This window comes from Anomaloglossus baeobatrachus, chromosome 2 (assembly GCF_048569485.1).
Source record: "Anomaloglossus baeobatrachus isolate aAnoBae1 chromosome 2, aAnoBae1.hap1, whole genome shotgun sequence".
In the NCBI taxonomy this organism is placed as follows: domain Eukaryota; kingdom Metazoa; phylum Chordata; class Amphibia; order Anura; family Aromobatidae; genus Anomaloglossus; species Anomaloglossus baeobatrachus.
In genome coordinates, this window is record NC_134354.1 from 622,039,438 (window position 1) to 622,283,230 (window position 243,793).

At 48.4% G+C, this 243,793-nt stretch overlaps 4 protein-coding genes across 6 annotated transcripts in view; 2 read left to right on the forward strand and 2 right to left on the reverse strand.

Annotated features, from left to right (window-relative positions):
• The window catches only part of WBP4 (WW domain binding protein 4), a 129,371-nt gene extending 118,182 nt beyond the window's left edge, over positions 1-11,189 (forward strand). For both annotated transcript variants that reach the window (XM_075336851.1, XM_075336852.1), the window contains one exon: positions 10,878-11,189. In XM_075336851.1, coding sequence (XP_075192966.1) covers positions 10,878-11,085 — 208 coding nt within the window. In that variant the 3' untranslated portion in view covers positions 11,086-11,189. The remainder of the gene's footprint in view (positions 1-10,877) is intronic.
• A 47,345-nt stretch (positions 11,190-58,534) lies between these two features.
• Positions 58,535-62,453, reverse strand: KBTBD7 (kelch repeat and BTB domain containing 7). The gene has a single exon (XM_075334380.1). The coding sequence runs from the start codon at positions 62,369-62,371 to the stop codon at positions 60,446-60,448; it is 1,926 nt and encodes a 641-aa protein (XP_075190495.1). The 5' UTR covers positions 62,372-62,453; the 3' UTR covers positions 58,535-60,445.
• Positions 62,454-85,776: 23,323 nt separating this feature from the next.
• On the reverse strand, positions 85,777-119,882 carry MTRF1 (mitochondrial translation release factor 1). 2 transcript variants are annotated; one of them, XM_075336854.1, is made up of 10 exons: positions 119,636-119,882; positions 117,680-118,125; positions 115,706-115,788; positions 108,642-108,723; positions 107,563-107,670; positions 105,068-105,240; positions 104,867-104,984; positions 97,531-97,667; positions 95,486-95,584; positions 85,777-86,041 (listed from the first exon to the last, which is right to left on the reverse strand). In XM_075336854.1, the coding sequence occupies exons 2-10, from the start codon at positions 118,113-118,115 to the stop codon at positions 85,922-85,924; spliced, it is 1,356 nt and encodes a 451-aa protein (XP_075192969.1). In that variant the 5' UTR covers positions 118,116-118,125; positions 119,636-119,882; the 3' UTR covers positions 85,777-85,921. The 2 variants fall into 2 exon arrangements, with proteins under 2 accessions (XP_075192969.1, XP_075192970.1); XM_075336855.1 differs by having other exon boundaries at positions 119,616-119,882.
• A 66-nt stretch (positions 119,883-119,948) lies between these two features.
• Positions 119,949-236,877, forward strand: NAA16 (N-alpha-acetyltransferase 16, NatA auxiliary subunit). The gene is made up of 20 exons (XM_075336853.1): positions 119,949-120,109; positions 133,440-133,524; positions 135,133-135,237; positions 136,943-137,100; positions 138,997-139,131; positions 146,138-146,291; positions 171,023-171,142; positions 171,300-171,395; positions 175,186-175,292; positions 183,759-183,831; positions 185,932-186,101; positions 186,809-186,961; positions 187,345-187,473; positions 193,790-194,003; positions 194,418-194,611; positions 206,864-206,972; positions 221,785-221,883; positions 221,986-222,129; positions 231,321-231,418; positions 232,469-236,877. Exons 1-20 carry the CDS (start codon positions 120,056-120,058, stop codon positions 232,667-232,669), a joined length of 2,598 nt encoding a protein of 865 aa, XP_075192968.1. The 5' UTR covers positions 119,949-120,055; the 3' UTR covers positions 232,670-236,877.
• The last annotated feature ends 6,916 nt before the right edge of the window (positions 236,878-243,793 follow it).

Here is a 243,793-nt window from a genome sequence, read left to right on the forward strand (position 1 = left end):
ACGTGGAGTGTCGCCTCCACGTACCCCCTCCTGCGACGCTGGATCCTGGGCTGGACGACGGGTTCCACAGACACTGATTTTCCAAAGCCCAGGGTAGAGGCCTGTGCCCCTATAGCCCAATTCCTCAGCCTCTCTTTGCAGGCTCTGAGTTGAATATGGCACCAATTCCTCAGCCCCTCTTTGCAGCCTCTGAGTTGAATATGGCACCGGTTTGACCGGACACAGCAAGCTGACTCTGCTATTTTCACTGCCTGGGACGCTGCAGGAAAGGAAGCAGTGTTTTAAGGTGAGATCCCCCCTGACTGGTTTCCCAGACAAAGGGAGAAAAGACGCTGCAGGGAAGGCTCCCAGGACATTTACAGTATTTATGAGAAAGTCCCTTGCTGAGTGCAAGGAGGAGAGCCCCAAGGATCCTGCACACACAGTGTTAACTTTTCTCTAGCTTGCTGGCTGGAGGAGGGGGGAAGTAATTCCTGTTTGCAGAAAGTCCTGCAGATAATTTCCAGGTGGCAGGGGGAGGGCTCAGGAACTCACGCTGTTTATTTGCTCTGTTTATTTGCTCTAGCAGAAAAGCCAGCTGATAACCACCAGTGACAAGCTGTGTGCTGACTGGAGGGAGAGGGAAGAAAACTATCAGAAGCTCCCTTCACGCCGTTTTTTTTACTACCCACAGCAGGGGGGGGGGCACACTGACTTCCTCTTCGCGCTTTTTTAGCGCTAAGCCCCGCCTCCCCCAGGAAAGCATGCGAAGATCTCCATAGAGCTTAATCCTTCCTGAGGACAGGGCCATCGGCTGATTCTGGTGAGGTGCTTGCTTCACTTGTAGCTCTGCTGAGCATTACTCCCCCTCCTGGCATACTCCTATTAGGAACATGCAGAATTCTTAGGGCACTAAGAGTGCTAAGGCCCACATAGTCTATTATTCAGCCTGCGCTGTCTGCCACGCTGAGCTACCACGTAAACACACCTCTTTTCTCTGTGAGTCCTGTGCCCCTATAGCCCCCCAAGAACCCCCTGCCACCACCGCCGCAACCGTCAGCCCAGAGCCTAGGGCTCCCAGCCCACCGGAATGGGCACAGTTTCTGTCCCAATCTATGGAAAAACTGTCACAGAACTTAGTGCTGGCTATGCAATGTCGTCCTCCACACCCTTCTGGGTCCCTGGACGGAACGCAACCTGAGGATACCCCTATGGAGGATCCTTCTGAGGTAATCCGGGCACATGCTTCACCGGTTGCAGGGATCAGGAAAAGGGCACACGGCCGGGTGTCTCCAGCGGGCTCTCCCTCAGGAGCACACAGGGCAGGCTCTCCCACACGCTCCACGGCTTCTGAAGAGCTGGAGGAGGGAGAATGCTGTTTATACCAAGAGGATTCCTTGGTTCCAGCCTCCCCAGATGATCAAACTGCAATAGACTCCCTTATAGCAGCAATCAACCAAACTCTGCATGTGGAGGATTCCCCCATCCACTACCACTGACCATGCAGTCTTCTTTAAGAGGGCAAGGAAACCCCAAAAGGTTTTCGCTGATCACCCAGAGTTTCAGGATATCCTCACAAAGCAAAGGGAGAAGCCTGACACGCGCTTCGGTAACCGAAAACTCATGGAGTCCCGGTACCCTTTTGCCTCACCTGCCCCTAAGGGCTGGGCCGATCTGCCCTCGGTCGAAAAACCCCCCCCGGTCTCCCGACTTACCGCAAAGACGCTGCTGTCTTTACCCGATGGTTCCTCCATCAAGGACCCGACAGACAGACAGGTGAAGCACCTCGCCCGCTCTGCTTTTGAGGCTGCGGGTTCCTCCCTCTCACCCTCCTTTGCCGCTGTGTGGGTTGCAAAGGCGATCTCGGTATCGGCAGAATCCTTTAACACTTCGCTTGAGGAATCCCAGTTCACTCATACCTTCACAGAGGTAACCGCTCAAATTGCCGCTGCGGCGGAGTACCTCATATGCAGGCCTCTATGGACGCTGCTACCTGCGCAGCGTTTGCCGCCTCAAATACCATAGCCATCCGTAGAGCGCTCTGGCTCCGACAATGGCGAGCGGACTCTGCCTCCAAGAAGTCTCTCACGGGCCTTCCCTTTTTTCCAGATCGTTTTGTTTCTCATTTCTGATGCCACGGGAGGAAAGAGTACCTCCCTCCCCCAGCTGAAGTCCAGGACGTCCTTCACCAGACGTCCACAGTCCTCGTTCCGCTCCTTTCGGAACTCATTTGGTTGGTCGACATCCCGTGCTGTCCCCGCCACCGGCCGCGGACTACGCAGGGACCGACCTTCTCAGCTCTCCCCGAAACCCACTTCGTCATGGCAGCCTAGACCGAAACAGTCCAGGACTAGGGAGACTCGGCCACGACGTTTTCCCCCCTCATGACTCCTTTGGCGCCCCGGAAGACACACTCATTGTAGGAGGTCGACTGCGGCTCTTTCATCACATCTGGGCTGCCGCCTCTGACAAATGGGTGCGAGACCTTGTGTCTTCCTGTTACCACATAGAATTTCGGATCTGACCCCCGAGTCGGTTCTTTCTCTCAAACCCCCAAAAGACTCGAAAACGACGCAAAGCTTTTTTCTCAGCAATCCACTCGCTCCAAACAGCAGGAGTGATAATACCTGTCCCAGATGACGAGAGGTTTGAGGGTTTTTATTCCAACCTCTTTGTGGTCCCCAAAAACGATGGGTCAGTTCGACCCATCCTGGACCTCAAACACCTAAACAAACAAACATGTGCACGTACGGAGATTCAGAATGGAGTCCCTAAGGTCCATTATTGCATCCATGGTCGAAGGGGAATTCCTTGCCTCCATAGACATCAAGGACGCGTACCTGCACATACTCATCGCCCCAGATCATGAAAAAGTTCCTCCGCTTCGCAATTCAGGACTCCCACTTTCAATTCGTAGCTCTACCCTTCGGCCTTGCCACCGCACCAAGGGTCTTCACCAAAGTCATGGCGGCCGCCATGAGCGTCCTTCACGCCAGGGGAGTAGTCGTTCTCCCTTACTTGGACAACCTCCTCATCAAGGCCCCCTCCTTCCGCGACTGCTCAACCAGCGTACAGATCACTGTGGACACCCTATCCCGCTTAGGGTGGCTAGTGAATCTGGACAAATCATCCCTGATCCCATCACGATCCATCACCTTCCTGGACATGTCCCTGGACACCCGTCGGGGCTTGATCCTTCTCCCTCAGAACAAGGCGATTGCTCTTCAACGAGCGGTACGCTGCCTTCTACATCCTCCGTCTCTCTCCATTCGATTCAGCATGAAAGTGCTCGGCAGGATGGTGGCAGCTATGGAAGCAGTACCCTTTGCTCAACTGCACCGCCGTCCACTGCAGCTAGCCCTTCTAGCGGCCTGGGACAAGAGCCCCTTCTCCCTGGACAGACATCTTCACCTGACGCCTTCATTCAGGTATGCACTCCGCTGGTGGCTTCGGTCCTCATCCCTATCAAAGGGGAGATCTTTTCTCCCAGTGAACTGGCTGGTCCTGACCACGGACGCCAGCCTCCTAGGCTGGGGAGCAGTGTACCAGCACCACACTGCTCAAGGACGTTGGACGCCCCAGGACCCCAGGAGTCTTTCCTACCCATAAATATCCTGGAACTCCGCGTGATCTTCCTCACGCTCAGATCGTTCTGCCCTCTGCTAGCGGGTCGTCAGATTCGAGTCCAATCGGACAATGCGACAGCTGTAGCCTGTATCAATCGGCAGGGGGGCACCCGCAGCAAAGCGGCTTATCTCGAGGCCCACAAGATCCTCAGCTGGGCCGAATCGTCGGGATCAGTGATATCAGCGGTACACATACCGGGGGAAGAGAACTGGGCAGCAGACTTTCTAAGTCGCCAAGGCCTGGCCACCGGAGAATGGTCTCTCCACCCAGATGTGTTTCTACACATCTGCACTCGCTGGGGCACACCAGACGTGGACCTAATGGCCTCAAGGTTGAATGCAAAGGTACCCGCGTTCATAGCCAGGTCACGCGACCCACAGTCCATCGGTGCGGATGCTCTAGTCTGCTCCTGGCACCAATTCCGCCTGCCTTACATATTTCCGCCTCTACCCCTGCTGCCGCGGGTAATCAGGAAGATCAAGGCAGAGGGAGTCCCGGTGATACTGATAGCACCAGACTGGCCCAGGCGCGCCTGGTACGCCGAATTAGTACAAATGCTCACAGACGCACCGTGGCGCCTTCCAGATATCCCAGACTTGCTGACCCAAGGGCCCATTTCCCATCAGAACTCCAGAGCCCTGAAGCTGACGGAATGGCCATTGAGACCTGGGTATTAACAAGAGCCGGGATTCTCCCCGCGGTTATTTCCACCATGCTCAGCGCCCGAAAGCCTGCTTCATCCCGCATTTACCACCGTACGTGGAAAATCTTCCCTTCATGGTGCAGGGAAACTAATGTCCAGCCTATGCCTCTGGCCATCCCCAGAATTCTCGACTTTCTACAGTCTGGCTTGCAAGCGGGGTTGACTCTCAGTTCCCTTAAAGGGCAGGTCTCAGTGCTCCCAATCTTCTACCAATGCCGCCTGGCTCAAAAACCGCAAGTCAAGACCTTCCTCCAGGGCGTTTCCCATCTAGTTCCCCCGTACAAACGGCCGCTGGAACCATGGGACCTCAACCTCGTTCTGGACGGTCTCCAGAAGTCTCCCTTTGAACCCCTCAAGGAATCCTCCCTTGCTCTTCTGTCCTGGAAGGTAACATTCCTGGTGGCAATTACGTCCATCAGACGGGTTTCGGAGCTAGAAGCACTCTCTTGCCGCGAGCCTTTTCTGATCTTTCACCAGGACAAGGTGGTTCTGCGCTCCCTTCCGGATTTCCTTCCAAAGGTTCTTACCCCGTTTCATTTGAACGAGGACATTGTTCTGCCTTCCTTTTGTCCACACCTGGTTCATAGGGTGGAAAGGTCTCTGCATTTGTTAGACCTCGTCAGAGCTCTCAGATATTACATATCCAGGACAGCCCCCTTTAGGAAAACGGACTCTTTGTTCGTCATTCCTGAGGGGCCTAAGAAGGGACAGCCAGCTTCAAAGGCGACGCTGGCTTGCTGGATTCGCTCTGCGATCCAGGAAGTCTACCGCTTGTAACTCAAGCCCATTCCTAGTGGGCTGCAGGTTCATTCCACGCAAGCAGTTGGCGCTTCGTGGTCCATTTGGCATCAGGCTTCAGTGGAACAGGTGTGTAAGGCTGCGACCTGGTCTAGCCTACATACGTTTTCAAAGCATTACAGAGTCCATACCCAGGTTTTAACTGAGGCAAATCTGGGTAGGAAAATTCTGCAAACGGCAGTAGAGCACCTCTCTCAGTAGGCGCTCCAAGCTGTCTGGGACTGGTTCCTAGTCCTTGGGTTGTGTTGTCTTCTTTTATGTTTCTCATCCATGGACTGCTTTAGGACGTCCCATGGTCCTGTGTCACCCAATGAGGCGTCAGAGAAAAACGGATTTTTGTGTACTCACCGTAAAATCATTTTCTTTTAGCCATCATTGGGTGACACAGCACCCACCCTGTTGCCCTGTTGGGCCTTGGTTCTCTCAGTACCTTATTTGGTTATGACTCTTCTTTTCTCATGTTCCTCTGTTGAGAAGTTTTTACTGGTTTTTTTTTTTTCTCCTACTGCTTGTGTACTAAAACTGAGGTTGCCTGGCCCGGCCAGGGGGTGTATACTTCAGAGGAGGAGCTATGCTTTTGCATCTACTTAGTGTCCTCCTATGGATGGGCAGCACAACACCCATGGTCCTGTGTCACCCAATGATGGCTAAGAGAAAACGATTTTACGGTGAGTACACAAAAGTACACAAAAATCCGATTATTCCTTCCAAAGACAATACTAAGGATCAGAGGACACTCACTGCGAGTGGAAGAAATGCGATACCGGCAGCTAAATATGAAAGGGTTCTTTACAGTTAGGGCATTCCACAGTCTGACTGCTCTAACACAAGAGGTAGTAATGGCAGATACTATAACAGCTTTTAAAAAAGGGCTGGATGATTTCCTCAGTACACACAACATTGTTGGTTATAAATGATTTAGTGACAAATGTATAATTGGTGGAGGAAGGCTGAACTAGAGGGAGCTAGGGCTTTTTTTTCCATCCTATGTAACAGCTATGTAATTGCTTATAGGAAAGAACATTTTGGATAATGAAAGAAAACTAGAAATACACTGATCAGCCATAACATTGAAACAGTGGATGTGCCTGCCTAGTGAGCACTGATCTTTCCAGGCATGGACTCCATTAAACCTATTAAAGGATTTATTGCCAACACCTTTAGATCAGATATCACAAAACAGCTTTAAGTCCTGTAAGTTTCAATCTGGGACCTTCTTGTATTGGTCTTGTTTTTTCTAGTACAATCCACTAATGGTCATGTCACACACAACGACAGCGACGACAACATCGCTGCTAAGTCACCATTTTCTGTGATGTAGCAGCGACCTTGCTAGCGCTGTCACTGTATGTGACATCCAGCAACGACCTGGCCCCTGCTGTGAGGTCGCCGGTCGTTGCTGAATGTCCTGGACCATTTTTTGGACGTTGCTCTCCCACTGTGAAGCGCACATCGCTGTGTGTGACAGCGAGAGCAACAAACTGAATGTGTAGGGAGCAGGGAGCCGGCTTCTGGCAGCCTGCGGTAAGCTGTAACCAAGGTAAACATCGGGTAACCAAGCGAAGTGCTTTGCTTGGTTACCCGACATTTACCTTGGTTACTAGCGTCCGCCGCTCTCAGACTGCCAGTGCCGGCTCCCTGCACACGTAGCCGGAGTACACATCGGGTAAATAAGGTTTGCTTATTAACCCGATGTGTACTCTGGCTACGAGTGCAGGGAGCCAGCGCTAAGCGGTGTGCGCTGGTAACCAAGATAAATATCGGGTAACCAGCGATGCATTTTGCTTGGTTACCCGATATTTACCTTACTTACCAAGCGCAGCATCGCTTCCACGCGTCGCTGCTGGCTGGGGGCTGGTCACTGGTTGCTGGTGAGATCTGCCTGTTTGACAGCTCACCAGCGACCATGTAACGACGCAGCATCGATCCTGATAAGGTCAGATCGTTGTCGTGATCGCTGCTGCGTCGCTACGTGTGACCCTAGCTTAAGAATGGTTATGGCCATTTCAAGAGCACTGTTCCCGTTAATGGTTGTACTTGGGTCTCCAACTAGGTTTAGGTAAGTGGTACGTGGTACATGTCAATATAACTTCCACTTGAATGCCAGGACCCAAGGCTTCTTAGCAGAACATTTGTCCTGAGCATCACACTGCCTCTGGAGGCTTGCACCCTGGTGCTATGTCTTCCCAGGTCATACAACCGCACTTAAGCATCTCTATCCCTATGGTGTAATAGAAAACATTTCTTATATCAGGCTACTGTCTCCTATAACTTCTTGGTCCAGTTCTGATGCGAACATGTCACTGTTGGTGCTTTGGTGGTGTATAAGGGTATCTTATTGTACCAGTTTGCAGCAAGCTCCAATGCTTTGTGTCTTCTATATATTTATACACTTACCTTTTTCTCACGGTTCTTATTTGTACTGCTCCTTTTTGGGGGTAAGATTCACAGGTTGGCGGTTTTTGCATGGATGGTGCAATATTATTGCTGCTTCGCTTGAGACAATGTGATTTGTGGCTATAGGAGAGCTATCCCTGTGTAGTAGGGCTGTAACACAGCTGTCCCTGGGCACTAGCGCTGTATGACAGCTTCCCCTGGGTAGCAGGGCTATAAGAGAGTTGTCTCTAGGTACTAGGGCTATAAGAGAGCTATCACTTGGTAGTATGAATACAGGACAGCCGTCCCTGGGTAGTAGGGATACAGAAGACCAAAAGGATATAGTATCAGGGGTATCAACTATTAAACCAAACAAAAAAACTCTTAATAAAATTGTATACTTTATTTCTATATCAATTAAAAGGTAATATTCATACAAACAGAAACACACAATGTGCACAAAGTGTTAGATACACCGGATGGAAAGTGTAAGGGTAATTGTATATAGGGGCTGTGCAGATTAATGGTTAATAAACCTAATAGATTCTGATGCTGGACCCTAGGGGATATGACTCACCCTTAATTGGTCCCTGCCTAGCAATGGGGCTTTAAGCACCCTAACTTTCTTGGTGCCCCCATTCCATGTCGGCTGCCCCTATTGTATCCCTTACTAACTTGGAGATAGCCATCACCAAATTACCAGAATAAAGTGCTAAGTGCAAAAAAAAATATACATATACAACAGACACAGATAAATAGAGCGGTTGCTACCCAAAGGAGTCAACTGCAACCAGTATTTACACTAGGTGACACCTTAGAGTTACCCAGGACTGGTATCGCCAGTAATTCACTGGATCCATTGAAATTGAACATGAGATCGAGGCACCCTAGATTGTCGCCCATTAAATTCACTAGCAAAGAAAGAGATGCAAAATAATATACAGCTCACTGGTTGAATGTCTACAATCCAGGGATTACAGTTCACATATACAAGATAGAGCACCATACTCCATTATTCCAAGGATAACCTGTTCCCAGAGGCATCCCTAGAAAGAGGCATGAATCATATCAGGTGACTATAAATAAGTGGGTGGCAAAAAGTACACCCATTTGATACTTTACGATTTGTTGGTAGCGCCTCCTGGCCTACTTTCGAGCCATGCATGTCAGCAAAGAATGACAATTCATATGTCAGCAACGCTCAGTTGTGTCTTTGACCTCGCCCTTCTCCCAACACGTTTCCCCCCATTTGTGCCTGGGGTTGATCAGGGGATCAAAGCTGAAAATAGGGGAGAAAGTCACATCCCCGTCGTCCTTTCCAAACAGTTCAAGAAATATATACCCGGTATCAATACACCATTGGGTATATCATGTGGCTCACAGAAGCTCATAGCCAGGTGCTATATGGAGATAAGGTATTCACACCAGTGACTATGTAAGGGGAATATATGAAAAGCAGAAACTGCTGTGTGAATACTGACATGAAAAATCCAATAGCTATATGTAAGAGTGAAAATATGAAAATGGAATCTGCATTACTGCCATGAACATATGAATAAAGAGAAATTTAGCTATTGAATTGATCAATATAACACAGCCCCAACACTACGCCAAAGTATTTCTCTACGTTGGGGTCCCTAGCTTGTGTGTGTCCTCTCATGCAGTTAAAAAACCTACCGTGTTGGGAAGCTGAGATCCAGGCTATATATGTGCATAATGGGGACTGGCAATAGGTGTGGTGGGGCCGGGTTCACAAACGAAAGTATTCATGTCAGTATTCACGCAGCAGTTTCTGCTTTTCATATATTCCCCTTACATAGTCACTGGTGTGCATACCTTCTCTCCATATAGTGTAGATTTTTTAGGTTTTTGCACCCAGTTCAGACTCAGAATTGGTGTTCCAGACGTTATTTCTTAATTCATAGACCGGTACTGGCCAGCCGTCCCTGGCTAGTAGGGACACTGGACAACCGTCCCTGGCTAGTAGGGACACTGGACAGCCGTCCCTGGCTAGTAGGGACACGGGACAGCCGTCCCTGGCTAGTAGGGACATGGGACAGCCGTCCCTGGCTAGTAGGGACACTGGACAGCCGTCCCTGGCTAGTAGGGACACTGGACAGCCGTCCCTGGCTAGTAGGGACACTGGACAGCCGTCCCTGGCTAGTAGGGACACTGGACAGCCGTCCCTGGCTAGTAGGGACACTGGACAGCCGTCCCTGGCTAGTAGGGACACTGGACAGCCGTCCCTGGCTAGTAGGGACACTGGACAGCCGTCCCTGGCTAGTAGGGACACTGGACAGCCGTCCCTGGCTAGTAGGGACACTGGACAGCCGTCCCTGGCTAGTAGGGACACTGGACAGCCGTCCCTGGCTAGTAGGGACACTGGACAGCCGTCCCTGGCTAGTAGGGACACTGGACAGCCGTCCCTGGCTAGTAGGGACACTGGACAGCCGTCCCTGGCTAGTAGGGACACTGGACAGCCGTCCCTGGCTAGTAGGGACACTGGACAGCCGTCCCTGGCTAGTAGGGACACTGGACAGCCGTCCCTGGCTAGTAGGGACACGGGACAGCCGTCCCTGGCTAGTAGGGACACGGGACAGCCGTCCCTGGCTAGTAGGGACACGGGACAGCCGTCCCTGGCTAGTAGGGACACGGGACAGCTGTCCCTGGCTAGTAGGCATACAAGATAAACTGCTCCTTATGCTGAATATTGGCTGCATCTGTTCTAAATCAAAGCTGGAACCAGCTGCCTCTTTGCTTGTGCTGGACCCTATGCTAAGTACTGGCTGTCAATATTATGCACATGATTTGAGTAGCATGTTACATCAGTCAGTGCTATATATATATATATATATATATATATATATATATATATATATATATATATATATATATATATATATATGTATATATATATATATATATATATATATATATATATATATATATATATATATATATATAATAATTTCCTTTCAATTCACTATTTTTGGTATATTCTATGCAAATTCTTTATCATTCTTCGTTGTATGATTTATATGGGTCAATTGCACTTTGTCTGCCATTTTTGATTGCACATTATTCAGAGACTGGCATTATATATACTTTATATCTGTTGCACTTTCATTTGATGAAATGGGTTACTCCTCAGGTTCTAGTTATTTTAGGATTTTACATACATATCCACATACTTATTTTTGTGTTTAAGGGTCGTATTTTAAGACCCATTTTACATTTCTTGTGGATATTACACATTTATGTATGTTATGTGTATATTGAAACCTTTGGTGCATGTTAACTAAATGTGATCTTACTACATTGAGCAGTGTATATGTGAGATTTCCTGTATGTAAGTACTTGCTAGCATTGACCACTGGATCTTTTTTCCAAATAGTGAGAATGTGGATTTGGAGCTGCCGAATGTGGAATACGATAATCCTGACATCTCTGTTCCTGATGTGCCCCAAGAGCCCAAAGTGAAGTTTAAAGAAAAAACCATCACTTCCCTTGGTGACTCTGCAGCGGGGGCCTCTGTCTTCAAGAGAAGGAAGCTAGAAAATGTCAAGTCCCGAAATATACGTCAGAGACTAAATGACCAGTAATAGGCCTGGATGAATTGGGACATTTTTTTAACTGTATGTTTGGGATCTTATTGGATTCAGTTTTGTGTGAGTGCTTGGTGTGAATAAATGCCTTTTTGTTTCCAGTTTTGTTTATTTGATAGTTAAGAGAATTTGCTTTTCATTTTAGAACTTAGTAGAAAACAATCTGAAATCTTTCCCTCTGCTTTCGCCTCAGCACTGATAATTGACGAAGAATCATGGATATTTTTTTCTACATGTGTTTTTCTATATATCATGAAGCCTAGAACTTGTATGGTCTTATCTGTCGAAGCAAAATAATTTAAAGGGTATATCCTGGACTGTACAAAAAATACTTGCTACCGACCTGCCTTTTGTGCCCAACACCGTTCTTAACTGTCACAGATGGCTCTGCAGCTTCCGATGACGTCACGACACCAGTGCGATGGCTTCTCATCTGCTCTGCCAACAACATGCTGATTGAGAGCCAGCTCTTCCAGTTAGGCAGTGAAGAGACAGCTGTCAATCAGCATGAGCTTGGTTGTCCCACCTTGTCTACAGTGCAGAGCGGAATAGAAACCTCTGCTTTGTTAATCAAGCCACTGTATTGCCGGTAGGAGCGGTCTGTGCTGGCAGTGAGCAGGGCCGAACACAACAGGTAGGTAGGTAGATAGGAGCTACCTGCCTATTTAATGTTTAGGCTTTTTTTTTTGTGTTGTTTAAAGTCTCGGATGTATCCTTTTAACCCCTTAACGACCCATGACATACTTGGTACGTCATGGATCGTGTGCAGTTAATCCCCGCCCCCTGCCGTGGCCAGGCGTCAGCGATCCGCGCACATATCAGCTGTTTTCAACAGCTGACGTGTGCCTCCTAGTCGCTGGTGGAATCGCTTCCACCCGCGGCCATTAACCCCTTACATCTCGCTGCCAAAATATGGCAGCGAGATGTATATGCGCGCCGCCATGACAGTGACTTACCCCGCCCCCATCGGAAGTCACGTGACATGATCACGTGACTTGGTGGTTGCCATGGTAGCACAGGGCCATGTGATGACGCCTCTAGCTAACATGAGTCACTTCCTCTCAATGCCGTAATACAGCCGGAATTGAAGGGTATGTGCACACGTTGCTTTTTTTTCCGCGCGGAAAAAAACGCACCCTCTGGCAGAGGGGAGAATTGTAAACAATGCTTTTTGAGAAACAACGCATCGAAAACGCATGCGTTTTTCATGCGTTTTTCATGCGTTTTTCATGCGTTTTTCATGCGTTTTTTTAGGTGCGTTTTTTAAGACTTGTCAGTGTTAATAAAGTTGGTTGAACACAGACCTTTGGAAAAAAAACCTGTGATGTCATTTCCTTCTCCACATTCTGTTTGGATAAATGGGAGGGCTTGGAATGGAAGGAGCACCATTTGAATTTTGGAAAAGTTGAAATAAATTTCGCGCACCATGTCACATTAGCAGAGCCCCTTGGGTACCTATACGTCAGAAAACCCCCACAAGTGACCCCATTTTGGAATCTGCACCCCTCAAGGATTTTATTCAGGAGTATATTAAGCATTTTGAATCCACAGCTACTTCACCCAAAATGTTGCTGTAGCAACAATATTCTCCCTTTTAGGCCCGTTTCACACGTCAGTGAAAAACAGTGACGTTTTTCACTGGCGTGTAAAACACGCACATGTCCCTGCGTGTGCCGTGAATCACAGCACACATGGGTTGTCTAAGTGCAATCCGGGCTCCGTTCTCCGTGGCCCGTGATTGCACTTAGAGATTCACTCACCTGTGCCCGCTCCCGCTCTCCATGGTGCTGATCGCTCCCGCGGTGCAGCATCCGTCCGGCGCTGACCCCCGTAGCAGCTGCTTCCGGGTCGGCTGTGTCGCACATCATGAATATGCGCGACAATAATGAGCCGGCTCAGAAGCAGCAGGCTGCACGGGCTGCAGAGGACATCGCTGGACGCCGGGTGAGTAAAAATGATTTTTATTTTAAAAGCACTTTTTTTCTGGCACGTGTTTCACGGACCACACCACTGCGTGGTCCGTGGAACATCAGTGATGCCAGAAAAAAATGGACATGTCTCCGTGCGGCAATCACGCACACGCGGGTACGCCGCACGGAGACACGTGCAGTGTAAAATCACTGACGTGTGAGCAGACCCATTCATTATAATGGGTCTGCGTATGTCAGTGATTCTGGTACGTTTAAAAAAAAAGCACAAACGTCCCAGAATCACTGACGTGTGAAACAGGCCTAAGGCTATGTGGCCATGATCCAGCGACACGGCATCTAGTACACAGTGTCAGCCTTCCTGCAGCTGCCCATGCCCACGATTTGGGTTCAGGCTGCTGTGGAGCTCTATGCTACCTGCAGAGAACACTCTCGTCTCCGCAGCATAAATTGACATGCTGAGGCTCAGGAAGCCACGCCACCGGTCAGTTTATGCTGCGGAGAAAAGAAGCACAGTGGGCATGAGATTTCTAAAAATCCTTCCACTGTGCTTCTACTGCACAACGCACCGTTATGGACGCAGGGAAAACACTCAGCGCCCAAAACGCTGCAAACCCCGATTGTGGGCATCCAGCCTAAAAAGCGTCAATGGAGGTCAAATATATATACAACGTCCCACCCCCCCCTGCATATTCTAAGCTGGCACCTTTAGTACCTTTCATGTGGCACTAAAGAGTGCCTAGCCTAGTTTTTATCACAAAAACAAAAAAACAAAATGGCGTGGGGTCCCCCCTATTTTTGATAGCCAGTCAGGGTAAAGCAGACAGCTGTAGCCTGCAAACCACAGCTGGCAGCTTCATCTTGTCTGGTGATCAATTTGGAGGGCTCCCCAGGTGTTTTTTTTTTATTTATAAATAAAAATAATAAAAAAAAAATAACATGGGGTCCCCCCAAATTAGATCACCAGCCAAGGTGAAGCTGACAGCTGAGGTCTGGTATTCTCAGGGTGGGAAGAGCCATGGTTATTGGACTCTTCCCAGCCTAAAAATAGCAGGCCGCAGCCGCCCCAGAAGTGGCGCATCCATTAGATGCGCCAATCCTGGCGCTTCGCCCCAACTCATCCCGCGCCCTGGTGCGTTGGCTAACGGGGTAATAAATGGGGTTGATACCAGATGTGTAATGTCACCTGGCATCAAGCCCAGCAATTAGTGATGTCACGGCGTCTATCAGACACCCGACATAACTAATTGACAGTAAACAAAAGCAAAAAAAGACAACAAAAAATTTTTTATTAGAAAAAACACTCCCCAAATCATTCCCTTGTTCTCCAATTTAATAAAAAAAATGGGTCCGCAGAAATCCATTTGGATGTCCCACGTCTCCTCTGGACCTTCTAGAATATGGGGGCACGTTCAGGGAACGTATCCCCCATTTTCTAGGAGGGCAGACCCTCCATTTGAGGAGAGTGGGTGCAAAAATCTGCACCCACTCTCCCCGGGTCACAGCTGCAGACTGCCGAGCAGCCAGCACAGCTCACACTGAACACAGTGCTGGCTGTCAGCTGCTCTGCTCATGTGACCGGCAGCGTGCACTGTGAAGGAGGAGGGGGCCGCGGGGGATCAGCGCTGCGACCGGACAGGTATGTATGACACCGGGGGGAATTGGGGTGAACGGGCAGGGCCTGGGGGGCATTTTTCTGTCGCATGTGTTATTGCACATGCGACAGAAATCATAGGAGCAGGGCGGCCGGTGCGCTACTGTGCGCGCGGCCATGTTGGATTTTCGGGAGGGGGGGTCGGGGGTCGGGGCGGGCACTTTGGTGACACCGGGGGCTTTGCCAGGAAGTGAGGTCAACAGGAAACCTCTTGACCTCACTTCCAGGTTAATGCCTGCGTTCTCGCGTGCCGACAAAGGCCGCGGACCGCAACAAAAAAGCAGGTCACTGCGGCGTAGCTGCGTTCTGACCCCACATCATTGATTTCAATGGGGGGAGAACGCAGCCACAACGCACAAAAGAAGTGACATGCTGCTTTTCTTTCCGCACCGATTTTTGGCATCCAAAACGCTGCGGAAAGAAACGCAGCGTGTGCACTGATTTTTCAGCTTTCCCATACACTTTGCTGGGAAAGCTGAACGCATGCAATTTGCCACTGAAACGCTGCGGTTCAAAACGCAGCGTTTCCGCGGTAAAAAACGCAACATGTGCACACAGCCCAAGCACCAAATCTGCAATTCTCAGCTCTGTGGCTGTGATCAGCAGATAGGGCAGAGCGATCGGATTGCTGATCGCTATAGCCCCCTAGGGGGACTAGTAAAATGAAAAAAAAAAAGTTAAAAAAAAAATAAAAAAAACCTAAAAGTTCAAATCGCCTCCATTTCACCCCATTGAAAATTAAAGGGTTAAAAAAAATAAAAAATATACACATATTTGAAATTGCCGCGTTCAGAAATGCCCGATCTATCAAAATATAAAATCAATTAATCTGATCAGTAAATGGTGTAGCGGCAAAAAAATTCCAAATGCCAAAATTATGTTTTCTGGTCGCCGCAAATTTTGCGCAAAATGCAATAACAGGCGATCAAAACGTAGCATCTGCGCAAAAATGGTACCGTTAAAAACGTCAGCTCGAGACGCAAAAAATAAGCTGTCCCTGAGCCATAGATCCCGAAAAATGAGAACGCTATGGGTTTTGGAAAATGGCGCAAAACGTGCGCCACTTTTTTTTTTGGACAAGCTTGTGAATTTTTTTAACCCCTTAAATACAAGTAAACCTATTCATGTTTGGTGTCTACAAACTCGCACGGACTTCAGGCATCACACCCACACATCAGTTTTACCATATAGTGAACACTGTGAATAAAATATCCCAAAAACTATTGTACGATCACACTTTTTTTGCAATTTTTCCGCACTTGGAATTTTTTTGCCGTTTTCCAGTATACTATATGGTAAAACTTATGGTTTCATTTAAAAGTACAACTCGTCCCGCTAAAAATAAGCCCTCATATGGCAAGATTGACAGAAAAATATAAAAGTTACGGCTCTCGGAAGAAAGACGAAAAAAACAAAACGGAAAAATACAAAATGCCCGGGGGCTCTAAGGGTTAAGAAACCATTGTGGACAGCAGCTTCATTACTGACCTACTCAATAAAGGAGGTTCAAAATATGTCGCTTTTTCCAAAAACTGCACCACACCAGTCTATGGGTTGAGTGTAGTGTTGCAGCTCTGGGGCAATACTACACTCAACTTATTTTGTGTGAGGAGGTGAGACGTAATCTATGCAATAGCATTTTTTAGGTATCTTCATTCCCATTGTTTGTGCATTACATGGTGGATCGCAGGTGTTGGGTGTTACCTGTCAGGTGGAAGCATATGGGTTGCATGAGGATTTTAAAAACTGCCTTTCTTCCCAAAACAATGCCCCATTTCACTATGAAGTATGGTATTGCAGCTAAACTTAATGGAACTGTGACGTATTACCGCATACAGCGCGTGGATCAGAGTGGAGCAGTCTTAGAAAGGAGCAGCCATGTTTTTCTATTGTCATTTAACCTCTCCGGAAACTGCAAAGCTCCATCTTTTGGCTGTCTGGTGGTGCAGCTCTTGCCTTTTTAATGTATTTATGCTGAAATGTAATGTCAGAAAGATGCCATAATCAACAGCGCCATTTTTTCATAAATCTTAGACAAAAATCAGTCTCTCTATATCCTAGCTGCAGAAAAAAGAAAAACCTGTACAACGGCAAGTCATGAAAATATATATAAGTATTACATTAATCAATTAAGACAAACATGTATAAAAAGATTAAAAAAGAGGATTTAGGTGAGAGGACCAGCAGGTGGCGCACTCACTCCACAGCTCAGTGACCAATAGTACAAAGGTATGAGAAGAGGTAGCTGCACAAAAACACCACACATGAGTGTCCCAACGGATACCACACAAACAATTAGATATATAAATGGCTGCCATGGTGCATGCCCCAAGGACCAAGTGTCCGAAATCAGAAAGATATAGGTGGTACCCAAAGGGACACAATTGAGTCAGCAAAACACTTTACAAAAAGGATATATCATATACCTGAGTCGTGGAGTGAGGATCCAGGAAACCCCGACCTATAGGCTTCGATCTTATGCCTTCTTCCGGGGGAGCTATGAGAAGTATAAGTTCAGAATAAACTAGATTTCTTTGTCGCTCCATTGGGAGACCCAGACAATTGGGTGTATAGCTACTGCCTCCGGAGGCCACACAAAGCATTACACTTAAAAGTGTAAACCCCTCCCCTCTGCTATACACCCTCCCGTGCATCACGGGCTCCTCAGTTTTTAAGCTTTGTGCGAAGGAGGCACACATGCACGCATAGCTCCACAGATTAGTCAGCAGCAGCTGCTGACTATGTCGGATGGAAGAAAAGAGGGCCCATAACAGGGCCCCCAGCATGCTCCCTTCTCACCCCACTCTTGTCGGCGGTGTTGTTAAGGTTGAGGTATCCATTGCGGGTACGGAGGCTGGAGCCCACATGCTGTTTTCCTTCCCCATCCCCTTTAGGGCTCTGGGTGAAGTGGGATCCTAATCGGTCTCCAGGCACTGAGACCGTGCTCCATCCACAGCCCCTGGGGACTCTGCTGGATAAGGAGCCGAGTATCGTCAGGGACAGGGCCCTGCTACTTTAAGGTACTCTGTGTCCCCGTGGGGACCGCGCACAGAAACACTCCAGCATTGCTGGGTGTGTTAGTGCGCCGGGGACCGCAGCGCTGACCGCGCTTGTGCCATCACACACTGCAGCGTGGCTGGGTGTGTTAGTTTATGGGGACTACCGCGCTGACCGCCGCTGCCATTTTTACACTGCGGCGCGGCTGGGACTGTTAGTGCGCCGGGGACTACCGCGCCGACCGGGCTTATACGCCGGCCGCGCTTATAACTTTAGTCCCCGGCTTTTGCGGCCTAGTCTCACTCTTTTCCCGCCCCCAGGCCTGTCAGTCAGGGGAAGGGCGGGACGCTGTACGTGAAGTCAGCACTGAGGTCGGCCTAGTATGGGAGTCTCCCGCCCCCAGACCTGCCAGTCAGGGAAAAGGGCGGGACGGTCGGTATGACGCCGACAGTGAGGGCTGTAGTACATTGAGCTGTCCTCCGCCCCCCTCACTACCCACGCTGAGGCTCCAGATTCCCGCACTTTTTTGTGACTACGCCCACGCCTCCCTCCTCAGAGAACGCCGTCAGCCATGTTTTTCAGCAACTTCTGGCTGCAGCTGAGGGAGACCCGGGGCAGAGAATCTGATGGCTACAAGTCACATCCGCAGCCCCTGCCGGGCAGGAGACGGAGTATCGTCAGGGACACCCTGCAGCTACAGGTACTCTGTGTCCCCGTTGGCACGGTGCATGAAGCACCTTGGCCTCAGACGCAGCTGCGACTGCGGTGTGCATTTTTTATCTGGGACTACCGCGCCGACCGTGCCTGTTTGCCGGCCGCGGTTTGCACTTTAGTCCCCGGTTTTTGCGGCCTAGTGTGTTAAACTCCCGCCCCTGAGACTGCCAGTCAGGGAGAAGGGCGGGATGGTCGGTATGTTGCCGACAGTGAGGGCTGGAGCACACCTCGCTGTCCTCCGCCCCCCCTCACTGATCACTATAGACCACCGGATTCCCGCAGACAGAGCCCTGCATCATAACGTGGGGAGGGCTGGAGCATACGTTGCTATCCTCCTTCCCCCTCACTGAGCACTGGGGGGCACCAGTTTTTTCAAAGGTGGTCTTCCTAGGGTGTTGTCCCCCCCTTGGTGCCGCAGTGTATATATATATATATATATGTGTTTATTTATATGGTATATGATTTCACTGTTCGGCAGCATTATTTGTTTTTGGCGGTATACCCTCACTGATTACTCTGCGGACGACAGGCTGTTGTCTGCTCTTAAAGAGTAAGGGTGCCATGACACTGGCTTATTTTAACCTCTTGTGCGCCTATATTATGGGCACTGCACAGATGACAGCGACAGAGTTTGCATGATGAAAACTTCGCCGGCGTTCCCTGTCCAGGCGGCAGGGACAGAGTTACAGCTTTGCTGAGAAACTCTCTGGGTCATTTTCACTATCCATGTCTCAGGCTATGGACAAATGGTCGGCTAAGAGACTAGGAGTCTGCAGTCCAGACCGGCCCCTTACACAGGCCCGGGCACTGCGGGATCCCCCCAGGCCTCTATCGGTCTGCGACGAAGCGTGTTCCAGGGGTGGCCTCTAGTTATTACGTGGTAAACTCCAGCACGAACCGCAGTCCCAGTCCAGCTAATGCACAGATACTGTCCAGAAGCACACCTTCCCAGACAAGCGTTTTACTGAACGCCTTATAACACACGTTGCCCCTTCCTCTCTGACGTTGTTAACGTTTCGGCTCAGTGTCATAAGGTGCCCTCCAGTCTCTGGACTGGCGGCTAGATCAGTAGTAGCAGTGGCTGGCGGGTCCACGCTCAAAAATGCCACGGACAGACAGATAGCACTCCTAATGGGATCCATCTATGAAGCCATAGGCGCGTCCGTTGCCCCGGCCTTTGCAGGGGTGGGCACTCCAGGCTATCTCAGCTGCTCTGTCTCAGATCAATGCGGTCATCCTGGGCTCCGCAATTAGCGTCTTTGACGTCTCAGGCGAGGGTATTTCCATCCTCCGCCGGGCACAGAGAACCTTTTCTGCATGGCGGTCCAGGTCAGGGGAGTGGTCCCCACATGTCCAAGACCGATGTAGGAGACATTCTGTCTTACGGTCACAGGATAGAGCTCAGTTCTCATCCTCCGACTCGTTGCCTCACAGCATCTCCGTCCCCCGAGCGAGCCGATGCACGTTTCCAGGCGGTGAACACTCCGAAGGCAGGAGGAGTTGCGATCCTCGTTCCCCTTCAAGAACGTAGTCGCGGCTTTTTACTCCAGCTTGTTCGTGGTACCAGATAGGACGGATCACCCCGCCCCGTTCTGGACTTCACACTGCTCAACGGACAGAGAACCTGACGGTTCCGGATGGAATCTCTCCGCTTGCCATCGCCTTTGATAGCCCAAGGAGGCTTCCTAGCATCAATCGACATCAGGGATGCTTATCTCCACGTGCCGATTGTATCAGGATATCAGCACTTCCTGCGCTTCGACATAGGGAACGAACACCTTCAGTTCGTGGCACTAACTTTCGGCCTGGTGACAGCCCTACGGGCCTTCACCAAGGTCATGACAACTGTGGTAGCGGTCCTACTCTCTCAGGCAATCTGCTGGTCAAGGCCCCCTCTCGGGTGGCATGCCAGCACAGCCTGAACATGGCTCTAGGGACTCTCCAGAGATTCGGGTGGTTCATCAATTTTTCCTAAAGTCAAAATTGACACCGGCCCAATCACTGACATATCTCGGCATGGAGTTCCATACTCTCTCAGCGATAGTGAAGCTTCCGCTGGACAAACAGCGTTCACTACAGACAGGGGTGCAATCGTTCCTTCGAGCCCAGTCACACCCTTGGAGGCGCCTCATGCACTTCCTAGAGAAGTTGGTGGCAGCAATAGACGCAGCTCCGTTTGCGCTGATTCATCTGCGCCCACTTTAATGGGACTTTCTCCGCAAATGGGACAGCAAATCGACGTCCCTCGACAAGGACGTTGCTCCTTCTCGGGCAGCCATGGCCTCCCTTCAGTGGTGGCTTCTTCCCACTCTTGTCAAAGGAAAAAGTCCTTCCTGCCCACATCCTGGCCTGTGGTCACGGCGGACGCGAGTCTGTCAGGGAGTCTTCCTCCGCCACAGGGCTCAGGGTACATGGACTCAGCAGAGTCTTCCCCCCAGATCAATGTTCTGGAGATAAGGGCAGTGTTCTAGCCCTAAAGGCGTTCCAGCCATGGCTGGAAGGCAGGCAGATCCGAATTCAGTCGGACAACGCCAAGGCGGTGGCATACATCAACCACCAAGGCGGCACAAGCAGTCGGCAAGCCTTCCAGCAGGTCCGGCGGATTCTGCTGTGGGTGGAATCCACAGCCTCCACCATCTCCGCAGTTCACATCCCGAGCGTAGAAAACTGGGAAGCAGAATTTCTCAGTCGCCAGGGCATGGACGCAGGGGAATGGTCTCTTCGACCGGACGTGTTTCAAGAGATTTGTTGCCGCCGGGGGAAGCCGGACGTCGACATATTGGCGTCCCGGCACAACAACAAAGTCACGGCATTCATGGCACGTTCTCAAGATCACAGAGCTCTGGCGGCAGACGCATTAGTGCAGGATTGGTCGCAGTTTCCCTGACTCGCGTATTCCTCCTCTGGCACCGCTGCCCAGAGAGTTACGCAGGATCAGATCCGACAGCCACCGCGCCATCCTCGTCGCTCCAGACTGGCCGAGGAGGTCGTGGTACCCGGATCTGTGGCATCTCACGGTAGGCCAACCGTGGACACTACTAGACCGGCCAGACTTGCTGTCTCAAGGGCCGTTTTTTCCATCTGATTTCGGCGGCCCTCAATCTGACTGCGTGGCCATTGTGTCCCGGATCCTAGCGTCTTCAGGGTTATCTCAAGAGGTCATTGCCACTATGAGACAGGCCAGGAAACCAACGTCCGCCAAGATCTACCACAGGACGTGGAAGATCTTCTTTTCCTGGTGCTCTGATCAGAGTTTTACTCTCTGGCCATTCGCCTTGCCCACTTTCTGTCCTTCCTTCAATCCGGAATGGAAAAGGGGGTTGTCTCTCGGTTCCCTTAAGGGACAAGTTTCGGCGCTTTCTGTGTTTTTTTCAAAAGCGTCCAGCCAAACTCCCTCAGGTACGCACGTTCCTGCAGGGGGTTTGCCACATAGTCCCTCCTTACAAGCGTCGGCTGGTACCCTGGGATCAGAAACCACCCTTCGAGCCAGTGAGGGATATTCTCTTTCACGCCTTTCGCAGAAGGTGGTCTTCCTAGTGCAGTCACGTCACTCCGCAGAGTGTCTGACATAGCAGCGCTGTCATGCAAGTCCCCCTTCCTGGTGTTTCACCAGGACAAGCTGGTTCTGCGCTCGGTTCTGGAATCTCTCCCGAAGGTGGTATCCTCTGTTCATCTCAATCAGGATACCTTCTTACCTTCCTTTTGTTCTCATCCGGTTCACCAAGGTGAAAAGGATTTGCACTTGTTAGGTCTGGTGAGAGCACTCAGACTTTACATTTCTCGTACGGCGCTCCTGCGCCGCTCGGATGCGCTCTTGTCCTTGTCGCTGGCCAGAGTAAAGGGTCGCAAGCTCACAAGTCAACTTGGCTCGGTGGATCAAGGAACCAATTCTTGAAGCCTACCGTTCTGCTGGGTTTCTGGTTCCTTCAAGGCTGAAGGCTCATTCTCCCAGAGCCGTGGGTGCGTCCTGGGAGTTGCTGCACCAGGCTACGGCTCAGCAGGTGTGTCAGGCGACTACCTGGTTGAGTCTGCACGCTTCAAGGAGCACTATCTAGTGCATACCTACGCTCGGCAGATGCCAGCTTAGGTAGGCGAGTCCTTCAGGCGGCGGTTGCCCACCTGTAGGAAGGAGCCGTTTTACGGCTCTTTTACCGAGGTATTCTTTTACCCACCCAGGGACTGCTTTTGGACGTCCCAATTGTCTGGGTCTCCCAATGGAGCAACAAAGAAGAAGGGAATTTTGTTTACTTACCGTAAATTCCTTTTCTTCTAGCTCCAATTGGGAGACCCAGCACCCGCCCCTGTTCCCTTCGGGCTGTTTGTTCTTTTGTGTACACATGTTGTTCAGATTGAACTGTTCTTGGTCATGGTTTCAGTTCTCCGAACATCCTTCGGATTGAATTTACCTTAGACCAATTTATAAGTTTCCTCCTTCCTGCTTTTGCACCAAAACTGAGGAGCCCGTGATGCACGGGAGGGTGTATAGCAGAGGGGAGGGGTTTACACTCTTAAGTGTAATGCTTTGTGTGGCCTCCGGAGGCAGTAGCTATACACCCAATTGTCTGGGTCTCCCAATTGGAGCTAGAAGAAAAGGAATTTACGGTAAGTAAACAAAATTCCCTTCTTTATAGTATCCCAAGAAGAAAATATTACTAGAATTTATAAATTAGACATTAGGCCCTTAATTTGCAGGGACTGGAGTGAGATTTTTAGTATAGGAAACAGCTCGTCAGGCGTTAGATGAGCTATGGCATAATGCCCCGTCCAGCTCCAACTACGCCTGTTCTGCCAGAGTTATGAAAAGTGGCGTAAAAACAACAAAAGTCACACTTTTTTTATGCACCCACATTTTGTGACTTTTCAAAGCAATTTCCTCCAGAATCTGGACAAAACGGCTGTGATGAATCAGGACCTTGGACGTTATCTGTACATTTATTTTAGACTTTTTACTTTATGATTCTGTCTTTCTGTTTCCTTGCACGTGGTTGCTTTTCTGAGATTTCGTAGGCTGAAGTATTATTTTCTTACATTATGTTTTGGTGTGGGAGGTTTTCAGTTACGCCTTGTATGTTAAAAAAAAAGTTATATCCTTTTGATTTAATCAGAAAGGTAGAATTATAGGTGGCAGAAATCTGAATGAGGCTATCCCATATCCAAGTACATGCTGCAGAAATGGCTCAGAACCTCCTCCACTCAAATGTCTGCCACAAATCTGCCATGTGAATAAAACCCCTCATGCTGAAAAAGAAGATTGTACAGTTCTTTTTTGGTCGGCAGTCCTTAGATACAGTTTTTTTTTATTTTTAGCTTTGTATATGGATCATTTACCTGTATATAGACTGAGGAAAAAAATGAGTGTTCCTATAAAACACTCGTATCCTTTATATAGAAAAATGGGAAAGATTCATATATGTAATATATGTAGGCTATGCTCACATCACGTGTCAGGATGTATACAGCGAACCTACTCCTCTGTCTGCCCCATAGCATACCATTGTAAAACCTGTATGTTTATCGTACACTAATATACATGGACAGTATATTGAATACCTCCCTAGTAATGAGGATAAATGGATGTCAAAAAGTGATGTGTAACATACAGCAGCCTGAATTAAATTTTGTTCCGTTTTTCTTTTTTTATGTGCATATATAAATACATTCTTACACTTATTGAACTAGTTTTGTCCTCATTTTTGCAATAGGGGGTCTTCGTAGCTCATTGATACTATTTACATTTGTTTTTACATTATTATTTGTTCCAGACCTCATTGTACACCACTCCAGTGGTCACGCGTGTGCAAATAACAGTCGCCTTTTGTCTTTATGACCACCTTTTTAAGACGTATGAATTGCATGTGCCACCAGCCCCGCCACCTTTGTGAATATACATCAAGATGAATAGTTCTGCAGAGCAGGCAGGGAGCCGTCCAATCTAAAGGCCCCGTCACACACAACGACTTACCAGCGATCCCGAAAACGATGCGACCTGATAGGGATCGCTGGGAGGTCGCAGGTGAGATGTCACACAGTCAGATCTTACCAGCAATGGAGGAACGATACAGGTCGCAGTAGCGACCTGTATAATGATTTCAGCAGTCACTGTGACCCTGACACACAGTGTCAAACACAGCGATGTGTCCTGCCCAGCAGGACATCACCTTTGAAGAAAATGGTCTGGACCATTCTGCAATGACTAGAGATCTCACAGCAGGGGCCTGATCGCTGGTAAGTGTCACACATAACAAGATCGCTAACGGGATCGCTACTGCGTCACGGAAACCGTGACTCCGCTGCGATCTCGCTAGCGATCTCCTTATGTGTGATGGTACCTTAACTGTCAATACATTGTCTGCATGGCTCGGGACAATGCTGTTCAGAGTAGATAGTAGCATTGGACATAAGCATGAACAAGGAATTAGGGCTGGGTGGTAATCCCATCCTATTGCAGCAAGATGATGGGAGTGTAGACCATAGTCCTCCTAGAATTATAAGAAATACTGAGAGTGCATATGTAAAAAATTTAAATATACAATTTATTGGACTAAAACGTCATATTTTTATGACCTAGTTTTGGTTTCATGCATACAGTGAAGGAAATAATTATTTGACCCCTTGCTGATTTTGGATTTTTCAAGTTTTCCCACTGACAAAGACATGAAGAGTCTATAGTTTTAAGGCTAGATTAATTTTAACAGTGAGAGAATATCCAAAATAAAATCCAGAAAATCACATTGTCTAATTTATATAAATGTATTCACATTTTGCTGAGAAAAATAAGTATTTGATCTCTCTGGCAAACAAGACTTAATACTTGGTGGCAAAACCCTTGATGGCAAGCACAGCAGTCAGACGTTTTTTTTAGTTGATGATGAGGTTTCTGCACATGTCGGGAGGAATTTTGGTCCACTCCTCTTTGTAGATCATCTCTAAATCATTAAGATTTTGAGGCTGTCGCTTGGCAACTTGGAGCTTCAGCTCCCTCCATAAGTTTTCTATGGGATTAAGGTCTGGAGACTGGCTAGGCTAAGTTGCCTTGGCTGTATGTTTTGGGTCATTGTCATGCTGGAAGACCCAGCCATGGCCCATTTTTAATGTTCTGATGGAGGGAAGGAGGTAGTCACTCAGGATTTTACAATACATGGCTCCATCCATTGTCCCATTGATGCGGTGAAGTAGTCCCGTGCCCTTAGCAGAAAACCACTCCCAAAACATAATGTTTCCACCTCCATGCTTGACAGTGGGGATGGTGTCCTTTGGGTCGTAGGCAGCATTTCTCTTCCACCAAACACGTTGAGTTAAGGCCAAAGAGCTCAATTTTTTTGTCTCATCTGACCACAGGACTTTCTCCCAATAACTTTCAGAATCATCCAGGTGTTCAGTGGAAAACTTCAGACGGGTCTGCACATGGGCTTTCTTGAACAGTGGGACTTTGCGGGCACTGGAGGATTTTAAGCCATTATAGCATAATGTGTTACCAATCTTTTTCTTGGTGGCAGTGGTCCCAGCTACCTTGAGATCATTAAAAAGTGCCCCCTATATAGTTTTAGGCTGATCTCTCACCTTCCTCATGATCATGGATACCACACGAGATGGGATTTTGCATGGTGGCCCTGATTAATGACACTCATTTTGTATTTCTTACTATTACACCAACAGTTGTCTCCTTCTCACCCAGTGTCTTATGATTTTGTAGCCCATTTTAGCCTTGTGCATGTCTATGATCTTGTCCCTGACATCCTTAGAAAGCTCTTTGGTCTTGCCCATGTTGTAGAGGTTAGAGTCTGACTGATTAATTGAGTCTGTGGACAAGAGTCTTTTATACAGTTGGCAATTAAGACAGCTGTCTTTAATGCAGGTAACAAGTTGATTAGGAGCGTCTAAGTGGTCTGTAAGAGCCAGAACTCTTAATGGTTGGTAGGGGATCAAATACTTTATTTCTCTTTGCAAAATGCAAATAATTTTATATAATTTATACAATGTGAGTATCTGGATTTTATTTTTGATATTCGATCGCTCACTGTTAAAATTAACCTACCCTTAAAATTATAGACAATTCAAGTCTTTGTCAGTGGGCAAACTTACAAAATCAGCAAGGGATCAAATAATTCCTTCACTGTATGTAGAATGATTTTCTAGTTAATTTTATAGTGTACCCTTTTGGCTTTTTTTGGGAAATTGTAGCAAGGATCTGGTATATATTCAAAGGTAAAAAGTCTGCCCATCTACTTGGTGCATGGCAATTTCACTCTGTTGCCGAAACAGACTTCACTTAAGGGTTAACAGGCACCAGCGCATTTATAGGACTTTGCTCTACCCTTGGTAGGGTAGAATACAGTGCCTGCATAGGCCCTGTGTAGGTACAAGATTCACAGTGACCTGTGGATGGCAGAGGACGCATTATTCACATCACTCAAGCCAAGAAGATGTTTGTTAGGTACTTTTTGGCATATGCAGAGGGAGTTGGGGTTCTGGATTTAAGGTGATAAACTAATCAAGGAGTTAAAGGGGTTTTCTACTACTTGGACAATCCATTCTCATTTCTCATGTGCGCGCTCATAAAAATAAAAGCCTATACTCTCCTATGGTGCCTGTATGATTCCAGTGATGTCAGAACTCATGTTCGTGGGGCCCATGTGACATTGTTATGACACGCAATCCCCGTGAAAAAGTGACAGGAAGTGAGCGCTGCGACTGGCTGCTCACATCCTGTTAATGACTCCTGCATCTGAAGGCAGGGAGAAGGCAGTCCTGTCATGGCACTCAGTGTGGGGGAAGGAAGAATACAAAGCTGAGTGGCTACATATATGCCAATTGTCCCTCTAGTGAGGAAGCACACAAACTCATATATGCCTGAACTACAACTTTCAAAGCCTGATTAGCTTTGCCCCTCCCCACACTGACTGTCCAGAAGTGAGATCTGGAAGTGTTTTTAATCACACTCCGCTCTGCTATATTCTCCCTCCTGCCACACTACCATGAGAGGAGATTATTATTATTATTATTATTTATTATTATAGCGCCATTTATTCCATGGCGCTTTACAAGTGAAAGAGGGTATACGTACAACAATCATTAACAATACAAGACAGACTGGTATAGGAGGAGAGAGGACCCTGCCCGTGAGGGCTCACAGTCTACAGGGAATGGGTGATGGTACAATAGGTGAGGACAGATGTGGAAGTGTTTAATTGCACTCAGCTCTGCTATATTTTCCCTCCTGCCTTACTAACTGCCCTGAGAGGAGATCTGGAAGTGTTTTTAATCACACTCAGCTCTGATCTATACCACACAGTAGCGGCAGACAGCAGGGCTGTCTATCATTATATATCACAGGACAAATCATTTGCTTCTGAATATACTAGAGAAGGGTGTTTGGTTTTTTTGCCTTCATGACACCCTTACTATAATTAATGAATTATCTACATCGTTTGGACTGTGCGGAATCTTAACCCTTTCTCCTATATTGTTTGATCTCCATGTGGGTTCTGCGGTGGCCTATAGTCGTTCATGGTGGTTGTGACCCTCACAACCGTAGGAGGTGAGCCTCTCCAGGATATTTCTCATAATTTATACATTGGATAAGACCCTATTTGCGCAATTTTCTCTTTCCAGCTACATTTGATTAGATGATTGATGGATGTCATGCAGGAGGGAGTACACGCATCCAAAGAAAAATCTCGACCCTTTATACTTAGTAAAGTTTAGGTTAGATTTATAACTAATATCTCTGTAAGAGAATTGAGAAAAGACAAAATAAAAACGGTCTTATTCAACTCTGCAGCTCTCCATGATGTTGCCAGTTTCTCATGCTCAAACTAGTGAAAGATTTTCTTTAAGGGAAGGAAAATGTGATTAAAATCCCTGAAGAAAAGCTAAAACACAATGTGTGAGTCTGGTATCATATATACACTATTAATGTTCTGGTTTTGATACAAAGGGCATAATACTCCTTCAAGTTGGTAAGTTTGCAAGCCAACGCTCCAGTCATGAGGAACAGAGAATTTGTTTAATTTTTAACAGAATGAATTCTAGCATTTGTTGTGGTAACCTCCTAACAACATATTAAACCTATGTGAAAAGACAGATGCGTTATTGCCTTTATGCCTTCCCATAAGGACACATGTGGATACTGAGCTCAGCCCAACACAAAAGTAAGCATCAAACCTGTTTTCAATTCCTGTTTTGCTAGATCGTAAAACACAAGTTATAGAAGGGGAATAGAATGGGATTAAATAGTAAAACCTTTTTGGGGGTTGGGGGACAAAATTTTAACACTTTTGATTTATTTTACCTTTTGGGAATAACGACAAAATATGTCAAATGTGTAATTTTAGATATTTTTTTGAGCTGGTCAAACAGCACCTGCTGATGTATAAGTGGAAGTCATATGAAGATGCCTAATAAAGCACAAGAGGTAAGCGATCCCTATCGGCTTCATATATTGTACATGTGGTACTCTGGCTCTGTTTAACTTCTAAATTGCATGGGGCCATTAGAAAACTACAATTGGGACTATACTTTGCTTTTTTGTCCATTTTTCATATAACGATGGCATGTCCACTGGAGCGCTGCTATGGAAGAATATTTTCGTACAATGTTGGCATACAGGATCCATCAGTATGGCTTTGTACATATGGATTCAATAGGTTAATGCATTCTTCATGCCACTCTTTAGGATGCAGTGATCAATCTGAAGTCTGTCCAGGATCTGGGGAGTCAGCTGGGGTTTGAATGGACTTTAGTTGCCCGTGAACTCGGATTCAGCAGACCAGAAATCCGACAATTTCATACAGGCTCTATGGAGAAGACTCAAGCACAGAAGATGTTGGAGTCTTGGTAATTACCATGCCTTATTTATCATGGGTTTTCAGCTTCAAGAACAGCTGCCTGTATGTCTAGATAAGAAGTGGTGATGTTGCTTCTTTCCAAGATAAACATGCAAAGTTAAGCTTTTTCATGTACAAAACATCATTACAAGTAAAGGTCCAGTCACACTAAGCAACTTACCAGCGATCCCAACAACGATAGGGATCGCTGGTAAGTTGCTAGGAGGTTGCTGGTGAGCTGTCACACTGCGACGCTCCAGCGATCCCACCAGCAACCTGACCTGGCAGGGATCGCTGGAGCGTCGCTACACGAGTTGCTGGTGAGCTCACCAGCAACCAGTGACCAGCCCCCAGCGCCGCGTGGAAGATGCTGCGCTTGGTAACTAAGGTAAATATCGGTATTTATATAACCAACCCGATATTATTATTATATCAATATATTTATATTGGTATAACCAACCCGATATTTACCTTGGTTACCAGTGCACGCAGCTACACGTGCAGCGAGCAGCGCACACTGAGCGCTGGCTCCCTGCTCTCCTAGTTACAGCACACATCGGGTTAATTACCCGATGTATGCTGCAGCTAAATGTGCACAGAGCAGGGAGCAGCGCACACTGCTTAGCGCTGGCTCCCTGCTCTCCTAGCTACAGCACACATCGGGTTAATTAACCCGATGTGTCCTGCAGCTACATGTGCACAGAGCAGGAGCCGGCACTGACAGTGAGAGCAGCGGAGGCTGGTAACAAAGGTAAATATCGGGTAACCAAGGACAGGGCTTCTTGGTTACCCGATGTTTACTGTGGTTACCAGCCTCCGCAGAAGCCGGCTCCTGCTGCCTGCACATTTAGTTGTTGCTGTCTCGCTGTCACACACAGCGATCTGTGCTTCACAGCGGGAGAGCAACAACTAAAAAATGGCCCAGGACATTCAGCAACAACCAACGACCTCACAGCAGGGGCCAGGTTGTTGCTGGATGTCACACACAGCAACATCGCTAGCAACGTCACAAAAGTTGTTCGTTAGCAGCGATGTTGCTAGCGATGTTGCTTAGTGTGACGGGGCCTTTAGAGGTAGAACGTAAATAAGCAAATATGTATTCAAAAGAGTCCCTTTAATTACATTTGGCATTGCATTATGCGCCAGTATTAGGCTATGTGCCCACGTGTGTGCGCTCTGCACCGCAGCGTAATGTCACTACATGTCCGCTTCAGAGCGCAGCTGAAAAGCTCCATTCTGAAACTTTGGTGACTACAGAATTTATGCGCTCTGGATGCAGCCTCTCCCTATAGACAGAATGGAGACAGCATGCAAAGCGCACGAAAGAAGTGACATGTTGCTTTTTAGAACGCAGCGATTTGGCAGCCTGCAAATCGCTGTGTTCTAAAACGCAACGTGGGCATGGATTATGCACAATCTTCATAGATTGTGCTGGGGACGCAGGACGCATGCAGTTACGCTGCGGTGCAGAACGCAGCGTAACTGCATGCAATACGCACACGTGGGCACAGAGCCTAAGTGTGCACACTTTCTAAACTAGGCTTACTCGTTCCACCTGCAGGATATTGGGATCACGGAAGCTTGTTTTCTTTAAATGAACATTTAGGCCATTTATAATGTGTTGATCGGCTTTGTTTGACCTTTGGCATTGCATACAAATAGTTTGAACAGATAACATAAGCTTTTCCTAAAATTAACGTTTATGGTGTACAAGCAGAGCTGTTTCAGTATATTCAATGATAGACATCAGCTGAGAACAAGCAAGGCCTGGGCATTTGGGGATCCCTATGTTCCGTCTGTAACAGTTGTAACATTTAATTCGCCATACATGTTAAATTAAATTTGTTTAACCCCAGCATCTGATAGTCCAGATGATTACAGTATATAATATTCCCTTCTGAAAGTTCTGATAAAATATTATGCTATTGTTTGAACATCTAGAATGCTTGAATATCTGAAACTTAACCACGTGGCCCTGTTTAGAATGGGTTAAGGGAATGTCACACCTTCTACATTTACAGTGGCATGCAAACGTTTGAGCACCCCTGGTCAAGTTTATTGATATTCTGAACAATTAAGCAAGTTGAAGATGAAATTATCCGTAACGGCCATAAAGTTAAGGATAACACATATTATCTGCATTTTAGACAAAAAAAAATATAATATATTTACATTTTTAAATTCACAACAAAAAAATAAAAGTTGGCCAATGCAAAATATTGGGTACCCTGCATGGTTAGTACCCTGCAGCACCCCCTTTGGCAAGTATCAAAGCTTGTAAATGTTTTTTGTAGCCAGCCAAGAGTCTTTCAATTCTTGTTTGAGGGGTTTTCATGCTTTCTTCCTTGGAAAAGTCTTCTTGTTCTATAAGATTCCTGGGTCCTCTTGCATGCACTGCTCTTTTGCACAGATTTTCAATGATGATCAGGGGACTGTGAGGGTCATTGTAAAACCTTCAGCTTGTACCTTTTGACATAGGCTAATGTGGATTTTGAATTGTGTTTAGGATCCTTATCCATTTGTAGAAGTCATCCTCTTTTCAACTTCAGCTTTTTACAGATGGTGTTATGTTTACTTGAAGAATTTGTTAAACTTTAATTGAATCCATTCTTCCCTCTACCCGTGAAATGTTCCCAGTGCCATTGGATAGAACACAACCCAAAGCATGATTAATCTACCCCCATGCTTAATGGTTGGCAAGATGTTCTTGTCATGACATTCTGTCTCCTTTTTTTCCCAAACATTTGGTTTGATCATTGTGGCCAAGGAGTTCTATTTTAACCTCATCAGTTAACAAGACTTGTTTCGAAAATAAATCAGTCTTGTTTAGATGTTATTTTGCATACTTCTGATGCTAAATTTTATAGTGAGGACGCAGGAGAGGTTTTCTTCAGATGACTCTTCCATGAAGGCCATTTTTCTGTAGGTGTCTCTGAACAGTAGAACAATGTACCACAACTCCAGAGTCGGCTAAATCTTCCTGAAGGACTTTTGCAGTGAAGTGAAGGTTCCGATTTGCCACTCTAGCAATCCTGCGAGCAGCTCTCACAGAAATTTTGCTTGGTTTTCCCGACCTTATCCTGACCTCCACTGTTTCTGTAAGTGCCATTTCTGAATTACTTTTCGAACTGAGGAAAGGGCAACTTGAAAACACTTTGCTATTTTCTTCTAGCTTTCTTCTGCTTTGTGGGCCTTCACCATTTTGATTTTCAGAGTGCTAGGCAGCTGCTTTGAAAAACCCATGGCTGTTGTTTTATTTGCACAAGGTTAGAGGAAGCTGGGTTTTTATAAAGCTGTGAAATTTGCATCACCTGCCCTTTCCTAACTATGATAATGAACAAGCCACAAACTTAACAGGCAAATTAAGGTCTGAAATGATAGTCAAAGTTATCTGAGCACACAAATCTCCAAGGGTGTTTAAACTTTTGCATTGGCCCATTTTCATTTTTGTAGTTTTTAAAATGTTAAAGATGGAAATATTTTTTTTTGTTCTTACCTAAAATATAAAGGAAATATGTGATCTTTAACTTTATGCCTTTTAGAGATCATTTCATTTTCAACTTGATTAACTGTTCACAATAACAGTAATTTTGACCAGTGGTGCTCAAACGTCTGTATAGCACTGTACCATGTTGTTTCTTTAATTAAATAACACCTCATTGTGACTTTATCTTGAGCAGGATTGTACTACATCAGTGATCTTTGATCAATCTTCATCTTCTCTTCATAAGGCTTTGTACAATGTCACATTTATGTCTACCTTGGGCATATGCAGGGGTGGAATTCAGCCGGTTCTGTCTGGTTTGGATGAACCGGTTGTTAAAATAGCAGCCGATTCCCTGAACCGGCAATAAATGCCTTTGGCAATCCAATTCTCTTATTCATTTGTGTTAGTAATAAAAACCCCTTAGCGACCCATGACGTACTGGGTACGTCATGACTCCCTGGTACTTAAGGAACCATGACGTACCCAGTACGTCATGGCGAAATCGCAGCCCCGGTGATTGCGATCGAGGAGGAGGGGACCTCTGCCTGACCTCAGGAGGGGTGGTGTCTTCCCCCCGGACCTACGGAGGCTGTGATTGGCTGACGAGCTCCGCTCAACTAATCACAACCACTGTAATGTTTCAGCCATTGAAAATGGCTGAAACCATGAAATCCAGCCATGATCAGTGCAGCTATAGCACTGATCGTTGACTGGAGCTGGGTGACCTCTGTTTCACCCTCCCCCAGCTCTGATTAGAGAGACTGGCCTTGTGACTGATCTCTCTAATCACCATAGCTCTAGGGATGGTGACCTGTAGGTGACCGCTCCCCTCAGCTTCACTCCGTCCGTGAAAGCTGAGGAGAGTGAACCCTGTGCGTGCCCCATTGGTAAGTTATAGCCACTGCCCCCGATCCTTGCCAGTGCCCCCTTTTAGTCGCCGCTTTTCAGCCGTCGCCACTGCCGCCTTTTAGCCATCGCCAGTGCCCCCTTTTAGCTACCGCCACTGCCGCCTTTCAGCCGTCGCCACTGCCCTTTATCAGCCACCGCCGTCACTGCCCCCTTTCAGCCGCCACCACAGTCACTGTTCCCAATCCGCCGCCGCCCTCCTCCATCTGCTGCCCCCCCTCCATCCGCCACCACTCTCCCCCATCAGCCGCTGCACCCCTCCCCTATCTGCTTCCTGTTCTGTCCCATCCTCTTCATCTGCTGCCCCCTCTCCCACCTCTCACCCTCCCCGATCTGTTGCCTCCTCCATCTGTTGGCCCTTCCATCTGTTGCCTCCTACATCTGCTGCCTCCTCCATCTGCTGTGATTCTGCTATCCCCAATCTCACCTCCCACTCCCCTTCCATCCTCCCCCTTACTCCACCGCTGCTGCATCCGTTGGGCCCTTTCCCGTCCTCCACTGCTCCTCCATCCGCCGCCCTCTCACATCCACCTCTGCTCCACCCATCTGCTGCTCCCCTTCATCTGCCGCTGCCCCCCCATCTGCTGCTGCCACCCATCTGCTGCCTCATCGATCTGCCTCCATCTCTCCTGTGATCCTGCTGCTGTTCTGATCCATCCCGTAAGTATTTTGTGGCTCTTTTCCCACGTCCCTCAACACCCCCCACCCCCACCCACTTGCCGCCAAGCGCTGATCAGATATGTGATTGGCTGATCAGGTACATAATTGCTCGAGCTTTTGCTTAATTAACCCCAAATTAAAAAAAAGACAAAACTTTGACAATTAGTTACATGATCAGCAAGCGTCTTGCAGCCGTACTCGAAGTTTGGACAGGACTTCTTTTTCTTTTTTTCCATCCCACCTAGTCACCCCCCCCCCTTTTTGCAGAACATCCATGCATGCGTCCTTTTTTTTTTTTATGCCATGGGGGTCTACTTTCCAAAATGGGGTCATTTGTGAGGGACCTCCACTGTTTCGGCACATTAGGGCTCTCCAAATGCAACATGCTGCGGCTAACGATTCCAGCTAATTTTCCGTTTAAAAAGTCAAATGACGCTCTTTCCCTTCCGAGTCCCGCCGTGCGCCCAAACAGTGTTTTCTTGCCACATATGAGATATCTGCATGCTCAGAAGAAATTGCCCAACAAATTTTGGGGTCCATATAATCCTGCTTCCCTTGTGAAAATGCAATATTTGAGGCTAAATTAACATTTTTGTTGGAAAAAGTAAAATGTTAATTTTTTTCCTTCCACATTGCTTTAGTTCCTGTGAAGCACCTGAAGGGTTAATAACCTTCAGTGTGGTTTTGAGTAGCCTGAGGGGTTTTCACAAATAAATGCAAAAAATATTGTCCTAAATATAACTAACTAACATGAAGCCCAATATGTCACGAAAAAAACAGTCTCAGAATCACTGGGATCCGTTGAAGCGTTCCAGAGTTATAACCGCAGAAAATGACACTAGTCAAAATTGCAAAAAATGGCCGGGTCAAGTGTTTCAAAATGGGTGTGGTTACAGAATGGGTGTGGTTTTCAAATGGGCAAGGTTTACAGAGAACCTGTTGTTAAAAATTCGAATCCCACCTCTGGGCATATGTCTCAAGCTGGTATGCATTGACAAATCTTCTGATTCAAGGGAACCAATCAACAGAATTTTCCTACATAACTTACAGCCAGTGCTATACTGGTGCTATCAGACGGATTTTATACATACCTGTAATGGGCAGCTCGGATGTGTAGGTTTTGAAATACAAGAAAGTTAAGTTTGTAAAATGAACAGTTTTTTTGAGTGACAGCAGGTGCAGAGCAGCTAATAGCTGAGGTGATGTTTCATAGTGATTCCCGCCCCCTTGCCTGTCTGTCCTCCCACTATCAAATATTTATGCTAATTTCATTATAGAAGGTTGTGGCTATAAATCATGGTGGCTAAAAGGACCTGTGCTGATGTCATACCCATTTGACCAGAAGGGGCGTGGCCTCAGCCAACAGAAAAATAAGGTTGCTTCCTTGTATCAGCTATGTTGGCTGAGGCCCTGCCCCTTCTGGTGACATGGGTATGACATCAGCACAGGTCCTTTTAGCCACAACCATTAGTAAAACACTTCTATAATGGAATTAGCATAAATGATAGGGGGAGGATGCATAAGTAGGGGGGCAGGCATCACTATGAATACCCACCCCAGCTATCACCAGCTGCTGTCACTCAAAAAAACTTCATTTTACAAACTTTACTTGGTTGTCTTTCAAAACCTATACATCCTAGCTGACAACTAAAGGTATGATTCTTCTTCTTCTTCCTGTGCCCCTCTTATGAAACTGCTACATCATCCTCCCATATGAATTATAGCCTATACGTTGCCCCCAACCCCTTACACATTGTTCCTGCCTTGCGAACTAAGACTTCCACACTGTCCACATTTCACTGTCTGTTCTTCACTGTTGCTCCTAATGCTGTCCCTATCTCCATACTGTACCTCTGAATATTGTGCCCCCCTTCATGTGCTCTCACACTGTTCATCTCAATGTTGTCCTCTAAATATTGTTCCCTCCTATTATCTCTCCCACTATATATTGTGCTGTAACCCTCCCCCATAATTACAATAAAATTTCCTAAAATCTTAAGCTCCACTATGGAGTGCTTACCATCCCTTGTGTCCTTGCAGTTTCTGAAGTATCGTTCTTCTGCATGATGGGGATAGGGAGCTGATTCCTGCTCCTCTGACCCTGCTCATATACTCAATTGTATTTGTGTCTTAAAGTCGCAAATATGATTGAATACAGGAGGCTAAAACCCAGTTCAGCATCCTATGTTCTGGTTTGCCAAATCAATTGTCATTTTAAAATCCTGATTAGGCAATCCAGTGAGATTCGGCTGAGTCCCATTCCAGAGTATCCCAGATCTGCACATTGTATTCATCCCATCTGTACTACTTACAACATCAGTGGGGGTGGTGATCTGATATTGACTTGAATAAAACTTTTACCTGTAAGAAAAGTACAGCATTAAGGCTAATGGCTGACATATGCTGCTGTATAGCCTTACAGAGGCATAGGTGGGGGAATACAGCCAATGAATATGTCTGAGAGAAGGATCAGATGTGATATAAATGCCTAATGCTGAGGAAAGACTAAACCGATGGAATTAGGCATCTATATATTTTACACATAACTATAACTGACTATAGTTAATGCACACTAATCACCAGGGTCTTCCTATAAAACCTAAACGCAGTATAGCAGTAATGCTGATTATATACATATCTTTAGTTGTCAGCCTGGATGTATAGGTTTTGAAACACAAGCAAGTAAAGTTTGTAAAATAATCAACTTTTTGAGTTGCAGCAGCTGCTGATCAGCTGATAGCTGGTGTGGGGTTTGATAGTGATTCCCGCCCCCCTCCCTGTCCATCCTTCCGCCGTTATTTATGGTAATTCTTTTATAGAATTGTTTTACTAAGTGACTAGAAGGACCTGTGCTGATGTCATACCCATGACCAGAAGGGGCTGGGCCTCAGCCAACAGAAAATTAATGTTGCTTCCTGGTATCAGCTATGTTGGCTGAGGCCCCACCCCTTCTGGTCACATGGGTATGACCTCAGCACAGGTCCTTCTAGTCAGTAAAATGATTCTATGATAGAATTAGCATAAATAACAGGGAGGGGGCGGGAATCACTATGAATACCCACCCCAGCTGATTGGCAGCTGATGCCATTCAAAAAGCTGCTCATTTTACAAATTTTACTTGCTTGTGTTTCAAAACCTATACATCTGCGCTGACAACTAAACGTATGTATAGAATCAGCATGATAGTGCCAGTATAGCATTGGCCACTGGCTTTTGGTTATATAGGAAAATCTTGGTGATTAATACGCTTGTCCACTTCTAGGACATCCCCTTCTGATTCCACTTGTTACCCCCAGTTAAAATAAAAAAAACCTGTACTCGCCTCCCATTCTGGCGCCATTCCAGCATTGTAGGTAATTGCGGTTCGGGGCTCACATGACATTGTGACATCATGTGAGCCCCGCATCCAATTACCGCTGGCTTCTCTCTCCACGCCTTCGGAACAAATGAGTTAATCAACAGGAACTTCCCAGGCACTCAAGCCACAGCCTGGGAAGGCGGCTATAAGAGGACTCCCCGTACTCCACCCTTATAAACTTTATCCTTCATGTGCAGCACACAGATGGAAGCCTTTTTCAATATTCTATAACAAAAAACTGTGTATATACGGCTAATCCCATCCACTACAACCAAAAGGTGCAGTATACCAAGGGCTTTCTCCCTAACTACATTTCCTGTATAAGATATATGTCCACACCTGAACAGCCTGTATGTTATAAATACGAGTTATATATTATAACTAAAAACTTTCCCTACAAGGCTATCTTCATTCACTACAATTACCAGGTGCAACATATCAGGGAATTTTTTCCGTATCTCTGCATCTACTGCCAAGGACGTACACCTATACCTGAACAATTCATATGTAATGAATATGCAAAACAGAGTTTTTCTTCTGTGACCTCTAATCTAATATACCCTGGGTGGAGTTCCTCTTCCTTCAATACTTATCTCTATAATCGCAGACTGCATAGAAAAAAGCGATACCCTTGAGAGAAACTGTCTTTTTCTTGCGGAGTGACCCGGCGTGAGAAAGGCCCGTATTTAGGCCGAAACGTCTTCCTCCCTTGTCACTTTATAAATAAATTTTCACGTTTTTGCAAGAGGAATCAATTTTGTCCAAGTTTCCTTGTTTACTTCACATGTACATGAGAGTGCAGTGTACGAATACTGACTAATCAACAGGAAGTGACACTGCAGCTGCCACTCACTTCCTGTTGATTGCTCATTTGGTCCTAAAGCATGGCAAGAGAAGTCGGAGGTGAATGGACGCTGGGCTTGCATGACGTCAAAATGCCACGTGAGCCCCAAACTGCAATTACTGACACCACTGGAATGGAACAGTAGGGAGTACAAGGTCTTTTTATTTTAACTGGGGGAAACAAGTGGAATTATTATTATTATTTATTATTATAGCGTCATTTATTCCATTGCGCTTTACAAGTGAAAGAGGGTATATGTACAACAATCATTAACAGTACAAAAGAGACTGGTATAGGAGGAGAGAGGACCCTGCCCGCGAGGGCTCACAGTCTACAGGGAATGGGTGATTGTACAATAGGTGAAGACAGAGCTGGTTGCACAGTGGTCTACTGGACTGAGGGCTATTGTAGGTTGTAGGCTTGTTGTAAGAGGTGGGTCTTGAGGTTCCTCTTGAAGCTTTCCACAGTAGGGGAGAGTCTGATATGCTGAGTTAGAGCGTTCCAGAGTATGGGGGAGGCACGGGAGAAATCTTGTACGCGATTGTGGGAAGAGGAGATAAGAGAGGAGTAGAGAAGGAGATCTTGTGAGGATCTGAGGTTGCGTGCAGGTAGGTACCGGGAGACTAGGTCACAGATGTAGGGAGGAGACAGGTTGTGCATGGCTTGTATGTCATGGTTAATGTTTTGAACTGGAGTCGTTGGGTGATGGGAAACCAGTGAAGGGATTGGCAGAGTGGTGAGGCTGGGGAGTAGCAAGGGGAGAGGTGGATTAAGCGGGCCGCAAAGTTGAGGATAGATTGGAGGGGTGCAAGAGTGTTGGAAGGGAGGCCAGAGAGCAGGAGGTTGCAGTAGCCAAGGCGGAAGATGATGAGGGCATGCACTAATGTTTTTGCTGATTCTTGGTTAAGGAAAGCACGGATCCGGGAGATATTTTTGAGTTGTAGTCTGCATGAGGTGAAGAGGGCTTGGATGTATGGCTTGATGGATAGAGCAGAGTCGAGGGGTCCTAGTAGTTACCAACCCCTTTAACCAAAATGATATACTGTATGTGTTAGAAAGGACATTACTTTTCTTACCTTTTAATTAGTTGCGTGGGGTCCATTGGACCCCAAGCAAGTTTGTTTTTGTCACATTTCCACAAGTATGTAAAGGTAAATAACTGTTTCGGTGGCTCCCTAGCTTGGGCAACCCCATGTGACTAATGGTGTAAGTATTTTGGTGTGACTAACTGAAAGTTATATAGTTTGTGCATCTTAGGCCTTTCAACAGCTAAGTGTGTATGTCTGTGACTGCAGGTATGAGAAAGCATGGAATGAATTGAACAAAACCAAGATTCTCCAGGATGCCTTGGAACGTGCAGGCCGTAAGGACCTTGCTGACCGGCTGCGCTGCCTGCACTGGGGACATCAAAAGCTCAGCAGCAGAGTGGAGCTTCCTTCTGCATTCCCCTTCCTCATTACTGTACATAAAACAATAAACAACAAAGAAGGTCTAAAGAAAATTAACCAACTCAGTCGTAAATATATTTAAAGGTGCACCCCAACTGCCACTGATATATTTGTTAATCACTTTAACAAGAGAACATTTGATTTTAGAAGTACGTGTCACTTTCCTGCCATGTGTACTTTATCTTAACCATTTCATGTATTGGTAATGTAATTCAATCTTTAATAAAAGTTTTGATGATCAAAATTCATTTAATTGTTTGAAGAGAACATGAATCACTAACAGGATTAGGCACAGTCAGGATGTCCAAATGTCAAGGCATATCATGTCCAGATGCTATGAAAACAGTGTTCATTTTATCAAATATACATAACTCCTAAGGGCCAAGGTTTCCCAGCATCATCTGTTCGGGCAGAAAAGGGTCCGGAAATTTATAAGATCATTTAAAAGTTATCACTGATCCAGAGGACAGGTGACTACATGCACATTCCCATGTTGAAGAGGAGTGGTGGCTCGTGTGCACCACTCATTCTCTATGGGACTGTCGGAGATGGCTAAGTGCTGTGCAAGGTGCTCTCCATCTCTGGCAGTCCCATTCAGAACGATTAGTGTGGTGGCACGCATCTCAGAGCCTCATTTTCATTACTTGTGGGGGTCGCAATAGTCCAGCCTTGACCAATCTGCAAGTTATGAAATAATAGACATTTGTTGTAAAGCAATCATCACTTCAAACTACAAGTAGTTCATGAAATTACCTAGAAGCCATTTGCTCTGAACCTAAAAATAAAACAAAAAAAAAAAACTTAATTAAACTTAAAGGGACTCTGTCAATAGGGTTTTGCTATGTAATTTGAAGACCGCATGCTGTAAGAGTTAAAACAGAGAATTAAGCCCTGTGTCTCTTATCACAAAGTGTGTTTTTGTTTACCTGCAATGTTAGCTTAAGCTTTATCAATAGAGAGACCAGCAGCACAAGAGCTAAAGCTGGGTTCACACTAAGCGACAGCGACAACGACCTCGCTGTTACGTCACCATTTTCGGTGACGTAACAGCGACCTTGTAAGTCGCTGTTATGATCGCTGCTTAGCTGTCAAACACAGCAGAAGCAGCGACCATAACGTCGCTGTGCTACATGTGCAGAGAGCAGGGAGCCGCGCTTAGCGCTGGCTCCTTGCTCTCCTAGGTACAGTACACATCGGGTTAATTAACCCGATGTGTGCTGCAGCTACATGTCACAGTGCAGAGAGCAGGGAGCCGCGCTTAGCGCTGGCTCCTTGCTCTCCTAGGTACAGTACACATCGGGTTAATTAACCCGATGTGTGCTGCAGCTACATGTCACAGTGCAGAGAGCAGGGAGCCGCGCTTAGCGCTGGCTCCTTGCTCTCCTAGGTACAGTACACATCGGGTTAATTAACCCGATGTGTGCTGCAGCTACATGTCACAGTGCAGAGAGCAGGGAGCCGCGCGCACTGCTTAGCGCTGGCTCCTTGCTCTCCTTGCTACAGTATACATCGGGTTAATTACCTGATGTGTACTGCAGCCACATGTGCACAGAGCAGGAGCCGGCACTGGCAGCAAGAGCGGAGGCTGGTAACGAAGGTAAATATCGGGCAACCAGGGAAAGGTCTTCCCTTGGTTACCCGATGTTTACGCTGGTTACAGCTTACCGCAGCTGCCAGACGCCGGCTCCTGCTCCCTGCTCGCTTCATTTCGTCGCTCTCTCGCTGTCACACACAGCGATGTGTGTGTCACAGCGGGAGAGTGACGACCAAAAAATGAAGCTGGACATTCAGCAACGACCGGCGACCTCACAGCAGGGGCCAGGTCGTTGCTGGATGTCACACACAGCAACAGCGACGGGACGTCGCTGCAACGTCACAGAAAATGGTGACGTAGCAGCGACGTCGTTGTCGCTGTGTGTGACACCAGCTTAAGATCCGACTCCGCACCCCACTGTGATTAGTAGCTTCTGTCTATGGAAATGTACACTGAAAACCTGGTGTGAGCAGGGGCAGGTGTATGGGCTCTGCTATATGCAAAAAAAAAAAAATATTAGATTCTGTCAGAATGGCTGTGTGTCGCCCACCTGTAGCGGTCACCTCAGGGACCTCGTTCCACCTTCTGGGACGCCACAGGGGCTCCACTTGATCCGCGCTGGTAACAGGTATGTCAGGTTATTTACTTCTGAGTCATGACGCCACTCTTGGTTTGCGGTCAGGATTATGGGGACCGCCACTGCAGTTTAACGAGCGTCTGGGGCTGAGGGAATCTGCAGTCGGGTGGTGTGGCGTCCCGAGAGTGAGGCTGGCCCCAGGGGCTCGGGTGTATGTGCGTAGGACTACAGGTCGCAGAATGTCTCAGTCCCGAAGTGTCTTGCAAATGGTTTTTACTCACTTTCAAGTGGTACCCGGGCGATGCTGCGATACACCAAGAGAGATCCAGGTATCCTTCAGGCTGGTATAAGGGTAGCCGCTCACTCGCCTTCCTAGCACTTTTTGTTTCGAACAACCCCTGACTTAAAGTACCGTTGGGATTCATCCAGGGAAGTCGCAGCTGCCTTTTCTCTCCTTTCTGGCCCGTTTGTTGGCAGCGTGGACCAAGGTGAATAGCTCAGGCTCAATCCTCCTTATGGGCCCCCTCGTTGCTGCTGATGCTCGGACTGCGTGTTGGTTGGTGTGGGACTTGTCCAACCCACCGGCAGGTTTAGCAGACCACTAAATGGATGTCTGGCTGTAGGGACCTGTTCCCCGTGCGTGCCTAGCCCTCCAGAAGTCTCCGTACACGACCAGCTGACTTCCTCAGCATCTTTCTGTCCAACTTCTGGTGACCGTTCTCACCTGCCAACAGCCACTACATATGCAGGGTCTGACTAGCGTGTCCGCTCTCCTGTGTCTCCACTTCAGACTCGGCTTGCTCCTCTCCTACTCCTTCTCTGAATGCCACTGCAACTTAGTTTCCAGCCTCTCTACCGCATCACTAGCTGAGATGTGGAGGCCACGCCCCCTCCTGGATCTGCCCAAGGATCCCCTCTAAGGTGTGTGTGAGACCTGGTTACTATGTGTCTATGCATACACACCCTATTCAGCCTTTAGGATTACCTGTTTGCACTCACCCAGCATGGGTGCAGTACTCAGTGGTGCCTGACCAGGTCAGGGGCACCACATTCTGCACCCAGGATTCTTGGAGATTGGATTTAGAGCCTCTTTGCCTACATCGTGCTGCTCTCAGATGATGTAGCAAAAACCTGCTGACAGAATCCCTTCTTAAATGCAACAGGGCCCCCTGTAAATTAAAAACACCATGAATCCAATTCATTATTTAATTTATGCTTTTCTTTCCCCACTAGATTCGTGGGGTTTTTTTTTTACTCCTGTTTTCCATTTGCCTTTTATAATATCTTTGTATTTGCTATATATATATATATATAATAAATATAAATGTTTGCCATTGTCAAGGTTTCCAGATATATTCTTCTGATTCATCAACTGAGACTTTAAAAAGTTGGAACATTTTTGTGTATGTGCTTTCAGTGTCAGACGGTAGCGGCAGCCGATCACCAGTAACACTGATCAACTACATGCAGATATTACATACACAAACTTGCTTCCTTTATCTCTACATAGTTAAACAAATGTATTGTTCCAACTCAACTACTGATTAGTTGAGTAGGGGGGGAAGTTACATGCTACTGCAAAGGGGCCCCCAAGAGGGTTCGAAAAATTGCAGCAAAAACACACAAACACTGCTATCAAAAACAAACATGTAGTGGAGGATGTGAAACCCATTTATTTTTGTGATCTTACAAAGAAACTATACAATCTTGGTATCCTCCCATGAGCATGGATGTTAGGGTACCGTCTCACTAAATGACGTACCAGCTATTCCGACCACGATGCGACCTGGTTAAGAACGCTGGTAAGTCGCTACAGGGTCGGTAGGGAGCTGTCAATCAGGCACATCTCACCAGCGACAAGTCACCAGCGACTCGTGTAACGATGCTGCGCTTGGTAACCAGGGTAAATATCGGGTACCTACGCAAAGCGCTTTGCTTGGTTACCCGATATTTACCCTGGTTACCAGCATACACCATTTACAGGCTGCCAGCGCTGGCTCCCTGTATACGTAGCTAGGGTACACATCGGGTTACTAAGCAAAGCACTTTGCTTAGTTACCCGATATTTACCCTGGCTACGTGTGCAGGGAGCCAGCGCTAGGAGCCTGTAAGCGGTGTATGCTGGTAACCAGGGTAAATATCGGGTAACCAAGCAAAGCACTTTGCTTAGTTACCCGATATTTACCCTGGTTACCAGCGAACGCTGCTTACACAGAGTCGGTGCTCGTTGGTCTCCCGCCGTCAAACACGCCGATGTGTGCTCCAACGAGCAAAAATTGAACCAGAACAGTGTAACGATCAGCAAATTCACAGCAGGGGCCAGGTCGCTGCTTAGTGTCACACACAGCGAGATCGCTGATGAGGTCACTGGTACGTCACAAAACCTGTGACTCAGCAGCAATCTCGCTATGTGAGAAGTACCCCTAAGGGTAAGTTCACACAGTGCGTTTTTGCGCAGTTTTCTGGAGCGTTTTTGCTCAGAAAACTGCATGACTTTGCTTCCCCAGCAAAGTCTGAGTTTTCAGTTTTGCTGTCTGCACACAGCGTTTTTTTTCAGCTGCATTTTTGTGGTGCCACAAAAACGCAGCATGTCAATTATTCCCGCGTTTTTCACTGCGCTTTTCATCCATTGAGTGCAATGGGATGTTGAAAGACGCAATGAGAAACGCAAATAGGTGCGTTTTAGTGCATTTCTAAGACCAAAAACAAAGCTATAAACGCAGGAGGTGGGTAGTAAAGTGACATGTACAGGAAGAGGATTCCTTCTGTCAGTAAACACAGAAGCGTGAATCCTCCCGGTACCGTCACCGCCGCTTCCACCTCCGGTCCTGTGCATGTATGCTGCCGTGCGGTGCCATGTCTGGGCGGGAGGTGGAAGCGGTTGCGAAAACAAAAGTCATACTCACCTGTCTGCAGACTCCCGGTGCCATGCCCGCTCCCATCTCCTCCCGGTACCGCCGCTCCGGGTGTGTGCAGTCTCCCCGGGAACGTATGCCGGCAGGATGCAGGACCTGGCGATGGATCACCTGATGCAGTCACCTGATGCGTCAGCTGATCGTAAGTCTCGGGCTGACGCCGGCGCCCGGCCGGTTATCAGCGGATGCGTCAGGAGACTTCATCCCTGATTACCGGCAGCTGCTGCAGGGATCGGACGGGATCAGACTCGCTGTAGGAGCTGCCGGTAATCAGCACATAAGTGAGTTTTTTTTTTTTTTGCACCGATGCATCAGCTGATTGTATAAACGGCTTTTATACAATCAGCTGCTGTGTGATGTGATTCAGCAAACCGATCAGATGATATTGGATCTGGATTGGACGGAGCGGGACCCTTGACCCAGGATTACTTCGGAGGGGGGGTTCTTTATTTCAATAAAGATGGAGTCACTAATTGTGTTCTGTTTTATTTCTAATAAAAATATTTTTCTGTGTGTTGTGTTTTTTTATCTTTACTAGAAATTCATGGTGGCCATGTCTAATATTGGCATGACACCATGAATTTCGGGCTTAGGGCCAGCTGATAATATACAGCTAGCTCTAACCCCATTATTACCCAGTGAGCCACCCGGCATTAGGGCAGCTGGAGGAGATTTGGATACAGCGCCAGAAGATGGAGCTTCTATGAAAGCGCCATTTTCTGGGGTGGCTGCGGACTGCAATTCGCAGCGGGGGTGCCCAGAAAGCATGGGCACCCTGCACTGTGGATTCCAATCCCCAGCTGCCTAGTTGTACCCGGCTGGACACAAAAATTAGGCGAAGCTCACGTCATTTTTTTTTTTAATTATTTCATGAAATTCATGATATAATTAAAAAAAAAAGGGCTTCTCTATATTTTTGGTTCCCAGCCGGGTACAAATAGGCAGCTGGGGGTTGGGGGCAGCCCGTACCTGCCTGCTGTACCCGGCTAGCATACAAAAATATGGCGAAGCCCACGTCATTTTTTTTCTTTGGGGGGGCAAAGAAATCCTGCATACAGTCCTGGAAGGAGGATGCTGAGCCTTGTAGTTCAACAGCTGCTCTCTGCTCTCCTGCATACACTATTGGATGGAGGATGCTGAGCCTTGTAGTTCAACAGCTGCTGTCTGCTCTCCTGCATACATTATTGGATGGAGGATGCTGAGCCTTGTAGGTCTGCTCCCCCTGACTCTCCAGCATACAGTCCTGGATGGAGCATGCTGAGCCTTGTAGTTCTGCAGCTGCTGTCTGCTCTACTGCATACACTGTTGGATGGAGTATGCTGAGCCTTGTAGTTCTGCAGCTGTCTGCTCCCCTGCATACACTAGTGGAGAATGAAGAACATATTGAAGAAGGAAATGACAGACCTTTTTTTTTTTGTTCAATGACAAAAAACGCATAAAGACGCAGTGAGCAAAAACGCAGCAAAAAACGCACCAAATCGCAGCAAAACGCGTGCGTTTTTTGCCGTGTTTTTTTTACGCGGGTGCGTTTGTGCGTTTTTTGCCGCAAAAAACGCACAAAAACGCAGCGTAAAAAAAACGCAGTGTGTGAACCTAGCTTTAGTTTGCTTCTCCTGACTCCATGTAGTCTAATTAAATTAGTGATAGTTGAAAAAGTAAACAATGCCCTACCAAGTGTTAGGTATACAATGTTCTATCAGTTAAATAGGTACTCCAGGTAGATATTACAAATCTTCTACTGGTACGTCATTTGTCCTAAATCTGTAAACCTCATGCTCAGGTTTTTACACCACCAACAATTTATAGCCACAAAGAACCATTAGGGACGGTGTTTAACCTAAAAAGCTAGACTTTATTTATTCATATAAAAATATTAACAATCACATGTGTCAAACAAGAGATCTCAAAGTTATCACACTGGACATGTCAGCATACCAACGTTATACCAGTAATCTCCACAATGCCGTCTGAACATAATTAAACCTCCAATAGCCAGTATCTGTTATTAAGCTTCACCTGTAATTCCTGCCATGACCGCTGGGTGTACAGCTGGTTATGTAATTAATACTCAGGTATGGCAGATGATTTTGTTATCACTACCATTGATATTGTAAATCCCTGACTTTACAAGGATTCTCCCTGAACTCGTCAGGCTGTCAGCACTCATATATACAAGTAAATCCTTAGTGATTCCATTGCAATTGAGCTAACACCCAGTAAAGACAGCGTCTCCACCTCAGACAATTACCTCCCTAAAGTGGCTGAAGCAACCCACGGCAATGTAGAGATACACTGACCTGACTGTAGTAGCAATTGGCGTGACCGTCCTCTATCCCGACGCGCGTTTCCCACTTCTTCAGGGGACGTGTGTGATAACTTTGAGATCTCTTGTTTGACACATGTGATTGTTAATATTTTTATATGAATAAATAAAGTCTAGCTTTTTAGGTTAAACACCGTCCTTAATGGTTCTTTGTGGCTATAAATCTTCTACTGGCCCTGCCCTCATAAACTGTAAAGATGAGATACACAGTGCAGTTCTATATCCTCACACTACCGGTACTTCAGTGTGACGCAGGAGGATATAGAACAGCACTGTGCATCTCCTCTTTATAGTTTAGGAGGGCAGGACCAGTAGAAAAAGGGGTACTCTGGAGAGAGAAATTCAAGTAAACAATGCCACTTACCAACTCAACTTCCTCCACTGTTTTTATGTTTATTATTGTGTTTTTCGATGAACTCATGTAACTTTAGCTCATGGTTGCGCTTCATTCATGAATCCAGATTTTATTTTTTGTTCAAAATAGTCACTTTTGTTTCAGATAAACTTATTTCCCCTAAATAATTTTATAAAATTGCCCTTTTTTTTTTTCAAAAATGAATTATGGTTTCACATACATCTTGCATGGGTGGCCTAGCATCTTGTATAGTTAATCCTTGCAAGGTGGAAAGCAAAGCTGATCATTGGGATCCTTAAAAAGCTGCAAAAAGAGCAAGAAAAGCAGCAAAGAAGGCAGAAAGTTCTGTGTTTTGGCTGCATGTGGTTTTACTGCCAAGAGATCAGGTTTTGGCTGCAGAAAAAAGCACCAAAAAAGCAATGTGTGAACAGCCTTAGCTTGCATTCTGCGTCCCCGTTAAATGTCTATGTAACTTGTGCAAATTCCATGCACACGTTGCGTTTTAGAACGCAACAATTTCCATGCTGAAATTTGTGGCCAAATCGCTGCGTTCTAAAAAGTAACATGTCACTTCTTTTGTGTGTTTTGGATGCTTTTCCCGCTCTGTCTATGGCAGAGCAAGCATCCAGAACGCATGAATTCTGCATCCATTCCGCATTCAAAATACATCCAAAACGCAGCTTTTCGGCTGCATTTTGAAACGCACATGCAGTGACAAAATGCTGCGGAATATTTGTCACGGCATAACGCAGACATGCACATAGCCTTAAGGGGGATTTACACGCTACGACATCGCTAATGCGAACTCGTTGGGGTCACGGAATTGGTGACGCACATCCGGCCGCATTAGCGATGCCGTTGCGTGTGACACAGATGAGCGATTTTGCATCGTTGCAAAAACGTGCAAAATCGCTCATCGGTGACATGGGGGTCCATTCTCAAAAATAGTTACTGCAGCAGTAACGAGGTTGTTCCTCGTTCCTGCGGCAGCACACATCGCTCCGTGTGACACCGCAGGAACGAGGAAGCTCTCCTTACCTGCCTCCCGGCCGCTATGCGGAAGGAAGGAGGTGGGCGGGATGTTACGTCCTGCTCAGCTCCGCCCCTCCGCTGCTATTGGGCGGCCGCTCAGTGAGGTCGCTGTGACGCCGCACGGACCGCTCCCTTAGAAAGGAGGCGGTTCGCCGGTCACAGCGACGTCGCCGGGCAGGTAAGTACGTGTGACGGGTCTGGGCGATGTTGTGCGGCACGGGCAGCGATTTGCCCGTGTCGCGCAACAGATGGGGGCGGGTACCCACACTAGCGATATCGGGACCGATATCGCAGTGTGTAAAGCCCGCTTTAGCCTCATTCAGACAGCTGACGGATGCTTACACTGATCTAGCAGAGCTATCTAGTATCCATCATGTTTGATAAAATCCAGAGATGCGTATTTAATGCCTATCATGTGTGATACAACCCGAAGTGCCAAATATCTAATACACAATGTGATACAGCCCACAGACACACACTTAATCCCAGCACTTGATGCACTCTGCTCATATAATCACAGAGCACGATACAGTCCATATATTACACCACCAATATTCCCCATAGAAGTGTGCTAAGGGGAGGGGGCCCACATATCTAATCCCATTTTGTGAAAGTCACTGTGTATCCAATCCCAGAGCATGATACAGTCCATATTTCTATACTCACCCTGTGTGATACACTCAGCTAAGGGGTACTTCACACACAGCGAGATCGCTGCTGAGTCACGTTTTTTGTGCCCCTGCTGTGAGAACGCTGCTCGTTACACACAGCCCTGGTTCGTTTTTTTATTGTTGCTCTCCCGCTGATAAGCACACATCGCTGTGTGTGACAGCGAGAGAGCAACAATCCTGAATGTGCAGGGAGCAGGAGCCGGCGTCTGACAGCCTGCGGTAAGCTGTAACCAAGGTAAACATCGGATAACCAAGGTGGTTACCCGATATTTACCTTCGTTACCAGCCTCCGCAGCTCTCACGCTGCCAGTGCCGGCTCCTGCTCCCTGCACACGCTAAGTTAAGCGGTGTGAGCTGGTAACTAAGGTAAACATCGGGTAACCATACCCGATGATTACCTTAGTTACCAGTGTCCGCAGCTTCCAGACGCCGGCTCCGTGCAAGCGCAGCGTCGCTTGCACGTCGCTGCTGGGTGGTCACTGGTGAGATCTGCCTGTTTGACAGCTCACCAGCGACCATGTAGCGATGCAGCAGCGATCCTGACCAGGTCAGATCACTGGTCGGATCGCTGCTGCATCGCTAAAGTGTGAAGGTACCCTAACCCTGTCTCTAATCCCTTGTGATACACCGAGCTGAGCCCTCTATCTAATCCCATCACGTGATACACTCTGCGTATATAATCCAAGTATATGATGGGGCGAGCAGCACAAGTAACAAAATTGTTAGTTGTCCTGTGTCACATTCCACAGCTCAATATCACTGCTGTCATCAACTGTGCACTGTGATCCTAAATTCCATCCTCCCTTATCTTTTTGCAAAAGCCCAGAAGGGGAGGCGTAACACCAGATACAAGAGCTGCCCCCCTACTCTTACTGCAGTCGTACTGCAAGCTACCAGTACATTGTTTTCATGGCAAATTTCAGCAGATGCTCCTTCTAGGGTTTAAAAGTGGAAAATTGCAAAACTGCTTATTTTTCGTATTTTAGACCATAAAAAAATGTTAATGTTGGGGGGGGGGGGGGAGTAAAATAGAATTATACTTAAAGGGAACCGGTCACCACTTTTTTGGCGTCTAAGCTGTGGCCACCACCACCGGGCTCTTCTATAAAGCATGTTAGAATGCTGTATATAAGAGCCCAAGCCGGGGGTATAACATAAAAAACACTTTATACTACTTACCTAACGGTCGTGCGGTGGGCCTTATGGGCGTCTCCGTTGTCTCCTCTTTCGGCCATCTTTGTCCTCTTTCTGAAGCCTGGGTGCATGACGTGGCTGCGTCATACACTCTCGCCGGTCCTGCGCAGGTGCACTACAATACTATGATCTGCCCTGCTCAGGGCAGATCAAAGTGCGCCTGCTCAGGACCTGAATGCCGGCAAGTGTGTATGACGTCGGACGCGTCATGCACCGCGGATAGAGGAGCACAAAAATGGACAAAAGAGGTGGCGCCGGCACCAGACAAGGGAGATGCCCAGAAGGCCAACCGCGCGACCGTTAGGTAAGTATTATAAAGTGGTTTTTTTATGTTATACCCCCGGCTTGGGCTCTTATATACAGCATTCTAACATGCTGTATATAACAGCCTGGTGGTGGTGGCTGCAGCTTATAGCCAAAAAAAAGTGGTGACAGGTTCCCTTTAACATTTTTTTAATTGTTGGAAAACATGTTTTGATAACACCTTCTCTTAAAATCCATCGCCCCCCAGCCTGTTTTCACTTTCCTGATCAGGTCAATTGTTTGCAGTTCTGACCAGCGTCACTCTATGTGGCAATAACTCTGAAACTCTTCTCTGGATCCGTTATACTGAGACAGTACAGTACATATTGTACTTCATGTTAATGTTAAACTTAGGACAATATTTTTTTCCGTTTGTGACACTATTGTAAATTTGGCAAAAATTTTGCAATTATAAAACTTTGATGACCAGAGAGTTGTATCACCAAAAAAAGTTAAACTTTTCCCACGTCTACTTTACATCAGCACCATTTTTTTTAAACATTTATTTTGTTAGGAAGTTAGAAGGGTTAAACATTTATCAGCAATTTTCTTTCTTTCCTATAAAATGTTTTAGGGAACGCATCACATTTGAAGTGACATTGAAAGGCCTAGGTGACACAAAAGTGACACCATTCTAAAAGCTGAACCCCTCATAGTACTCAAAACGCCATCCAAGATGTTTAATTAACCTTTCAGGCGTTCCATAGGAACTAAAGCGATGTAATAGGAAAAAAATAAAAAATTCCCACAAAAATGGTGCTTTTGCATTTTTACAAGGGTAACAGGAGAAAATGCACTATACAATTTGTTTGGCAATTGCTGCGATAGCACGAGTATCTCGCGCTAGACTCACCAATGCAAGTCTATGGGTGCGAGAAAAAAATGGATGTCACATGGACCATCCTAGTGACATCCGTTTTTATGGATACACTAGCTATAGTACCCGGGCGTTGCCCAGGATAGTAACTGTCTCTCTCCCAGTCTCTGTCTGTCTCTTTCCTTGTCTATGTCTCTTTCTCTGTCTGTATTTGTATCAGTCTGTCTCCATCTCTATCTGTGTCTCTTTATCTCGGTCTCTGTGTCTGTCTGTCTCTCTTTCCCTTGTCTGTCTCTCTAGCCATCTCTCCACCGACATCATATAACCTCACGCATAAGCTTCAACAGTTTATTTTGTTCCTATAACAACCACTGACAGTTGCTATTAATAGCCTATAGCTCCCACCTCCATTAAGTTTAATGGCGGCAGGATTTTAGAGACTTAAGGGTGCTTTACACGCTGCGACATCGCTAGCGATCTAGTTAGCGATGCGACACACCAGATCGTAGATGCGATCTGCCGAGATCGCACATGTGACCGGCGCTACAAAAACGACCTATCTGCGATCTGGCGTGTCACATCGCTAACGAGATTGCTAGCGATGTGGCAGCATATAAAGCACCCTTAACTGTAAAGCACGGGGTTAAGTTTTTCTGTCAAAACAGTCTACGACACTCCCTGGGTCACATGAGGCGTCTGTGCAAAATTTCATGATCGTAAATGCGACGGTGCGGATTCCTTTAGCGGACATACACACAGCTTTATATATTAGATTACTATCATGTATCAGAACACTGTAAATGGTCCTGTAAATGACTAATAGCTGCTGAGAAAAAAAAACGGATTGCACACTGACAGCACACGGATGACAAGTGAGAAAAAAATCGTCCTACTCTCAGTTATGAGAATCGCACCGATTTTTCATATGCAAGTGTAACTCCAGCCTAAGACTGATTGTTTATTTGACCACTATCCGTCGGTTGATAGTGATCATCTCAGGAGCTTATTGGTATATGCTTATCCGGAGGGAGTTTCAAACTCAATGTATATTTATTGAAAGGTATATTTTAGTCATTTGCATTTTTGTCTCAATTTTTGAATGACAATTCAACGTATTGGTATTTGTGCTGCTTTAAGAGCTCCTGAGGTGCCAAAACATCAGAACCCCCATAAGTGACCACATTTTATAAACTACAACTCTCAATGAATTCATGTAAGTGTGAAGTGTTCATATTAATACCACAGATGTGTCACAAAATTTTATACCATTAAAGGGAACCAATCACCAGGATTTTTGTATATAGCCTAAAGCCAGTGCTATACTGGCACTATCGGGCTGATTCGAAACATACCTTTAGTGGTCACCTCGGATATATAGGTTTTGATATCCAAGAAAGTAAAGTTTATAAAATCAGCTTCTTGAGTGACAGCAGCTGAGGATCAGATATCAGGGGGAGGGGTATTCATAGTTATCCCCTCCCCCTGTTAGAATTAGCATAAGTATTATATAAAATCGATGTAACTTTTCACTAGCAGGACCAGTGTGAGGTCATACCCATGTGATGGTATAATACTTATACCCTCCCCCTGTTAGAATTAGCATAAGTATGAATAACCCCCTCAGATATTATCTGATCTTCAGCTGCTGTCACTCAAGAAGCTGCCAATTTTACAAACTTTACTTTCTTAGATTTCAAAACCTATGTATCCGAGATGACCACTACAGGTATGTATAGAATAAGCCTGATAGCGCCAGTATAGCACTAGCTTTAGGTTATATACAAAAATCCTGGTGATTACCGCTTAAAGGGGACCAAAGAAAAAATAATTACATTTTTACTACATTTTGATTTAGCCAGATTTTACAATTGAACACATGAAAATGGGTAAAAAAAAATGGCACCAAGGTGTGTCACAATTTCTGCTAAGCATGGCAATAGCCCATATGTGGCTGTACAGTACTGCTTAGCTACACGGCAAGGCTCAGAAGGGAAGGAGCACTATTTGACTCTTGGACTGCAAATTTTCACACAATAAATTGCAGTCTCCATATACAGAACCCCTAAGTAAAGATGAGCGAACCTTTGGAAGTTCGGTTCGCAGACAGCAAACAAACCGAACCAGAGAAGGTTCGGAGTCACTGATTGGCAGTTTAAGTCTCCACCCACATACAGCCAGCCATAAGAACATCAATTCCGGGGGAGGATGGGCGGGCTTTTTCATTTATTACTTTTTGTTAGGCTGGAAACACATCTATGTGAGTAAAATCGGTCCGACTGGGCTGAAAAAAACTCGGCTGACGAAGGTTTACACCGAAATGCGCATTGGGCGCATTCCACTGCAGTTATTGTCATCTCTAGTAATATGTAAGTCTTGAGTTGTTTATTATATGTGCCTGTCTTATGCATAATTGGTTCTGGGCGATGCTCATGCCCTGTGCACTACATGAGTGAATGGCGGATATCATATTGCAATGAGTCCATGGATTGCCATGTGCTCCATGACCCAAGCCTGAAGAAAAAAAACTTATGTGGTATTTTCATTATATACAATTCTTGAATCCGCTTGTGTACACATGAGGATTATTGGAGCTATAACTCCTGTATTGTATGGATATTGAACACTGTTTTTTGTAACCATCACTATTTTAGTATTATATGGAAGTTCAATTCTGTTGCTGAGCATGGAATTTTTGCTCACCAATATATGAATAGTGTCTCTATCCTATATATCTTATCCTCTGTACACTGTAATAGTGGATGATATTCTGTGTGTTTGTGCCATCATTTCATGGACTGCTCCATGCTCTGTACCTAGAACCATCTATATGATCCTTTTATGGTCACCACATATATGTAAAGATAATTGAGATTTACATTGTAATCAATGGACATTGATGCCTCTTTAATGTGGTGATCTATGGAGAATGGTCTCATATTTTCTGGGCACGTGGTCTATGTTTTGAGCCTGGAGCGGTTCATGTGTCATATGGATATTGAGCATTAGTCATTATAACCACTATTTTCTAAGTATTATATGGAAGCCCCTGTTTTTCTGAGCATGTAATTTTTTTTTTTTTTTTTTGCTCACTAATTAAGTAATTGTGCCACCATTCCATAGACTGCTTCATGCTTTGCACCTGGAATTATTTACGTGATCTTTCTATGATAATGGTCACCATGTGCATATGAAGATACCAAGATTTATATTGTACTTTATGGACATTGATTTCTGTTCAACATAGCGGTTTATGGATGGTGGTCTCATACTTTATCCTCTGGGCACGTGGTACATGTTTGAGCTTAGAGTAGTTTCATGTGACTTCCACTGTGTCTATAACATTGTACTCTCTGTATGTGCATGTATGGATGAGTGAGTCCAGTAAATCAATAAGGGATATTTGATGAATAAATATTTCATACCCAATGCAGATTGTATTTTTAAGGGTACATATGTGTTCACACTCTTGACTTTGTATAAGGTCTTGCACAATTGGTGCATGATAACTGTAGTGATGTATAACGGGTTTGACTTCCCTCACCTGTCCGCACTTTTATTGATAATAAAAAATAAATAGACCTATTTGATCGCCTCTTGTTCTTTGTCTTTGTCTTACATTTTGTTTTAGCCAGATTTTACAATTGAACACATGAAAATGGGTAAAAAAAAAAATGGCACCAAGGTGTGTCACAATTTCTGCTAAGCATGGCAATAGCCCATATGTGGCTGTACAGTACTGCTTAGCTACACGGCAAGGCTCAGAAGGGAAGGAGCACTATTTGACTCTTGGACTGCAAATTTTCACACAATAAATTGCAGTCTCCATATACAGAACCCCTAAGTAAAGATGAGCGAACCTTTGGAAGTTCGGTTCGCAGACAGCAAACAAACCGAACCAGAGAAGGTTCGGAGTCACTGATTGGCAGTTTAAGTCTCCACCCACATACAGCCAGCCATAAGAACATCAATTTCGGGGGAGGATGGGCGGGCTTTTTCATTTATTACTTTTTGTTAGGCTGGAAACACATCTATGTGAGTAAAATCGGTCCGACTGGGCTGAAAAAAACTCGGCTGATTTTAGGTCACGTTAGGTGCGAGTGCAACGCAAGTGCGATGCTATTTCTGAATAAATTAATGATTTGGCTCGCGTGTGCGACGCGTTTGCGATGCTAGTTTCCTGCAACATCTTAACTAGATAAAAGTGATTACACATGTGTCAGTTAATTTACCTTTGGGAATGTGATGTCACATTCATCTGTTGAATATTTAATGAGCATAGTTCCTGCCACACACGCAAATGTGAACGCTGGTGCGCGCGTGATCCTACTTTTAATCCGCTTCCATAGGGAATCATTGAGAAAAATGGTTCGAGAAACTCGCAAAAAAGCAGCATGCTGCGATTTTTTTCTCAGTCCGATTTGGACTGAGAAAAAAAAAAAAAAAAAAATCACAAATGCAAGCTGAATCATTCACTAACATGTGTCCGATTCCAATGCGAGATTTTCTCGCATTGCTCTACTGAGACAAACTCGCAAGTGAGAAGCAGCCCTTACACACGTGATCACGCTGTTGTTACCCCCACTGTGCGCCGTTCAAACACTGCAAGAGGCTCGCACTGGGCTGAGCATCAAGCGTGCCTGCGCACAGCATTGCTCATGCGGGTTAAGTTTGAACGTAGAGCATTCGAGCTCCAAACCCAAACCCTGTTTTTTTAAGTTATTCAGTTCGAAAACCAAACCTTGGGTTCGCTCATCTCTACTCCTAAGTGCCAAAGGAGTAGAATCCCTTTCAAGTGACCCCATTTTGGAAATTACACCCCTCTAGGAATTTAGCCACAGGTGAAGACATAATTTGACTCCATTAGAGTTTTCAGAAAGAAGCAGCAATGGTTATTAAGTGAAAATTGCAAATCTGCCATTGTAGTGCCCATAGACTGGGCTCAACTTCTTCTGGAGACCTCACCTTGTAAAATAAGCATGCTCTCCTCACTACAGTAATGCCAAACATGTGGATGCTAAATGTGGTTTAAGCACACTGAGGCTCAGAAGGGAGGGGTGCATTTGGAAGTACAAGTTTTGCTGGATTTCTTAAAAAAAAGTGTTTTTTAAAAAGTTGTTTTTGCATCGCTGTTTTCTGAGAGCTATAGCTTTTTTTCTTTTTCTGCAGATGGAGCAGCTGAATGGGGGCTTATTTTTTTGCAAAACTAGATGACATTTTCAGCAATAGCATTTTAATTTCCACAACTTTTTGATCACGTTTTATGCCACATTTTATTTGGTGTTATAAAAGCATAGTGAGACTTTTTTTTTTAATCTTCACTGAAGGGGTTAACTAGTGTGAGTTTTAGGCCTAAAACAAACAGCATGAAAATCGGTGCGAGTGGAATGCGATAAAACATCTCATTCCACACAGACCAATATTAACCTATGTCCCAGCACCCATATTATTTTCTCAGTCCTAATCGGACTGAGAAAACAATCGCAGCATGCTGCCACTGTAATGTGTTCCTTTTTCCTTTCACACCCATTCACGTGTATGGGGTGAGAGAAAAATCGCACTGCACTCACGGTATACCGGTGTACCGCGAGTGCAGGGCGAAAATGGCAATAGCCGGCTACGGAGGAGAGAGGGAGATAAATCCCTCCCTCCCCTCTGCAGCGTTAGCCCGCCCCTCCTCAGCTGAGGTCCGATCGCAGTGACACTTGCATGACACTCGGCTCCAGCTGTGCTGCAAGCGTGAGCAGAGTGTCATGCGAGGATCGCAGTAGTGCCCAGTGTGGCCCCGACCTTATAAAGTGGGTCATTCTGATTGCGAGATTTTAAATGCGTGTACTTTTTCTAATATTTCGGGTTGTACAAAAGTTTTTGGTTATATATATATATATATATATATATATATATATAAAAAAAAAACAGAATGAAACCGGCATTCCCTTGCTGGTTTCCCACGCTGGTACTAACCCGAGTTCAAACCGTACTGGCAGCACCTTTACAATGTGGACAGGTGCGTATCTGGATGGTGTATAAATATGAGACAAAAAAGACCAGTCGCACACTGAAAATAACGAAATAAATTCTACCTTATAACATAAATGGAGGTATTTACAATATTATAATGTCCATTGTAATACAAGCCCAGCGCCCCTTTTGTCTCATATTTATACACCATCCAGGTATGCACCTGTTCACATTGTAAAGGTGCTGCCAGTACGGTTTGAACTCAGGTTGGTACCAGCGTGGGAAACCAGCAAGGGAACCCCTGTTTCATTTTGTTTTTTTCTATTGTATAATGCACATAACAGGGAGTGGTGCTCTGTTTGCTGGATTTGCACTGCAGCTCCCTGCCGCTTCATTAGCCTCCTTTTTGTTCACCAGCTGATCTTGTAGGTTTTTTTTTTTTTTAAAACCCAGAGAAGATGCAGTGTAGTGTAGGACCCAGCAAAGGAGGGTGCCGTGAAGGGGCGCTGAGCTGGTATTACAATGGCCATTATAATATTCCAAATACCTCCATTTATGTATAAGGTAGAATTTATTTTGTTTTTTTCACAGTGTGCGACTGGTCTTTTTTGTCTATGTATATATATATTTTTTTATTGGGGATACTACCAATCAGGCGTGAATTTTCTTACAGCGAGCAGGGCTTAGGCCTGTCAGTCCTGCAATGGTAAAAACCTATATACAGCACTGGACTTCAGAGTCGTAAAACCTGGGCAGCAACATATGGCCCAACATAAGCAAAAGGGAAATAGGAGTTCTCACTTTCCAACTAGAAATTCCCTTCACTACAATGAAAAATTAAGAAATAAAATAAGAAAAAAAATATTTTCTATTGATCATATTGCGTTGTCACAAATGAACAAACTTCTAATGATATATAAAACTTCACAATCCATCACATCAAAGTTTTGACAATAAAGTTCCTTTAATTGAGCATCAGGGAGAAATAATTCTGAAGTACATTTAACAGTTGAATCTCGGAGGACGTGCAACCCACCAATAACTCTCCAGCATTAAATACCGTCAGGCTGACAAACCGGGTGAGGATTATTCTCATCTCCCACCTCCATCCCCCATTTTCTTACTAGACTCTGCATTAGAAGCCTTTTGTGTCAATAATAAAAGGAATTTTTAGTGTGATGGCCACTGAATAAGGATAGCGCAATTTGGCACATATTCAGAAATGCCTCTATAACTACAGACTGATAAGTCCATCTCAGACATTGTCATAGCTACAGGATGGATATGCAATAAACGGATAGTGGGTGCAGACCCAAAAGGTGGGAGAACAGGGCCCCCGTATTCACAGCTGTTAATGGAGAGGTGGACATTTACTTGCTCAGCTGTTTTTGGAGCTTCAATAGAAGTGAATAAAGAAAGATATACATTCCAACCTCTCCATTTACAACTGTGCAACATGGGGCTGGGGTCCAGAGGTGCGATCAGCAGCTATCAGACATTTATAGCATATCCTGTGGTTATGAAAATGTCTGGTGTCAAATAATTCTACTAGGAGCTGTGTTATGAATAGAGCAAGGATGTCAGAAACACCCCTGTACAGAGATTTGTCACAATCCTGACCTGATTGTTTTGTTAAATACTTTAATCTAAAAAATATTCTGGAGAACCATGTAATTTCTGTATTATTTCTCCTAAAATCTGCCATCCTCTTTACAAAATGGGTCTGCCAATTAGCCACACCCATTTGTTACATTCTTGAGGAATGGCAAAGGAACAGCACAACACAGATCTTAGTAAAGAGGATTGTGAGTTGTTATGCCATGAGAAATAGAAGTATTTACCAAATGACAGGCCCTGCGGCGCCAACTTGGGCGACAGGCCCTGCGGCGCCAACTTGGGCGACAGGCCCTGCGGCGCCAACTTGGGCGACAGGCCCTGCGGCGCCAACTTGGGCGACAGGCCCTGCGGCGCCAACTTGGGCGACAGGCCCTGCGGCGCCAACTTGGGCGACAGGCCCTGCGGCGCCAACTTGGGCGACAGGCCCTGCGGCGCCACTTTTGCAGTACACCAGAGTAAACTGTGTACATACACTATTGGACGACCAATACATGAAGTACAAAAAAGTGCATGTAAATCACACAACATGCGCCATTACGCCAGTAGATTACAAGTTGTACGACTGTTGGCAAAAGCTTGTTACTAGAAATTTGCATGTAATCCCAGGCACAGGAGAACAAACCCGTCTGCTTAAAGGGGGCTCTCATTACAACATGTTGTGTATACAATAGGTCCATAGAACCTGCTGTATACAGGTATAGGTGTAAAACTACATGCACATACTTCCAAAATCTTAAAAGATCTGTGAATCACAAAACAAATTTTTCACAGAATGTAACCAAAAATCTTTCCAATATTATAAATGAACCCCTTTACTTCTAAAATGCCCCATCCCACTTGCCGAGTAAGGAACATAAAAGTATACCTAAAATACAAACTGAAAGTCGCTCATCCTTATAAGCAGAAAAAAAAAAATAAAAAAAAAAAAAGATCCGAAACTACAAACACTTTTGTTTTCATGTGCCGATTAAAAAAAAAATGCTTTCTTTGCCTGACCAATACAATGGTCGCTACTACAAAAACACCAATTCCTACCCTAACGAAACACTAAGGTAGTGCTCTACACAACAAAGTGAACTATGTACAGAAGGTAAGATCAGGGCAGGGTTTGTGAATAAACATTTGTTAGAAGTGGCTGAATAGACGATGCTCCAGGACACGAGGTTTCAAGTAGTGCAGCGTATCAGTTTTAGAGGCAGATGGTTTGGCTCAACAAGAAATACAAAACTTTTCTGTAGGTTAGAAAGAGCCTTCTAAATATATCCGTGGTATCGCTGCAGATACCCTTGGCCACTCATCCTCTGAAAATGAGCTTAGACTGTCCGATTCAGAGTCTAGCTCACTGAAGCCATCCATCCAGTCAGTGCTAGACTCGCTCCGTACATCATCCTCCTCTGTGATATAGCTCTGCCCTGACTCCAAGCACGATGGGTACACCCGGGCAGACAGGCACATGAATCCACAGTCATAATGCAGCAGGCCCAACATGGTGCCGATATTTATCCAGCGGTCATTAGTCACATCATACTCGTGAACAGTCACGCGGTTCTTCTTCCATTGTACAATGGTGCAGGAGATGAGGAGGAGTTTGGACCCATAAAGCACAATCTGGTAGTTGTTCGTATTGACCTCTGAGGGTATCGGACTGATTCGGCGCCACTCTCCCCTGGCAGGATTGTAGACTTTCACTATAGGAATGTCACATATACAGTATATTTCATCATTGTATACACAGGCTTCATGGAAGTCACAGCGCTTCATAGAGGCACAGTTGAGCCACTGGTTGCAGGCCGGGTCATAACACAGCATCCTTTTATTACTGATTGCATAGAGCCGGTCATTTACCGTAACCAACTCAAAGGAGTACAAGGAGTGGGGCAATGGGGCAACCAGCGTCCACTGATTCCTCTGCACACTGTAGCACTCCACATCCTTGATCTTGGCACCAGAGGAGGGGTCATGGCCGCCTACAATGTACACATATCCGTTCAGGTAAGCCACGTCCATGCCCTCACGACACAACAATCTTTCGGCTAGTAGCTGCCAACTGTTTTGCACTGGGCTATACACCCATAGTTGTTTCAGAGGTTGGGTAGCCAAATACAAGTCATTCTCTGGAGAGACACATACAGCAGAGGAGGTCACTGCCTTGCCGTGGGCGAGGTTACTAAGAGGGGACGGCATGGTGTAGATGTCCCCAGAGTAAGGGTCGTAGCACAAGAACGGTTCTTTGCGGTGACCAAAGAAGATGACCATTTCCTTGGCGAGCATGCCGATCCTACGCATGGGGCTGGTCTCCTGTGCGGCCACACTAACTTTGCCATCTTTGTCCTGCAGAACGGCGTCCAGGTATGGTAAGCAATGCCTGCGCACCCATGGCCTGGCCCGGAGGTTGTCCACATACGCCTGGTCCTTGTCGGTGAAGTGTTGCCAGCGCACACAGCTCAGCACCTCTTGGCACAGGTCCGCCCTGTCCTTGTGGTTGGCCTCCAGCCAGCGTAGGGCGGCACCACACACCATCCGCTCGCTGCCCACGTCCAGATTGTCCATGCTCAGCACCATCCTCAGCTGGGCCAGGCTCATCTCACTGAACTCCTCACTGGCCACAAACTGCTCAAAGTGGCGCGCCATGAAGGCCAGTGCACGGCTCCGCAGCTCGCAGTGGTCAAACGTGTCGGCGAAGCGCAAGATGGCTGCGCAGTTGTGCAAGTCCAGTCTCCGGGCCAGGTACCCTGCGCAGGCCTGGCGCACATACTCCAGCTGCAGCATGTCGGCGGCCGCATACAGGCGCTGCACATTGGCCTCGGTCACAGTCACCTTCCCAGTGTAGCAGTACTCAATGATCAGCGCCATGGACTCCGGGCTCATGTCGTGCAGAGTCACCTGCTGCTGCTTGCTCTCGTACAGGCCGCCGGTGAACATGCTCCGGAAGTACGGGCAGGCGGCGGACAGCACGTTGCGGTTACACTGGAAGCTGCGGCTGTTGTCCGGGTCCTCCGCGCCGCCCGGCTCCTCAGGGCTGCCTCCCAGGACGCGGATGGTGACGTCACACAGGAGACTCGAGTCATAAAATGACTTCAGTTGCGCCAGTAAGGCCGAGGCGTGAGCTGGGTCCTCCAGCAGCTCCGGACCTGAGAAAAAGCTGGACACCCCGTAACCAGACATAACGGGACCCGTCACTTCAGTTAACCGCCGTGCCGAGACTACTAGTTCCGCTTCCCGGAAGTCAAGACCTGCCCGCGACAGCGCCCACTTCCGACCTTCTGGGGAGGAGCCCTGTGAAGAGTCACGTGGCCTTCGCTGCGCCCTCTAGAGAGGAAGGTCGCGAACCCGTGCTTGTGACGCCATGGTCACATGGTGTGCGCTTGGCCAGGGCGGGAGTGTACTCAGAGCATGCGCAGTGATGTGCCAGGGACGGGGAGGATGTACTCAGGGACATGCGCAGTGATGAGACAGGGGCGGATCATCACTGTACGGCTTTATAGCCTGGCGCCGTTTTCTTGTCACGCACCGCTTCTCTGAATCTTTTCACCTGGGAATCATTTCTTTATCTGATATATGTATTGTGTAAAAATCACTTCATTACTAATGTTCTGCACTCAGCACCATTGAGACTGCAACATAAGTTGTGGAATGATGGACACCACAGGATGGATAGACATGCTAATGAAATGCAAATCACGGCAAAATGGAAATGCCATTTTCAGAACATCTTGTTTTATATAGTATCGTGTGTAGCGCCACGTCCAGGAGTCCCCTCACGTACATCTGATAGCAGTGAGGTTATAACATCCTAATGGTTGTCTGTGGATAGTCCTGTCACTGAATGAAGATGGATGCACAGATCATCAAGATTCACTGCTGGCAGCTGCCTCTGCAATTGTTGATCAATGATGTCCCTAATGGAATTGATGGGAGACGTCTGGAGACGCTACAGCCGTGGCAGCACGTTCAGGCCACGCACGTTGCTCACTGTAAGGCCACGTGCACACATGAAGCATTTGGTGATTTTTTTACCTCAGTATTTGGAAGCCAGGAGTGGAAGAATCAGAGGAAAAGAATAATGAACACCATTTCTGCATTTTTTACCCACTCCTGGTTTTGACTTACAAATACTGAGGTAAAAATCTCACCAAATACTCTACATGTGCACGTGGCCTTACCGTGAGCAGCCTGCATGGCCTAAACATGCTACTATGACCTGTAGCGTCTCCAGACATGTCTCCCATTGATCACATTGGGGACGTCATTAGTCGACAGTTGCATAGGAAGCTGCCAGCAGTGGATCGGCAGCAGAACCTTCCTCAGACAACCATTAATAACCTCACTGAAAGCAGCCTCTCCATGATCTCAGGCCACCACTCAATATCTATCATGATGCAGCAGAAGACAGGAATGGAGGTTTATCCTCTTCAATGATAAGTTATGCGGGCGTCACACGATACGAGCTATCGCGCGATGCATCGTCGGGGTCATGGTTTTCGTGACGCACATCCGGCATCGCTTGCGACGTCGTTTCGTGTGACACCTCCGAGCGACGCAGAATCGCTCACAAATCGTGAGTCGTGTACTCGTCTCTTATTTTTTAAAAATTGTTTATTTTTAATGGCGCCGGTTGTTCATCGTACCCGGGGCAGCACACATCGCTCCGTGTGACACCCCGGGATCGATGAACACAGCTGACCTGCATCCCGCGGCTCCTGCCGGCAATGCGGAAGGAAGTAGCTCGGCGGGATGTTTATGTCCCGCTCATATCCACCCCTCCGTTTCTATTGGCCGGCTGCTGTGTGACGTCGTTGTGACGCCGAACGTCCCTCCCTCTTCAGGAAGTGGATGTTCGCCGCCCACAGCGAGGTCCCTCAGCAGGTAAGTACGTGTGACGGGGTTTAACGACTTTGTGCGCCACGGGCAACTAATTGCCCGTGACGCACAAACGATGGGGGCGGGTACGATCGCTCGTGCAATCGCACGATAGATCGTACCGTGTGAAGCCTGCATTACACTTTTGTCTTGAACAGGATAGCCAGAGATTGGTCTGAAGACTATGTGGGCAACGCCATGAAGATGCCTTCACGAAGGAACATCATAGCGGTCTTATTTCTGTAATTATGTGGTATGATGGCATAATGTACAGTAGACTGAACCCTCTATTCTTTATTCCAGCTGGATTAACAGCTCGAGGCTTACAGTGATTTGATGGTGGAACGAGTGGTACGATTATGTATCCAAAGTGTCCCAGTGAGAGATTTTCAACACAACAACCACAAGCCGCAGCTGAAAAAAGTGGGATTAAAAGAAATGTAAAAACATACTCCAAAATTCAATGAAAAACATATGCAACCTAATTAAAAAATAACCTAACAGCTGATATACAAGCAGCATGTACCAGACACTGGCTGTATCATTTTAGCCATTTAGACTGACATCGTCACTATTTCGAACCTCTCACTCCCGTCTTCAAGATTTCTCACGAGCTGCGCCAATGCTCTGGAACACACTACCAAGAGCAATTTCATTAATTCCCAACCTCCACACCTTTAAGTGGGCCCTCAAAACACATTTCTTTACACTAGCCTATCACCTCACCTCCCTCATCTAATCTAGTCCCTTTTTGCCCTTCATAAATTTTACTTCCAATTCTTGTCCCCTGTATCTTTTGGTTCCTTCCCCTTCATGTACTTTTTTACACTCTGTATGTATAAATACTGGCAGGCGACTGATCCACGCAGCTGGTTTTGAATCCCCTATTAAATAGATGTCTGGACCATATATGACAAGCTTTTCTCCCCCCATTCACCTGTTGTGCCTCCCCTATTTCCTCATAGACTGTAAGGTTACGAGCAGGGCCCTCACTCCTCTTGGTATCTGAATTTTGTTATTCAGTATTTTGTCATATCGTCTGTACATGTGCCCTCTGAATTGTAAAGCGCTGCGGAATATGTTGGCGCTATATAAATAAAAATTATTATTATTATCATTAAGGCTGGAGTCACATTTGCTAGTGACTCGCACAAATCTCGCATCGGCATCACCTGGCACGACCTGTCGCTCTCCAGACAGGAGCATCTCAGCTGCATAGAAATACATGCAGTTGACCCGCTCCTGTCAGGAGAGTGTGTGGCTGTGCCGGGTAATACCAATGCGAGACTCGCGTGAGTCACTCGCAAGTGTGACTCCGGCCTAACTAATATGCTATGGAGTTTCAGAGAGAAGCATAGTTCAATATCTGCCAAGGTTCAACGCCTTTTCCTTGCCTGCTTCCATCAAATGACAGGTCTCCCGCTGTGAGCTTTTATAGGGAGAATTCGCCACTTTACACAGCGGGGCAGGGAGAACCTGCCAATATACTGCCTGTCTGAGTCACCCCTGCAGCTTGGTCCCCAGCAGCCTATGAACTATGTTTTTCTCTGAAACACCATAGCATTGCAGAAATAAACATACCTGGCTGAGCTCATATTGCCAGCATCTGATACATGCTGCCTGTGGATTGGTTGTCAGGTTCCCTTTAACTGATTGGTACCGCAAATTTCCAACATCAAAAACAGACCAAATACTAATCATCAGAACGTATTCCTAATGAATATATCCAGACACAGGGCACTTGGCGGGGGGGGGGGGGGGGGGGGCAATCAGTGGAGCAGAAGGTGACAGCACATAACAGAGAAGCAGCATTGAAGGGACAAGATCTGCACCTCCTGATGCACTGCGAGGTACTGCCCACACTCCCAGGCTGCAGGTGAGGAGCCTGAAGGTTTCCTGGCTTCTCGCCTCCCGTGCACTTTTCCACCACAGTCCCCTCTTCTGTACTAAAGTCTCACATCTTCAGTATAAAAGATATATGGACAGTTAAAGCATAAACATCCTTTTAATTTTTATTTCATAAATCAATAATACATTTAAAAAATAAGCAACTGTGTTATAAATCTCAGACAAATTTGCTTCTTTCTCAGCCGGAATTGATCAGTCATTATCAAAATTCCCAATTCTGAGGTAAAATCTGTATTCAGTGAAGACCTTCCCATTACTGAGAGGAGATGGCAGATGTTACTGATGAGATTCTATGATGAGGGGAGGAGGTAGAGGGAGCAACTAGAAACAGGAGCGGCTAGAGGGAGGAGCTATATGTCAAGCTCCACCTCCTCCGCTATCTACATAGAATCTCATCAGTAATAACTACCATCTCCTATCTCAGTAACGGGAAAGTGTTTAAAAGGTTATTCCCATCTCCAAGATCCTTTCCTAGTATGTAGTAGGTGTAACAACAGCAATATTAGAAAATACCTCCAATTGGAGAAATGTAGTATAGTTTTCCTGATATAGCCATCACTCTTGGCTCATGGGCAGGGCATTGCAGCTTAGGTATTCATGGTTACAACTACTCATAGGCCTCTCTCACACGAGCGTATGAATTGGACGAATGCAATGCGAGAAAATCTGGCATTGCACACTGACCAATGTTAGTCAATGAGTTGGAGAAGATTATCAGTTTTTTTTCTCATCCAAATTCTAGATGAGAAAAAAGTTGCAGCATGCTACGAGTGGATGCTAAAATTGTGCGAGGCTCACCAAAAGGCCAGAATTACACTTGCTAGTGCATCGCGTGTAACTCGCGCGAGTCTCTCATGGTAGAACCCGGCATGGCCGCACACTATGCATACAGGAGCGTCTGAGCTGCATAGAGATACATGCAACCGACCTGCTCCTGTATGCATAGTGTGAGGCCATGCCGGGTTCTACCATGAGAGACTCACGCGAGTTACACGCGAGGCACTAGCAAGTGTGATTCTGGCCATACAAGTCAACAGGTGCGAGAAAAAAAACAAATGGACCATCCTAGTGACATCCGTTTTTTTACACATACATAACAATTCTGTAGCACAGAACAGTGTAAATGGTCCTGCAAATGAAGAATAGTTGCAGAGAAAAAAACGGATTGCACACGGATGACATGTGAGCAAAATCGTCCTCCTCTGCTGGATGAGAATGGGACTGTTTTTTCATACGCTCGTGTGACCCCAGCCATATAGTGATTGTTAGTTGCTCATGGACATAACCATGGATACTTAAGCTGCAATGCCCTGCACATGAGGTAAGAGACAAAGCTAATTAGGAGAACTATATTACATTTCTAATTGGAGGCAATTGCTACTATTATTACGCCTACTACGTATTGAAATAAGATCTTGGAGATGGGAATACCCCTGTAAGCATTTGGACCTCAGTGCAGTGTTTTATATATACACTACTCACAAAAAGGGATATTTGGCTTTCAGGTGAAATTTATGTAAAATGTTCACGCTACAGTGATATTTAATCATGAAAATAGGCTATTTAAGTAGAAGCATGCAAAGGTCATTTCCTTATCTTATACAATTTATTAAAACGAAAGGCAACAGTGGTGGATATACTCGCTCAAAAAATGTCAATATATAAATAATTTGTCATGTGGCTTTGAGCATCAATTACAGCTTGACAACGACATCTCATTCTGTTCACAAGTGGAATTATTGTCTGCTGAGGCATAGCATCCCACTTTTCTTGAAGGGTGGCCCTCAGGTCATTGAAGTTATAGTGTACAGAGTTATGAGCTTCTACACGGCAACTCAGCTGATTCCTTAGGTTTTTTATGGGATTCAGGTCTGAAGAAAGTGCAGGCCACTCCATTTGAGGTACATCAGTCTCCAGCATCATTCCCTAATGATGCTACCTCATTGAACTGAAGCATTGTCATCCATGAAGATGAGATTAGGCCTGTGCTGTTCATGCAGAGGCACAATGACTGGATTAATGATATTATTCAAGTAGTGGGGGCTGTCACTGTACCATAAACCATGTGTAGGGCAGTTCTGTATTGACTAGACACACCTGCCGAGACTGTAACACCACCAAATTCTCGCCTGGTGAGAACAGTGGCTGATGCATAGCGCTCTCCTTAAAGTCTCCAACAATGTTGGCTTCCATCATTTCTGCTCAGCATGAAATCGACTTTCATCATTGAATAGCACTTGTCACTCGTCCAGGAAGATGATGACATTTGTGCCTAGTCGTGTGCTCAGTTGCAGGTCATCTATCACATAGACCACAGTGATGTAAATGGTTTTGAATGTTCTTACATGACACTTGTGTGTGAGTTCATGATTTGGTTCCGAAGTTGATTGTTCAAAATGAAGCGGTCATCAATAAGGGATGTGGCCAAAGTACATCCACGCTTCCAGTCTCTCTGTATTTCTGTTGCAACATTCTGATGACACTCTGTGATATTCTAAGCTCAGTGGCCACTTCCGTCTGAGAACATCCTGCTTGAAGCACGATGGCAAGGTACAGTGGATCAATTGTTAGGTGTCGCCTTGGTCTCATGGAGTCAAAATGTGAACAGCATGATGATTAGGATTGTTTAAATACCAATTCTATTTGAACCCCGAAATTTATTGGGTGATTCATTAATCAAACAAGTTCTGCAAAAAGTACAGAAACATTGAACAGTTGCACATGTGCATTCAAAAGTTTAAAGGTCACATTAGGTTCACCTCAAAAATGTTTAGAGGGCATTTTAGGATCATCCCGAAATTTCACCCAATATCCAAAACATCCCTAACTTTTTGTGAGTAGTATATATATATATATATATATATATATATATATATATATATATATATACACACGCACATATATGCACTGGAGATCAAAATTAGAGAACAATACACAATTTCCTAAATGTTAAGATCATTGTGTAGTCCTATGTGATTATATCCTAACATGAGTAAACTAGCAGTATTTTAAGCTTCTTTCATAAATTTAATTTATTCTAAATCACATAATAAAATCTAAATTAGATAAATGAAACAGAACACTGATTAAAATTAGAGAAGACTTTCAGATACCTGCAAGTTATTGGTGTTAATCTGGCACCTTGTGCTAATTTCCTTACTTATCTGTCAAACCCTATGTAACTGATATCCTAACTTTCCAGTTTGGACTGACTTTGCAAAAATGATGTGCCATTCCAATGTGACTGAAACCCTCTGGCAGCAGGTTGTCCAGATGAAGGTCAAAGGCGTGAACCTATCAGCCATAGCAAGTGAAATTGATCATTCCAAGTCTGTAATTTTGAGAATATTGCATCTTTCCAACATCATAAACTCTTTCAAGTCCCCCAAGAAGGATGGTCACCCTCGAAAGACAGATGCAAGAGAGGACAGGATAATGTTGAGAATCTCCATGAGTAATCATTTCAATACTGCAGCTTGAGAGTTTAGTACTAAGCAGGGTAAGGATCTGTCTTGTCATACAGTGTCACAACGTTTAAGGGCATTTAGACTGAAAACCTCACATTAGCAGAAAGAATCAAATGCCTAGACTCACCTTTGGTGAGGAGCATGTTGTGTGGACAAAGAAGTGGTCCACAGTTAATTTTAGTGATGAAAGAAAGTTTAATTTATTTGGGTCTGATGGGAAACATTATGTTCGTCGACAAACTGGGGAAAGACTGAACCCAAAGTGTGTTAAGAAAACAGTGAAAGGGGAGTATCTAGGATGCCGAGCTGAGAGGTTGCAGGACAGAGGAGCTCCCGCTGACACCCAGCTAAAGCCTGCTTTACACGTTTCAATATGTCGTGCGATCGCATTTGCGATCGCACCTGCCCCCATCGTTTGTGCGGCACGGGCAATTTGTTGCCCGTGTCGCACAATGCTGTAACCCCCCATCACACGTACTTACCTTCCAAACGACCTCGCTGTGGGCGGTGAACATACACTTCCTGAAGGGGGAGGGACGTTCGGCGTCACAGCAACGTCACACAGCGGCCGGCCAATAGAAGCAGAGGGGCGGAGATGAGCGGGATGTAAACATCCCACCCAACTCCTTCCTTCAGCATTGCCGTCAGGACGCAGGTAAGCTGTATTCATCATTCCCGGGGTGTCACACGGAGCGATGTGTGCTGCCTCGGGAACATTGAACAACCGGGTGTTCGATTTTTAGAAAATGAAAGACGTGTCAACGATGAACGAGAAGGTGAGTAATTCTGCTCATTCATAGCTGTTACACGCTACGATACCACTAAGGATGCCGGATGTGCGTCACTTACGACGTGACCCCGCCGACATCTTGTTAGATATATCGTAGCATGTAAAGCCCACTTTAATTTAGCACTACAATTAAATGCACTCACCCACCGGCCCCCATCATGGTTCCCCGTAAGGCAAAGCTCCGCAGCAAGCATTGGCGGTTCCCCCACAACAGAGGACCGCTCTGGAAGCTTTCCTGGGCCTGGAGCAGGCACCAGAGGAGATTCGGCAGACATTTTCCCTGGAGCAGGCGAGGGGGGGGGGCGGCCTTGTCCCTCCCTGCTTCACAGGAGGAGACAGCCGGGAGCAGGGTACAGAGAGTGGAGGACCCCGGCCCGCTAGTGAATGCGAGGATTCAGCAGGCCCACAGCTTCTCTAGTTGTCCGGACGCCCTGGAGTCAGCCCCCGGCTCAGAGATAATGGTGGAGGGGTAGGATCGCTTTGCCTGGCAGTCATCACCCCAGCCAGGAGAGCATGGCAGTGATTGTGCTCAGGGAGTCCCGGAGAGCGAGAGCTTGCAGTTCACTCCTGGGTCCCAGCACATCCAGGGGGACTACTCCTCTCATCTTCCCCAGCAGCAGCTCAGCAATGTTTCAGTATCTATGGCTGGAGGGAAACTTAAAGGGCCACGCACACCCTCCATGGACTGGCAATACCTTACTGATAAGCTCCCTTCTAATGATTTGATTTGATGATGACTTTCAAATGATCATTAATGAAGTCAAAGACACTTGCAGATCTGAGATAGCCGGGGTGAGGAGGGACTTACATCACCTATCTGGCAGGATTGAGACCCTGGAGGAGGAACATGATACCTCCAGATCCCATGTAGCAGAGCTGCACCAGCTAATCCTGACCCAACAAAAGACTATTGAGGATATGCAATTCCACCTAGAGGATCTTGACAACAGGGGGCGCCGATGCAACATACGGGTGAGAGAGGTACTGGAGTCTGACGGCACAGAATCCCCTAGCTCCATTTTGCAATCTATTTTCAATGACGTCCTCGGGACCAGTTCGTCCAATGTCATCAAACTGGACAGAGCATATAGGGCACTGCAACCTAAAAACCTATCAGCCCAACCTCGGGATATTTTATGTTGCGTCCATGATTTTGCGACTATGGAGCTGATTATGTTCAGGGCTAGGGCCAGGAGCAACACAACCACTTTCAACGGCAAGGAGGTCCAGATTTTTCCAGATCTATCACGCATCACTCTGCAGAAACTGAGGCATCTCAGACCCTCACTGGTAGCCCTGTAGGATCACCGGATTCCATACCGTTGGGGATTTCTGTTCGCTCTAATTGCCTGTAGGGATGGTAGATCGGCCATCCTGGCTACTCCTGAGGACACTTCTTCGTTTTGTGAAGCTTTGGACATTCCGGCAGTTCATGTACCCACCTGGTCCCTACACTTATCAGGGGGTCCACCACCCCCTGTGTGGTCCAGGGTGGAGGGTGGCGGCCGAGCGCTGATGGCTGGGAGGGGGGGGGAGGTCGTGGATCCCCCCCCCTGTTCTCGCCCTCACTGATGATAACCTCTGGCACAGTCCGGTTTCCGTGATGTTTACCTTATGGGTCCGCTATAGAGAAATCTGATGTTTACCACTGAGACATTTACCCCTGCTTGAAGTTGTTAGACTTTTATAAATGCTCTTTTTTCAATTGCTGGCTCTCCTATTTGCCCAGATGCCCTCGGAGAGGGCCACCTCCTATGGGTCAGGTGGGGAGGGTGTCAGTGAGGGCCATGTCCCTCTCCTTGTGAAGGTGTGATACCTCTCTGATTGTTTTTTCCTTTTATGTTTCTTCAGATCCTGCTTTTCTTATGGGTCCTGGATGGAGTAGGCTTTTTCCAGCTGCTACACCCCTTTAGCATGATGACCTTGAGCTGCTTTATCTACATAGGTACAGGTATATTGGCGGTTCTGCCTCACTTTTCTCATACTCATCATGGCTAGTATTTTATCCTTTAACGTGAGGGGTCTGAACTCCCCCCGCAAAAGGAAACTAGTGCTACAGGAGATGCACTCGTCCGGGGCAGACATTGCCTACATCCAAGAAACACATTTTGATAAGTTGGGCTCATTCAAATTTGCGGCCCCCCACTTCCCCAAGCAGTACTCGGCATACTCAAACTCCAAGAGGGGGGGTGGCGATATTAATATCCTCCAACTGCCCTATACAAGTTACCGGTTCCCATTGTGACCCTGGAGGCAGATATGTGATTCTGGAGATTCTCCTGGGGGACTCTCCTTATATCTTGGCTAACATCTACGCCCCAAATGACGGTCAGATACACTTCCTGAGGGAGGGTCTTCTCCCTGATCGGAGGGCTCCCGCCCGCTGCCACGTTGCTGGGCGGCGAATTCAATATTCTGTTTTCGGAGATTTCTGACAGGCTGTCTGTTGCGGGACATCCACCCTCCAATGCTATGAAGAAAATGTCATAGGACTTACGACGGAGGCACTTTTTGATGCATGGAGGGTGGATCACCCTGGCGAGAGGGCCTTCTCCTTTTACTCTCACCCTCATCAGACCCACACTAGAATCGATTATTTCTTCATAAATTCACAGCTACTGGTTTGTCTTGAGAGGGTGGAGATGGGCTCCATAATGTGGTCAGACCATTCCCCCCTGATCATGGATCTTAAAAAGGACAACCCTCGACCTAAACCTTACCATTGGTGCCTGAATGAGTCCTTGCTTATGGACCCCGTCATTAAGGCCTCCTTGCAAAAACATCTTGTGGAATATTTCCAACTGAATATGGGCTCGGTCTCTTCACTGGCCACCTTATGGGAAGCCCATAAGGCCGTAATGAGGGGTCACTGTGTCAGGGAAGGCACCAGGGCTAAGAGAAATGCTGTGGCTCAACGGGACTCCTTGACAGCCCAGCTTAAACATCTGGAGAGAGAGCTCTCATTGTCCCTCTTCTTGACCATCCTGCGTAAAGTTATTAAACTCAGGGAAAAGCTAAAAGATTTGGCGATACGGAGAACTGAGAGGCTACTGACCTTCACCAAACAGAAATATTACGAAAGCAACAATAGGGCTCACACTCTTCTCGCTCGCCAACTCAAGGAGCGTTCTACATCTTCCTGCACCCAGGCACTGCGAGATGAAGAGGGTGTTATTCATTACCACCACTCCTCCATAGTAGATATTTTTTACAATTACTTCAATAAGCTGTATAACTTACAGGATTCTTCTATTGCGGGTTCCTGTGGGGCATGGCAATCGAGGATTACTTCTCCAATCTTCAGCTCCCCTCGTTGCCCCAGGAGGCGGTTGATGCCCTTGACGAGGCAGTTTCTCTTGAGGAGCTGGAGAGGGTCCTGGAGTCTATGCTCTCCGGGAAATCCCCAGTCCAGACGGTCTGACGTATTTATATTACAGATCATTTGCCAGAGAGCTCCTTCCTCACATGTCCGCCTTATTTAATTCCTTTCTACAGGGCGCCCCTATTCACCTAAACCTTCTCCCTAAGCCTTCTCCTTAAGCCACCCAGGGACCCCCTTGACTGTGATAATTACAGACCAATAGCCCTTTTGAACTCCGATTTGAAGATTTTCACCAAGCTATTAGCATCTAGACTCAATCACTGGTTACCCCAACTCGTACATGAGGATCAGGTGGGATTTATTCCGTGCCACCAGGGGAAGATAATACCAGGAAATCCATGGACTTGGTGGATGTCTTGAATTGGAGGAATTAGCAGATGTTGGTGTTGAGCCATCTTTCCTGGCCTTTTCTTTTTAAGACGCTGAGGGTCTTGGGTGGCTTTATGCTAGCTTTACAATCTCTATATAGTCATCCAACAGCATCAATTAAGCTCCCTTTATGTACCTCTAAATCCTTTGTCATCTCGAATGGCACGAGGCAGGGGTGCCCCTTGTCTCCCCTCCTCTTTGCATTGTGCATTGAGCCCTTAACTGCGGTTCGGCACAATCCTGACATCTCGAGGGTTTCAATTGGGAGCAAATCATTTAAGATCTCTCTGTTCACGGACAATGTCTTCTTAACGCTCACCAACCTTCATGTGTCTTTTCCGAACCTCATGCGTACCTTGAAGGAGTATGGGAATTTATCGGGTTACAAAGTTAACTTGAGCAAAACAGAGGCCATGCCGTTGAACCTTGCCCCCGAGGTGTTGGACTACTTGCATCTGAACTTTAAGTTTAGATGGAAGACGGATGCAGTTAAATATTTGGGGGTTAACTTGACTTCTTCTTATAATACCCTCTATAAATCTAACTTTCCTCCTCTCTTTAGAAAGCTGAGGACTCTCCTGAATGATGGTAACCTCTCCCCCTCTCCTGGATGGGTCGGATGGCAGCGATCAAAATGAGTCTATTACCTAAATTATTATATTTTTTCTAAACCCTCCCGGTTAAGATACTGTTGAAGGAAAGCTCTTCAGGCAGCTGGCAGCCAAAGGTTCATTTGGTGCAATAAGTGACATAGGGTGGCCAGGGTGGTCCTGACGGCCCACAGGCTTAGGGGGGTGGTTGTCCGTCCTGGATGTCATTAGGTACTACTGGGCTACTCACCTAAGGAGGATCCCCTCTTGGGTTTCCCTTTAGGCCTATAACAAGTGGACTGAAATAGAGAAACTCTGGCTCGCCCCAATACACCCCAACTCCCTCTTATGGCGACGAGCTCAGTGTGACTCCTTCCCTCCTCTCTTGGGCCCCATGCAGTTTACTAGGGATTTATGGCTCACCTGCACACGTAGATTCGCCCTAACGTCTCTCTGCTCTCCCTTGGTGTCCTTCATATACCAACCAATGTTCCCAAGTAGTCTAGAATTCGCTATGGTGCACCCCTTGCTTAGGGCCGGCTTGTTTAGATTTGCAGATATTATTGACGGGAAAACAATGCAGATCCACTCTTTTGATTTTCTTAAAACCAATTTTTCCATTACTAACCGAGAGTTCTATCAGTATTTGCAGGCCAGAGACATGGCCAGCACTTTGTATGGTCGGGCAGGTGCCTCTCTACCTACGGAATTTGAGAGGATCTGTAGGAGGGGCACGGATACCAAGGGCTTGATCTCTGATATCTATAGACTGATCTCTGATCCGCAGGGTGGGTCTGATGGGGTTTTTTCTTATATGCGAAAATGGGTGTTCTCCCTGAGTAGACGGATTTTCCCCCGGGAGTGGTCCGCCATTTGGAGGGGTGCCGCCAGGACATCAATATGCACTTTGTACAAGGACAATATTTACAAAATTTTGATGTTTTAGTACCACACGCCGGACTCCCTTCATGGACTGGACTCTTCTATCCCCGCTTCTTGTTAAAGGTGTGGGGGGGGGGACGAAAATAGGACCCTTCTGGGACAAGTTAAAGTCCTGATAAACAAGGTCTTATATGTAGTGGTAGACCTCGATCCACTAGTTTTCCTTTTGGGACTGGGGGTGAGGTGCATGGGCAAATTGGCCTCCAAGTTACTGCTTCACTTCCTTACAGCGGCCCGGTGCCTGATTGCACGTTGTTGGAGACAGACGAGGGCTCCGTCCCTCCAGAACCTCAAGAGTAGAATACTAGATGTCAGGAGGATGGAACACCTTACCGCGCTACTAAATGCCTCAACGGACAGTTTCTTGGCGGTTTGGTCACCTTGGGATTACTTTGCAGCTGATGAGGGCCTATATGATTTACTGAACTTACATTTATCTTCCAACTTTTAACCCACCTTTTCCCCCATCCTCTTCCCCATCAACCCACCCTTCCCGTCTTGTCATTGTACGTATTGTGTGTCACCTTTGTTATTGTTATAATTGTTACAGTTCACTGACTTTAACTTTGATATTTCTTTTGTATGCTCATTATTTGGATGAATTTGTAATGCGCACATGTCTGTTGTTACTAAACCTTAATAAAAATGTATAGTTTAAAAAAAAAGGTCAGTGAAAAGTGGTAGAAGAAGTATCATTATTTGGCGGATGTTTTCTGCAGCAGGAGATGGACCTCTCATACAGTTACATGGCAGAGTAAATGCAAGTGTGTATCAGAACCTTCTTCAACAACACGTGATTCCGTACTTGCATTCATCACTCAATCAACCAGCAATTTTCATGCAGGACAATGCCTCCCGTCACACAGCAAAAGAGGTAAAGCATTTCCTTGAAATAGAAAACATTGAAACAATGAAATGGCCAGCCCAGAGTCCTGATCTAAACCCAATAGAAAACATCTGGAAAATCCTTGGTGACAAAGTTATGGCCAAGAAACCCAGAACAGTCAAAGAGCTGTGGAAGAAACTAGAAGAAGAGTGGACCAAAATCACACCAGAGCAGTGTGAGAGACTAGTAACGTCCTGTGGCCGCAGATGTGCTCAATTATTTCAAAGCAAAGGCCTGTACACTTCCTACTGATTGGTAACTGTTGTTACCTTCAGAAAATGTATCCAAAATAACAGTTGCACTCAAGTAAAGGGGAGAGAAAAATAACTGAAAAAATGAATTTTGCAAATAAAATTGGCCAAAGGCATAACGCTCAACTGGGTCCTAATCTAAATTTCTGCCACTTTTTGTGTCAATCCTGACCTTTTAAATGGGCTCAGGTGTTTAATTTGTCTTTTGCAAGTTCTTTTGCGGCCCAGGTGTCAGGAATGATACGAGAAGACTCAGAAATTTAGATATAGGACCCAGTTGAGAGTTATACCTTGGCATGGTAACTGGGCTCAAGTAAATTTGGCCAATTTTATTTGCAAAATAACTCATTTTTTTCTCAATTTTTTTTTTCATATTTTCTGGGCAGCAATGCATGATCTCATTTCAATATTCAATATTTACATCCTTCAGTTATTTTTCCCTCTCTTTTACTTGAGTGCAACTGTTATTTTAGATAATGTATGCGATGTTCAGTTTGCACCGGTTCAGACCTTCAGTTTAGGAAGTGCTGGCAATTCTTCTATTCAGAAAATTTAGTTATAAGCTGTTCTCTAATTATGATCATTATGTTTTCAGCAAAATAAAGGTTTATATTGATAAACTTTGGATCTTTTGTAAAACACTTAGGCTGCTTTCACACATCCGTTTTTTCCTGTGCGGCACAATCCGGCGCTTTGCAGAAAAAACACAACCGTTTTTTTTTGCCGCCGGTTGCGTTTTTTTGCATAGACTTACATTAGTGCCGTATTGTGCCGCATGGGCTTGCGTTCTGTCCGTTTTTTGCCGCATGCGGCAGATTTAGCCGATGCGGCGACCGGATGGAACGTTGCCTGGCACATTTTTTTTTCCGGCAAAAAAAAAAAACGCATCGCGCCACATATGGCCGATGCGGCGTGATTTGCGATGCATGCCTATGGACGCCGCATGCGGTGTCCTGCGGCAAAAAACAAATCCGGCCGCCGCATGCGGTTTTTCCACCGCGCATGCTTAGTAGCCTGCCGCAAACGACAAAAACCGGACGGGCCGCATGTAAAAAGCTTATGCAAGGGAAGCGGTATTGTCGCCGCATCCGTTGCATAGGTTTTAGAGCCGGATTGGCCGGCTCTGCTAAAACCGGAGGTGTGAAAGCAGCCTTAGTGGCATGGTGTACACCTCACAAAAAACCTTCAAATATTAATCAATGGAGATTATATTATATCTGAAAAAAGCAAGTGATCATACATTGTTCTCTAATTTTGATTTTTATATATATATATATATATATATATATATATATATATATATATATATATATATATATACACATATACACACACACACAGTGCCTACAAGTAGTCTTCAAGCCCCTGCAGATTTAGCAGGTTTGATAAGATGCAAATAAGTTAGAGCCTGCAAACTTCAAACAAGAGTAGGATTTATTAACAGATGCATAAATCTTACAAACCAACAAGTTATGTTGCTCAGTTAAATTTTAATAAATTTTCAACATAAAAGTGTGGGTCAATTATTATTCAACCCCTAGGTTTAATATTTTGTGGAATAACCCTTGTTTGCAATTACAGCTAATAATCGTCTTTTATAAGACCCGATCAGGCCGGCACAGGTCTCTGGAGTTATCTTGGCCCACTCCTCCATGCAGATCTTCTCCAAGTTATCTAGGTTCTTTGGGTGTCTCATGTGGACTTTAATCTTGAGCTCCTTCCACAAGTTTTCAATTGGGTTAAGGTCAGGAGACTGACTAGGCCACTGCAACACCTTGATTTTTTCCCTCTTGAACCAGGCCTTGGTTTTCTTGGCTGTGTGCTTTGGGTCGTTGTCTTGTTGGAAGATGAAATGATGACCCATCTTAAGATCCTTGATGGAGGAGCGGAGGTTCTTGGCCAAAATCTCCAGATAGGCCGTGCTATCCATCTTCCCATGGATGCGGACCAAATGGCCAGGCCCCTTGGCTGAGAAACAGCCCCACAGCATGATGCTGCCACCACCATGCTTGACTGTAGGGATGGTATTCTTGGGGTCGTATGCAGTGCCATCCAGTCTCCAAACGTCACGTGTGTGGTTGGCACCAAAGATCTCGATCTTGGTCTCATCAGACCAGAGAACCTTGAACCAGTCTGTCTCAGAGTCCTCCAAGTGATCATGAGCAAACTGTAGACGAGCCTTGACATGACGCTTTGAAAGTAAAGGTACCTTACGGGCTCGTCTGGAACGGAGACCATTGCGGTGGAGTACGTTACTTATGGTATTGACTGAAACCAATGTCCCCACTGCCATGAGATCTTCCCGGAGCTCCTTCCTTGTTGTCCTTGGGTTAGCCTTGACTCTTCGGACAAGCCTGGCTTCGGCATGGGTGGAAACTTTCAAAGGCTGTCCAGGCCGTGGAAGGCTAACAGTAGTTCCATAAGCCTTCCACTTCCGGATGATGCTCCCAACAGTGGAGACAGGCCTAACTCCTTGGAAAGGGTTTTGTACCCCTTGCCAGCCTTGTGACCCTCCACGATCTTGTCTCTGATGGCCTTGGAATGCTCCTTTGTCTTTCCCATGTTGACCAAGTATGAGTGCTGTTCACAAGCTTGGGGAGGGTCTTAATTAGTCAGAAAAGGCTGGAAAAAGAGATAATTAATCCAAACATGTGAAGCTCATTGTTCTTTGTGCCTGAAATACTTCTTAATACTTTAGGGGAACCAAACAGAATTCTTGTGGTTTGAGGGATTGAATAATAAATGACCCTCTGAATAAACTTTCCACAATTTAAAAAAAAAAAAATAAAAAAAGAAATAACATTCTTTTTTGCTGCAGTGCATTTCACACTTCCAGGCTGATCTACAGTCCAAATGTCACAATGCCACGTTAATTCCGAATGTGTAAAGCTGGTGTCACACACAGCGACAACGACGTCGCTGCTACGTCACCGTTTTCTGTGACGTTGCAGCGACGTCCCGTCGCTGTCGCTGTGTGTGACATCCAGCAACGACCTGGCCCCTGCTGTGAGGTCGCCGGTTGTTGCTGAATGTCCAGCTTCATTTTTTGGTCGTCACTCTCCCGCTGTGACACACACATCGCTGTGTGTGACAGCGAGAGAGCGACGAAATGAAGCGAGCAGGAGCCGGCACTGGCAGCTGCGGTAAGCTGTAACCAGCGTAAACATCGGGTAACCAAGGGAAGACCTTTCCCTGGTTACCCGATATTTACCTTCGTTACCAGCCTCCGCTCTTGCTGCCAGTGGAGGCTCCTGCTCTGTGCACATGTGGCTGCAGTACGCATCGGGTAATTAACCCGATATATACTGTAGCAAGGAGCCAGCGCTAAGCAGTGCGCGCGGCTCCCTGCTCTCTGCACTGTGACATGTAGCTGCAGCACACATCGGGTTAATTAACCCGATGTGTACTGTACCTAGGAGAGCAAGGAGCCAGCGCTAAGCGCGGCTCCCTGCTCTCTGCACATGTAGCACAGCGACATTATGATCGCTGCTTCTGCTGTGTTTGACAGCTAAGCAGCGATCATAACAGCGACTTACAAGGTCGCTGTTACGTCACCGAAAATGGTGACGTAACAGCGACGTCGTTGTCGCTTAGTGTGAACCCAGCTTAAACCTGCTAAATCTGCAGGAGGTTGAATACTACTTGTAGGCACTGTGTATATATACATACATACATACAGTGGCGGCCAAAAGTATTGGCACCCCTGCAATTCTGTCAGACAATACTCAGTTTCTTCTTGAAAATGATTGCAATCACAAATTCTTTGGTATTATTATCTTCATTTAATTTGTCTTCAATGAAGAAAAATAAAAATTATTTGTCATAAAGCCAAACTGGATATAATTCCACACCAAACATAAAAAAGGGGGTGGACAAAAGTATTGGCACTGTTTAGAGAAGCATCACATGATTTTTCAATTTGTGTAATTAACAGCACCTGTAACTTACCTGTGGCACCTAACAGCTGTTGGCAATAACTAAATCACACTTGCAGCCAGTTGACATGGATTAAAGTCGACTCAACCTCTGTCCTGTGTCCTTGTGTGTACCACATTGAGCATGGAGAAAAGAAACAAGACCAAAGAACTGTCTAAGGACTTGAGAATCCAAATTGTGAGGAAGCATGAGCAATCTCAAGGCTACAAGTCCATCTCCAAAGCCCTGAAAGTTCCTGTGTCTACGGTGCGCAGTGTCATCAAGACGTTTAAAGCCCATGGCACTGTGGCTAACCTCCCTAGACGTGGAAGGAAAAGAAAAATTGATGAGAGATTTCAACGCAAGATTGTGCAGATGGTGGATAAAGAACCTCAACTAACATCCAAACTGCCCAGCAGTCCGAGGGTACAACAGTGTCAAACCGTACTATCCGTCGGCGTCTGAATGAAAAGGGCCTATATGGTAGGATACCCAGGAAGACCCCACTTTTTACCTCGAGACATAAAAAAGCCAGGCTGGAGTTTGCCAAAACTTACCTGAGAAAGCCTAAAACGTATTGGAAGAATGTTCTCTGGTCAGATGAGACAAAAGTAGAGCTTTTTGGGAAAAGCCATCAACAGAGTTTACAGGAAAAAAAAGAGGCATTCAAAGAAAAGAACACGGTCCCTACAGTCAAACATGGCGGAGGTTCCCTGATGTTTTGGTGTTGCTTTGCTGCCTATGGCACTGGACTGCTTGACCGTGTGCATGGCATTATGAAGTCTGAAGACTACCAACAAATTTTGCATGATAATGTAGGGCTCAGTGAGAAAGCTGGGTCTTCCTCAGAGATCATGGGTCTTCCAGCAGGACAATGACCCAAAACACACTTCAAAAAGCACTAGAAAATGGTTTAATAGAAAGCACTGGAGACTACTAAAGTGGCCAGCAATGAGTCCAGACCTGAATCCCATAGAACACCTGTGGAGAGATCTCAAAATAGCAGTTTGGAGAAGGCACCCTTCAAATCTCAGGGACCTGGAGCAGTTTGCCAAAGAAGAATGATCTAAAATTCCTGCAGAGCATTGTAAGAAACTCATTGATGGTTACCGGAAGCGGTTGTTCGCAGTTACTTTTGTCTGGCCCATTTTTGGAGTTTTGTGTGAAATTATCAATGATTTGATTTTTGTTTCATTCTCTTTTGTGTTTTTTCATTGCAAGCAAATTAAATGAAGATAATAATACCAAAGAATTTGTGATTGCAATCATTTTCAAGAAGAAACTGTATTATCTGACAGAATTGCAGGGGTGCCAATAATTTTGGCCAGCAATATATATATAGATAGATGTATATATATTAGCATAGCTGGGAAGGACCGGGTTAAACCCAGCTCTTCAGGTCTTGATTAGGAGTGCACCTGCAGTGTTTTGCTAAAGAACCAGGAAAAGGGCTCATGGTGTGGGGCTGGTGAGTAGGCTCATGAGTGACCAGCCAAGACGTGAGTTGTAGCTGGGAGAGACATACCAGGGTCTCTGTCTGAATGAAGTGATGGGAGCAGGCTAAGGGGCTGAGCAGTGTTTGGTCCTAGAGAGGAAATGGACCCTTTAAAGGGGTGCTTCACCCATATTCATTATTGTCCATATCGATATTATGTTGATGTTGAGAAATAATGTTGCTCTCAAATACCTTGTGTAGCCAATAGTGCCTGTTAGCGGCGCTATTGTGGTCTACACTCACCCCCTTCGCATGGCCCACGAGATTGTGACGTCATGTCAACTGAGACAGGCCAGTCTTCGTGAGTGACTGGCTGTGGGTGGAGTTTCACCACTCAGCACAGCCCAGTGTGACGGCTCAGCATCTCCCTGCTCCCTCCTCCTTCACTGCAGAGCGCTGCAAGCAGGAGACACGCTGGGCTGTGACGAGCGGTGAAACTCCATCCACAGCCCAGTGACTCAGGGAGACTGGGGCCGGCGGCGTTGATATGACGTGACATCACCGGATCCCCGATGTCACAGAGCCCAGGGGTCATGCGATGGGGAAAAGCGGTCCGCAATAGCGCCGCTCACAGGCACTATTGGCAACACAAGGTATTTGAGAGAAACATGGTTTCTCAACATAATATCGATGTGGCCAATAATGGATATGGGAGAACCACTTCTTTAATTATGAACAGTCTACCAGAGTGTGGAAGCTGGAGAAATCTCATACCAACCTGTGTATGGGTAAACATACTGTATATCTGCCTAAGTATTAGATGAATACCTGCTTGAGTATTAAGCTGCTGCATGCACTGTACGGTTCTGTTTCTACCTGTGTGCCAGAGCACGGCTGTTTTGTGGAGCTAATAAACTTTGATTTGTTGGACTAAGAACGTTGGCTGTGAGAACGCTGCCCAATACCTATGCGCACAAACCCATATATAATATATTGTATTACACACATGCATATATACATATACTAGATATCTATGTATAACACCAGCCCAGACCCCACCGTGACCCACTTTTAGCATTTATAATACGGTGGATGATCTTGTGGCTTATGGTTGGGTCCACAATGGTTCAGGTACAGAATACACAGTTGCAGTGACATACATAAAATGGTACAGAAAGTTCGTGTGTGTGCTACTTTCTCGCTTTCTCTGCACAGGTTCAGCATTGCAGACTAATATCAAGACTGTACTGTTCTGGCTGAGAACAAGGCTGGAGGGAGGCGCTCTGCACGGAGGGTCACAGAGTGCTCATGGGAAGTGTAGTCTGTACTACATCACATGTTCCTTGCTGCAGGACCACCCATTTATGCTTTTTAAAAGGCCAGTGTTACTTTAGCAAGCAGAGTGGCAGAACTAGTAGCAAAGGAGACTCCGATCAATGAGTGCACTGCTGCTGTGGATATACAATATAATCAGTTTTAATAGTGTTTTACATTGAGATGGCCGGTATTCTCTGTCCCCTGTGTACCTCCTTTGGCCTTGCTTATTTGCCTCGCTTACTTGCACATGGTATAGTTCTTTGCCATTATCTGGCTGCCACATTTTATATAGTGGTTGCCTGTGGAGGGATAACTGCTTGCCTTATATGTGGTCTGGGAGGTGATACTGCTCCACTGACATATATTGGTACTGTCTGCCGTCTATATATATATTTTCCTTTGGGATATGACTGTTTTTCATGGCCAGTGGGCACTGTTACTATATGGTTATATATATCTTCTAAGCAGGTTTTTCTGATTGTGTACAAGCCAGTTGGCATTGTGCATTTATGTGAGATATTTCATCAGCCTTTATACAATTTTGCATGATTTATAGGTTATATGTATGACGTCTTCATTATCGCATATTATTGCTCATGCTGTGTACATGACGGGGGTCACAAGGGGTTTCAGGCCGTGTTATCTTGTGTGTCACATTTTTTAGTGTTTTTATTCTTGCTGTTACAATAAAGACTGCCTTATATATATATATATATATATATATATATATATATATATATATATATATATATATATATATACTATTGTGGGTGTGCTCCCTGTTATATGTAGCTCTTTTCTTTATACATTTTACATTGAGATGGCAACTTGGTAGTAACTGTATAAGCTACAATTTGTGAGAAATAATAATGAAAATGGTAGCATTATTTTTTTTTATAAAACTAAGATCAAACGCACTGAACTTCATGAACCAGTTGTGTATGGAAATTGTGTATAATCATTAGCTCTACTACGTACAGCTCCATCTGCTTCTTTGCATAGTGGACGGGTGCAGGAGTAGCTTAATTTACATGCAGTTTTCTGGTGAAAATATAGGCAAGATTAGCACATCCTAAAGTCCATGTGAAATATTGCTACAGTAGATTGGTGCAATCCGATGCATAAAAGGACAGAAAATACGTTTGTGTAGACACACCCTTAGGCTAAGGACGCATGGTCAGTAAAATAGAACAAGTGGAATGTGATTAAAAAAAAATTGCATTCTACTCAGACCAATATTACTCTATGGGGCAGCTCCCATGAGCTATTTTTTTTCTCAGCCCTAATCGGACTGCGTAAACAATTGCAACATGGTGCAGGTGGAATCCTATTAGTTTTCATACAAGTCTATGGATGCAAAACATTGCACTGCACTTGCATTACACCAGAGTGCAGTGCGATATAGGCATCAGCTGACAATGGAGGAGAAAGGAAAATTAGTCCCTCCCTCTCCCCTCGCAGCTGTGATCCGATCGTATTACAGCGGCCTGACACTCTACTTACACTCCAGCAGAGCAGGAGCAAAGTGTAATGCGATGCACTCGCAGTAGTGCTTGTGTGGTCCCAGTCTTATGCATTGACTTTATTGGACTGGTATATGTCAGTATACTTTTTTATTTGTTGTATAGAATGGCATATGAGGATACAAAGGTATATGTTTGGTAGTATACATCAGGGAATACATACATTTATTAATGAAAGGGAAAAATCCAGCATCCTGGATGCTGGATTTTTCCCTTTCCTGGAGCTTCCTGGCGTGGCCGGCCTTTTCATCCGTGCACCTGTCCCTTTTTTTGACACGTGTTCTTAACACATCTAATCTTTCTAGATTTATACTTTACCAGCCATCATGTCAACTCTGCAATCAAGGAACATGCATTTTCTATTCAACCCATGGACGTATGGGTTAAATAAATTGTACATATATGAATGTATTGAGACATGTGACATGTGACATGTGACATGCTGGAAAAAACCCGCGCCGCCCCCCCCCCCTTAGAAAATAGGGAATTTCAAAGTAGCGGACAACTCTTTCAATGCTGGCTGCTCACACCAGACCAAAGCTGCTGGACCTGCAGATCTTGCGGGGATTGTCTTATAATATAAGGTGTATGAGATCTCTGAAAAGTCCCAAGGGAAGAGCAGGATCATGATGATGGAGTCTCATTGTTTATTCCGCTTTACGTATTGAAACTAAGCAAAATTGTTAATGAATCTGTCAAGAGACATGGACACCAGTCTAACAAGTGACTGATTGACCGCGTAGCCGACTAGATGTTAAAGTCCAGACTACTAGACTTTCATTACTTTATCTAACGTGGCTATTTTTCAGATTATTTACAGCACGCAACAGCCATTGTACAGCTTTATTGTTCTGTGAGATAGGAACTCTCCAAGTATTCAGCTGAAGATATAGGAGAACATAGCTTTACATTTTGACAAGCGACCAGACAAGATATTTAAATAAAAAATATACATCGCTTTAATAGTGTACCCCTCATGATACAGTTATTCTATAAGTGGAGTTCCACATTTACCAAAGCGACAAATAACGATCTTGTGACTTCATTTTAACTTTAGTTGCCCTACTAAGCAATCATTCGTCAAACATCTGTCACTCCTGAAGAATGTCTTTTTATGACCTCCAGTAAAGCCTCCGAATCAGCTGCACCGTGTATTTTATCCATTAGATCATCCAATAGCTCTTCTCCATTTAGGAATTCCTGAAATAATAAACAAAATACAAATGATGTACGGTACTGAAACCTAATAAACTCCACAACATAAGGGCAAATGTTTGGCGTCTAACACAAACATAATAAAATCCACAAGTATATGTACATTGGGATCTGTACTGGCCACGGATGCAATATACCAGGACACGTGCATTTTAGGTATTTTTGTTTAGACTCCTGTAAATGGTGTAGAAAAAAGAAGCCATCGCTAAGATCAGTAATAATATGTATTACACACATCTGCAATTTGCATACAAGTATGACAGCCATGTTGGTGGGGTGCGAAGGAAGAAGGTGTAAAAAAAAAGTAGATTTTGGGTACTCACCGTAAAATCTCTTTCTTGGAGCCTTCATTGGGGGACACAGAGACCATGGTTGTATGCTGCTGCCACTAGGAGGTGACACGAAGCAAAACAAGGAAAACTCCTCCTATGCAGTATACACCCACCAACTGGCAATTGTTCCTCAGTTAGTGAGAAAGCAATAGGAGACAACAGTAAAGAACGAACAATCTTACAGAAGTGAACATCAAACTCAATATTCAACAGTAACATTGAACAGTAACATATGTCCAACACAAGGGCGGGTGCTGTGTCCCCCAATGAATGCTCCAAGAAAGAGATTTTTTGATGAGTACCCAAAATCTACTTTTCTTTATCGCTTCATTGGGGGACACAGAGACCATGGGACGCCCTAAAGCAGTCCCACGGGTGGGTCTAATGTTACTCTCAGGGCTGACCTCGGTCCACTCCAGCCTGCAGAACTCGTCTACCGAGGCTCGCATCGGAGGATGCGAAAGTGTGGACCCTGTAGAACTTTGTGAAAGTGTGGAGCGAAGACCAGGTGGCCGCTTTGCAAAGCTGCGACGCTGGAGCGTGGTGGCGGACCGCCCACGAGGCTCCCACCGCCCTGGTGGAATGGGCCGTAATCCTGAGTGGGCGAGTTCTCCCTCTTACCCGGTAGGCTTCCAGTACGGCAGAGCGAATCCATCGCGCAATGGAGGATTTGGAGGCAGCTAGGCCTCTGCGCGGGCCGGACGGAAGCACAAAGAGGGAATCCGACCGTCTGAATTGAGCCGTCCTGGAAATGTACAGACGGAGAGCTCTGACCAAGTCCAGCTTGTGGAGAAGAACCTCACGAGGGTGCGAAGGGTTCGGACAAAAGGAGGGAAGAACAATGTCCTCGTTAAGATGGAAAGAGGAGACCACCTTGGGCAGAAAGGACGGTACCGGACGGAGGACTACCTTATCCTGGTGGAAAACAAGATATGGAGAGCGGCAGGAAAGCGCTGCTAGTTCAGATACCCGCCTGATTGACGTGATGGCAACTAAGAAGGCGACCTTCCAAGAGAGGAACGTTAGAGACACCTCCTGCATAGGTTCGAAAGGAGAATGCTGGAAAACAGACAGAACCAGGTTGAGGTCCCAGGGCTCCACCGGAGGTTGAACGGAGGGCACCGCATGCGCAGCCCCCTGAATGAATGTGCGAACCTGTGAGCGAGAGGCAATTCTCTTTTGAAAGAGAATGGAAAGAGCAGACACTTGGCCCTTGAGGGAGCTGAGTGCTAAACCAGCATCCAGACTAGACTGCAGGAAGGACAACAGAACTGCTAAGGAGAAGGTCATGGCTGTGACCTGGTTAGCTTCGCACCAGCGGAAATAGGCCTTCCACGTCCGGTGGTAGATGCGGGAAGAGGAAGGCTTCCGTGCCTTGATCATTATCTGGACGACCCTTTCTGAGAATCCCGAGGAAGTTAGTACTGCGGCTTCAACAGCCATGCCGTTAAAATGAGCGACTGTGAATTCTGGTGAAGAAAAGGCCCCTGAGTGAGAAGGTCCCGGACGTCTGGAAGTCTCCACGGAACGTCGGCGAGAAGGTGCACGAGCTCTGCGTAAAACGGGCGACGGGGCCAATCTGGGGCCACGAGAATCACTGGAACTCCTTCCGCTTTGATCTTCTTGACTAGCTTGGGGATAAGAGGAAGCGGAGGAAAGAGTTACGGCAGAGAGAACTGCGACCAGGGCAGGGGATCGCCAGGGCGTCCGTTGCGAGCGCCAGTGGATCTCTTGCTCTGGAGACGAACTGGGGCACCTTGTGATTCCACCTGGAGGCCAGGAGATCCACGTCGGGGGTCCCCCACCTGGAACAGATCTGCTGGAAGATTCTGGGATTGAGGGACCATTCTCCCGCGTCGAGGCCTTCTCGGCTGAGGAAGTCGGCGGCCCAATTGTCCACACCCAGGATGTGGACCGCCGAAATCGCTGGGATGTTCTGTTCGGCCCAGTCAAGGATTTGAGATACCTCTCTCATCGCCGCTCGGCTGCGTGTTCCGCCCTGATGGTTTATGTAGGCCACGGTGGTTGCATTGTCGGACTGCACCCGAACTGGGTGTCCGTGAAGCAGAGCCTTCCAATGAAAGAGAGCCAGGCGAACTGACCTGAGTTCCAAGATGTTGATGGGAAGCTTAGTTCCCGGCTCGGTCCAGCGACCCTGAACTGTGAGGTCCTGGAATGTGGCTCCCCATCCCAGCAGGCTGGCGTCTGTCGTGATGACCTTCCATCGAAGTGGAAGAAATGATCTCCCTTGGAGGGTGAGGGGAGAGCATTTCCACCATTCCAATGACTCTCTGACTCGAGTAGGGATCGCAATTGGCCGATCCAGGGAGTGAAGAGACTTGTCCCATGCTGCGAGCAGGAGACCCTGAAGAGGGCGAGTATGGAATTGACTGTAGGGCACCGCTTCCATTGACGCCATCATCTTTCCGAGAATGCTCATGCAGTACCGAAGGGAGCAACGGGGTGCGCGTTGGAGCTTCCGAATCCCCCTGAGGATAGCTGAGAGCTTGTCCTTCGGCAGAAGAACCCTCGCTTGCGTGGTGTCGAATATCATGCCGAGGAATGAGATGCGTTGAGTCGGGATCAGAGATGACTTTGGTCTGTTGATCAACCAGCCGAGACGGGTTAAAGTATCCAGAGTGATGTTGAGACTGTCGCGGCACTCCGATGCCGAGGGAGCCTTGATCAAAATGTCGTCCAGATACGGAATGGCTAGAATTCCCCGGGTCCGAAGAATAGCCATGACGGTAGCCATCACCTTGGTGAAGACTCTGGGAGCTGTCGAGAGCCCAAATGGGAGAGCCGTAAACTGAAAGTGTTGCCCCTGAACCATGAAGCGTAAAAATCTCTGATGAGCTGGAAAGATTGGGATGTGCAGATAGGCGTCCTGGATGTCCACCGAGCAAAGAAACTCCCCGGGTTCCATGGACGCTATCACTGAGCGGAGAGACTCCATGCGGAACCGCCGGAGACGGACCCGCCTGTTGAGGCGCTTGAGATCCAGAATGGGCGGACTGTGCCATTCTTCTTCGGTACCACGAAGAGGTTTGAATAAAAACCCCGGAATCTGTCTTGAGGGGGGATGGGGGTGATGACCCCAGAGTCTCGCATGGACTGGATGGCTGCGAAGAAGCCCTTGGTGAGGGAGGGATCCTTGGGGGGTTTGGACTGGACGAAGCATGAACCTGGGAGCGAAGAAAACTCTATCTTGTAGCCGTGAGAGACGACGTCTCGAACCCAGGAGTCGTCTATCACGGAAAGCCACGTGCTTCTGAACATGCGGAGACGACCGCCAACCCTGGATGAGGAGCCGGGGACGGGAGCCCAGTCATGCGGAGGAGAATCTGTTGGATCTGGAGGGCTTGGACTGCTGGCCACGGGAACGCCAGGAACCCCAGTGGGGTGTTGCCTTAAAGGAGGGCTTCCGTCTCTCCTGACGTGCTGGGGACCGCTCCCGACGTGTGTTGGTGTTGGTAGAGAATTGGCGAAAGGGAAAAGCCCGCCGCTTTGGAGGGGCACGGGAAATCCTCTGTTGAGGGAGGAAAGTACTCTTGCCCCCCGTAGCCTCAGAGATGATCATTTCCAGCTTTTCTCCGAAGAGTCTGGCACCAACAAAGGGAAGACTGGTGAGGGACTTTTTGGATGCTGAGTCCGCGTTCCACGCTTTAAGCCACAGGGCTCTGCGGATTGCAGTAATGTTGCCGGCTGCCAGAGCAGCGGAAGCAGCAGAGTCGAGGGACGCAGCGACTAAATATTTTCCGGCATGTGTGATCTGATCTGCCAGATCTGCCAGCTCGGGTCTGAGAGCGTCAGCTAGGATACCACGCCGAAGGAGCTTTGCCCAGGCGGAGACAGCCTTGGAAACCCACGTGGCTGCAAAGGCTGGAGTGATGGCAGAGCCGGAGGCTTCAAAGGCCGACCTGGCTAAGGATTCTATGGTCTTGTCTGAGGGATCCTTCAGGGAGGCACCATCAGACAGCGGCAAGGTGGTGCTGGACAAGAGTCGGGAGATCGGAGGATCCACTGAAGGGGCCACTGACCACTTCTGAAGAAGTTCCGGTGGAAAGGGATAAAGGACCTGTGCCCGCTTGCGCTTCTGGAAACGCTTGTCGGGATGTTCCCACTGTCTGGAGAAAATATCCTCAAACTCCCTGTGGTTGCCAAAGCTTCTTGGCAGCTTCTTGGCTCTTTTGAAAGGGACTGATTGACTGGTAGGCGCCGGATCAACGTCCTTCACCTCTAGGGTCTGATTGACAGCAATGACCAGACTTTCCATCATACCGGTCAGTTTGGATATATGTTCAGAGTCCAGATCGGAGTCAGAAACAGAGTCCTGGTCCGAATCTGGAGCTGCCGCAGAAGAGGCAGGAGACAGAGAGCGTGACACTCTAGAGGCTATAGCGGGGCTAGGAGAGCTGGAGGATGACCCCGAGAGGGACCGCTTCCTAGACCTCCTGTGAGTTCTGCCCTGCCGGGCTGGAGGCGCTGCGGGCTCAGACTCGCTCTGGATCACCGGGGGGACTCCAGAGGAGGAGGCGGGCAGACGGTCTATGGCCGAGGCTAAGGTCTGAGACATCTTGGTTAAGTTGTCCACGGACTGAGAGAGAGCTGAGGCCCACCCAGGCATGGGGGCAGAGTCCTTGTTACGGGAGGTGGGGGGCTCCGTAGTAGTCATGGAAGGGGTGCTACAGGCTAGGCAGGTGGAGGAAGACTGCCCTGAGGGAAACTTCTTTAGACAAGAGGTGCAGGCGAAGTGAAGCACTATGGCCTGTGGCTGAGAGCGGGTTGCTCTTGTGCTGGACATGGGACAGCAGAGAGGGGGGAAAGAGAGAGAGAGAGAACAGAGCAGAGGATGCCAGGAGGATGAGGATGGGGACTGGGGAAGGAGCTGCCTCCCAGTGGCAGAGCTTACCCAGACTCTGGCGTCCTGTGTGTGCTGATGCTGCTGTCTGAAGCCGGTGTCCTGAAGCTGCAGGCTGAGGGAGCAGAGGTGGGGGCTGCGGGGATCTGCAGGTTAGTCTGTGGGGAGCTGAACCGGAACGCTGCCGCTGCCCAGAAGCGCCTCAGGCTGTAATGGCGCTGCTGAGGAGTCCGGGCTGGGGGAGGAACGGTAAACAGGCGCGAAAAAACGGCGCGCTGCCGGGAGCCGGGATTGGCTGAGAGCAAGGAGCGCCGGGATTGGTCAGAAAAGAGCGCGCAGAGGCTTGCAGGGAATGGCTGCTAGAGCGGGCGGGCCTGTTGAAAAGTAAGGACCCGTGTGATAGGCCGGCCGGGAGGGGGCGTGGCTGGCCGGGAGCTAGGCCTGAATAGAAGCCGGGGGCTAAATTTTAAGGCTGAGACCGCAGGGGGAGCCTGGAGAACGGCGCCGAGGACGAGAGCGGGGGCAGAGCCTGAATGAAGGGGGATCTGACCAGGGGTAAGTGCTAAAGGGCCAAATTCCTTCTTTTCCCTTTTTTTTTTTTTTTATGACAGAGCCCCCCATGACCCGGGACAAGGGATGGGTACCTGTCCCGACGGCTGATAGTCCTCCTGATCCTGGCTGATCCTGGCCTCCTGGGAAATACCTAGGGAGACGATATCCTCCGGAGATTTTTTCGTCTCCCCCCCTGATCAGGCCGGCTGTGGAGGGCGAGCGTGCAGGGGGAGGGGGGCAAGGACCATCCGCCTGTCCCTCTGTGCGGATGCCCCCCAAACAGTCTTGAGAGTGTTAGGGGGGTAGGGTCCTGCCAGACAGACACGGAGGACAACGGAAGTGGCGGACGGACCCCACTTCTGTGCGACCGGTCTCTAGGGGGGAGAGCAGGGTGAGCTATTACACCCTGTCGCCCGACGAGCTGTGTCTGAAACGAAAAAGGGGAAAAAATTAAAAATACAAACCTAAGGGGCTGGGAGCAGCCCCAAGTGTGTCCACCTCCTATGGACACTAAGCTTAAACTGAGGAACAATTGCCAGTTGGTGGGTGTATACTGCATAGGAGGAGTTTTCCTTGTTTTGCTTAGTGTCGCCTCCTAGTGGCAGCAGCATACAACCATCGTCTCTGTGTCCCCCAATGAAGCGATAAAGAAAATAAACATGCCTAGCCAAATTGATTACATTACCATGTTTTATAAATCTGGTCTATTCATTACAATATTTGCTATTTTGCACCATTTTTGAAACAGATCTTGTTATTTATTTATTTTTATAAAACTCACCTATTTGTGAGTGTAAATACTGGATGAGTAATACAACTACCTATACCAGGGGTTGGGGTATGCGGTTCGCCACGACTTCTTCTGCAGCCCCCGGGCAGATTCCCGGGGTGACAGTCTTCGAGCCGCCACCGCGGTCTTGCAGACCACGGCCCTTTAAATACCCACATGCGCTGCTTGTGGGTACCAACGGGTTCTTCTGCTAGCCAGTGCCAACATGCTCAGGACTTACTTTGTGGGCGGGTTTAGCGCTCTGCGCTTCCGTCCCACAGCAGCTTCACAGCGGTGTGTGGCTGCCCTCCAAAGCTGTCTGCCCGTGCTCTGCCCACCGATGCTGTGTGCCTGCCCTCTGGCCTCCGGTGCTGTGTGTCCGGCGCCTGTTCTCCGATGCTGTGTGTCCAGCGCCCGGCCTCTGCTACTGTGTGCCCTGTCCAATGCTTAGTGGGGCCCCCCAGGTCTGTGTACCACCCCCCCTCCCCGAGTTGCGTGCAACCCTTAGTGCTGCGTGCCCCCAATGCTGCGCCGCAGCCCCTCTGGTGAGCTCTGCGCCCCAGCCCCTCTGGTGAGCTCTGCGCCCCAGCCCCTCTGGTGAGCTCTGCGCCCCAGCCCCTCTGGTGAGCTCTGCGCCCCAGCCCCTCTGGTGAGCTCTGCGCCCCAGCCCCTCTGGTGAGCTCTGCGCCCCAGCCCCTCTGGTGAGCTCTGCGCCCCAGCCCCTCTGGTGAGCTCTGCGCCCCAGCCCCTCTGGTGAGCTCTGCGCCCCAGCCCCTCTGGTGAGCTCTGCGCCCCAGCCCCTCTGGTGAGCTCTGCGCCCCAGCCCCTCTGGTGAGGTCTGCGCCCCAGCCCCTCTGGTGAGGTCTGCGCCCCAGCCCCTCTGGTGAGGTCTGCGCCCCAGCCCCTCTGGTGAGGTCTGCGCCCCAGCCCCTCTGGTGAGGTCTGCGCCCCAGCCCCTCTGGTGAGGTCTGCGCCCCAGCCCCTCTGGTGAGGTCTGCGCCCCAGCCCCTCTGGTGAGGTCTGCGCCCCAGCCCATCTGGTGAGGTCTGCGCCCCAGCCCGTCTGGTGAGGTCTGCGCCCCAGCCCGTCTGGTGATGTTTGCGCCCCAGCCCCTCCGGTGATGTGCATGCCCCAGCATCTCCTGTGACTTATACATCACATTTAAGATGCTGGGGGTATATACATCACAAGAGGGGCTGGGGGCATTTACATCACAGGAGGGGCTGGGGACATATACATGTCCCTAGCCCTTCGTGTGGTGTATGTGCCCTCAGTGTCTCCTGTGATGTATATACAGCAGTCCCAGCATCTCCTATGTGATGTATATACAGCAGTCCCAGCGTCTCCTATGTAATGTAAATGCCCGCAGCTCTCCAGTGATGCATGTGCCCCCAGTGTCTCCTGTGATGTATATACAGCAGTCCCAGTGTCTCCTATGTGATATATGTGAATCCAGCATCTCCTGTGATGTATATACATTGTCTGTTATGTGATGTATTTGATTTACCAATCTTATTATCACAAAGAGTTAACTGTGCTCCAGACTGAGACAAACTTGAAAAAGCAGCTCTGAGAAGAAACATGATTAGTATCACCAAACATCACGGCTGCACCAAAGAGAAGCAGCTCCAGCCACCACAGTAGGGGTGAGTTAACCAATTGTTTGACCAAATATAGCAGGGTCATTTTCACATTGATTATTTTGTGGGGCCCCCAAAGGTTGGTAGAAATTTCCAAACGGCAGAAAAAAAGTTCCCCACCCCTGATCTATAAACATCTACACTCAACATTAAAACTGCAAAATGAAGATGAAGTCCTGGAATTATATAAAGCAGTGTAATGCCAAGCTGCTCGTGAACTTGGAATGAAAACATGAGAGGTCCAGGTACTGCACTAGTCTACTCCACATCAGAATTCTGGGAGTAGGATTAGGGATTAGTCTAACTCGCCCTCGCTTTTGAATCTTCACGGCGTTGCACATGCAGGCGCCAGACCAATCTCCGGCTATCACTGCGTCCAAGACAAAAGCAGGACTTGCCGCTAAAAAAGATAAAATTGTGTCTTGCTGTGTACCACAAAAGCCTTTAGAAATGTTGTGTGAGGCCAATACAACACCTGTAGCTAGATGTCTGGTTCGTAGCCCAATGTCATGCAAATCCCTTCGGATGGTTTCTGTGGAGACTTTTGCCTTAGGGCAGTGTTCCCCAACTCCAGTCGTTATTGCCGCCAACATATCTGTTTTCAGTATTTCTTAGTATTGCACAAGTGATAATACCATCACCTGTTCAATGCTAAGGAAATCCTGAAAACATGATCTGTTGGTGGCTCTTAATGACTGGAGTTGGGGAACAATACCTTAGTCTTTGTATGTGAGGCCCAGTTTCACTTGCAGGGCAGAATGGATCAAGGGGTACGGCCATTTCTCCAAAGTGTCCCAGGGGCCATTATTTAACACAACAATGTGAGGCCACATGTTGCTCGGGATATTGTTAGCTTTATTTCTGGCCTAAATGACAACAGCAAAAAGATTTCACCTACCCTTGTCCCGCATCAAAGTTCTGTCAACCACGGCAGCCATAAAAGGGCAGTGTTCACTTTCGCACTGGCAATCCTCTGCCCGATTTCCTGTGTGGCTTTGCTGGTCCCCAGTGACTTCAGAGCAACACATCATGACTTCCTGGGGGCATAGTAACTGACAGGGGATTGCACAGGTTGTCGGGCACAGAAGGGAACACTGCCCTGGTTTGGCTGCCAAGGTGGACTGATCTGGATGCCGGACCAGATTAGTTCACATGTTGTCGCTGATACGTAATATATTACATGTTTATAGTAAGCCGAAACCTGTTACCACTAATGATAAATAATACATAACATAATCATAGAAATTCATGAGCATTAGAAAAGATATAGTATACCCTTAAGTTGCGAATCTCATATGATATCCGGTGGTCTGTTAGTCTGTCCTGAGTAAAGTTGTAAGTGCGAATCCGGTCAGACTGATCTCTTGTTCCAACCTGCATAGGGTGTAATGTGGTAACATTAGAAATGGTCATGGCTGTCTGCAAATTCTCAACTTGGTCTTCTGCAAGGTTTGAAATATATTGAGATTTTGCATTTTAGTAGATAAAATTAATGGAAAACCTGAAATATATGAGGTTCACAATTATGTGTGAGAGGTTTGTAAAATCCCATTCACTTCTATTGCACTGTAATTTGTTGTAGAATTTCAGTGCACAATCCACATAGAAAATCTTCAGTTCTTGAACACACCCAGGGGGCTTATCTACATGTACCCAAATTGCCAAAGCTTTATCACACAGGTTTCTGGGTGGAAAATCAATAGCGTTTTATAGTTGCAGCAAAGTGAATGAGAATCTACAATTCTCATGCAGGTATTTTCCATGTGGAAATTGATTTGTGGTGGGGATTTTTTTATTGCCTAGATCATCCATTTCAGTTCTGGGAAAAAATTATTTATTGCAAAACTTTATCATTGCCAAGGTGTGCCACGACTGGCATGTAAATAGTGCTAGGAATGGCAGAAAGGTTTGATATCCACATGACTGGATGCGAATCTGCCAGTACAGATAATTTCTCCAGCTTATTTACACAGCAAATTCAGCATATGTGAATTGTGAACACACACATTGGAGGAGATTTAAGGTATGTATAGAATACAGAATGCGGCACTACGGAAGATCATGATGCTATTAAGCACACTTCAGGTAAAACATTTTCTTAGTTGTTTAAAGCTAGGGTCACACGTAGCGATGCAGCAGCGATCACGACGACGATCTGACCTTATCTGGATCGCTGCTGCGTTGTTACATGGTCGTTGGTGAGCTGTCAAACTGGCAGATCGCACCAGCGACCAGCCCCCAGCCAGCAGCGACGCGTGGAAGCGATGCTGCGCTTGGTAGCTAAGGTAAATATCGAGTAACCAAGCAAAGCACTTCGCTGGTTACCCGTTATTTACCTTGGTTACCAGTGCACACCGCTTAGAGCTGGCTCCCTGCACTCGTAGCCAGAGTACACATCGGGTTAATAAGCAAACCTTTGCTTATTTACCCGATGTGTACTCTCGCTACGCGTGCAGGGAGCCGGCACTGGCAGCCTGAGAGCGGCGGACGCTAGTAACCAAGGTAAATATCGGGTAACCAAGCAAACCACTTCGCTTGGTTACCTGATGTTTACCTTGGTTACAGCTTACCGCAGGCTGCCAGAAGCAGTCTCCCTGCACATTCAGTTCGTCGCTCTCTCGCTGTCACACACAGCGATGTGTGCTTCACAGCAGGAGAGCAACGTCCAAAAAATGGTCCAGGACATTCAGCAATGACCGGCGACCTCACAGCAGGGGCCAGGTCGTTGTTGGATGTCACACACAGCGAGATCGCTAGCAAGGTCGCTGCTACGTCACAGAAAATGGTGACTTAGCAGCGACGACGTCGTCGTTGTGTGTGACATGACCATTAGTCACAAGTTAAGTTTTGCTCTCATTTGTATTGTGGTTTCTGGGAATATTTTATTGTATTTATTTATATTCTATTTGTTTTACATGCTTTTTTCTTTTTTTTTTTAATTAAGAAGAAAATGCTGATACTTTTTTTGTATTTATTTTTTACATGCATACAAAATCTAGGTCCTCTAAATTATTTGAACCTGTGATCGCTTGGATAATACACTGCAATTCTTTAGTTCATTGTCAAAATAAAGATCTATGAAGGTCAGCCACAGACAATGCTTCATAGATGTAGCAACATGGTGGAGACAGGGTCTTAAGTAGACCCCCAGGTTCTATGATAATACCATCGGTCACAAAAGGTGGCAATTGGTAAATAAACAGAATTGTCCCCGCTAGTGTTTGCACTGCTCCATACACCAGCACATGTGAGGTCACGTCAAGAAAAATATCTAAAGAAGTAGTCACAGCTGTTGAATAAGTCTCCCTCTGGTGCCGCACCTGCAATTTCCTGGAACTTTGTCTCTGGGACACGTCGTCCTTTACATTGTTTTCATGCAGTTTTGCTCTCAGCATCTTCATGGCGCGATCTTTGTTCTGAATTTGAGAGCGCTCTTGTTGACACTCCACAGTTATTCCTAGGATGCAAAGTACAGTAGTGGTGAATGGCTTGAAGGGGCCGTCCGAAAGTTTAAAAATTGCAGTAGTTGCAAGAAATGTCCCGAGAACCCCAGCACTATAGCTCAGGTGGTCCCAGCTGGATTATTGCCCTGGAGTGATGACATGCCGTATATTCACATGACTGCTGCCGCCATTCACACTGGCCTCAGCAGTGACGCCTGCACGCACAGCGCTGGCATGCAATTGCCCTGGGAAATAACACTAGGACTAACAGCAAATATAATTGTGCTCCCTTTACGCCCCATGATGTATATATCCATCATAGAGGGGGTCGTGGTGTGTCATACAGCCGGCACCTGCCTAATAGCAGCATTCGAAGCCAGTGCCTTTTGTTTCTATGGATGCCTTAAATTGCGCCATCAATTAATGACAAAGGGCATTTAATTCTCACCATGACAGTGGCACATCTATTCGGATGCCCATCAGTATCCCTACGATCACGGGGTGTTGATGGGTTGCTATAGCATCTTGGTTTTCCTATGGAGTCCAGTCACAGGCCTGGTTTCATAGAAGACCATGATTTGTACTATATAATGGAATACTGGGTACTGCAATATATAGTACAAGCTATAAAAAGATAAGTTAAGGACTTAAAAATAACTAAAAATACAAAAAAAAATTCTAAAAAAAAAATAAAAATAAATCCATAAAAATGTGTATCGGGGGTGTGGCCTGGACCTCATGTAGAGAGGAAGCAGCGTGGGTGATCTCCTGCCTGGATCCTGAATTATCCTGCACACCGGCCTTGCTGACAGGCACTACCGACCCTGGAGGGCTGCAACACAACTTATAACACCCAGGGAAGCGAGCACAGCCAGGATATGCCGACCCGCAGTAGCAATAAAAGGAACAGAGACGCGCAGGAGCGTGCCTCTGAAGAATCCAATATGGCGCCGCCGGCATCCACACCATCCCGAGCTGGAGCAGTGGGAGTAGCAAGCAGGTTGGAGCGGTTTGCCAGAGTGGCCCCTGGCACAGAGCCTACCTGCAACGAGGCACCCGATGGCAGCGCTGAACGGGCCCTGGAGCAGGGAGAAAACATACCCGACAGTGAGACTGTGAGTACCCTGGGCCCTGCATGTTCAGCAGCACAAGGTATGCAGACACACAGGCCTGTGCTGGCAGAGGGAGGAGGGGGAGATGTGGAGCAAACAACACCTGTTTTCACTGAGGCCATACTGAGAGACATTCTGGCAGCAATTAACTCTTGCAATACCACATTGGCCACTCTAAGCAGCCAGATGGGAACTGTCACCTCAGATATGGCCTGTATTAAACGTGAGCTGCAAGGGGTGACTGTCAGAATGGGGGAGTTGGAGGAAAGAGTGAGTACAACAGAGGATAAATTGCCCCCAATGTCACGAGAGCTGGGAAAGGCCACGCAAAATATCTCCACACTGCTAAACAAGGTGGATGATTTAGAAAATCGCTCCCGCAGAAGTAATTTGCGACTGGTCGGGGTCCCAGAGAGGATGGAGGGCAATGACCCACTGAATTTCTTTGAAAAATGGCTTAAAGACACCATGGGAAAAGACATACTGTCCCCTTTCTTCACCATTGAAAGGGTGCACAGGGTCCCTGCGCGTGCCCCACAGCCGGGAGCACCCCCACGTCCTATTCTGATTAAACTACTGCACTATAAAGATAGGGACACTATCCTGCGCAGAGCCAGAGATATCAAAGAACTTGCAATTGATGGGAGGAAGATATCAATATTTCCTGATTTCTCCATGGAAGTGCAACGTAAAAGAGTGCAATTTATTGAGATAAAAAAACCACTGCGCAACCTGCAAGTGCCATACTCCATGATGTACCCTGCTAAGCTGCGGATTGCTGCGAACGGAGAGACTCATTTTTTTGATACGGCTGGGGCGGCATTGTCTTGGCTGGATATCAATGAGAGATCCCTGAGGAGGAAGAATACCTGAGATTTCCCTTTCTGCCGCCAGGCGTTGTTTTTGTTTGGGACGCTATGCTGGTGAGCTCATTACAGTTAAATTCATCTAGGATCCAGGTTGGGAGACGGCCGGTTCATTGTGGACACCCGCTGCACTAGCGAGTTGTGGACCCCCTCCCTGCATGGACTTGGTGCGTGTTTTTAGCCCTGATTCTCTCTATTTGGGAGAAATGTGTAAGATACACTTGATTTTGAGGGCAGGGGCACTGCGCACTGGTGTGCGGAGCCCTATCTCTCTCCTTGTTTTTCTTGTTTATTGTTGTATGATGCAATCTGTTTGGGAAGTGTGGTGTGCCTCAGTCGTGTCGCTCAACCTAATGTTTTTGAGAATCGGTGGAGAACGCCTCTCTCCTCCAGGTATGAAGTATCCGTCCGGATCATATCTTAGTCTACGCTTATGGCGACATCTTTAAATATTGTAGCGTGGAATGTTAGAGGGCTCGGAGATGCGAACAAAAGATGTGCTATATTTACTCACCTACAGAAACTTTTACCGGCTATTTTATGTCTCTCCGAGACCCACATGGTCAGGGATAATGTTCATTGGCTGAGGAAGGGATGGATCGCGCATGAATATCATTCCACATACTCGACCCATGCACGGGGTGTGAGTGTGTTGGTGCACAAATCCATCCCGTTCTCATGTACCAAATCAGTGATTGACCCGGGGGGCAGATTTGTATGTTTGCTTTGCACGCTGTATGGTATACAATTTATTCTGGTTGCGATATATATCCCTCCACCATATTCAGTCGAACCGGTAAAAAGGATATTGTCTATTTTAGATTCCCTTCCATCTGTGCCGACGCTTTTGATAGGGGATTTTAATAATTACTTACATCCCTATCTAGATAAATTACACTCTGGAAACATATCGGAGAACGCCGCCCCGACTTCATTTGCTAGAATGCTAACGGAGCTGGGTTTTGTAGATCTTTGGCGTGCCCAACACCCCACAACCAAACAATTCTCCTGTTACTCTAGCTCCCACCACACCATGTCACGGATAGACCTGGCTATTGGAAACGCACTTATGGCCTCATATACACAAAAGGTGGCCTACCTACCTAGAAGCGTATCTGATCACTCACCATTACATGTTACGCTTGCATGGGGAAACCCCGTCACTCTGCCCAGGCCTATCTGGAAACTTAATCCCTTCTGGATCCAGCTTATTGGGGGATCTTTACATGATAACATTCTAGAATACTTCCATGTTAATGAGTGCTCTGCACCGCCACACATAGTTTGGGACTCTATGAAAGCTGTGGTAAGGGGCATATATATTAGAGAAATATGCATACGCAAAAATCAAACCAAATGTTACACCCAGAGTCTGATTCAGGAGGTATCTGATGCGGAGGCTGCGGTGGTGCTCAACCCAACAGTAGAAACTAAAAACACTCTAGAGAAGGCACATATGTCACTCAAAGAAAATCTCATGTCGGTGGCAGAAAATAAACGCTATTTCCTTAAACAAAATTATTTTATGGCAGGGGAGGGCGTGGGGCACCTACTGGCCACAGTCATTAGAGCACAGGAAGGATCTTCTTATATAAATAGGTTAAAGACGGAATCGGGTGACTTTGTAACAGAAAGCGAGGATATAATAAGAGAAATAAAGAGGTATTATATGCGGCTATACACATCAGACTGTGACCTCACGGAGACAGAGATTGAGCAGTATTTGGATGCTCTCTCTCTTCCTTCACTGAGTGATGTAAACAGGGAATTGCTGGACCGGGACATCTCATTGGAAGAACTGGAGGAAGCGCTTGGCCAGACACAAAATGAAAAAGCTCCGGGAACGGATGGCCTGCCTGGAGAGTTTTATAAAGCATATGCACCCTTACTGCTACCCAAACTACTTAAGGTATTTGAAGAGGCTGAAAGGCAGAGGGTCCTCCCGCCCTCTATGAGGGAAGCCTTAATAGTCTTAATATTAAAACCTGGAAAAGATCCAGAGATCCCGGATTCGTATCGCCCAATCTCTCTCCTACAAACAGACATTAAATTGCTGGCCAAGGTGCTCGCCAATAGGATGTCCCGAGTCATCTCATCTATAGTGCAGAGTGATCAGACGGGCTTCATTCCATGCAGAGCCACATCTATGAATCTCAGGAAATTATATTTGGGAATTCAACATAGTTCTGAGGTACCGGGGGAAAGGGCAATTTTGTCATTAGACGCCGCTAAGGCGTTCGATAGCCTTGAATGGGAATATATGTGGGCTGTACTTCGGAAAATGGGCTTTGGACATAGATTCATAAATTGGGTAAAACTGCTATATGACTCACCGGTGGCAAAGGTTAGGGTTAATGGCAGGGTCTCCGAGTCTTTTCCTCTTGGAAGAGGTACTAGACAGGGGTGCCCGCTTTCACCCTTGCTATTCGCAACTGCAGTGGAGCCGTTGGCAATCCGGAAATCCAGGGAGGTAGAGGGATTTCGGTGTGGAGCCGTGGAACAAAAGATATCATTATACGCAGACGATCTACTCTTATATTTAGACAGGGTACGTTCCTCGATTTTGCCGGCAATGAATATCATTCGGGAATTTGGACAGAGGTCTGGTCTACTAATCAACTGGTCCAAGTCGGCTTTAATGCCGTTGGACCCCCTTCCGGGGGACTTTTCAGACTTACAGATTCCAGTTCCTGTGGTCCGGGAGTTTAAATATCTGGGAGTAATTGTCAGCCCAATCCCGAAGGATTTCCAGGCCCTAAATCTGGAACCCCTGTTACAGCGATTCAGAGCAAAAGTGCATACCTGGTGCCGTTTGCCGCTATCAAATGTCGGCAGATCCAATTTAATTAAAATGGTAATGATGCCACAATTACTATACCTTATACATAATTCTCCAGTGTGGATATGTAGGGAATTTTTTGTAAAAATTAATACAATATTCCGGGAACTTATTTGGAAGAAAAAGCAAGCTAGGATTCGACTGGAAGTGCTACAGCGGGGAAAGGAGGAGGGAGGACTGGCGGTACCAAACCCATATATATACTATATAGCCTCCCAGATGCAACATCTGAGGGGTTGGGGCAAAGAAGGAGGGTATGATACCAGTGGTGATATAGTGAGAGAGGGATCAGTATGGAAGTACCCAGGTTGCCGGTTGGATGTGGGACAAAGACAGATAAATGGGGCACGATATCCCACACTGGCTATGATATTCCGGGTGTGGGACAGGGGTAAGTCTCTTTTGGGGATAAGCGGACCTACAGAGCTCTGGCCACTGTGGCAGAACCCCGACTTGCCAGAAATTAAAAAATTAGTAGGGTTCAGAGGATGGGAGGATAAAGGGATCCATTTAGTGTCACAAGTACTACAAAATAATACTCTTAAAAGCTTTGAACAATTGAGAACGGAGTTTCACCTTCCGCATGTCTTCTTTTATCAGTATTTGCAGCTGAGACACGCACTGGAAAGACAGGGGAGGACAAACCCGGTCACAGTGACACATAATCAAACATTACATAGGCTGCTTACATCTGAGTCCTCTAAGGGTCTTATTTCGGAACTATATAAAAAATTACTACCTGCCCATCTGGAAACACATCCATTGCTTGTTAAAAGCAAATGGGAACGAGACGTCGGTCCCCTGACGGAAGGCCAGTGGTCTGATATATTGGAACAAGTTCCTAAACTGGCGGTATCGGAGTGCCAAAAGCTGTCTCAAATATATCTCATCCACAGGGTATATAAAACTCCCAGTCTACTATTTAAGATGGGACTCAGACCAAACACACAGTGTGTTAGGTGTGGACAGGATGATGCCCATTTGATGCATGTTATGTGGGAGTGTGGACACATTGGTGATTTCTGGAACCAAACCCTGGGACTTATAGGTCAAATATATCATATCACAATACAACCGTCGCCCCGCCTGTGCCTGTTGAGCCTATGGGAAGGAGAAGTGGATCCGGATTCTCCAACAGCCCTGGGAATAGCACGTATCTTGTACCAAGCAAGAAAGCTACTTGCATATCACTGGTTAGACCCTCTACCACCAACATTACCAGAGCTCAAAAACAAATTAAATAACGTCATAAGATTGGAAAGGGGAGTTTATTTAAAAAGAAAAACATTGAAAAAGTTTTACAACATTTGGCGGCCATGGATGGAGTTGCCGGGCCTACCCTCTAGTGCACTGGTTCGGGATGCAATGCTGGACCGGTTACTGTTGTGCCTGCAGTGATGGCATGTGTGAGGAAGGGAATTAAAACTAGTTTTTTCTGTGGCGAAATGGACTTTGAATGAAGAGGTGAGAGAGGACTGGAACGGTTTCATGGATGACTGCACGGAGAGGGAGGGGCGGGAGAGTATAGCAATATGATGTGCAGCGACACGGCTGATGGAGGAGGTGTTTCTGTTAGTCTGAGGCATTATTGCATAATTTAAGTTTTGTTTATTTGTAGAGCCACGAGGTTTGTAGGCTCAAGTTATATAATATAATTATGATTTGAGAACTCTATTATTATATTTACATATATGCAGAGAAAGAACCTGATTTATAAATCATATGTGTTTATCTGTTTATTGTTATCAGTTATATGAAAAGTGAAATACTCTCTGTATTGATCCCTAATGATTTAATAAAAAAAGATCTGATTTAAAAAAAAAAAATGTGTATCACCCTACTTTTACCCAGTTAAACATAACAAAATACTTTAAATAAAAAAAACAAGTATTCTTTTTACAGCAACTTCCATAAATTTCTCAAGTGTATATAAAATTATAATTCATATGGATAACCCTGTAAAGAAAACAATTTTATTTATTTATTTTTTAACAAAGTTCACAGGTTTTTAAGCCATTAAAATAATAATGAAAGAACTATATGAGTGTGGTGTCATCATAATCGTACTGACCTGAAGAAAGGAGTTATGAAATGTTTTTTTTTACCACACAATGAACATTATCAGAACAAAATACGATGGCGGAACTGCAGGTTTTTTTCCCAATATCACCAGTTTTCAGTATATTATAATGTCATTTGAACGGAATCAATGAAAGCTACAACTCTGTCTGCAAAAATTAAGCCCTCATACGATCATGCCGACAGAAAAAGAAAAAAAGGAGGGAAAAATAAAAATGCAAAAAATAAATACATTTTCTGCATTTCAAGGGGGCAGGGTGTTCACCGAATTTCATGGATGAAAATTGGTAACCTGTCGATAAGTAAGGTTTGTTCACCTGTAGGAATATGGACGATCCTCACTGCGCTGTCCGTGGTATTGACATGTTGTCCTCCAGCCCCTTTGGCTCTGAATGTATCAATTCTCAATTCTTTGGGATCAATTTTAATATCTATCTGTAAAGGAAAATGGATTAAACTACTTTAAACTTTAGGATTTTCATATAAAAGAGAGAGAATAGTTCTGCCACTTACATTACCTCATCTGGCTGTGGAAGAACGATTACAGTCATGGTCCCAGTGTGAATCCTCTGCATCCTCGAGGACAAGCCCACCTCAGGAATCCGCTGAACCCGATGAATCCCACCTTCATATTTTAAGCGCTTGTACACACGCTCACCTATAATGCGTGCAGCCGCATGGTGTAACCCGCCTGCAATGTGCATGGTATGCTTTATTAAAAAAACACAACCCATCATTTACAGTCATTAGCGGCTACATGATAAGACAATCAGTTGGAAAATACAGATACCGTATTTTTTGGACCATAAGACACACTTTTTTTCCACCAAATGTTGGGGGAAAGTGGGGGGTGCGTCTTATGGTCTGAATGTAGGGCTACACGGAATGAGGGTGCTGCAGTGGAGCGGGTCATCGGGGGCATGAGCAGGCTGCAGCAGTGCCTGCCGTGACCACGTGGACCCGCTCATTTAATATGCACGCCCATCATCTCTCAGCGCTGACAGGTGGGCGGGATGATGGGCGAGGAATAAACAGCCGGCCCACATGATCACCCCTGGCAACTACAGCCTGGAGTGATCATGTGCGGCTGTATTCACGGCCCCCTGTGCATCATCATCAGCGCGGGGTACAGTGAATCAGTGTACTCACCCGTCACCGTTCCCCTGCAGCACCGCGATGTCCTCCTGGCTGCCGCTGAGTGGAGACTAGCGATGCGCACAGCGATGACGTCATCGCTGTGCGCACGTGTCCACACGCAGCCGCCGGTATCCAGGAGGACATCGCGGTGCTGCAGGGGAACGGGGACGGCTCCACTCAGCGGCCGTCGGCAGCCAGGAGGAGATTGGGGACGGCTCCACTCAGCGGCGCTGCCGCTGACACAGACGGGAGGAGGAGCGATGCTGCAGGGAGTGAGGTGAGGTAAGGTGAGTATGAACGTTTTTTTTTTTTAATGTGCCACAGGATGCGGGCCTTATACCAGCATGCGTGTGTATAGCACGATGGGGTTATATTATGAGCAGGATGGGGGTACATTATGAGCAGGATGGGGGTATATTATGAGCAGAATGGGGGTATATTATGAGCAGAATGGGGGTATATTATGAGCAGAATGGGGGTATATTATGAGCAAGGATGGGGGTATATTATGAGCAAGGATGGGGGTATATTATGAGCAAGGATGGGGGTATATTATGAGCAAGGATGGGGGTATATTATGAGCAAGGATGGGGGTATATGAGCAGGATGGGGGTATATGAGCAGGATGGGGGTATATACAAGGCATGAGGATCATTACCAGGATGGGGTATCTTAGTCGAGAATTTGGGGATATTAGCCCCATAACAGTGTCAGCAGCAGATCCTCGCCCCATAACAGTGTGTCATGACTCCATTTTTTGCTTAAAATTTTATTTTCCTATTTTCCTGCTCTAAAACCAGGGTGCGTCTTATGGTCAGGTGCGTCTTATAGTCCGAAAAATACAGTAAGTGCTAATACTGGAGGACATATGGCTCTGATAAGGCAGATAAACCACTGACCGTAAAGGGTTGTGGTTAGCCTGATATACATGTAAAGTTATAGGGGTTTTACCATGAACAAAGAGAATTAGAAATCAATAGATCTTGGAATAATAATAAGTTCCATAATTGGATGTTTAAAAAAAATGTCTCTGTGCTGAGATAATCTTATATATGTGTCCCTGCTGTGTACTGTGTAATGGCCGTGTCTGACTGTACAGGAACATGGTCTGATCATACCAGAGCTCCTGGGCCGGGGAGGAAGAAAAAAAAAGTATACATGTATTACAGCATGGGATAGCAAATCATTTTTTTCTTTGTAGGTAAAACATCTTTTTAAAAACAGGCAAGGAAATGTTTTACCTCACAAAAAGAATCAACTGTGATCCTGTGCTGTGCTATCTGTATACTCTTCTGCTTCCTCACCAACCCAGGAGCTGTGTATGATCAGACCATGTCCCTGTACGGTCAGACACAGCCATTACACAGTACACACCAGGGACACATATATTAAGATTATCTCAGCACAGGAACATATATAGCTTTTTTTTTAAACACATCCAATTGTGGATCTGATTATTATTCCAAAATCTATTGATAAAAATTAACTTTAAATACAACTTTGTTTGTGGGAACCCCCCCCTCCACTTACATTTTCCATAGGAGCTGTTAATCTAATATTGGGAAACTCACAACTCCGACCATCTTCAGATGTCAGGGAAATAAGGTTTTTCTTGAGGGGTCTGGTAGTGATTTCTCTTCCTACACAAACGGACACACTCAGACATCCAGATATAGACAACTCCTATTTTACAGAAGCCCAAAAAGTACATTCTGAGTCAAGAGAAGGTGGTCTTGAATCCGGCCATATCCCTGTCAGCCAGATGCCAAGCCATTAGAGGACTAGAGTATTGAAGCATTGCTAAGAGAAGTGATTCCAGTATTTTCCCACGATTAGGTAGGAAGTAAAACTACAAAATAATGCACAAATACATTACCAGAGTCATTTGCTGTGTAATTCAGAATCTCAAAAGACCACGACTTGTAAGAAGCATAATTTCTGTACATGTCAAAAACTTCAGCAGTAAACTGTTGGCAAATGTCACCTGAAAAGACAAGTCCCTTTTAAGAGTGGAATAATGTGTAAAGCCCCCATAACACTTGGCCGAGCGCTCTCACATTCTCTATGAGAGAGAAGCTGCTGGACTCCTCTGACACCAGTTCCTCTCCATAGGAAGAGAAGGATGAACAGTGAAATTCCAATGGCCGGATCTTGCTCTTGCCCAACATTATTTGTCGCAGAGTCACGAGGCCCCATAACAGACTGTCTGCTGATCCTGCCAATATCGGTGGGTTTGGCCGATTTTAGTTTAATCTACCCATGGGCCTTAAGATTGGCAAGTAATGATTTCTAAACTCCTTTATAGTCAAGACACAAATTAAATCACCGTGATCTGGTATTTTTGGAACAAACTAGTGATATTGATAGCCTAGCTTTAGTACAAGTCATCAATATCAGATTGGTGCGAGTCCAGTAACCCCCATGATCAGCTGATAGCAGAATGAATAGATAGCTGCTGAATGCACAGCTCCTGTGTATGAGCTGGAATAGCACGGCTCTGTACATAGTGTAGTGGCCGTTCTTGGGTACTGCAGATCAGATCCCATTGAAGTGAATGAACCAAGTAACAGCTGAGCGGTGAGGAAGCCGGATCAATCAGATATTGATGACCTATTCTATCTTAAGGAAACTCCATCGATATCAATGACCTAGACAACTCCTTTAATCGCTGGGAACGTTTCCTTCTTTTCGGGTTATAATTTCTCCACCTTCACTGTTCTGGCTATAAATAGTTTTAAGCCAAATTCAATGAACCCCCCCCCCCCAAAACTATAAAAAAGGGTTAAATTAACTGACACGTTGTCTATGTTTAGACAGTGAAGAATAAGATGCACATATTTCTAGATGTACTGTGATTTTTTTTGCTCATTTTTGAAGAATGACTGATTTAGGTTTCTACAAGTATGGACATGTAACTTGCAACAATGAATGTGAACAGAACATAAGGGGGCTTACCTCCGGTAGTTCTTCCAGACACCACCTCTAATACAGCATCATTCATATCATATTTTTCCTGAGGCACGAGAAAATGTAGCAACTAAAAAGGAAAAAATAAATATATATTTGACAAGGAAACTAATTTTACATATCTTAATGATTAAACTAAAATTCAGTTTGAAGCCTGCTCCTCTTTTCTCATGTAGACATGTTTCTCCCATTAATCTATGCAGGATGAAGTTCGCTAGCTACTGTAGTTACCTTGCTTGCCTGCCTTGTTAAAGTTTGATAAGTTGGGCATTTCTGAACGCAGTAATACCAAATATATGTATATTTTTTATTTTTAATGGGGCAAAAAAGGGTTAATTTGAATTTGTGTTTTTTTAAATTTTTTTCCAGGATTTAATAGTCCTCTTAGGGGACTTCAAGCTGCGTTTAAACTGGTTAATAGCCGCGGGTGGATCTCTGTTAGGCCGGAGTCACACTTGCGAGGGACTCGCATCACATCACCCGGCATGGTCGCACACTCTCCTGGCAGGAGTGGGTGGGCTGCATGTATTTCTATGCAGCCGAGATGCTCCTGTCCGGAGAGCATCAGGCTGTGCCAGGTGATGCCGATGCAAGACTTGCGCGAGTCACTTGCAAGTGTGACTCTGGTTTTAGAGGCCCTTGATGGCCATGGTGGCAAGGTTGGTGTGTGATTGAGTGTGTGGACAGGTGTCTTTTATACAGGTAATTTACACAAGGTATTTAGAAAAAGCCTTCCCTATCAGTTTTACAGAGATGTGGCCACTATTGCAGTGTAGTGACCCACCCCTTTAATACAGGAAATGCGTGCAGAGTAGGAGGGCTTTTTAAAGAAAAAAAAAATAACAAGGTCTGTGAGAGTCAGAATTCTTGCTGGTTGGTAGGTGAGCAAATAATTATTTCATGCTATAAAATGCAAATTAATTATTTAAAAAAAAAAAATCATACAATGGGATTTTTTATAATTCTGTCTGTCACAGTAGAAGTATACTTGTGATAAAAATTACAGACCTCTCCATTCTTTGTATACTGTCTTTATTTATAACAGGGAAAAAGGAAAGGGGAAACATAAAATTAGGTGTAGCAAGCATTGAAATTACTTATTTTACAATTTGTCATTTTTTTAAACAAACAAACAATAGGCTTTAGATATAATTTGAAAGGCAACATTAAATAAATAAATAAATAAATAAATAAAAATATACAACTCCAGGATTCCTAGCAACTATTACTATGCAAAAGAAACATACTGCAAATTTTGCAAACACTAAGAAAATTCAAACAACTAATATATGTAGCAAAAAAACCCCCAAAAAACAAGAGAATAACATCAAAGGTCGTATATCTTAAGGGTTGGGTTAAATTTAAGAGACCACAGATACCACCTCTCAGCATATCTAGAAAAGTTACCTTCCTTCAGGGCTATGTTGTACTCATATATGTTGTGTAAGGAAACCCTATCTATAACTTCTTGTATTGAGGGGACATCTATTTCCTTCCATTTGGACGCTAGTAAAGATTTAATGACCAAAAGAATATGGCAAGTAATTTGTTTACACCGCTTTTTCAACTCCTTCAAACCAATAGATGGGAGAACTAGCTCAGAGGTCAAATGAATTCTAACTGAGGTCACCGTATATATAAGATGTTGTGTCTTTCCACAGGGTACCCAACAAAGGACAACTCCAAAAAATATGGAAAAAAGAGCCGGTACAGCCACAACCCCTCCAACAAAGACTTGAATTAGAGGATGAGATGACATTCAATCTCTGAGGCGTATAATACCATCTACTAAGTAATTTATAGTGTGTTTCCTGCAAATTAGCACAAGCACAATTCATATATGTGTGTTTCAAGGAAGTTTGCCATCGTTTAAGCAAAAATGAGCAATCCAGATCTCTTTCCCAAGATTTCATATACTGTAATTTAGTCAATTGGAGATCATCATTGAATATTCTGTAAATGTTACTAGTTTTCCAGAAGATCTCATTAGTCGAATTGTGCAAAAGAACATTCAGTAATCTTGGAATCTTGAAGGCAGAAGTTGTTGTATCTGCCAAGAATTCACTTATCCTAACCCAATTAATCTTTTCTGTATCAGGCAGATGGTATACCTCAGCAAGAGCCTCAAATCCTAAAAGAGAATTATTTCTTAACAAATTACACATGTTTAAAATTCCCTTCTTTTTCCCAACCATCTAGTTTAATACGTGGGATTAATAATTCTAATAAATCTAACGAGACCTCTCTAATCTCACTGAGGGGTTCGCCCTGGCGTAATAAAATATCTTGCAGTAATCTCCACGCTCTTGTTTCTGCCTTGGTAGTCGGATTATCCACTAAACGTTTGTTTCTTTTTATTAAATATGACAAGAGCACATCCCGTTTATGACGATTATGGCACAGGCCTTTCTCAATGTACATCCAACTATTGTTGAAATGATCCAGTAATGTGTTTTGTGTTTGCTTGACCAAATTCGTCAAATAATAGGCTTGGATATTAGGCAAGCCAATACCTCCATTTTTCTTATGCTTAAATAAGGTAAGTTTAGAGATTCTGGGAACCTTCCCCTGCCAAACAAAAGATGAGATCTGTGCTTGTATTTTAATCAATATTTGTTTAGGGATAGTCAAGGGCAGACAACGCATTATATACAAAATTTTTGGTAGAATAAGAGCTTTATAAGAGACTATTTTCCCTACCCGGGACGTTTCAGTGATTTTTAAGGTACTCAAAGTGGCTTGAATTACATCTAAGGCGCGCCTGACATTACCCGAAATTATTTGCTGTAAATTAGAAGGGATAATTATACCTAAATATAGAAGCTCATTGGACGACAAGTCTAACAGAAATTCTAACTGCAAAAAATGACGTAAATGTGGGTCTAAATTATACTGCAACATTTTAGATTTGGAATGATTAGATTGATAATAGGAAATATTAGAAAAATCTGTAATAATAGAACTAACACGCCGCAAAGACTCCAACGGATTGGTTAGCGTCAAAAGAATACCTCTCCAATCTTTGTAGGGGGGAAAACTTGCAAACTTGGCAGTGTATGAAATACAAATTTTCCCCACTGTATATAGTAGTGAGTGCCACAAAATCATGTCCCCAACACATGTCATAAAACTGTTGTGGCCAACCCAGTCAATTCATTCTGCAGCCAGCAATAGACAGTGTAATGCAGCGGCTATTGGAGGCAAACCGTGCAAAATTTTTAATAAAACTCAAATTGCAAAAATGGAGTTTTAGCCCAAAATAAAGGTGCAAAGACCGCCCACATGTGTCATTAGAGGACATTGCAAGGGGCAGAATATATCAGGACAAATAGGCCTCAATGAAGCCGGTGCCTAAACTTTGAAATGTATCTGCCAGGATAGCAGGCCTGCGAGGGGGGGACTGGAAAGGGTTGGATGTGCCAAAAAAAAGAGTCTGCTGGAATTCTGTGAAAAGCCCCCACTGCCAGAAGTAGCCTGGAAGAAAATTGCAAGCACCTTTTCCTTAAGATGTAATCCACCTCCTTCACAGACTTGGATGACTGTTTTCAAGAGCCCCATGAGGAGGGGGAGTCGCTGGTACTGGTCCGTCTTCCCTTTCTGTGCCATCTCACTCTAGTGGGTGAGCGATACGATACTGGAGATGGATGGCAAGGACCAACCACCTGGATGCCTCTAAACACTGAAGTGTAAGCGGTAAAGGTCCTGCTGTGGATCAGACCACACTGTTCTCTAGGTCGCTTAGGGGGGTGACAAAGTGGCTCTCGCACTCTGTTTACCCAATCACATGCCAAGCCTAAAAGCCCCCCCCCCTCCTAAAAGAAAAAAAAAAAAAAAAAAGAGAAATTAAATGAAAACAACAAAATGTAAGGTAGAAATGAGTACAAAGGGAACTGTGTCTGCCTCCTACGGATTCTGAGCTAGAACTGATTAGCTTGGCTCCAGTCATGTTTCCTGTGTCCCCCAAAGAAGCAATAGAGAAAATTGTATATTCAGCCCTTTCCCGGTCCACATAAAGTGCATCCATGCATCCAAGTAAGACAATATAGTGAGGGTAGAGGAGCGAACAAGGATCTGTGGATGAGTCACACAAAATAGGTCACGCCCCTGTTACTGATGTAATTTCCTGGCTATGAAACGCACATGTGTGATATCAGGGGTGTGGTAGAGCACATAAGAACCTGAGAACAAGCCGCCCGCAATAGGCCAGATCCCTAGTGACCGGTATCCATTCATGTTGTAAGTGTCGCCTCTTTAATGATGTATGTGGTCACATTAGAAACCTGGAATCTAGGTGTGATCGCTTGTATCGTCACTGTATAGGGGCATCAATGGGACATATAAAGTCCACTATAACCATAGGCTCTTGCTTTAAACTAGCACAACTCCTTGCAAGATGAGTAAAAACCACAATGAGATATAGAACTTCTGGGAGAAAAAGGAGTTAGAATCAAAGATTAGAACAGGCCATGGCTCACCATAAATCCGATGAGACTAAATATGGAAGACCAAAACAAGTAGGGCTATAAAAAATAACTATAGTTTATTTGCTCATTAAAGGGAATTGGTCACCAGGATTTTGCAATGTAAGCTGAGGACAGCATACTGCGAGGGTTGGAAAGTAAAAACATCTGTGCTTCTCTTATGTGTGAGCCATTGTTTACTCATTCTAAAGGGTTTATTGCTCTGGGATTAACATTGGTGCACTCCTCTGCAGAGCAGTCCTGCACAACCCCCTACTGTGATTGACACTTCACATTCAATGCACAATCTCTATTGAGAGCCTGGTGAGGGCAGAGACAGCCCCCAGCTCTGCTAAACTCAATTCTGAGGTAAAGTCAGAATGGCTGCACCTAGAAATCTAAGTTAAACTTGGTTAGTTTCAGAATATCTTTGCCTACATTATGCTGGTCTCAGATGACGTAGCAAAAACCTGGTGACAGATTCCCTTCAAGTCCACTGGAATGAGAGGCATTGAGTCAGAATTTCCATCTCGTTTCCTTCTGTAATCATTTTTGTAAAGAATACCTCCTGTATTGGATGGTTTATTTTTTTTTTCAATACTCATGAAATGTATAGCTTCAGTGCCACTCTGATGTTCCTGATTCATATGTCTGGCTATGGGTGTGTCGAGTACATTGCGAATGTCACCCATGTGTTGCCCATATTGCAAATGTCACCCATGTGTTTCCCACATTGCGAATGTCACCTATGTGTTGCCCAAAGCACTTCCTGAATTCCCTGATGGTTTTACCTACATTCTCTTTGCCAAAAGAGCAAGTAGCTTTATAAACAATGCTCTTGTAATTAATGATCTCTCTGATCTTAAATGATTCCCCTGTTATTTCACTGTAGAAACATTTACCGGCTTTGACCTAAGAGCAGGCCACACATTTGTCACATTTAAAGCAACCTCCAGGCCTGGAGAGAAGCCATGTGCTTGCCGATAGGGGTGATATGTCATGGGTCCATACCAATTGATCCCCAATGGAACTATTTTTGCAGCAGGTGATCAAGGGTACTATCCCTATGTGATCACGGATGTCTTCATTCATTATAAGGATCTCCCAGTGGTTTTTTTAGGACAACTCTGACTTGTGGTGGCCTATTGTCAAATGTGAAAATTAGACAGATATTTGCATTATTTCCCTAGTTTTTTGACAGGGTATCAAAAGTCCTTCTCTTTTTTATTTCAGGGAGTAATGGTAGGCTTCTCTCATGACTCGGTCTGGATACCCCTCAAGAGGAATCTGTTCCTAAGATCTCTAGCTTTTTCCACAAAGTCAATTTGGTCAATGCAATTCTGTATTAACCGCAAATATTGTCCTTAAGGTCCAGTCACATATAACGAGATAGTTAACGAGATTGTTACTACGTCACAGTTTCCGGATCATTGTTAAATCGTTGGTGAGATGTCACACAGTCATTTTCCCAACAACTTTAGTAATGATGCAGCGACCTGTATAACGATCTCGTTGGTCGTTGGGACCACGTCACATAGCAGCTATGTAACGATTCCGACCTCAAATAGGGGCGTAGTGTTTGACGCTGTAAGCCACGTAGGCGTGCATATGCGTCGCCTTTTCCACACTCCTCAGCTCCGCTTGGTGGCCAATACTGCGTTCTGATTAGGCGGCCAGTCTAAAAGGCAACTTTTTATCGCTGCATCCTTTGTCTCTTTTTGAGCCTTGCTTTGAGGATAGAACCTGCGACTCCACCCGGATTCATTCGTACTTTTTTCCCGGTTGCTTGCTTTTCAGATCGAAGCTGCATCTGCACCCGGATTCATTCATCCCTCTTTCGTTTCCGAGTGTTTGCTTATTGTTCTCAGCTCCAACCGATCGGTGCAGAGGGGGCGCGGAAAAGGTGATGCAACTACACGCCTACATGTCACACTTTAAGCTCTCATCTAGGTCGTTAACGAGATCGTTGGTAGGTGTCAAACATACAGATCCATCCTGCCCAGCAGGACTCCAACGAGCCAAAAATGGCCCAGGACATTCAGCAACGACCAACGATCTCGCAGCAGGGGGCGGATCGTTGGTACGTGTCAAACATAACGAGATCGCTGGTGAAGTCATTGTTTCGTCACAGAAACTGTGACGTAGCAATGATGTCGTTAGCGATCTCGTTATGTGTGAAGTGGCCTTTAGGAATACCTTTCCTAAGGGAAAATGGATGGTGGATATCCCATCTGAGTACATTTGTTGATGTAGGTTTCTGGTAAATTGTGGTATCCCCGGTAACATTTTTGGATATCGAAATTAGAACATCCAAACCATCTCTTAACTGTCTCCTGCTTGATAAATAGTGATTTTATCAAAACTACACTAAGCAGGCCAGTAAGTAACATCGCTGGAATCAGGGTCTCTGCCCCTATATTATGCTGCTCTCCGATTAGGTGGCAAAATCTCTTTAAACAGTCATAAGCATTGATAGATTCCCCATTAAGTCCAAGAAAAATCCTTACATTTGTGTGATATATATATATATATATATATATATATATATATATATATATATATAAAAATAAAAAAAGTAATACATTTTCACACCTTTTCCTGCATATTTGTAATGTTTTGGATCATGGAATCCTTTTCTTCCCGCAGTAATTCTTCCTCCTCCTTGGACTTTATGTCTGTATGAAAGAAAACGGTTATTGTTTTCCTGAAATGTAAGGTTTATAAAGCAAAGCGATCAGCCTTAAAACACTTAAGATTTGTTTCATGTCTTCTCTTTGGCAAACAGACTCTTTCCCTGAAGACAAGCAGGAGGGAGGCTGTCAGGCACAAAGCATAAGGCTATGTTCACACAGTGCATCTTAAGATGCAGCGTTTTTGGGCCCAAAAAAAACCCCCGCACCGGCGGCAAAAAACACATGCATTTTTGCCGCGTTTTGCCCAATGTGTTTTTTAAGCCAAATCTATTGACTGGAAGGGCTCAAAAACACTGGAAAAATGCAAAAAGAATTGACATGCTGCATCTTACACGCAGCCAAAAAAAGATGCCCAGTGCGGACAGCAAAATAGAAAACTCAGACTTTGCTGGGGAAAGAAAATGCATGCATTTAGGTGCATCTTTGTGACCTCAAAAACGCACCAAAAGATGCCCTGTGTGAACATAGCCTAATACTGTGTGGATGGCTAATCTCATTAAAGGGAACCTGTCAGGTCCAATATGCACCCAGGACCACGAGCAGTTCTGGGCGCATATTGCTAATTCCTGCCTAACCGTCCCTGTGTACACTAGCATAGATAAAGAGATCTTTAGAAAAAGTATTTCTAAAGATCTTTTATCTCATGTTAATGAGTGCGGGGACTAGTCCCAAGGGCATTTCTCCCCTTAGCTAGTCGGGCCACATAGCATGGTAGCTTGTCCCTGTGGGTGTGCCAACATGCTAATAAATACGCAGCGACACCGCACATACCTCACTGTTCATGGCGGCCGGCGGATGTGCACTGGGCACGATCCAGAGTCCTCAGCACTTCTAGTCATGCACACTATACCTCACTGAAGCTGGAAATCTAACACCCGGCATCAGTTTGGTGCACATGATTGGGAGCCTAGGGTACTCCGGTTCATGCGCACTGCGCATCCATCCTCTGCCGGCCGCCATAAACAGTGAGGTATGTGCGTCGTCGTTGCGTATCATTAGCATGTTAGTACGTCCATATGGGCGTGCTTCCACGCTATGTGAGCCGACTAGCTAAGGGAAGAAATTGCCCTTGGGACTAGTCCCCGTGCTCATTAGCATAAGATAAAAGATCTTTAGAAATACTTTTTCGAAAGATCCCTTTATCTATGCTAGTGTATACAGGGCCAGTTAGGCAGGGATTAGCAGTATGCACCTAGAACTGGCCGTGGTTCTGGGTGCATATTGCACCTGACAGGTTCCCTTGAAGCACAAATAGTGAATCAGTGGGGTCCAGTGCTTTCTTGCTCTATGATGGGGATCCTGAGCTGAGAACCTCTTCCACAATGGATACTTGTATTTTGTAAGGAAACGTTCATTACTATCCTAGCGCTACAATTTCAGAGAAGCAAAATGTACCATAAACTAATGTACTATGTGCAATATAGTACACATCATAAAGATAAATGGATGAGCCTGTCTATGTAAACTTACCCGGTAGAAGTAAAAAGGGTTCATCTCTGCGCTGGTGTGCCATAAAGATCAGTGCTTTATCTTCAAGATGTGACTATATTCTATACGTTTCAGAGTTTCTTTCCTTCATCAGGTTCATCACATTAATAAATGTGATGATCCTGAGGAAGGAGGGTATCTCCGAAACGCATAGAATAAAGTCACATCTTGAAGATAAAGCGCCGATCTTTATGGCACACCAGCGCAGCAATTAACCCTTTCCAGTCCTACTGGCTATCACAAAGTATCCTCAATAGTGGGGCTGCAGCAGTGTCTGACACAACCCCCCCAGGTGAGCAAACCATAAATTCTAGGCTCACCGTACCTCACAGATAAGACCCTTTTTTGCGCTCTGAGTCCTCCTCTCCAATGTATGTAAACTTACCAGCAAACATGGCTTCCAACTCTCGGACTTCACTTTCTGCTTCGTGTACATTGTGAAGCAGGGCAGTGATGGCGGACAGCTCCGTATGCCGCTGGGTGTAACCTCTGCGCTCCTCTTCTTTTAAGGTAAGCTGTAATGTCTGTCCTAGCTCCCTGTGCTCCGCCATCAGTGACTGCAGGTAGTTTTGTAATGTCGGGTTTTTCCATAACGCACCGAAGCCATGAGAACAGGATCGTCTCGACTGAAGTCCAGAAAGGCTGAAAGCTGGAAACGTGCTGGGCTGTGATCCGACACAGAGCGCCTGCCGCAGTCCGGACCGTGCAGAATCAGGGCTCCACGTGTGGGGGCCACACACACGGCCCCTCCAGAAGGACAGGATGCACAGACGGGGGCCACACACACGGCCCCTCCAGGACAGGACACACAGGCGCTTCATTGGGGCATTGCTGTCAGATGTACAAGAGAAAAAGATCAAACATATTTTTATTTTATCAAATGTTTTAGGCTAGGTTCACATATCCATTAAATTGTATCAGTCACAATCCGCGGCTCTGGTAAACAACGCAATCCGTTTAGCGGACTTGTATTAGTGGCGGATTGCGACTGATGACCTTGCGTTGCATCCGCTGCACAGCGGTCTGTCGTTTTTGGACTGACCGCCGGGCGGAAATAACGCAGAATGTAACGTTTTTCGGGCTGTCAAAATTAACGCACCGCGCAGGAATCTGTCGCAATCCGTCAAGCTTGTAATGTTTGTCTATGGTGCTGGATTCTGTCATAATCCGTCTTACGACGGAATCCAGCGCTGGATTCCGTCATGCTCTACTGAGCATGCCCAGGATGTTTGGCACACCCACTGGGCTGTCCCACACACAAACGGATTATGACTGATCCGTCAAAAAAAACGGACGCACAGCGGATGTAACTGACGCGACGGATTATTATTATTATTATTACTTATTATTATGGCGCCATTTATTCCATGGTGCTTTACAAGTGAAAGGGTATACGTACAACAATCATTAACAGTGTGAAAGGAATCCTGTGAAAAACACATCCGTTGCGTCAGTTGACATCTAAAAAACGACTGATCCGTTGCTGACGGACCTGACGGATTTAAAACAACGCTAATGTGAACCTAGCCTTATTGAACAATAAGTTTTGCATCAGTCACATGCGTTGCTTGATGCATGTGACTGATGCGTTGTACAACGGATGACAAAGAACAGAATTCATTGTCGGACTCCGTTGTGTGCGGGGGGCGGAGTGCGAGGTGGGTGGAGCCGAGCAGGGCCGTGGCGCTGAGGAAGTCAGTGCCACAGTCTGCATGGCTGGGGACAGGTGTGTGTGTATACATGCGGAGAGCGGGAGGGGGCGGAGCCGAGCGGGGAAGCGTCGGGCTCCTTGCACACGTCATCAGGGTAAATATCGGGTAACTAGGCAAAGCGCATTGCTTGGTAACCCGATGTGTATCCTGGTTACGTGTGCAGGGAGCCAGAGAGAGCATGAGCAGCGAAATCCTACGGATTGCGCTGCTCAAAAAACGTTACAAGCTGCGTTCCTTCCGCCCCGCGGTCAGTCGTTCCATGAGTCGGGCGGAGGATGCAACGCAGCATCATCAGTCACAATCCGCCGCTCATACAAGTCTATGGGAACAACGGAATCCGCCAAACGGATTCCATTGTTTACCAGAGCAGCGGATTGTGACTGATACAAATTAACAGAAGTGTGAACCTAGCCTAACATCAGGTGCATTTCTGTATGGAATATAGGAAGAAAAGCCTTGTCAAGAGGTCACCACGTGACTGGGGCTAAAGTGATACAAATGCCAGAAGGGATGAGATGCTGCACTGTCAGTGCTCACCCACTGCGGGCAGCAGCCCCGGGATAGTAGCCTTAACACGGATATACACCGGCCTGCCTGCCACTATCATACCGAGCATGCGTCCTCCTCACCTGTGCTGCCGGCTCACATCGTCCACAGTTCACCGGCAAAGGCTGAGGTCACGGAACTAAAGACTACAAATCCCACAATTCACAGGGACGGAAGCCACTCACTACGGAAGCCGAGAAATGTCAATCACCAGTGCGCGCACTTATTCACATCGCTGTATGACTGAGTGAGAGCTGCGAATCTATATGTGCAGACGTAGTCTCCGCTAACAGCGGGTGGCCAGGAGAAATCTCAGGTTATAGCTCGGTTACAGCACGTGGTGACATGCGGAGAGCAGGACACGTCACTAGTGTGCGCCGCCCGGAATCATCGGCAGTCGCAGAGTGCGCATGCGCATTTTAGTCGACTTCTAGTGCGGCCTCGGACAGAGGGGGATTCTTCCTGGAGACCCCCGAGAGGGGCGGGCGGAGCTCGGAGCCATCATGCCGGTTGTCACCCTCCCCCCCAAGGAGAACAACATCTTTAAGAGGATCCTGGTGAGAGCCCAACCCCTGGCCCCAGAGCTGCCACTGTAATGCCTTGTAGCCTGTGTACTGTAGGCTGTCACCCCGGGCACCACATGTCCCAGCGTGCACCTCGTCTTGCCCAGCCTTCCTGAGCACAGTCCCTGTGTCTTCTGTCATTACCGCTCATTCCATGTCCTGTGTGAATGGGGCTGATCAGGGTCCTGCGGTCAGACCTCCGGCGGGGGCTGCAGTGTCGGGTGTCACCTGCCCCCCCCCCCCCGAGCATGTCACCTGGCGCCCCCCCCCGAGCATGTCACCTGCCGCCCCCCCCCCCCCCCGAGCATGTCACCTGCCGCCCCCCCCCCCCGAGCATGTCACCTGCCGCCCCCCCCCCCGAGCATGTCACCTGCTGCCCCCCCCCGAGCATGTCACCTGCTGCCCCCCCCGAGCATGTCACCTGCTGCCCCCCCCCGAGCATGTCACCTGCTGCCCCCCCCCCGAGCATGTCACCTGCTGCCCCCCCCCCGAGCATGTCACCTGCTGCCCCCCCCCGAGCATGTCACCTGCTGCCCCCCCCCGAGCATGTCACCTGCTGCCCCCCCCCGAGCATGTCACCTGCTGCCCCCCCCCGAGCATGTCACCTGCTGCCCCCCCCCGAGCATGTCACCTGCTGCCCCCCCCGAGCATGTCACCTGCTGCCCCCCCCCGAGCATGTCACCTGCTGCCCCCCCCCGAGCATGTCACCTGCTGCCCCCCCCGAGCATGTCACCTGCTGCCCCCCCCCCCGAGCATGTCACCTGCTGCCCCCCCCCCGAGCATGTCACCTGCTGCCCCCCTCCGAGCATGTCACCTGCTGCCCCCCCTCCGAGCATGTCACCTGCTGCCCCCCCTCCGAGCATGTCACCTGCTGCCCCCCCTCCGAGCATGTCACCTGCTGCCCCCCCTCCGAGCATGTCACCGCCCCCCCCCCCCGAGCATGTCACCGCCCCCCCCCGAGCATGTCACCGGCCCCCCCCCCGAGCATGTCACCGGCCCCCCCCCGAGCATGTCACCGGCCCCCCCCCGAGCATGTCACCGGCCCCCCCCCGAGCATGTCACCGGCCCCCCCCCGAGCATGTCACCGGCCCCCCCCCGAGCATGTCACCTGCCGCCCCCCCCGAGCATGTCACCTGCCGCCCCCCCCGAGCATGTCACCTGCCGCCCCCCCCCGAGCATGTCACCTGCCGCCCCCCCCGAGCATGTCACCTGCCGCCCCCCCCGAGCATGTCACCTGCCGCCCCCCCCGAGCATGTCACCTGCCGCCCCCCCCGAGCATGTCACTTGCCGCCCCCCCCGAGCATGTCACCTGCCGCCCCCCCCGAGCATGTCACCTGCCGCCCCCCCCGAGCATGTCACCTGCCGCCCCCCCCGAGCATGTCACCTGCCGCCCCCCCCGAGCATGTCACCTGCCGCCCCCCCCCGAGCATGTCACCTGCCGCCCCCCCCGAGCATGTCACCTGCCGCCCCCCCCGAGCATGTCACCTGCCGCCTCCCCCGAGCATGTCACCTGCCGCCCCCCCCGAGCATGTCACCTGCCGCCCCCCCGAGCATGTCACCTGCCGCCCCCCCCGAGCATGTCACCTGCCGCCCCCCCCGAGCATGTCACCTGCCGCCCCCCCCGAGCATGTCACCTGCCGCCCCCCCCGAGCATGTCACCTGCCGCCCCCCCCCGAGCATGTTACCTGCCACTTGCTGGCATATGATTATTTCAAAGCTATGGAAAAAAACACCCAAATGATGGTAGACAAGTCGCAGTCACATCCTTCCTGTATTGAAGCCTGTGGTACAGTGGCATGCAAAAGTTTGTGCCCCCCGGTCAAAATTACTATGAACAGATAAGCAAGTTGAAAATGAAATGATCTCTAAAAGGCATAAAGTTAGATGACACATTTCCTCTGTATTTCAGGGGAAAAAAAAAGTTCCATCTTTTCTATCAATGCTGCTATGGGGAACTCCTTTATGGATTGATGAGTAATTCTTTCCTATAAATACCAGGATTACATAGAGGTTACAATGCGGAGCGTCTTCATGGCTGGATGATCTATCCCCGAGGTGACCATATTCCTTAATGTCCTCTGCAAACTCCGACTTTCATCAGATAGATAGAAATTATAAATCATCATAGAAAGATGTAAGGGAAGAGTCTAGGAGGTAACAAACAGAAGATACCGTGGTACAAATATTACAACAGCAAATGACCCCCTCCCACCCATAAACCTTGAAAGTCATAGATAAGACCCAGAGTATAAATTTCTGTTTTAAGCTTTCAGGGCTCAAAGTTCCAAGTCTGTAGATCCATTTGTTCTCAGTTTGGTCAAGAATTTTGCCCAAACTCCCACCCCTGGGCCCAGCACTATCTGATCAATCCTTTCTATGGTTAGGTCTCCAGACTTGCAGCCATGATGGAGTTTATAATGTCTATGTATTGTTTTCAGAAGGGATATCTCATGTTTTGGCATGATCAATGTCTGTGTTCCCTGACACACACCTACAACTCCTGAGTGGTAAGTCCCACATTTACTTTTACATGGGTGCATTCACAGTGACATATCACGCCTTTACAGGGGTAACTCAGGAGCTTTCTTACTTCAAATGCTTTGAAACCATGGCTATTACTAGTCTTGGCTATTACTAGATTTTCATAGGTTTTACACAAGCCACAGGGAAAAACCACTTTTATGATGCATTATATTTCTTGGTTGAAGGTGGCGTGTATTGGCTACTGACCAACAGATCACAAAGATTTTGGGAACATTGTGCTATAATAGAAGGTGTCGATGGAAGTATATTTCTTAGAGCAGGATCTGTCATAAGGATGATTCAATGTTTTCCAACAATTGTTTAAGCTCATTCCATTGGGATTTAAAGGTGGTAATAAGGTGTGCTTGTGTTTACGTTATATTGAAGTCCTTGTCCAAAGAGTAGATAATCTCTTTTTTTACCCGCGTCTAATGGCTGCGGCTATATCCCCTTTCTTAAATTTTCAGGCTCTGGATTGTGATTCAAATAATTGGTCTTGTGAGCATTGAACCATATGAATTCCACATATAATTGATAGTGGGTTTGAGGACGTGGCATCCAACAGAGAGATTGTGATGGTCGGTGTTGGGATTATTATATGGAGATAAGGTATGCACACCAGTGACTATGTAATGGGAATATATGAAAAGCAGAAACTGCTGTGTGAATACTGACATGAAAAATCCAATAGCTATATGTAAGAGTGAAAATATGAAAAATGGAATCTGCATTACTGCCATGAACATATGAATAAAGAGAAATTTAGCTATTGAATTGATAAATGCAACAGAGCCCCAACACTACGCCAAAGTATTTCTCTACGTTGGGGTCCCTAGCTTGTGTGTGTCCTCTCATGCAGTTAAAAAACTTACCGTGTATGGGAAGCTGAGACCCAGGCTATATATGCGTATAATGTGGACTGGCAATATGTGTGGTGGGGCCGGGTTCACAAACGAAAAACTACAAATCAATTAAGAAATAACGTCTGGAACACCAATTCTGAGTCTGAACTGGGTGCAAAGACCTAAAAAATCTACACTATATGGAGAGAAGGTATGCACACCAGTGACAATGTAAGGGGAATATATGAAATAGCAGAAACTGCTGTGTGAATACTGACACGAAAAATCCAATAGCTATATGTAAAAGTGAAAGTATGAAAATGAAATCTGCATTACACACACTAGCTAGGGACCTCAACGTAGAGAAATACTTTGGCGTAGTGTTGGGGCTCTGTTTCTTTGAGCAATTCAATAGCTACATTTCTCTCTATTCATATGTTCATGGCAGTAATGCAGATTCCATTTTTCATATTTTCATTCTTACATATAGCTATTGGATTTTTCATGTCAGTATTCACACATCAGTTTCTGCTTTTCACATATTCCCCTCACATAGTCACTGGTGTGCATACCTTCTCTCCATATAGTTTAGTGTTTGGATTATATCCATATTGATCTTTCCATTTTTGGATAACTGCATCTGTAAGTTAAGGAAATCCACGTTCTTCCCACTCTTGTATGCGAGCTTGATGTCCAAGTCATTGTTATTTTATTTGGTCATTAATTTGTCAACTTCTTCCTCTGCCCCCTCCCAAATAAACCAAACCTCATCGATATAGCGCATCTATTTATGTACTTGTACTATCTCTTGTAGGGAGACACCCTGAAAAACGTCCCGCTCCTATGCGCTCAGAAAAAGGTTAGCATAGGAGGGAGCATAGGCTTTCCCCATAGCTGTGCCCTGTAATTGGAGGTACATGTTTCTGTTGAAAATGAAGATTTTATCCTTGAGGACAAATTCCAGTTGGATCAGGAGCAATTCCACAATGGATCAATCTAAGTCACCGGTTTTGAGAATCCATGTTGTCTCTCTTAGACCATCTTCAGGACTTTTTGATGTTTTCAAAGAGTCAATGTCCGCTGTTACCATGATCATGTTTTTTTCAAGGTGTATATGGATTAATCCTTGTAGGGCCGCTATGATATCCTGCATAAATGAAGGTAGAGTAGACACAAGGGGTTTGAAGCAATGGTCTATTGTAGCTGAAATAATATCACATAGACCCCATATTGCCTGAAATTATTGGTTTACTGGGGGGGGGGGGGTATGATGGATTTTTATGAATTTTTGGAATGAGATTCAGAGTGGGAAGACATGATGATTCTTGATGGATTCAAATAACTTTTTACGTAATAATTTCCTTATTGTGGACTTCTTCCAAAATGCCTTAAAGTTCAGTTTGATATTGTATAGAAGGATTTGTAGGTAGTTTTGTGTAGCATGTTTGGTCATTCAATCGTTTGTAAGCTTGTTTTTCATACAGGTGAGTGGGCCATGCAACTAAGGTGCCCCCTTATCTGTGGTTTTTAACACATTATCCAGAGTGACCAGCTCAGTAGTGACCAGCTCAGTAGTGACCAGCTCAGTAGTGTCCAGCTCAGTAGTGACCAGCTTGGTGAAGACTTCTGCTGGGCGGATATTGAAGGTTGGAAAGGTTTTAGATTTATTGAATAAATGAAAGGGGACGGGTACCAACCTTATTGGGTTCGTTTTCATCTGCTAGTGATTTTAGGGCCTCCAATGCTTCCATTTCTTCTTCAGTTGAAAATACTTAATCAGAGTGTGATTTATAAAGCAGTTTCTGAAGTAACAGCTGTCTGGCGAAGAGGTGGATGTCTTTTACGGCTGTGAATGTGTCTAAGGCTATGTGCGCACTAGTGCGTCTTACCCGCGGATTTGCCGCGGAAATTTCTTGAGAAATGTCTGCAATCTTTGTGCAGACATTTCCCAGCAAATCCTATGTAAAAAAAAAAAAAAATAGCTGTGCGCACACTGCGGATTTTTCTCAAGAAATTTCCTTGAGAAGAATTTCTTGAGAAGAATTTCTTGAGAAAATTTCTTGAGAAAATGAGCATGTCAATTTTTTTCCGCAGGTACCCTGCGGATTTCGGCAGTACAGCCTGCAAAATCCGCAGGGAACAACCTGCGGGAAAATCGCGGATAATCCGCGGCTAATCTGCGGCAAATCCGCATGCGGATTTACCGCGGATTTGGTGCAGATTTTTTCCGGAGGTCCGGAAATCTTCCACTCCCAGAAGTTTCTCAAGAAATTTTCTTGAGAAACTTCACAGTTCTAGTGCGCACAAAGCCTAAATGTTGGAAAGGAGAAAAGACCTCTAGAACAACCTGTAGGAGTTGTAAGGGTAGGTGCGCACGCTGCGTTCTGGCTTGACAAACTGCAGTGTTTTGTCACTGCATATGCGTTTAAAAAAGCATCCAAAACGCTGCGTTTTAGATGCATTTTGAATGCAGTTTGGATGCGTTCTGAATGCGTGCTCTCCCACAGACAAAGAGGGAAAAGCATCCAAAATGCACAAAAGTGACATGTTACTGTTTTAAACACATCGATTTTGTCAAATATTTGGTATCCAAAACGCTGCTTTTAAAAATGCAACGTGCGCATGGAATTTGCTGACTTCTCATAGACTTTGCTGGGGACACAGAACGCACGCATTTACTCTGCAGTTTAAAATGCTGCGTAAACGCATGAAAAAACACAACGTGCGCACATAGCCTTAATCAGTAAGAATATACGTAGATCAGTTGAACCTGTCAGGAGCAATATGCACCCAGGACCACGAGCAGCTCTGGGTGTATATTGCTAATCCCAGCCTAACCGTCCCAGCCTATAGTAGCATAGATTAAGGTATCGTTAGAAAAAGTATTTCTAAAAATCCTTCGTTATGTGCTAATGAGGCCAGCAGCTAGTGTTGCAAGGGCATTAGTTCCCTTGGTTAGTTGGCCTCCCTAGCATGTAAACATGCCCCTGTGGGCGTGCTAACATGCTAATGAATGTGTAGTGGCAGAAGATCGTCGCGGTCACTTCTCTGCTGCCATCACGTCCAATACTTGACTTTGGTTCAGTGTGCATGATCCCGGACTTTCGGCTTCACCGTGCGCATGACCTAAATTCTGGGATCGTGCACACTGAGCCGAAGTCAAGCATCTGGCGAGGTGGCAGCAGAGAGCGGTGAGATTGACCATGCCTCTGACGCTGCACATTCATTAGCATGCTAGCACACCCATAGGGGCATGCTTACATGCTATGTGGGCCGACTAGCCAAGGGAACTCACACCCTTGCGACTAGTCCCTGGCCTCATGAGCATATTATAAAGGATCTTTAGAAATACTTTTTCTAAAGATCCCTTTATCTATCCTACTATAGGCTGGGACAGTTAGGCAGAGATTAGCATTAGGCACCCAGAACTGCTTGTGGTTCTGGGTGCATATTGCACCTGACAGGTTCCCTTTTTAATTGATCTCATTTTTTTGTTGGCCTTAGTCTTGTTGTATATGGCTGGATATTTTCTGGCTTCCTTATTTCTTGCTCTTGTCCTTTGATATATGTTCCCCAATTCATCTATATCATTGGATGAGGCATAACATTCTGACTTCTAGATGGGCTCCTTTGGTCTGAATGTCTGGGCAAACTTTTTTTCTTGCCAGCAAAAAATCTTTTTGGACTCAGTCGATAACATCACGTTGGTATTTTTTTAGGTTTTTATGACTGACAAATGAGAACATGAATTTTTTTCCCCCATATCTGGAAGATGCTTATCCAGATGATCCATCCGAATTTCTCTGTCTATTAATTTTTGTAGTGTTTCCGATTCCTCATCTCTCTTGTACATGGATGGGACGTTGTTGTAAATAACGATCTGTATAAATTCCATTGAACATGTGGTAGTTTCCATCTTCCATTTCTGTAATAGATCTTCATTATCTTGTTCAAAGAAAGGAAATGATTGTATATGTAGGACATTTTAGAAGAAGCCCGAGATAAGGGAATAATTCCAAAAAATTATTTGAATCCATTAAGAATCATCACGTCCTCCCACTCTATAATTCCAAAAATTCATGAAAATCTTGCCCTCCCTGGTAGATCAATAATTTCAGACAATTTGGGGGTTTATGTAAAATTATCCCAGCTACAGAAGACCATTCCATCAAACCCCTTGTGTCTACTCTACCTTCATTTATGCAGGATATCACAGTGTCCCTACAAAGATTAAACCATATACACCTTGAAAAGAAGCTGATCATGGTCACAGCGGACATTGAATCTTTGATTACATCAATAAAGCCTAAAGATGGTCGAAGAGAGACAGCGTGAATTCTTAAAACCGGTGACTTAGATGGATGCATTGTGCAATTGCTTCTGATCCTTCTGGAATTTGTCCTCAAGGAGAACATCTTCATTTTCAACAGCAATGTCTACCTCCCATTACAGGGCACTGCTATAGGGGAATTCTTTACTCCATCCTATGCTATCATTTTTCATTGCACATGGGGGAGGGATGTTTTTCAGGGTGTAACCTTACCAGAGGTAACACAGGTACAAAAATAGATGCATTTTATTGATGATGTTTGGTTTATTTGGGAGGGGTCAGAGAAATAATTTGACAAATTAATCACCAAACTAAATAACAATGACCTAAACATCAAACTCTCATACAAAACTGGGAAGAACGTGGGTTTCCTTGATATACAGATTCTGGTTTCTGAATATGAAGATATCTATATGGATATATTCAGAAAACCGACCACCACAAATTCTGTTGGATTCCATGTCCTCAAACCCACCATAAACCACATGTGGAATTTCTGTAGGTCAATAGAGCGAAAAGGATTTGTTCAAAAAACCAATTATTTGAACCATAATCCCAGGAATTTAGCTTTTAGATTCGAAGAAAGGGGATATAGCGGGAGACTCATTAGACAAGGGTATAAAAGGGCCACAAAGTAAAAAAGAGATGATCTACGCTTTGGACAAGGACGTCAATATAACATAAACACAACAAAATCAAGCACAACTTATTACCACCTTGAATTCCCCCCCAAAGGAATGAGCTTAAAACAACTGTTGGAAAACATTGGAACGTCCCAATGACAGATCTCGCTCTAAGAAAAGTACTTCCATCGAAACCTTCTATTGTAGCATGATATTCCCAAAATCTGTTGGTCCATAGCCAATAAGCGCCACATTCAACCAAGAAATGCAATGCATCAGCAACCATCAAAGGTTTTTTTCCCCTGTGTCTTGTGTAAAGCCTATGCAAATCTAGTAAAAGCCAGGACATGATATATCCCTTCTGAAAACAATACCTAGACATTATAAATGCCATCAGGGCTGTAACTAGAGAACTAACCATAAAAAGGATTCATCAGGTAGTTATAGGTCCAAGTGATGGGAATTTTGGAAAAATGCTTACCCAAACTGAGAGCAAATTGGAACTTTGACCCCTAAGGGCTTAAATGAAAATTTGGGTTTTGGGTCGTATCTCTGAATTCTGAGGGTTTTGTATGGATTGGTGGGGGTCATTTGCTGTTTTTAATTTTTTTTTTTTCCCTCATTTTATCTTTTGTTTGTTATGTCCTAGTCTCTTCGCTTACATGTTTCTATGACGATTGCTCATTTTCATCTGCCTCATGAAAATCAGAGAGTTTGCAGCGGACAATAGGGAATATGGTCACCTTGGGATTAAATAATTAATCCGTGAAGAAGTTCTGCATAGTAACATCTCTCTAAGGCTACTTTCTCATCAGCGTTTTTTTGCCTGTAGGCAAAAAACCGCAAGCCGCATATGACCAGATCCTATGGATTGAATGTTCAACGCATGCAACCGCAATTGTTATTTTACCGGATCCTTCTACTTCTACTTTTTATTGCTGCTGCGATGGATGCAGCGGGACACAGAATTTATTGACTGGCACTGGAGTCTGCTGATCGGGAGTTAGCTGAACTCCTGATCTCACAGCCCGCACATGCTGTGATGGATGCAGGGGGACACAGAACAAGTAATCGGCCGGCACTGGAGTCAGCTGATCTGATTACTTGTTCTGCCGGCTGTGTGGTCAGGAGTAGGGATGTGTGAGCAGTAAAATGCTTGGGTGCTCGATGGGCGAAGCCTATTTTATTTTTTTTCTTCATTTAAAAAAACAAAACAAAACATAACCCTAATCCTAGGGTTAGGGATAAAAAAAAATGCTCCCGTTACATTTTCTGTTGCTAAGGGTAACTCAAGCAGCTACTTTCTGCTAACCCCCACTGCTTGGTGTTACCTTCACTGGCAATGGATAATCCAGGGAAGCCCTTTTTTTTGCCCAAAATCTAAAGAAAAAATGACGTGGGCTTCGCCCTATTTTTGTATGCTAGCCAGGTACAGTAGGCAGTTACGGCTGCCCCCAACCCCCAGCTGCCTATTCGTACCCGGCTGGGAACAAAAATTTAGGGAAGCCCTTTTTTTTAATTATTTCATGAAATAATTAAAAAAGAACCGACGTGGGCTTCGCCCAATTTTTGTTCCGGCCAGGTACAACTAGGCAGCTGGGAATTGGAATCCACAGCGCAGGGTGGCACAAGGTTTCTGCCCCCCCCCTCCCACCCGCTGCGAATTGCAGTCCACAGACGCCCCAGAAAATGGTGCCTTCATAGAAGCGCCATCTTCTGGTGCTGTATCCAACTCTTCCAGCGGCTCTGATATGCCGGGTGGCACACTGTGTAATAAGGGATCAATACCAGCTTTGTTTTCCCAGCTGGTATTAAGCCCGAGATTTTTAATGTCAGGCCGAGTTTGACCCGGCCATTAAGAATCTCCAATAAAGGGTTAAACAAAGACATCACACTGAGAAATAATACTTTATTAGAAATAAATACACAGACACACTTAGGGACTCCATCTTTATCACTCCCTTTCACCCCTTCACGATCCTGGTCTTCTGTGTGAGAGAGAGATTTCTGCACTGACCATGCCAGGCTGCTTTGTCTATCAGGATCCAGCGACTTCCGGTACTGCAGGATTCGGCGCCCATTGAAATACATTGCAGCTACTGCCGCAATCTAACGGATCCACTGACATGCAGTTTTTAGCCCGAGGACAAAAACGCTACAAGTAGTGTTTTTGAAAAAAGGTAAAATACCGCAAAGCAACGGATCCAGTGTGTGCCGCACGCAACTGAATGTGACCGCATATTGCCACGATTCCATTGCAAATGCATTTAAATCACAATGAATTTGTAAAGGATCCGGCTTTGCGGCAAAAAATCCATTCGTGCTGCAGTTAAAAAAAAAATGCTGATGTAAAAGTAGCCTAATCCTAGTATTCAAGGGAAAGAATTATTCATTAATCCATAAAGAAATTCCACATAGCAGCATTGATTCAATCCCGTCATCCGTGGGATTCATGGGACAAAACTTAAATAAGTTTCACTCCTCCTTATTATCCCCTGGTGAAGATAATAATGTAAGACGATTATTTTCCTCTACCAGGAAAAGTCCTGTTATCAATATTCCGAACAATATATTTTTTTTTTTCCCTATTCAGTCCACACTTCTTGGACCAGGCTTTTACATCCACATACGCAGTATCTATTCCCACTTTTGGCTAATCAGTGCGGCACTCTTTCTGGACCTTAAGGCCCAGTCACACTAAACAGCTTACCAGCGATACCAACAACGATACTACCTGATGGGGATCGCTGGTAAGTTGCTAGGAGGTCGCTGGTGAGATGTCACACTAAGCGACGCTCCAGCGATCCCACCAGCAACCTGACCTGGCAGGGATCGCTGGAGCGTCGCTACACGGGTTGCTGGTGAGCTTGTCACACAGGCAGATCTCACCAGCAACCCATGACCAGCCCCCAGCGCCACGTGGAAGCGATGCTGCGCTTGGTAACTAAGGTAAATATTGGGTATCCAACCCGATATTTACCTTGGTTACCAGCGCACACCGCTTAGCGCTGGCTCCCTGCACACCTAGCCACAGTACACATCGGATTAATTACCCGATGTGTACTCTGCTACGTGTGTAGGTAGCAGGAGCCGGCTTCTGCGGACGCTGGTAACCACAGTAAACATCGGGTAACCAAGAAGCCCTTACCTTGGTTACCTGATATTTACCTTCGTTACCAGCGTCCGCCGCTCTCAGCTGCCAGTGCCGGCTCCTGCTCTCTGCACTCCTAGCCACAGCACACATTGGGTTCATTACCCGATGTGTACTTCGGCTACCTGTGCAGAGAACAGGAGCCGGCACTGACAGCTGAGAGCGGCGGACGCTGGTAACGAAGGTAAATATCAGGTAACCAAGGAAAGGGCTTCTTGGTTACCCGATGTTTACTGTGGTTACCAGCCTCCGCAGAAGCCGGCTCCTGCTGCCTGCACATTTAGTTGTTGCTGTCTCGCTGTCACACACAGCGATGTGTGCTTCACAGCGGGACAGCAACAACTAAAAAATGGTCCAGGACATTCAGCAACAACCAGCGACCTCACAGCAGGGGCCAGGTTGTTGCTGGATGTCACACACAGCAACATCGCTAGCAACATTGCTGCTACGTCACAAAAGTTGTTCCTTAGCAGCGATGTTGCTAGCGATGTTGCCTAGTGTGAAGTGGCCTTTAGATATCTGGCCACACATTCCAATAACTCTTTGAGCACCTGTGATGCGCATACTTATGGGATTTGAACTCCAAGAACAAGAGTCTTTAAATTTACCAATATATAAAGATACCCCAAAGACACCGTAATGCAAATGTATAAAACATTCCCCCAGGAACCTCGGACGCCTTTCTTGCTTGTGGTAAGCCTACATGCCTCATTAATGTTCCATTAATGTGATACTACCTGGGCACCTCTTAATCGTATTTGAGGTCATAGTTTTGCCTCAGAGGGTATTTTGGCTATTGTACCAGTTATACATACAGGCCTTGGAGTCATGATCTGGTATAAAACCATAGGCTTAGGTTATGGGGCCATTAACTAGCGGCACAATGGTTTTTTTGGGCCCCTTTTTAGGGCCTTCTGTATGGGCATGAGGCTGCTACAATAATGACTTGTATTCATCTGGTCTGGCAGGTCCGATATAATTTTTGACATATGTCCTGGGTCACGTGGGGTCTCCCCTCTTCCTTCACTCACTCAATCCGGTTTTTCATGATTGTTATCTTGTATGTACTGCAATACCCTGTGCGCTATAAAATAAAATGTTTTATACATTTGCATTACGGTGTCTTTGGGGTATCTTTATATATTGGTAAATTTAAAGACTCTTGTTCTTGGAGTTCAAATGTATCAGTTTCGAGTTGTTGCCTATAAGTTCTGGATTTTTATGTTATACTTATGGGATTTGATGCATGCGCTCTACCTGTTGCACCACATGGTGACTGCAGCCTGACCCTTTCTTTTCCTTGGTTTTCAGGCTATTTACACGTTCCCTCATAGGAGGTTTTCTCTAGTTTAGTCTTCTTTTTAATGTATTCCAATAAGATATTATTTTATTCTAATCTCTTGCATGAATCTCTTTGTAACCTAAGGATCACTAAAAATGTCCTATGGTTTTAGTAAATTGTCATGCGCCTCACATGATATATTGTTTGGATGTTGTGATTAGGTGATGGTTTACGTGTGTGTCATCAGCATTAGTGGTGCTATTGTATGCAGATGGGATAATCCTAAATCATTCTATGGGATGTGCCATAAATGTCTCATAGATTCAGGTGTAGCTCAGGAATAAAGCCCCCTTCCCGTCCCGGGGTCAGTAGAGACTAGTCGCACATCCACACCACTCCTCATTCATTTCTATTCAAGTTCTGAAAATTGCCCTTCATGCTTTCTGCACTAATTTCTAAATTCCCATACAAATGACTAATGACAGATGCATAGCGGGGTGTCAGACATTTATAACAATCAAAAAAACTATTCCTCTTTGTCTTACTCATGTGTCTCTCTTTTATTTTTTTTAGAAATGCTATGAACAAAAACAGTACAAGAATGGGCTGAAATTTTGTAAGATGATCCTCTCAAACCCCCGCTTTGCAGAACATGGAGGTGAGTTGATGATATCCTGACATCATGCAGTGACGGAAGCCTCTGTGTTGTGGCTGTTGTTTTACGTGTAAAATATCCGAGCACCTGCAATATTTGGCTGCGCTCTGTGAGTACTCGAGTACCCTGATGCGCTATCGAGCACGCTCGCCCATCATTACTTACCGTATTTTTCGTACTATAAGACGCACCGGACCATAAGACGCACCCTGGTTTTAGAGAAGGAAAATGGGAAAATAAACTTTTAAGCAAAAAATGTGGTCATGACACACTGTTATGAGGCGAGGATCTGCTGCTGACACTGTTATGGGGGTAATGTCCCCAAATTCTCTACTAAGGTACCCCATCCTGATAATGATCCTGCTGCCTTGTATATGATCCTCCTGCCTTGTATATATATATATGTCCCTCATCCTGGTATAGCCCCATCCTGCTATATACCTCCCATCCTGATAAATAGCCCCATCCTGCTATATACCCCATCCTGGTGTATGGCCGCATCGTGTGGCATACAAAAAAATAAACGTTCATACTCGCCTTTCCTCGCTCCACGCAGCATCGCTCCTCCTCCCGTCTGTGCCAGCAGCAGCGCCGCTGACCTGTGTGGAGCCGCCATTGTTTCCTGCAGCATCGCTCGTCCTCCTGTCTGTGCAGGCCGTGGCTGTATGTGGACACGTGCGCACAGCGATTACGTCATCCCTGTGCGCACCGCTATTCTCCACACACAACCGTGGTCGGCAGACAGGAGGAGATCGCGGTGCTGCAGGGATCGTGGCCGGTGAGTATACTGATTCACTGCACCCCTGCTGCTGATGATGATGCTCGGGGGACAGTGAATAAAGCCGCACATGATCACTCCAGGCTGTAGTTGCCAGGGGTGATCATGCGGGCCGGCTGTTTACTATGCGTGCATCCCCCGCCCATCAATCCACCCACCTTTCTGTGCCGACTTCAGCGCTGAGAGATGATGGGTGGGAGGATGCATGCATATTAAATGAGCAGGCCCACGTGGTCACGGTAGGCGCTGCTACAGCCTGCTCGTGCCGCCGATGACCCACTCCACCGCAGCACCCTCATTCCCCGCAGCCATGTGCCCTACATTCAGGCTATAAGAAGCACCCCCCACTTTCCCCCAACATTTGGGGGGGGGGGGGAGTGCGTCTTATAGTCCGAAAAATACGGTATCAAGTACTGTATCTTAAGACAACCTCTGTAAGAGATGGAGTGCTTATTAGCCTTTTCACATGCCACTTTCTGGCATCTCTGTAGCCTTCTTACATGTAAGTCATTAATGACAAACATTTCTTAATGGGGTCCCATATTTGGCTAAAAGTGGTCAGATCCCAACCGGATTGATAACGTCTTGTCCATCAGACATCTGACCTGCAGTCAGTAAGATGACTGATAGGTGGGATGTCACCATTTCTTGTTCCTGTGGACCCCACTAGTGTGCCACAGCCTGCAGGAAGCAGGAGATTACAGCACGTCATCCTTTATATTCTAACAAGCCCTTTTGAAGCGTGCAGGAAAACAAAGCTTAAAGTAATAAATCTTTCTCTGTCTTGCTTATTCTGTTTAGTGATTGTTCCGTTTCCATTTTATGTTCTTTAGAAACACTGGCAATGAAAGGCTTGACTTTGAATTGTCTAGGAAAGAAAGAAGAAGCTTATGAATTTGTGCGGAAAGGTCTGCGCAACGATGTGAAGAGTCATGTCTGTATCCTTTGGAATCGTGTTTTTCACATTTTGTTAGGTTAGATTTGTATCACTTAGTTTCTTGGGTGCAACAGTTCTGATAAAATCAAGTTTTTAGACGTAACAGAGCTCAGTAAGCTAACCTTCCACATCAGAGCTTTCTGTGTACATTGTATATTAATAGTAAGCTTCTGATCAGTCGTCCAGTGCTCATGCGGGTAGCTAGTTCAGCAGTGATAATATATTGCTGATAAAACACTAATTGTTTTGAACCTAAGAGCACTGACTCTAACTTCTGAATATCCTTATCACAATATGGAGCCCAAAACTGGATCCCATATTCCAGATGTGGCCTTACAAGTGACTTATAGATGGGTAACAATACGTTGGGATCACGGGATCTAATCTCTCTTTTTATACACCCTAAAATCTTGTTTGCTTTAGCAGCTGCTGCTTGACATTGAGTGCTGCTGCTCAGCTTATTTGTAATGAGAATACCCAAGTCCTTCTCCTGTTCTGTAGTCCCAAGTTTACTTCCATTTAATGTATACGCAGCTATAGGATTACGCCATCCTAGGTGCATTACTTTACATTTATCAACATTAAATCTCATTTAACAAATGTCTGCCCATTCTGACATCTTATCCAGATCGTTTTGTAATATTGTACTAGTGTCTCAGTCCCTAACTCATGCTGCCCTCAGATTACATAGCAAAAATCTGCTGACAGATTCCCTTTTTTAAACAGGTTTTCTGGTTACAGAAAACCCCTGTGTCATGTTTTTAAAAGCAAACTGTGCTTTATTGACCCTTTTGGGTCCAGCTTGGAGTCTCCACCTCTGCTCCCCGTCATTCTCAGGTTTGGTGGAGGGATCCGAAGTCTGATCCTTGCTGCACGTTTTTAGTAAGATCCGTCCCAACATTACCTGTGCAGAGTAAGGTGTGCGGTGCCATAGTGTGGTTTATGCATGTTGAATATATTCAGCATTCAGCTGTATACTATTGTACTAGCAGGCAATCTTTATCAGTGAAAAAATAGATAAAAAGCAGGGACAGAGACTTTTGGGTATGTTTAAAGCAAGCTAATAAGTGGCTCACTTTATATATAAAAACTTCTAACCCCTTGACTGGCATTCCTATTTATACATTGGCACAGTGTACGCATTACCATGACCAGATGCTTCATATTACTGTTTTATCATGATGTGGTAGAGGAACTGTTAGGCTTTGTGCGCACATACCTGCTGAAATGTCTGCAGCGATTTGACAGCACAGGTGCGCTTCAAATCGCTGCAGAAACACTGCCTAATAGATGCAGTGTTTCAGCAGAATAAAAGCCGAATTCATGTGCTCGGGATTCTGCCCCCACCATAGACACAGTGGGAGCTGCATCCAAAGCGCACGGAATAATTCACATGCTGCTTTTATGAACGCACGGATTTGGGTCAAAGTTTTGGCATCCAAATCGCTGCTTTCAAAAAAAGCAACGTGCGCACATCTCATGTACAATCTACATAGATTGTGCAGGGGATGCATGCATTAATGCTGCAGTGGAATATGCAGCGTAAATGCATGAATTTACGCACCGTGCGCACAAGCCCGTAAGGTTAAAAGGTAAAGCAGGAAAGAAAGCAGTATAACCTGCCCTTGTGGATCAGTAGAAAAGCACTCACAGCTGTAACAAATACATGGACATGGATTAGGTTGGATTTCCTGAATATCGCACAGGTTGGCATGTCTATGGTCTTCTTCAGAGGTCTGATAAGAAGTATGAAGAAGCCATCAAGTGTTATAGGAATGCTCTGAAACTGGACAAGGAGAATCTGCAGATACTGCGAGACCTTTCATTATTACAGATCCAGATGAGGGACTTGGAAGGATATCGGGTAAGTGTGAGGGAGCGCCAGTCTCTGGAGCATTAAAGGTACACTGTCAGTGGGACCATCCTTTATAAGTCGTCTTTATGGACTTGTAGCTCATCGCAAGCTGAATAAAATGACACTTTGATTTCTGCGATCTGATATCTTATTCCAGAGAAATCCATGTTTTTCTTATATATAAATGAGTTTTTCCAGTGTGTGGACCGGACACTGATCTGCATGAGAATCTGTCTCCAGAGATTATTTTAAGGAGAAGGGGGCATTATCAGTGTGACATGTGATGGCCGCTCCCTGCCCTCCTGCTCTCACTGCAGAGCTGTGTGTGATTTATAACTGACACATCTGCAGCTTCCTCTCAGCTTCAGCATCCATCTCTCAGACAGACAGGTTTGCAATATTGTTGCCATACAGCAGAGCTGTGAGAACTACAGCAAATGTGTTTGTAAGAAGACAAAATTCAGTTCTAGTGTTTAGTGTTAAGCTGCTTTCACACTACGTCTTTTTAACATGCGTCCTCAACGTTTTTTTGCTGCAAAAGCGGATCCTGCTTTTACAGCAAAAAACGCATGCAAACGCATGTGTTACTTTGCAGGATCCTGTCACTGGATGTTTAGGGGCGGGCATTGGAGTCATGTGATCGGGAGTGAGGGGAACTAAGCGTGCCAGACTGGGAGCCGGCATCTGACAGCTGCGAGGCTCGTAACCAAGGTAAACATCGGGTATACTTGCTTGGATACCCGATATTTACTTTGGTTACAAGCGTCTGCAGCTGCTAGGAGCCGGGCTCCCTGCACACGTTACCAACGTAAACATCGGATAACTAAGATAAGTGGTTACCCGATGTTTACCTTGGTTACGAGTGTCCGCAGCTCTCAGGTGGGGGAGAGGGAGGGGGAGAGACAGAGAGAGAGGGAGGAGAGAGAAAGAGAGGTAGGAGAGAGAGAGACTGATGACACCAGGCTGGTTTCTGTGCATGCTCAGTAGAGCAAGCAGGATCCTGCCTATCAGCATGCCAGCGTTCACATGTGTTTGCGTGCTGTTTAGTCAGGATCCAGCGATTTGCAGAAGTAGGATGCAGCTCAAAAACGCTACAAGTAGCGTTTTTGAAAGATGTTAAAAAACTGCAAGTCGCTGGATCCTCACTATAACGCACGCAAACGCAGGTGAACGCATGTTAACGCGAGTCCATTGCAAATGCATTGAAATGAAAACGCATTTGCACTGGATCCGTTTCTGCGTTAAAAAAACGTTCAGGACGCATGTTAAAAAAACGTAGTGTGAAAGCAGCCTTAGTTACGTCTCACACGGTTATTGCCCCTTTTAATATAATCACTGGAGGCAGATTCTCATTCAGATCGGTGTTTGGCCCATAGCCTGTAACTGCTCCTTTATATATAAGAAAAGCATGGCTTTCTCTGGAACAAGACATTGGATCGTAGATATCAGGATATTTTATTCAGCTCCTTTGACCTGAATGCCCATATAGACTGCTTAGGAGGGTTGATCCTACTGACAGATTCCCTTTAAAGGTCAATTTACACATTAAGGCCTCATGACCTTTACATGGGATGATAATCGTTCAGATTGCATTCGTAAGAGCTTCTAATTTTTTATCATTGGCTTATGTAAACATTGCACGGATCGGACAATGAGCAAACCTAGCACTGATCACGTTGTTTGTTCGTGCTGGCAGCACATCTATTCATAGAAACAGGCAATGTGCTGCCGATAATTTACAGACCGTATGGGGACGTAAATGCACCTCCCTAATGTCCCTTTGTGTTCCATCGGCTCAGTATATAAGCCCATATTAATCTAAACTTGCCCTTATTCGTGGCTCAGAAATATATATTATACCTTTTTAATATACTATCTGATCTAATTGTGGTCTGTTTATAACAGGAAACCAGATATCAGCTTCTACAGCTGCGTCCAATGCAAAGAGCTTCTTGGATCGGCTATGCCATAGCATACCATTTACTGAAAGACTATGAAATGGCCTTAAAATTGCTTGAGGAGTTCCGGAAGACTCAGCAGGTAATGTGAGATTAGTATTGAAGTCTTCTTGGAGTGGTTTATGTTTAGAAGCCAATGTAAGATACTTCTCTCTAACTTTGAAGCTCTGAAGGAGTATGCTGAATCTGCATCTCAATATAAAGCAATGATCTGTTTTTCCACTCTCACCTTTTTTACCTGCCTTGTAGGAGTCTTTATTCCTGTGCAGATCCCTTTCTGGCATGTGCCTGGTCCTGCTGGTCATCTGTGGATGTGAAACACTGACCCTGGCAGGACTTTCCTGGCCAGGCAATCGCTGGTTAATCACTGACCATTGATTGGCTGAGCATGGACCGGGTGACCACCAGAACGGCACTTGCGGGGATCATTGGGGGTGAGTATTATTTTTAAAGGGAACCTGTCAGGTCCAATATGCACCCAGAACCTCAAGTGGTTATGTGTGCATATTGCTAATCCCTGCTACTGTCCCTCTATCTAGTAGCATAGATAAAGACTCTTTAGAAAAAGTATTTCTAAAGATCTTTTTCCGTAAAGTAATGAGTGAGGGCAGTTGTCCCCTGGGCATTAGATCCCCTTGACAGTCGGCTCTATTAACATGTCAGTACGTCCCTGTGGGTGTGGTAACATACTAATGAACACGCAGCGTCACAGGAGGATCTCACTCACCTCTCCGCTGCCATCACGTCCGATGCTGGATTTCGGCTCAGTGCACTGACCCCGTAGTTTGGGTCATGCGCACTACTTCAGTTTGAAGCCAGGACGCGTACACCCGGCTTCATAGTGCGCATGACCCAAACTCTGGGGTCATGTGCACTGAGCCAACATCCTCAGGTTATCACTAGATGACTACTTTGCCTGCTACCAGGTTGGCCAACCATGCCCCCACCACTGATTGGCAACTTTCTGCCTATGCACAGCGTACACACAAAGCTGCTAATCAATTTTATAAGCAAAGTTAATCAGAGCTCAACATTCAGCGAACTGGTAGATCGGGGTCTCTGCCCTTTCATCATGCTGCTCTCAGTTGCCAAGTTAGAAAATTGAGGCTTTACCACCCAACTTACCTGGAAGAGCTTTTCTGTCTAAGAAGTATCATACACTTGATCGCAAAGACGTGTTTCTTTATCGTTCCTATGGGAGACCCAAACCATGGGTGTATAGCTACTGCCCCCGGAGGACACACAAAGTTACTACACTCAAAACGTGTAGCTCCTCCCTCCTAGCATATACACCCCCTGCTAGCCAGTCCTAGCCAGTTTCATGCTTTGTGTCAGGAGGATCACACACACACATGCATCCTTTTTTGATTTTTCATTTTTTCTAAAGATTTGGAAGAAAAGCGGGTCCACTGGACTCCCGGCATGTCCCTTCTCACCCCCCTGGCGGCGGTGCTGTTAAGGTTGACTTCAGGGCAGGAGCCCTTCATGCCGCGCTCCTTCACCATCCCTTAGGGGCTCTGGCTTGAAGTTAGAGCCAACACGGTTCTCACTGCTTTGCAGGAGACCGGTCTCCATTCGCAGCCCTTCTGCAGGACCCTGCTGGACGGAGCACTGACCCCCACCCCACCAAGGACTGGGCCCTGCGTCTCAAAGCTAAGTATAGAGACGTTATTCAGAGGGTCCTTCTGCAATGTGGGGCACTTTTATTGGGGGGGACAGTGATTTACTCTGCTTTTTACTGTGTTTCCGGCCGGTTCCACGGTTTTTACTGAGAACCGCGCCGATGATGCCTGATTGTCGGCCGCATGCATAACTCTAGGCCCCGGCTTCAGACGCGGCCTAGTTTCGTTTCGTTCCCCTGCATGTCAGTCATGCAGGGGGACACTGCTGCGCCGCCCGCCGGCCGCTCTGCACAGGGGAGGACACTCCTTTTTGAGGAGATGATTCCCTCCCCTGTACATCTCCTTAGCCCTCCGATTCCCGCTCCTGGGTTAACCCCCGCCCCCCCCCCTCACTCTGGCGCCATTTTCTCAGCGTTCTTAGTACACTGGTCGGCGCTGGCTGCTCTGCAATGCAGAGGGAGTGAATATCTGGCTGGGGGTCCAGGCTTGGAATCCGGAGGGCACTCATAATAGCGGCCTGATAAGTCACAACCTCTGGTTGTGCACTTTTATACACTCTCAGGGCATTCTGAAGGAGTTAATTCTTTATTATAGAACCTCCTCCTCAGCAGCATGTCTCACACTAGGAGCAAAGCTCCAAGGCTGTACACTACATGTTCTGCATGTAACCTCATATTGCCTGAACCGGCACAGACCCACACTGTAATGGTTCTTATGTGGTGGTGCCTCAGCCTGTAGTCTCCCCAGGCTGAACCCCTGTCTTGGGTATTCTAGACATTCTAGACAGAGCCCCCACCTCTGCAGCATGTCTCACAGGGCGAGGCTGCAGGCTGTTTTTATTACCCGCTGCAGGTAGTCTCGTACGGCTGTACCGAGCTCATAACCACTGTGGCCCCTCAGCTTGGAGGCTCATTAATGGTCCCTCCAGCTGCTCCGGTTTCGGTGGCTGACCCCTGGGGGAATCCTATTTCCAGGGGTCGGCTGTCCCGGCATCTGCTGAGCATGCAGCCCGCTTCTCAGGGCGTTTTCTGCTTCAGCTCGCTCAGAAAAGCTGACAAGGGACTCTCCTTCTGGGCTCAGACCCCGTCCTCCTGACAGGGAGACGCAGGGTCCCCTGTCCTCCCCGTCCCGCAGCTCCGATTACGAGCTGACTCACTGGACGAGGAGGATGTCTCTACCAGGGGCTCGGACGCTACTTTATGTACATTGATCCGTCCGTAGGTGACGCAGATGCGAATGATTGGATTGCGTCCATTATACTTGTACTGGACCTTCATCCGCCTGTATCAGGGGAGTATTCCCCGCTGGCAGAAAGGCATCAGTATACCTTTAACAGGACGAGGAGTGTGTTCCTTAACCACTCCAGTTTTCAGCCCGCTGCGTCCAAGCCCACAGCCTGTCCTGCAGACCCCACAGCGGGGTTCTGCTGCCTGTCTCCCCCTCCCATCAGAGGTGGTCAAGGAGTGTACTCATTCGCCAAGGGTGGCCACTCCGGTGTCTAGACTTTCAGCCCGGATAGTTGTATCAGTGGCTGACGGCACCTCTATAAGGATCCCACGGTACATTAATTTTGTACTGGACCTCAATCCGCCGGAGTTGCCTTATCTAGGTGAACACAACGTGTGTTCCTTAACCACTCCAGTTTTCAGGCCCCTGTGACCAGCCCAGGTTCCGCTCTGACAGTCGCTTCCCATGAAGCGTGATTCTGAGGACTGTGTTTCCCCTGTCCACCAATGGTGGTCAAAAGTGGGCTCATTCACCTCAGGTGGCTCAGCCCGGACCGTTATGTCAGTGGCTGATGGCTCCTCACTTAAGGTTTTGCGGTCCGCCCGGTTGTCCTTTTGGCCAAGTCGGTATGGGGGCGGCAGGAGCTTCGTTCTCCTCAGCTTTACAGCAGTGCGGTTTTTTTGTACCTTCTCTGCTTCTCTGGAGGAGATGCTTTCCCTCACAGGGACTCTATGTCCAAAACGGTTGCCTGAACTTCCAGACTTCAGTCTTTTCATCCTCTGCCAGGTCTGCCATGCTGGACACCGCACGGCGGTGGTCTTGGCTACTTTCCTCGCTATCCGCAGGCTCCTGTGGCTTCGGAGGGACCAGTTTCCTCGGAACCAACTGGATGAAATGAAGGAAGCTCTTGGCGGGGAGTGTTCTTCCTTGCCACAAACCTAAACCAGGGAACCTGTCCAGGGCAGGAATCAGTTGAGGTTTCGGTGGTTTCCGTTCCTCCATCTGATCGTCCTCTAGCTCGGCCTAGGTTCATAGAACCAAATGGCTCGAAGCTGCGTCTTCAGAAGACCGCAGGAGATGCTGCCACTGAGTCAGCTTCCTCCGAGCTATCTAGCCACGCCAACAACCTCCTTGGTCGGTGGCAGGCTCTCTCCACTTGGCGACGTAGGGTTCTAACACGTCTCCGTTCAGTGGGGGCGGGATTATATCCCCCATGGCTACAGGATGGAATTCTGTCCACCCGCCAAACAGATTTTTTCTGTCAACTCCTCCCGGCTCCAAGGCCGCCGCCTTCTCACAGGCCGTGGCATTTCTTGCAGGCCAATGGAGTAATTGTACCGGTTCCCGACTGGGAACGGTTCTGAGATTTTTGCTTAAATCTATTCCTAGTCCCCGAAGAGGGCGGTGCCTTCCGACCTGGATCTTTAGCTTTTCAAGCATAGTCAGGTGTGGCGTTTTCACATGGAGTCTCGGTTTTGTTCCGTGTGTTTTTCACCGGATCAATCAAGAACCCAAGGAGATTCCCTAGCAGCCATCGGCATCAGAGATGCCTATCTGCAGGAGTCAATCGCAGTTTCACACCAGCGTTGACTACGTTTTGACAATCGGAGTGGTCCAATTCGTGGCTCTTCCCTTGGGGTTAGCCACGGCCCCTCGAGTATTCTCATTGGGGCAGCTGTGATTAGGGTCCTGCACCCCTAGGGTTTGGCAGTGATCTTTTGCCCTGGACGGCCTTCTTGTCGGGGCTTCATCCAGTGCTGACTCTTAGCAGAGTGCTTCGCTCACTCTCGCCACTCTGACCTATTCGGGTGGCTTGTCTTTCTGTCCAAGTCCACTCTGACTTCGAACCAGAGGTTCTCAGGGCGTCAATGGAAGCGATTCCTTGCCCAGTTTCTCCTGCGTCCTCTGAGACTGGATGTTTTCCGCTGTACAAGCGAACTCACTCCTCCCACGGGGTGGTGGCTTCGCCACTGACCAGGGGCTCGTTTCAGTGGTGGCTTCGGCCACTCTGTCTCAGGGGCGCTCCTTTCTGGCCCGTCCCGGGTGATCCTCACCAGGATGCTAGCCTATCCGCCTTGGGAGCAGTATATCTCCACCGTGGAGCGCAGGGCGCTTGGACTCTGTCCGAATCAGCCCTCTGGATCAATGTGCTGGAAATCAGAGCTGTATTTCTGGCTCTCTAAGCCTTCACCATCTGTTGGCGGCTAGGCACATTCGAGTCCAGTCGGACAACGTGACAGCGTTTTCCTACATCAGCTTCCAGGGCGGGACACTCAGCCGCCTGGCAATCTTGGCGGCTCAACATTCTTCAGTGGACAAGGGACTCCTAGTCCACCGTATCCGCAGTCCACATCCTAGATGTGAAAACTGCGAGGCAGGCTATTTCAGCTGTCCAACCGTGGTCCACAATCCTCAGGTTTTGCGGTAGACACACTGGTTCATGTTTGATCCCAGCTTTGTCTCTTTACGAATTTCACCCTCTACCTCTTGTCCAGGGTCCTGCGCAAGATCAGTAAAGGGGGCCGTCGGGTCATTCTTCCAGACTGACCCAAGCAGGCTTGGTACTCTGACCTGCTCCTTCTGTCCGTTGGGTTGCCATGGCATCTTCCGGACCATTCAGACCTTTTCTCAAAAGGTCCGTTTTTTCCGTCAGAATTCTGGATTCTCAGATTGACGGCGTAGCTCTTGAGTCCTGGATCTTGGCGACTTCTGATATCCTTCCTGAAGTCATCTCCGCTATGACTCGAGCTCCAAAGTGTCCTTTGACCTTTTTGGCCTTGCCGACCCTCCTGTCCCTTCCACAGTCCGGTCTACAGCTAGGACTATCCCTCATTAAGGGACAGGTCTCGGCTCTGTGTGCCAGCGACGTATCGTCCGGCTGGCTCCGGTGCGCTCCTTTAAGGGCGCATCTCACATCATTCCGCCTTTCCGGCGGCCTATGGAGCCCTGGGACCTTAATCCGGTCCTCCCGGTTCCCGGAAACCCCCCTTTGCGCCTCTTGGGGAGGTTTCTTTGTTTCATCTTTCACAGAAAGTAGTCTTTCTAGTGGCTATAATTTCCCGCCAGAGAGTTCTGGCTGCACTCTCTCGGAGTCACCCCCTTTTTTGGTCTTTTGCATCAAGACAAGGTGGTCTTCATCCGACTCCGGACTTTTTTCCCTAAGGCGGTTACTGCTTCCACCTTATCCGGGGCAATTTTCCTGCCTTCCTTTTGTCCGGCTCCTGTTCATCGCTTGAGGAAGCGTTGCATATCCTGGATCTGGTGCGGGCGCTCCGGATCTATGTGTCTCCCACCGCCGTTATTAGGCGGTGCACCTCTCTCTGGTGCTGACTGCTAGTCAGCGTAGCGGTCTCTCGGCATCTAAGCCGACCCTGGTTCGTTGGCTTAGGTCGGCCATTTCCGAGACCTACAAGTGTACTCAAGTGCCTTCCCCGCCGGGGATCAGAGCACATTTGATCAGACCTGTCGGCGCCTTTTTGGGCTTTCAGGCACCAGGTTACGGCTCAGTAGGTCTGTCAGACTGCAGCTCGAATTAGTCTGCATACTTTTTCGAAGCACTACCCAAGGCATGCTCATGCTTTGGCAGACGCGGGCTTGGGCAGACGCATTTGTCCGGCGTCTGTCGCCCATTTGTGAAGTTAGGTTTGCCTGCTTCTCAGTTGTCTGTTTATTCCCACCCATGGACTGCTTTTGGACGTCCCATGGTTTGGGTCTCCCATAGGAACGATAAAGAAAAAGAGAATTTTGTTACTTACCGTAAATTCTTTTTCTTATAGTTCCGTCATGGGAGACCCAGCACCCTCCCTATTGCCTGTTGGCAGGTTTCTTGTTCCGTGTGTCTTCACCGGCTGTTATTGTTGTAGACAGAGGTTCCGTTTCTTCCGGATTTTACTCTGTCTCTTCTTGTGGGTGGATGTCCTCCTTCAGCTTTTGCACTAAACTGGCTAGGACTGGCTAGCAGGGGGTGTATATGCTAGGAGGGAGGAGCTACACGTTTTGAGTGTAGTAACTTTGTGTGTCCTCCGGGGGCAGTAGCTATACACCCATGGTTTGGGTCTCCCATGACGGAACTATAAGAAAAAGAATTTACGGTAAGTAACAAAATTCTCTTTTTCAGTTGATTTTGTCTGTATCCTGAATATACAGATTCTGTTTTGTTAGTTGGAGCTGGTATATATACTTCATGTATAGCATGCAGTGTATTGTGGAGCCAGTGGTAATGGATATTGTCTTTTGTAGGTTCCCCCAAATAAAATTGATTATGAATATAGTGAATTAATCCTGTACCAGAACCAGGTGATGAGAGAAGCGTATCTTTTCCAAGAGTCTTTGGATCACATTGAGGCTTATGAGAAACAAATCTGTGACAAACTTCAGGTGGAAGAAATTAAAGGTAGGTACTAATGACTATATAATGCATGGCCAAATGTTTTCTGGGGTCTCCACACATTCTTGTAGGGTACAGGTCCCATGGTGGGTCTGATGTTTGCGGCTCGAGTGGAATTTGGCCTCCACATTCATTTCAAGTTTGAATAAATGTTAAAATATTTAAGTAATAAAAGAATTAAAAGTTACATGATCAGTGCCTCAAATGCAACTTGTGACATGATGTTCCTGGCATGGGACCAGGGGCATGTTGTATACACAGGCTTGGGTCTCGTGTATCAGTTGTGTCTGGCCAGTTGGTATACACCTAATTCAGACACAAGTGTTGGCAAAGTTGTACATTTATTACATCACTAGAAGGTGGCCCGATTCTACGCATCGGGTATTCTAGAATTTACGTATTGTGTAGTTCATGTATGATTTTTGTTATATATATATATAGATGTTGTTGTGTGTAGTTACCAAGTGTTTGTGTAGGCGCTGTACATGTTCTGGGTGTTGTCTGGGTGTGGCGGGGGGTGAGAGCGGTGTTGTATGTGTGTTGCGTTGTTTGTGGAGCGCTGTGTGTCTGTCGCGTTGTGTGTGTTGCGCGGTTTGTGTGGGTGTGGTGTGTTTTGGGGGGAGGTATGTTTTGTGCAATGTGTGTGTTGTGCGGTATGTGCGTATATTTGTGTGTGCCGCGGTGTTTGTGTGTTGGGTGTTGTGTGTGTGCAGCGTTGTCTGTGTATGTGGGTGTCTGTGTATGGCGGTGTTTGTGGTTCCCTGTGTGTGTGTGTGTGTGTGTGTGTGTTGGGGGGAGGTGTGCACCTCCCATCGTGCTCCATCCCCCATGCTGCGCACCCCCATCGTGCCCCATCCCCTATGTTGCGCATTCCCCATCATGCTCCATCCCCCATGCTGCGCACCCCCCATCGTGCTCCATCCCCCATGCTGCGCACTCCCCATCGTGCTCCATCCTCCATGCTGCGCACTCCCCATCGTGCTCCATCCTCCATGCTGCGCACTCCCCATCATGCTCCATCCCCCATGCTGTGCACCCCCCATCGTGCTACATCCCCCATGCTGCGCACCCCCCATCGTGCTCCATCCGCCATGCTGCGCACTCCCCATCGTGCTACATCTCCCATGCTGCGCACTCCCCATCGTGCTACATCCCCCATGCTGCGCACTCCCCATCGTGCTACATCCCCCATGCTGCGCACCCCCCATCGTGCTACATCCCCCATCGTGCTACAGCCCCCATCGTGCTACATCCCCCATGCTGCGCACTCCCCATCGTGCTACATCCGCCATGCTGCGCACTCCCCATCGTGCTCCATCCTCCATGCTGCGCACTCCCCATCATGCTCCATCCCCCATGCTGTGCACCCCCCATCGTGCTCCATCCGCCATGCTGCGCACTCCCCATCGTGCTACATCCCCCATGCTGCGCACTCCCCATCGTGCTACATCCCCCATGCTGCGCACCCCGCCATCGTGCTCCATCCGCCATGCTGTGCACTCCCCATCGTGCTACATCCCTCATGCTGCGCACCTCCCCATCGTGCTACATCCCCCATGCTGCGCACTCCCCATCGTGCTACATCCCCCATGCTGCGCACTCCCCATCGTGCTACATCCCCCATGCTGCGCACCCCCCATCGTGCTCCATCCGCCATGCTGCGCACTCCCCATCGTGCTACATCCCCCATGCTGCGCACTCCCCATCGTGCTACATCCCCCATGCTGCGCACTCCCCATCGTGCTACATCCCCCATGCTGCGCACTCCCCATCGTGCTACATCCCCCATCGTGCTACATCCCCCATCGTGCTACATCCCCCATGCTGCGCACTCCCCATCGTGCTACATCCCCCATGCTGCGCACCCGCCATCGTGCTCCATCCGCCATGCTGCGCACTCCCCATCGTGCTACATCCCCCATGCTGCGCACTCCCCATCGTGCTACATCCCCCATGCTGCGCACCTCCCCATCGTGCTACATCCCCCATGCTGCACACTCCCCATCGTGCTACATCCCCCATGCTGCGCACTCCCCATCGTGCTACATCCCCCATGCTGCGCACTCCCCATCGTGCTACATCCCCCATGCTGCGCACTCCCCATCGTGCTACATCCCCCATGCTGCGCACTCCCCATCGTGCTACATCCCCCATGCTGCGCACTCCCCATCGTGCTACATCCCCCATGCTGCGCACTCCCCATCGTGCTACATCCCCCATGCTGCGCACTCCCCATCGTGCTACATCCCCCATGCTGCGCACTGCCCATCGTGCTACATCCCCCATGCTGCGCACTCCCCATCATGCTACATCCCCCATGCTGCGCACTCCCCATCGTGCTACATCCCCCATGCTGCGCACCCCATCGTGCTACATCCCCCATGCTGCGCACCCCCCATCGTACTACATCCCCCATGCTATAATAGTTCTCCTATTATACTCAGAGAGGAGTATAATAGGAGGACTGTAATAGGAGGAGTAGTCCTGGGGGGAGAGGAGTATAATGCCGGCTCCCTGCACATGTGTACCGGGAGCCGGTGTACACTGGTAACTATGATACACATCGGGTAACCAAGGGACCTTAGTTACCCGATGTGTATAATGGTTACCAGCGTTCACGGCCTCCGTCAAGATCCCAAGATCGTGACGGAGCCGGTGTAGAAGCAAGCGATATCCCAGGATGTTGTGAGTGTGTGGATGTGATGTGTGAGGTGTGTGTGAGAGTGAGTGTGATCTGATGTGTGTGTGTACTCACCTGGGAGTCGGAGCTCCGTGTCAGTTGGGCCAGAGCGAGCGTGCATTGCGTGAGGGGGGCGGGGCCTGCAGAGAGCCGGGGCGAGAGGCCAATCCATGTGGGGGGGGCGGGGCCATGGCGAGCCCAGCGGCCAATCAGCTTTGTGTCACCGTAAGGACACAATTTTGGAGCATGACAGACAGACAGACAGACAGAATAAGGCAATTATATATATAGATATATATATAGATGTTGTTGTGTGTACTTACCAAGTTTTGTGTAGGGCGCTGTACATGTTCTGGGTGTGGCGGGGGGTGAGAGCGGTGTTGCGTGTGTTGCGTTGTTTGTGGAGCGCTATGTGTCTGTAGCGTTGTGTGTGTGTGTTGTGCAGTTTGTGTCGGTGTGGTGTGTTTTGGGGGAGGTATATTTTGTGCAATATGTGTGTTGTGCGGTATGTGCGTATATTTATGTATGCCGCGGTGTTTGTGTGTTGGGTGTTGTGTGTGTGTGTGCAGCGTTGTCTGTGTGTGTGGGTGTCTGTGTAGGGCGGTGTTTGTGGTTCCCAGTGTGTGTGTGTATGTGTGTGTGTGTTGTGCAGTGCGCGTGTGTGTGTGTGTTGGGGGGAGGTGTGCACCTCCCATCGTGCTCCATCCCCCATGCTGCGCACCCCCCATCGTGCTCCATCCCCCATGCTGCGCACTCCCCATCGTGCTCCATCCGCCATGCTGCGCACTCCCAAACGTGCTCCATCCGCCATACTGCGCACTCCCCATCGTGCTGCATCCCCCATGCTGCGCACTCCCCATCGTGCTCCATCCGCCATGCTGCGCACTCCCCATCGTGCTCCATCTGCCATGCTGCGCACTCCCCATCGTGCTCCATCCGCCATGCTGCGCACTCCCAAACGTGCTCCATCCACCATGCTGCGCACTCCCAAACGTGCTCCATCCGCCATGCTGCGCACCCCCCATCGTGCTCCATCCGCCATGCTGTGCACTCCCAAACGTGCTCCATCCGCCATGCTGCGCACTCCCAAACGTGCTCCATCCGCCATGCTGCGCACTCCCAAACGTGCTCCATCCGCCATGCTGCGCACTCCCAAACGTGCTCCATCCGCCATGCTGCGCACTCCAAAACGTGCTCCATCCGCCATGCTGCGCACTCCCAAACGTGGTCCATCCGCCATGCTGCGCACTCCCAAACGTGCTCCATCCCTCATGCTGCGCACTCCCAAACGTGGTCCATCCCCCATGCTGCGCACTCCCAAACGTGCTCCATCCCCCATGCTGCGTACTTCCCATCGTGCTCCATCCCCCATGCTGCGCACCCCCCATCGTGCTCCATCCCCCATGCTGCACCAGCATCAGCCTCTCTGCCCGCAGCATCAGCCTCTCTGCCCGCAGCATCAGCCTCTCTGCCCGCAGCATCAGCCTCTCTGCCCGCAGCATCAGCCTCTCTGCCCGTAGCATCAGCCTCTCTGCCCGCAGCATCAGCCTCTCTGCCCGCAGCATCAGCCTCTCTCCTCCCAGCATCAGCCTCTCTCCTCCCAGCATCAGCCTCCCCCTCCCAGCCTTCCCCAGGATCAGCCTCTCTCCTCCCAGCCTCCTCCAGCACGCCGTGCTCCTCTGCCGACACTCACAGATCCGATCGCATACACACACACACCCGATCGCATACCCTCACACACACCCGATCGCATACCCTCACACACACCCGATCGCATACCCTCACGCACACACACATTGACGATATCGCACATACGCGCTCACACTCACAACATCCGGACATACCACATGCTTCTGGCCATGTGATCCTCCGGCAGGTCCTGGAAGTTCACTGCACAGTATCGCCGCCGAGAAGCAAGCGATATCCCAGGATGCTGTGAGTGTGTGGATGCGACGTGATGTGTGTGTGAGGTGTGTGTGTGTGTTGTTATGTGTGCGTGCGTGTGTGTATGTTCCGCCGCTGCAGGACCTTGATGCGCTGGTAACTATGCTACCATGGTTACCAGCGTATCCCGTCCCCCGCTCGCACGGGAGCCCACACCAGCATACGGCGGCAACCCCAGCAATGCGAGGGTATGTGTCGGCTGGGTTGGCGGCGTACGCTGATGTGGGCTCCCGGGGGTACAGTACTCACCTGGGAGTCGTGGCTCCGTGTCGGTCGGTTCGGGGAATGCGTGCGGGGGCGGGGCCAGAGCGAGCGTGCATTGCGTGAGGGGGGCGGGGCGTGGGCGAGTTGCTAATGCCTGCAGGGTGCCGGGGCGAGAGGCCAATCCGTGTGTGGGGCGGAGCCTAGGCGAGCGGCCGGCCAATCCGTGCGGGGGAGCGGAGCCTGGGCGAGCGGCCAATCCGTGCGGGGGGGGCGGGGCCATGGCGAGCCCAGCGGCCAATCAGCTTTGTGTCACCGTAACGACACAATTTTGGAGCAAGACAGACAGACTAAGGCAATTATATATATATATAGATAGCTTGACAGAAAACACTACATGACACCATTTTTGATCCTGTAAGGGACCAGTCAAAAGCAATAACTAATGCATCGGATGCTTTTTGTGATCCAGTAGAAGGCAATATCATAGATGGCATCCGTTTCACTCCAATGTTTTTTGCACCGTGCCAGAGTGGTCAAATGTTTGGTCATTAGGTTATCTCATGTAAAGGGGTTCTCTGGTCTAAATCCACAAGTCTGCAGTCACTGTATGTATGGATCCTCACATCATATGCACTGTTGAGGATTGACCAAGAATGGTGGTAGATATATAGATGGATACGGCCTCGCTCAATGCAAGTGTATTGTCAGAATGTGGCTGGGAGTCTGTATATTGCGGCCACCTGACCGTCGTTCCTGGCTGTTCCACTGGCGAATCCTCACAGTGCCCGTACACTTGTGGAGTGAAACCAGACAACCCTTTCAAATAACCTTTACACATGCAGCACATATCTAAAAATATATATAAAGCACACATCTCACTCTCTTTGGATGACTTGGACCATCCATGTGTTACTAGAACAGGCTGTTCATCTAAAAAAGACCTATGCAGTGCTTCATTACATCTGTGGAGGTTCTACAGGAATAAATAATATTTCTCAGATTGCAGCAGTTCCCAGCAGTGAATACTCTGCAAACACCTTTTCTCTGACGCCTCATTGGGGGACACAGGACCATGGACCATGGACCATGGGTGTTATGCTGCCTATCCATAGGGGGACACTAAGTAGATGCAAAAGCATAGCTCCTCCTCTGCAGTATACACCCCCTGGCCGGGCCAGGCAGTCTCAGTTTTAGCTTAGTGTCTATAGGAGGCACTTCCTTTCAAGGTTTGTTATTTTTTGAGGGCGACAGTTTCCTTTTGGGACCGATCTCCCACTACCATCAACGGGCGGGAACGTGAAGTGTTGCCTACATGTACCCCCTCCTGCGACGCTGGATCCTGGGCTGGACGATAGGTTCCATAGACACCGATTTTCCAAAGCCCAGGGCAGAGGCACAATTAATCAGCCCCTCTTCGCAGGCTCTGAGTTGAATATGGCATCAATTCCTCAGCCCCTCTTTGCAGGCTCTGAGTTGAATATGGCACCGTTGTGACCGGATACAGCAAGCTGACTCTGCTATTGTCACTGCCTGGATTGAAGCAGTGTTTAAGGTGAGATCCCCCCTGACTGGTTTCCCAGACAAAGGGAGAAAAGGCTGTGCAGGAAAGGCTCCCAGGGCTGCTGAATATACAGTATTTATTATGAGAAAGTCCCTGGCTAATGCAAGGAAGAGAGCCCTAGGAATCCTGAACACAGTGTTAACTTTTCCCTAGCTTGCTGACTGGAGGAGGGGGGAAGTCCCTCCTGTTTGCAAACCCCTGCACAGATAATTTCCTGGTGGCAGGGGGGAGGGGGTGGCTAGAGAATCACAGAGCTCAGGGACTTACGCTCTTTATTATCTGCTCTGTTTATTTGATCTAGCAGAAAAGCCGGCTGATAACCACCAGTGACAGGCTGTGTGCTGACTAGAGGGAGAGGGAGGAAATCTATCAGAAGCTCCTTTCCTGCCGTTTTTTACTACCCACAGCGGGGGGGGGGCGCACTGACTACTTCTTCGCGCTCTTTTAGTGCTAAGCCCCGCCCCCCCGCAGCCGCGATAAGCCCCCCCCCCCAATCCCCCCGGAAAGCGTGGGAAGATCTCCAGCCAACGGCTGATTCTGGTAAGGTGCTGCTCACTGTAGCTCTGCTGAGCATTGCTCCCCCTCCTAGCATACTCCTATCAGGAACATGCAGAATTCAAAAGGCACTAAGAGGGCTAAGGCTCACATAGTCTATTATTCAGCCTGCACTGCCTGCCACGTTGAGCTACCACGTAAACACACTTCTTCACTCTGTGAATCCTGTGCCCCTATAGCCCTCCAAGACCCCCCTGCCACCACCGCCGCAACTGTCAGCCCAGAGCCTAGGGCTCCCAGCCCACCGGAATGGGCACAGTTTCTGTCCCAATCCATGGAAAAACTGTCACAGAACCTGGTGCTGGCTATGCAATGTCGTCCTCCACACCCTTCTGGGTCCTTTACGGAACACAGCCTGAGGATAACCCTATGGAGGATCCTTGTGAGGTAATCCGGGCACATGCTTCACCGGTTGCAGGGATCAGGAAAAGAGCACACGGCCGGGTGTCTCCAGCGGGCTCTCCCTCGGGAGCACACAGAGCAGGCTCTCCCACACGCTCCACGGCTTCTGAAGAGCTGGAGGAGGGAGAATGCTGTTTATACCAAGAGGATTCCTTGGTTTCAGCCTCCCCAGATGATCAAACTGCAATAGACTCCCTTATAGCAGCAATAAACCAAACTCTGCATGTGGAGGTTCCCCCATCCACTACCACTGACCATGCGGTCTCCTTTAAGAGGGCAAGGAAACCCCAAAAGGTTTTCGCTGATCACCCAGAGTTTCAGGATATCCTCACAAAGCAAAGGGAGAAGCCTGACAGGCGCTTCGGTAACCGAAAACTCATGGAGTCCCGGTACCCTTTTGCCTCACCTGCCCCTAAGGGCTGGGCCGATCCGCCCTCGGTCGACCCCCCCCCCCCCCGGTCTTCCGCCTTACCACAAAGACGCTCCTGTCTTTACCCAATGGTTCCTCCATCAAGGACCCGACAGACAGACAGGTGGAGCACCTCGCCCGCTCTGCTTTTGAGGCTGCGGGTTCCTCCCTCTCGCCCTCCTTTGCCTCTGTGTGGGTCGCAAAGGCGATCTCGGTCTGGGCAGAATCCCTTAACACTTCGCTTGAGGAATCCCAGTTCACTCATACCTTCACGGAGGTAACAGCTCAAATTGCCGCTGCGGCGGAGTACCTCATGCAGGCCTCCATGGACGCTGCTACCTGCGCAGCGTTTGCCGCCTCAAATACCATAGCCATCCATAGAGCTCTCTGTCTCCGACAATGGCGAGCGGGGCCTCCCCTTTTTTCCAGACTGATTGTTTGGTGAACGTCTGGACAAGCTCATTTCTGACGCCACGGGAGGAAAGAGTACCTCCCTCCCCCAGCTGAAGTCCAGGACGTCCTTCACCAGACGTCCACAGTCCTCGTTCCGCTCCTTTCGGAACTCATTTGGTTGGTCGACACCCCGTGCTGTCCACGCCACCAGCCGCGGACTACGCAGGGACCGACCTTCTCAACTCTCCCCGAAACCTACTTCGTCATGGCAGCCTAGACCGAAAGAGTCCAGGACTAGGGAGACTCGGCCACGACGTTTTCCCCCCTCATGACTCCTTCGGCGCCCCGGAAGACACACTCATTGTAGGAGGTCGACTGCGGCTCTTTCAACACATCTGGGCTGCCGCCTCAGACGACAAATGGGTGCGAGACCTTGTGTCTTCCGGTTACCACATAAAATTTCGGACCCGACCCCCGAGTCGGTTCTAACAGCAGGAGTGATAATACCTGTCCCAGACGACGAGAAGTTCGGGGTTTTTCTTCGGCGCTCCATTGGGAGACCCAGACGATTGGGTGTATAGCTACTGCCTCCGGAGGCCACACAAAGCATTACACTAAAAAGTGTAAGGCCCCTCCCCTTCTGGCTATACAACCCCAGTGGGATCACTGGCTCACCAGTTTTCTGCTTTGTGCGAAGGAGGTCAGACATCCACGCTTAGCTCCACTGTTTAGTCAGCAGCAGCTGCTGACTATGTCGGATGGAAGAAAAGTGGGCCCATATGGGGTCCCCAGCATGCTCCCTTCTCACCCCACTTGCGGTTTGTAAGGTTGAGGTACCCATTGCGGGTACGGAGGCTGGAGCCCACATGCTGTTTTCCTTCCCCATCCCCCCTCAGGGCTCTGGGCGAAGTGGGATCTTACCGGTCTCCAGGCACTGAGACCGGGCTCCATCCACAGACCCAGAGAACCTGCTGGATTTGGAGCTGAGTATCTTCAGGGACAGGCCCTGCTACATTAAGGTACTCTGTGTCCCCGGGCAAGCGCGCACACACACACCAGCATTGCTGGGAGTGTTAGTGCGCCGGGAGTAACAGCGCGGAGCGCTCGTGCTATTATTCACTGCAGCTTTGCTGAGTGACTTTATGTATTGGGAACTGCCGCGCCGGCCGTTGCTGGGTGTTTTTGACATTGTGGCGCGGCTGGGACTTGTGGTGTGCCGGGGACTTCCGCGCTGGCCGTGCACATGGACGGCCGCGCTTATTACTCGAGTCCCCGGCTTTGCGGCCTAGTTTTCGTTTCGTTCCTGCCTCCAGCCCTGCCAGTCAGGGGAGAGGCGGGACGCTGTACAGACAGTCAGCGCCGAGGGCTGGAGTCTGCTTTGCATTCTCCAGCCCCCTTCACTGGACACAGTGGGACGCCAGTTTCCCGCTCTTGTCTGGGGCACGCCCACGGCCCGCCCCTCGTCGCACGAGCTGGAGAAGGACGCCGGCAGCCATTCCTGCACGCAGTCCGAGCTGGGGAACGGAGACAAGCTCTGGGCAACCAGTCACAGGGCTCTGGCGACCACACACCCGCGTTATAGGCGGGCGGTAAGCAGCACCTGAAGTGCTGACCCCACTGAATACCGAAGTGTCCATTTGTATTTTATGCTTGTATATACACTGCACTGTAGGTCGCTATCTTTGGCTATATGCCCTTCTAGATGGCGAGATAACAGCAGCAAAAACGCAAGGGTGCTAAGGCACAGGTTTTCTAGGCTGCTTGTATTGCATGTGCTGAAGTGTTCATTTGTATATATGCTTGTATGCTATACATTGCACTGTACGGTCGCTACTCTGGGCTATATTCTCCTAGATGGCTGGACAACAGCAGCAAAAAAGCAAGGGTGCCAAGGCACAGGCTTTCTATGCTGCTTGTATTGCATGTGCTGAAGTGTTCATTTGTATATATGCTTGTATGCTATACATTGCACTGTACGGTCGCTACTCTGGGCTATATTCTCCTAGATGGCTGGACAACAGCAGCAAAAAAGCAAGGGTGCCAAGGCACAGGCTTTCTATGCTGCTTGTATTGCATGTGCTGAGGTGTTTATGCTTGTATGCTATACATTGCATAGATGACTAGAATACAGCAGCAAAAAAGCAACACAGGCTTTCTATGCTGCTTTTCCTGCATGTGATACTGTTCCACCGGCAGGTTCCTCTGACCCCCATTGTGTGCAATGCTCCCCTGTAGCACTTGGTCAGCCGGGGTCTCTACTAGAGGTGGCCAAAGGAACCACCTGTGAACCCTGTCCAGGGACAGGGACGGAGATTGTCATGGGATGGAGACTTTGCAGTCCAGACAGGCCATGGGCAATCTTGATTAATGCTCCCTGGCCACCCTCATTTGGAACGTAATCAGTGCTCCGGGGGGGTCCCAGGCATTCCAGGGTGAAGGCTCTGACACGGACGGCAGCCCCAGACAGCCTAAGCTAGCTCGCTGGGAGCGGCACTCGGCTTCATCACTGGTCAAGGTCCCAGCAGGACGACTCTCTGTAGAGGAGGCAGACGTAGCTGATCAGGGCTTTGGTCCTGACACCGCTCTCAATCCGGATACACCGGATGGTGACGCCATAGTGAATGATCTTATAGCGTCCATCAATGGAATGTTGCATATTTCTCCCTCAGCTCCCCCAGTGGAGGAGTCAGCTTCACAGCAGGAGAAATCCTTTTTCAGTATCTCATGCGTATATTGAGTACTTTTTCTGGCCACGCTGACTTCAGAGACGCAGTTCAGAAACACCACGCTTACCAGATAAGCGTTTTCTCCAAACGTATTAAGGATGCACGTTATCCCTTTACCCTGACGTGGTAAAGCACTGGACCCAGGGTCCAAAGGTGGATCCCCCAATCTCCAGGCTTGCGGCTAGATCCATAGTTGCAGTGGAGATGGGACTTCACTTAAAGATGCCATTGACAGACAGATGGACCTCTGGTTGAAATCTGTCTGTGTAGCTATCAGCGTGTCGGTTGCTCCGGCATTCGCAGCCGTATGGGCACTCTAACCTATTTCAGCTGGTCTTGCGCAGCTGCTCTTGAGCACATGTACATCTGTGCCACAGGTGGTGTCCTTAACCTCGCAATGTCTGCATTGCGACTTACCCTAGTAATGCTGTCCTGGGGGGACAGTCGAGGTTGGTCCTTCCCAGGCTCGGGCAAGTCCCAATGGTCCTCGTCTAAAAGGGCTCAAAAGGCTCAGAGGGGCTCAGATTCCGGCCGGGCTCATTCACGCCCAAGGAAGGCAGCAGGAGGAACCGCTACCATGGCGATCTCCTGTATTTCAGCTCTCTCTCCGCATCCGCGGTTGGTGGCAGAATCTCCCGCTTCTGGGTACATTTAGCTGCCACAGGTCACAGACCGGTGGGTGAGAGACATTGTGTCTCACGTGTACAGGATAGAGCTCTGTTCTCGTCCTCCGGCTCGACTCTTCAGAACTTCCCCCCCCCCCACCGAGCCGATGCTCTTCTGCAGGCAGAAGGAGTGGTAATCCCTGTTCCTCTTCAGGAACAAGACACGGTTTTTTCCTCCAATCTTATTGGGGTGCCAAAAAAGGGTGGCTTTTTCCGTTCCGTTCTGGACCTAAAACTGCTCACCAAGCACGTGAAGGCCAGGCGGTTCCGGATGTAACCCTCCGCTCCGTCATTGCCTCAATGTCTCAAGGAGATTTCCTAGCATCAATAGACATCAGGATGCTTATCTCCACGTGCCGATTGCTCCAGAGCACCAGCGTTTGCTACGTTTCGTTATTGAAGACGAGCATCTTCAGTGCGTACCACTGCCCTTCGGTCTGGCGACAGCCCTACGGGTTTTCACCAAGTTCAGGGCAGCAGTGGGAGCAGTCCTGCACTCTCAGGGTCACTCTGTGATCCTTACTGGACGATCCACTTGTCAAGGCACCCTCTCAAGAGGCATGCCGACACAGCCTGAACGTGGCGCTGGAGACTCTCCAGAGTTTCGGGTGGATCATCAACTTTTCAAGGTTACATCGGGCACCGACCCAATCGCTGACATATCTGGGCACGGAGTTTCACACTCCCTCAGCGATAGTGAAGCTTCCGCTGGACAAGCAGCGTTCACTACAGTCGGGGGTGCAGTCTCTCCTTCAAGGCCAGTCACACCCCTTAAGACGCCTCATGCAGAGGCAGTCACTTTCGCGCAGTTTCATCTGCGTCCACTTCAATGGGACATGCTTTGCCAATGGGTTGGGGAGTCGACGTCCCTAGAAAGGAACGTTTCCCTTCTCAGACGGTCAAGGACTCTCTTCAGAGGAGTCCATCCTTCAGATCAATGTTCTGGAAATCTGGGCAGTGCATCTTGCCCTGCAAGCCTTCCAGCAGTGGCTGGAAGGAAAACAGATCCGAATTCAGTCGGACAATTCCACAGCGGTGGCAGACATCGCCCACCAAGGCGGAACACGCATCGCCAAGCCTACCAGGCAATCCGGCGGATTCTGACGTGGGTGGGGGACAGAGCATCCACCATATCCGCAGTTCACATCCCGGGCGTAGAAAATTGGGAAGCAGACTTCCTCAGTCGCCTGGGCATGGACGCAGGGGAATGGCCTCTGCACCCAGTATGGTGTCAGGAAATCTGTAGCCGCTGGGAGATGCCGGACGTCGACCTAATGGCGTCTCGGCACAACAACAAGGTCCCGATTTTCATGGCGCGGTCTCACGAGCAAAGAGCTCTGGCGGCAGGCGCCCTAGTTCAGGATTGGTCGCAGTTCCAGCTACCCTATGTGTTTTCTACTCTGGCACTGTTGCCCAGAGTGCTACGCAAGCTCAGCTCCGCTTGCCGCCTCGCCATCCTCGTCGTCCCAGACTGACCGAGGAGGTCGTGGTCCCGGATCTGTGGCATCTCACGGTCGGCCAACCGTGGGCACTCTCAGACCGGCCAGACTTGCTGTCCCAAGGGCCGTTCTTTCCACTGAATTCTACGGCCCTGATCCGGCCTGTGCGTCCATCGAGTCCGAGATCCTAGCGTCTTCAGGATTATCTCAAGACGTCATTGTCACCATGAGACGGGCTAGGAAGCCGACGTCTGCCAAAATCTACCACAAGACGTGGAAGTTATTCTTATCTTGGTTCTCTGCTTAGGGAGTGTCTCCCTGGACATTTGCATGGTCTCCTTTTTCCCCCCTTCCTGCATCTGGATTGGGAAAAGGTTTGTCGCTCGGCTCCCTTAAAGGACAAGTCGCAGCGCTGTCGGTATTCTTTCAGAAGCGCCTAGTACGACTTCCTCAGGTACGCACGTTCCTGCAGGGGGGTTATCACATTGTCCCTCCGTACAAGAGGCCGTCAGACCCATGGGATCTGCACAGGGTATTAATTGCTCTCTAGGAGCCGCCCTTCGAGCCTCTGAGGGTTGTTTTCACTTCTCGACTTTCACAGAAAGTGGCCTTTCTGGTAGCGGTCACGTCTTTTCGGAGAGTGTCCGAACTAGCAGCGCGGTCATCCAAAGCTCCCTTCCTGGTGTTCACCAAGATAAGGTAGAGCTGCGTCCGATCCCAGAGTTTCTCCCTAAGGTGGTATTCCCTTTTTATCACAATCAGGATATCTCCTTACCTTCCTTTTATCCATTTCATCGATATGTAATGGCTTTGCATTGTTGGATCTGGTGTAGAGCACCCAGAATCTACATTCCCGCACGGCGCCCCTGCGCCGCTCGGATGCACTCTTTGTCCTTGTCACTGGTCAGCGCAAGGGATCGCAGGCTGCAACATCCACCCTGGCTCAATGGATCAAGGAACCAATCCTTGAAGCCTACCGTTCTACTGGGCTTCCGGTTCCATCAGGGCTGAAGGCCCATTCTACCAGAGCCGTGGGTGCGTCCTGGGCATTACGGCACCAGGCTACGGCTCAACAGGTGTGCCAGGCAGCTACCTGGTCGAGTCTGCACACTTTCACCAAACATTATCAGGTGCATACCTATGCTTCGGCGGACGCCAGCCTAGGTAGAAGAGTCCTGCAGGCGGCAGTTGCCCCCCCGTAGGGGAGGGCTGTCTTGCAGCTCTAACATGAGGTATTTCTTTACCCACCCAGGGACAGCTTTTGGACGTCCCAATCGTCTGGGTCTCCCAATGGAGCGCCGAAGAAGAAGGGAATTTTGTTACTTACCGTAAATTCCTTTTCTTCTAGCTCCTATTGGGAGACCCAGCACCCGCCCTGTTGTCCTTCGGGATTTTTGGTTGTTTTCGGGTACACATGTTGTTCATGTTGAACGGTTTTCAGTTCTCCGATGTTACTTCGGAGTGAATTTGTTTAAACCAGTTATTGGCTTTCCTCCTTCTTGCTTTTGCACTAAAACTGGTGAGCCAGTGATCCCACTGGGGGTGTATAGCCAGAAGGGGAGGGGCCTTACACTTTTTAGTGTAATGCTTTGTGTGGCCTCCGGAGGCAGTAGCTATACACCCAATCGTCTGGGTCTCCCAATAGGAGCTAGAAGAAAAGGAATTTACGGTAAGTAACAAAATTCCCTTCTTTTATTCCAACCTCTTTGTGGTCCCGAAAAAGGATGGGTCAGTTCGACCCATCCTGGACCTCAAACACCTAAACAAGCATGTGCACGTACGGAGATTCAGAATGGAGTCCCTAAGGTCCATTATTGCATCCATGGTCGAAGGGGAATTCCTCGCATCCATAGACATCAAGGACGCGTACCTGCACATACCCATCGCCCCAGATCCCGCTTTGCAATTCAGGACTCCCACTTTCAATTCGTAGCTCTACCCTTCGGCCTTGCCACCGCGCCCAGGGTCTTCACCAAAGTCATGGCGGCCACCATGAGCGTCCTTCATGCCAGGGGAGTGGTCATTCTCCCTTACTTGGACGACCTCCTCATCAAGGCTTCCTCCTTCCGCGACTGCTCAACCAGCGTACAGATCACTGTGGACACCCTATCCCGCTTAGGGTGGCTAGTGAATCTAGACAAATCATCCCCGATTCCTATCACGATCCATCACCTTCCTGGGCATGTCCCTGGACACCCGTCGGGGCTTGATCCTTCTCCCTCAGGACAAGGCGATCGTTCTTCAACGAGCGGTACGTTGCCTTCTACGTCCTCTGTCTCGCTCCATTCGATTCATCATGAAAGTGCTTGGCAGGATGGTGGCGGCTATGGAAGCAGTACCCTTTGCTCAACTGCACCTCCGCCCACTGCAGCTAGCCCTTCTAGCGGCCTGGGACAAGAGCCCCTTCTCCCTGGACAGACATCTTCACCTGGCGCCTTCAGTCAGGTACACACTCCGCTGGTGGCTTCGGTTCTCATTCCTATCGTAGGGGAGATCCTTTCTCCCAGTGAACTGGCTGGTCCTGACCACGGACGCCAGCCTCCTAGGCTGGGGAGCAGTGTACCGGCACCACACTGCTCAAGGACGTTGGATGACCCAGGAGTCGTCCCTACCCATAAACCCCCTGGAACTCCACGCGATCTTCCTCGCGCTTAGAGCGTTCTGCCCTCTGCTAGCGGGTCATCAGATTCGAGTCCAATCGGACAATGCGACAGCTGTAGCCTATATCGATCGGCAGGGGGGTACCCGCAGCAAAGCGGCTTATCTCAAGGCCCACAAGATCCTCAGCTGGGCCGAATCGACGGGATAAGTGATATCAGCGGTACACATACCGGGGGTAGAGAACTGGGCAGCAGACTTTCTGAGTCGCCAAGGCCTGGCCGCCGGAGAATGGTCTCTCCACCCAGATGTGTTTCTACACATCTGCACTCGCTGGGGCACACCAGACGTGGACCTAATGGCCTCAAGGTTGAATGCAAAGGTACCCGCGTTCATAGCCAGGTCACGCGACCCGCAGTCCATCGGCGCGGATGCTCTAGTCTGCTCCTGGCACCACTTCCGCCTGCCTTACATATTTCCACCTCTACCCCTGCTGCCGCGGGTGATCAGGAAGATCAAGGCAGAGGGAGTCCCGGTGATACTGATAGCACCGGACTGGCCCAGGCGCGCCTGGTAAGCCGAATTAGTACAAATGCTGACAGACGCACCGTGGCGCCTTCCAGACATCCCAGACTTGCTGACCAGAGGGCCCATTTCCCATCAGAACTCCAGAGCCCTGAAGCTGCGGCATGGCCATTGAGACCTGGGTATTAACAAGAGCGGGATTCTCCCCTGCGGTTATTTCCACCATGATCAGCGCCCGAAAGCCTGCTTCATCCCGCATTTACCACCGTACGTGGAAAATCTTCCTTTCATGGTGCAGATAAACTAACGTCCAGCCTATGCCTCTGGCCATCCCCAGAATTCTCGACTTTCTACAGTCTGGCTTGCAAGCGGGGTTGCCTCTCAGTTCCCTTTTAAAGGGCAGGTCTCAGCGCTCTCAATCTTCTACCAATGCCGCCTGGCTCAAAAACCGCAAGTCAAGACCTCCCTCCAGGGCGTTTCCCATCTAGTTCCCCCGTACAAATGGCCGCTGGACCCATGGGACCTCAACCTCGTTCTGGACGGTCTCCAGAGGTCTCTCTTTGTACCCCTCAAGGAGTCCTCCCTTGCTCTTCTGTCCTGGAATGTAACATTCCTGGTTGCAATTACATCTATCAGACGGGTTTCGGAGCTAGCAGCACTCTCTTGCCGCGAGCCTTTCCTGATCTTTCACCTGGACAAGGTGATTCTGCGCCCCCTTCCAGATTTCCTTCCAAAGGTTCTTACCCTGTTTCATTTGAACGAGGACATTGTTCTGCCTTCATTTTGTCCACACCCAGTTCATAGAGTGGAAAGGTCTCTGCATTCGTTAGACCTCGTCAGAGCTCTCAGATATTACATATCCAGGACAGCCCCCTTTAGGAAAACGGACTCTTTGTTCATCATTCCTCAGGGGCCTAAGAAGGGTCAGGCAGCTTCAAAAGTGACTCTGGCTCGCTGGATTCGCTCTGCGATCCAGGAAGTCTACCGCCTGCAACTCAAGCCCATTCCTAGTGGGCTGCGGGCTCATTCCACGCGAGCAGTTGGCGCTTCCTGGGCCATTCGGCATCAGGCTTCAGTGGAACACGTGTGTAAGGCTGCAACCTGGTCTAGCCTACATAGGTTTTCAAAGCATTACAGAATCCATACCCAGGTTTCAACTGAGGCAAATCTGGGTAGGAAAATTCTGCAAACGCCAGTAGAGCACCTCTCTCAGTAGGCGCTCCAGGCTGTCTGGGACTGGTTCCTAGTCCTTGGGTTGTGTTGTCTTCTTTTATGTTTCCCACCCATGGACTGCTTTAGGACGTCCCATGGTCCTGTGTCCCCCAATGAGGCGTCAGAGAAAAACGGATTTTTGTGTACTCACCGTAAAATCGTTTTCTCTTAGCCATCATTGGGGGACACAGTACCCACCCTGTTGCCCTGCGGGGCCTTGGTTCTCTCAGTACCTTATTCGGTTTTGACTCTTCTTTTCTCATGTTCCTCTGTTGAGAAGTTTTTTACTGCTTTTTTTCTCCCACTGCTTGTGTACTAAAACTGAACTTGCCTGGCCCGGCCAGGGGGTGTATACTGCAGAGGAGGAGCTATGCTTTTGCATCTACTTGGTGTCCGCCTATGGATAGGCAGCATAACACCCATGGTCCATGGTCCTGTGTCCCCCAATGATGGCTAAGAGAAAACGATTTTACGGTAAGTACACAAAAATCTGTTTATTTCTATTAACCAATCTAACTAGCAGTAGGTGTTAAAAGTGGGGATCTCCTTTTAAGCCTCCTTCACATTTTCGTGAAAAACATTGGTGTTTTGCACGACCATGTTGAAGGTGCATATAGCCCATCATTGTGCCATGATTTTGGCACACGTTGTGCTGTCCCTGTGTTATGCATGTGACATCCAGATAGCACACGGACAGCATGTACTTCTATCCATAGTGCTGCTATCTCTGGCGGTGCACCTGCTTCTGGGTCCGTGGTGCAGTGAATATGCAGTGAGCATAATGAACGGGACCCAGAAGCAGGTAACAGCAGTGCCAAAGACAGCAGGGCTGGAGACAGGTGAGTATAGAAACTCATTTTTATTTCAAAAGCATGTGTTTTCTCCGGTATATGTCACACTGATCACATCAGCGTGTGGTCCATGTGACGTCATTGCTGCGGGAGAAAAATTGACTTGTCTCTGTGCGGAACCCACGGACACGCGTGTGCACCACGCAGACACATCCGTGAGAAAATACTGATGTGTGCGCTGACCCATTGATTTAAATGGGTCTGTGTATGTCCATGTCTCCAGTGCGTATGAAAACGGACGTCATACGTTCCGGAATGACAGATGTATGAAGTGGGCCTTAAAAGGTGCAGTTCCAATCTTAGTTTTTTGGGGGCTTTTTTTTTTTTTGGGGCAGATGACTGTCACGAATTGTAGGTATATACATACATCCTCCTGTGTTTCTGACTTTTATTTTATTTTTATCTATTTTTTTTTTCTTTATCGTTCCTTTGGGAGACCCAGACCTTGGGTGTTTAGCTTCTGCCTCCGGAGGACACACAAAGTACTACACCTAAAAGTGTAGCTCCTCCCTCTGAGCTTATACACCCCCTGGTGAGCCAGTCCCAGCCAGTTTATCGCTTTGTGTTCAGGAGGCATACATCCACACATGCATTCTCATATGATTTTTTACCTTTTTGGAATGAGATTGAAGAAGTGCGGGTCCACTTCTGGACCCACGGCATGTCCCTTCTCACCCCACTGTGTCGGTGGTGTTGTAAGGTTGATTTCCAAGTCTGGAGCCTTACATGCCGTGCTCCTTCACCATCCCTCCTGGGCTCTGGCTTGAAGTGGGAGCCAGCGTGGTCTCCATGCCTGGCAGGAGACCGGTCTCCATCCGCAGCCCTTTAGGACCCTGCTGGACCGGAGCACTCATCCCCAGGGACCTGGCCCTGCGTCTCAGCAGCTAAGTACCTGAGACGTTTATATGTTGGGGGTCCCTGTGCTTTATTGTATGGGGAGAGTGTGCTTACTGTATTTATTTTGGCATTTCTGGCGGGTTCTCTAGCTGTCGCCCAAGAACCGCGCCAATGGTGCCTGCGCGTCGGCCTCGCCGCTCAAATTTAGGCCCCGGCTTTGCCGGAGGCCTAGTTTCTCTTCACTGCCCTCGCATGTCACTCATGCAGAGGGACAGGCACGGCTCCTCCCGGCGGCCGTCCTGCACAGGGGAGGGACACTCCCCACTGCTGTGCGTGTCTCCTCCCCTGTAGGTCTCTAAGGTCTCTATGGCCCTCCAGATCCCGCTCTCCTACAGGAACGCCCCAAGTCCCGCCCCCTCTCTTCACTCCGGCGGCCATTTTCTCAGACAGGGTTCACTCTGCGCTGGCCTGCACTCTGCATCCCTGCTGAGGTGCTGTGCATTGGGGGTCTGGGCTTCGGGATCTGGAGGGCACACAACACCGCTTCCAGTGGTCTGGTAAGCCACAACCGGTCTCTGGTTGTGGACCTCTGTATATACTCCCTGGGGTTCATTCTCTTTGTAGAGTCCCCACTCCAGCAGCATGTCTCACACGAGGAGCAAGGCTCCAAAGCTTTATACTGTATGCGCTGCATGTAAGCTCCTGCTGCTGCTGCCTGAACCGAGCACCTATCCACATTGTGATGTCTGCTCTAACTTGGCGGTGCCACAGCCTGGAGTCTCACCCCCAGTGGTCTCTCAGGCTGCTCCTGCACCTGTGGTTGAACCCCCGGCCTGGGGAGAATCCTTTTCTAGGTCTATCTCCCAGTCTTTTGCTGAGTCCATGGGACTTTGATGAATATGCATCAGCCCCCTTCACAGGGTGCCTCTACTGCTAAGGGTCCCTTTGGATCTCTATCATCTGACCTCCGTCCACCGGAGCTCACAGAGGATTCATCATCAGGGCCTAGACCCCGTCCTCCTAAGAGGAGACGCAGGGTTTCCTCTCCCTCCTCATCCCACGGCTCTGATTCAAGAGCTGACTCGCAGGATGAGGAGGATGCCTTTACAGGGAGCTCGGAGGCTAACTCCATGTACCCCATTGATCTCTCCGAGGGTGACTCAGATCTTAGTGACTTGATTGCTTCCATTAATTCTGTACTGGATCTCAATCCGCCAGTATCAGAGGAGCAACCCTCTCTGGCAGAAAAGCACCAGTTTACCTCGCTTAAGAGAGTAAAGAGTGTGTTCTTTAACCACTCCAGTTTTCAGGCCGCTGTGACCAAACCCAGGGCCTGTCCTGACAAACGCTTCACAAAGCGTGGTTCTGATGACCGTTTTCCCTTTCCACCTGAGGTGGTCAAGGAGTGGGCTCATTCCCCAAAGGTAGACCCTCCGGTGTCTAGGCTCTCAGCCCGGACCGTTGTGTCGGTTGCTGATGGCACCTCCTTTAAGGATTCCACTGACCGTCAGATTGACCTTCTGGCCAAATCCGTGTATGAAGCGGCGGGGGCCGCGTTTTCCCCAACTTTTTCAGCAGTGTGGGCTCTCAAAGCCATCTCTGCTTCTCTAGAGGAGATGCATTCCCTCACCAGGGAATCTATGCCCGAGATGGTTGCCTTAACTTCTCAAGCTTCAGCTTTTTCATCTTATGCCATGTCTGCCATGCTGGAGGCTTCTCACCGCACTGCGGTGGCTTCGGCTAATTCCCTCGTTATCCGCAGGATCTTGTGGCTTCGAGAGTGGAAGGCAGATGCTTCTTCAAAGAAGTACCTTGCTGGGCTCCCTTTTGCTGGGTCCCGGCTGTTCGGAGAACAGCTGGATGAAATTATTAAAGAAGCTACTGGCGAGAAGAGTACTTCCATGCCACAAACCAAAACCAGAAAACCTGCCCAGGGTAGGAATCAGTCGAGGTTTCGTTCCTTTCGTTCCTTTCGTTCCTCCAACTGGTCGTCCTCTAAGCCCTCCGCCTCGTCCGCTAACTCAGCTAAGGACCAGAAATCCAACTGGCGCCCAAAAGCGCGTCCACAGAAGACCGCAGGAGGTGCTGCCACTAAGGCAGCCTCCTCGTGACTCTCTGCCCGCTCCGGCAACGTCCTTAGTCGGTGGCAGGCTCTCCCACTTTGGCGACGCTCGGTTTCAACACGTCTCTGATCAGTGGGTGAGAGATATCATCTCCCACGGCTACAGGATAGAATTCTCTTCCAGCCCGCCAAACAGATTTTTTCTGTCAACTCCCCCTTGCTCCAAGGCCGCCGCCTTCTCACAGGCCGTGGCAGCCTTGCAGGCCAACGGAGTAATTGTACCAGTTCCCGCCCGGGAACGGTTCAGAGGTTTCTACTCAAATCTCTTCCTAGTTCCCAAAAAGGACGGTACCTTCCGGCCCATCCTGGATCTCAAGCTTCTCAACAAGCATGTTCAGGTGCGGCACTTTCGCATGGAGTCTCTGCGATCAGTCATTGCCTCAATGACCCAAGGGGATTTCCTGGCGTCCATCGACATCAGAGATGCCTATCTACATGTGCCAATTGCAGTTTCACACCAGCGTTGGCTACGTTTTGCAATAGGAGAAGATCATTTCCAATTCGTGGCTCTTGCAATAGGAGAAGATCATTTCCAATTCGTGGCTCTCCCCTTCGGGTTAGCCACGGCCCCTCGGGTATTCACCAAGGTCATGGCAGCAGTGGTTGCGGTTCTGCACCTCCAGGGGTTGTCAGTGATTCCTTACCTGGACGACCTTCTAGTCAAGGCTTCATCCAGCGCAGACTGTCAGCGGAGTGTCTCGCTCACTCTCGCCACTCTAGCCCAATTCGGGTGGCTTGTCAATCTTCCCAAGTCCATTCTGACTCCGACCCAGAGTCTCACGTACCTAGGGATGCAGTTCGAGACTTTGTCGGCTCTAGTGAAGTTGCCCTTAAACAAACAGCTGTCACTCCAGCTGGCGGTGCGCTCTCTTCTGAGACCCCGCCGTTATACTCTCAGGCGTTTGATGCAGGTGCTGGGTCAAATGGTGGCGTCCATGGAGGCTGTTCCCTTTGCCCAGTTCCATCTTCGCCCCCTGTAGCTGGACATTCTCCACTGTTGGGACAAGCGGCCTTCCTCCTTACACAGGTTAGTGGCTCTGTCGCCACGGACCAGGAGCTCCCTTCAGTGGTGGCTTCGGCCCCTCTCCCTGTCCCAAGGGCGCTCCTTCCTGGCCCCGTCCTGGGCGATTCTCACCACGGATGCCAGTCTATCCGGCTGGGGAGCGGTATGTCTCCACCACAGAGCGCAGGGCACTTGGACTCCGTCCGAGTCATCCCTTTCAATCAATGTGCTGGAAACCAGAGCCGTGCTTCTAACTCTCCTAGCATTTCACCATCTGCTGGCGGGCAGGCACATTCGAGTCCAGTCAGACAACGCGACAGCGGTTGCCTACATCAATCATCAAGGCGGGACACGCAGCCGTCTGGCAATGATGGAGGTACAACGCATTCTTCAATGGGCGGAGGACTCCAGGTCCACCATATCCGCAGTCCACATCCCAGGCGTGGACAACTGGGAGGCAGATTATCTCAGCCGTCAAAGCGTGGACGGTGGAGAGTGGTCCCTGCACCCGGCAGTGTTTCAGTCGATCTGCCGCAAATGGGGCACTCCGGACGTGGACCTAATGGCATCCCGTCAAAACAACAAGGTTCCTGTTTACGTGGCTCGCTCCCACGATCCTCAGGCCTTCGCCGCGGACGCCCTGGTTCAGGACTGGTCCCAGTTTCGTCTGTCCTACGTGTTTCCCCCTCTAGCTCTCTTGCCCAGAGTCCTGCGCAAGATCAGAATGGAGGGCCGTCAAGTCATCCTCATTGCACCGGACTGGCCTAGGCGAGCTTGGTATCCGGACCTGCTCCAACTGTCCGTAGAGATGCCGTGGCATCTCCCGGATCGTCAAGACCTTTTCCGCCCGAATTCTGCGGCTCTCAAATTGACGGCGTGGCTCTTGAGACTTGGATTTTGATGGCTTCTGGTATTCCTCCTGAAGTCATCTCCACTATGACTCTGGCCCGCAAGTCTTCCTCCGCTCAGATCTATCACAGGACTTGGAAAATGTTCCTGTCCTGGTGTCGCTCTAACGGCCATCCTCCTTGGCCATTCTCCTTGCCGACCCTTCTGTCTTTTCTACAGTCCGGTCTGCAGCTAGGACTGTCCCTCAACTCTCTCAAGGGACAAGTTTCAGCTCTGTCAGTTCTGTTCCAGCGGCGTCTCGCTCGGCTGTCTCAGGTCCGCACCTTCATGCAAGGCGCGTCTCACATCATTCCGCCTTACCGGCGGCCCTTGGATCCCTGGGACCTTAACTTGGTTCTCACGGTCTTGCAGAAGCCCCCCTTCGAGCCTCTTAGGGATGTTTCTTTGTATCGGCTTTCAGAGAAAGTGGCTTTTATGGTTGCCATAACTTCTCTCAGGAGAGTCTCTGATTTGGCTGCGCTCTCCTCGGAGTCACCTTTTTTAGTTTTTCATCAAGACAAGGTGGTTCTCCGTCCGACTCCGGACTTTCTTCCTAAGGTGGTCTCTCCCTTCCACCTTAACCAGGACATTACCTTACCTTCCTTCTGTCCGGCCCCTGTTCATCGCTTTCAAAAAGCGTTGCATACTCTAGATCTGGTGCGTGCTCTCCGGATCTATGTGTCTCGCACCGCTGCGATTAGGCGGTGCACCTCTCTTTTTGTGCTAACCACAGGTCGGCGCAAGGGCCTCCCTGCTTCTAAGCCGACCTTAGCCCGTTGGATTCGGTCGACCATTTCGGACGCCTACCAGAGTACTCAGGTTCCTCCCCCGCCGGGGATCAAAGCACACTCGACCAGGGCTGTCGGTGCCTCTTGGGCTTTTAGGCACCAGGCTACAGCTCAACAAGTCTGTCAGGCTGCCACTTGGACTAGCCTGCATACCTTCTCGAAGCACTACCAAGTGCATGCTCATGCTTCAGCAGATGCGAGCTTGGGCAGACGCATCCTTCAGGCGGCTGTCGCCCATTTGTGAAGTTAGTTTCTGCCTACTTCTTAGTTTTTCTGTTTATTCCCACCCAGGGACTGCTTTGGAACGTCCCAAGGTCTGCGTCTCCCAAAGGAACGATAAAGAAAAAGAGAATTTTGTTTACTTACCGTAAATTCTTTTTCTTATAGTTCCGTCTTGGGAGACCCAGCACCCTCCCTGTTGCCTGTTGGCAATTTCCTTGTTCCGCGTGTTATCACCGGCTGTTATCGTGGACAGAGTCTCCGGTTGTTTCGGCTCTTGCTCTGTTCTACTTGTGGGTGGCTATTCTCCTTCAGCTTTTGCACTATACTGGCTGGGACTGGCTCACCAGGGGGTGTATAAGCTCAGAGGGAGGAGCTACACTTTTAGTTGTAGTACTTTGTGTGTCCTCCGGAGGCAGAAGCTAAACACCCAAGGTCTGGGTCTCCCAAGACGGAACTATAAGAAAAAGAATTTACGTTAAGTAACAAAATTCTTTTTTTTTATTCTCACAGTCTTGATTTCCATACTTACTTTTCACTAGTTTGATTGCAGTTGTTTATCTACATCAGCGTGAGATTTTTACTTCTGTTTTTGTCTTTTCTTTAGGAAGCATGACTATGATTGTTGTCTAGTGATGGCTTTCATTGGGGTGCACAATTTCTATTCTATCCTAATTGTCTCATTGTTTGACCCCCTCTGTTTTTGTGTTTTGAAGGTGAAGTCTACTTACAGCTTGGAAGGTGGAAAGAGGCTACTGCAGTATTTAGAGGTCTTATTAACCGCAATCCTGAAAACTGGAACTACTATGACAATCTGGAGAAAGCTTTGCATCCCGGTAAATGTGCCAGTTTGGCTCCATATTATAAGGATTTGGTATTTCTCTAGTTAGACGGGACACATTTTGAGTAGGATACAGAAGCTGTCATCAGCAGTTCAGCAGTTGGACCTGAGACCCCTGTAATTTAATGTAACGGTAATTGTTTTCCTCATAGTTACCAATGAAGAGCGACTTGAGATCTATGATGAATTCTGTGCGCGGCATCCAAGAGCAGTTTCCCCTAGAAGATTGATCTTAAACTTCGTTACAGGTAAAGGCTATATAAATGCCAGCAATCATTGTCTGTCTATGAAGTACATTAACCATAGTAAAATTGCCTCGTCCTTGGTCTGTCGCATAGAAGTTGGTGGATTTCATAGAAGGTAAAATTTACATGAAGTGTAAATTATATAAATGAATAAGGTCTGCTTTTTGTGCAGTTTTACTTAGAAATATTGATCCCCAATTTAACAAAACAGGTTATTTTCTCACTAGTGTTGATGAGGAGGCAGGGAGGAGTCAGACACTTCTGATTCATTAAGTGGCCCACACCTCTTAATGAATCAGAGGCATTTGATAAGTGGCATGCGACTCTGTGCGATTTCCCACAAGTCTTATTTTAGTCCCTGACTGAAGTGAGATTTGTGGTGTAAGACACGTTGCCTCTAATCATGAATTAGACGAACTGAGGCATTTCACCCCTCTCCGCCTGGCAGAAGGATTGACAGCAGCATCTAAATGGTGAAGAGCAGTTATGGTAGCATGTTTTGGCTGCTGCTCTTGTTGGCAGATGTGGGCTAACACACAGGTTGTTAAAGGGTTTGTCCCATGAAAAAAGTACATTTTAGTCAATAGATCTTCGAACAATAATAACCTCAATTGGTTTTGTGAAAAAAAAAAAATATATGTTCCTGTGCTGAGCGAATCTTCTAAACATTCCCCTTTGTAAAGTATTTGCAGTGTCTGACCATGTAGAGCTGCTGCTTCTCATGGGTACACCTACTTAGTCTCTGCCACGTAATTAACGTACTTTCTCCCCTGGCCAAGACCTTTCAGCTGTTTTCTGTGTGAGTGAACACATTTCCCTGCCTGTTTGTTTTATCATAGGAGCGACTGTTTCTGATGTGTCACCAGGTCTCTGCGTTCATCATAAATTAAGGCTATAGCAACTCCTATGGCTGTGTTAGATATTATGTCACTGACATGATTTATGATGATCTCAGAGGACTGAAGACACGGCAGCAGCAATCACTCCTGTAATAAAACAAGCATATGTGTTACTTCACAACAAGAAGCAGTTGGGAATATCTGCCATGTCCCCTATATGCTCACTTTTGCTTTCTTCCCCGGCCAGTAGGTAGGTGTGTGTGTGTGTGTGTGTGTGTGTGTGTGTGTGTGACCATGAGCTGCAGCAACTCTACATGGTCAGACAGCACTAGCAGGTGATGAGTCAGATCAGCTGACTCCAGCGTCGGCCGATTACATGTTCTGTGTCCCGCTGCATCCATCACAACGTGTGCGGGCTGTGAGGTCAGCTGAGTTCAGATCAGCTGACTCCAGTTCCGGCCGAACTTAGCTGACCTCACAGCCAGCATACTCTGTGATGGATGCAGCGGTACACAGAACAAGTAATCGGCCGACACTGGAGTCAGCTGATCTGATTACTTGTTCTGCAGCCTGTGTGGTCAGGAGTAGGGATGAGTGAGCAGTAAAATGCTCGGGTGCTCGATAGGCGAAGCCCATGTCGATATTTTTTTTTTTTTTTTAAATCATTAAAAAATAAAAACCCCGAAACACACAACCTTAACCCTAGGGTTAGGGGTAAAAAAAAATAATGTGGGCTTTGCCATATTTTTGTATGCTAGCCAAGTACAGCAGGCAGGTATGGGCTGCCCCCAACCCCTAGCTGCCTATTTGTACCCGGCTGGGAACCAAAAATATAGGGAAACCCTTTTTTTAATTATTTCATGAAATAATTAAAAAAAAAAACAAAAAACAAAAAAAAACAATGTGGGCTTCACCCAATTTTTGTGTCCAGCCAGGTGCCAGGTACAACGAGGCAGCTGGAGATTGGAATCTTCAGCGGAGTGGCCCAAGCTCTCTGGACCCCCCTCCTCTGTGAATTGCAGTCCGCAGCCACCCCAGAAAATGGCGCGTTCATAGAAGCGCCATCCTCTGACGCTGTATCCAACTCCTCCAGCGGCCCGGGTGGCGCGCTGGGTAATAAGGGGTTAATACCCGCTTTGTTTTACCAGCTGATATTAAGCCAGAGATTCTTAATGTCAGGCCAATTTTGACCCAGCCATTAAGAATCTCCAATAAAGGGTTAAAAAAAAAGAGAAAACTCAGAGAAAAAATACTTTTATTAGAAATAAATACACAGACACACCTAGAGACTCCATCTTTATTACCCCCTCTCACCCCTCCATGATCCTGGTCTTGAGAGAAAGAGAGAAGAGAGACATCATCTGATCGCTCAGAAGAGCCAGCAGCTGGCTGATCAGCTGATCACTCATAAAAGCCGTCCGCCGGCTGATCAGCCTATCGCTCATAAAAGCCGGCTGATCAGCTGATCGCTAATTAAAGCTGGCCGCCAGCTGATCAATCGGCTTTGATGAGTAATTAGCTGGCGGACGGCTTTCATGAGCGATCAGTTGATCAGCCGGCGACTGGCTTTTATGAGCGATCAGCTGAGACTCTGTTCACGCCAGGTGGCTTCAGAGCATGCTCTGTAGGGCAAACTGGATCAGTTCGTGAAGTATCAGAACGCTGCACGGGGGAGGGGGGAGACAGTTCCCAGGGCGTCGGGCACTAAACATGATAAAGCGCTGGGGACACAGTGCTGATGGTGTCCCTGAAAGCAAGTGGGCAATTTTCTTGTTCTTTGCCTTATTGAACTGGACACTGAATCGGCTGGATTATCAGGTGATACGTAGCTGGGCACAGGAGGCGGGGGAGGGAGACGACTGAGTGTGTGGGAGGGGACGGGTACTCCTCGCACTGTACCTGCCCACTAAGCATCAGGGCGGCAACATGCTTTTCACTGATTTGCATGTCAACATGGTCCTGCCCTTGTTGACATGAAATGACCGGAAGCAGCAAATCGTGGCAGGAGCGGTCACATGACCACTCTGAGCTGGGGGAGAGGGGCTGACAGCAGGGTAGGTAAGTGGTCACTATCTACTCACCTGCCCCAATGTAGCCTAATAGGGAAAGAACAAAAAAAGGCAAAATAAGCAGGATAACCCCTTTTTAAGTATCCCATTGGCTTCCATTATACTCTGTACTACAATCGAGCTTGTCCGAACATCTGACCTGCACGTTTTAAGTTCTGCGCTCTTGAGCATCTTGGTGCTCGCTCATCACTAATCTGTATACGTTAAATTACTTGATAATTTTTATAGCATCATAAGCTTGCCTGGCAGGTTTCAGAAAAGGAGAGGTCCCCAAAACATTGCCGCAGGTGTGTGTTTCCAGTCATCGGTCAGTAACTTTGCTGTCCTGTCTAATCCACCTGAGCGCTAATACGCACATGGATGATCCACGCCAAGGGCTTCACTGCAGCATGGAAGCTTGATGTACCCCAGATCACAGCTTCATGCTTCTGTCACAGTTGTGATTATGATGCTATAAAAATTATAAAAATTATCAAATTTATTGTATACTGATAAAACATAAATTAACAAAGTTATGCAGCTATGGTCTTTTCCTACTTATCTGGCATATGGTGCTGACAGACTGCTGCACGCTCGGTGAGACAATTGCCAATGAAATTGCCTCACACTGGTTTGGTGTCCATACAGATGTTACTGTATTGAAGGCATTCATCAGTCACACTGTTAAAGGTGGACACTGGACAAGGAGCGTAATACCGTACTGTGCTCAGTGAGCTGATCCACAAATATATGTGTAGATGTGAGAATACTTTTGCCATGGAAATGACACACATTGGCTGTTATTAGTGGCTTATAAGTAAATCACGGGGAGATCACCTGTGGCCTGTGCAATGATTGGATAGTGTACAAAGAGCACACAACTAAGATTGCTTTTTCCATTTCTAGGCAGCAAGTTAAGAGAACGAATGGATAAGTTTTTACGAATGAACTTTAGCAAAGGGTGCCCGCCATTGTTTACAACTTTGAAATCACTGTACGGCTCTGCGGAGAAGGTATATACTTCATTTATTTCTGTAATGGGGACCATGGTTCTGTCAAAATACTGAATTCTGATTCATTACAGACACAGTATGGCTCTTACTAAAGCAAATATTATGTATAGAAAAACTGTTGAACTTCCAGTGACCAGTATGAGAGAGTGTGTGTGAGCGAGAACACCAAATTTAACACACCTTCTCCCCAGTCACACCTGAGACCTTGTAACACTAAGGCCAGAGTCACACTTGCGAGTGCCTCGCGTGTAACTCGTGCCAGTCTCTCATTGAATCACCCGGCATGGACTCACGCTCTCAGGACAGGAGCATCTCAGCTGCATAGACATACATGCAACCGACCCGCTCCTGTCAGAAGAGTGCGAGTCCATGCCGGATGATTCAATGAGAGACTCGCGCGAGTTACACGCGAGGCACTTGCAAGTGTGACTCTGGCCTAATAAGTTACATGACGCCAGGGAGGGAAAATGGCTCATAGGGCACAATTTGTCCATTTTCACTTAAGGGTGTACTCACTTTTATTGCCAGACATTAATGGCTGTGTATTATCTACAGGACACACCGAATATACACTGCTATGAGCTGGAGACTGACTACTTTACATTGTACTAAAGTATCAGCTCTTCAGTGTTGTCCCATAAAAAGATATAATATATTTAGAAAAAATGTGAGGGGTGTACTCTTGTGATATATTGTGTATATATAATGTACAACCAACATTTTGAAAATGTTGGGATGCAGTGTAAAATGTAAAGAAAACAATAATGCAATGATTTTGAAATGTCTTCTATCCATATCTTATGCACAATAAAACATAATATACCAACCAAAAACCTATACATTAAAATATTGTTTTATTGTTTGACATTCAAATTCAACACAACTATAGTGCACCAAAAACAAGAGATACAGAAACCATGAACCAGAAAATATCAAAGCTCCAAACCCATATGTATAGTGATAGAGAAGGGAAGGGTTCTCTCAAAATCCATAAAGAAGACCTTACTTGAACCTACCTAACAGCAGAGGATACACCCTACCGGTGTAATGTTGCTCCCGCTCCACATCGCCTTTCCCTATGTAGCCCTAGGGTAACCCAATTAATAAAGTAACCAAATGCGTATGGATATTAAAGGAGACCCTAAATCAGAGTGAATACTCCCATGTGATAACACATCATACACCCACATTCAAGTATTGAGTCTACTCTTGCACTAGAAGTAATGCATATAATGCCACTTTAAACGCACATTCAGTTACAAAGATATTGACTGTTCCACTATCTGCAGCACATAGTATAATCAAAAGATGAAGAGAATCTCGACAGATCCATGTGCACAAGGAACTAGGCCAATGGGCAATACTGGGTGCTCATGATCTATGTGCCTCTGGGGCGGCCCTGCATAAAAACAGGCATAATTTGGTCTTTCAGATTACTGTATGGGCTCAGGAATAGCTCTAGAAATCATTGTCTGAACACAGATCACTGCAATATTCAAAGAAAAGTGAAAGCTCTATTACGCAAAGAAGCAGCCATGTAGTGACTGTTACTTCTGTCTGGTAAACTGTTCTGTGGTCTGTGAAAATTCATTTCTGAAACCACGAATGCCATTTCCTGCGCACTAAGAGGGACCACCTATTTGGTTTTCAGTGAACTATTTTAAAGGTATGGGGTTACAATAGTGCGTATATCATGGGCCGCTTAAACATCTTGAAAGGCACTATTAATGTTGAGAAATATATAGAGGTTTTAGAATAAGATATGCTCCCATCCAGACAACAACTATTTCAGGGAAGGCCTTGCATATTCCAGCTAGACAATGGTAGTCCACGTACTGCATCCTCACAACAGCATGGCTTTGCAGAAGAAGGGTTCAGGTGATGATCTGGCTGGGTGCAGTTCAGACCTTTGATCAGCCGAAAACATTTGGTGCAGTATGAAACTAATAATCCGGCAAAGAAGACCTAGGACTGAGCAACACGGATACTCTAATAGATGAGAATGGGACAAAACTCCAGCAATTGGTCTCTATGCTTCCCAGACAGTTACAGAATGCTGTAAGGAGCGAATGCTACACCGTGGTAGATATGGGCCTGGGTCACCTTCCTGAGAAGTGTTACTGACATGGAATTTTAAATGAGTACATTTTCTCTATCGTTTCATTGGGGGACACAGGACCATGGGGTTATGCTGCTGTCACTAGGAGGCTGACACTAAGTAAACATAAAAAGTTAGCTCCTCCCTAGCAGTATACACCCAGAGCCGGAGGCGGCCTCAGATCAGTTTTAGCTTAGTGTCGTAGGAGGCTGATGTGGGCCGTCTCGGTCCCCCTCAGCCATTTGTGTTTTTGCGCTTTTTTTTCCTTTATTTCGGCGCCGCTCATCGCTCTCATACCTGTCTTCTTTTTCTCTGCAGGTATTCTCTTCACTCATCCTCTGCAGCCCTGTGGGTACCACTCCCCAGGGTCGCAGGGGCTTGAGATTTCGGGCCCTCTCCCTCGTCCATCCCCGTGGTACCACTCCCGGGGTTGCGCGTGTGGGTAGGTTGTCGTGGGCACCCCTGATTCGCCCTGCGGTATCACTCCAAAGGGCGTACAGCAGGGATGGGACCTCCGCAGCGCGTGTGTAATCCGATGGGGCCCTGTCACGCGGCCTTCACCTGCAGGGGGGCTCCTTCCCCCATCATGATGTCCACTTCCCTGCCTCAGCACGCTCTCCCCCGAAGTCCTCAGTCTTCCTGGTCGAGGGCACTGTGCACAGGCAGGGGCAGGGCGCCCTGCCTGCACCACATCCATCGCTGGGCCGGCGCCGCCGAGAACAGGTAGGACCGACCTCTCCTTCACCTTCCCCCGGCCCTCTCCAAAATTTAGGCCGCGGTCTCGGCCTAGTCGCTCTGCGTCCTAGCCACGCCCCCTCTGCAGCGCTATTGGCCGCCGGTCGTCTGGCCCAGTCTCCTCCCACCGCTCTGCCTCCTGGCTTGTGGTGGGGGCTGTGGATCCTCTGGGTTTTTCGCGCCGGAATGCTGCTCCTCCCCCAGCCTCCTCCAGCGTCCCCTCGCCATTTTAGCCTGTGTCTGGTCCCCTGAGGCTGCAGCGCGCCGGCATTCTCACTCTTCTGGCCAGCTCACTCCTGGACTCACTCTTCTGGACTGGTGGGCAGCACGCAGGATCTGGGTAAGCTCTGCTCCTAAGGAGTAGCCCTCACTAGGTAGCGTTCTCTGAGTTTAGGGACGAGTTAACCCTCTCCTGTCTCCTTCCTAGCAGCCACCAGGGAGAGTACTTGTTTCACCAGGCCTAATGCTAAGTCCACCCGACCCAAGCAGGCCCCCTTTGCCTTATTTTTTGCATGCTCCTCCTGCAAGACCAAATTTACCCAGGGCCAGGACGCCCCACTATGCTCCGTCTGTTCTACAGAAGCGCAGCCTCCGCAGGACTCCGCGGCCGACGCTTCTGATACCGGAGACGCCACAGCGCCAGATGCTACAGGGCCCTGCGTCCCGCCCCCCCCCCCCCCCCCCCGACTGGCTAGCGTCCCTGTCCCAGTCCATAGATTCCCTCTCTGAGGCTTCTCGGACCATCGCGCAAGCACTGCGCTTGCTGCCGTCGCTCGCCCAGACTCCCGCAGACCCGACGCAATCGCCTCCGGAGCAGGTGAGCCCCGTCGCAGAGACCACCTCGGCTGCTCAGAAGCGGACCCGCCAGGTCTCGTCTTCAGCCTCTTCCCAGGTTTCACCTTCATCCCCAGGTCCAGACCATCATTCCTCCAGGGAGTCTTCTGACCGCTCCGATGATGATTCCGATGCAGCACCCCTGCTGGACTCAGAGCAGGCGGCTGATATTCGGCGCATGGTGAATAGCCTGATAGAAGCAGTAAACCAGACCCTAAAGGTACAGGTGGACCCCGTCTCCTCCCAGGGCACCCAGGTCTCGTTTAAGCGGATGAAGCGGGCCCAGAGCGCATTCAGCGGACATCCAGAATTCGCTGAGTTACTGCGCAGCCACAGGCAACAGCCGGACAAGGTATTTACCAGCGGTAAGTCCATTGATTTGCATTATCCCTTTCCTGAGGGTCTTCGAAAGGATTGGGCAGGCTCCCCTGTGGTCGACCCCCCCCAATATCCCGCCTGTCTTCTCACACAGTCCTTCCACTCACTAACGGTACGTCTCTCAAGGACCCCACGGACCGTACTATTGACAGGTTGGCCCGTTCCGCCTTCGAGGCAGCGGGCACATCCCTCTCACCGGCCTTTGCCTCGGTTTGGGTTGCGAAGGCTCTGATGTCCTGGGCGGACACGCTACGCTGCAGACTCCGCGCCATTCCTGCCAATCCGGACGTGGTCCTCATCGCCTCGCAGATTTCCCTCGCGGGTGAGTACCTGCTCAATGCAGCCCTGGCGTCTGCCAATTGCGCGGCCCAGGCCGCCAGCAACAATGTGGCCATCCGTCGAGCCCTCTGGCTCCGGTCCTGGAACGCGGATGCGGCCTCTAAGAAGTCACTGACTTCCCTGCCCTTCCTAGGGGAACGTCTTTTCGGAGATAAGCTGGACCAGTTGATCTCCGATGCAACGGGAGGAACGAGTACATCTCTCCCCCAATTGCGCCCCAAGCGCTTCCAGAATCGGCGCCCCACCACTCGTTTCCGGTTCTTTCGCAGCTTCAACTCCACTCCCCAGCCGCGAAAAAGCCGCTCTCCTCCAAGAGACAGGAGGACCCCGTCATTCAAGACCAATCCCGCCTGGCGTTCACGTCCCCGCCAGTCCACGAAATCCTTTTCCGGTTACCGCCGACGTTCCTCCAAGTGACTCGCGGTCGGCGCGCAACAGCGCCAGACTCGTGGGAGGGCGTCTGTCTCGTTTCCAGCATGTGTGGATCCCCCTGACCGCCGATGCCTGGGTCAGAGAGATCATCACATCAGGCTACAAAATAGAATTTGATTCAAAGCCACCGAGACATTTTTTCCTATCTCGCCCTCCCGAGTCTCCCGCGCGGGCTCGCACGTTCTTTCACTCCATAGACTCCCTCCTCCGAGCCGTAGTCGTGGTACCAGTCCCTCCCGCAGAACGTTTCAAGGGGTTCTATTCCAACCTTTTCGTGGTCCCCAAGAAGGACGGCTCTGTCCGCCCCGTCCTCGACCTAAAGCTTCTAAACAGGTCGGTGAGGCTTCGGCCGTTTCGAATGGAGTCACTCCGGTCCGTGATCGCGTCCATGGAGGTCGGCGAATTCCTGGCATCGCTGGATATTCAAGACGCCTATCTTCACGTCCCTATAGCCACCTCTCACCAACAGTTCCTCCGCTTTGCGATAGCGGAAGATCACTTCCAGTTCACGGCTCTTCCTTTCTGCCTCGCATCCGCCCCCAGGGTCTTTACGAAGATCATGGCGGCTGCCATGTCCGTCCTACATTCCAGGGGTGTTATGGGCATCCCGTACTTGGACGATATGTTGATAAAAGGTTCTTCTTTCGAGGACTGTCGTCTTGGGGTTCAGGTCACGATAGACACCCTTTCACGGTTAGGGTGGTTGATCAATCGGAAGAAGTCCTCTCTGACCCCGGCCCGACGGATCACCTTTTTAGGCATGGTATTCGATACCACGCAAGGACGAGTTTTCCTCACACAGGAGAAGATGTCCTCCCTGCAACGAGGCCTCCGCGCTCTCCGGTGTCAGCGCCAAGTTTCCATCAGGTTCGGCATGCGAGTCCTCGGTCGTATGGTGGCGGCGATGGAAGCAGTACCCTTTGCACGGTTCCACCTCCGGCCCCTCCAGCTGGCCTTGCTGAAGAAGTGGGACAGATCTCCCTTTTCTCTTGACCGCAGGTTTCATCTTTCGCGGGAGACCCGCCACTCACTCCGTTGGTGGATCAATCAACGCAACCTCGCGTCGGGAAGGTCATTCCTCCCGCTCCACTGGAAGATAGTGACCACCGACGCCAGTCTCCAGGGCTGGGGGGCAGTGTTTCGGCATCACACATCGCAAGGCCGATGGACACCGCGGGAGAGTTGTCTCCCGATCAACATTCTGGAGATAAGAGCCATCCGGCTAGCCTTGCAGCAGTTTCGGCACCTAGTACAGGGTTGCCCGGTCAGGATCCAGTCTGACAATGCGACGGCGGTGGCGTACATCAACCACCAAGGAGGCACAAGAAGTGTCGGGGCAATGCGAGAAGTCAGGAAGATTTTGCACTGGGCCGAGTGTCATCACTCCCTGATCTCAGCGGTTCACATCCCAGGCGTGGACAATTGGGCGGCGGACTTCCTCAGCAGGGAAGGCCTCGCCTCCGGCGAATGGTCCCTCAACCGGGAAGTCTTCAACCAGATCTGCGACAGATGGGGAGTTCCGGATGTGGACCTAATGGCCTCCCGGTTCAACTGTCAGGTTCCGCAATTTGTAGCGCGGTGCCGCGACCGCTTGGCTTTAGGAGTCGACGCCCTCACCCTGTCGTGGAGCCAGTTCAGTCTCCCGTACATCTTCCCTCCGCTCCCTCTGATCCAGATGGTACTCAAGAAGATCAAGGCAGAAGGAATACCAGTCATCCTGGTGGCTCCGGACTGGCCCAGGCGAGCATGGTTCGCGGAACTCACTCAGCTCCTCGCAGACGCTCCGTGGCACCTTCCAGACCGTCCAGATCTCCTACAGCAGGGACCTCTTTTCCATCAGAACTCAAAGGTCCTAAATTTGACGGCCTGGCTATTGAATCCTGGGGTCTAGCTCAGGCTGGTTTTTCTTCAAGAGTGATACAAACAATGATTAGAGCCAGGAAGCCATCTTCATCAAGAATATACTACCGCACGTGGAAGGTCTTCTTCAGGTGGTGTGGAGAGCACAGCATTTCTTCTCCTCTCGCCTTCTCCCTTCCTTCCCTGTTGGCATTCTTGCAGTCGGGCCTCGATGCGGGTCTCTCGCTCGCCACACTAAAGGGCCAGGTATCGGCTTTGTCAATCCTGTTTCAGAAGCCACTGGCCTCTCGCCCACAGGTTAAGACCTTCATCCAGGGAGTTGCCCACCTGGCCCCGCTGTATCGTCGGCCTCTAGAACCGTGGGACCTTAATCTAGTCCTAGGGTCACTTAGGGGGCCCCCCTTCGAGCCCTTGCGGGATTCTTCCCTTTCTCACCTGTCTTGGAAGGTGGTGTTCCTCGTTGCCATCACTTCTATTCGAAGGACGTCAGAGCTGGCAGCTCTCTCTTGTCGTGCCCCCTTTTTGATTTTTCACCAGGACAAAGCGGTTCTCCAGCCAGATCCCGCCTTTCTCCCAAAGGTGGTCTCCCCGTTCCATCTTAACGAAGAAATTGTTCTTCCGTCCTTCTTTCCTGGCCCCTCTCACAGCTTGGAGAGGTCCTTGCACACCCTGGACCTGGTGCGCGCCCTTAGAATTTATGTCTCCAGAACCGTGCCGTTCCGTAAGTCGGATGGTCTGTTTGTCCTTCCTTCTGGTCCCAAGAGGGGTGAATTGGCATCCATAGCCACAATTGCCAGATGGATCCGTTCCGCCATATCAGAGGCCTATCGGATTCGGGAGAAGTCTCCGCCGCGGGGGGTAAGAGCGCACTCTACCCGAGCAGTGGGAGCCTCTTGGGCATCAGGCGTCGGCCGACCAGGTCTGCAAGGCCGCCACCTGGTCTAGCCTGCATACCTTTACTAGGTTCTACCAGGTTCACACCCAAGCATCGGCAGATGCTAGTTTTGGGAGAAAGGTCTTGCAGGCAGCAGTTGCACACCTGTAATAGGGTGACAGCATTCAATTATACTACAAGCTCGCCGAGGGAGGTCGTTGTTTTCTTCCTATCTGCGGGCTTCTGTATTCCCACCCAGGGACTGCTTTTGGACGTCCCATGGTCCTGTGTCCCCCAATGAAACGATAGAGAAAGTAGGATTTTTGTGTACTCACCATAAAATCTCTTTCTCTGAGTCTTCATTGGGGGACACAGCACCCACCCTGCTTGGTTTTTTGGTTGTTTAATTGCATTTGCCTGCTATTTTCAGCGGTCTTATGTTCATAGACCTCTTGTTCGCACGGCTGCATTATTTTAGTTATAACTTGTTTTATGTATGGTGATTCTGGTACTCCTCCTACTGCTTGTGCACCAAACTGATCTGAGCCCGCCTCCGGCTCGGGGTGTATACTGCTAGGGAGGAGCCAACTTTTTATGTTTACTTAGTGTCAGCCTCCTAGTGACAGCAGCATAACCCCATGGTCCTGTGTCCCCCAATGAAGACTCAGAGAAAGAGATTTTACGGTGAGTACACAAAAATCCTACTTTTTCAAATGCAATGCAAAAGATATATTTCACCTTCTGATCTTTTTTCTGTTAGGAATAAAATATGGCTATAGCAGACTTCCCAATCATTGCATTCTTGTATTCTTTACATTATACACGGCGTCCCAACTTTTTTTTTTTTTAAATATAGTAATTGAGGTTGAACGTGTATATTGGTATGTTACATTGGACATTGCATTTTGTTTTCCAGGTGCTAACAATACAGGAACTTGCTATTGGTTTTGAAAACTCATTGAAAACATGTGGCCTGTTTAATTCCAATGGTAAATTGGCTCCGATTTATTTTTCTATAACAATGCACAGGATGATTGATGTAAAGTGATCATTTTTGTATATAATAAATGTATAGTATAGTGCTAACACTTTTTTCATAGAGGGTCAGCACGTCCTTTTTTGGATTTTTGAAAAATTTAAGCTACACACACACACACAGACACACACAGACACACACAATCCCTAGAAAAGATTGAAAATAATTTGACCATAGGGACATGTTAAAATAGTGTATGTCCTGTAGTTAGCACCACAGATGTTTGCAGACTTGTAAATAGTCAGCCTGCCTATTTAAGGCGTAAAAAGTAGTTACTGTGCTGTTTATCGTTAGTCTGTACCACACTGAACACATGGGCCAAAGAGAGAAATGTGTCTGGAGATTAAAAAGAAAATTGTTGACAATCATGTTGAAGGTAAATGCTATAAAATAATCTCCAAGCACCTTGATGTTTCTGTTACTAAAGTTGCACATATTATTCAGACGTTTTTATTCTGCCAGGGGGAGCACAAAATTATCAATTTGAACTGGGGGGCACGGGGAAGAACGGATAGCACTGAAGGAGAACAGACAGCACTGGGGGGCATGGCAGCACTGGGGGGCACGGACAGCACTGGGAGGCATGTACAGCTCTGTGAACTGTGATGCTGCTGCTTCTCTTCTTCTGTGGGACGGAAGAGCATTGTGTGCTAACACTGCTCACAAAGTACGTCCTCAGTATGCTGTGCTGCACTGGCCAGCATGAGGACCTAATGTTATGCGCACACAGCATTCAGTAGTGAAAGCTGCCTGCACGTCCTTGCTGCACGCGTTGGGGTTTAAAGAGCCGGCAAGACACGACTGCAGGCCCGGGGACTATGGTCCATGGCAATTTGCCCGGGGACCACAGAACAGATCATCGCTGAAGTTCCTCACCCCTGCATTAAGCCATAACCTCTTTTATAACTTGGCTTTATTATTACATTTCCTACCATTCTCCCTATCCTGCTATTTTCTTATTTTTTTTATTTTTATTTTTTTTACTTCTTGTGACGTTTCATTCGAGAGGAGTCTCAAACTGAACATCGCTCCTAAAAAAGGACCTCATCAGTGGGCGGTGCTGCAGTCACTTACCACTGTGCATTGCCGCTCACTGATCACATCCTGATTCAGTAAAAGGGATCAAGAAGTGACCGCATCTTCAGTTGCCGCCGTCAGTCACTGCTCCTAATGCCGCAATCTCTTTTCCTTGAAGAGAATAGTCATCGGGGCAATGATGGAAGCAATGTGAGTGACATCAACACTGCTATCTGATGACCATTTGTTTGAAGGCAGTGGTAGAAGCTGTGGGTCAGCGCTGCTGTCACTCACCCTGCTTCTATCACCAGCCTCAAACAAATTGCTTCAAATGAGAAGCTGAACTGACTCTGGTTGTATAAAGTCCAACTTTTTCACATATTTCCATTGGAGATCTTTCATTTTATTTTTTTCTATATGTGGAAGCTTTTGGCTGGTTGCTTGCTTGTGGAAGTATTGCACTCAGAACATTAGGGAGTGTGCTGCTATTTTCCCGTGGATTGATATTTTTGTCCATTAAATGACCATTGAGCTTGTTAAGCTTGGCATGGCAGATTGGCTTTGCAAAGTATATAAACATAACAGAAGGCACTAACTTTATGGAAAAATAGCATTTGCTTTATGTATCCTCCCCGAGTCTTTGCTTCTGCTACTGGTGTCTGTTATTGTCTGCAGTGCTGACGTCGCGTCAATGGCGATGCAGCCAATAAGCGAGCCCAGTGGCTATGCCTGAGTTAAAGGGGTGAGCCACTTAGTCGATGACCTCAGTTTTTGGCTTCAGATGTGACTTCGGCTCTTTAGATAATAATAGATACTGGGACCAGCAGTGAAGCCCTAACGCTGGACCCTGGGAGGGTGAGTAAATCACAGATAGATAGATATATATATTTATTTTTTTTTATTGTTGAAAACAGTTTTGTTTTGTTTTTCTCCATTTTAATAAACTGCAGAAGGCATCAGTGGTTTTCCAAAAACAGGAAACTCTTTTTAATACAAAGGAAGGTGCATAAAATCCCATTATTTTTTACTCTTGCAGACAATGAGGAGCGGGAACCACCCACGACCCTTTTGTGGGTTCGTTATTTCTTAGCACAGCACTTTGATAAACGTGGCCAGTGGTCTATGGCATTAGACTACATCAATTCTGCCATTGCCAGCACTCCGACATTAATAGAACTCTTCTATATGAAAGCGAAAATTTTCAAGGTATCGTTATGAAGCATGTCATTAATTTAATCTAATTTGTTGTTGTCCATCAGCTTTAGGATTTGGTCACCCACCCTTTTGTGTAATGTCGTAAGGTGAATCACGATTAGAGCTGTTGCGTAGAAAAAGCGAAAATGGAAGACCGACCTATAATGAAAATGTTTTCTGCCTTCTAATATGATTTGAGTAAATTTTGCCAAACACACTTGGCTGAAATCATGCAGCAATTGTCTTCTCCATGCTGCCTGTGGATCAGGCCTCATAAAGAGAACCTGAAAGCAGATCTAAATCACGCTCACGAACCCATGTGCACGGCATGTGCAAAAGGTTTTGACATATTCTGAATTGTAATTCTGGTGCATTGAGCGGGATAAATCTCCTTCAATGCTTCCAAATGTAAAGAAGAACATTCTTATTCACTGAAAACCAAGATCTTGTTTCTTGGTAGGAAATTAAAACACAAAGTATATAAGGAAGTTCTATAACTCTTCTCTGTTCTGTGAATACCCTTTCTTTACATGAAACTCCCCTAGGAATAGATACAATTCTTTTAGTGACCTTTTGAGAAATCCAATAATCATAGTCTTATAACGTAGCTGAAATCAAGATTATTCTAATTCTAAAATTCCTTTTGTGACTATGTATCGTGCAGTGCAGAGTTTGCGAACACTTTGGGGAAATAACTACCATCACTTGTCTATCTCCAGCATATAGGAAACCTTAAAGAAGCTGCCAAGTGGATGGATGAGGCTCAGTCTCTGGACACTGCAGACCGATTTATTAACTCTAAATGTGCAAAGTACATGCTGCGGGCCGACATGATCCAGGAGGCAGAAGAGATGTGCTCCAAGTTTACGAGGGTACACATTGAATGTCCAGTCAAGTTATTTTTGTGAATGTGGTTGAATAAAATGTGTAACTAAAACACCCTCATGCACATCAGATGAAAGTTGAGCGAACTTACCAATTTTCCATGGGGAATGGCCAATCATCTGATGTGTATGGGGGCCTCTCGAATATCCCTGGACAGATGATGTCAGGATAGACTTAGATCAGGTCCGTTTCAGTGCATTTTTTTTTTCCACGGCAGATAAGCCACTGCTAATGGCCCTTCACTAAGCCACACTCTCTCTTTAGAAAACATGAATGCTGTCGGAGAGACAGTCATGTGCCTAACGAATGTTATATCATGTGTAAGGTGATGCATTAGTAGAAATGCCCTTCTCTAACTTGCATTTTTCAGGAAGGCACCCCGGCCATGGAGAATTTGAATGAGATGCAATGTATGTGGTTCCAGACTGAATGTGCCACTGCTTACCAGCGACTGGGAAAGTTTGGGGAAGCATTAAAAAAATGCCATGAGATTGAAAGGGTAAGTGTAGCAGGGAAGTTAATTGTGAAATAATATATAATAATATAATTTCTCTTGTGCTGGATGGGGGAGGGTAACACAAAGAAGACCATGTGTTTGAACCCTCAGCCAGGTTGAGAGGAGTCTCCAACACCTGGCTATACACACGCCCCCATAACATCACAGGGTACAGCCTAATATAGGGTTTGTGACCAAGACTCATTTAGTCCTATGATTGGCTGTAACCTGTGATGTCATGGGGGCGTTCGTAATTTGTAGCAGGGAAGTTAATTGTGAAATAATATATAATAATATATTATTTCACAATTAACTTCCCTGCTACAGTAAGTTTGTGCATAAAACTATTTGGAAGGGTGTAGAAGCCCCAAAATAAACTACTTGTATATAATGGGCTAGTATATACCTGTACTGTACTGTAATAATTAGTTTTCTTTATCATTCCTTTGGGAGACCCAGACCATGGGTGTTTAGCTTCTGCCTCCGGAGGACACACAAAGTACTACAACTAAAAGTGTAGCTCCTCCCTCTGAGCTTATACACCCCCTGGTAGCCAGTCCTAGCCAGTTTATCGCTTTGTGTCAGGAGGCATACATCCACACATGCATTCTCATCTGATTTGTTTGACTTTTGGAAAGAGTTTGAAGAAAAGCGGGTCCATGTCTGGACTCCCGACATGTCCCTTCTCACCCCACTGTGTCGGCGGTGTTGTTAAGGTTGATTTACAAGGCTGCAGCCTTACATGCCGCGCTCCTTCACCATCCCTTCTGGGCTCTGGCTTGAAGTGGGAGCCAGCACGGTCTCCATGCCTGGCAGGAGTCCGGTCTCCATCCACAGCCCCTTGAGGATTCTGTTGGACCGGAGCACTCATCCCCAGGGACATGGCCCTGCGTCTCAGCAGCTAAGTACCTGAGACGTTTATGTTGGGGGTCCCGGTTCTTTATTGTAAGGGGAGAGTATGCTGTATGTGATTGTTTTAACTTTTCCGGCGGGTTCTCTAGCTTTTGCCTGAGAACCGCGCCGATGGTGCCTGCTTGTCGGCCTCGCCGCTTAAATTTAGGCTCCGGCTTTGCCGGAGGCCTAGTTTCATTTTCCTGCCCTCGCATGTCACTCATGCAGAGGGACAGGTTCGGCTCCTCCCGGCGGCCATTCTACACAGGGGAGGGACACTCCCCACTGCTGGGGCGTCCCTCCTTCCCTGCAGGTCTCTATAGCCCTCCAGTTCCCGCTCTTTTATAGGAACGCCCTCTTCTCAGGCAGAGTTCACTCTGCTCTGGGACATCCTGCATTCTGCATCTCTGCTGAGGTGCTGCGACTGGGGGACCGGGCTTCGGGATCTGGAGGGCACACAACACCGCGCTCAGCGGTCTGGTAAGCCACAGCCAGTCTCCAGTTGTGGACCTCTGTATATTCTCCCTGGGGTTCATTCTCTGCAAAGCCCCCACTCCAGCAGCATGTCTCACTCAAGGAGCAAGGCTCCAAAGCTTTATTCTGCATGCACTGCATGTAAGCTCCTGCTGCCTGAGCCGAGCACCTATCCACATTGTGATGTCTGCTCTAACTTGGCGGTGCCACAGCCTGGAGTCTCACCCCCAGTGGTCTCTCAGGCTGCTGCTGCACCTGTGATTGAACCCCCGGCTTGGGTAGAGTCCTTTTCTAGGTCCATATCCCAGTCATTTGCTGAGTCCATGGGGCTTTTGTCCAGGACTTTGATGAATATGCATCAGCCCCCCTCACATGGTGCCTCTAATACTCTTGACAGAGGACTCCTATCCTCTGACCTCCGTCCATCGGAGCTCACGGAGGATTCATCATCTGATCCCAGACCCCGTCCTTCTAAGAGAAGGCGCAGGGTTTCCTCTCCCTCCCCATCCCACGGCTCTGTCTCAAGAGCTGACTCTCAAGATGAGGAGGATGCCCTCACTGGGGGCTCGGAGGCTATGTATCCCATCGATTTCTCTGAGCGTGACTCAGATCTTAGTGATTTGATTGCTTCTATTAATTCTGTGCTGGATCTCAATCCGCCAGTGTCAGAGGAGCAACTCTCTTTGGCAGAAAAACATCAGTTTACCTCGCCTAAGAGAGTGAAGAGTGTGTTCTTTAACCACTCCAGTTTTCAGACCGCTGTGACCACGTCAGATTGACCTTCTGGCCAAATCTGTGTATGAAGCTGCGGGGGCCGCGTTTTCCCCGACTTTTGCAGCAGTGTGGGCTCTCAAAGCCATCTCTGCTTCTCTATAGGAGATGCATTCCCTCACCAAGGAATCTATGCCTGAGATGGTTACCTTAACTGCTCAGGCTTCAGCTTTTTCATCCTATGCCATGTCTGCCATGCTAGAGGCTGCTCACCGCACTGCGGTGGCTTCAGCTAATTCTCTTGTTATCCGCAGGATTTTGTGGCTTCGAGAGTGGAAGGCAGATGCTTCTTCCAAGAAGTTTCTTGCTGGGCTCCCTTTTGCTGGTTCACGGCTGTTTGGTGAACAGCTGGATGAAATCATTAAAAAAGCTACTGGCGGGAAGAGTACTTCCATGCCACAAACCAAGACCAGGAAACCCGCCCAGGGTAGGAATCAATCGAGGTTTCGTTCCTTTTGTTCCTCCAACTGGTCATCCTCTAAGCCTTCCGCCTCGTCCGCTAACTCAGCCAAGGATCAGAAATCCAACTGGCGCCCAAAAGCGCGTCCGCAGAAGACCGCAGGAGGTTCTGCCACTAAGGCAGCTTCCTCATGACTCTCGGCCCACTCCAGCCACGTCCTTAGTCGGTGGCAGGCTCTCCCACTTTGGCGACGCTTGGTTAAAGCAAGTCTCCGATCAGTGGGTGAGAGACATCATATCTCACGTCTACAGGATAGAATTCTCTTCCAGCCCTCCAAACAGATTTTTTCTCTCAACTCCCCCCTGCTCCAAGGCCGCCGCCTTCTCGCAGGCCGTGGCGTCCTTGCAGGCAAACGGAGTGATTGTCCCAGTTCCCGCTCAGGAACGGTTCAGAGGTTTTTACTCAAATCTCTTCCTAGTTCCGAAAAAGGACGGTACCTTCCGGCCCATCCTGGATCTCAAGCTTCTCAACAAGCATGTCCGGGTGCGGCATTTTCACATGGAGTCTCTGCGATCAGTCATTGCCTCTATGACCCAAGGGGAGTTCCTGGCGTCCATCGACATCAGAGATGCCTATCTACATGTGCCAATCGCAGTGTCACATCAGCGTTGGTTACGTTTTGCGATAGGAGAGGATCATTTCCAATTCGTGGCTCTCCCCTTCGGGTTAGCCACGGCCCCTCGGGTATTCACCAAGGTCATGGCGGCAGTGATTGCGGTCCTGCACCTCCAGGGGTTAGCAGTGCTTCCTTATCTGGACGACCTTCTGGTCAAGGGTACATCCAGCACAGACTGTCAGCGGAGTGTTTCGCTCACTCTCGCCACCCTAGCCCAATTCGGGTGGATTGTCAATCTTCCCAAATCCACTCTGACTCCGACCCAGAGTCTCACGTACCTAGGGATGCAGTTCGAGACTTCGCCGGCACTTGTAAAGTTGCCCTTAGACAAACAGCTGTCACTCCGGTTGGCGGTGCGCTCTCTCCTGAGGCCCCGCCGTTATACCCTCAGGCGTCTGATGCAGGTGCTGGGTCAAATGGTGGTCTCCATGGAGGCGGTTCCCTTTGCCCAGTTCCATCTGCGTCCTCTGCAGCTGGACATTCTCCGCTGTTGGGACAAGCGGCCTTCCTCCTTACAGAGGTTAGTGGCTCTGTCGCCACGGACCAGGAGCTCTCTTCAGTGGTGGCTTCGACCCCTCTCCCTGTCCCAAGGGCGCTCCTTCCTGACTCCGTCCTGGGTGATTCTCACCACGGATGCCAGCCTATCCGGCTGGGGAGCGGTACATCTCCACCACAGAGCACAGGGCACTTGGACTCCGTCCGAGTCAGCCTTTTCAATCAATGTGCTGGAAACCAGAGCTGTGCTTCTAGCTCTCCTAGCCTTTCACCACCTGTTGGCGGGCAGGCACATTCGAGTCCAGTCAGACAACGCGACAGCGGTTGCCTACATCAATCACCAAGGCGGGACACGCAGCCGCCTGGCAATGTTGGAGGTTCAACGCATCCTTCAATGGACGGAGGACTCCAAGTCCACCATATCCGCAGTCCACATCCCTGGCGTAGAAAACTGGGAGGCAGATTATCTCAGCCGTCAATCCGTGGACGGTGGCGAGTGGTCCCTGCACCCGGCAGTGTTTCAGTCAATCTGCCGCAAGTGGGGCACTCCGGACGTGGACCTAATGGCATCCCGTCACAACAACAAGGTTCCGGTTTACGTGGCTCGCTCCCACGATCCTCAGGCCTTCGCCGCGGACGCTCTGGTTCAAGACTGGTCCCAGTTTTGTCTGTCCTACGTGTTTCCCCCTCTAGCTCTCTTGCCCAGAGTCCTGCGCAAGATCAGAATGGAGGGCCGTCGAGTCATCCTCATTGCACCGGACTGGCCCAGGCGAGCTTGGTATCCGGACCTGCTCCAACTGTCCATGGAGATGCCGTGGCATCTTCCGGACCGTCCAGACCTTCTCTCGCAAGGTCCGTTTTTCCGCCCAAATTCTGCGGCACTCAAATTGACGGCGTGGCTCTTGAGTCCTGGATTTTGACGGCTTCTGGTATTCCTCCTGAAGTCATCTCCACTATGACTCGGGCCCGTAAGTCTTCCTCCGTCAAGATCTATCACAGGACTTGGAAAATGTTCCTGTCCTGGTGTCGCTCTTCCGGCCATTCTCCTTGGCCATTCTCGTTGCCGACCCTTCTGTCTTTTTTACAGTCCGGTCTGCAGCTAGGACTGTCCCTCAACTCTCTCAAGGGACAAGTCTCAGCTCTATCAGTGCTGTTCCAGCGGCGTCTCGCCCGGCTGGCTCAGGTCCGCACCTTCATGCAAGGTGCGTCTCACATCATTCCGCCTTATCGGCGGCCCTTGGATCCCTGGGACCTTAACTTGGTCCTCACGGTATTGCAGAAACCCCCTTTCGAGCCCCTTAGGGAGGTTTCTTTGTATCGTCTTTCTCAAAAGGTGGCCTTTCTAGTTGCCATAACTTCTCTCAGGAGAGTCTCTGATTTGGCTGCGCTCTCCTCGGAGTCACCTTTTTTGGTTTTTCACCAAGACAAACTAGTTCTCCGTCCGACCCCGGACTTTCTTCCTAAGGTGGTCTCTCCTTTCCACCTTAACCAGGATATTTCCTTGCCTTCCTTCTGTCCGGCCCCTGTTCATCACTTTGAGAAAGCGCTGCATACTCTAGATCTGGTGCGTGCTCTCCGGATCTATGTGTCTCGCACCGCTGCGCTTAGGCGGTGCACCTCTCTTTTTGTGCTAACCACAGGGCGGCGCAAGGGTCTCTCTGCTTCTAAGCCGATCTTGGCCCGTTGGATTAGATCGACCATTTCGGACGCCTACCAGAGTACTCAGGTGCCTCCCCCGCCGGGGATCAAAGCACATTTGACAAGAGCTGTCGGTGCCTCTTGGGCTTTTAGGCACCAGGCTACAGCTCAACAAGTCTGTCAGGCTGCCACTTGGACTAGCCTGCATACCTTTTCGAAGCACTACCAAGTGCATGCTCATGCTTCGGCAGATGCGAGTTTGGGCAGACGCATCCTTCAGGCGGCTGTCGCCCACTTGTGAAGTTAGGCTCCGCCTACTTCTTAGTTTTTTTTCTGTTTATTCCCACCCAGGGACAGCTTTGGAACGTCCCATGGTCTGGGTCTCCCAAAGGAACGATAAAGAAAAAGAGAATTTTGTTACTTACCGTAAATTCTTTTTCTTATAGTTCCGTATTGGGAGACCCAGCTCCCTCCCTGTTGCCTGTTGGCAATTTTCTTGTTCCGTGTGTTATCACCGGCTGTTGTCGTGGACAGAGTCTCCGGTTGTTCCGGTTCTTACTCGGTTCTACTTGTGGGTGGCTATTCTCCTTCAGCTTTTGCACTAAATTGGCTAGGACTGGCTACCAGGGGGTGTATAAGCTCAGAGGGAGGAGCTACACTTTTAAGTGTAGTACTTTGTGTGTCCTCCGGAGGCAGAAGCTAAACACCCATGGTCTGGGTCTCCCAATACAGAACTATAAGAAAAAAAATTTACGGTAAGTAACAAAATTCTCTTTTTCTACGCTCTTCTGCTCCTAATCTAGCAGAGGCTGTAAATACATTTCTCAATTTTGGGATCAGATGTTGAATTAATGAAATGTTATAAAATATTTAGTCATTATTGTTCACTAAATAGAAAACTCTGATCATCCAAAATTAGTATGAATCTATTTACTAAACATTAGTTCCTTGTTTTTAATGTTCTTCTATTTTAGCATTTTTTTGAAATCACGGATGACCAGTTTGATTTCCACACATATTGCATGAGGAAAATGACATTACGCGCGTATGTGGATCTCCTACGGTTGGAAGATGTGTTACGAAAGCATGCTTTTTATTTCAAAGCAGCGCAAACTGCCATAGGAATCTACCTAAAGCTGCACGAAAGTCCCCTAATGAATGAGAGCAAAGAGCAGGAAGTCAACTCCGGTACGTGCAGTGATTGAATTAGTGACCGAGGCGGAATATTGACTGACAAGCCATGAAACTTCCCATCATTAAGACCATTTCCCTTTCAAAGAAAACCTTTCACAAATTTGATCAGGTTAAACTGAATACATTATAATACTGTGTAATTTTAGGTGGTTTCAGCTTTGTTTTCCTCATGCATGGCTCTAAATCCTGTGCATAGACACAAGTTGAGAACATAATACACTGACCACCTGCAGTCACCACAATAGGCAGCACTCTTAATATTGAGTTCACGTTCTGTACTTGTTTTACTGTAAGCCCTCAGTTCACTTTATGTATGGCTATGTAGAAATATGCTCTTGCGGTAACCAATAATAATATTATAATAATATATATTATTATATTATAATAATCAATTCATTTTCTTTTTAGAAAATCTCTCTGCAAAAGAGCTTAAAAAAGTGCTAAGTAAGCAAAGGCGAGCTCAGAAGAAAGCCAAACTGGAAGAAGAGAGGAAACACGCCGAAAGAGAACGCCAGCAAAAGAATCAGAAGAAGAAGAGGGATGAAGAGGAAGAAGATACAAGTGGGCCTAAAGAAGAGCTAGTTCCTGAGAAACTGGAAAGGGTAGGCCAGCTTCTGATGCTACAGTCCTATGATTCTTATATATTTAGATGGTTTCTGGTTTGGGGTGTATATAGTATATCTCTAATAACAACATGGGGCCTTGAACTAAAGTACTGTATTTTTCAGATTATAAGACGCACTTTTCCTCCCAAAAATTTGGGAGGAAAATGAGGGGTGTATCTTAAAATCCGAATATAGGAATATAGCTTACGGGGGGGAGGGGGTGGGGCTGCTGTCTGTGCAACTCTATGTGCGGGCGGCCAGGTGCGTGTCGCTGCGTGCGGCCGGCCAGGTGCCTGTTGGTGCCGGCAGCCAGGTGTCTGTCGGGGCCCGCTGCCTCTCTGTCCCAGCTGCCTCTCTGTGCGGGTAGCCAGCCTGCTGGCTGCCACTCTGTGCGGGCGGGTGACTGAGTGGACTGCGGTGGCTGTGCGGTGAGTGTTCCAGTCTGTCTGTGGTCCCGGTTTCAAATGAAGGCGCCGGGAGTCAGAGCGCTGCGCCACTCCGGGTAGCATTTGAACCGGGACTGCAGACAGACTGGGACACTCACCGCACTGGCTTGCTCCACCACTGACCTGCCGCTGTCACTGACCCACCTCTGACACCACTGACACGCCGCTGATGCTGTCACTGACCCAACGCTGACACCATTGACCCAACGCTGACACACCACTGACACACCGCTGATGCTGTCACTGACCTGACACAACTGACCCACTGCTGCTACCACGTACCTGCCGCCGCTTCTAGCACAGCCTCTGCCTCCTGTGACCCTGCTCCACCACCGCTGCCGCCCACCTTCGGTAAGACAACACCGGAGTATAAGACGGACCCCATTTTTTTTTAACCTTTTTCTTTATCGTTCCTATGGGACACCCAGACATTGGGTGTATAGCTTCTGCCTCCGGAGGACACACAAAGTACTACACTCAAAAGTGTAGCTCCTCCCTCTGAGCTTATACACCCCCTGGAGAACCAGATCTAGCCAGTTTATCGCTTTGTGTTCAGGAGGCATACATCCACACATGCATTCTCATCTGATTTTTCATTTTTGGAAAGAGTTTGAAGAAAAGCGGGTCCAAACTGGACCCCCGGCATGTCCCTTCTCACCCCACTGTGTCGGCGGTGCTGCTAAGGTTGATTCCAAGGCTGGAGCCTTACATGCCGTGCTCCTTCACCATCCCTCTGGGCTCTGGCTTGAAGTGGGAGCCAGCACGGTTCTCCTTGCTTTGCAGGAGACCGGTCTCCATCTGCAGCCCTTCAGGATCCTGCTGGACCGGAGCACTCGCCCCCAGGGACTTGGAACCCTGCGTCTCAGCAAGCTAAGTACCTGAGACGTTTATATATGGGGGTCCCTTGTACTTTATTGTTAGGGAGAGTGTGCTGAGTGTTTTTTGTGACTTTTCCGGCGGGTTCTCTGGCTGTCGCCTGAGAACCGCGCCGATGGTGCCTGCGCGCCGGCCGCACCGCTCAAATTTAGGCCCCGGCTTCGCCGGAGGCCTACTTTTGGTTTCTCTGCCCTCGCATGTCATTCATGCAGAGGGACAGTGCGGCTCCGCCCAGCGGCCGTTCTACACAGGGGAGAGACACTCCTCACTGAGTACATGTCTCCTCCCCTGTAAATCTCTTTGGCCCTCCAGATCCCGCTCTGAGTGAGTCCCGCCCCCTCTCTTCACTCCGGCGCCATTTTCTCAGCGTTCTTCCCTGTGATCAGCGCTGGCTACAGCATCACTGCTGAGGTGCTTGGGAGTCCGGACTTTGGGATCTGGAGGGCACACAAACCGCTCCAGCGGTCTGGTAAGCCACAACTCCGGTTGTGGACCTTCTGTATATACTCTCTGGGGGTCATTCTGGCAGAGCCCCCACTCCAGCAGCATGTCTCACACGAGGAGCAAGGCTCCAAAGCTGTATTCAGTATGCACTGCATGTAAGCTCCTACTGCCGGAACCGAGCACCTATCCACATTGTGATGCCTGCTCTAACCTGACGATGCCTCAGCCTGGAATCGCCCCCCCAGTGGTCTCTCAGGCTGCTCCGGTCCCTGTGGCTGAACCCCCGGCTTGGGTAGAATCCTTTTCTAGGTCTATCTCCCAGTCTTTTGCCGACTCCATGGGACAGCTGTCCAGGACTTTGCTGAACATGCATCAGCCCCCTTCACAGGGTGCCTCTGCTGCTAGGGCTCTCTCAGCGGAGCTCACAGAGGATTCATCATCTGGTCTCAGACCCCGTCCTCCTAAAAGGAGACACAGGGCTCCCTCTCCTTCCTCGTCCCGCGGCTCTGATTCAGGAGCTGACTCGCAGGACGAGGAGGATGCCTTTAGAGGGGGCTCGGAGGCTAACTCCATGTGCCCCATTGATCTGTCCGAGAGTGACTCAGATGTTAGTGATTTGATTGCGTCCATTAATTCTGTACTGGATCTCTATCCGCCAGTATCAAAGGAGCAACCCTCTCTGGCAGAAAAGCACCAGTTTACCTCGCCTAAGAGGGCAAAGAGTGTGTTCTTTAACCACTCCAGTTTTCAGGCCGCTGTGACCAAGCCCAGGGCCTGTCCTGACAAACGCTTCCCAAAGCGTGGTTCTGATGACCGTTTTCCCTTTCCACCTGAGGTGGTCAAGGAGTGGGCTCAGTCCCCAAAGGTAGACCCCCCGGTGTCTAGGCTCTCAGCCCGGACCGTTGTGTCGGTGGCTGATGGCACCTCCCTTAAGGATTCCACTGACCGCCAGGTCGACCTTCTGGCCAAATCTGTATATGAGGCGGCAGGAGCCTCGTTCTCCCCAACTTTTGCAGCAGTGTGGGCTCTCAAAGCCATCTCTGCTTCTCTGGAGGAGATGCATTCCCTCGCCAGGGAATCCATGCCCGAAATGGATGCCTTGACTTCCCAAGCTTCGGCCTTTTCATCCTATGCCATGTCTGCCATGCTAGAGGCTTCTCACCGCACTGCGGTGGCTTCGACTAATTCCCTCGCTATCCGCAGGATCCTGTGCCTCCGAGAGTGGAAGGCAGATGCTTCTTCAAAGAAGTACATTGCTGGACTCCCTTTTGCTGGGTCCAGGCTGTTTGGTGAACAGCTGGATGAAATTATTAAGGAAGCTACTGGCGGGAAGAGTACTTCCATGCCACAAACCAAAACCAGGAAACCTGTCCAGGGTAGGAATCAGTCGAGGTTTCGTTCCTTTCGTTCCTCCAACTGGTCGTCCTCTAAGCCCTCGGCCTCGTCCACTAACTCAGCCAAGGACCAAAAATCCAGCTGGCGCACAAAAGCGCGTCCACAGAAGACCGCAGGAGCTGCTGCCACTAAGGCATCCTCCTCTTGACTATCTGTCCGCGCCAGCAACGTCCTTAGTCGGTGGCAGGCTCTCCCACTTTGGCGACGTGTGGTTTCAACACGTCTCCGATCAATGGGTGCGGGATATCATCTCCCACGGCTACAGGATAGAATTCTCTTCCAGCCCGCCAAACAGATTTTTTCTGTCAACTCCCCCCTGCTCCAAGGCCGCCGCCTTCTCTCAGGCCGTGGCATCCTTGCAGGCCAACGGAGTAATTGTACCGGTTCCCGCCCGGGAACGGTTCAGAGGTTTCTACTCAAATCTCTTCCTAGTCCCCAAAAAGGACGGTTCCTTCCGGCCCATCCTGAATCTCAAGCTTCTCAACAAGCATGTTCAGGTGCGGCATTTTCGCATGGAGCCTCTGCGATCAGTCATTGCCTCAATGACCCAAGGGGATTTCCTGGCATCCATCGACATCAGAGATGCCTATCTGCATGTGCCAATTGCAGTTTCACACCAGCGTTGGCTACGTTTTGCAATCGGAGAGGAACATTTCCAATTCGTGGCTCTGCCCTTCGGGTTAGCCACGGCCCTTTGGGTATTCACCAAGGTCATGGCAGCAGTGGTTGCGGTTCTGCACCTCCAGGGGTTGGCAGTGATTCCTTACCTGGACAACCTTCTAGTCAAGGCTTCATCCAGCGCAGACTGTCAGCGGAGTGTCTCGCTCACTCTCGCCACTCTAGCCCAATTCGGGTGGCTTGTCAATCTGCCCAAGTCCATTCTGACTCCGACCCAGAGTCTCACGTACCTAGGGATGCAGTTCGAGACTCTGCCGGCACTTGTGAAGCTGCCCTTAGTCAAACAGCAGTCCCTCCAACTGGCGGTGCGCTCTCTGCTAAGGCGTCGCCGTTATTCCATCAGGCACCTGATGCAGGTGCTGGGTCAGATGGTGGCGTCAATGGAGGTTGTTCCCTTTGCCCAGTTCCATCTGCGTCCTCTGCAGCTGGACATTCTCCGCTGTTGGGACAAGCGGACTTCCTCCTTGCACAGGCTAGTGGCTCTGTCGCCACAGACCAGGAGCTCTCTTCAGTGGTGGCTTCGCCCCCTCTCTCTGTCTCAGGGGCGCTCCTTCCTGGCCCCGTCATGGGTGATCCTCACCACGGATGCCAGTCTATCCGGCTGGGGAGCGGTATGTCTCCACCACCGAGCGCAGGGCACATGGACTCCGTCCGAGTCAACTCTCTCGATCAATGTGCTGGAAACCAGAGCTGTGCTTCTAGCTCTCCTAGCCTTTCACCACCTGTTGGCGGGCAAGCACATCCGAGTCCAGTCAGACAACGCGACAGCGGTTGCCTACATCAATCACCAAGGCGGGACACGCAGCCGCCTGGCAATGTTGGAGGTTCAACGCATCCTTCAATGGACGGAGGACTCCAAGTCCACCATATCCGCAGTCCACATCCCAGGCATGGAAAACTGGGAAGCAGATTATCTCAGCCGTCAAACCGTGGACAGTGGCGAGTGGTCCCTGCATCCGACAGTGTTTCAGTCAATCTGCCGCAAGTGCGGCACTCCGGAAGTGGACCTAATGGCATCCCGTCACAACAACAAGGTTCCGGTTAACGTGGCTCGCTCCCACGATCCTCAGGCCTTTGCAGCGGACGCTCTGGTTCAAGACTGGTCCCAGTTTCGTCTGCCCTACGTGTTTCCCCCTCTAGCTCTCTTGCCCAGAGTTCTGCGCAAGATCAGAATGGAGGGCCGTCGGGTCATCCTCATTGCTCCGGACTGGCCCAGGCGAGCTTGGTACCCAGACCTGCTCCATCTGTCCGTAGAGGTGCCGTGGCATCTTCCGGACCGTCCAGACCTTCTCTCACAAGGTCCGTTTTTCCGCCAGAATTCTGCGGCTCTCAGATTGACGGCGTGGCTCTTGAGTCCTGGATCTTGACGGCTTCTGGTATCCCCCCTGAAGTCATCTCCACTATGACTCGGGCCCGTAAGTCTTCCTCTGCCAAGATCTATCACAGGACTTGGAAGATTTTCCTGTCCTGGTGTCGCTTTTCCGGCCATTCTCCTTGGCCTTTTTCCTTGCCGACCCTTCTGTCCTTTCTACAGTCCGGTCTGCAGCTAGGACTATCCCTCAACTCTCTCAAGGGACAAGTCTCGGCTTTGTCAGTTCTGTTCCAGCGGCGTATCGCCCGGCTGGCTCAGGTCCGCACCTTCATGCAAGGTGCGTCTCACATCATTCCGCCTTACCGGCGGCCCTTGGATCCCTGGGACCTCAATTTGGTTTTCACGGTTTTGCAGAAACCCCCCTTTGAGCCTCTTAGGGAGGTTTTTTTGTTTCGTCTTTCACAGAAGGTGGTCTTTCTAGTGGCCATAACTTCCCTCAGGAGAGTCTCTGATTTAGCTGCGCTCTCTTCGGAGTCACCTTTTTTGGTTTTTCATCAAGACAAGGTGGTTCTCCGTCCGACTCCGGACTTTGTCCCTAAGGTGGTTTCTCCTTTCCACCTTAACCAGGACATTACCCTACCTTCCTTTTGTCCGGCTCCTGTTCATCGCTTTGAAAAAGCGTTGCATACTCTGGATCTGGTGCGGGCGCTCCGGATCTATGTGTCTCGCACTGCTGCTCTTAGGCGGTGCACCTCTCTTTTTGTGCTAACCACAGGTCGGCGTAAGGGCCTCTCTGCTTCTAAGCCGACCTTAGCCCATTGGATTAGGTCGACCATTTCGGATGCCTACCAGTGTTCTCAGGTGCCTCTCCCGCCGGGGATCAAGGCACACTCGACCAGAGCTGTCGGTGCCTCTTGGGCTTTCAGGCACCAGGCTACGGCTCAGCAAGTCTGTCAGGCTGCCACTTGGACTAGCCTGCATACCTTTTCAAAGCACTACCAAGTGCATGCTCATGCTTCGGCAGATGCGAGCTTGGGCAGACGCATCCTTCAGGCGGCTGTCGCCCACTTGTGAAGCTAGGCTCCGCCTACTTCTCAGTTTTTCTGTTTATTCCCACCCATGGACTGCTTTGAGACGTCCCAATGTCTGGGTCTCCCATAGGAACGATAAAGAAAAAGAGAATTTTGTTTACTTACCGTAAATTCTTTTTCTTATAGTTCCGTATTGGGAGACCCAGCACCCTCCCTGTTGCCTGTTGGCAGTTTCTTGTTCCGCGTGTTATCACCGGCTGTTGTTCGTGGACAGAGTCTCCGGTTGTTCCGGTTATTGCTCTGTTTTTACTTGTGGGTGGCTATTCTCCTTCAGCTTTTGCACTAAACTGGCTAGATCTGGTTCTCCAGGGACTGTATAAGCTCAGAGGGAGGAGCTACACTTTTGAGTGTAGTACTTTGTGTGTCCTCCGGAGGCAGAAGCTATACACCCAATGTCTGGGTCTCCCAATACGGAACTATAAGAAAAAGAATTTGCGGTAAGTAAACAAAATTCTCTTTTTTTTTAATCTCTAAATTTGGGGTGCGTCTTATAATCTGGTGCGTCTTATAAAACGAAAAATACGGTATTTCTTTATCGCTTCATTCGGAGATGCAGGAAAACATGGGTGTTTGCTGCTGCCATTGGGAGGCTGATATTATGCAAAAGTTAGCAGGAGTCCAACACAGGTCCCCTCATAGCCAGACCGTGCAAGGAGGGGAGACTGACCAGTTACCTTTCAGCCACCCGACAGACAGCAATCAGAATTTCTGATGAGTCTTCCATCCTCAATCTGCGGAGAAGGATTCTGGGATTTTCCTTGATCCCAGGCAATTTAAAAGGGCTCCTGTAAACACAAGAAAAAAAGCAGTTCTACAGTAGAGTATATTCCTTGCCACCTTCCCCTTTATTCACTTTATTCTTTATCGTATCTAATTTCACTCTTTTTCTTCACTTTTCGTGACTAGTCGCTCCGCCCTTGTTCTCCCCAGCGTTCATACTTCTAAATTGAGTCCTTTTGCCACGGTCTACTGCAGTGGCCAGCCACACCCCCAGCAGACTGGCCAATTAAACGCCGTCTCTGGCACGTTGCTCCACTCACTATTGGTCTATCAGAACGCTAATCTCATTGTGCCAAATTGGAGCACTGCACACATTTTCTAATGCCACCTCCTCCTTGCCTTCTTTCCAGCGTCATTTCCCTGCACGCTGCCTTTACAATACCACTGCTGATTTTGTGCCTCCCACAGACTCAGCAGGCTACCATACTCGACCACTATACAACACTTCATCAAGAAATCTCTGGGGTCACAGGCTCCAGATCTGGGGTAAGCGCTGTCATCTGTAGGCAGTTCTTCTATCCCCAGCAGCACTCTCTTTGACACAGCTCTGTTCTTACTGTCTAACCCCAGGGAGTCTCGCTTCCTCCCTCCAGTTATTGTCCTGCACTTTGCCTGTTCTCCTTGTAACCCTTTGGTCATATCTCGTTCCTCTGCTTGGATTGCAGCCCACCCACCATCTCATTCTCCCAAGAGCCCCCCACTACCTGCAATGAGAGTGTGCCCCCTCTCCCTGCATGAGCCGCAGCTCTCTCTCAATCGATTGCCGATCTGACCAAGGTATCTCAGACCTTGGTTCCGGTCATTGAATGACTGCACGAGCCCACCATCACTACGGGTGTCCTGTTTGCTTCCCAGGGCGAGTTGGCCCCTCCGATTTCACCTCTTTACTATGGCAGATCACATGAGAGATTCAAGAAGTGAGCACGCACCAGCTCATCTCCCAGGTCTCCATTGCCCTTAATATCCTACAGGATGGAATCCCTCTCTTGTTCTACATCCCCAAACTATGAGCCCATACCCTCTGAGTACACTGAATCCTTCAAGACAATGAAGCATCATTCTCATATTTTTGTCGACGACAAAGAATTTCACTGAATTTCTGTCAAAGAAATGGTAGTATACGTTAAAACTCTTTCAGAGATGGAAACGCATGGAAGTGTTGTATTCATTTGCATCCGACATTCTCCGGAAATGGGCAGTGACTGCCTCATTGATTTCGCTGGTCTCCTGGATTTACACTAACACTAACAGCATCCAAGACGTCCCTTACCAGCCTCCCTTTTCAGGGCTTCTGTTTCTTCGGAGCAAGACTAGACAAAGATACTCTTGGACGGCATGGGGGTCAAGACTACTTTGCTTCCGTAACAGAAGCCCAAATGTCTGACTCCAAAAAGATGCACAATTCAGTTTAGCTTCTTTTGACAATTTTAAGTAAGGAAAAGCAATCACCAGGACAAATCTCCGACCTGCCAGGAGAAGAGGAGACTTGCCTTCAAGCCATTTCTGTTCTGGTGTCCACGAGTAAACCAGAGCAGGCTGTCTAGGATCAGGTTCTCTTTGGCAAGATGGGGTAACCGCACCTGTAAGTCCTCTCAGATTGGAAGGCTGCCTCCTTCTGTTTTGGAAAGAGTGGCTTTTGGTAGTCGATGTCGCTTGGGATATTGTCTACTATGGCTACAAAAGAGGGGACAATGTTTTCACTATTCCAAGGACTTCTTGGTGGATAATAGTGTATGTGCAGATAGGCAACCTGGATGTCCACAAAGCATAGGAAGTCCTCAGCTCCACGGAGGCTATTACTGAACGAAGGGACTCCATCCTGAAGTGAGGCAGACGGATGCATTTGTTGAATAAGTTGAAGTCCAGGATGGAGGTGAACGGAGCCATCCCTCTTTGGGACCACAAACTGATTTGAATAAAACCCTAAGAAGCGTTCCTGCAGGAGAAAGGAAATGATGGCCCCTGCCTTGTGGAAAGAATCAATAGCCTTGACGAAGCTTTAAACGAAAGAGTTGTTTCTTTGGAGGACGGGACTCAAAAATACTAGGAGTGTGGGAGGGTGGAAATATCTATTTTACCTTGGAAAATGGTTTCCACCGATGCGTTGGAAGGTCTTAACAAAACCTCACAGTCCAGGGCCGATGGGACGCTCAGGAATCATCTCTTCTCTTCGTTTGGAATTCAGAGCAATCATCCTAACTGTTCTTCACTGGCAGGACTTTCTGGTCAGTCGCCCGATCCATGTCCAATCTGACAACGCCACTGCTGTGGCATACATCAACCACCAAGAAGGAATTCAAAGTTGAGCATTGATGTCAGAGGTTTCTCACATCCTGTCATTGGCCGAACAGAATGTAACGGCAATCTCAGCAGTACATATTCCCAGAGTGGACAACTGGGCCTCTAAATGTCTCAGCTAAGAGGGTCTTATTATGGGCGAGTGGTCCCTGAACCCGACAATCTTTGACCAGATCTGCCTCAGACAGGGAACACTCTACATCGATCTAATGGCGTACAGACTTAAACACAAAATTCCACAGTTCGTATCCATATCTTGTAATCCCCTAGTGATCCACTCCTGATGTGCTGGTGATCCCCTGGTTCCAGTTCTCCCTTCCATACCGGTTTCCTCCTCTGGCGCTGATTCTCAGGTTGGTCAGGAAGATCAAGGCAGATAGAGTACTCGTTAGATTTGTGGCTCCAGACTGGCCCAGAAGACCTTGTTATGCAGAAGTAATCAACCTTCTAGCTGACATTCAGTTAACACTTTCAGATATTCCAGACCTATTCTCACAGAGCCCGCTATTCGACCAGAATTTTTAGTCACTCAGTTCAACCGCATGACTTTTGAAGCTGTAGTATTATGGTACGCTCATTTCTCTGATTTAAATCATCCAGGTCATGATCAAGGCGAGGAAGCCTTTTTCCCCTTGCATATACCACTGTACTTGGAAGGCCTTTTTCTGTCAGTGCGAACCAAACAGGTCGCCACCATGGTAATTTCTCTGCCTTCCCTTTTGGTCTTTTTCCAGTGTCCGTCAACTCCCTAAATGGTCAGGTTTTGGCTCTTTCCATTCTTTTTTCAGAAAAATTTGGCATGTTGCCCTCAGATCAGAACTTTTCCTTCAGGGGGTTGCAAATTCTCTTCCTTCTTATCGACCCCCGTAGAGCCTTGAGATCTTAACCTCATTCTGGATGTTCTTGAGAAGTCTCCTTTCAAATCTTCAAGCCGCCACAAGTCGTTTCTCTGTCTCTCTCTTCTGGAAGGTTGCTTTCCTGGTAGCCATCATCTCAATCAGACAAGTGGCAGAAATCACAGCTCTTTCTTGCCGTTTCCCCATACCTGGTGTTCCACCAGGACAAGGTGATCCTGCATTTGAGCCCATCCTTTCTTCCTAGGGTGGTTTGTCATTTTACCTTAACAAAGATATCGTGCTCTCTTTATTGTGTCAGTCTCCCTCTCATCCTTAGGAGAGTTCACTAAGCAAGCTGGACCTTGTGAGCGAACTGTGCCTCTAGCTTTTCAGGACGCTTAAGAAGGGAAACACGTCTGGCACTGCAGGATCTGAGTCCATGGCAGCGTAGTGTGTTACTGATGGTAGCCTTTGTTACCGTGGTCCTAGCTCTATGCAGGTCATTCACTAGGTCCCCCTGTGTGGTTCCGGGATTTTTGCTTACCGTTCTTGTGATCATTTTGACCCCACGGGGTGAGATCTTGCGTGGAGCCCCAGATCGAGGGAGATTATCAGTGGTCTTCTATGTCCTTTTATTTTCTTATTATTGCTCCCATAGTTGGTTTCATCACACCAAGCTACTTGCCTATTGCAGATTCAGTCTTCCCCGCCTGGTGCAGGGCTACAATTTTGTTTCTGGTGTCCTTCGACAGTTCTTTGGTCTTCAATATAGTGGAGTTTGGAGTGTGATTGTTTGAGATTGTGGACAGGTGTCTTTTATACTAATAACAAGTTCAAACAAGTGCCATTACTACAGGTACTGAGTGGAGGACAGAGGAGCCTCTTAAAGAAGAAATTACATGTCTGTGAGAGCCAGAAATCTTGCATGTTTTTAGATGATTAAATACTTATTTTCCACCATAATTTGCAAAAAAAAATCTTGCCAAATCAGACCAGGTGATTTTCAGAATTTGTTTTCTCATTTTGTCTCTCATAGTTGTGGTCTACCTATGATGTCAATTATAGGCCTCTCTCATCTTTTTAAGTGGAAGATCTTGCGCAATTGGTGGCTGACTAAATTTTTTTCCCCCACTATTCCTATCTCATTTATCCCATGGATATGCCATATATGTATAGTGTAGATCCCACTTATGGGACCTTCATCTTTCTCAAGAATAGAACCCTGATCTGTATGGCCATCGGTGAAGAGGAGTTTGGAATTTTTATTAATTTGTATGGATATTATAACTGACAGCCAGGCAGTATAGAGCTCCATTCTCGAGATAGATGAAAGTCCCATTGGTGGGACCCGAATAAACTATGCATTTAAGGCATATTCTGGGGGTATCCCATTTTGTGGATATGCAATAAATATGAAAATTTGGGGATTTGTCTTATACTTTTTTCAGTTACAATTATGACCATCTCATTTTCATTAACATTTAGTGATAGCTGTTACTGTTAGGCTATGTGCCCACAGGAGCTCGCACCTGCGGATATATCCGCAGGCTTCCTGCAGCTGATCCCCGGAATCCGCAGCTATCCATTGCTGCTGGATTACAGTGAAATATCTGCGGAAAACCTGCGGACATTCATGCGACCTACCTGCAGAAGTCCTGGCCTCTATCTCCATAGTGGAGATGCGATATGTCCGCAGGAATAATTGACATGCAGTTATGTGCGTCTGCAGGACATCTAGCACATACCGCAGCATGGACACAGACACTCCCCATGTCCCATAGGATAACATGGGGAGTGTCTGTACTTGCTAAAACCTGCGGATTTATCTAGAAAATCCAGATAAATCCACAGGTTTTCCCCAGCAAATTCCGCGGGTACATGGTCCCGTGGGCACATAGCCTAAAAGAGACGATATTGTTCAGTGAACTAATATTTTGATGCTTCAACTAACTAGACATGAACAGTTTTTCTCATTGAAAATATTTTTTATAATTTTCTTGATTTTATATAATTACTAAAAGATTTATAGACTTGGTATGCTTCTTACTTGCAACTTGCCTCACTATTTGTTTTATTTTCTTTCTTCAAAACAGTCAGAAAACCCACTTGAAGAAGCGATCAAATTCCTGACACCATTGAAAACTCTTGCCTCTAACAATATCCAAACACATTTATTGGCATTTGAGATCTATTTTAGAAAAGGTAAGTCCAGCAAAATCTTATATTGTTACACAATGCATAGCATGGTTGCTGATGTCATACCGGCTGTTGTATTTTTGGTTTTTTTTTATATTTTTTATTCTGTATTGGGCTTTGTTCACACTAGCATCATGGTTTCCATGTAGCATGGAAGCAATGCTGTGGTAATGAATCTGTTTTACTAAAAAATCTAAGCACGTTAATAGACCATATTTTTTGAGGGTCTTTCCATTTTGCAATATTTTTAACAAATGGATTTAGTCTTGCTGTCAAAATTAATAGGTATAGCAAGCACCAAACAAATGTACAATTTACGCTCTGAAACATTCATATAGCGTTTGTGATTTCACCATCTAAATACTGTATATTTTTTTTAGGATTATAAGATGCACTTTTCATCCCCAAAAATTTAGGAGGAAAATGAGGAGTGCATCTTATAATCTGGATGTTGCTTACTGGTGATGATGGAGAGGGGTTGCAGGAGCAATGCTGTAGGCACTGTGCTGGGACTGCGGGCCACGGGCGCTGTGCTGGGGCTGCGGGCCACGGGCGCTGTGCTGGGGCTGCTGTCCACGGGCGCTGTGCTGGGGCTGCTGTCCACGGGCGATGTGCTGGGGCTGCTGTCCACGGGCGCTGTGCTGGGGCTGCTGTCCACGGGCGCTGTGCTGGGGCTGCGGGTGCCATCCTGAAAATGTCGGCGGTGCGAACTTCAAATAACGGCACCCGGCGTCGGCACGTGCGCAGATGGATCTCTCTGCTTAAGATCTCATCTGCACTCGCGCTGCCTCCGGCCCATAGATCTCCCAGCAACGGACTTAAAGAAAATAGCGCCCAGAGGTAGCGCGTGCTCAAATGAGATCTTGAGCTGAGCGCTCCATCTGAGGACACTCTGTCTCCGGACGTCATTTCTTTGAAGCCCGCGTTGCCGACTGTTTCTGGAAGGTGCCTGCCTCACTGTGCCCGCAGTTAACATTTAGGTCACCTGCCCAACTCCACCACCGCCCCTACCTCCTCTGACCTTGCTCGTGCACCGCTGCCACTCGCTCCCAGTAAGACACCACCGGATTATAAACTAAGGAAAGGAAAAGTTCAGCTCACCCACTCTGATGGAGACTTTAATGGAGGACAGGTGCACGGGAAGTAAGCCGGCCAGGCTGAAGATTCCAAACAGAGAAGAAGATTCCAGCATCCACGTCCAAATAATATAAAATGGTCTTTATTGGATATGCATTAAAAAGGTGATGAAATCACATCCCAAGCAATAAAAATCCCCATGGAGATAAGGGGAATGGTAGATGGTACGTGTTTCGAGCGTTCACTGCTCTTAGTCCCAATCCAAGACCGGATTATAAGACTGACCCCATTTTTTTTTTCCACATTTTTTATTTTTCACTCTAAATTTGGGGTGCGTCTTATAAGCCGGTGCGTCTTATAAACTGAAAAATACCGTACTTCTTTTTTCTTTATCGTTCCTTTGGGAGACCCAGACCATGGGTGTTTAGCTTCTGCCTCCGGAGGACACACAAAGTACTACACTTAAAAGTGTAGCTCCTCCCTCTGCGCTTATACACCCCCTGGTGAGCAGACCCTGCCAGTTTATCGCTTTGTGTTCAGGAGGCATACATCCACACATGCATTCTCATATGATTTTTTCCTTTTGGAATGAGTTTGAAGAACTGCGGGTCCACGTCTGAACCCCCGGCATGTCCCTTCTCACCCCACTGTGTCGGCGGTGTTGTAAGGTTGATTGCCTGGCAGGAGACCGGTCTCCATCCGCAGCCCTTCAGGACCCTGCTGGACCGGAGCACTCATCCCCAAATACCTGAGATGTTTATATTTGGGGGTCCCTGTGCTTTATTGTTTGGGGAGAGTGTGCTTACTGTATTTACTGACATTTCTGGCAGGTTCTCTAGCTGTCGCCCGAGAACTGCGCCGATGGTGCCTGCGCGTCGGCCTCGCCGCTCAAATTTAGGACCCGGCTTCGCCGGAGGCCTAATTTCGTTTCACTGCCCTCGCATGTCACTCATGCAGAGGGACAGCGCGGCTCCTCCCGGCGGCCGTTCTGCACAGGGGAGGGACACTCCCCACTGCTGTGCGTGTCTCCTCCCCTGTAGGTCTCTATGGCCCTCCAGATCCCGCTCTTCATGCAAGTCCCGCCCCCTCTCTTCGCTCCGGCGGCCATTTTCTCAGAGTTCACTCAGCGCTGGTCTGCGTTCTGCATCCCTGCTGAGGTGCTGTGTTTGGGGGTCCGGGCTTCGGGATCTGGAGGGCACACAACACCGCTCTGCACAGCACAGCGGTCTGGTAAGCCACAACCGGTCTCTGGTTGTGGACCTCTGTATATACTCTCTGGGGTTCATTCTCTGGCAGAGCCCCCACTCCAGCAGCATGTCTCACACAAGGAGCAAGGCTCCAAAGCTTTACTCTGTATGCGCTGCATGTAAGCTCCTGCTGCTAGAACCGAGCACCTATCCACATTGTGATGTCTGCTCTAACTTGGCGGTGCCACAGCCTGGAGTCTCTCCCCCAGTGGTCTCCCAGGCTGCTCCCGCTCCTGTGGCTGAGCCCCCGGCTTGGGTAGAATCCTTTTCTAGGTCTATCTCCCAGTGTTTTGCTGAGTCCATGGGACTTCTGTCCAGGACTTTGCTGAATTTGCATCAGCCCTCCTCACAGGGTGCCTCTGCTGCTAGGGCTCTCTCAGGACCGGAGCTCACAGAGGATTCATCATCAGATCCCAGACCCCGTCCTCCTAAGAAGAGACGCAGGGTTCCCTCTCCCTCCTCCTCCCGCGGCTCTGATTCAAGAGCGGACTCGCAGGATGAGGAGGATGCCTTTACAGGGGGCTCGGAGGCTAACGCCATGTGCCCCATTGATCTGTCCGAAAGTGACTCAGATCTTAGTGACTTGATTGCTTCCATTAATTCTGTACTGGATCTCTATCCGCCAGTATCAGAGGAGCAACCCTCTCTGGCAGAAAAGCACCAGTTTACCTCGCCTAAGAGGGCAAAGAGTGTGTTCTTTAACCACTCCAGTTTTCAGGCCGCTGTGACCAAGCCCAGGGCCTGTCCTGACAAACGCTTCCCAAAGCGTGGTTCTGATGACCGTTTTCCCTTTCCACCTGAGGTGGTCAAGGAGTGGGCTCAGTCCCCAAAGGTAGACCCCCCGGTGTCTAGGCTCTCAGCCCGGACCGTTGTGTCGGTGGCTGATGGCACCTCCCTTAAGGATTCCACTGACCGCCAGATTGACCTTCTGGCCAAATCCGTATATGAAGCGGCGGGGGCCTCGTTTTCCCCGACTTTTGCAGCAGTGTGGGCTCTCAAAGCCATCTCTGCTTCTCTAGAGGAGATGCATTCCCTCACCAGGGAATCTATGCCCGAAATGGTTGCCTTGACTTCCCAAGCTTCAGCTTTTTCATCCTATGCCATGTCTGCCATGCTGGAGGCTTCTCACCGCACTGCGGTGGCTTCGGCTAATTCCCTCGCTATCAGCAGGATCTTGTGGCTTCGAGAGTGGAAGGCAGATGCTTCTTCAAAGAAGTACCTTGCTGGGCTCCCTTTTGCTGGGTCCCGGCTGTTCGGAGAACAGCTGGATGAAATTATTAAGGAAGCTACTGGCGGGAAGAGTACTTCCATGCCACAAACCAAAGCCAGGAAATCTGCCCAGGGTAGGAATCAGTCGAGGTTTTTGCTCCTTTCGTTCCTCCAACTGGTCGTCCTCTAAGCCCTCGGCCTCGTCCACTAACTCAGCCAAGGACCAGAAATCCAACTGGCGCCCAAAAGCGCGTACACAGAAGACCGCAGGAGGTGCTGCCACTAAGGCAGCCTCCTCGTGCCCGCTCCAGCAACGTCCTTAGTCGGTGGCAGGCTCTCCCACTTTGGCGACGCTTGGTTTCAACACGTCTCCGATCAATGGGTGCGGGATATCATCTCCCACGGCTACAGGATAGAATTCTCTTCCAGCCCGCCAAACAGATTTTTTCTCTCAACTCCCCCCTGCTCCAAGGCCGCCGCCTTCTCACAGGCCGTGGCATCCTTGCAGGCCAACGGAGTAATTGTACCGGTTCCTGCCCGGGAACGGTTCAGAGGTTTCTACTCAAATCTCTTCCTAGTCCCCAAAAAGGACGGTACATTCCGGCCCATCCTGGATCTCAAGCTTCTCAACAAGCATGTTCAGGTGCGGCACTTTCGCATGGAGTCTCTGCGATCAGTCATTGCCTCAATGACCCAAGGGGATTTCCTGGCGTCCATCAACATCAGAGATGCCTATCTGCATGTGCCAATTGCAGTTTCTTACCAGCGTTGGCTACGTTTTGCAATCGGAGAAGATCATTTCCAATTTGTGGCTCTCCCCTTCGGGTTGGCCACAGCCCCTCGGGTATTCACCAAGGTCATGGCAGCAGTGGACGACCTTCTACTCAAGGCTTCATCCAGCGCAGACTGTCAGCGGAGTGTCTCGCTCACTCTCGCCACTCTAGCCCAATTCGGGTGGCTGGTCAATCTGCCCAAATCCACTCTGACTCCGACCCAGAGTCTCACATACCTAGGGATGCAGTTCGAGACTTTGCCGGCACTTGTGAAGTTGCCCTTAGTCAAACAGCAGTCCCTCCAACTGGCGGTGCGCTCTCTGCTGAGGCCCCGCCATTATACCCTCAGGCGTCTGATGCAGGTGCTGGGTTAAATGGTGGCGTCAATGGAGGCTGTCCCCTTTGCCCAGTTCCATCTGCGCCCCCTGCAGCTGGACATTCTCCGCTGTTGGGACAAGCGGCCTTCCTCCTTACACAGTTTAGTGGCTCTGTCGCCACAGACCAGGAGCTCTCTTCAGTGGTGGCTTCGGCCCCTCTCTCTGTCCCAGGGGCGCTCCTTCCTGGCCCCGTCCTGGGTGATCCTCACCACGGATGCCAGTCTATCCGGCTGGGGAGCGGTATGTCTCCACCACAGAGCGCAGGGCACTTGGACTCCGTCCGAGTCAGCCCTTTCAATCAATGTGCTGCAAACCAGAGCCGTGCTTCTAGCTCTCCTAGCTTTTCACCACCTGTTGGCGGGCAGGCACATTCGAGTCCAGTCAGACAACGCAACAGCGGTTGCCTACATCAATCACCAAGGTGGGACACACAGCCGCCTGGCAATGTTGGAGGTACAACGCATCCTTCAATGGGTGGAGGACTCCAAGTCCACCATATCCGCAGTCCACATCCCAGGCGTGGAAAACTGGGAGGCAGATTATCTCAGCCATCAAACCGTGGACGGTGGCGAGTGGTCCCTGCACCCGGCAGTGTTTCAGTCAATCTGCCTCAAATGGGGCACTCCGGACGTGGACCTAATGGCATCCCGTCACAACAACAAAGTTCCTGTTTACGTGGCTCGCTCCCACGATCCTCAGGCCTTCACCGCGGACGCTCTGGTTCAAGACTGGTCCCAGTTTCGTCTGTCCTACGTGTTTCACCCTCTAGCTCTCTTGCCCATAGTCCTGCGCAAGATCAGAATGGAGGGCCGTCGAGTCATCCTCATTGCACCGGACTGGCCCAGGCGAGCTTGGTATCCAGACCTGCTCCATCTGTCCGTAGAGATGCCGTGGCATCTCCCGGACCGTCCAGACCTACTCTCGCAAGGTCCGTTTTTCCGCCTGAATTCTGCGGCTCTCAAATTGACGGCGTGGCTCTTGAGTCCTGGATTTTGACGGCTTCTGGTATTCCTCCTGAAGTCATCTCCACTATGACTCGGGCCCGTAAGTCTTCCTCCGCTAGGATCTATCACAGGACTTGGAGAATTTTCCTGTCCTGGTGTCGCTCTATCGACCATCCTCCTTGGCCTTTCTCCTTGCCGACCCTTCTGTCTTTTCTACAGTCCGGACTGGAGCTAGTACTGTCCCTCAACTCTCTCAAGGGACAAGTCTCAGCTCTGTCAGTTCTGTTCCAGCGGCGTCTCGCTCGGCTGGCTCAGGTCCGCACCTTCATGCAGGGCGCGTCTCACATCATTCCGCCTTACCGGCGGCCCTTGGATCCCTAGGACCTTAATTTGGTTCTCATGGTTTTGCAGAAACCCCCCTTTGAGCCTCTTAGGGAAGTTTCTTTGTATCGGCTTTCACAGAAAGTGGCCTTTCTGGTGGCCATAACTTCCCTCAGGAGAGTCTCTGATTTGGCTGCGCTCTCTTCGGAGTCACCTTTTTTGTTTTTTCATGAAGACAAGGTGGTTCTCCGTCCGACTCCGGACTTTCTTCCTAAGGTGGTCTCTCCTTTCCACCTTAACCAGGACATTACCCTACCTTCCTTTTGTCCGGCTCCTGTTCATCGCTTTGAAAAAGCGCTGCATACCCTGGATCTGGTGCGTGGTCTCCGGATCTATGTGTCTCGCACCACAGCACTTAGGCGGTGCACTTCTCTTTTTGTACTAACCACAGGTCGGCGCAAGGGCCTCTCTGCTTCTAAGCCGACCTTAGCCCGTTGGATTAGATCGACCATTTCGGACGCCTACCAGAGTACTCAGGTGCCTCCCCCGCCGGGGATCAAGGCACATTCGACCAGAGCTGTCGGTGCCTCTTGGGCTTTTAGGCACCAGGCTACGGCTCAACAAGTCTGTCAGGCTGCCACTTGGACTAGCCTGCATACCTTTTCGAAGCACTACCAAGTGCATGCTCATGCTTCGGCAGATGCGAGCTTGGGCAGACGCATCCTTCAGGCGGCTGTCGTCCATTTGTGAAGTTAGGTTCTGCCTACTTCTTAGTTTTTTCTGTTTATTTCCCACCCAGGGACTGCTTTGGAACGTCCCATGGTCTGGGTCTCCCAAAGGAACGATAAAGAAAAAGAGAATTTTGTTTATTTACCGTAAATTCTTTTTCTTATAGTTCCGTGTTGGGAGACCCAGCACCTTCCCTGTTGCCTGTTGGCAATTTTCTTGTTCCGCGTGTTCTCACCGACTGTTGTCGTGGACAGAGTCTCCGGTTGTTCCGGCTCTTGCTCTGTTCTACTTGTGGGTGGCTATTCTCCTTCAGCTTTTGCACTAAACTGGCTGGGTCTGCTCACCAGGGGGTGTATAAGCTCAGAGGGAGGAGCTACACTTTTAAGTTTAGTACTTTGTGTGTCCTCCGGAGGCAGAAGCTAAACACCCATGGTCTGGGTCTCCCAATACGGAACTATAAGAAAAAGAATTTACGGTAAGTAAACAAAATTCTCTCTTTTTTTTTTTTTGTAGTAGTAGTCGATGAATGGTTATTTGGCAGAACAAATGTAAATAAATATGCACTTGTTGCATCTGTTGCTTGATAATCTTAAAGGCAAGATGTGAAGAGAGCCTTAATCCTTTAATGTCTATAGGTTGATTCACCTTTAAAACTATGGGACAAATACAGCAATTGAAATAAGTATTGAAAACCTCACCAATTTTTTAAGTAAATATATTTTTGAATGTGCTCTCGACATTAATTTCTTACCAGATGTGGGTAACAACCCATTTAATCCACACAGGCAAAAAAAAAATGTAATCATGTATGCCCATAAGTTAAGTTATGTCCAGTGCCTTGTGAAAGTATTCGGCTCTCTTGAATTTTTCAACCTTTTCCCACATTTCAGGCTTCAAACATCAAGTTAAAAATGTTAATGCTATGGTGAAGAATCAACAACAAGTGGGAGACAATTGTGAAGTTGAATGAAATGTATTGCTTATTTAAAACTTTTGTAAAAAAGAATAAAGTGAAAAGTGGCATGTGCAATATTATTCGGCCCCTTTAAGTTAATACTTTGTAGCGCCACCTTTTGCTGCAATTACAGCTCTAAGTCGCTTGGGGTATGGGTCTATCAGTTTTACACATCGAGAGACTGAAATTTTTGCCCATTCTTCCGTTGCAATCCAATCAATTATATGAAGTTTGCCAGGGTTGTATGCTGAACACTTCTTCATACCATGATGTTCCCACCTCCAAACTTTACTATTGGTACAGTGTTTTGCGGTTATATTTAGTGCCTTCTTGCCTCTAATCATGGTGTGTATATGGCATCCAGAGAGTTCAATTTTAGTCTCATCTGACCAGCCCATATTCTCCCAGTATTTCACATGCACGTCTAAATGTTGTTGAGCAAACTTTAAGTGCACTTGAACATGGTTTTTGTTCATCAATGAGGTCTTGTGTGGTGAGTGTGCATACAGGCCATAGAGGTTAAGTGTATGTATTAGTTATTGTTTTCTTTGATACAACTGTACTTGTTTATTTCAGGTCTTTCTTTAGCTTTCCACAGGTGGTCCTTGGCTCTTGGTCAACTCTTCTGATTATTCTTTTCACTCCTCTGTCTGAAATTGCACGTGGAGCATGTGGATGTGGCCAGCTTATAGTGAAATTATTGTCTTTCCAAATCTGAGATATGGTCCCAACAGAGCTCACCCGGAGCCTTCTGTAGTTTAGAAATTCTTCTGTAACCAATGCCATGAGTATGTTTTGCAATAATGAGGTTGCAAAGGTCTTGAGACAGCTCATTCATTTTACCCATCATGAGATGTTTCTTGTGTGGTACCTTGGTAATAATACACCTTTCTATAGGCTATTAGTTGAACCAGCTGATGTTATTCTTCAGTAAGTGGTTTTGCTTTGTGTTGAAGGAGGCACACATTCACGCAAGCTCCACATTTTAGTCAGCAGCAGCTGCTGACTTTATCGGATGGAAGAAAAGAGGGCCCCTAACAGGGCCCCCGGCATGCTCCCTTCTCACCCCACTCTGGTCGGCGGTGCTGTTAAGGTTGAGGCACCCATTGCGGGTACAAAGGCTGGAGCCACATGCAGTTATCCTTCCCCATCCCTTAGGGGCTCTGGGAGAAGTGGGATCCTAACCGGTCACCATGCACTGGGACTGGGCTCCCTCCGCAGCCCCTGGGGGAATCTGACGGACAGGAGATCGGGTATCATCAGGGACAGGCCCTGCTTCTCTGAGGTACTCTGTGTCCCCTTGGGGACGGCGCATAGAGCGCCTGTGTAACAGACGCTGCAGCGGCTGCTGTGTGTTTTGTGTCGCCGGGACTACCGCGCCGACCGCGCCTGTTTGCCGGCCGGGTTACTAACTTTAGTCCCCGGCTTCTGCGGCCTAGTACCGCATACTCCCGCCCCCGGGCCTGCCAGTCAGGGGTAAGGGCGGGACGCTAGACTGGACGTCAGCGGTGAGGGCTGGAGCATACTAGGTATCCTCCTCCCCCCTCACTGAGCACTGTGGGGCACCAGATTCCCGCACTTTCTGAGGCACGCCCACGGCTCCCTCCTCCTCTGAGAACGCTGGCAGCCATTGTTATCAGCACTTCTGCCGGTGGAGAACTTCAGACCGAGCTCCACAGCTCTGGGAGGCCCAGGCAGGGAATCTGGTGGACACACAACCGCTGAGGGCGGTCGGTAAGCCGCACCGGTTACCAGATGCTGGCCCCCCCGGGTGCCGAAGAGTATATATATATATATCCATATACTGTATACATTTGCTCTGTTCGGCCGCATTATTTGCTTTTGGCTATATACCCTCACTGATTGCTACAAGAGGAGACAACAGCATGTCATCCACAAAAAGCAAGGGTGCCAAGGCACAGGCTTATTTTGCAACCTGTACCTCTTGTGCGGCTATGTTACCTGCAGGTTCCACCTACCCTCATTGTGTGCAATGCTCGGCCCCTGTGACACTCACTCAGCCGGAGCCTCAGCCACGGGTGGGACCCTCGGCCCAGGTAGAACCACCGGCTACCACTGTCCAGGTGGCAGGGACAGAGTTTGCAGTGTTGGCTGAGAAACTTTCTGAGTCTCTTTCACAATCCATGGCTCAGTCTATGGATAGATGGTCTGCTAAGATACTAGAAGCTTTGCAGTCCAGACCTGTAACACAGGCCCCGGGCACTGTTGAATCATTGCCCCCAGGCCCCACTCGGTCGGCGCAGCAAAGTGCTCCTGGGGTGACTCCTAGGTCCCACGGTGAGGACTCCGACACGGACCGCAGTCCCAGACCGGCTAAGCGGGCTCGCTGGGAGCTTCCCTCGACTTCATCACACTGCTCAGGGTCTCAGCATGAGGACTCTCTGGAGGATGAAGCGGAGGTGGCAGATCAGGGCTCTGATCCTGACGCTGCTCTCAATCTTGATACACCTGAAGGGGACGCCATAGTAAATGACCTTATAGCGTCCATCAACCAGGTGCTAGAACTTTCTCCTCCAGCTCCACCGATTGAGGAGTCAGCTTCTCAGCAGGAGAAATTCCAATTTAGGTTTCCCAAACGTACACGGAGTGCGTTTTTCGATCACTCCAACTTCAGAGATACAGTCCAGAAACACCGAGCATTTCCGGACAAGCGCTTTACTAAGCGCCTTAATGACACACGTTACCCCTTCCCCACTGACGTAGTTAAGGGTTGGGCTCAGTGTCCCAAGGTGGATCCTCCAGTCTCTAGACTGGCGGCTAGATCCATAGTAGCAGTGGCAGATGGTTCATCGCTCAAGGATGCCACTGACAGGCAAATAGAGCTCCTGATGAAATCCATCTATGAAGCCATAGGCGCGTCTTTTGCTCCGGCATTCGCAGCCGTATGGGCACTCCAAGCTATCTCAGCTTGTCTGTCTGAGATTAATGCAGTCACACGTGCCTCTACTCCGCAGGTTGTGTCTTTAACCTCTCAGGCGTCGGCTTTTTCGTCCTACGCCATGAACGCCGTCCTGGACTCTGCGGGCCGTACAGCGGTAGCATCCGCCAATTCAGTGGCAGTTCGCAGGGCCATGTGGCTACGCGAATGGAAGGCAGACTCTGCTTCCAAGAAGTTCTTAACCGGTTTGCCATTTTCTGGCGACCGATTGTTTGGCGAGCAATTGGATGAAATTATTAAACAATCCAAGGGAAAGGACTCGTCATTACCCCAGTCCAAACCAAACAGACCTCAGCAACGGAAGATACAACCGAGGTTTCGGTCCTTTCGGCCCTCAGCCAGGTCTCAATTCTCCACGTCCAACAGGCCACAGAAGGGCCAGAGGAACTCTGCTTCATGGAGGTCTAAGTCACGTCCTAAAAAGACCGCCGGAGGAACCGCCCCCAAGGCGGCCTCATCATGACTTTCGGCCTCCCCAAACCGCATCCTCGGTCGGTGGCAGGCTCTCCCGCTTTTGCGACGCCTGGTTGCCATATGTCCAAGACCGATGGGTGAGAGACATTCTGTCTCACGGTTACAGGATAGAGCTCAGCTCTCGTCCTCCGACTCGTTTCTTCAGAACATCTCCGCCCCCAGAGCGAGCCGATGCTCTTTTTCAGGCGGTGAACACTCTGAAGGCAGAAGGAGTGGTGATCTCTGTTCCCCTTCAAGAATGTGGTCGCGGTTTTTACTCCAACTTGTTTGTGGTGCCAAAAAAGGACGGATCATTCCGTCCCGTTCTGGACCTCAAACTGCTCAACAGACACGTGAAAACCAGACGGTTCCGGATGGAATCTCTCCGCTCCGTCATCGCCTCGATGTCCCAAGGAGACTTCCTAGCATCAATCGACATCAGGGATGCTTATCTCCACGTGCCGATTGCACCAGAGCATCAACGCTTCCTGCGTTTCGCTATCGGAGACGAACACCTTCAGTTCGTGGCACTGCCTTTCGGCCTGGCGACAGCCCCACGAGTCTTCACCAAGGTCATGGCAGCAGTGGTGGCAGTCCTACACTCTCAGGGACACTCGGTGATCCCTTACTTAGACGATCTTCTAGTCAAAGCACCCTCCCGGGTGGCATGCCAACACAGCCTGAACACTGCTCTGGAGACTCTCCAGAGGTTCGGGTGGATCATCAATTTCCCAAAGTCAAATTTGACACCGACCCAATCACTAACTTACCTCGGGATGGAGTTTCATACTCTCTCAGCGATAGTGAAGCTCCCGCTGGACAAACAGCGTTCACTACAGACAGGGGTGCAATCTCTCCTTCGATCCCAGTCTCACCCCTTGAGGCGGCTCATGCACTTCCTAGGGAAGATGGTGGCAGCAATGGAGGCAGTTCCATTTGCGCAGTTTCATCTGCGTCCACTCCAATGGGACATTCTCCGCAAATGGGACAGGAGGTCGACGTCCCTCGACAGGAACGTCTCTCTTTCTCGGGCAGCCAAAGCCTCTCTTCAGTGGTGGCTTCTTCCCACTTCCCTGTCGAAAGGGAAATCCTTCCTGCCCCCATCCTTGGCTGTGGTCACGACGGACGCGAGCCTGTCAGGGTGGGGGGCGGTTTTTCTCCACCACAGGGCTCAGGGAACCTGGACTCAGACAGAGTCCTCCCTTCAGATCAATGTTCTGGAGATAAGGGCAGTGTATCTAGCCTTAAAGGCGTTCCAGCTGTGGCTGGAAGGCAGGCAAATCCGAATTCAGTCGGACAACGCCACGGCGGTGGCGTACATCAACCACCAAGGCGGCACACGCAGTCGTCAAGCCTTCCAAGAAGTTCGGCGGATTCTGCTGTGGGTGGAAGCCACAGCCTCCACCATCTCCGCAGTTCACATCCCGGGCGTAGAAAACTGGGAAGCAGACTTTCTCAGTCGCCAGGGCATGGACGCAGGGGAATGGTCTCTTCACCCGGACGTGTTTCAAGAGATCTGTTGCCGCTGGGGAACGCCGGACGTCGACCTAATGGCGTCCCGGCACAACAACAAGGTCCCGGCATTCATGGCACGGTCTCAAGATCACAGAGCTCTGGCGGCAGACGCATTAGTTCAGGATTGGTCGCAGTTTCGACTGCCTTATGTATTTCCCCCTCTGGCACTGCTGCCCAGAGTGTTACGCAAGATCAGGTCCGACTGCCGCCGCGCCATCCTCATCACCCCAGACTGGCTGAGGAGGTCGTGGTACCCGGATCTGTGGCATCTCACGGTGGGTCAACCATGGGCACTACCAGACCGACCAGACTTGCTGTCTCAAGGGCCTTTTTTCCATCTGAATTCTGCGGCCCTCAACCTGACTGTGTGGCCATTGAGTCCTGGATCCTAACGTCTTCAGGGTTATCTCAAGAGGTCATTGCCACTATGAGACAGGCCAGGAAACCAACGTCCGCCAAGATCTACCACAGGACGTGGAGGATCTTCTTATCCTGGTGCTCTGATCAGGGTTTTACTCCCTGGCCGTTTGCCTTGCCCACTTTTCTGTCTTTCCGTCAATCCGGATTGGACAAGGGTTTGTCTCTCGGCTCTCTCAAGGGACAGGTATCGGCGCTTTCCGTGTTTTTTCAAAAGCGTCTAGCCAGGCTTCCGCAGGTACGCACGTTCCTGCAGGGGGTTTGCCACATAGTCCCACCTTACAAGCGTCCGCTAGAACCCTGGGATCTTAACAGGGTGCTAACGGCTCTTCAGAAACCACCTTTCGAGCCGATGAGGGATGTTTCTCTTTCACGCCTTTCGCAGAAGGTGGTCTTCCTAGTGGCAGTCACATCACTTCGGAGAGTGTCTGAGCTAGCAGCGCTGTCATGCAAAGCCCCCTTCCTGGTGTTTCACCAGGATAAGGTGGTTCTGCGTCCGGTCACGGAATTTCTCCCTAAGGTGGTATCCCCTTTTCATCTCAATCAGGATATCTCCTTACCTTCTTTTTGTCCCAATCCAGTTCACCAATGTGAAAAGGATTTGCACTTGTTAGATCTCGTGAGAGCACTCCGACTCTACATTTCTCGTACGGCGCCCCTGCGCCGTTCTGTTGCCCTCTTTGTCCTTGTCGCTGGCCAGCGTAAGGGGTCGCAGGCTTCCAAGTCAACCTTGGCTCGGTGGATCAAGGAACCGATTCTTGAGGCCTACCGTTCTTCTGGGCTTCCGGTTCCTTCAGGGCTGAAAGCCCATTCTACCAGAGCCGTGGGTGCGTCCTGGGCATTGCGGCACCAGGCTACGGCTCAGCAGGTGTGTCAGGCGGCTACCTGGTCGAGTCTGCACACTTTCACGAAACACTATCAGGTGCATGCCTATGCTTCGGCAGATGCCAGCCTAGGTAGGCGAGTCCTTCAGGCGGCAGTTGCCCACCTGTAGGAGCGGGCCGTTTTACGGCTCTTTTTATTGAGGTATTCTTTTACCCACCCAGGGACTGCTTTTGGACGTCCCAATTGTCTGGGTCTCCCAATGGAGCGACAAAGAAGAAGGGAATTTTGTTTACTTACCGTAAATTCCTTTTCTTCTAGCTCCTATTGGGAGACCCAGCACCCGCCCCTGTTCCCTTCGGGCTGTTGTTCTTTTGTGTACACATGTTGTTCATGTTGAATTGTTCTTTGGTTCATGGTTTAGTTCTCCGAACATCCTTCGGATTGAGTTTACCTTAGACCAATTTATAAGTTTCCTCCTTCCTGCTTTGGCACCAAAACTGATGGGCCCGTGATGCACGGGAGGGTGTATAGGCAGAGGGGAGGGGTTACACTTTTTAAAGTGTAATACTTTGTGTGGCCTCCGGAGGCAGAAGCTATACACCCAATTGTCTGGGTCTCCCAATAGGAGCTAGAAGAAAAGGAATTTACGGTAAGTAAACAAAATTCCCTTCTTTGCACCCCTTTCTTTGTTCTGCACTTTTTTTCCCCTGTGTTATTTCTCAATATACAAATTTATGGACATCTATGGTTTGATTTCTTTGCCTGTTTGGCTTGGATGGGTTGTTACCAACATCTGGTGAAAACATGTCAGTAACACTTTTTTACAAATGTAATTATTTAGAAAATTGGTGACATTGTTCAATACTTATTTAACCTGCTGTACGTCTGTGTCCTCAATGGGTTGATCTATTTTATGTGCACGTTTTTGTGTAAGTATTTATACTGTAATAATGTTTTTCAGTTTTATTATTACTTCTGTATTTTAAATTACATTTTACATTTTTTTTTTAACCGTAGGAAAATTCCTCTTGATGTTGCAGTCTGTCAAAAGAGCATTTTCTATTGATAGCAATAATCCATGGTTGCATGAGTCTTTAATACGCTTCTCAAAATCAGGTAATCCTGGAAATGCCGGCCTCCGCTATATTTTTAGTTTTTATAATTCTCCTCATTAAGAGCTGCTGCTTTCACAATACTTCTTATTTTCCATACCTCCAGTTTCAGATCACAGTAATCTGCCTGACATAGTGGTTAAAGTACTTTTACATGAAGTGAAGATCATCTTTACCAACAAGAATCTGGAAAGCTTCAATGAAGAGTTCCTGAAAAACAATCCTACCTCCATTCAGCATTTGCTTTCAGGTACAATTGATAAATTCACTCTGTTATTAAAAATATCAAGATCAAATAAGCTAAACCCATGAAGTATATTTATTTTCTCTATCGTTTCATTGGAGGGACACAGGACCATGGGTTATGCTGCTGTCACTAGGAGGCTGACACTAAGTAAACATAAAAAGTTAGCTCCTCCCTAGCAGTATACACCCCGAGCCGGAGGCGGGCTCAGATCAGTTTTTTGCTTAGTGTCGTAGGAGGCTGATGTGGGCCGTCTCGGCCCCCCTCAGCCATTTGTTTTTTTGCGCTTTTTTCCTTTATTTCGGCGCCGCTCATCGCTCTCATACCTGTCTTCTTTTTCTCTGCAGGTATTCTCTTCACTCATCCTCCGCAGCCCTGTGGGTACCACTCCCCAGGGTCGCAGGGGCTTGAGATTTCGGGCCCTCTCCCCCGTCCATCCCCGTGGTACCACTCCCGGGTTTGTTCGTGTGGGCAGGTTGTCGTGGGCACCCCTGTTTCGCCCTGCGGTATCACTCCAAAGGGCGTACAGGGGCACACAGCAGGGATGGGACCTCCGCAGCGCGTTTGTGATCCGATGGGGGCCTTTCACGCTGCCTTCTCCTGCAGGGGGGCTCCTTCCCCATCATGATGTCCACTTCCCTGCCTCAGAACGCTCTCCCCCGGAGTCCACAGTCTTCCTGGACGAGAGGGCGCCCTGCCTGCACCGCATCCGTCGCTGGGCTGGCGCCGCCGAGATCAGGTAGGACCGACCTCTCCTACCCTTTTCCCCCGGCCCACTCCAAAATTTAGGCCCCGGTCTCGGCCTAGTCGCTCCTGCGTCCTAGCCACGCCCCCGCTGCATCGCTATTGGCCGCCGGTCGTCTGGCCCAGTCTCCTCCCACCGCTCAGCCTCCTGGCTTGTGGTGGGGGCTGTGGATACTCCGGTTTTTCGCGCCTGAACGCTGCTCCTCCCCCAGCCTCCTCCAGCGTCCCCTCGCCATTTTAGCCTGTTCCTGGTCCCCTGAGGCTGCTGCGAGCCGGCGTTCTCCCTCTCTCTGGCCAGCTCACTCCTGGACTCCCTCTTCTGGACTGGTGGGCAGCACACAGGACCTGGGTAAGCCTGCTCCTAAGGAGTAGCCCTCACTAAGTAGCGTTCTCTTAGTTTAGGGACGAGTTAACCCTCTCCTGTCTCCTTCCTAGCAGCCACCAGGGAGAGTTCTTTTTTCACCATGCCTAATACTAAGTTCACCCGACCCAAGCAGGCCCCCTTTGCCTTATTTTTTGCATGCTCCTCCTGCAAAACCAAATTTACCCAGGGCCAGGACGCCCCACTATGCTCCGTCTGTTCTACAGACTCGCAGCCTCCGCAGGACTCCTCGGCCGACGCTTCTGATACCGCAGACGCCACAGCGCCAGATGCCACAGGGTCCTGCGTCCCACACCCCCCCCCCCCCGACTGGCTAGCGTCCCTGTCCCAGTCCATAGATTCCCTCTCTGAGGCTTCTCGGACCATCGCGCAAGCACTGCGCTTGCTGCCGTCGCTCGCCCAGACTCCCGCAGACCCGACGCAATTGCCTCCGGAGCAGGTGAGCCCCGTCGCAGGGGCTTCCTCGGCTGCTCAGAAGCGGACCCGCCAGGTCTCGTCTTCAGGGTTTTCCCAGGTTTCACCTTCATCCCCAGGTCCAGACCATCATTACTCCAGGGAGTCTTCTGACCGCTCCGATGATGATTCCGATGCAGCATTCCTGCTGGACTCAGAGCAGGCGGCTGATATTCGGCGCATGGTGAATAGCCTGATAGAAGCAGTAAACCAGACCCTAAGGCTTTGTGTCCACGAGAGAATGTTGCTGCGGATTTTTGTGCCTCAAAATCCGCAGCTTTCCCCCAGAATCCGCACCTTAGCATAGCTGCGGATTTGACGCAGATTTGACGCGGATTTCGTTGCGGATTTTGATGCGGATTTTGTCCATTGTACTCTAATGTGTTTCTGAATAAAGCTTTGACTGTTGAAGGCAAAAAAAAGTCTCTTTGTGTCATTTCCTGTCCCAACCCTCCTTTCTTCTCCATTATCCATTTTGTTAGCAGTCTCACAGTGTGCTTATACAGAAAAGCTGCGGCCAACACCACTGGGCTCTTACATTCTAACAGGCTGTATATAATAACCCAGTGGTGGTGGCCGCAGCTTATAGCCAAAAAATGTGGTCCCATGTTCCCTTTCACTGTTATTTAAAAAAAAAAAAAAAGTGCTCCGCTGTATTTTCACTGTCCAGCCCGATGCAAGCGAGCAACTGAGGGCTGTGCTTCTCAGCGGGATAAGGCTGAAGCATTCTCTGCCCCTCCCGCTGAGAAAAACAGTCCTCAGCTGCCCCTGAAAATGGCGGCTCCGTTGTGAAGCGCCATTCTCAGGTGCTGTACCGAGGCTCATCCAGCTGCCCTGATGCATTTGGCTGGCTGGGTAATTACGGGGTTAATACCAGTTTTCTGCAAACTGGCACTAAGCCCGAGGTTCATAATGTCATGCCTGTGTAGACACAGCCATTATGAACCTCCATTTGGGAAAAAAGAAAACACAACACCTTTTATTAAAAATTTTAATTGAAAGAAACACACACACACATCCCTGATTGCCATCTTTATTACTCCCAAGCCTCAGAGGTTAATCCAGGACAATATCACAGGAAAGCTCTCTGCCGGCTGCTGGGAGCGGCAGAACTCACTGGCCGGGTCAGCTCAGTTCATAGCTGAGCTCGGGTCAGCTGACTTCAGAGCATCAGCTGACCCGGGCACAGAAGTCAGCCGGTCAGCTGACTTAATTCGCGAGCGCGGGCAGGTCAGCTGAGTGCACATCGACAGCTGAATAGTTGGCCGATGTGCACTCATCTGACCCGGGCATGGACGTCAGCCGGTCCCAGCAGACGGAAGAGAGCTTTGCAGTATCTCGTACACTGACGGCTGGTGGGACCGGCTGACGTCCGTGCCCGGGTCACATGACTGCACATCGTCAGCTGACTTAATTCGCGAGCGCGGGCTGGTCAGCTGACTGCACACCGACCAGCTGATGTGCCGGGCTCCGATGTGCACTCATATGACCCGGGCACGGACGTCAGCCGGTCCCAGCAGACGGAAGAGAGCTTTGCAGCATCTCGTACACTGACAGCTGCTGTGACCGGCTGACGTCCGTGCCCGGGTCAGCCGGGTGCACATCGGAGCTGTCGTGGATTATCGTCGGGGGATTCAGGGAGTAATAAAGATGGCAATCAGGGATGTTTGTGTGTTTTTATTTCAAATAAAAATTTTCAAAAAGTGTTTTCTTTTCTTTATTACCAAACGGAGGTTCATAATGGCCGTGTCTACACAGGCATGACATTATGAACCTCGGGCTTAGTGCCAGTTTGCAGAAAACTGGCATTAACTCCGTTATATTACCCAGCCAGCCAAATGCATCAGGGCAGCTGGATGAGCCTCGGTACAGCACCTGAGAATGGCGCTTCACAACGGAGCCGCCATTTTCAGGGGCAGCTGAGGACTGTTTTTCTCAGCGGGAGGGGCAGAGAATGCTTCAGCCTTATCCCGCTGAGAAGCACAGCCCTCAGTTGCTCGCTTGCATCGGGCTGGACAGTGAAAATACAGCGGAGCACATTTTTATTTTTTTTTAAAAAAGAATTGTGAAAAAAGAGCTGTGATCCTGTTTTGCCAGCTAAAAGCAAGCAGCCTGTAACTAGCTGCTTTTAGCTGGCAATCCAGAGTCCGGACACAACACGACTACACTGCCACTACTCTACACTACAAAATGGTGAAACTTCCTCTTCCTGAACCATCCTACATCACTTCCTGCGGATTTGTTTGCGAGATCCGCACCAAATCCGCAGGAAAAAGAGCCTGTGGGAACAGACCTGCGGATTTCTTGCGGATTTTACACCTTGCATTGACTTGCATGGGAAAAATCCGCACCAAAATCCGCAACAATAATTGACATGCTGCAGATTTTTCCGGATCAAAATCCGCGGCAAATCCGCCGCGGAAAAATCCGCAGCATGGGCACAGCATTTCCAAAATGCCATTGAAATGGCTTGGAAGTGCTGCTGCTGCAGATTTTCGGCAAATCCGCGGCAAAATCCGCAGTAAATCCGCAGCGTGGGCACATAGCCCAAAGGTACAGGTGGACCCCGTCTCCTCCCAGACCACCCAGGTCTCGTTTAAGCGGATGAAGCGGGCCCAAAGCGCATTCAGCGGACATCCAGAATTCGCTGAGTTACTGCGCAACCACAGGCAACAGCCGGACAAGGTATTTACCAGCGGTAAGTCCATTGATTTCATTATCCCTTTCCTGAGGGTCTTCGAAAGGAATGGGCAGGCTCCCCTGTGGTCGATCCCCCAATCTCCCGCCTGTCTTCTCACACAGTCCTTCCACTCACTAACGGTACGTCTCTCAAGGACCCCACGGACCGTACTATTGACAGGTTGGCCCGTTCCGCCTTCGAGGCAGCGGGCACATCCCTCTCACCGGCCTTTGCCTCGGTTTGGGTTGCGAAGGCTCTGATGTCCTGGGCGGACACGCTACGCTGCAGACTCCGCGCCATTCCTGCCAATCCGGACCTGGTCCTCATCGCCTCGCAGATTTCCCTCGCGGGTGAGTACCTGCTCAATGCAGCCCTGGCATCTGCCAATTGCGCGGCCCAGGCCGCCAGCAACAATGTGGCCATCCGTCGAGCCCTCTGGCTCCGGTCCTGGAACGCGGATGCGGCCTCTAAGAAGTCACTGACTTCCCTGCCCTTCCTAGGGGAACGTCTTTTCGGAGATAAGCTGGACCAGTTGATCTCCGATGCGACGGGAGGAAAGAGTTCATCTCTCCCCCAATAGCGCCCCAAGCGCATCCGGAATCGGCGCCCCACCGCTCGTTTCCGGCCCTTTCGCAGCTTCAACTCCCCTCCCCAGCCTCGAAAAAGCCGCTCTCCTCCGAGAGACATTCAAGACCAATCCCGCCTGACGTTCACGTCCCCGCCAGTCCACGAAATCCTCTTCCGGTTACCGCCGACGCTCCTCCAAGTGACTCGCGGTCGGCGCGCAACAGCGCCAGACTCGTGGGAGGGCGTCTGTCTCGTTTCCAGCATGTGTGGATCCCCCTGACCGCCGATGCCTGGGTCAGAGAGATCATCACCTCAGACTACAAAATAGAATTTGATTCAAAGCCACCGAGACGTTTTTTCCTATCTCGCCCTCCCGAGTCTCCCGCGCGGGCTCGCGTATTCTTTCACTCCATAGACTCCCTCCTCCAAGCCGTAGTCGTGGTACCAGTCCCTCCCGCAGAACGTTTCAAGGGGTTCTATTCCAACCTTTTCGTGGTCCCCAAGAAGGACGGCTCTGTCCGCCCCGTCCTCGACCTAAAACTTCTAAACAGGTCGGTGAGGCCTCGGCCGTTTCGAATGGAGTCACTCCGGTCCGTGATCGCGTCCATGGAGGTCGGCGAATTCCTGGCATCGCTGGATATTCAAGACGCCTATCTTCACGTCCCTATAGCCACCTCTCACCAACAGTTCCTCCGCTTTGCGATAGCGGAAGATCACTTCCAGTTCACGGCTCTTCCTTTCGGCCTCACATCCGCCCCCAGAGTCTTTACGAAGATCATGGCGGCTGCCATGTCCGTCCTACATTCCAGGGGTGTTATGGTCATCCCGTACTTGGACGATATGTTGATCAAAGGTTCTTCTTTTGAGGACTGTCGTCTTGGGGTTCAGGTCACGATCGACACCCTTTCACGGTTAGGGTGGCTGATCAATCGGAAGAAGTCCTCTCTGACCCCGGCCCGACAGATCACCTTTTTAGGCATGGTATTCGATACCACCCAAGGGCGAGTTTTCCTCACACAGGAGAAGATGTCCTCCCTGCAACGAGGCCTCCGCGCTCTCCGGCGTCAGCGCCAAGTTTCCATCAGGTTCGGCATGCGAGTCCTCGGTCGTATGGTGGCGGCGATGGAAGCAGTACCCTTTGCACGGTTCCACCTCCGGCCCCTCCAGCTGGCCTTGCTGAAGAAGTGGGACAGATCTCCCTTTTTCTCTTGACCGCAGGTTTCATCTTTCGCCGGAGACCCGCCACTCACTCCGTTGGTGGATCAATCAACTCAACCTCGCGTCGGGAAGGTCATTCCTCCCGCTCCACTGGAAGATAGTGACCACTGACGCCAGTCTCCAGGGCTGGGGGGCAGTGTTTCGGCATCACACAGCGCAAGGCCGATGGACACCGCGGGAGAGTTGTCTCCCGATCAACATTCTGGAGATAAGAGCCATCCGGCTAGCCTTGCAGCAATTTCAGCACCTAGTACAGGGTTGCCCGGTCAGGATCCAGTCGGACAATGCAACGGCGGTGGCGTACATCAACCACCAAGGAGGCACAAGAAGTGTCGGGGCGATGCGAGAAGTCATGAAGATTTTGCACTGGGCCGAGTGTCATCACTCCCTGATCTCAGCGGTACACATCCCAGGCGTGGACAATTGGGCGGCGGACTTCCTCAGCAGGGAAGGCCTCGCCTCCGTCGAATGGTCCCTCAACCGGGAAGTCTTCAACCAGATCTGCGACAGATGGGGAGTTCCGGATGTGGACCTAATGGCCTCCCGGTTCAACTGTCAGGTTCCGCAATTTGTAGCGCGTTGCCGCGACCGCTTGGCTTTAGGAGTCGACGCCCTCACCCTGTCATGGAGCCAGTTCAGTCTCCCGTACATCTTCCCTCCGCTCCCTCTGATTCCGAGGGTCCTCAAGAAGATCAAGGCAGAAGGAATACCAGTCATCCTGGTGGCTCCGGACTGGCCCAGGCGAGCATGGTTCGCGGAACTCACTCAGCTCCTCGCAGACGCTCCGTTTCGCCTTCCAGACCGTCCAGATCTCCTGCAGCAGGGACCTCTTTTCCATCAGAACTCAAAGGTCCTAAATTTGACGGCCTGGCCATTGAATCCTGGGTTCTAGCTCAGTCTGTTTTTTCTTCAAGAGTGATACAAACAATGATTAGAGCCAGGAAGCCATCTTTATCAAGAATATACTACCACACGTGGAAGGTCTTCTTCAGGTGGTGTGAAGAGCACAGCATTTCTTCTCCTCTCGCCTTCTCCCTTCCTTCCCTATTGGCATTCTTGCAGTCAGGCCTAGATGCGGGTCTCTCGCTCGCCACACTAAAGGGCCAGGTATCGGCTTTGTCAATCCTGTTTCAGAAGCCACTGGCCTCTCGCCCACAGGTTAAGACCTTCATCCAGGGAGTTGCCCACCTGGCCCCGCCGTATCGTCGGCCTCTAGAACCATGGGACCTTAATCTAGTCCTAGGGTCACTTCAGGGTCCCCCCTTCGAGCCCTTGCGGGATTCTTCCCTTTCTCACCTGTCTTGGAAGGTGGTGTTCCTCGTTGCCATCACTTCTATTCGAAGGACGTCAGAGCTGGCAGCTCTCTCTTGTCGTGCCCCCTTTTTGATTTTTCACCAGGACAAAGCGGTTCTCCGGCCAGATCCCTCCTTTCTCCCAAAGGTGGTCTCCCCGTTCCATCTAAACGAAGAAATTGTCCTTCCGTCCTTCTGTCCTGGTCCCTCTCACAGCTTGGAGAAGTCCTTGCACACCCTGGACCTGGTGCGCGCCCTTAGAATTTATGTCTCCAGAACCGCTCCGTTCCGTAAGTCGGATGGTCTGTTTGTCCTTCCTTCTGGTCCCAAGACGGGTGAATCGGCATCCAAAGCCACAATTGCCAGACGGATCCGTTCCGCCATATCTGAGGTTTATCGGATTCGGGACAAGTCTCCGCCGCGGGGGGTAAGGGCGCACTCTACCCGAGCAGTGGGAGCCTCTTGGGCTGTTGGGGGAGACCTCCGGGTCTCTCTCAGGGTCACGGATTTGGATTTCAAATCAGAACTGCGCAGATGTATATGAATCAGGAAAATGACCACACAGAGAAACGTGTCTCTATTTGGGAGAAGTGAAGGTCTTCTGCCAGTGTATTCAAAAGCATAACATTTTATACAGCTTTTTGGACAGTCCTGTAAAACAACATTCCTTTAAGGCATTCAGGTGTGTCTGGGAAGAGAGGAAAGTCTATTCAAGAATATTGCTTAATCATGAGTCTAACCGGTTTTCCAAGACTGGAAGAAGACATTGAAGAATGTCACTTTACTTATTTATGAGACTGCAAACTCATTACTTAGCCCTAAGCATAGTTGGTTTACGTTTACAATCCTTGCAACATTTCATTCAGGTATATGTAAAAAGCAATACATAAAACATAGAAAATACAGATTAATCTTATTATAATATAATATCATACTGGACAAACGATTCATAGCCTAGGCCTTCACAGGGCGATTAGGCATCAGGCGTCGGCCGACCAGGTCTGCAAGGCCGCCACCTGGTCTAGCCTGCATATCTTTACTAGGTTCTACCATGTTCACACCCAAGCATCGGCAGATGCTAGTTTTGGGAGAAAGGTCTTGCAGGCGGCAGTTGCACACCTGTAATAGGGTGACAGCATTCAATTATAGTACAAGCCCGCCGAGGGAGGTCGTTGTTTTCTTCCTATCTGCGGTGCTTCTGTATTCCCACCCAGGGACTGCTTTTGGACGTCCCATGGTCCTGTGTCCCCCAATGAAACGATAGAGAAAGTAGGATTTTTGTGTACTCACCGTAAAATCTCTTTCTCTGAGTCTTCATTGGGGGACACAGCACCCACCCTGCTTGTTTTTTGGTTGTTTAATTGCATTTGCCTGCCATTTTCAGCGGTCTTATGTTCATAGACCACTTGTTCGCACGGCTGCATTATTTTAGTTATAACTTGTTTTATGTATGGTGATTCTGGTGGTACTCCTACTGCTTGTGCACCAAACTGATCTGAGCCCGCCTCCGGCTCGGGGTGTATACTGCTAGGGAGGAGCTAACTTTTTATGTTTACTTAGTGTCGGCCTCCTAGTGACAGCAGCATAACCCATGGTCCTGTGTCCCCCAATGAAGACTCAGAGAAAGAGATTTTACGGTGAGTACACAAAAATCCTACTATTCCAGATCCCCCACCCAATATGATGTCCATATACTCTTATTGAACATATGAACGAGATTTAAAACTACACTTAAAAGATTGTTGGTGAATAAATGTATTGTTACAGAAGAAACCTCCTTACCATAGATATGACACAATAATTCTAGAAAAACGATAACACTAGGGATCATTTTTTATTTTTGATTTTTTTTTTTTTACAGGTGCAAAAATGATGTATCATTTGGACAAATCAAGACAAGAGAAGGCGATTGCCATAGCTACAAGACTTGATGATACTTTAATTGATAGGCATGTGCAGGTAAGCCATGTAACACAACCGCCCTCTTTATTATCATCCTAACTGATTAACAGCTTTGTCTGCACTTGTACATAGGTAGGGCTGTCAATCACTGGGACCACCAACTGGACTCCTAACCCCGGCATTATCAGTAATTTTTATGAATCACGAGTTATTCTGAATATTTTCTTATAGAACTATATATCAGTCTGCTCAGCTTCTATTGTTGCTGCTTTCAGATTGCACAGCACATTCAATTTAGCAACTTCCCTTTTAAACCCAATTTATAGTTTTGGTCCATGGCAAATCTTCAGAAATCATCTCAATATATTTTAGCACCTTCTCTCCGCTGGACTTCATACTATAACCTAGGAAGGGTACGAGTGCATGGAGTGAGCTCAGAAGCTGAGCCCATTCTACACAGCCCAGGTGCTGACTGTGTTACACAGCCAGCACCTACCTCTAACATCAATGTTTGGCGCCTGCTCCAAACGCTGCTGTTTAGCCACTTGAGTATATCTACACTAGGTCATAATGAAAAAAAATTGTGCTTAAGCACCAACAGGCAGGTAGTTGCTACTTACTTGTCTGTTGTGCCTGGCACTGTTTTTTGCTGGTACAGAGCAATCGAAGACCACACCTGCCAACAATTCAGCTGTTTTGTCAACAGGGCGGTGCCTTGTTTTCTGCTCTGTTCTGTTATGATGGGACTGCCAACGTCATGCTGATTGACAGGTGCTTGCCTACCTGGAGGAGCCAGCTGTCCATCAGCATGACCTCGGCGGTCCCGCCCTGTCAGCATAGCAGGAAAGAAGCCGCAACTCTTTTGACGTAACGGCAGCTGAAACGCTAGCAGGAGAGATCACAGTTCTCTCTATTTCAGTGAAGAGCGGCGCCGGGCACAACAAGCAGGTAGGTAGCATCTACCTGCCTGTTTGCGGGGGGGGGGGGGGAAGCTGAAGCACAAAGTTTTGGATATACCCTTTAAAGATAATATGTCATTAATGATGGTCAGTGAGCGCATGAATGTGTAATTCAGGTTTTTTTTATCTTGTTATCTCTTGTGCACAGAGCCTGACAAGGGTCTTGGAAGCTCTTCTTGATGGAAGCTTTGGAAGCTGTAATACTCGATACGAGGAGTACCGGGCAGCCTGCCATAGACTTTTCCCATTTACCCCAGCCTTTATGCTGTCTGCAAATGAAGAGGACTGTAACAGTGTGCAGATAAACCATACAGCTCTTAACCACGATGTGCTTTACAATGAAATGTAGCACAATGACCAGACTTCAGGAAACACTTGTTCAGGGTTCTCATGCATTGGGATGCATGGCACATAAGAATGTGGTTCGCTTACTGACCATGGCCTTTCATCCTTTCTCTCTGAGCCTCCCAAAGAAAGGCCAATATATGACATTAGATCATTATCTCGCACATGTACAACTGTACAGTTTTCAGCCTTTTCTGTGGATTATGGAAGGAGTCGTTCTTTTGCTTCTTCCTCCGCCATACGGACATTATGACAAGGCGGATTACTTGCCTAGAATGTTGCATCTCTAGACTAATACTGACAATATTTGTGTCACATGTAGCACTTCTAGTTCAGAAAAAAATACTCTTAGCTTGAAGATTTTTACATTTTGGCGGATTGATTTTAAACAGTTGTAATTTGTATGACTTCTCCTCTAAGCGAAGCATTATGTGTCAGTGAGCCAGACAAGCAGCACTGCTATACTGCGCTGCTTGATGGTATATGTGTTTGCCAACCATAGACATCAACCTCACATCATGTTTCATGTAAGATGAAAGAGCAACGAATCATGGAAGCAATATCAAACCAGAGTGGCGGTATTTTCCTGTATCTCTTGTGTGTTGTGAAGAGTTTCACGGAAGAGTCTTCAATCAGTTATTTCGGACGCTGTCACGGAGTGCTGGCTGCTGTTTTTCTTCTTCAGAATCACAATTTTTGCTGTGTTAAGAACAGATTGAAAATGTAAAAGAGTTGAGCCCTTGTATAAGACGGATGAAAAAAGGCCTAGAATGTATTGTACACCTGTCCGAGAACCATAAATTCTTATCAGGCCTGTGTGTCCAAGATGCTCTCATAATCTGGCAAACCTGCCAAATGAATTTCTCAATATGTCTTAAAGGAGTTGTTCAGTCAGTAAAACTTGTCTATATGTGTTTTACATGGTAATTTATAAAATGTACTAATGTACTTTTGTTAAGCTCCCCAGTGTCCTAATTTCAGCACTAGCTTTGCATAACCTTGCGCTAGCTTTGCAGGACATCCCCCTCCTCTCAGTTGGTACGTTACTAGTGATGATCCAGAGGAAGGGGCCTGGCTTCGCTATTGATCTGAGCCTGAAAATGACATCACCAGCCATGTGCTGGCACAGGAGGACACAGCAGAACCGGCAGTAAATCAGGACACATGGTATAACTTTTATAAGTTGGCACTTTAAACACATTTTATACAGGTTTTTTTCTATGGCTGGACAACCTACTAAGTATTAGTAAGAAATCAGTTTTTGTGATACATGGCTCCAAATACTCTGTGTATTTTTCGGATTATAAGACGCACTTTTCCTCCCACAAATTTGGGAGGAAAGTGAAGGGTGCGTCTTATAATCCGAATGTAGCTTACCGGTTGGTGGTGGAGAGGGGTAGCAGGAGGCATGGGCAATGCTACAGGGGCTGCAGCGGCTGTGCTGTGGCGGCGACTGGGCTGCCAGGCGCTGGGGCTGCCAGGCGGTGAGAGCTTCAAATAATGGCGCCCGGAGACGGCGCATGCGCAGATTGAGCTTCTCGGCTCAAGATTTCATCTGCGCACACGCCGCCTCTGGCCTATTGATCTCCCAGCAGCGGAGTTAAGGAAAACGGCGCCCGGAAGTGGCGCATGCGCAGATGAGGTCTCTGCTTGTCGTTGAGCCGATGGCTTAATCTGCGCACACGCCGACTCTGGGTACCATTTCTTTGAAGCCCTGACCGCCCCAGCCCAGCTGCAGCCCTAGCACAGCCGCCCCAGCACAGCGGTCGCTGCCACCACTGACAGTTGCTGGGACACCCACCGCACCGCCCGCAGCATCGCCCTGCTCCACCATCGCCCCTGCCTTCTGTGACCCCGCTCCACCACTGCTGCCGCTCCCCACTGGTTCAGTAAGAAGCAACTGGATTATAAGACTGAACCCATTTTTTTATTTTTTTATTTTTTTTCTCTAAACTTGGGGTGCGTCTTATAATCCAGTGTGTCTTATAAACCACAAAATACGGTATATAACCTGCTAACTGCCAGCACCACCACTAGAAGGAGGTTGGGGGTGTACGGCGAGTAACCTATGGAGCTCAATAATATACCAGTGTGCAATAATTGATCAGTACGCTACAATGGTAGCTGCAGGCATGTTATGTTTTATTATCTATGTCATTCTGTATCAGTAAAACAGCACATTACAAACCTTTATGAAGAAATTATTCAGCACGGCGTTTTGGCCCTAAAAACAACATGGTGTTAAAAGGTGAACATTTCCATGCAGCTTGTCATGGGACAGTGATCTCATGTTCGTATATATCTGCACCCTGGAGCTACTAATTGTTTTACTAGAGAACTAATGATCATTTATACGCACGGTAACCTTGCGTCCAATGCTGCTCCCTTGGAAGATGGAGCCTTCCTTTTAGAGGCGCTGTCTGCTGAATGCATCTCATGTTCATTACTTTTTGCAAATAAAGCCTTTTTCATTTATATTTTTAAGATTGCTTTTAGCTGCCACATTCTGTGTATCACAGTACAGTACATACAGTGACATGCAAATGTTTGGTCACCCCTGGTAGAAATCACTGTTATTGTGAACAGTTAAGCAAGTTGAAGATGAAATTATCTCTAAAAGGCATAAAGTTAAAGATGACACAGTTTGTCTAGATTTTAGGCAAAAAAAAAAACAAAAAAGAATCTTTTGAGGTCTAGTCACAGATTTTCAATGATGTTCAGATCAGGGGACTGTGAGGGCAATTGTAAAACCTTCAGCTTGTGCCTTTTGAGGTCATCTATTGTGGATTTTGATGTGTGTTTTAGATCAACATCCAGTTGTAGAAGCCATCCTTTTTTCAACATCAGCTTTTTTTTTTAGATGGTGTTAGGTTTGCATCAAGAATTTGCTGAAATTTCATTGAATCCATTATTCCCTCTACCCTTGAAATGTTCTCCGTGCCATTGGCTGCAACACAACCCCAAATGATTGCTCCACCCCCATGCTTAATGGTTGGTGAGATATTCTTTTCCTGAAATTCTGTGTCCCTTTTTCCTCCACACATACATTTTGATCATTGTGGCCAAACAGTTCTACTTTAACCTCATCGGTCCACAGGACTTGTTTCCAAAATGCATCAGGTTTGTTTAGATGTTCTTTTGCATACTTCTGTTGCTGAATTTTATGGTGCAGACGCAGGAAACGTTTTCTTCTGATGACTCTTCCATTAAGGTCATATGTGTGCAGGTGTCTCTGAACAGTAGAACAATGTACCACAACTCCAGAGTCTGCTAAATCTTCCCGAAGGTCTTTTGCAGTCAAGCGAGAGTTCTGATTTGCCTCTCTATCAATCCCACCAGCAGCTCTCGCAGAAATTTTGCTTTGTCTTCCAGACCTTATCTTGACCTCCACTGTTCCTGTTAACTGATATTTCTTAGTTACATTTTGAACTGAGGAAAGGGCAACTTGAAAACACTTTGCTATCTTCTTATAGCATTCTCTTGCTTTCTGGGCCTCTAACATTTTCATTTTCAGAGTGCTAGGCAGCTGTTTTTGGACAAGGTTAGAGGAGGCTGTTCTTTGTTTTTTTGGGTTTTTTATAAAGTTGTGAAATTCGCATCACTTGGCCTGTCCTAAGGATGACAATGAACAAGCCATAACCCCAACAAACTAATTAAGGTCTGAAACCTTGGTCAAAGTTATCTGAGCCAACAAGTCTCCATAGATGGCCAAAATTCTGCATTGGCCTATTTTCCTTTTTGTAATTTTAAAATGGAAAGGATGAAAAAAACCCCAAAACATTTATATATATATATAATACACAATTTATTTATTTTTTTCTTTTCATCCTTTCCACTTTAAAATTACAAAAACCCTAAACTACAAACAAGCAGGGGTACCCAAACTTTTGCATGCCACTGTAGCAGACTGCAGAATGATCTAACAGTGAAATGCATCGGTATGCTTGGCTAACTGCTTACCTCTGTAGCCTTTATAGGTACTCACTTGAATTAGTTTGATTTGGTCACAAAACTTCTTAAAAGTTCGACTTTGGTCATAAATCATCCTAGAAGATAGTTCAGAAGCCAAACAAATAAGTATTAGAGACTATGCCATTAGAGTGATCTTACCGAACGATCTCAACTCATTCTGTAGTCTGCTGTGTACTGTGATACATAGAGGCTGTAGAAGTTAAATCTTAATAAATTATTAATGAAATTCTATTGCAAAAATGCTTTTCTCTATCGTTTCATTGGGGGACACAGGACCATGGGGTTATGCTGCTGTCACTAGGAGGCTGACACTAAGTAGACAGAAAAAGTTAGCTCCTCCCTAGCAGTATACACCCCGAGCCGGAGGCGGGCTCAATTCAGTTTTAGCTTAGTGTCGTAGGAGGCTGATGTGGGCCGTCTCGGTCCCCCTCAGCCATTTGATTTTTGCGCTTTTTTTCCCTTTTCGGCGCCGCTCATCGCTCTCATACCTGTCTTCTCGTTTCTGCAGGTATTTTCTTCATCACTCATCCTCCGCAGCCCTGTGGGTACTACTCCCCAGGGTCGCAGGGGCTTGAGACTTTGGGCCCTCTCCCCCGTTCAGTCCCGTGGTACCACTCCCGGGTTTGTTCGTGTGGGAAACACCTCATGGGCACCCCTGATTTGCCCTGCGGTATCACCCCAAAGGGCGTACAGGGGCATACAGCAGGGATGGGACCTCAGCAGCACGTCTGAAATCCGATGGGGCCCGCATCGCTACCTTCTCCTGCAGGGTGGCTCCTTACCCCCATCATGATGTCCACTTCCCAGTTTCAGCACGCTGCTCCCCCGGAGCCAGCAGTCTTCCAGGACGGGGGCACTGCACACAGGCAGGGGCTGGGCGCCCTGCCTGCACCACATCCATCTCTGGGCCGGCGCCGCCGAGATCAGGTAGGACAGACCTTCTCCTACCTTCTTCTTCAGGCGGCTACAAAATTGAGGCCCCGGTCTTGGCCTAGACGCTCTGCGCCCCAGCCACGTCTCAGCAGTCGGCGGCGCGCGCAGGCACAAGCGCAGAGCTCCCTCTTGGCGCTCCGGTCATCGCTGCTGCGCCACCACTGCTTGCGGGTAGGGCCGCCTGTCTCTACTTCCCTGCTCGCCGGCAGCCCCAAAATTTAGGCCCCGGCTCCGGCCTTGTCTCCAGTGTCCCAGGCCCGCTCTTCACTGCAGTGCTATTGGTTGCCGGCCGGCCGTCTCCGCCCTCCGCTCTGCCCCAGGCATCACAGGGGGGGAGGTGGTTGTGTTTTTCCCGCTCTCCAGACTCCTTCAGCGTCCATCTTCCCTAAAAAAAAAATAAAAATAGAATAGAAATAGGACTCCCGGTGTGCGGATTGCTAAAGCTGCAGCAACCGTTTATAACAGTAAAAACAAGCCCTCAAAAGAGCCACAATCATACAGGGATTGTGTTTTATCAGAGGTTGAGTTTATTATTGTATATATATATATATGTATGTATGTATGTATGTATGTATATATATATATATATATATATATATATATATATATATATTGAATTATACAGGTGCTATCGAGCAACTAGTTGACATGATAGATACATACATATAGAAGGGAACAGTGGTTTTTACTATCAACATATATTCCCGGAATAATATCTCAACTTTTGAATTCACCCAAGTCATGTCAGATTTAATGATTACAGCCACCGCAGCCCCTGACACTGCAGGTCCCGATATCCCCCCCGGCCGGCTGGTTAGCGCCCCTGTCTCAAGCCATAAATACCCTCGCTGACGTCCTCGGGTTGGTGCGCATACGCTGCGTCCCTGGCCGACGCTCTGTCATACCGCCACAGGACTGGCGCAATCCCCTCGGGGAGTTTTCACCTTCATCCCCAGGTCCAGACGGCCGCTCCTCCGGAAGCCTTTCGACCTTTTGGGTGATGGCCCAGGCGTACCGCCTCTGCTGGATTCCAAGCAGGCGCCTGTTGTTCGGCGCATGTCGAATAGCCTGGTAGAAATGGTGAGTCAAGCCATAAAGGTACGGACAGCCCTTTTCTCTCCGTGCACACACAGGGGGAGGTGAGTCCCGTGCCAGGGACCTTATCCACGGCTCGAAGCGGACCCGCCTGGTCTCTTCGGGGCCCCCCCCTGGTTTTTCCTTCATTCCCAGGTCCAAACTTCCGCTCCACCGGAAGCCTTCCAACCCCTCTGGTGATGACCCAGGCGTACCACCTCTGCTGGATTCCGAGCAGGCGCCAGAGGTTCGGCGCATGACGAATAGCCTGGTAGAAACGGTGAGTCAGACCATAAGAGCACGGTGAGTCCTCTTCTTTTCTCTGAGCACACAGGTTTCCTTTAAGACTTTTCTGGCGGACCCATGATGTATTCAGTGGACATCCAGTAGTTCGCCGGGTTACTGCGTCATGCATGTTTTTTTCTGGCACGTGTTTCACGGATCACACCACTGTGTGGTCCGTGGGACATCAGTGATGCCAGAAAAAAATGGACATGTCTCCGTGCAGCAATCATGGACACGCGGGTCAGCCGCACGGAGACACGTGCAGTGAAAAATCACTGACGTGTGAGCAGACCCATTGATTATAATGGGTCTGCGTATGTCAGTGATTCTGGTACGTATAAAAAAAAAAGCACAAACGTAGCAGAATCACTGACGTGTGAAAGGGGCCTAAATGATTGCCAGCACGATCATCGAACATTGTGTCGCTAGTCATTCAGATGTTCTAAGCAATTTCCTGAACTGACATCCTGAACTGACACACCCCAATAGGTTTGCAAACTTGGCAGATGAGGGGGATGTCATTACAGGGGTAGCATTGCTGCAGTAAGGCATGACCTCTGAACGCCAGAGGAGTGTCTGCTCCAGTAAGGGGGGGGGAATAGGATTGCAGGGCAGGCAAGACAGGTACTGGTAGTGGGGGACTCAATTATTAGGGGGACAGATAGGGCAATCTGTCACAAAGACAGGGATCGCCGAACAGTATGTTGTCTTCCTGGCGCTCGAGTTCGGCACATCGCTGATCGGGTTGACAGATTACTGGGAGGGGCTGGGGAGGACCCAGCGGTCATTGTACACATTGGCACAAATGACAAAGTTAGAGGTAGGTGGAAGGTACTTAAAGATGATTTCAGGGAATTAGGTTGTAAGCTTAAAGCATGGACCTCAAAGATGGTATTTTCGGAAATACTACCTGTGCCACGAGCCACACCAGAGAGGCAAAGGGAGATCAGGGAGGTTAACAGGTGGCTCAGGAATTGGTGTAGGAAAGAAGGTTTTCGGTTCCTGGAGAATTGGGCTGACTTTTCAGTTGGCTACAGATTCTATGCTAGGGATGGGCTGCATCTTAATGGGGAGGGTGCAGCTCTGCTGGGGCAGAAAATGGCTAGAAGGTTGGAGGAGTGTTTAAACTAGGAATGGGGGGCGAGGGTATTCACTTTATTGAAGGGGAATGTAGTGCAGATAGTGACCAGGGCACAAGTAATGAAATTGGGGGTGGTACGGGGGGAAGTGTTAGGACAGTTAATACAGTAAGCAGGAATACAGGTACAGAGTCATACGTAACGTGCATGTACACTAATGCCCGAAGCCTCACAAATAAGGTGGAGGAATTAGAATTAATATTTTCTTTTTCGCTCCTAATTGGGAGACCCAGACAGTGGGTGTATAGCTACTGCCCTCTGGAGGCCGCACAAAGAACTACACTTAAAAGTGTAAGGCCCCTCCCCTTCTGGCTATACACCCTCCCGTAGGAGTACAGATTCCTCAGTTTTAGCTTTGTGCGCAAGGAAGTCAGACACGCACGCATAGCTCCATTGTTTTTAGTCAGCAGCAGCTGCTGACTATGTCGGATGGAAGAAAAGAGGACACATATAGTGTCCCCAGCATGCTCCCTTCTCACCCCACTGTATGTCGGAGGTGTTTGTAAGGTTGAGGTACCCATTGCGGGTACGGCGGCAGGAGCCCACATGCTGATTCCTTCCCCATCCCTTTTTACAGGGCTCTGGGTGAAGTGGGATTTACTGGTCTCCAGGCACTGAGACCGGGCTCCATCTACAGCCCCTGGACAAGATGCTGGATGGAGCGGAGTACATCAGGGACATGGCCCTGCATCCTCAAGGTACTCTGTGTCCCCGTGCAGGCGCTCACACCGCAGCATGCTGGGTGTTGTAGTGCGCCGGGGGACGTCAGCGCTACGGCGCTTGTGCCATGGCCTCATTCAGCTTAGCTGAAGCAGGCACACTTCCTGGAATCGGTCGCGCCGGCCGCTGGGACTGCGGTGCGGCTGGCACTTGTGGTGCGCCGGGGACTTCAGCGCGGCCCGCGCTTTTACGGCGGCCGCGCTGATAACTCGAGTCCCCGGCTTTTGCGGCCTGCTTCCGTTCGTTCCCGCCCCCGGACCTGCCAGTCAGGAGAGGGGCGGGACGCTGGCCACATCTAGAAATCGGTCATGCCGGCCGCTGGGACTGCGGCGCGGCTGGCACTTGTGGTGCGCCGGGGACTTCAGCGCGGCCCGCGCTTTTACGGCGGCCGCGCTGATAACTCGAGTCCCCGGCTTTTGCGGCCTGCTCCCGTTCGTTCCCGCCCCCAGACCTGCCAGTCAGGAGAGGGGCGGGACGCTGGACAGTGCATCAGCGCTGAGGGCTGGAGTCGTTTTTACATACTCCAGCCCTCACAATCGGCACAGAGGGGACACTGTTTCCCGCACTTTTGTTTGGGAACTCCCACGGACCGCCCCTCTCCACAGACGCCGGCAGCCATTCCTGCTGACACGCTGAGCTGCAGAGGGGAGCCGGGGAGACCCAGACAAGGAATTCTTCGCCTCTTACCCGCTATTCAGCGGGTGGTAAGCAGCCCTCAGGGCTCACCCCCTCTTGTGCCAGTAGTATTCTTAGTATTTTGTTGCTACAAATACTTGGTATTACATAGCGCTGGTCGCCCTTTGGCTATAGACTCTCTCACATTCAGAGAGCCAGCAGCATGTCGTCCGCAAAACGCAAGGGTGCCAAAGCACAGACATTATATGCTTCCTGCACCGCATGTGGGACTTTTCTACCGGCAGGCTCCACGGACCCCCATTGTGTGCAGTGCTCGGCCCCTGCGGCGCTTGCACAGCCGGGGCCTCTGCTGGACGTGACCCAGGGTGTACCACCTGTGAATGCTGTCCAGGTGACAGGCACTGAGTTTGCAGCTTTTGCTGACAGAATGTCTCTCACTATGTCACAAATTCTTGACACATTGCGAGCTAGGCCTGTACTTCAGGCCACGGACACTGTGCAATCATTGCCCCCTGGTCCCCCTCAGCTCCAAGCTCCGGGACGGGCATATACACCTCAGGGTGAAGACTCTGACTCGGACGATGGCCCCGGGCAGCCTAAGCGGGCTCGCTATGACGGGCCTTCACATTCATCTCAATGGTCAGGATCCCAGCGAGATGAATCTATGGGTGATGAGGCGGACGTAACTGATCAGGATTCTGATCCTGGAACCGCTCTCAATCTAGATACACCAGATGGTGACGCCATAGTTAATGATCTTATATTTAACATCAATAAGATGTTAAATATTTCCCCACCAGCTCCTCTTGTGGAGGAGTCAGCTTCGCAGCACGAGAGAATCCATTTCAGATACCCTAAGCGTACTTTAAGCACTTTTCTGGACCACGCTGACTTTAGAGACGCAATCCAGAAACCCCACGCTTATCCTGAAAGGCGTTTTCCTAAACGGCTTAAAGATACACGCTATCCTTTTCCCCCTGAGGTGGTCAAGGGTTGGACCCAGTGTCCAAAAGTGGATCCTCCAATTTCCAGGCTTGCAGCTAGATCCTTGGTTGCAGTTGAAGATGGAGCGGCACTTAAAGATGCCACTGACAGGCAGATGGAGCTCTGGCTGAAATCCATCTATGAAGCGATTGGAGCGTCATTAGCGCCTTCTTTTGCAGCCGTATGGGCACTCCAAGCTATCTCAGCCGGGCTTGCGCGAGTTGACTCCGTCACACGTGCATTTGCCCCGCAGGTAGCACCATTGACCTCGCAAATGGCGGCATTCGCGTCGTACGCGATTAATGCTGTTCTTGACGCTACAAGCCGCACGGCAGTGGCGTCAGCCAACTCCGTTGTTTTGCGTAGGGCCCTGTGGTTGAGACATTGGAAAGCAGATTCTCATTCCAAGAAGTGCTTAACCAATTTGCCTTTTTCTCGTGACCGATTGTTTGGAGAGCGTTTGGATGAAATCATCAAACACTCCAAGGGTAAGGACTCATCCTTACCGCAACACAGACAAAACAGACCCCAACAGAGGAAGGGTCAGTCTGGTTATCGGTCCTTTCGAGGACCGGGCAGGTCCCAATTCGCATCGTCAAAAAAGACTCAAAAGGACCAGAGACGCTCAGATTCTTGGAGGTCTCAGTCACGCCCAAAAAGGGCAGCCGGAGGAACCGTTGCCAAAACGGCGTCCTCCTGACTTGAGGTCTCCGATTCCCACACCCGCGGTCGGTGGGAGGCTTTCCCACTTTGGCGACATCTGGCTGTCACACGTCAAAGACCGTTGGGTGAGGGATATTCTGTCTCACGGGTACAGGATAGAGTTCAGTTCTCGTCCGCCAACTCGTTTCTTCAGAACTTCTCCCCCACCAGACCGAGCCGATGCTCTGTTGCAGGCGGTGGCCGCTCTAAAAGCGGAAGGAGTGGTGACCTCCGTCCCTCTTCAGGAACAAGGTCACGGTTTTTACTCCAATCTGTTTGTGGTCCCAAAAAAGGACGGATCGTATCGGCCCGTCCTGGATCTAAAGTTGCTCAACAGACACGTAAAAGTCAGGAGGTTCCGGATGGAATCCCTACGCTCCGTCATAGCCTCAATGTCTCAAGGAGATTTTCTAGCATCAATAGATATCAAAGATGCGTATCTCCACGTGCCGATCGCACCAGAGCATCAGCGTTTCCTACGCTTCGTCATACACGACGAACACCTGCAGTTCGTAGCGTTACCTTTCGGTCTGGCAACAGCCCCCCGGGTCTTCACCAAGGTCATGGCAGCAGTAGTAGCTGTACTGCACTCGCAGGGTCACTCGGTCATCCCGTATCTAGACGACCTGCTTATAAAGGCACCCTCTCAAGAGGCATGCCAACACAGTCTGAAAGTGGCACTA

What these genes read in the sequence shown, in the direction of transcription:
- KBTBD7 (XM_075334380.1), bottom strand. Translation starts at nt 62,371, where the DNA reads ATGTCTGGTTACGGGGTGTCCAGCTTTTTCTCAGGTCCGGAGCTGCTG.
- MTRF1 (XM_075336854.1), bottom strand. Translation starts at nt 118,115, where the DNA reads ATGAAGCGCCTGTGTGTCCTGTCCTGGAGGGGCCGTGTGTGTGGCCCC. An exon ending in TTACACAGCAAATGACTCTG is followed by an intron (nt 105,241 to 107,562) that starts GTAATGTATTTG and finishes TGCACATTGCAG; the next exon opens with GCGGGTTACACCATGCGGCT. An exon ending in ATGAGATTCGCAACTTAAGG is followed by an intron (nt 86,042 to 95,485) that starts GTATACTATATC and finishes TTATTATTTCAG; the next exon opens with GAATTCCTAAATGGAGAAGA.
- NAA16 (XM_075336853.1), top strand. Translation starts at nt 120,056, where the DNA reads ATGCCGGTTGTCACCCTCCCCCCCAAGGAGAACAACATCTTTAAGAGG. An exon ending in CGATGTGAAGAGTCATGTCT is followed by an intron (nt 135,238 to 136,942) that starts GTATCCTTTGGA and finishes AATATCGCACAG; the next exon opens with GTTGGCATGTCTATGGTCTT. An exon ending in GGGACTTGGAAGGATATCGG is followed by an intron (nt 137,101 to 138,996) that starts GTAAGTGTGAGG and finishes TGTTTATAACAG; the next exon opens with GAAACCAGATATCAGCTTCT.